At 45.1% G+C, this 288,358-nt stretch overlaps 1 protein-coding gene and 1 long non-coding RNA gene across 11 annotated transcripts; one reads left to right on the top strand and one right to left on the bottom strand.

Annotated features, from left to right (window-relative positions):
* Window positions 1–6,602: 6,602 nt before the first annotated feature.
* CHD6 (chromodomain helicase DNA binding protein 6) lies at window positions 6,603–207,901 on the bottom strand. 10 transcript variants are annotated; one of them, XM_061437611.1, is made up of 39 exons: window positions 207,706–207,899; window positions 162,804–162,913; window positions 159,636–159,835; window positions 152,534–152,590; window positions 138,075–138,595; window positions 119,927–120,074; window positions 117,999–118,148; window positions 102,832–102,894; window positions 101,922–101,980; window positions 101,139–101,256; window positions 95,172–95,258; window positions 94,841–94,975; window positions 91,525–91,646; window positions 90,038–90,281; window positions 88,673–88,849; window positions 87,925–88,068; window positions 84,738–84,993; window positions 83,546–83,756; window positions 73,183–73,378; window positions 59,309–59,473; window positions 57,458–57,637; window positions 56,282–56,392; window positions 54,405–54,607; window positions 53,517–53,716; window positions 52,700–52,859; window positions 49,475–49,564; window positions 47,040–47,143; window positions 42,913–43,042; window positions 41,221–41,281; window positions 30,263–30,323; window positions 29,337–29,553; window positions 27,460–27,668; window positions 24,850–26,433; window positions 20,925–21,076; window positions 20,325–20,531; window positions 18,758–19,210; window positions 16,218–16,412; window positions 15,212–15,331; window positions 6,603–10,012 (listed from the first exon to the last, which is right to left on the bottom strand). In XM_061437611.1, the coding sequence occupies exons 4-39, from the start codon at window positions 152,564–152,566 to the stop codon at window positions 9,113–9,115; spliced, it is 8,166 nt and encodes a 2,721-aa protein (XP_061293595.1). In that variant the 5' UTR covers window positions 152,567–152,590; window positions 159,636–159,835; window positions 162,804–162,913; window positions 207,706–207,899; the 3' UTR covers window positions 6,603–9,112. The 10 variants fall into 10 exon arrangements, with proteins under 10 accessions (XP_061293595.1, XP_061293596.1, XP_061293591.1 ...); XM_061437612.1 differs by lacking the exon at window positions 162,804–162,913 and adding an exon at window positions 178,691–178,765 and having other exon boundaries at window positions 159,636–159,704; XM_061437607.1 differs by lacking the exon at window positions 162,804–162,913 and adding an exon at window positions 178,691–178,765.
* A 34,702-nt stretch (window positions 207,902–242,603) lies between these two features.
* LOC133259733 (uncharacterized) lies at window positions 242,604–252,620 on the top strand. Its single transcript, XR_009740496.1, has 4 exons — window positions 242,604–242,866; window positions 250,408–250,483; window positions 251,002–251,624; window positions 252,376–252,620. It is a non-coding gene; the product is annotated as an uncharacterized LOC133259733 (long non-coding RNA).
* The last annotated feature ends 35,738 nt before the right edge of the window (window positions 252,621–288,358 follow it).

Genomic DNA, 288,358 nt, shown 5'->3' on the forward strand with positions numbered 1-288,358 from the left:
AAGTTGCTCAGTCATGTCTGACTCTTAGTGACCCCATGGACTGCAGCCTACCAGGTTCCTCCGTCCATGGGATTTTCCAGGCAAGAGTACTAGAGTGGGTCACCAGTGCCTTCTCCAGACTGAGCTACCTGGGAAGCCCCAAATAAACAAATATTTTTGAAAAGGGCCCATAAGTCACTGACACCTCTCCAGAAGGACATATACCTGTTTCTTAGTTCCCTTTGGGTGTGGCCATTCAGGTTTGGATAAATGCCCACCACTCTCCATTTTGTCCATCACCGTGAAAAACACTTGGCTCGGCTCTCTTTGCCCAATAGTCATTCCCCTAAAAGGATGGAGTGTGGCTTGATGTGTTTTACATAAACCCTTGGCATAGCTTTAAACTCTCTTCCACATAATTTTGCCTCAAGTGTCGATGTAAAATTTACTAGGAAGCTGTTTGCTGAATCTCGCATCTTCCTCCTCTGAAAACGGCAGCACTTCTTCCCTCCCGGGTCCCACCCCACCCTCATCACCCACATCTGCTCCATGGTAGTTGCTCCCCATGCACAAGCCACTCTGGCTGGCAGGAGGCTGGAATCCTTTCAGTGCCTCACGTCTACTGGCCCGGTGCTAAGTAAGGAGAGGGCAAAGACCAGCAAGTTCAGTAGTTCTGGGGGTCAGCCCTGTCCCCCAACAGCAGGGTGGAGCCTGACCTGATCTTGCCCCGGAGCCCAGCCCAGCCTGGTGCACAGCAGGGTGGGCCGGAAGTCTGCAGGCGGGGTATTCTAGGGCCCAGGGCCTTTGGGAGGCGGGTTCATCATCTCAGTTGCATGAGTGTTGAGTTGGACATGGGTTGGGGCCCAGTGAGCTGAGCCAGCTGGCCTCAGTCACAATGTGGAGGGCGTGTGATGGGAATGCCCTTGTCCCTGCATAGACGTGGTCCCAGCTGCTCTTTCCTGTTTCCTCTGAACTTGGCTCCCAGGATGTGGCTGCCAGTCAGCCTTGGCCAGGGTACCTGCCGGGGGCTCCCAGCTGCTGCTGCTTTGCACTCAGCTCTCCACACCTCGGGCCTTCCTGCTGTCTGAGCTCCAAGTGGGACCAGGACCCAGGTTGGCTCATCCATCAGGCCTGTCTTCCACCCACCTTGCAGGTAGCCAGCCCGTAAGCCAAAAGTCTTGAAGGCCCCTCCCTAAGGCATGGCGGTTATGCCTCCAGGTCCTTAACTTGTCTTATGTGTCCTTCTGCCTGTCCTTCCAAATGCTCCTCTTCCTGCCCGGTTTTGTTTCCCTCGTAGCTCAGTCAGTAAAGAATCTGCCTGCAATGCAGAAGGCCTGGGTTTGATTCCTGGGTCAGGAAGATCCCCTGGAGAAGGAAATGGCAACCCACTCCATGGGAACTTGCCTAGAGAGGATTCTCTCTTGCCCATCTCTCTCTAGGCAAGAGAGAATCCCATGGACAGAGGAGCCTGGCAGGCTAGAGTCCACGGTGTCACAACGATCGGACATGACTTAGTGACTTAACCACCACCACTGGCCCTTTTTTGGGTCCTTTCTCTAAAAATTCTCTTCTCTGCCAGCTTCAAATCTATCCCCTGGCTCCCTTACTCTTTGCCCCAGACGGGAAGTGGCGTGAAGGAGAGGGCAGGACATGGGGTTCTGACTTGGAAAGGAAAGGATGCCCTGGGGGCCTGGAGGCGGAACCTTGAGACAAGCCCAAAGTCCAGCACTTCTTTGAGGTCTGATTTATCTCAGAAGTCAACGTCACTCTTCTATCCCCGCATCTGGTTCCTATTTATACAAAACTATGCATGAATTAACATACAATATTTTAAGTGGCTTAGTTTTTGCACTGAATCTGCAAATACAATAGCTGCTCTACAACAGAGGTCTGCAAACTTTTCTGTAAAGGGCCAGATAGCAAATACTTTCAGCTCTACAGGCTGTGTGGTTCTGGAACAACTATCGGAGCCCTCTGCTGTGGGGTGCAAGCAGCCCCAGGCGACACAAAGGGGAGTGCGGCTGTGCTCTAATGCAGCTTGCTTCCTGGTCTCTGAAATTTGAATTTGGTATGATTTTCACAGGTCGTGAAATACTATTCTTTTGGCTTTTCCATTATTAAAAAAACGTAAAAGCCCGTTTTTGACTGTGGGCGGTACAAAACCGGGCGATGGGCTGTATGCTCTAGGAAGACTGTGTGGGACCTGCGGTTTTGGAATCAGATGCACCCCTTGATCCTTGTCTTTCCCCTCATTCCCAGGGCCACTGAAAGAGGTGACAGCCACCTGGGCCTCGTCCTCGTCCAGGGAACACGTGTGGTATGAGATCATGGGAGTTGAGGCCTGGCACAGGGGCCTGCAGAGTGGGCGCCGGGAGGCAGCTCTGGGGACTGTTCATGGATGTGGGGCTGGCCCGTGCTGGTCACCGGGGCCTGGTGAGTGAGACGGGCAGCGCCCGATGCGGCAGTGGTGGGTAATCCCCGGCACCCAAGGGCGAGAGGCGAGCAGTTTTCATACTACAAACCAGATCAAAGCTCTCCCAGTTTCAAGTCCTGCTTCCAGGTCCTTGGGCTGAAGTGACCGTCTGGCAGATGATCTGCTGTTTGCAAGCCTCTCAGCTCCCCCCACACTGCCCCCACCAAAATACAGTTTGGGAATTCCCAGGCAGACCAGTAGTTAGGACTCTGCACTGTCACTGCCGAGGACACGTGTTCGATCCCTGGCCGGGGAACTAAGATCCCACAAGCCACTCCGCTTAAAAAAGGAAAAAGAACATTCAAGTTGCCCCTCTCCTCTCAGCCTCGGAAGACTCTCTCCTGCCCTCTGGCCCTTCTAGCTAGCTGAGCTGTTACACAACCTCCTGCCACACCCTTCTTTTCCACCTTCTAAGCCTGGATGCTTCCTCTTGGACTCAGGCTGGGAGCCCGAGGATCAGATGCCAAGACTGTCCCCAGGCTTGTGGAGCAGGACAGAAGGGAAATGCCTTCTTCTCCGGTGGCCCTGCTCCCCTGGCTTCAGGGCTGGCCGCGGCAGCGTGGAGACAGAACGCCCCTCTGTCCTGGCTCACCATCCATTTACTGCTATTTTACAAAGCTGCAGCTGAGGGGCGGCCTGCCCCAGGCCTCAGGTGTCCACCCTGACTCCATTATTGGTCAATTTACGGCTTTGGAATCACCAGTCTCTCTAGGCCCTCAAATCCCAGCCTTGTCATTTGTCAGCTGTGTGACTTAGCCTCACTGGACCTCACTTCTCTCCTCTGTAAGACGGGGAGAACCTCGGAGTTATTGTGGCTTGGGAATATGGACATAAAGATTAAGCCCTACTCAAGAAGTTCCTAGTAATTGTCTGTCGTTACATTAAGGGACCAGAGACAACAGGATGCAGAAGTTTGAAATCTAGATAAACGAAAAACATTGTAGCTTAATTTGTGGCTTCCCTGGTAGCTCAGCTGGTAAAGAATCTGCCTGCAATGCAGGAGACCCTGGTTCGATTCCTGGGTCAGGAAGATCCCCTGGAGAAGGGATAGGCTACCCATTCCAGTATTCTTGGGCTTCCCTGGTGGCTCAGCTGGTAAAGAATGCACCTGCAATGAGGGAGACCTGGGTTTGATTCCTGGGTTGGGAAGATCCTCTGTAGAAGAGAAAGGCTACCCACTCCAGTATTCTGGCCTGGAGAATTCCATGGATTGTATAGTCCATGGGGTTGCAAGGAGTTGGACATGACTGAGCGACTTTCATTTTCACTAACTTGGCTCAGACGGTAAAGAATCTGCCTGCAATGCAGGAGATCCAGGGTCAATCCCTGGGTCAGGAAGATCCCCTAGAGAAGGAAATGGCTACCCACTCCAGTATTCCTGCCTGGAGAATTCCATGGAGAGAGGAGCCTGACGGGCTACAGTCCATGGGGTGGCAGAGTCGGACACGACTGAGCGACTGACACTTTACTTCATTAGGTTTATCTGAAATTAAAATGTAACTGGGTGTATTTTTCTGCCTGAATCTGGCAACCCTACCCTGATGGACCCAGGAGCTGCACTGTCCCCCAGCCCACTATCTCCTCAAACCTTTAGTTCACTCTGACCAATAGGCTTGCATGGAAAGATCCCTTCTCTCCTGCAGGTAGGGTCATAGGGACAGTCAGTCAGAACCCCCATTTCCTGGGACTTGCTTGGTGGTCCAATGGGTAAGACTTCACCTTCTAATGTAGGGGGTGTGGGTTCAATTCCCTGGCTGGGGAGCTAAGATTCTATATGCCTCGAGGCCAAAAAACCAAAACAAAACAAAAACAATATTGTAACAAATTCAATAAAGACTTTGTAAAAGTCCACATTAAAAAAAAAAAACAAAACCCAGTTTCCTGCCGCGCTTTGAGTCTAATCCCAGATCCACTCTGTACTTGCCTCAGGGTTTGGAGCAAGATCTTCCTCCTCCTTGATTCTGCTGCTGTACCCCTGATTTAACTTTACCTCATCCTTCCAGGACTGGCAATCCTCACCTCGCCAGCTATCTTGCCTGGAAAATCCCATGGACGGAGGAGCCTGGTAGGCTGCAGTCCATGGGGTCGCTAAGAGTCGGATATGACTGAGCGACTTCACTTTCACTTTTCACTTTCATGCATTGGAGGAGGAAATGGCAACCCACTCCAGTGTTCTTGCCTGGAGAATCCCAGGGACGGCGGGGCCTGGTGGGCTGCCGTCTATGGGGTCGCACAGAGTCGGACACGACTGAAGCGACTTAGCAGCAGCAGCAGGGACACATGACTCGAACATAAAGAGCAGTTGTAAGCACTTGACTTCAATCATTTCAATCAACCCCATCAACAGCCCTACTGGTTCAAGTTGTAATTGTTTAATTCCTCATCTTATTCTACTGAAGCCTCAGATGAGGAAACTGAAGCTTCGAGAAGGCGGGCATGCTGTTCCTGTCTCTCCAGGGGAGCCACAGCTCTCCCAGCACCTCCACTCGCCCCTTGCCGCCTCCCAACCTAGTTCCTCCCTTCGTCCTTTTGGCCTTGGGTGACGGTTGAGCCCAAGCTCAGACACCAGGATGGGCTCCACAGCACCGACTTTGGTCATTTCCAAATCCATCACATGGAGGACCTTCCTTGTAGGAGCCAGTAGTTAATTCACCCCTTTTATTTCCAGTCTTATCCCCCAGATACCCTGCTGCGTATGGGTTATGAGGGTGGTCACAAGGCTGGCCACTTGTCAGCACAAGCCACGTGTCCTGAACACCTGCCTGCATACTCCTGTCCCTGAGGCTGGGTTTGGAGAAGCCACAGTCTAGAACCAAGGTGCGAGTCACTGGGCTGGGTGAACCCCACTGCCGACCTAAGAGTTCTCGTGGTTCTACAGCAGGCAAATGAACAGTAATTCTTGCAAGCAACAGTTTTAAGGTGGAAATAAATCAAGCATAAACTTTTCTGGAGGGTGTGACACAACTGTTCCCTTGTTCCTGGTGCCAGCTTTTCTGTGTGTAATTCAGTTAGAGCTGGTCTCTGTGTTTGGTGGTTGTGGTGGGGGAGGGTTTGGTCCCATCACAAAGGCTGGGGTGTCCTGATCTCAGGCTGGTGGGACTGGGGCCGCTGTCTGTCCCAGGGCTATTTTCTAGGATGGATGAGACAGCTTTGCAGCCTGTCGGCTTTCCTAAGGCCAACAGGATGCCAGGATCCTCCACCTGGCAACCAAGATGCTCTGAAGACAAACGAGGTCATGCTCTGAGGTCACTTATGCAAACACACACAAAACACTGAAACACTAGCCCACTGTACATGACTAGGTGTGTTCGCCCACCCTCATAAAGGAGGTAGAACCTACTGGGGCAGCCTTAGAGATCAAGGGTGAAACCTTGACCTTCACAACTTATCATTCTACCCAGCAGTGCTACCCAAGTCTAGAGGTCTACAAAGCTGGCAATACATATTTACTTGTAGCAAAAGTCTGTAAGGGCTTCTAGAAGCATGGCCCACCCAGGCTCCAGGCTGTTTATCTACCATTTATTGAAACTAGGTAGGGACCCAGCCAAGGGTGAAGCTGGCGGGGCTCCTGCTATCTGCCTCCTTGCCGAGACTTCGGCACATTTCTGCCAGCCTGGTGGATAACTTCGGACATAGCCCTTCTGGGACCTGAGAAGCCCTGCTTCCCAAAGCTAGGGATCACAAAGTTCTTAACTTCAGACACAGGAGGCACTTGGGTGTTTGGGGGCCTCTTCCAACCCACAGAGGTGTGCCCACCCCCCCGCCCCCGCCACCGCTCCTTGAAGCCCCAGGTGTGTTACCCGAGGGTGGGGGGCTCTGGAATGGGGCTTAAGAGAGTGGCGGTGTTGGCTGTGGGTGTTCGGGCCCCAAGTCTGGGGAGCGGGTGCTGTGCTGTGTCCCCTTCAACTGCATCTGTCTTAACCAGGTGTCTGGAAGCTCAAGAGAGAAGGCAGGCCAGCCCCCATGAATGAGTATTTTACCAAGTCCCCAACATGGTGCCCACCATGGGCGCCTAGGAAAGCCAGCAGACCTGTGTGTGCAGACGATGCCTTCATAAGATGTCGGGGCAGGAAGAGACAGCCGAGTGCCACTGAAGTCCTCAAATACAAATTTGACTTTTAAACTTTTTTGTTTTTTTTTAAATCCAGGATCGAGACCACAGACAATTTATTGTGTAAGACATGGGGTGAAGAACGATCAAGGAAAAGTTATGGCTGTGAGTGACATGGAATTAGATGAAAAGGCTCAAGTTTGCTGAAGAGAGTTTTAAATTTGGCTTTTGCTCTTGGAAACGTCAAAATAATCATAAGAAGCACTTATGCCTTACAGAGCAAATAATCCACAGAGTGTCATTTTCATTTTGCAAACAGGGACACAACAGCAGTCAAAGAGAAGCCTAAACACCCAGAGAGTTAACATACAGGTTCGATAAGATATAACAAGGGATTTTTAGCATGCTGGTGGGTTGTTAAATCAAATCCATACTGAACCCTGTGACCTACTGGAGGTTCTAAGTGGAACCTGGGGAAAGCAGCCTTTCCATACAAAACAACAACAACGACAGCAAAGAAAACCCAGGCTCTGCTGGGTGTCTATAATACTCATTTGCAGTAAGGCTTTCAAGATACATGAATTTTTATAGCATTTGTATTTTAAGGATTTAGGGCAAATACATTTTTTTTTTCCTACTTGATAAAAAGAAAATTAGTACTTAAAAGGTTCAAAAATATATCAATTGAGTGATTTTTTTTTTACATAAATAAATTATATTGATTTTTAGGATTTAACAGCTGAAAAAACCCTTTCTGCTTCCACTGGAGGCAAAACTGAACAAAATGTTAGTTAAATAGAGAGAGCAGCATTTCTAAGAAATCTGTTGTCAGCATTAGAGACCACCTATGCGACAAAGATGTCATTAAATAGAATCGGTTTAATTACTGGATCCTTTCTTCTTATGGAATTGGTTTACAGAATTTCTGATTTATAACTCTGATTCATTAAAACTGGGACTCCACTTTTTAAAAATAAAGCTGGTTTTTTTTTTTTTCCCCCCGCCCCCGGCCATGATTTAACAGACTTCTTTGAGATGCTCATTTTAACATTTACATAATTTATAATCCCAAATGTATAAAAGACAATGACAAAAGCATCATAAATAAATAATGCAAACTGAAATAGTTATGTCGAACTTTTGGACCTTCTGATAAATTATAGCAAAACTGTTACAGAAAAAGTAAAAAAAAAAAAAATACAGTAAATTGTTGACAACAAAATGTGAAACCGGTACGAGTAACGCTTCCAACATTTCCAACGGTCCCACACAACCCTGTGCCCCCTGGGGACTGAACCACGAGCTTCTTTCAAGTCTCAGAGTGTGAACTGTGGATGGAGAGTTGAGACCATCAGAAAGGAGGGACTGCGTGGTGGTGGTGGGGGGGGGGGTGAAGGAAGATGGGGCAGGGGTGGGCAGGGGCGGGGCGAGCTGCCCGGAGAGCTGGGCAGCTGAGGAAGGAGGGGGAATGTTAAGCTTGCCAACACAGTCTCCACTAACTTGATGATCTGAGATCTGGGTCCGACTGTAAAATATAAACTGAAAAATCCGGAGGGAAGGAAAAAAAACTTCTCACAGTTGCACTCTTTATAAAAGGTGGAACGCATGTAGGTTTGACAACCTCGAACCCCTGGCTAGTGTCAAAGAGTGTTGGGGGACTTATTTTTCTTGCAGGCTCCAGAGTGAGCCTGGGTCCTGGCAAAGGGAATCAAAAAGTAAGAGTCCAGGAGGCTCCAGCAGCGGCCAGAGGGGTTCCTAAGAGGCCTGAGTAGGGGCAGAACCGGTCGTGTGCTTTATGCCGTGTGCAGGCGCGCGCCCCATCCCACCCCCCCGCTGGCAACAGCCCACGGTGCGTACAGCTTGCTCGTACTGGGAATCTCCTTTTGACTCGGGAGGTGAGGGATGCGTGCGTGTGTAAGAAATGATGCCTGGTCATTATGTCTTCTTGCTGCAGGTTGCCTGAAAACCCATAGAGTGGGGGGAAGTCATGTTACTACCAGTAAGGTTTCTGTTTTAGAAATGGATATGTGCGGTTTCAACCGTTAGAGACTTCTGCCTAACCTACTCGTTTAGTAATCGTGATTAAAACTGGGAAATATTTTAACTAAAGAATATGCACCAGCATTTCCTTTCTCTGTGCTTTTGTTTTTTTGGTTCCCTGTTACCCTTCTTCCCGTTCGGCACAGCTCACGGAAAAAAAACAAAAGAGAGCTGCTCTCTGCCTCGGCCCTGCACTGGTCAGTCCCTAGCCGGCTTTCTTTTGCCTTTTTTTTTTTTTTCCTCTTCGAATAAATGGGAAACTTGGAAGAGAAGGGGGCAGGGCGTGTCCCCACGTCTGCACTAACTACGATCGCTGGAATGGACGACTGGGTAACGGAGTGAGGGGTTCTGCACCTCCTATACTAGGTCAACGACACGGAGCTGATGGCGTGGCAAGACCCTGTGACTGACTATGAACATCTGTTACCATAGTTCTCAGACAGGAAATCAGGGAGGTAATAGTACTCATGGAAACACAGGTTCTTATGACGGTGAAGTGAGGGGAAGTAACAAACCTTTATGGGATAAGAAACTTACAAGTCACAATCATTTTCCTCGATGAAAAAGTTCTAATTGGTGTCACCGTGAGAGTCCTGGGGGCCCCCTTCCCGGGCCTGTGCTGCGTGTTCTCTGTCGGGGGGCGCGGGGGCCCTGGGCTCTGGGCAGCTCTGCTCGCTGCCCGGCTCCCTCTCCAGCCCGGGCACAGGCTCTGGGTTGGGGTTCGGGGTGTCCCCCTTGGTCTTCTTCCGCTTCCTCCTCTGGCTCTCCAGACCTGCTGCTTCCGAGTGTCTGGCCTGCTGCATGGCCGGCAGCGGCATGCCCATGCCGGGGGAGAGGAACATGGAAGGGTAGATGAGTCCGGGGGAAACACCTGGGATGAGGAACGGGTTAAACGCCACGGGGCTGCTCGTAGTTATTGCGGGCTCAGGCTGGTCAGAGGAAAAGGGGCTAGGGCCGGGCTTGTCTTCGGCCGACGGGTCCGTTTTGACGTTGTGGCTGCCGGGCTGGTCTTCCGCAGTCTTTTCGGCCGCCGACACGCCGCCCTTGGTTGTGCTTGACAGGGGCGCTGGCACGGCCGAGGCGCAGGTGGTGGCCATGGGGGCGTTGAGGAGCCCCCCAACCCCGAACATCTGGGGCACGGCGGCCATGCCCGGCAGCACCATGGGCAGCATGCTCAACGTGCTCTTGACCTCCTCACCTGGGGGCATTGCCGCGAAGCCGGCTGGGAAGCCCACCAGCCCCGTGAGGGGGATACCCGGCATGTTTCTCATGTTCTGCAGCCCGACCAGGTCCATCCCGGCGATCAGGCCGTTCATGAACAGCGGCCCCATCCCGGAGGGGGCGTCCGCCACCAGGGCCGGGGTCTTCAGCAGCTCACTCCGTGGCCGCCTGCCCCTGCGGCGGGGGCCTGCGTCTCGGAGAACGGGCTCGGGCAGGGTGTGATTGAACTTGTTTTCTGGGAGAAACCCCTGAAAAATGACAGAGAGACACAAGATGCTTCAGGCGATGGATGGCAGCGGGGAGCAGCTCGGGGCTCCGTAGTGGTCTTTCCTGCCCACCCACCCACCAGGAGGTTCACAGCTCTGCGCCCCGGGAACCGCCCATTTGAGGCGGACAGCCTCAAAGTGCTGAGCAGGTTCCCACGTGCCCTGTGGAGAGGCTGTCGGAGCCCCAGGAGCTGGGGCCAGCCAGGGACCTCAGGTCTTAGCCTAGAGTGTTTTTACTGGGGCATAACTGACGTGATAGCAGTTTCACATGTAAAATATAAAAACAACAAAGGACTTCATGAATTTGCGTGTCGTCCCCGTGCAGGGCCGTGCTTGACTTCCCAGCTTCATCTGATCTCAGTGTGTGTGCAGCTGAGGCCAGCGGTCGAGACCCATGGGGGGACCGCCTCGGCCAGGCCCGTGTTCGTCTCCCTCCTGACACAGGAAGGGTTTTAACTGAAGCCACAGAGCCGAGCTGGAGGATGGGGTTTGGGAGCAGGAAGACCTGAAGCTCTGTCCTGACCTGCAGGTCCCCAGCTGTGGGTGAGAAGGGACAAGGGTACCCAAGTCGAATCCTTAGAAGATGCCACAGGTCTCTGCTCAATGGGCGGCCATGGGCACAGGCCGGTGGGGGACACTGGTCAAGCTCTCAGCAGAGGGAAAATGGACGTCGGAGGGGCTGACGAAGGGGGCAGCGATGACAGAGGAGCCAAGCAGGGCTACTGCCCCGTGTCGGGCTGTGTGCGCCCGGCTCCGTGTGCCTGCTCTTAACTCGTCATCACACCCACCCTACGAGTCGGCACTATCGTCACAGCCGTTTCACAAGGAGTTCAGAGATTCACACACATGTGAAAAATGTGCACTTGAACGTTCCCAGGTCCCTGTAAAGAATGTTATCCCTGAGGTTTTACATTTGTCCTTCAATTTCCTTAATGATATCATAGAAAAACCAAGGTGTCATAGGCAAAGAGTGCTATGATGGTCACCTTTGTGTGAGAAGAAATCCTCTTAGCCAGCCTTGTCTTAGGAAAGCAGACGAGGGAGAAACCTCAGTTCAGTCCCCTTTCTTCCTCACCAACTGAGGAGGGGCGGGATGTGCCCTGGAGCGCAGCTGGGCCCCGGCCCACCTGACTGCTCCCACGCGGGACCAGCCCCCTGCGGCTGGGAGCCGGTCCGTCCTGATGGGGTGGGGCAGCCGCCCGGGTGTGGGAACGAGGCTTGGGGAGCAGTTCTGTCTGGTTCCCGTTTCTAAAGCAAGGGTCAGACGCGAGGGACGGGGCCGGGCTGAAAGAAGCGTTTCTCACCACTCTCTGGAGCCCATTAGTGCAGATCGCCTCCCTCTGGAGACCATGGCCTCAGGCTCCTCCTTTCAGCCCAGGGCCCGGCCACGGGGACCAGTGCTCGGACACAAGGCCTCCCAAGCCCTCCTCCCTGTTACGCAGCCACAGTCAAGGGCCAGGGAAAAGGCCCCAGATGTATCTTCTCCCTTTGTGCCCTCAAACGCCTCCATGCTCGCTCTCCCCATCACTCTCCAGTGGGAGGGCCTGTGCCGTCTCACAAGTCTGTCAGGGAGAAGAAACCCTGAGCTTGCTGAGTAAGGCCTCAGCTTCTTTTGAATAATCTGCTACCTACACAGCAGGCGTCCGGTAACACGCTTTGAGGCTACTGGGCGCTGAAGAGGTGACTTTGGGCGGCCTGTACCCTGCAGGACCTGTGGCCCTGTTGGCCCGGCCCTGCAAGTTCAAGTCACACTCCTCAGGCATCAGAATGTTCCCGCCCTGGCTGGGAACCACTGGGGCAGATCACACTGGGCTCTCAGGACAGGGAACCTGCCCAGGAGGCCAGGCTGGCCGCCTTCACCCTTTAGACAAGGGAGCAGCAGCAGGAAGGGCCTAGGGTGAGAACAGGGCTTCCTGCCCCCTGCAGAGCACGCGGCGGGCTGGCGGAGGAAGGGGGATCTACCTCCTCCTGCGGGTGGGCGCGTCACCCTGCCCCCGGCTGGCCCGTGGCTGCCCACCCGGGGCACGTGCCCCTCCCAGCAGCATGGGGACCACACACAGCGGCCAAGCCAGGCTTTGGCAGCTCTCCCTCCTGGTAATTATACCCTGGGAACAGGCCTGCTTCCTCTTCCAAGGGAGGCTGGGGGGAGGGCGAGGTGAGGGGAGACTGAAGGGCAGTCACAGGCGACGGGTCTGTTCCTCCCAATGATGGCACGCGTATGTGCCCCCCAGATCTCTCTAATCCAACACAAGGCAGCGTTTACCCCACAGCCTGTGTGTCCTGGCTCTAACACTCAAGTCCTGGGTAAAGGCAAGGGAGGAGATGGTGGCCAAAACTGCCTCGCTCCTCCCAGGAAGGCGAGTCGATTCAGCTTAACATGCCCTGAGCAGTAAGAAACCTTACCCCCAGATGCAGCAGGTGGATCCTGGTTTAAAAATTCTAAAAACAAAAGACAAAAACTAGCTTGGAAAGACACTTCTGGGAGAGCTGGGGGTATCTGAATATGAGCGAGCTACAACATGCTACTGACATGTGTGGTAGTGGTGACAGATACACGGGAAAACGTTCCCAGAAGACACACGCTAGGTGTTTATTTAGGGGTGACACGTCATCTCTGCTGTCTTGGTTGGTCATAACTTTCCTTCCAAGGAGTAAGCATCTTTTAATTTCATGGCTGCAGTCACCATCTACAGTGATTTTGGAGCCCCCAAAAATAAAGTCTGACACTGTTTCCCCATCTATTTGCCATGAAGTGATGGGACCGGATGCCATGATCTTAGTTTTCTGAATGTTGAGCTTTAAGCCAACTTTTTCACTCTCCTCTTTCACTTTCATCAAGAGCCTTTTTAGTTCCTCTTCACTTTCTGCCATAAGGGTGGTGTCATCTGCATATTTGAGGTTATTGGTATTTCTCCCAGCAATCTATGTTGGAGAAGACTGTTGAGAGCCCCATGGACTGCAAGGAGATTCAACCAGTCCATTCTAAAGGAGATCAGCCCTGGGTGTTCTTTGGAAGGAATGATGCTAAAGCTAAAACTCCAGTACTTTGGCCACCTCATGCGAAGAGTTGACTCATTGGAAAAGACTCTGATGCTGGGAGGGATTGGGGGCAGGAGGAGAAGGGGACGACAGAGGATGAGATGGCTGGATGGCATCACCGACTCGATGGACATGAGTTTGAGTGAACTCCGGGAGTTGGTGATGGACAGGGAGGCCTGGTGTGCTGCAATTCATGGGGTCGCAAAGAGTCGGACAGGACTGAGCGACTGAACTGAACTGAACTGTCATCTCAGCAGGGCTTCCCAGGTGGCTCAGTGGGTAAAGAATTGGCCTGCAATTTAGGAGACTCAGGAGATGAAGGTTTGATCCCTGGGTCAGGAAGATCCCCGGGAGGAGGAAATGGCAACCCACTCCAGTATTCTTGCCTGGGAAATCCCATGAACAGGGAAGCCTGGGGGGCTATGGTCCATGGGGTAGCAAAGAGTCAGACTCAAACGAAGCGACTCAGCAAGTAAGCAGTCTCCGCAATTTACTGTCAAATGCCTCAGGAAGAAACTAGCAAAACCGTCACACCCACTGCATACGAGTAGGTGAAACAAACGTAACTCTGCATGTAAAATATATGAGGCACGTGTGTGCGTACACACATGTAATAGTGAGCAACGGCTATGTGCCGGGCAGGCATTCTTAGAGCTGAGTCCGCCTGTGTGGTGCCGTCAGTGGGGCTGGCAGCCAAGCCTCAGCACACAAAAGCAGGAGGGGCTGAAGGCAGGGAGAAGCTCCTTGCGGGATTTGGATATTTCAGACGGGAAGGTCTCTAAGGACGGACAAGGAGTGTCACACACCCAGAGGCTCCGGCCCCACTGGGGTCCGCCAAGCAGCCCCGAGGGCCAGGCGGACCCTGCGTCCAGGCTGGGCCTTACTGCAAGCAGGGGACCCCGAGGCGGGGCCTGTGTTTACTTAACAAAGGAGGGAAAGGAGGGAAAGCGCATCTCTGGCAGGAGGCTGGCTTGTGAGGACAGCTTGGAAATGAGTGTTCTGGCAGCACATTGGCGTCGGCTGGGCCGTGATGAACTTTAACTTCCAAAGAACGTCTGAGAAACTGAGACGTGAAGAAAGAAATGAGGAGGTCAAGGGGGGGAGGGGGGCATGTCGCTCAACCAAGAGTTCGGAGACCCCACCAAGAGGGCTGGGGGTGGTCTCTCATGACAGAAGGAGAGCTCGGGGAGGCCGAGGGCGGGGTCTGGAGAAACAGAGAGAGGAGGGACGTGGGATTGGATCGGCCTGTCCAGCAGGCAGTCATGTTTGTTGAGCTGCTAGTGGAGTGACCCTCCAGGCCACCAAATCAGAAACGAGCTTCCTAACAACATTAACAAGGAGGAAATGACTAGGGTGGGTGGTCTCTGGGAACTAAACACAGAAATGGTATCCTGGAATTCCCTTGGAGGAGGAGAGCTGTAGATGATCAAGCACCAAAGGAGGCAGTCAGGAGCGCCTGGGAGCTCAGAGGACAGCCTACGAGGGCAGAGCCCCAGAGGACCTCAGAAGCTCCCTATGTGGGCAGAACTCGCTTTGAGGTCAGAAGCACGTTTTTGAGTATCGCCTGCCCAATCTTAACACGCTTTCAGGTTGAAATGCTACCGCCCCCTAGAGGTGACAAGTCTTCTAGTCCAAATTTGTACCCATCTGTAAACTATAATTAACTCGGATTCGTTCTACTGCAAGTATCTGCAGATGTCTTTGAAGTCTCTTCCAGGCTCATGATTCTATAATAGGAAAAGGGCAGTGCATGGAGTCAGCTGTTTCTCATTGCCAGCGAGGACGGACAAGGAGGGGGTGTCTTAAATGGTAGCCGGAAAAACTTAAGGCTGGAAAATGAAAATTTCCAATAAAGAAGTTTTGTTAAAACACTGGATAACAGTCTCCTGATAAGACTTAAAAGGTATTTTCCCTGAACTCTCCAAAACGGGGGGAATCGAGCCTTGGGAGTCACTTCAGTGTAAAACTTAACCCCAAAGTTTTGGAGGGAAACGTTGAAAACAAACGACCATGGAGGACATGCTGCTGGTGAGAACACCCCAATACCACCTGTCCCTGCTCATCCAGCCCCTGGGCGGACCCTGGTCCTCCTGCTAAGGCTGCCCGGCTGCCTCTTCCCAGGTGGAGCGTCCTCTCCCTTACCCTCAGGCCGGGCTCCTTGGGGACAGCAGGAACCCTCTCTTCCCCACTCAGAGAGGTGACGTCTAACGTTCCAGGTTCCTTACAGCGTGGCCTCCTCTGCTTTGGTTTGTCTGAAAAATTCTAGGAGGTAAATGGAAACCAACGTTACAGAACGCTCTGGCCACAGGATCTCCTGATGTGGGTGGTGCTGCTGTGCTGTTTCCTCACTCATGGCCCTCTGCACAGGACCTGTCGGGTCAGGGCTGCAGGGAACAGCTGCTGGGCCCCCACTGAGGCGCTCTCCTCGAAGCCACGGTGTTCCTGCAGTTAAGCTGCAAGGTGGGCCTCCTGTGGGGGGCCCGCTGGCCCTCCAGGTTCCCAAGGCACTGCTTCACCCCTGCCCTCGCCTCCCTGGACCGTTTTCTCAGGTTCTCTCTTCGCTGCTCCCAGCCTGGTGGGCTGTGTGTCTCTGGAGGGTGTGTGTCTGCGAATGCATCCCCCTCCTTCCTTGTGAGCTTCTGAGTGCTTCCCCTTTAGCCAGGACAGCAGGGGTGGTGGTGGGGTGTCAGTGCTGGGGCGCCCTCTCCTCTGGACCCCTACTCTGAAGGACCGAGGGCAGAGGAGGAAGAGGACTCGGTGAGCAGCCCCTGGGCAGGGACTGAAACTAACCCATCACCTCAGAGTGGAGACACGGTGACTTGAGAAGAATACACGGGAGCATTTCTGTGAAGGGGAGCAGCGCTTATGCAACCTAAAGAATGCTGTGTGAGCTCACAAATGTGGTGACTCACAGGGAAGGGAGGGCCGAGCAGAGGCTCGCTGTCCTGGTTAAGAGGTCACGCATGTCGACTTTCTGGCCTGGCGTTCTGATGTGGGCTGGGATTTCTGTTACCAGAAGACGTAACCAGAATTTAAACTCCCCCACCCTCACTTTCCAATGAAGTTCTCGGAGGACACACAATTCCCTTGGGCTCACCAGTCCTCCCAGGCCCCCTGCGTCTCCGTGTCAGAGGGGACGCGCACTCACCGCGCCGAAGCCCGGGACCTCGAGGGAGCAGTCGGCCTGCTGCCTCAGCCAGTCCAGCAGGCTCTTGCTGGGAATGGCTTTCTCGGCCGGGCTGCCAGCGGCCGGGGTCGGCTCCGGGGTCGACGTGGCGGGCACCGGCCCTTCAGGAGGGTGTGGGGTGCTCAGGGGGGCCTGTCCTGGGTCTTCGTGGACTTCCTGGATGGAGGGAAGACAAGTATGTGCCCTTCACCGCGACGGAATGAAAACTGGTTTCTTAAAGGACTCTTCCCACCAGAACAGGACCGCCCATGCCTGACCGCCGATCCCTGCCACGAGCTCCTGACGTGGCGGGAGACCCCTCTAGCCAACTGCTCTCCTCCCCTGTCTCCGCGGTGACCTCTGTGCCATCCTACCTGCTCAGGCTCCCTCCTTCCATCTCTGTCACCAGCATGGACTGTGCCCGTGACACTGGCCACCGCACTTTGCTCCCCCATGGCACTTGTCACAGGTTTTCACGTAACAGAGAGTGCCACCCTGCAATCAACCCACCTGGTTCTCCAGCTGTATATATACTCGGCCCTGTGTCCCCAGTGCCCGTATGGGGTCTACAACTGTGGTGTTGGAGAAGACTCTTGAGAGTCCCTTGGACTGCAAGGAGTTCCAACTAATCCATCCTAAAGGAGATCAGTCCTGGGTGTTCACTGCAAGGACTGATGCTGAAGCTAAAACTCCAATACTTTGGCCACCTCATGCGAAGAGCTGACTCACTGGAAAAGACCCTGATGCTGGGAGGGATTGGGGGCAGGAGGAAAAGGGGACGACAGAGGATGAGATGGCTGGATGGCATCGCCAACTTGATGGACATGAGTCTGGGTAAACTCTGGGAGTTGGTGATGGACAGGGAGGCCTGGCGTGCTGTGAGTCATGGGGTCACAAAGAGTCGGACACGACTGAGCAACTGAACTGAATAACATATATCAGTGCTAAATGTCTGTGTGATAAGATCTTCAAAACGCTCTGAAGCCAAGAAAAAAATATTTCACTTACTCCACTGGAATTCTATGATCATGACAGGAAAACTACAGCTTTGCGTCACTGAAAAACCAGACAACCTTCTTGAAGGCATTGAAGAACTGGGAAGGGAAAGAATCTGCCATTTCAGCTTCTCACATTACATAGAAAATCAAAGAGGGAGACATCCACCAAACAGCACAGCAGAGCTCCCCGGCTGCAGAGGACCACGCCGCTGGCTTAGTTCCCTGGTTTGCCATTTACTACCTGGATGCTGCTGCTGCTAAGTTGCTTCAGTCGTGTCCGACTCTGTGCGACCCCATAGACGGCAGCCCACTAGGCTCCTCTGTCCCTGGGATTCTCCAGGCAAGAATACTGGAGTGGGTTGCCATTTCCTTCTCCAATGCATGAGAGTGAAAAGTGAAAGTGAAGCCGCTCAGTCGTGTCCGACTCCTAGTGACCCCATGGACTGCAGCCTACCAGGCTCCTCCATCCATGGGATTTTCCAGGCAAGAGTACTGGAGTGGGTTGTCATTGCCTTCTCCGACTACCTGGATAATCTTGGGCAAATCATTTAACGCTTGTCTCAGTTTGCTCATTTCCAAAACGGGGGCAGTAACCACACCTTCAGAGTGTTGCTGTGAACATCATACAGGGCAATCACGTAAAACCCTCAACGCAGTGCCTGCCAGAGGCACTCAATACTCGTCACTATTATTCCTTTTAAAGTAGTTAAGAAAGCAAAAAATGTTGGTTCCTGTTTTGCAGCCTGAAATTCAATAAATGGGAAAAATAAAAACGCAAAGAGAGAAGTCGGTGGTCTCTGACACAGTAAGTGGAGTCAGAGGAGATCTCGGGCACGTGTGCAGGGTCTGCCCTTTTCCGTTTCTGACAAGGATTTCTGGGCTGAGAGCACCTTACTGTAACCTCAGCAAAGCCTCAGTGACCCTCGGTGGCAGAAGCTACGGCCCCCAGTTTACATAGGTGTAGAGCAGGGCTCGATGATGAGCCCAAGGTCGCCCAGCAGGTCAAGCAGCAGCTGAGCCAGGACTGATGTTCAGGACCTCCTGACCCCCAAGTCCCTGCTCCTGGAAAGCCCGCTGATGCTGCAGACCCAGCCCTACTGCTTCACTCGTTTGATCCCCAGGGGCTCCAAGGCCCTGGAGGCTGGGCTGTTTCTCTGTGACATGGTGAGACCTCCTGGCTCATGTCTCCAGGATGCAGGCAGGTTAAAGGCCCTCAATGGACTAATCTATTTCTAGAAAAGACTGAGGACGACTGATGACAAGAGTTGTTTCAAGCCGGACAACTGAAATAGGGACTGCTGTTGCTGCTGAGTCGCTTCAGTCGTGTCCAACTCTGTGTGACCCCATAGACGGCAGCCCACCAGGCTCCTCTGTCCCTGGAATTTTCTAGGCAAGAATACTGGAGTGGGTTGCCATTTCCTTCTCCAACAAAGATCCATAAATCAAAAATTGTGTCTGAGGAAGAAGGGTCTGCTGCTCAGTGTACAGAGGTCAAATCTGTACTTCATGGCCTCAAATACCCACCAAGATGCCCGCCTGCAGGGTCTGCTCCTTCAGGAAGATGAGGTCCACCCCGCCGTCGACATGTTTCCGCCTTCCTCTCCGCCTCCTGGAGGCAGCGTCATCTCTCCTGAGGCTTCCGTTGACAATCTGTCCGGTCACTGGGTGGATCAGGCCAGCTTGCAGGATCCCCGACAAGTCCATGCCAAGGGCTCCTTGCAGTGAACCAATAGCCCCGATCTTGGGGGTGCTGGCGCTCACTGGGAAAGGGGACGTGGCCCCTGGGGACCCCTCCGATGGGCAGGAGAGATCTATGGCTGACTCTCCATGCCAGCCATTGAGGACGATGGGGGGGTGCCCGTGGGAGGCCGAGAACTGCTCCAGGCTCCGGGTCTTCGCATCCCTCTCTACCTCGAACTCGTAAGGATGCCTGTGCTTCTGTTCATCCTTTGTGAAAACCGGAGCCAAGAAGCTCTCCTGCAAACACACAGATGTGGCAAGAGAGGTTTGAATGCCACCTCTGTGGCTCAATGCTGGCTCTGTCTTGGCCCTGATTTCCTGGGGGCTAGTAATCGCCTCCTTGGAACTTCTTTTAACTCAAGCCTTCTCAAATTTCAGTACCTACTCACCTGGATAGCTTGTTAAAATGCAGATTCCACTTCAGTGGGCCTGGGATTCTGCATTTCTAACAAGTTCCCAGGTGTTGCGAAAGCTCCTAGTCCATGAACTATACTTGCAATTGCCAAGATCATAGTTTAGGGATCTCTACCTTAGCTGTACATCAGAATCATCTAGGAAGTTAAAGAGAAAAAAAAAAAGCCAATACCAAGTTCACACCCTGGACCAATCCAACCAGAACCTGGAGCTTCTCAAGGTCCCCAGTGGAGTCCAACGTGCAGCTAAGAGCTAGTGTGCTAACCACCGACCTTAAACTTGAGCCCTCGAGTTTTCATTTGCATTTACAAACCTCAAATAAAACTCCTCTGTTGACTTCCCTCATTTCTTTTTAAAAACTATTTTAAAAACTTATATATTTATTTGGCTGTGTTGGGTCTTAGCTGTGGCTCTCAGGATCTTTTTTTGTGGCGCGTGGGGTCTCCAGCATGGCACATGGGCTTAGTTGCTCCACAGTATGTGGGATCTTAATGCCCCAGTGAGGGATCAAACCCGAATCCTCTGCTTTAGAAGGCAGATTCTTAACTGCTGGACCACCAGGGAAGTGTCTGCTTCCCTCATTTCTATTGGCTGCTACTGTTCCCAGTCCTTAAGTATTCACCCCTCCCTTTCCTCTATAGTCATCTGTCATCAAGCCATGCCCACCAACTCCCTCCATTTCTTTGGATCCACTCCTGCCACTAAGCTGGTTGGGAACTCACCTTGTCTTCAAGTGCCCATCTGCCTCCCCACCTCAGACGTATGCCAGCTTCCCACCCCATCTCCCACAAACTAGCACACCACTGCCACAGAGCTGCAAACCCACTTTCATCACACACTTTCCTGCCCCAAGACTCGAACGAATCACTCTATCAAAGAGTGCCAAGGGCCCTCCTCCTTTTTTTCAAGGTCAGACACAGCATTCTTAGGGCCTCACCTTCTGCATCTGGGCCACCCACGCTGCGCCACTGCTGGAGCTGTGCTCTGATGCCTCCGGCTCTGAGATGCCGCCTCGGGGACCAGTGCTGCTGGTTAGCACGGGGGTGGGCAGCGTGCCCGAGGGCTCGTGCTGCTGGCTGGAGGGCCACTTCCCCTTTAACACCACGTGACAGATGTTATCTAGGCGGCTGATTATCACGCGATCCTATAAAAAAGCATGCAAGCCCTTAGGAGGAAGTACTAAGTTATCCAAGTTTACAAAGTCCCTTGAAATCAAGCTGCACATTTTCTAACCAGAAGGAGTTGATTAGAAGAGGGCACACACAAAGGAACTCACTTTTCGAGTCTTAAAAGAAACGGTGTAGTCTGGACAATGAAGATGAAAAGACACAGTACCGTAAATACAAAGATGCGCTGAACGCTTTGGTCTTATGGTCTAGTTATGGTTCTGATACCATTAAAGTCATGTAACTAACATCTTTTAAAGATATTAAACATTTGTCTGAGTTGGTGATTCAGAAAGATTCTAAAAGGTTTAATGTAAAGGATTCAAAAGCTGAGGATGCTCTGGGTGGAGCATGCAAGCTCCGGGAGGTACCTTCGGCCACTCGGAGAATGAATACAGCGTTTTCTCCTGGAGCAGCTGAGCAATGGTGGGAGCCCGCGCCTCCTGCAGGTCGTCCCCGAGGTCTCCCGTGATGCCCGAGGTCGAGCTCTTGCTCTCCTCCTCAGAGTACTTCCCTGGATAATCTGGGAAGAGAGGTTTAAAAAAAAAAATGAGACAGGAAGTTGGAAGACTGGAGTGATCTGAAAGATGAGGACACCTGAGCTTTTTTTTTTTTTTTGGCCGCACTGGACAGGGGACCTATGTTTCCCAACCAGGGGTTGGACCCACGCCCAGCCCCTGAACTGGAAGGATGGAGTCTTAACCACTGGACTGCTGGGGAAGTCCCTCAACTTCTTAAAACACTGGCCTATTGTGTGCTTATTTATTTTATACTGATTAATTACCATGTCTTCTATTTCCAGAAGCACTCCATCAGTTAAGCCCTAAAGCCACATCCTGCCCTAAGGCTATCCAAGCAAGTCATCTGATAAGAGTCTGCGCTGGTAACCAAACAACAGCACTGGATGACGGCAAAGGCTTCCCCACTTGGTACAGCAGGCGAGAGGGAAGTGAACACTGTGCTTTGATACAGAGGCAGGGACAGTGTGGGAAATAGAACATGGCAAGAGGCTGAGATTAACGAGGAGGGAGGAAGAGTCCTGAAACTTACAACGAAGGTAAACAGACCTGATTTAAGCTAAAAAATGATGCAAAGACACCATCAGTCAACATCACTGACAGAAATGGAAACGCGACTCATTCCTTCAGTCTTCAGTGGTGAACGCTTATTATCAGCTGTGAAATGGATCTTCAACCATCATCCGCTTCACAGTGCTGACGGGGGGCGAACTGGGAAAAGCTGTGGGCCCCTTCCTCGGTGAGACGACAGGGAGCGTCCACCCTCTGCAGCGTGGAGGTCTCACTGCTGACTGTGTGTCAAGTCCCCCAGGGGGCCACAGGGACCCCTCCCCAGGAGCAGGGTCTCACCAGGCCAGGGGATTCAAGGATAAAAACAGGACAGTGTGGTGGCTCTGGCCTTCTAGGCTCTTAAGAGCTCCTTGAGGGAAAGGCAGCCGGGAAAAACACACTAATGATAAACGAACAGTTTCAATTATAAACCATGGTGAGGACCATAAAGGGAAAGAAACAAGGTGCCCTGATAGGAAGAAGAAGGAAAAAATCTGCTGGTAGAAGGGAGGGCTGGTAGAGGGGGCCTCTCAGAGGAGAGACCACCCAGGAAGAGGCAGCGGCGGGGAAGGGTGCGCTCGACCTGCTGAGGAACAAGGTGGGGGGTGGGCAAGTATATACAGAGATGGCGGGGTGGTGGTGGAGGTGGGGGCAGGACCACTACCATCATGCTGAGCTCTGTGGGCCGGGCAGGGACAGAAAATCCAAACAATTCTAGATCCAATGGGGGCGCATCCCTGCCAGGTTTTAAGCACAGAAGGTGAATTTAAGTTTTGAGAAAACACAACGCCGTATGAGAAGGACTTAGGAGAGAAGGGGCTGGTCCAGCTCAGCCGGAGACTGCTTCTTCGGCCCCAGAGTTGCAGTCTGAAAGACAGGCAGGGCCCTCTCGGCCCTGCCGAGCCCACACCCCAGGTTCGGAGGAACCCTTCTGGGGTCTGCCAAAGCCCCTTTAAAAGCACTGGTGCAAGGGACTCCCCACCGCTGAGCGTGTGAGTAGCTCACCAGAGCTCTTCAAGTTCACTGCTGCCTCCTAGTCCAGCACAGCCCAGCCCCACAGCCAGGAGAGGACCAAGCACCTCTTCCCTAACCCATCCTTGCTGGACTGCCTGTGTTCCCAGGACTGAGTAGGTGGTGATTTCCCCCACGACAGAGTTCAAAGAGCAAGGTGTACATATAACCCCGTGTGTGGCAGGGACCCTTTATGGCCTGTGGCGAGGAGGGTGGGCAGGTCGGGGCTGGCTCCTCCCAGGGTGGCTGAGGCCACACGGGGTGGTGCCGCTCCTTCTGCTCCAGCATCTCTGGCCTCAGCCTGGCTGGCGGACGCACTTTAACTTGGGTTCAGAACTCTTCCCAAGAGAGTCAGCAATCACAAGGCAGAAGCCAAAGGTGGGAGCTCGGAAATAAAAAGAAAGTTGGACAACCCAGGGAGCAGAGCAGGGTTCCTCTCTCTTTCCCACTTTAGAGCAGCGGTCCCTAACATTTTTAGCCCTGGGGACCAGTTTCATGGAAGCCAATTTCTGGGCGGTTGGGAGGGGTGGAGGATCTTAACGCGAGTGACGGGGGGCAGGCGTGCGCTTGTAAAATACAGATGAAGCTTTGCATGCCCACTGCTCGCCTCTGGCTGTGTGGCCTGAGGAACCTCAGCTTTGGAAGTCACTGTCCTGTGCGGGAGGGGCCGGCCCACCTGAATCCCTGTGTAATACACGGGCCCTGGCACCAGACCAGCCACCAACAGGGTGTTCTTTGTTACTTTTTTTTTCTGACGAGGATAAATAAGAACTACTTTTTGTTCACCCTAATATGCCCTCTTGGGTTTGAGGACATAAAAACAACAGTGAAAAAGTTAAAAACCGTTTGTTGTTGCTCAGGATCTCTAATCAGTGTATTCATATCCTCGTAAAACATATGCAAATCTCAGGTCACCTAGATTTTTAACATTTTCAAATCCTTTCCTTACCTAAGATTTCCCTATTTAAAAAGTTCAGACCTATTTGCATTTTTGTCGAGTTGCGTGTAATTTGGTTTTTTTTTTTTTTTTTTTTTTACTTAAAATCTACTTATTTATTTGGCTGCATTGGGTCTTAGCTGTGATATGCAAGATCTTTAGTTGCAGCATGTGGGATCTAGTTCCCTCACCAGGGATTGAACCAGACTCCCCTGCATCTACAGCATGGAGTCTCGGCCACTGGACCACCAGGGAACTTCCCTAATTTGGTTATTCTTCTTTCTGTTGAGTTACTCAAAGGACTCTCAATACAATGCACTGACATTACAACACAGGGTTTTGACAATTAAGGAAATAAAAGGCAGGATCTCTGTTAACCTTACTAAGTGTTAGTTACTCAGTTGTGTCTGACTTTTGGGATGGGCTGTAGCCTGCCAAGCTCCTCTGTCCATGGAATTCTCCAGGTAAGAATACTGGAGTGGGTTGCTTTTTCTTTCTCCAGGGGATCTTCCTGACCTAGGAATTGATCCTAGGTCTCCTGCACCGCAGGCAGATTCTTTACCTTCTGAGCCACCAGGGAAGCCCAACTATACAGTCCATGGAATTTTCCAGGCCAGAATACTGGAGTGGGTAGCCTGTCCCTTCTCCAGGGGATCTTCCCAGGGATGGAACCCAGGTCTCCCGCATTGCAGGCAGATTCTTTACTGAGCTGAGCCACCAGGGAAGCCCAAGAATACTGGAATGGGTAGCCTATCCCTTTTCCAGGGGATCTTCCTGACCCAGGAATCAAAATGGGGTCTCCTGCATTGCAGGTAGATTCTTTACCAGCTGAGCTATTGGGGAAACCCAACCTTCCTAAAGATCACAATTATTTTTGTGGAGTTCCTGAAAAATGACCTGCATTTCTGTTAAACTTCAGGTTCCTGGCGTTCCCTGGCTGTTCTCCTTTACCCAGTTTCAGCACCCTACCTGGTGGAAGAACAAATTCTTTCCCCTCAACGTCCTATATGGCATCTCATGGATACCGGCACACAGCCCCTGCCCAGACCATGCAGCTGCTGCAGCCAAGGTGCTACAGTCATCCTCATCTTTCTGGAATGATCAAACGTAAGCTACTCTGCTCATTTTCAGAATAAGCCCTGTAGCCTTTGCGTTTAAACACGCGGTGGGTGTAAGAGGTCGGTTTCAGAAGTGGTAGAACTCTCACCAGCCCCCGTGCACTCGCCCTCCCCGGCCTGGGAGAACTGGCTCATCCAGGACACAAGGTCTCACACACGGTACCTTGACTCTGGCAGTTCCCGTCTTTATCGAACTCCTCTTTACTCTCATAATCCATGTCTTCCGGCTTGAGCTCACTCCCTTCAGGATACGGAGGGAGACCTTGGTTCCCTTCTGTGCTCTCTTTCCAGGGTTCCTTCAGCAGTTCCTGCTTCACCTGGAGCAGCTCAGGTGGGACAGCAGTGGGCTCGCCCCTCACTGTGACATTACTGGCTTTGCTTGTGAAGGGGTCTGGGGAGTAAGCCTGGGGTTTCTCCACTTCAAACTCGTCCTTCTCGAGGCCGCGTGTCCACCTCTCCACGTGTTTGCAGTGACACTGACAGGCTGTGGGAAGGAAAGGGCCCTGTGGTCCAGGAGGCTGGCTTCTGGCCTCCGTGCTCCCTTTCTTGGCTTCCTCCGTGAGGAAGCCGGCCAGGCTCTGCTCCCCTGCCATGCGGGTGGTGGGCTCGCTGAGAGGCGACGCTGCCAGCCTTTCCCGCCTGCCTGCGGCCAGCTCGAGACTTTCCTCCTCGTTTTCGTCCTCGTCGTCCTCCTCGTCGCTGTGGTTCGGACCCAAAACCAATTTGCTTTCTAAGCTTTTGCTTTCTAGTAAGTCGATTAGCTGCTGGTCTGATGACACGTTTCTTCTGGAGTCACAGACACTCAGGTTGCACATGTCAACGAACCCGCTCTCATTCCCTGGGTCCAAGGAAGGGGAGGCGAAGCAGTTGGGGTCCAGCTGCCCGATTCTCTCAGGTCTTGGCCCTGCCTCGCTGCAGCCGAGTTCCCCTTCCTTTGAAAGAGATATCAACAGGTGTTTCTCATTTTTAATGTTCATCTGAGCTACTCCTGCTTCTAAAGTTTCCATAAAAGAGGGGTCTGAGGCTATTTTTGCCTCGTGGCCCCGGGGCTGGCAGTTTCCGTCTCTGCCTGCGGAGATGGCCGCGGTGTCTTGCCTGGACTCAGTACTGGCACCCGTGCTGCCCTGAAAAGGGCCTGGCTCCTGGCTTAGTGCCTTCTTCCCGTACATCATGGTCTCCAAGGACCCAGGCAGCAGACTCTCGTCATGGGTAAGGGAAAGGACATCTTGAGTTTTAGAGATGAAGCTTTCACAGGTCATGTCAGATAGGCTGCCCCTCGGCGGACCAAGGTGATCGTCTCCAGCTTCGATTTTCATGAGGTTCTCGGGTTCGTTTTCAAGGGACTCGGAAGTCCGGCTCATGTGCGTATAGGCCAGAGACTCATATAGTTTGGAGTTGGTCTGGTAGAGGCAACAGAGACTCTCTGGGGCCTGGGGGTCGGGTCTTTTGTGCTGGGCGTAGTTCCTGTAGGCATCCAGGAAGGACAGCTGGGGGTCGGTCATGACGTAGTAGTCGGTGCGGTTCAGGCCGTGCTTGGCGGTGCCGATCAGCAGGTCGCGGTCGTGCTTCCCACACTCCCACCAGACGGGCAGGTACAGGCTGGGCCTGCAGAGCTGCAGGCGCTCGTGCAGCTGAGGACACGTGAGCACCTGCTCCCGCACCTTCCGCAACAGCTCGATGCGGTACAGCGTTCTCGCGGCCCGCTCTTCAGTGATGGGTTCCACGTAGATGCTGGGATCCGGGGGGCCTGCAAGGGAAAACACAGAGCCGTCACTTAAGGGGAGGTCCTCGATACCCCTGCCCCCTGAGTCCCTGCATCCTTGATCTTACAGTTTGACCACCTGGCCCTCGGCAAGGCAGGGCCTTAGTGGCCCCTCAAAGATGAACGCTGAAGCAGGAGGGAGAGATTTATGACACCTGGACAGACCCACTGAGGGTAAAAGGAGAGCATGAACACTCCAGTTCTGGAAATATCATTCCTGATCGGTAAGCGTGTGCTGAGTGCCTCCTCATTAGATACTTTATGGACGCTGTTCAGATCTCACAGAACCCCTAGCTACACCATCATGCTTGTGTGAGGACGAGGAAAGAGGCAGACAGGCCGACTTGCTCCAGGTGTCCGAACCAGAACGCCAGTCTAGGTCCTGTCGGTGTGACTGTGAGATTCAGTCTATGCAGCTCCCTGGTTTTACTGAAAACTGCCCGAACATGCTGCCGTCAGTCCAGAACCCATGCTGATTAGGCTTGACGTTTGTTTCCGCTTTTCTAGAATGTAGTACTATGGTCCAGAGTGAGTGAATCCATTATAGCGAGACTGAAGAGAGGCCAGGGGGAAAGCTGGCGCAAATTCCCACCAGGAAGAAATTTCTCAGAAGGGGCCTCTACTGGAGCACAGGAAGTTTAAATGACAGTCCCATATTTTCCGTGGCTACAAGTCAACACATGAGAAAACATTTAAGATTTAGTCTAAGCAAAGTGCAGAGCTCACAGCAGGCTAAATCTCTATGAGGCTGAAAAAAGAAAACATTTCTGTGGCATTTTAATCTGAATTTCAATTTTTAGTGGAGTTACATCATTTTGGGAGAGAGATTTTATTTTATGAGGGTGGGCTCAACTAGAAGTTTGTGGGTTTGGGAAAACCCACTTTATCTGAATTCTCCACATAAGTCTTCATGTCTATAGCTATGACTAAAACAACTCTATACCCTGAAAATAAGCTTTTACCCTCTTTGTCCCCCTGGGACAAAGTGACAAAGTGACAGAGCATCCTCACCACCATCCTTCCAGGCTGGCAGACGACAGACACTGCGGCACATGGACACGAAGCTATAGAAATAGTGTTCCAGGCTCTCGTCCGACTTCTTGTCCAGACGGGAAATGACGCGAAACTGTGTCCAGTCAAAGGTTTTCTTCTCTTGATCATAAACGACACCAAAGGAAGACACTGTTCTGTAGAAGTCGGCTTGCTCCCTCCTGGTCCACCTAGAGACAGAATCAGAAAGGAGAGGGAGCAGTTTTCCCTTTTTGCTTTTGTTGTTGAAAAGAGCTTAAAACAACTACTTACTGAGTGCCTAGTTGGAGAGTCTGTAAGGTTCACAGAGCAGGCACAGCGTGTCTATTTTATTAAGTTGGGAGGAGTCACTTATAACAAAAACAGGCCATCAGCCTACCACCGCCTGCAAATTATGTGTGCGTGCTTGATCAAGAGATATCAAGTTTCAGAAATTACCCAGTTCATTTCCTCTTGTGGGAGATAAAGATTTTAATACAAAAATACTCTGTAGGCTTAAATATTCTGCCCATGACAACAGAGAATCATGGACTCCTGGAGGATTCTATTATAATCATATAATCCTGGAGGAATCTTTTGGACCATTAAATTCACTTCCTTCACTTTACAGATGGAGAAGCTGGTCTGGAGTGAGGTGGGGTCTCCCTTGGTCACACACCTCCCTGACTTTCATCTCACATGGGCTTTCTTCCTGGTCTTAATGAAAGTAGATGGGTGATCTTTTCTAGGACACAAAGGCTCTCTAGATTTTAGACCCTGCAGGACTAAAATAATGACTTAAGGGAAATGGATTATTATTTTCCACCAGTCTTTACCAGGAGCTCTTGGGCATGGTACCTGTTGCCCCCAGAGGGACTCAAGCTAGGAGTGGGGTGAGGGGTCAGTGGAGGAGTGGGAATAAGGGAGGAGGCGGCTCTGGTTCTCTCTTTGGGGCCAGATGAGAGAACTCTTCTCCCTGAATTACCAAATTTCGTAAAGCCAGGAGTATAGAGAAGTAATTGAACTCACTATGTGGTATTTCAATTCATTGGACGTTACAGTAAAAGGATAGAGATATAAAGACTGCATCCTAAAGGAAATCAGTCCTGAATATTCATTGGAAGGACTTATGCTGAAGCTGAAACTTCAATACATTGACCACTTGATGCGAAGAGCCAACTCGTTAGAAAAGACTCTGATGCTGGGAAAGACTGAAGGCAGGAGAAGAAATGGACAACAGAGGATGAGATGGTTGGATGGCATCACCGACTCAATGGACATGTGTTTGAGCAAACTCCAGGAGTGGGTGATGGACAGGGAAGCCTGGCGTGCTGCAGTCCATGGGGTCGCAAAGAGTCAGACACAACTGAGTGACTGGACTGAACTGACTCAAAGAACGTGAGCTTCACTCATCCGTTCTTGTGGCCTCATCCCCGTCTGTGCTGACCTTCGGCTGCCATTTTTAACTTAATTCTCAGATGGGCAAGTACTTCCTTCCTTCCTTCTGGGCTGGCATTTTATGGTAGTCAATGCTCTCAAAGGCTTGATAAAGACTGCTGGCTACAATAAGACCACTTCAATGCACGCTATTCATTTTTCTGATAAAAGAATATGACCTGATGGATATGTTTAAATCACATTCCCAGAGACTGGGGTCCTATTCAGGCAAGGCTGGGAATTGTGAAGAGAGGGTGTCCTAGATCTCACTGGACTCCTGGGCCAGCATGACACCACCACTGGGGTTGGATTTAATGGACTCTAGAGACAACTTAACTCCATACGAGAACATCAGACACATTTGCCCTCCAGCTATCAGTGTTTCCCTGGTCACCTTTACCCAGTGGGCAGCTCAGCATGCCCTCTTGACCACTGGCTTTTACCTCTTTTGGGCTTCCTTGTTGATGAGCTCCATCTCTGAGGACCTCCGGAACATCTCTTCCTGGACCCAGTAGCTCTGGTTTCCTAGTCCCAGGACTTCAGGCCGGCAGAGCTCCTTGCGGTTACAGCGCTGGTAAATGGTGACCAGGCGTCGGAGACGAGCAGTGAGTGCGGATGAAACAGGCCAGGGTGATTTGTCTGGGTCGGAGCCATCCTGGGCTTCAAACATCAGTGAGGATATTAGTATTTATAGACAGAACTAAGACTATGGTGACTGGGTTTTTTTGGTGGTGGCTGTTCCCCTTTGTTTAAAGAAAATTAAAGCAAACTTTGTAACTTAATGGAAATAGCTGATATCTAACAGCTTGGGAGCCAGGCACAGCTGGAAGGGCTGCAATAGTGCTTCAGAAACAGCTTTGGGTGTGGTGGGCTCTGTTCTCTCTGAGATGCAAGTGTGCCTGTCTGTGGGGGCAGAATGGACTCAAGGGCCTTGCTCTAAGGTACCGGAGTGGGTGGACCCACTGAAGCTGTCTCTAGAACTATGGGTTTTTGTGTGGCTGGGCTTTCTAAGCACCAAAGCCTCCATTAAGTCTGGATTCAGAAAAATAATCAAAAGGACAAACCAAATACTTCTAACTTTTCTCAAAAGAGAGAAAAAAAAAAAAAGAAAAATCAATGAAACCACGATTCCTTTTCATCCTCAGAATCCATCCTGACTTTCATTTCACTGCCAGGCAGAGGAACCTGGCCGGAGTCACATTAAAGCTCCATGTGCGACTCCAGCAGAGTTTGGTGAAGGTCAACTTTATTGGCTTTTAAAAACAGCCTCCTTAAAAAAACAGCATTTTAAAAAAATTACGTGTGAACTCCAGGATAACTACAAATGGAGATCTTATTTCTCTTTTCCTTCAGAAGGACACAGTCTCACCTGCCCGGGTGTCATCCTTCTTTTCAGCAAAAAGGCCATCACCTCCATCACTGGAACTCTCCTAGGGATAAATGAAGTCAAGTCATCAGCAAAACTGCGGCTCAGACACCCAGTCCCTATACAGGAGTAAAGGTGCACAGGCCACACCTCCTGCCTGGGAACTTCTCAAAGATCAAGATGGTCCCTGATGAATAAAGCTTAACTTAGGCACAGTCTTCAAAGAGCCAGAAAGCAGTTTATTTAAAATAAGTATTGTTTTCCCCCTGGAGCTGTGTGGAATGATTCTGCCTGTAGAGAGAATGAGCTTGAAGAATGACAAACTGGCATGCTCCCCCTGGCAACTATGTTTTACACGCACTATTTTAATTGTGAACTTAAATATTTGCTTTACCGTCGTCGCTCTCAATCTAATACTGTCATTTTGTAAAGCATGTGCCTGTGTCGTTGGATTTGGGCTGTGGGAAAGTGTCACGCTCATGTTCATTATGCTGCATGTACTTCACAGCAATCGACACTATTTTCCTAAAACACGACTGCTCCAGACGGGAGACCTGATGGCACAAAACTCCAGCAATTTAAAATTAAAATCACGATCTGAGGCTCAGAAGCTCAAGTGATATCACAGGCACAGAGCTTATCCAAGTCAGACTATATGTCAAGCTGGCTTTAATGGATTCCTTTCCAAAGGCGTGCTTGGTCTCAGGAAATGAACTTCAAAGGCTCCTCACACACAAGGCACGTGGGAGTTTGGGGAAGGGCAAAGAGATAGCTCTAGTTTTCAACTAGACTCCGTTTTTAACACGAAAATTTATTTATTTTTTTACTGAAGTAAAGTGGACTTACCAGTATTATATTAGTTTCAGGTATACAACATAGTGATTTGATATCTTCATACATTACGAAATGATCCTCACCGTGGGTGTATCTGTCACCACACAAAGTTATTCCAATATTCCTGACTACGTTCCCCATGTGGTAGGTTCCCCCTATTCACACCCCCACGACTTATTATTTTATAAACGGAAGTTTGCGCCACTTAATCTCCTTTATGTGATTCACCCATTTTTTCCCACCCAACGTACTGTGCTTCTGACGAGCATCTAAAGACCTGACTGATAGGTGAGAATCACCCCAGGATTCATGACTGCGGCCATGAGAGAGCACAGGGCCAGATCAGAAGAAGGTTTGGCAATCCACAGCCTGTTGATGGTTTCTGTGTGGCCCTCGAGCTAAGAACAAGGTTTACATTGGAGGAGGAGGAAAGGAGGGGGAAGGAGGAAAAGGAGAAGAAAGAGGCAAAGGAGAAGATGTGACGAAGACTCTTCTGGCCCTAGGCCTAAGATATTCACTGTCTGGTCCTTTACAGAAAACTGGGACCCACAGCCCAGGAGAGCCGTAACCTTGGGTCAGGAGGGATGGACAGATACCGACAACTGGTGATACTTAAAATCCAAATCTCTCTCCTGGGCCCTTAATACTGTGGAAGGACCTGAAAGAGAAAACCTTGAGAAGGCAGAGGAGCAGGCATAGCGATAATTGCTGACGTTAACGAGAACTACGTGTCACTGTGCAAAACCCTTTACATGGCTTCTCTCCTTTAGTCATCACAACTGCCTCCCCAGGTAGAAAGTATTAGTATCCTCATTTTACAGATGCAGAAAACAAGTTCTAGGAAGTTCTGTAAGTTGCCACGGTCACATGGATACGGAAGGGCAGAGCTGGATTTTGAGCACAGGAGTCTGGGAAGGGCCTACATTGCAACCACTGAGCTGTCCAAAAAAAGAGTCCCGGCTGAAAATGTGATTCAGAGAGTGAAACATATTTAGGGCTGGAAAACACTAGTTTAATCTCTCTCCTTTGGCCATATGACATCAGTGAAGGGAGGAAGCCTCAGGCTGATCGACTGCACCATTCTGAAGTGTCACTTAAATGTATCATCACAGCCTTTCCCACTGTTTTAGGAGTTATAAGCAAAACCCAATCAGCCACGCCTTACATCTTCTGCTGCCACTGAGAACATTTTTGAGTATCCTCACAGTATCTAAGCAAGGAGAGATAAGAAAGCCTTCCTCAGCAAGCAATGCAAAGAAACAGAGGCAAACAACGGAATAGGAAAGACTAGAGATCTCTTCAAGAAAATTAAAGATACCAAGGGAACATTTCTTGCAAAGATGGGCTCAATAAAGGACAGAAATAGTAGGGACCTAACAGAAGCAGAAGATATTAAGAAGAGGTGGCAAGAATACACAGAAGAACTGTACAAAAAAGATCTTCATGACCCAGATAATCACGATGGTGTGATCACTCACCTAAAGCCAGACATCCTGGAATGTGAAATCAAGTGGGCCTTAGGAAGCATCACTACGAACAAAGCTAGTGGAGGAGATGGAATTCCAGTTGAGCCATTTCAACTCCTGCAAGATGATGCTGTGAAAGTGCTGCACTCAATATGCCAGCAAATTTGGAAAACTCAGCAGTGGCCACAGGACTGGAAAAGGTCAGTTTTCATTTCAATCCCAAAGAAAGGCAATGCCAAAGAATGCTCAAACTACTGCACAACTGCACTCATCTCACACGCTAGTAAAGTAATGCTTAAAACTCTCCAAGCCAGACTTCAGCAAAACGTGAACCGTGAACTTCCAGATGTTCAAGCTGGTTTTCGAAAAGGCAGAGGAACCAGAGACCGAATTGCCAACATCCACTGGATCATCGAAAAAGCAAGAGTTCCAGAAAAACATCTATTTCTGCTTTATTGACTATGCCAAAGCCTTTGACTGTGTGGATCACAATAAACTGTGGAAAATTCTGAAAGAGATGGGAATACCAGACCACCTGACCTGCCTCTTGAGAAACCTATATGCAGGTCAGAAAGCAACAGGTAGAACTGGACATGGAACAACAGATTAGTTCCAAATAGGAAAAGGAGTACGTCAAGGCTGAATATTGTCACCCTGCTTATTTAACTTCTATGCAGAGTACATCATGAGAAACGCTGGGCTGGAGGAAGCACAAGCTGGAATCAAGATTGCCGGGAGAAGTACCAATAACCTCAGATACGCAGATGACACCACCCTTATGGCAGAAAGTGAAGAACTAAAAAGCCTCTTGATAAAAGTGAAAAAGTTGGCTTAATGCTCAACATTCAGAAAACTAAGATCATGGCATCTGGTCCCATCACTTCATGGCAAATAGATGGGGAAACAGTGGACACAGTGTCAGACTTTATTTTTGGGGGCTCCAAAATCACCACAGATGGTAACTGCAGCCATGAAATTAAAAGATGCTTGATCCTTGGAGGGAAAGTTATGACTAAGCTAGACAGCATATTAAAAAGCAGAGACAAAAAAAAAAAAAAAAAAAAGCAGAGACATTACTTTGCCAACAAAGGTCCGTCTAGTCAAGGCTATGGTTTTTCCAGTGGTCATGTATGGATATTAGAGTTGGACTATAAAGAAGGCTGAGCGCCAAAGAATTGATGCTTTTGAATTGTGGTGTTGGAGAAGCCTCTTGAGAGTCCCTTGGACTGCAAGGAGATCCAACCAGTCCATCCTAAAGGAGATCAGTCCTGGGTGTTCATTGGAGGGACTGATATTGAAGCTGAAACTCCAGTACTTTGGCCACCTGATGCAAAGAGCTGACTCACTGGAAAAGACCCTAATGCTGGGAAAGATTGAGGGCAGGAGGAGAAGGGGATGACAAATGATGAGATGGTTGGATGGCATCACCGACTTGATGGACAGGGGTTTGGGTGGACTCCGGGAGTTGGTGATGGACAGGGAGGCCTGGTGTGCTGTGGTTCATGGGGTTGCAAAGAGTTGGACGCGACTAAGTGACTGAAATGAACTGACAGTAATCTATGAAGACCCTCTGAATGCTGAAAGTTGTAATTATAGACACTTCTAGACTGAGACATGTTCTAGCCAGGTTCTAGTCGGGTGTTCCTTATGCCATACAGGTGGCTGGTGTGAGCCCCACCACACCCCACATCCACATGGGTAGCTCCAGGCAGCAGGTAGCAGACGACATGCAGGCTTCCTTTCCAGTCTCCCTAATGCTTTCTGTTGGCCTCAGGCAAACCCTCTCAAGTCAGGAAAGCTTCTGGGATTGGTAAGTGCCTCTCTGTCTCCTGCCCTCTCCTGATGGTAGGTCCCCTCTCTGGCAATGACAGAAAGGAGAAGATCTGGATGAGCAGCAGCCAAAGTGAAAAAGACGCCGTAACATTCAACATCACCAGTTTATTACTGGGATTGAGGGAAGCACACGTGAAGTTCTGCCTCTGAAGTCTGAGGATGAACATTTCCTGGTTTCTGCCTCTGTGAATCAACCTGAAAGAAATATTCATCTAGGAAGAAGTGTGAATCCATTATTTCAGAGTACAGGGTCCCCGTAAGACCATCAAAGCGCAGGCAAATGGATTGGTTCCAAACTGCAGTTTCTCCATCCTGAGCCCGCCTGTGTTTGGAATCTGATTGTCTACTGCTTTCTGACTTTGGGTAAGCTGTTCCGAGCTCGCTCAAGCTTATTTCTTTGTTTGCAAAATGGAGGCGATAGTACTTTATGGGGTGATTGTGGTCAAGCTCATTTCTTCATTTGCAAAATAGAGATGATAGCACTTTATAGGGTGATTGTGGGGCACAGGTAAGTTGATGACGTGAACCGTTTAACTAAATGCTGGCACAGGGCAAATGCCTGACACATGGCAGCTGGGACTGAGGAGCAACCCACACATGGACCCAACTGCTGGGGGACCATCCAGCATGTCTTTCATTCAACTAAAATGTGTCCTCTAAGGACGGCTTCATGACACAGTGGAAAACAACAGCAGTAACAACTAAAGTCTATGGAGACCCAGGTAAGTAAGTGGGTAAGATATCATACTGAGTACTTCATATGTGTGTTTCATTCATTCAAAATGACTAAATGACCCTTTTTAGACAGACAGAAATTGCAGAATAGGAGGCTGATAATCTTATCGAATACTATAAACAGTTATTAAGTGGTGAAGATGGAATTCAAACCTGGAAGGCCTGAACCCAGATGAGGAGCTCTAATCACTGTGAAGTATGGCCTCGGGTGTGTGGAGACACACCCAGCTGAATCAAATGCATTGTCACTCTCTAACAGCATCTTAACTCCGCATGGGTGCAGGGCTGTTTCCAGATTCGAGAACAGTAGATCCCCATGCTTGTGGCTGCTCCTCCAGGCCTGGCTGCCTCCCCTCTTTGGCCTGGGTAGGGGTGTGGGTAGGGGTGGTGGCAGCCCAGACCTGCAGGCCCAGGGAACTTCCTCTAAGCACTCACAAAACCCCAGGGCCAATCGCAGAGGCCACAAGTGGCCTTCCCACATTTGTTTGTCAGGAACTGTGCTCAGTTCAGGCATTCCAACAGTGCAAAAAGATGGAGTCCTTATCCCTCTAGAGCTCACGTTCTGGCAGTTATGAGAGACATAAATAAATATTGGCCATGCAGTGTGACAGGGCTTCTTCCCTGGTAGCACAGCCATAAGGAATCTGCCTGTCAATGCAGGAGACACGGGTTCGATCCCTGCGTCAGGAAGATCCCCTGGAGACGCATATGGCAACCCACTCTAGTATTCTTGCCTGGGAAATCCTATGGACAGAGGAGCCTGGCGGGCTATGGTCCACGGGATCGCAGAGTTGGACACGACTTAGCAACTAAGCAAAAACAACATGCAGTGTGAAAGTGCTCCTAAACACAGTGGGAAAATCAGGAAGAGTCACCACCCCTGCCAGACCCAAATCAGGCAGGAGGAAGACATCCAAGAGGTAACTTTTGAGCTTCAGATTGAAGGACACAGGAGTTTACGAGGAAGAGAACACAGGCGCTCTCTGTGTAGAGGTAACACGATGCAGAAAGGCAGTTAAAAAGACCCCACAGCAGTTTTCATCTGTGGAAAAATCAAGCATCCTATGACCTTCATAAATTTCATGTACAAAGTAGATACACATCAAATGTCATTAACAGAAAATTCAAGGATTTTACAACGGAAAGACTGCAGGATTTAGAAAAAGACGTGAGCGGAGAGACATTGCTCTTGGCTAGTATGACTTTTCTTGCAGCTCATTAAAACTATTTGATCTTCTCCCCGTCTAGAATGGGGATAAGAGTAACATGCAACTGAAAGGGAAACGTGCTTGGTAAGCCTGGAAGTACTCCAGCTACAGTCAAACATCACTATTTGAGTTCAGAGACCCCCTCAAACTCTCAGCTAAGAATAGAGTTATTGTCCAGATCCTCACCGAACTTCTCTTACAGTAGGATCTGACCATGTTAGGCATTAAGTTTCCCTGTAGAAGTTTTTTCCTAGGTCACTTGGCACATAACATCACCCTCCTTTTACAGAGAGCACCTGCTGTAGGGAGCACTGCAAAGTGAGGACAAGCCCCAGGAGTTAGACACATGAACTTTACTATGAGTGGCCTTCAGAGCTGGGCCTGGAATGCAGCTGGTCTGCCTCTTCACACTGGCTGTTGCTAGGAGAAGGGGTGCGTACCTGCAGCTAGAATAAAAATCAACCCGGAACCAAATGGAAGAACTGTTGCTGAAACTGATGCTCCAATACTTTGGCCACCTGGCGCAAAGAGCTGACTCACTGGAAAAGACCCTGAGGCTGGGAAAGACTGAGGGCAGGAGGAGAAGGGGGAGACGGAAAATGAGATGGCTGGATGGCATCACTGAATCAATGGACACACATGTGAGCCAACTCGGGGAGACAGGGAAAAACAGGGAAACCTTGAGTGCTGCAGTCCACGGGGTCACAAAGAGTCGGACGTGACTGAGCAACAACAGCAACTCTTTTGACTATGAAAAGAATACTTGATCAGGGGGAAAAAAAGCCATAACATCTAGTCTGAATTCTACTGTCTAGTCTGTCTAATGTAGTTATCTAGTCTGAATTCTTCTATCTGTGAGAATCTGGCAAAGTCCTTTACGTTCCTGGGCGAGGGGCGGCGGTGAATCTCCTCAGCTTTCAAATGAGAGCAGTTAACACCTGAAGCTCTTACTTTACACGGCTGAGGTGACGATCAACTGATACAAGTTGGAACAGTATTTTGGAGACAGTACTATTCAGAAGAATTTAAGGTACTATTTTCATCTCTTTGATACTTGAGTTACCGCCTAAAATGCAGGAGACTTTTAGGAGACATGAGTTCGATCTCTGGGTCAGGAAGATGTCCTGGAGGAGAAAATGGCAACCCACTTGCTATTCTTGCCTCAACAATCCCATGGACAGAGAAGCCTGGTGGGCTACAGTCTATGGAGGCTCAGAAGAGGCAGACGTGATGTAGTGACTAAACACCACTGTGGGAAAACACTTTCCACGTTCCAGACAAAAGAAATCACAGTATAAGCTAGGGAACTGAATGGCAGAGCTCAGATTCTAATTGTCAAGATCACAGCCAGCTTCCTTCTGCCAGGGCCACGGTCTGAAGCCTGAGGGTGATATGCTTCAAGCCTCTGCTTCTTAAATCTTGAGGAGATACGGAAACACATCTTCAAAAAATAATTTTTTTTTTTTTTTTTTACTTTGGGAAACTGATGTCTTTGTTACTGTTATAGGAATCAGAACTGATGGAAACCAAAGTAGATACCATTCTTCCAACTAGAACTAAAAGAAGAGAACTGAAATTTTTTGATTGGTGATCAGGAGAAGAAAGATTATGCGGATAAGAGTCAGTTGAGGACAAGGTTATAGTAACCTCCGGTACCCAAAATCCACAAATCCTAACAGATTTAGTTTCTCCACTCAAAGCCAGAGAAAACGTGGTCGAACAGTGCTAGGGCTCTAAGAAAGCTTCAGTCTGCTTCTGCAAAGTCCCAGAAGCTCATTTGTAACATGCAATACAGATTTCTGCTTCTGCGAAGATGCATTATTTCCCTGTTGCTCATTTTAAGTACAACTAAAGCCCCTGGACACTATATATAAAACACACCTAAGAAAACGCTGACAGGTGAAGCGAAGGTAGACCAACTAGGGACTTTGGGACCCGTGGAATGACACAGTAGTGAGTTCCTTGGGTTTTCTTTTTTGCCTTATATGCCTTAGATTTGGAGGTAAAGAAGCTGGCTACCTGGAAATGACAAAAGGGTGCAGACAAAAAAAGCCTGCTTTCTCTAGCCCAGGACAAGGAAAAGGGCAGGCTAGGACTGGACACAGTGTTGAGATGAGACGTGCTACACTCCAGCCCAACGACACAAGAGCAGACAGTGGCTTACCACATCCACGCCAGCAAAGGCTGGTGGGGACTCTAGACTTCTGCCTTCACCAGGCTGTACCAGGGCACCCGGTTCCCCTGCTGGGTGGTGTCAAAAAGTCAAGTAGGGAGCTTGGATTTTCATCCCTGACAGCTGGCAATGAGGTCCCCAACCACCCATGGTATCAGCAAAGACCACATGGAGAGCTGAACTTCCATTCTCCCCTCAGGTCTCCTTGGGGGCTGACTAGGAACATTAACTTCTACTACAGCCAGGCAGCCAAAAGGCGGTACATGCTGTGCACTAGCCCCCTCCTCCCCCTGCCTCCTTCCTCTGCAATAGAGGTGTTAGAGGCAGTCAGTCACAACAGAAGTTTTAAATAAGATCCCAAGTCTCATAATATAATACCCCAAATGTCCAGGTTTCAGTCAAAAATCACTTATCATACCAAGAACCAGGAAGATCTCAAACTGAAGAAAGGTAGCCAACAGATGCTAATGCTGAAATGACAGAGATCTTAAGAATTACCTAACATAAAAATTTAAAGCAGTCATCAATGAGGAATTCTGAACACATTCCAGAAGATCTCAGCAAAGAAGCAAAGCTTTAAAGAAGAACCAAAGGGAAATTCTAGATTTGAAAAATACAATGATGTAACCAAACCTAACAAAAACACAATGGATAGGCTCAACCGCAGAGGGAGGAGAAAGGAAAGAATCAGCAAGCTCAAAGAGGGAAACATATGAAGTGCCCAGTGTGACCACCAGAGAGGAACAGATTAAAGACAATTAAAACAGGGCCTCAGGGACCAGTGGAGCTGTAACAGAAGACTTGACACGCATGTCATCAGAGTTCCGGAAGGAAGGAGAAAGGGTTCCAAGAAATAATGACTGAAAACTTCCCAAATTTGGCAAAGGACATGGATTTGGCAAATCTTCAGATTTGAGAAGCTGAAAAAACACCAAATTGGATAAACTCAAAGAATCCACATATACAAAATTCAGAGTTAAACTTGTGAGAACTAAAGATAAGGAGAAAAGCCTTGAAAGCAGCAAAAGAGAAAAGAGACCTTACCTAATTGAAAAACAACTCAAGTGACAGAAGATTTCTCCTCAGAAACCATGGAAGCCAGAAGGAGGTGGCACAACATTTTCAAGAGCTGAAAGAAAACTGTCCACCCAGAATCCTATATCCAGTAAAAATATCCTTCAGGAATGAAGAGGATATCAAGATATCCCCAGATGAAGGAAAACTAAGAGAACCATCACCAGCAGACCTATCCTAAAAGAATGGTTCAAGGAATTTCTCCCAATAGAAAGAAGAAATCTTGGAACATCAGGAAGAAGAAAGAACACAGTAAGTAAATGTATGGGTAAAAACAGTAGACGTTCCTTATCCTTCTGAATTTTCTCAATTATATTTCATAGTTGCAGCAAAAATTACATTATCATTATTCTCAGTGTATGTAGGAGAAATATTTAAGACCATTATAAAGAGAAAAAAACTAGAAGTAAGGATAAATTCCAGTAAGGATTCTATACTTCACCTGAACTGGTAAAATGATACCAGTGGACTGTGATATATTATGTACATGCAGTAAAATATCTAAAATAACCACTAAGAAGCTTAAAAACCTAATATAGATAAGTCAAAAAAGGATCAGAAAAAAATTTCCAGTAAGCCAGAGGAAAGCAGGAGAAAGAAACTAGAGAATCAAAATACAGAGAAAACAATAAAATGTCAGACTTATTCCTTAATGCATCAATAATAACATTACATGTAAATGGCTGACTATATCAACTATAAAACAAGGTGCCTTAAAATATATAACCTGACTAAACACTGTCTACAGGAAACTCATTTCAAATAGGCAGGTTAAAAGCTAAAGGATGGAAAAAGTGACTATCATGCAAATAGTCAAATTAGTTGACTCTTCAAATTGCATGACTATCATGCAAATTAGTCAAAGGAAACCAGCAATAGCTATCTTAATATTAGATAAAGTATACTTCAGAGCACCCCCCCCCAAAAAAAAACTATCAGACAAGGAGGGGCATTCTATATTGACAACAGAGTCAACCCACCAAGAAGACATACCCTAAATGTGCATGCCCCAGACAACAGAGCTGCAAAACACGTGAGAGAAACTGACAGAAGCTGAAAGGAGAAATACATAAATCTGTAATTACATTTGGAGCCAAACTAAAAATAAACAACAGAAAGATTACAGGAAAACCTCCAAATGCTTAGAAATTAAATAACACACATCTGATCATCTATGGGCCCAGGGAAAAGTCTCAAGGGAAAAAATTTTTAAATACATTGTACTGAATGAAAATGAAAACACAGTACAACAAATTTTACCACTTACAGTAAATGGTAAAAATTATGGAGCATAGCTAAAGTAACCCTGAGAGGGAAATTCACTGGAAGGACTGACATTGAAGCTGAAGCTCCAGTACTTTGGCTACCTTATTATGCAAAGACCCTGATGCTGGAAAAGATTATCCCCATGGTGGGAAACTGGACAGAAGGTACATGGGATCACCCTGCATTGTATCTTCTGATTCTATCTAAAATCTACAGTTATCTCAAAAGCAAAAGTTTCATTAAAGTAAGACTGCAAAGCAGTTTATGAGTTGACAATTTTTACAATAAAATGTTGGGGAAAATGCAATGCAACTGCAGCAATGCAATCAAAGACCAATACACCTCGATAGGGATTTCTCACATTTGACTCACCATTTGTTTCTGGAGGCCGTCTACTTTGTCTTCTGTATTGTCTTCTTTATCTGTGTGGCCTCTAAAAAAAAAAAAATTAAATAAAAAGAGTAAAAAGCATCACACACCATCTAGAAGCTATTCTGCAACCAGGATGCTGTCACAAAACACCCCTAAATCACTGACCAAAGTGAGTACTAGTAGACACCTTTCTCCACAGGCCTCAGAATCTTGATTTTTCCAGCGTCATAACTTCTACAAGCAATGACCTCCACTCAAATGAGACTTCAGCAGGAGCCTCAGGATCTACTCAGGACAGTTCAGAGGCCTGCTTTTCAACAATCATGCTATCTTTGAAAAGGTAATTACTGCCCATCAAGAATTAGCTCAATACATGGCTTTGATAAAAGAACAGACTCTAGACACTGACAGCCGTACAAACCAAGAGTCCTCTTGGGCCGACCTCAGCTCCCATGGTAGGGCGAGTCTCGGTGCAGAGTCGCTCATGTTTGGCAGCGGTCCCTTCCAGGAAAGGACACTGCCCGATGGACCACTGGCAGCTTGCCTCTAAATCCACTGCCTGATGTCTTCTCTCGTGAGCGTAACTACTGCTGATGCCTATTTGTTTTCCATGATCCCTGGAAAAATCAACTTTGAAGGATTCCTGTCTCAAATATTCTGCTCTTCATCGCTCAGGTCCTGGAGGCAGAAGGGGTCTCCTACCTTCATTGCCTGACCAGAGAAAAAACAGCTTCCCGACAGAGAAACCAGCTTTCAGCCACATTCGGGCACCTCCCTCAGGGGGTGTTTCTCCCAACCTCATGAACCCAATATTACCACCACTGGTCCTCTGGACATTTGTTAACACTTCTCTGGATGGATCCTTATTATCTTTGGGGGCAGAGAAGGTTATGATCGCTAGCTTGAGTGTTTGTCAGGGGCTAAGCATGAATGGAAAAATGCACTTCATCCTTTTCTCAGCCTTAGCAGTTAGGGGGGCTGGCTTGTGTACCCTTGAGTCCAGCCTTGCCTGTGACCCTAGGAAATACAACTTTGGGGGAGAAGATCAGGCCAAAAGCTCACCAAATGCAAACCAAGAGATTCTATACTATGTCTTTCAAATACCCACACACATATGAAAACCACAGCTTTGGCTGTTTATTTAGTTTTCCTATGAATTCATACACTTGGGGTTATGCCAAAAGTAAATAAAACTCAGACAAAGGGGACGCCTCCATACTTTTTTACACACAACCCATGGACAGGACCTGAATGCCATGGCCATTATGCAGTGGCTATTCATGGACCGTGCAGTCCTTAGAAAATGCCGGTATTTCATCTCAGGCATTTCAAGGTCAGGAAGTCTAAACTCTGTGCCTCTTAACTTTCTGCCAAGTATGAGAGGTTAAGAGAGGCCTGAACTCCTCCTTGAGAATCCTCTGACCAGACGAGGCTGGTTAAGGAACAGGGCAGGATGGTGGGCAGCTTGGGGAACCCAGGAAGGACAGAAATGGGTATTTGGATCAGAGCGTTCAGAGTTCAAGAGAAAGGCCCGAGGTGCTGTAGGATGTAACTGAAGCAATTCTGGAAGGCGGTTCAGGCTGAAGGGAGACGCCAGGCTGTGAGGAAGAGACTGTGAGAGTGCTGGGTGCCTGTGGTCAGAGATTAGTGGCGCAACCAGTCACACCGTGTTTGGTCTGTGCAGATTCTCACCTTTCGGGGACGTCTGAGGCCCCGTCTGTGACACCCTGCTCTGCAGAAAGCAACTTCTCGTCTGGCATGCCCACTTTCTCCAGGAAGCAAAGTGCTGGGTCGGCTCGCATGGCGTTGTACCTCTCGTAACCTGATCGGGGGTGGCGAGAAACCACAAGGTCACGACTGGGGTCATGTCAGAACTCATTAAATCTGCCTTGCACCCTAGACACACATTTTGTTTCCCTTATTAAGTAAAAAACAAAATAAGCCAAGAAAAAATACTTATTTAAGAATAATTGGATCCTGTAAGACTTCCCGTCGGGGGAAGATCCTTGAGCTTAAACGGACTCCTTTGTGTAGTGCTTGACCAAAAAATGAAAGCTGAGGTGTACCGTGTGTCCTTGAAGACACACAAGATACAGATTCCATTCCCACTTGTTGGCTTCTTTTGGAAAGCAAGAGGATCAGGCAAGCTGGTTTCACAATTTCTTCCCCTCACTGCAACACCCCGCCCCCTACTCTGGACACCCTGTTATCTTGTCATCTCCTGCCTGCATGCATGCTTGTTAAGTCACTTCAGTCATCTCTGACTGTGCAACCCCATGGACTGCAGTCTGCCAGGCTCTGCTGTCCATGGGATTCTCCTGGCAAGAATACTGGATCGGTTGCCATGCCCTCCTCCAGGAGATCTTCTCAACCCAGGGATCAAACCCTCGCCTCTTATGTCTAACCTGCATTGGCAGGCAGGTTCTTTACCACTACCACCACCTGAATGGGCCGAAATTTTCTTATGGTCCAAATTTATCCCATGTGTTAGAAAAGAAAACTGAGCCAAGTGATGATACAAAGGATGAAACATAAAGAGGACAACTGGGATTGCTGACTGGATTAAGATGGACTCGTTGCCTCTGTGTTCAGACTCAGTATAAAATCCTAACCCACTGACCAGGGCTTTGGAACCGCCTCTCACTGTATCCCCAGAGTCAAAAACAGATGGAGGAGTTCTGACCCAGAAAGAGAGACCCCAGAAGGAAGGCAAAACAATGGAACAATGTCACTTTTAATGTGATAACACCATGTGTGAGAATGCTATTTTATTGACTCTAATGTAATCCTATAATGAGACCGGATATTTGGTCATAGCTATTGTCACATCAAACTATTTGGGGGGAACTCCTTTATGGTCCTCAAAATCCTTTTCTTGCTGCTCCTAACAAAGTCCATTTCTAGTTCTGTAGTGGTGCAGAGAGCCCATCTCCAATGAGGGTAGATGCTGCACTGAAAACGAGAACTGTCTTGATCAAACAAACGATTTTACTCTGCTAGGTATTCCCCTGCTAGACTGGTTTCTGTTCTGGTGTCACTGCTGATGCTGGTCTAGCCTTCACATGGAGGCAGCACCTGGCACTTTTTCTCTAAGGGGTTTCAGGTACTTCATCTTTTAATCCAAAGTGACTCTTCTGCCTTCTCCACGACAGGTGCTGCCTGCCCGAGGCATATGGTGGGAGAAATGGGTCCCTAACGTTCTTCTTTCTTCATTCATTCCTCAGGGCGATAGTGTGATAACTTTAAGTCTCTCTCGTGAGATTGAGGGCTTCCCAGGGACAGAATCTGTATCTGCTTTGGCATTATATATTCAGTTCCTCACACAGTGCCTGACACTGTATAAACTCAAATAACAACTGCCTGGATGTGTCAGTTTGGCCCGGATCCCCTTCCAACAGTCACTGTAGGAAGAACCATTCTCACGCTCTCCCCGTTCTGCCTCAGCTCACATCAAGACAGGAATGTCCGTGACTCTCCTACTATTTTGAGGATGTGCCTGCCACCATCTCCACCTGCCACTCCCCAGGAAAAGAGGCGCATACTACCCAGGTAGGTTCCTCCTCTGCAGACTTCTTGTCGTGCATAAGTAGGTATGAAGTTTGGACAGGTTCTCCACTTCTCTTTCTCAATCAGCTTTGGAGCTGGAGGTGGGAAAGAGTGATTGATCCAGTTCCCTAGAAAACCCTGACTACTGAAGAGCAGTAGGAGCTGTGTGCTAGCAATATAAACAGTAGAACAACAGGCTGCCTGCTCCTGTCCACTTAGTCTAAAAGTTCCTCGTAAGAATGTGAACAGGGATACTGAAACCCACAGCACAATGACTATTTCATAAGTCCAGGCTGCCTTAGAGGGCGGCGTCCATGTCTTCCTGCAGTTAAGAGCTGTCAAGAGTATCGTTCCGAACAGATTTGCTGCAGAGTCCTTCTTGCTGTCAGTGAAAGCCCCAACAAAGATGCAGCCAATTCTTCCATGGTGGTCAGCTCAGAGATGGAACCGGGGCTTCAGTCTTCTCATCTAAGCAGGGTCATAGGAGACTATGTCTGGGGTGGACTAAAAGAGCCATGAAACCTCGGACAATGAACAGCTGCATGTTTCTTAAGAAAGAAAATGGCTGCAGCCCTACGGCTCATGCTTGTATCTCCAGGGCATGGAGGTGAGGCAGAGAGAGCTCCTGATAGAGCCTTGAAAAATAGAACACCAGACAACGTGGCTCTCTGAAAATGTTACATGTCCACCGGCCGCCCGGTATCTGAGAGTTTGTCACCTGGTGAGACACACTGTATGGGCTGGATTATTCTGTGGAGAGGGCTGTTCCGTGGGGTGATGAGGTGTGTTACCCGGGTGAGGACAGGTGTAAGCCGAGGCCCATGGACTGTCTGCTGGGCAGCAGCCCACCAGGAGTGCAATCTGATCTGGACTCTGCAAGACACCAGAGGACGGGTCCATGGAGCCAACTACAGGCCTCTGTCCAGCCCAGCCTATGTTTGCTTCCAACATCCCTGTCCAACTACACGGGTCTGGTCCCATCCAAGAGTGAGCCGGTCAGCACCACGTGTGGCTTAACACCAGTCCCCCAGCACTGGGCACAGAGGCTAGGTATTCCCCATCTTCACAGTATGTCTGCTAAGCTCATCACATACAAAGTCTTTAAAGCCAAAAGCACAATGTGGGATACAGAGGGTCATTACACAATGACAGGAGGTATTAATTCACCAGGAAAGTATGGCTGACGATCCTGACACTACCACCACCAGGCCTCCCAAAGCCTGCAAACACCAGAATCTATGTTTTGAAGGGATTCCTCATTAAAACAGGTATATGCACCATTGTTATGTAAATATTGCAGGTTGGCCTGCAAATGTTGAAGAATTCTACCGATAGGGCACGTGTGAGAAAGATAGTGAACCTTCCAAAGGCAGGGGAGTCAGTGACGGTGGACGGCACCCAGCACCTGTTATGTGCAAAGCACCGCTGAGGCCACCCACATGGCCCGTCTCAGTTAATCTTCCTACAACCCTCCAGGTGGGCTGTCTTGTCCTCTGCCTGGTGTCCAAGTGAGGAAATAGGTCAGAGAAGTTTCTGACTTGCCCGAGGTCACACATTTATAAGTGGCAGAGCTGGCAGTGAAGGCCAGGGACATCTACCTCTTCCCACGTTTAAGCCCTGCTCTCCAGCTCAAAATGTCAACTTGTTCACCTGGCAGGGAAGGTGTGTATCAGGTACATTACAATGAATATTTTCTGGGACTTGCTTTATTCATTTTAACAGTCGGCTGAAAGCAAGGGCAGGTACTTAGAACAGGATCAGAGATGAAGAAAACACCATTTATGTCATTTTTCCCAAGCTATTAAAAAACCTCTCTCAATCCCCTTTGGTCTCTAGGTAACTATATTTAAAAAAAAAAAAAAAGGATATGCTATCTTCTATTCTTAAAATTTTTATACCAAAGATATGTACTAGGAGTTAAGTAGATCAGCTGAAATGACCTTAGAATTCTGGATACATGTGAAATGGTAAAACCTAATATTTTCCCCATTTATTTATTGCTTCACTCCAGAAATCCTAGGGCTTACCGTGTGACACCACGCCGGATGCTGGGTCTGTGAGTGAACGAGAGCAGGGCAGTCACACTAGTGAGGAAAACACACCATCCTTTCTAGGGCCTTGCTGATACTCACATTTGCTGTATTTGCATGACTCATACACTCATCCGGGCAAACTCCTCAGAGGACAGAGGGGAGGCTCTACTTTCTCAGAGAGACATGTGACAGGCCTGTGGGATTTTTCAGGAAAGAGAAAGCATGCACTGAAATACACACCGTGTTTGAACACACCAATCAGGAGGGACTTGTCGGCCTCAGCGTCCCACCAGTCCACCGGGATCTCCACGTAGTCGATGTCAGGAAGGGGCACGTCCAGTTCCCTGTGGAAGGAAGGGCGTGAACTCAGAGTGCCTTCCACACGGACAGATACAACACAGGAGCTCCTGGTTGGAGCCCCGGGGCTAAGCCACATCCCTAGGTGCACGCTTAGAGGGTGAAGGAACAAAACTGGGAGGATTCAGAGAGCAGGGGGCTCAGCGGTCCTAACCAGGGCCCTGCACCTGGTTAAAATGGGGAGTGACTTCAGCAGGTGTATTTGATGTCCAGGCTCAACTCAAACTGAATGATGCAGAATCTGAAAGCACCTCATGGAGAATATGTCGCCAGTTGGTCTGCGGTGGGGCCTGGGGCTCTACATGTGTCAGGCGATTCTAATGTGCACCTTCAGTTGACAACCACGCCAAAAGCCATCAATATGTCCATTAGGTAAAGGCAGAACAACCCCCCAAGTGTGTGAATTCATACATGATCAAAAGCTGAAAAGTGCCCAAGCATCCTGGTCTGACATGTAGAGATCGTGAGCGCTATTCCTGAATGAGCTAGTCTGCACTGCTGCACACAGGGCAGGAAATGAGCCTTTCAGGGGAGAGGGGCCACAGCAGGAGGAACTTCCTGGCCAGGGTCTGCTAACAGTCTGCTGGGTCAAACTTCTGGCTGAAGGGATGAACGTGGCTCACCCCACGGAGCAGACCTGCAGGGATTGCTCCGTTTCAGTTTTCTGTGTGCATTCTGAGAGCTCACATGGACCCTTAGCTAACTGGCTTCAATTGTCTGAACACCGTCCTCTCTCTTGGAAGGCGTTGGGGTTTGAGGGAGAGCATTCACCTGGATGGCTCCTCCCTCCCACCTCCCAGGTGCCTGGAACGCCACCTCTGGAACATCTCCAGCTGGTTCTTCCATCAGGTTCTTGGGATGCAGGGCTGCCTGCCCCTTGCCAGGCCCAGCTCTCCTTGCAGGGGTGGGACTCCCTGACCCCACCTCTCTCCACCTGGCCCACTGCTCTGCCTGTGTGGTGCCATGGCTGAACAACTCTTTCGGGGTGAGCAGTGTTTCATTCCTCATGACAATTTCTCCACCATAAGGTATTTAACCTGAATAGGACCAGTGAGAACTAAGACCGTGGAAAGCAAAGGAAAGGGGGAAAGAGGTGGGCAACGGACTTAGTCTCTTCACGGTCTACTCACTTCCCTCCATCTGCAGGTCTAAGAAAGCAGGTGACAGGGGAATAAGTAAACTCAGGTAGATTACTTCTGCCAGGTAACACTGGAGATAAATAATCAGGTTGAATTCTGCTGCCTTTACATGACTCACAAGTTGGACCTTTTTATTAGAACACCCAACCTCCCGATTCTCACTAGAAATGCCCATGGTAACTATGAAATGCGTAGCCAGTGGTAACAGTCAACAAGCTGACTGCTCCTGATTACAGAATGCTCAAGGGTAGGACTGTCACTGCCCTTCACCTCTCTCCTCCTTTCATGCTCCTGTGACCATTAAGGCCATGAGCACTGCCCAATGGGAAGAAAGAGAGGGAATGAACCACTGCCCTGGGGAATCTCAAAGCAAAGTTCAAACGCCAACACTTGCGGTCCTCGGGGAAGACTAGCACTGTCTGGGGCCAGAGCCAACTGCAGGTCTTGGGGAAGGGATGGTGAGGGAGGCGCCTGGGGATCCCACTCACTCACTGTGATTATCTGACAGCCTGATCAAGTGGTAGCCTGGGGCTCGGCAGTCTCTTCCCCCAAATCTTGGGATACTCCAGGATTCTATAGCTTCGGAAACCCTAGCTTACAAAACTAAGGCACCGGTGACAAAGCCTCAGTAACATGACTAAGTGTTATTACCTAGTAAACAAAGGAGAACCATTCAAAGGTGGAAGAGGACCGAGGCCGAGTGTGTAAAGCTTTCAGTCTACATCTGCTACATCAAACATCAACGTCACTTGTATCCATCCGTGAATGATGATTAGTTAAAGCAGAGAAATGACTGCTTTAAAAGCAATTTTACAACACTACCGGAGGGGGGAAAAACAACTAAGAACCTCACCAAGAACCGTGTTATTTTTGTTTTTGTTTTTTTGTTTTTTAAAGAAAGAAGGTTTACTCAGGGAGACTCTTCAAGACAGAGGGTGGGGCAGCTCAGAAGATGAGAGAGGCCCACGAGCTACGTTTTAAACAACCACTTTTTCTTTTATTTCACTCACAGATGACCTGGCTGAATCCTCCTCACTCTTCTAGCCTGCTTTACTAGGGACTGGCCCTGGGAGGGAGCGAACATGGGCCTCATGAAACACAGGCAGGTTTGTCCGTTTCCATCAACAGGTACTTTACAGCAATTCCTTCACACTGGGCATTAAGGATGACCTATTTTACCTGGCTGGAGTTCCTTCAAATGCTTTATCAGCTGCTTCTCCCAGTATTTCAGCTTTTAGGTAGTACAGCATCCGGACTCGCAGAAGTACCCTAGGAAAGGTGGACACGATAAAGAAACACGTCAGAACCCATCAGCTGCCTGTGCACTGCCATTCCCTCAGTGACCCAGGGCAATTCTGGGTGCTCCAAGGTCGTGAGTACTAGGAAAAGAGAACATTAATGGCAGACGTTACTGTGGTCATCCCCATTTCACACACGAAAAGGTTATCTTGTCAGTTATCTGTTAAGGGCTGCCGTCTATGGGGTCGCACAGAGTCAGACACAACTGAAGTGACTTAGCAGCAGCATTGCCTTTTCTTTTTTCTCTTTTTCTAAAAATGACTGTTCTCGTGATATGAAGTGTGTTTTGCACAAATGCACAGCTTGGTGAATCTTCCCATACTGACCGCACATGTATATCCAGGATCCAGATCAGGAACCAGAACATCTCCCCGCAAGGCCCCCGTGGTGTTCCCTTCCGGTCACTTTACTCTCCCTTGAATACATCATCACTGTCTTGACTTCCTGAGCTTAGATCTGAAGCAGCTGTTTTTTAGCTTTTTGGAGTTCTTCTGATAACAACTTCATGCACTCTCATGCTACTAACAACAGCAAACAGTAGTTTGAGTACCCACTATGTGCCAGCATGTCTTAGCTCACTTGATCCTCAAATCAATGCTAGGAGGTAGGAACTATTATAAAGGAAATCAACCCTGAATATTCACTAAAAGGACTGATGTTGAAGCTGAAGCTCCAATACTTTGGCCACCTGATGTGAAGAGCTGACTCACTGGAAAAGACCCTGATGCTGGGAAAGATTGAAGGCAGGAGGAGAAGAGGGTGGCAGAGGTTGAGATGGTTGGATGGCATCATTCACTCAATGGACATGAGTTTGAGCAAACTCTAGTAGATAGTGAAGAACAGGGAAGCCTGGCGAGCTGTAGTTTATGGGGTCGCAAAGAGTTGGACATGACTTAGCGACCAAACAACGAGGAACTACTATCCTTATTTTTAAAATAATTCATCTGCAGGTATGCAATGGGGCCAGGATTCAAATCCAGGCAGTCCTGACCCCAGAGCCTGTCTTGACCCTCATCTGATATTGGTGGTGTGGTAGTTTAGCCACTAAGTCGTGTCCGACTCTTACGACCCCATGGACTGTAGCCTGCCAGGCTTCTCTGTCCATGGGATTTCCCAGGTAAAAGTAGTGAACTGAGTTGCCATTTCCTTCTCCAGAGCATCTTCCCGACCCAGGAATTGAACATGTGTTTCCTGCATAGGCAGGAGGATTCTTTACCACTGAGCCACCCAGGAAGCTCATCTAATATAGAGGTGGCAGTAAATTTACTAGTGAAAGAGCCCATAATTCTAGAAGCTCACAGGCCAGCTATGCAGAAGCAATCCTGCCTGGTCTCTGCAGAGACCAGGACCTCAGGAGAGAACCAGAATCCAAGAGCAAAGGGTGGACAGTTCAAGGAGACAGGATGTAGACTGAATACACAGAGGGACAATGAGTTATAATCATCTGGTAATTCAGTGGTAAACTCCCATCACTAGGAAGACTGGAGCGGAGGCTGGAGGACTCCCTGTTGGGACACTGCCCACAAAACTCCCAGGCTGCAGGGAAGGCGCTGCAAGCACCCACCAGCTCAGAGTCTCTGGGCCTCACTGAGCCAGAACCAAGAAGACAGTGGTCTCCACCAGATTCAGAAGAATAAACAGCAGTCAGCTTCTTCAAACCCAGAGAACTGCTTTACTATTTTATTCTTTGATTCCCGGGATAAGGCTTGCACTCAGGAGACAGTTGGGGCTGGTGGCAGAAATGTTGAGAATTTCTCCGAGGTTACAATTAGTTCTGCTCAGCATCTATGATGACCCATGCAGGTGTGAGGGAAGAGCTTAGCCTGTTTCCAACACTCCAGATCCCCATCTGCAGCTGGGGACAGGGCAGCCAAGTGTTGCTGCTATAACTTAATAAGGCAAAACTGGAGTTGGTCCTTGGCTTTGGTCTTCATTATTTAACGAATGTAACAATTCCGTTGTGGAGACAAGCACCACTGTTCTCCCAGCCCATAAGGCTCACAACCGTGGAGTTACCAGCGTTTCATGTCCCTCATCACACATGGTGATGGTTTCTCCTTTAGTCACACCTCTCATAGTTGACACTTTCTCCCTGGTTCTACAGTCAGCATCCTAATCTAGGTCATCACGATCAACATTTGTGATGACAAAACTCTGTGTTGGCCATTCAGCTCCAGGTAAGCACCTATTCCATCTTGCAAATTGTTACCAGATGACTTTTCTTCCCAAATACCATTTTTTCAATCATGTCTGACTTGTTTAAGAAACATGGCTGCTTAATATTAATACTGACAACAGACTCCTCAGGAGCCTGGGGCACCAGGTCTCCCCATCCATCAAGGAGTCCTTGTCCCCGCCAGCCTCCTTTCTGTGTATCCACATGCAAACCTATCACTGTTTGTGACTGGTGGCCTCACTCCCCACAACTAAACTTCACAAGGAAGGGTTCATTTTCTATCACTTGTTTCCTTTATCTCTGCCTGCCCCACCCTAGCTGTGAGCCCTGGGATATACAGAATGCTATCTCAGATGCATGTCCATCACACACGAGGAGGCCATGGATGTCACGGCAGATGGGAAGAGGGAAAACCTGGCATGGCGAGGGGGCAGCTGAGCATGGTGGCCGCCGAGGCCAGTCTCCGTTCTTGCTGACGCGCCCATGGGGACAGAGGGAGGGAAAGCAGTGCAATCATCAGGGTCCTCAGTGGATCTTGAGAGTCAAGTCACAAGATTCTGTATGAACTCCGCTGGTGAGAGAGGCCAGGTTCCAGAGGAGAAGAGAGATGGTTAAAGGAGGTAGAGAGGGGCCCTTCCTGGTGGTTCAGTGGTTAAGACTCCTGTAGCCTGACTTTGATCCCTGGTTGGGAAACTAGATCCCACATGCCACAGCTAAGCAACTAAATATCCCACATGTCCACACTGAAGATCAAAGATCCTGGTACAGCTAAATAGATAAATATTTTTTTCAAAAAAAAAAAAAAAGGTAAAAAGAGAGGCTTCAGGGTGAATGAACCCTGATCCATCTTCCAGCATACAGCCGCCTGCCTTTCTGACCTTGCACGGTGGTTCAGGGGCACCAAGTGACCAGGGGTGAGGGGCACTCACTTGTTGCAGTGCTGTTTGAGGTGCTTCTTGTAGCCATCGTCATGTAAGACCACCTCGGGGTTGCAGGTGGCCAGCCAGTCTGCGTTCTTTAACTCCGGGAGCAGCAGCTGGTTCTTCGTCTTCTTCCCCTTCCTCCCTCTGGGGACTGGAGCCGACAAGCCTGAGACAGAAAGGCAGGGAGGTGAGCCAGGGTGCCTTCAATGTGGTTGTTGGAACAGAGCTGGGCTAGGGCAGCAGGGGGGGCAGCGGGGCTGCACATGGTGGCCCTGGACGAAGGACCCTGCTCCTCAGCCCCGAGGCACGGATGGTGAGGGAGCAGCCAGTCCCCTACTCAGTGAACCCGTGGTCCATTCAGTCAGTTAGGAAGCATCTACCAAGTACCCTATAGGATCAAGAAAGGTGCAGCAGAACCTGTGTCCTTGGGGATCCCACCACCCAGCTGGGGAAAAGGAACACTGAACCTGAAGATGAGAAGGTGAGTGAGCTGCGGCTCAGCACAGGGAAGGAGCAGTCCCAGGAAACACACAGACAGAGGTGGAACTGGGGTGGGGCATGCATTCCGAGTCCTCGGTCACAGGAGATGCTGTGACCCCGAGGGCAGAGGGCAGGAGCAGAGAACTTCAAGAGGGCCCAGCCACACTTAAAACATCCCAGGTAACATGGATGAGTGGGAAGGAGAATGGAAATGAACAAAACCCAGCATCCTTTCCCACCAGTGGCATTCTGAAATACACCTGAGAAGAGAGAGAAGTCCCCGAAGCACAGCGATGTGGACCAGCACAGAAGAGGGAGGGAAGGACACACTGCCACCTCGCACCTGAGTGGTTCTGGAGTGTCTGGGCCTGTCCGTCTTTGGTAGGCGTGATCAGCTCCCAGATGAAGCTCTTAATCTTCTCGTCCCCTTTGTAGTGCTTGACGCAGTACACCAGCAGGGCCCGGCAGATCATCTCCATGTCCTTCTCGTTCAGATGCCACTTGAACCGCCCGTGCGTCAGGATGTCCTTCCACCGGCCCCAACTGAGAGTGGACCCCAGAAGGGCGTTAGAAAGAGGAAGGGCCAGTTGTGCCCTCGACACGGCGGGGCACACAGGAGCCAAGAGCGTGTCTTGACCCCTGGTGGGGCCTATTAACCTCCCTGAGGGCTTTGTCTTCTGAAAAACCTCGGAGGCCTGCACACTGCAGCCCACCAAAAATGACTGAGGGGACGTGGACACTGGACACAGAGAGCTTCGTACGGCCGCTAGAATGTTAGGGAGGAATGCCAGTATCTGGAGTGAGGAATAAATCTGGAATTAAGACAGAATCCAGCTGCAGTGCTGGAAAGCGATGGGGAGCTCCCAGAAGCTAAACCCTCAGCTTCTACCAGCGCCAGAGCCCGGCACGCATCATGCGGTAACGCTAACATCTGCTGCACTGATTCCTGTACGTCCTTGGGGGGAAAAGGCCGGAAATCAGTACCAGGCAGCAAATGAGTCCCAGAGATGTGCTGTGGCAAACACACGAGAGAATCACGGTACGTCCGTAAAATGGCGGCAGAGCATACTGACTGAGGGGCCCTCGGGCAGAAAGCTCAGTTCTCTCTTTCTCTAACAGACCCTCCCTCTGCCCAGACCCCATAGGGGAGGGGAGAGACACGCTGGACACATCTCGACTGAACAGAAGAGGGGGAAAAAGACGAGGGCGAAGAGGCGAAGCCAACACCCACCCGAAGATGAGCAGGTTCTTCTCCACCCGGAAGCACTCGGCCCGGAGGTAGCGCCTGGTTTTGTCATTGAGGCGCCGGGACCTTGTGGGCCTCTCGTCAGAGTCGCTGTCCAGCTCCGAAAACTCCATGAGCTCGTCCTCCTCGAAAGAGTTGTAGTGTTTGGTCTGCTTCCGCACGCGCGGGCGGTCGAGCACCAGGCTCTCCTGGAGGCAGAGGGGACTGCTGGGGAGAAAGGCCTGGTCCCCCTCCGCCATCATGGCGGACCCTGCTGCCGCTCCTCGGGACCCGCGCGGGGAAGAACCACACCCCCGTCTCGTCCGCCAGGAGGAAAGGCCCTTTCCAGCACACCTGCCGGGTCCGCGGCAAGCAGAGGGGACGCTCGGGGACTTGTTGAGGCTGGCCTGTCCCCCCGCCTCCCTCCAGGGCTGGCCGCCACCATCTGCTGGTTCTGCGGTCTTTCTAACAAGGACGAGGGCCCCCAGCGCTGGAGTGCTGCCTGGGGCACCCCGGCTGTTCTGCCCAGCACGCGGAGGCGGCTCTGGAGACAGGAGTCGGAGAATTCCATCTGCTAGGCAACTTTCTGAAGACGAACACATACTAGTGCTGCCTCCTTTTGTGCCTTCCACTGGCGCCACTACCCTTTTGTCTTTCATGGAAGAGAGAAACGCACCCATTCGGTGGCTCCCTTGGCCACAACCATGACCACTTCTCTGGTCTCTATCATTTCATGCTTCTCGCCGCCTCCGCCTAGGCCTCTTCCGGAAGCTCGGCTAAGCCCCTGCACACTCATCTATGCGGCCTGGACGTTGTACCTGCTTCAATCATCTTCCCTCCCGCCTGGATGCTCCAACTGCTTCTGACTGTCTCAGGGCAAGGCATTTTCTTCCCCCTCTTGCCCACTGCCCTGTACATAAGTCACTTCCTGACCGTGACACTGGACAACTAGAAAGAGGTTACTAAGGGGCCGGCAGAATCCTCCTGTTAGGAGAAGAAGCTGGTCTAAGTAACCTCTGGCGATCCTACAGAAGAACTGGCAAGGCTGGATGCTGGTTACTGAATCAAAAGGGTGTAAGCAGGGACTGTCTGCTGGGTCTGTGAGCCCAGGAGAGTTCAACACTCATCTGAGGACAAGAGCAGACAGTGACGTGTGCTCAATCCCAAGGGAGGTGATGGGGTCAGAGATGGAAGGTAGGGCAGCTAACACTTCTGGGAGCCTCACAGTGGGGCTGGGGGCAGCTGCCTTCGCAGTGTTACCTCCAACTCTGCAAACTGGGTGCCACCACCTCCTTTGTTCACATGTCTCTCTCTTTTTTCACTTTCTCAATGAGGTCAAGTACCTTGCCCAAAGACATACAGCGAGTCGATGGCAGAGCCAGTATTCAAACCCTGGTTTTAGTCCAAGGCCATTCTCTTCCTCATGTTCAGAAATAGAAAAATTCAAGATACTGAAAGAATGGAGGGGAACCTAATACGCTTTTCCACGTCATGCTTTTTTCCACTAATGTTTGTCAGAGGTAAAATTCCTCGCATAGGAAGTGCTCAAATAGAGGAAAACAGCCACATGCTAAGGACAGGATATTGGCTTGGGTCACGGGGCTGATCTTGATCTGTTTGGTTAGTTCTAGTTCGAAGTGAATTTTTACTAAAATTGGAAATTCCAGTTTTAATAGAATTTCCCAGGTACCCATTAGGTCATTTTAAATACAGTTAACATTTCTCAAGCTTTGTCTATGTGGCAAGCATGTTTTAAGTAGATTACATGTAGCATCTCATTAAAGAACTAAGGCTCAGGAGTGAATCATGGTTTGAGCTGGTAGGAGTTTATGGCCCTATATCTGTGAAATGTTTAATGAAATAAAATATGCTTAATGTTGTACCTTCTCACTCTTTGCTTCAGTGTCCAGTTCAGCTATTTTAGCCCACTTCTGCCAAAAGTTTGGGTCATCTAAGGAAATATCCGTTCTGTTTCCTGAAGCCACAAAGCTAGCCTGTGAAGAAAGAACCAATAAACCATATCTGAACACAATAAAACACCCTGTGATCTCCAATGCACCAGAGACACAAGTATATGCTCCATCTGCATTCAAAATCAAAACCTCTAACAGAGCTGCCAAAATGTTAAATGGAAATCTCAAAGCTATTCTTTTTAAATTTTCTTTCAAACACTGGGTGAGGAAATTACAATTTCAACCTACAGGATCATTTTTTATAACTTAAACTCAGAAGCAGGAGGACAAGCCCGTGGGAGACAATGGCAAGCATATGTCCAGCTGCCCGTGAAAGGGTTGATTCTTACAACTTCCCTGGACGTGGTTTCTCTTTCAGTTCACCAGGTCCCAAGTGTCCATGCTGGGACAGGCCATGGCTGGGCAGTATGAGGTCTGCAGAGATGAGTTATGCCTCTTAAGTGCAAAATGTCCCTGGAAAAGCCCTCCCTCTATAAGTCACCAGACTGGTGATTTACAGACAGGTCACGAAGCTCAGAGAGCCTGTGGCGAGGGAACCCCAGAGGGATCTGTAAGCGGTTTGGTTAAGTTGAATTCTAAACCCAGTGACCTGACGGGCAGAGCAAAGAGGCACCTAGGCTAGAAGCTGGGAATCTTGGATAAACACTCTCTCAAGTCTCATGAAATGAACAGAATACTTGCTTGAGTTTGACGAATGGAATCTTCACTGGAATTTCAACTCTCTGACATTGACTAGGGAGTATCCTATAAGGGAACTAAGAGGACCAATCGAGGATTCTGGAGCAATCTCTGTGCATAATGAGGAGTGCAAATTGCAAACCCAAGTGTCCTCCCTGCCCACTGAAGATCAGCCAAGGATTTGAAGGGGTGAGTTCTTTTATAGCTTCTGACCCATCATTCAAACCTCTTCTAAGAATCTGCATCTTCAGAGTGGCACACAGAATAGGCATACAGCCAGAAAATCTCAACAGTTTGCATTTAGAGAAGTAGGAGCCCAGCCGATGAGGGTCAAAGAACAGACTTTCCTTGTCACTGCCCCCCGCCCCGGCCCTGCCTCACGTGGACGCTGCAGAGAAGGCCCTATACCTTGGCGAAAGTGGATCCTTTCCCCTCAGACTGGATGGTGATGGTATGTGTCCTCCTCTGCAGGATCTGGTCTATGTCTTCTTCACAGAACTTGGAGCCTTCGTCCTCTTCATCCATCAAGGCGCCGTAGGCACCTTTCCGGAGCAAGTCCTCTACCTCCATCTTTGAGAGCTGCTGTACCTGGATGGGTCACCAAAGGCTACTCACGAAGTGGGAAATGCACAGGAGGAAAACGGCCTCAACTCTGACCTTCAGGACTTAGCGCCCAGTTCCTCCACTCATTGTGCATGTCAGAAGAAGAAAGACATGGACAACGAGCTTTAGAAAATGAAAATCCAGACAAAGACACGCAGGAGGATGATGGGGAGGGCGGGCAGACGATCCTCTACAGGGAGCCCTGGAATAAAACCCAGCCCAGGACCCAACGGCCCTAACATTCCTCAGGATGTTGGTTATTATCAAATGTCACAAACTGTTAAAACTAGGCACCACCGGACAGAATATGCTTAAGGTTTATTTTATGTTTTAGTTTGAGTCTGTATCTTTAAAAACCTCCAGATGGACCAAACTGAGCTAAAGAATAATGATTTATTCATTATTAAATAAAAACAATAGTATTGGAAATGATGTCATTTCTTAACTAAAGAGAGGATACCATGCCAAGTGTGATCTGCTCAATTGCTTGCTGAAAACAGGAAATGGGAGTTCAAAACACCCTTTCCTGGTTCTAATTAAGAATCTGGTTCTCTTTATATCAGTCACAGGAGGGAATTCCATGACTCCCAGCGCTGTACCATGAAGTATTATACTTAGCAGCATATGCATAGCTAAGAGGATACAGAACATCTGGACGAAAGGACAGCTCACTTAGAGGGCCAGAGATTAAGGAGAGATATTCTGCTTTGTTTGCCTGGACTTTACTGCAATTCAAGAATCTTAGCAGCACTTTTTATCCCCTCCAGAGGCAGGAAAAAAGATTCTATTCACTGCCAAGTTTCAAGCTGATTGATAATTAATTCATTCATTTCTTCATTGACCGTGATGCACTGAACGTCTTTAATATACCAAGTATTCTTAGGGGTGCTGGGTATGGAATAGCTCACCTTCAGGGAGCTCCAAATCTACAGTATCAGATAAAGCATGGTGACACTAGATAATTTATAGAGCCGAGAGGGTTAAGACCGACTCATTTCCAAAGGGCAAAGTCTATTCATGGGGTGGGTGGGAGGGAGGCTCCATGGGGAGGGCATGTATGTACACATACAGTGATTCACGCTGTTACACAGCAGAAACCAACACAGCGTGGTACAGCAATCGTCCTCCAGTTAAAAATAAATACAAATATAAATTAAAAAATAAAAGTTTATTTACGGAAATGTTATCTAATGTTGGGCAATCCTACTACCTAACTGCTCCTATGGATTCCCTTATCCATCTAGAGATGTAGAGATTCACCTCAGTAATCCTCTATTCCAGGGGATTGACCATCAAAGATGTGTGTGCGTGTGTGTGTGCTCAGTCATGTCCAACTCTCTGTGACCCCTTCGACTGTAGCCCGCCAGGCTCCTCTGTCCATGGAATTCTCCAGGCAAGAATACTGGAGTGGGTGGCCATTCCTTTCTCCAGGAGATCTTCCCGACCCAGGGATCGAACCTGTGTTTCTTGCATGTTCTGCATTGGCAGGCAGATTCTTTACCACCATGCCACCTGGAAAGCTCCCAAAGATGTGTGGCCTAACTCAATTTAGTGAAAGGGAACCTTACAACAGCCGTAGGAGCACAGGCTTCTGGCAGGTGGGGGTGGGGGTGGGGGCCCCCTTTCCGGGCCCAAGAGCAGCCCCAGCATACTCACGCCATTCGTGCTGCCCTTCCGGTTGATGTCCTGAAGGACGGCCTTGTCCAGGCCCAGCTTCAGGCTGGCCTTGTCGAACATTTCCCGCTCGTAGGAATTCCGCGTGATGAGGCGATACACCTTCACGGCTTTACTCTGGCCTATCCGGTGACACCGGGCCTGAGCCTGGGGAGGAAGGAGGGGCACACGCGTCAGGGCACCAGACAGGACGGTGGCAGCCCAAGGGATGGGGAAATGATGCTGTGTTCCACAGGGTGTGAGTGGCTGGCTCTCAGAGGTGGGAGTCATGGGACTGACTGTGGAGCAGAACTCACCCGTGTGCCAGCCATCCCTTCCAGAGTGCTCCTTTCACCTCCCGTTATTTATGGGGTGACCCTCGTGTGCTGGGATACAGTGCCGAGAGGGACCTGGCTTCCTCCCTCCCCAGCCTGCGGTCTGCGTGCAGGCACTCGGTCCCAGGAGGCTGCCTTGCTCTCTGGGAAAATGTGCCATTCAGAGCCAGCAAACCCAATAGTTAAGTTGTTTTCATTTTACCATAGAAATTTTCACACATAAGACAAAAGCAGAGAAAAGTATAAGGACCTCTTGTGGTCATTCTTATTTCACATCTCTGCTATGCCTTGATCCTCTAAGATTATTATGGATTATCATTTCATCTTCACATATTCCAATACATATTTCTAAATAGAAGGACTCTTGTAAGATATATTACTATGGCTAAACTTCAGAAAATCAACACTGAGTACTATCTAGCCAGTGTTCCTATTTCCCTGCTTATCTCATATATATGTTTTTAAGTTCACTTGTTTGGATCAAGATTCAAACGAAGCCCATGTATTATAATTGGTTGATATATTTCAAGTCTCTTTTAATCTACAGATATTCCCTGCCTGTATTCTCTCCTTTTTTAAAATGCAACTTCTTTGCTGAAGAGACCAAACATCTCTCCTGTAGTTTCCCACAGTCTGTATTCTGCCACCTGTGCTTTGGCTTGCATTATTGAACAGATTCCTCTGTTCCCTTTACTTCCTCTAAACTGGAGTTATACCTTGAGACTTGCTGAGGTTAAGATGTTACCTTTGGCAAGTGTATTTCACAGGTGGTGTATAAATTTCCATCAAAAGGTATGTGATGTCTGGTTTGTCTTTCTTTCGAAGTTGATGATCACTGCCTAGACTCATTATATCATTAGGGGTTACAATTCCCCTCTGATTTTTTGGTGACCCTGATGTACAGTTCATAAAGGAGAGACAAGCTAAATGTCTGGCTCTTTCTCTTTATATTTAATCAGTTTCCAAATGAACACCCTCCAGAAGTGACTAACAAAGATCTTTGTAATTAGTTTTTTAAGTAATACAATGAAAGTATGCATTTAAATAATACATGTGCTTTTTTTTTTTTTTTTACTGCATTTACTGATGTTATTATTTTTAATGCTGTTCAAATATGGCCTGTGGGAACCTCTTCGTTGGCTCCTGGCTTTCTGAGGAAGACTAGAAAAAATTCTGATACTGCATTTGGAGGCATCAGTATAAACTCACAGTTGGGATATGCTGTGTGTAAAGAAAAAGATATGGATATGTCTACACTTAAGTTCATATGTTACGTCAAAGATGAGCAGTCTCTGACAGCTCCCTTGCTTTCTGGTATAACATGTTCCATGCTCCCACTGCATATTTCTTGCCTAAACCCAGATTCAGCCCTCTTTTCAAGGACTCCAAGAGCCTCTTTTGCTCTAGTGGCCGTGAGGGAATACAGTCTGGATGCTCGCTGCCACTCGCTTGCTTGGTCATTGGTCCTGGGTCTACTCAGTGGGCAAAAGTACAAGTGTTTGTGTGTGTATAGTGTGTATGATCGTGTGCACACATAAGACCAAACACATCATGAAATCATACTGATAACTTTTAATTCCAGTTTGGGACTATGGGATTTTATCTTCCTTAACCACACATCTGTATCTCTTTTTAACCACGCTGAAAAGCTCAGTTCTCAACCATGCCAATATCATTGCCTATTTGATCTATCCCACGATATATAAAATACCAGGAAAATAGCATCATTATGATCCCTTCTCCCAAAAACATAATTACTGAAAACAATGTAAGGCTTATTGCCCTCCCACCCTAGGCCATGTCTCATTAAGTATGTACAGTCAAACTGCAGTGTTTTATACACATACTTGCAAATAGCTTTCTTTTTTATAGTGTCAAGATCGGCAATTCTAAAACACTTTCTGTGTAATCTAGGATTGAGCCAACTAGCGAATATACCGAGGGTAAGAGGAGTCAAGCTTTTCATTGTTGACAAAGGAAGTTACAAATATGGAAAGAAGAAAAACTAGAAAACCTCTCTGTGGTGTCAGACTGGATTTGGAGGTTATCAGTATTGTCATGGTTAGGTGTGCACGTGTGTGTACACAGCTACACATATACAGACATAGAAATAGACAGAATGTGTATTTATATGTTTAGGTAGACATATGCATGTATATACACACATATACATATGAAGGCATCGTATGTATATATGCGTATGTGGATTCCCTTTGTGTGTGTGTATTCTGGCTCTGTCCACTGAGAGGGCCTAGACACAATGGCATCCTAGTAGCAAAGAACATAACTAACTCTCAGATCTTGGTTTCTAAATTCCGTTCTCCATAAGAAGAACAAGGCCTGTCAGAGAAGTGATTAATTCTAGGGCCAGGGCAGTCAGTCTGAAACAGATCACTATGCCAGAATGTGAGGAAGAACTCAAAGGATGATGGAGACACATCAAAACAATACCTGAAACTTGAAGAGGCTTCCATTGGCTGGGTCTAGGACTAACTCAACATCAAAATAAATACAACGATGGACTATAACCCATTGAACAGAAGAAGAATCCATGAGTACATACTGACATAAATAAGCTAATGGGAGAAAAGGGAAGACTTTTTCATAGCATAGAAAGTCACTAACAAATGTAGAATGTTAGAAAATCAACACTTTGCAACCATCACAGTGATGACTGATCCAGGCAAAAAGGATCAATGGAAACTAAAGCCACTGGGTGAAACTTTGATGAGGAACAGTATATTTACATACTCTCAAAGCATCTCTCCAAAATTCCTTTTTAATTTCAGAGGGAAATGAGCAACTTCATAGTGGAGAAATCCGGCAGACGCCACTAACTGAGCTCAAAGTGCTTATTATCGACAAATGAATGTCGTGTTCCTGTAGACATGACACCCTGAGAACGACCTATCACTGAAAGGTGTCACTGAACCTGAGCCCAGTCCTGAGGAAATGCAAACACAGAACAAGGGACCATCTGAAAAAACATAAAGCCTGCACTCGTCAAAGACATCAAGGGGGTGGGAGAACAAGAAATATCAAGCAACTGATCCACTAAAGGAGACTGAAGAGGTAAGAGAACTAACTCTAATGGGTGATCCTGGTTTGGATCCTGGGGAGGAACGCTGAGTTGGCCAAAACGCTCATGCAATTGTGCAAAAAAAAAAAAAAACAAAAAAAACAAAAACACAACCCTGAACAAACTTTTTGGCCAACCTAATAGCTAGAAAGGATGTTGAAAGAAATGATAAAATCTGAATATGGACGGTGGATCAGAGTTGTTGCTGTTCAGTCATTAAGTCATGTCTAACGCTTTGCGACCTCATGGATTAATGTGGGGAGAAATGAAACCCTAAACATCAAAAGCAAAATCAAACAGTTGAATCTAGCTGTATATGACGTGGACAGCATAACCCCAAGAGAGAGATGACTTCGAGTGTTTGTGTTTAATTTTTCAATACCTTCATTGTGATATAATTTCAGTTTACAACTCCAACATGCCCTTTATCCAGATTCACCATTTTGCCTCACTTCCTGTATCATTTCTGCCCTCTCTCCTGTCTCTCTGAGTACACACAAAGACATAAACACATCTGTGCACACACAGGCCACTTTTTGTCTGGAGCATTTGAGAGTAAGCTGTCCCGAGTGCTTTAGCCTTGCACACTACAGTCTCTTATATAACCACAGTTTAGTTCTCAGGATCAAGAAATAAGGATAGTGTCTCTACATTAATTTAACCATGTGGGAAAGAAAAAAAATTAAACCAAGTAACTTTGGAAAATGGTATTTTGATAACATACTTTAAGCCTAATGAATACTTTGGTCCAATGAAAAGGAAATCCAAACAAGGGGGGATAAGTGTGTATGTACAGCTGATTTCCTCTGCTGTACAGCAGAGACCAACACAACACTGTGAAGCACCTATACTCCAGTAAGAAATAATGTAAAAAACCAAAACACTTTAGTCCGATACTGCTGTTGTTTAGTCACTAAGTCGTGTCTCTTTTGTGGACTGTAATCCTCCCGGCTCCTCTGTCCATGGGATTTCCCCAGGGTAGGGTACTGAAGTGGGCTGTCATTTCCTTCTCCAGGGGATCTTCCTGATTCAGGGATTGAACTTGTGTCTCCAGGGCATCTCCTGCATTGCAGGCAGACTCTTTACCACTGAGCCACTGGGGAAGCTTTCAGAGAATATGGGTTAGTAATTCTGAAACTACTTGATCTATGCATATACTAAGACTGAACAAATGAGTAAAGGTATTGTATTATGATAATGAGACCAGGCTTCTCACAGCCAGAGAAAGGAGTTACAAATATGGAAGAGTGCAGAAGGCTACAAGGAGTCCTTCTGTGTTGGGACAGGGATCAGAAATCTCACGACAGATGAACAGATACAGAAGGAATGCAGGTGTGTGGTACACGTGCTTGCGTCGGTACGCACACCTGTGTTTCCTAGCTGTCTGCCCAGGGAGTCTAGAAGCAGTAACACTCCAGTAGCCCGGCGTGCTCAGTCACTTCAGTTGTGTCCAACTCTCTGCGACCCCATGGACCATGGCCCTCCAGGTTCCTCTGTCCATGGGATTCTCCAGGCAAGAATACTGGAGTGGGTAGCCATTTCCTTCTCCAGTGATTAAAGTATGAAGTGAGTGAAGTCGATAAATCGTGTCTGACTCTGGCGACCCCAAGGACTGTAGCCCACCAGGCTCCTCTGTCCACGGGATTTTCCAGGCAAGAATACTGGAGTGGGTTCCCATTTCCTTCTCCAGTGGATGTTTCAGACCCAGGGATCGAATCCGAGTCTCCTGCATTACAGGAAGATTCTTTACCAACTGAACTATGAGGGAAGCCCCACAAACTGACAGAAACATGTCTAAAGGATAGGAGCCAACCTGAAGGGGCTCCCAAAAGACCAAATCCATACAGAAAAATTATGAGAGTAATGGATTCTAACCTGTAAGATAAAATAAATATTCAGGAATCCATACCGATATGGGGGACAAACAACAGCTGTTCTTTATAGTTAAGAGTCCAATTCCGACAGCAGAAGGAATGACTAAAATAGAAAATTACCATTAGCCAAACACACCATGGTATTAATTACTGAAGGCAAGAACCACTGGTGGATGCTAAAATTAATAGGCAAAAGTATGATAAGAAAACAGAGTATTTATAGCATCTCAAAATATCGCCTCCCAAGAAACTGACTATGTTTCAAGGTAAAAATAGTAACTTTACTGTGGAGAAACCTGGCAGACACCACCTCAACCAAGTAACCAAGCTTAACAATCATGAGTAGTAAGACAGATGGACATCACGTACCCCCTGAGAAGGACATATCACTTCTATGATATTCATGCCAAAAATGGATAACCTCAAATCTGATCATGAGAGAAACATCAGGCAAACCCAAAGTGAGAAACAATTCTACAAACAGCTGGTCAGTACCATTCAAAAGTGTCAAGGTCCTGAAAGATGAGGAAAGACAGGAGCTGTCACAGATTACAGGTGGCTAAGGAGTTGTAATTTCTAAAGGAAACGTGAGATCCTGAACTGGATCCCCGACCAGAAAAAGGAACATTTGCAGAAAAATGAAGGAATCTGAATAGGGTCTATAGATCAGAGTACTGTCCCGATGCTTATTCCTTGGTTTTAGTAATCACACTGTGGTTACGGGTGCTGCGTGCTCACTCAGTCGAGTCTGATTCTTCGCCACTCCATGACTGCCGACTGTCAGGCTCCTCTGTCCATGGGATTTCCCAGGTAAGAATGCTGGAGTGGGCTGCCATTTCCTTCTCCAGGGGATCTTCTCAACCCAGGGATCAAACCTGCATCTCCTGCTTGGCACACGGATTCTTTACCACTGAGCCACCTGGGAAACGTGTATGGTTATACAAAATGATAACATAAGGGAAGCTGGGCAAAGGATCTTAGAATGTTGCACTATCTTGCACTTTTTACTTAAAATGACTTCAGAATAAAAAGTTTTTAAGAGATTTTGTTTTATAATGGTATATTTAGGATGGTTCCAAAGTTGAATATACAAAAAGGCATTTTCAGAAAAACTAGTTTCTATACATCACTTCTCTGTTCTCTCACCCTGACCCCTTCCCCCAGTAGGTAACCATTTAAAATGAAGGCTTTTGTTTACCTCTCCATGGCAGGGGAGGCATGACAGATAGACAGACATCCAGCCTTTTTAGATAAAGGCTGGCATACTACATTTTTTCTACCTTATTTTTTTCAGCCAACAATATCTTCAGGAGATGACTCCACAGCAGTGTGCAGAAATACTTCCCATTCTTTTATTAGAGCTGAGTGTATTATCTTAGTCAACTTAAGTCTCCTACGGATGAACAACTAAGTTGTTTAGGTTTTGGCTATTACAATTAGTTGCCACACCTTCTTTTACTGTCTTTAGTGGTAGTAAATCTTTATTATTAGGAGGGAATCTGATGGCCAGCCCTGGCAAATAAAGGACATGATCAAGGTACGTAATATGCTTTTATGGATTATAGAGACTATAAAGCAGTAGTAATACGTGGTTCCTGCCAAAGCAGGAGAGACTATAAAGCAGTAGTAATACGTGGTTCCTGCCAAAGCAGGAGATGCAGGTTCAATCCCTGGGTTGCGGAGATCCTTTGGAGGAGGAAATGGCAACCCACTCCAGTGTCTTGCCTGGAGAATTCCATGGACAGAGGAGCCTGGCAGGCTATAGCCCATAGGGTCACAAAGAGTTGGACATGACTGAGAGACTAACAACTGTGGTCATTAAGTACTGGCATTGATTTTCTTATTTTTTTGGTTCATCTGGTATTGAGGGAAAATTACAAGAGGGAGTTTCAGAAATGTTCTGAGCAAAAGTCTAACAGAGCTGCAGACATCACCAATTTATGACCTTCTTAGAATCGACATCCCCATTGGTCCTTGCTACCAGCATCCTGACTCTTACACAAGGGCAGCCACGTCTTCGGCTGAGACCATTTCCAGCCTCCCAGAGTCAGCCAGGTCTTACGGTTCTGGACAAGGACATGTAACGGCAGTCAGCCCGGACTAGCTGGAAAAGTTCTGCTCTCCTGAAAAAAGCATCACGCCTTCCTTCCTTATTCTCCCTACCCGGGGTTTGAAGGGTCCATCCTGGAACCAAGAGCGTGTAAACCATACTCATGGAGGCTGATGGAGCAGGAGACAGAGGAACCCGGGACTCTCTAGTCAGCATGAAGCCACCTGACTAGTCCTGGGATATCTATCTCTGGACTCCTTGCCAATTGAGGAAAACACACCTCTGCTGGGGGTACGGGGGTGGGGGTGGGCAGGGGGTGCTGTCACAAGTAGCTGGGGGGTACCAGGAGACCAAGATGACTTACTGAAGATAACAGGGTGAATTCTGTCCCATTTAAGAGCTTGTCATTTCACAATTCATACACTCCTTATTTTCCTTATCAGAACTCACACACACACACACACAAAACTTGGTAGAAAGAGGAACATTCAGAACTAAGGCAGCAACTGAGATGAAGTCCAAATGAAACACATTACAAACACAGAACCTCTGCTGGAGTCAGGCCCCTGTCCCAGGCAGTGGTGCTACCCCTTCACCCCACAACCTCCACCCAGGGGAAATCAGAGCTCCAGTGCTCCTGCATGATTTGAGAGCTCGTAGGTTTTCTCTACTTTTTAATACCAAGAGCCTCCGAGAAACATACGAGATACAAGTAGTCATGTTCAGAAAAATTTTAAATGGGTACAGATCCCAATGACTGCGATGGGAAGACAGAGGGAGTCTCAGATTTCCAACTGATTCCAGCCCTCAATTCACGGTGCTTAGGTGCAAGTCTAGAACCTTATATCACGTCTCTACAATCACATGAAAATTCAAAGGTCGATATGAAGAACCAGGCAAGCTGTTCATTCCTCTCTTGACCCTTATACTACTTCTTCAAATGATTAGCTCTATGACATTTTAAAGGCATGTTTTAAAAAATCCTTTAAAATACTACTTGTACCTTAAAGAAAATTTACATCATCAGAGAGGTTAAAAGAATTTCCCAGAGTGCCCTCTAACTCAAGCACTGTGAGCATGCTGGGATACTCTGCCAGTTCATGACACACATGAGTTACATCTCAAACCCAGCGATTTGACGTTTCTCCTGGTACTCTGTAGTCTGTGTCCGCGGGCTACCTACTCATCAGAGGGGGACTCAGGGGCCCTCAGTACAGTATGAACCAGGGCCCCAGGAAGCTGCCTCCCTTCAGCCATCTCCTTTGCAGGCCTACTTTGGAATCTGAAATTTCCAGCTCCAGACTTATTTCTGGGGGAAAGGCACATTCCCTCTGACAATGGAAACATCTCCGGGGAAGAGCACAGGTGTCGGCCCACCACGCTGTGTTTCCACTGTGTGGTTCCAAAGCCCCGCACGCTTCTGCTTCCCCAGGGCCTGGCCTTGTGTGGAGCACTCCTAAAAGCGTCTCTTGGTCAGGCAAGAGCTGGCTGAGGACAGGAAAGAAGGAGAGGTGAGCGAACAGCCTGGGAAAAGGGAGCTTTGGGGCAGCAGAAAAGAGGAGCAGGGGGTGAGATGGAGAGTACACTGAAGACAGGGGCAGGAGAGACCTCAGAGGAGCTTGGCTCACTTAATCGGGGACTCACGCTCTACCGTGAGCACCTCCATCTGTGTCAGGGGTGCCACCAGCGCTCCCCCCACTCTAAGAGGCCACACACCTTGTCCCCTCTGTCTGGAACATTCTTCCTACTGATTTTGTATCCTAAGATTCCCACTCCCACCATTCGGATCTCCCCCAAGATGTCACCCTCCTGAAGAAGGCTTCCTAGGCTACCCTCTGAATCAGGGCGCCCAACCCCCATCACTCGTGTCCTCTTACCCTGTGTGGTCTCTGTGTATCGCTGTCTGGACTGTATGACTTATTCTTCCCTGTTTATTGTCTGCTTCCCCCACTAAGACGAAGGCTCCAAGAGAGCACACGCCACGGGTCTTGCTCACTGCTGTGTCTTTGGCAATTTAAACATGCCCGGCACATTCTGGCACATCCCAGCATTCAATAAACAGTCACTGAGCACCTGGACCACATAACGGAGCAGTCACAAAGTCTTCCTTTCTTCTAGCAAAGAAAAGTGAACTCGATGCAGTTCAGTCCTCCAAGTCACGGGCACGCACACTATCAGTATCAAGAGGTGGTTCCAGCAGAGGCAACGGCCACCAGGGACGAGCCCCTCTCCCCACCCAGAGCAGAGTGTCAGGTCCCCGCTCCTCTGGCTGGGTTCCCTCCTCCCTTCCCAACCCTCTGCAGAGGCCACATCACCTGTGGTTGTGCTCTCCGCCAGGATGCCCGCACCCAGGCTTCCTGAATTCCCCCCTTTGGGGCTTATCCACAGGAAGGACGGGACCCGGGCCACCTTACCACTGTTACCATGCAGCCTCTGCAAGGGTGGCATGTGCCCTCAGGGCTGGAGTGGCATTGGCTTTTTAAAACACATATATTTCTCGAGCAAGTCCTAAAACATATATATTTCTCTAGTTCAATCCCCAAAGCACAGAAAGCTCCAGCAAAAAGATCAGAAGGCTGAATGAATGAACTTTCAATAATCGTCAATGAAAAAGTACTGGAAGAGGCAACACTGCGCTCTGACTTGGGCTGAGTTTTCAGACAGTGCAGCTCTGTTTCACGGCCATGGACGCTGGCTTGTCTGCAGCCCTGCCCTGGGGACTCGGGCTGACTTCAGCCGAGCCCAATCGCCCTGCCACTCCCGCCCCATCCCAACCTGGTCAGCTTCCTTGTCGAGGCTCAGAGGGGGTCTGCCTAGGATCAGTCGAGAAGCAGTATGCTAGCAATCCTTGCCTCCCCACATTGCCCCGACTCTGGAGGAGCACGGACCGCACCAGATCTGCCCAGGCTGTTTGAGATCACAGTGAACCCTGAAGTTCACTATCTGAACTTGACCTCTGGAGCTACGCTAAAATTTCACTGGCATAGAAGGTAAGACCATGTTCATATGGGACTCTCTTTTTGTGTTCCTGATACTTTTATCAGGTAGAACGTGCTTCAATCCACTCGTAAAGGAATGTTCTATGCCACACCCGTTTTCCAAGAAGAATATGATCATCTTTAATCAGGGTAGGAATTGTGGCTCTTCAATAACCATGAAGAACTACAGATGACCAAAACCTCTCACTCATATACAGAAAATGTCAGAATATGGGCATATGTGTGAACGACTGTGTGTGTTGATATGACCTAACTGGCTAGCAAGGGCAGTACCCGGGAACGGTCAGGTTGAGTTTTCTGCTCTGTTAGGGACAGGAATGCATTTCACCGATGTTCACAGCTGATTTAGCTGCAGTCCTGTGAACCACACGCTGGTCTCGGCACCCCAGTCTCCAGACTTTGTTTTCTATATCACATTTCCAGCATGTGGGTGAAGGGTAAATGCCAGGGAGACTGTGCTGAATGCGCATGGTTTTGGGGAGCATAGTCTCAGCCCTTGTACTCCCCTTCCCATGCCAGGCAAGCCAAAAACAGCCTGCTCCATCTCTGGGGGGCAACTCAGAACAGCCCACCAATAACCACAGACCCAGCTCCCTACCCTAAAATTACTCTATGCATTCCAATTCTTTCATTTCTACCTAGTCTGATCAGATGTCTCAAAAACAAAGGAGAGCTCTCCCTTGGTTACAAAACTGTAAATAAAAATAATCCCAAAGGCAGCCAGTCTGGGAGACCACAAGTTGAGGAATTCTAACTCTAACATGGACCTGGGGCTGTTCATTGACACCGTCATTCATGATCTTCTGCACGTTCTTGGACAAGTGCCTGCCTGAATCGTCCGAGTGCTCACGGTCCTTGTTTCTCCACCAAGGCTGAGTGTTAAAGGAAGTTCAGAAGCTGACTCAGCATACGAAACCCTCACACAACCCAACTTCAGTCTGGACATCCCCACTCATTCCTTGACTCATCTCTTGCGACTCCCCCAGCAGTGGACACTAACAACGGCCATTCCAAAGCTGCTCTCTTCTCCCTGTGAGAGCCCTGCCCACCCCATCTGACCAGACCAATCCATCACCTGAGGGGTGACTGATGTACCGCCTTCAGGCCTAGACATTCTCACTCTTGCTCATTCCATTTTTGGCACTGCACCATCAGTGTCTAGATGCCTCTGGCTGTGACCCATCTCTAAATGCCAGCCCTATGCTTTTACTTTCCTTTTGCAAGTCCTTCAGGCGTGCCCAGCTAACAGAGCCTCCAAATGGCCACCCACCACCAGCCCAGGTACCGAGCCTCATCGTCAGGTGAGCTCTGTGAAGGAGCACGGAACTTTACAGCTGTTGAGAACTTACGACTTAAGGAATCATCTGCTTCAGGGTTGGCAAACATCTTCTCTAAGAGTAAATATTTCAGATGCTTTGGGCTATGAGGGCCCTGTTGCAACACTCAACTCTGCTACTGTAACATGAAAGCAACCAGAGATAACACAGACACAAATGCGTGGGGTTACAGTCCAATCAAACTATTTTTAAAAACAGGCAGCTAGCCCACAGGCAGTAGTCTCCTGCCTCCATTAGGTTCCTGCTGCTGACCTTGTCAAATACTAGTTTCTACCGATTTTAGGCACCATGGTTTTGAGTATGTTAACTCCTTTAAAACTTGGTGATTCATTATATCTAGCAACTCTTTTTTTTTTTTTTTGGTGGCCTCGCAGCTTGTGGGATCTTTGTTTCCCCAACAGGGATGGTACCTGCGCCCCCTGCATTGGAAGCACAAAGTTATTATCACTGGACCTGCCAGCAAAGTTCAGCAGCTCATCCTGGACCCAAATATCCCATCACCAGCAGAAAGGCCTGATGGTGAGCTGGTCGTTGGATGCTGAACAATGTGCCACAAAACTTGTTTTACGATGATTTTTTACCCCTGAGTTTTATCCAGTTGTCACCAACACGATAATTCAGAGCACTGCTATTTTAACTAGGAGACTGTTTTCTTCCAATAAAACGCTATTTGGAAACTCGTTAAATGAAAAGGATAGAGCAGACTGATTCTGTGTGACGTGGTGGGCAGGGAAGAAGCCAGATACCCATCACCTTAGCTCCCTTTCCCTGCATCCCTTCCCTGGCAGTACCCTCTAGGGCACCTCTTCAGTTTGGTGAAACAGCAGCCTTCAAGCTTCTCCTATCAGTCACTCTTATCAGTATCAGGAAACAGGCTCTGAGGTCCCGCTGTTCTCCCCACCACATACTCATACTCTGAGGGTCAGCAGATATTCCAGGAGCCAATACACACGTGGGATGAAGCGTGTCATTAATGGTAATGGATGCAACTCTGGGATCTAAAATGGTCTTCTTGACACGTCAGAATCTTTTGGACTGACTTATTGTGCAATCTAGCTAAAATGTCATTTTTTTCTGAACCAGAAGGATCAGCTCTGTCGTTTTCTTGTTTGTTTACATTTGCTTTTAAAATGCATTAACTCCAACCCTTGCAAGCCAGTCATTTTTTAAAACCAAACATTATTCAGTTTGGTTAGAAAGAACAAATTTAATCTGCAAATACAGTTAAGTCCCCTACAGGTGAACCTTCCAGTGGTGAGCTTTCAAAGATGCGAACACGTGTCTGGTTCCAGCAGGAACCAGAACCTGCGTGAAGCTCCGCCTCCTACTGCTGGCGGCCCTTCAGCTCTGCCATCTCCCTCCTCTGCCTCCTCCAGTCAGTAATTCTTCTTGCCCATTCGCTCGGTGCCAAGCCCTGTAAGCCAGCTGCTGTACTATACTACTGTACTTTTCAAGGCACTGCAGTATAAGATTAAAAATATTTCCTCTATTTTCTGTGCTTGTTTGTTTTTATTAGCTATTATTTGTGTGAAAAGTTATAAACCTATTGCATCACAGTACTATACAGCTGAATGTGTTAGTTGGGTACCTGTGGTAACTCTGTTGGACTTAACAAACAAATTGGACTTACAAACGCGCTCTTGGAAATGAACTCATTCATATGTAGTAGGGGACCCATACTTAACTGGCCACACTGACTCTAATGTGCTACATTAAATGGGGAGCAAAGGAACTAATGAGGATGCCTCAGTCACCCCAGCCACACCAGGGAACCTTCCCACACCTCTGGGTCATCTTCATGTGCTGTCAACGACATACAACTACCTCACAACCGAAGTGAGTGAAAATGCCAGAATCAATCCATATGTCAAGAATTATAAAATTACTCAAGCTTAGTATCTTTCTTTATATGTCTGATAATAACAATGAAGAGTAGCTCTACTCTACATTTTGGAGGCTACCACTGTGAAATACCATTTGATTTATCATAAAAGAAAAAAAACCACTCTGATTAGTGGGAAGGCTCGACATTCACTTCCTCCTTAGTTGTGCCCCCGGACCGAGGCCCTGAGCCTGCCATCCGGCCAATGCTGCAGCAGTAGCATGGAGCATGGCAGACTCTCTCTGCAGCCAAGCCAGGCCCTGTCGTGAGGTGCTTAGATTCAGGGACAGCTAAGGCAAACAGCAATCATCCTATGGTTACCTGCAAGTCATTTTGTGGGTTCCAGTCTGAATCAAATATGATGCAGGTATCGGCAGCTGTGAGATTGATCCCCAGGCCTCCCGCTCGCGTGCACAGAAGAAAGACAAAGCGGTCTGAGTCTGGCTTACAGAACCGGTCGATGGCTGCCTGGCGCAGGTTTCCCCGTACTCGCCCATCAATTCGCTCATAGGTGTATCTGAGGGGACCCAAACGAACGAAAGCCCAGGTGTTAATCATGACTTCAGTGGAGAACAGGCAACAACGCAGGAAGCTGGTGACTAACGGCCTTACACCCCTCACTTCTACGTATGGACCCAGTGTCAGCAGTCTAGAAAGAATCCCCCCTCTCTGTATGCAGCAGGGCAGACGCCTGAAACCGCGCTGCAAAATGTACCCCCTCTCAAAACAAACAGAAACCAAACCAAAACAAAAAACCAGCCACAGACTACAGAGGACTAGAGGAGCTGTAAACAAAGTATCAATCCCCACTGCCTGGGCAAATTTACTCTCGGTGTTTCCCAATTTTCTTGTACTGAATCTAATCATAAGATCGGGAAAGAAAAATAAAAGCCTCAACCATCTTTTAGTTGAGCACGTAGCATGGAATCAGAGTTCGAATCAGGCTCTATCTGCTTTTGGATGGACTGAGAATGGGAGGAAGACAGTATGGACAGGCTGTCTTGTTACGTCTCGGTTGGTCATTTCTACCCTAACAGTTCCTCGAGGTTCTAGAAGCAGAAAGCAACGCCTCCAAGTTTATAGCTGAAACCAAGGTCTTGTGGGCAATATGTTGCCAAGCACATAGGGAGAAATCATAAGAAAGGTTTCTGAGCTGAGTCAGGTTGGAAAGAAGCCAGAATTTTTAGAGGAAAATACAGTGAGGAAATAAAACTGAAAGTTATTAGGAAGGCACATGCCTGTGTGGAAAGTTAAGAAATAAAGGTGGACAGCATTGAGTAGGAGAAGGTAAGAGAGTAATTACTTTGGGAGCCTAGAACCACCTTCAAAAAATCAAAAGGTACGTTTAGGATGGAGATCGTGTAATTAGCACAGAATTAAAACAATGCCAATCTGGGTAGCTGCTGAGTCTTATCTTTTCTTATCTACCCCTTGACAATGGACAAATTAATATGAGGATGCTACCCTGGGCCCAATTTTGACCAACAAGTAAGAACTGGTTGGTTAAGTATAAGTAATAGGAACCAAGTGAGAAAAGAATCAAGTTACCCTAGACTCCACCATAGCCAAGAACGTGAATCCTGATGAAAATCTCAGTAGCCCAGAATCTGGGAAACTAGATTGCTAAAAATGGAGATTCATGACTGGTAAGAGACTAAGGACAGATCCTGAGGGGTAGACAGCTCTGGGTGGGGGTGGCTCTAGATAACTAAATTTGGTGATATAACCCTGCCATCTTTGAAAGTGAAAGTGTCAGTCACCCAGTCATGTCTGACTCTGCGACCCCATGGGCTGTAGCCTGCCAGGTTTCTCTGTCCACAGGATTCTCCAGGCAAGAATACTGGAGTGGGTAACCATTTCCTTCTCCAGGGGATCTTCCCAACCCAGCGATGGGACCTGGGTCTCCTGCACTGTAGGCAGAATCTTTACCATCTGAGCCACCAGGGAAGAGGAAAATCCACACGAGAAATCACCCAAGGAAATACAGGGAGAGACACCAGACCAACTCAGGCTCAGAAGGGAGATGTACAAGGCAAAGAGCCAAGTCCAGAAACCGCCTTCCCTTCACGAAGCTGTAGTGCACCCCCATCTGGAATTACAGGTGCAGAGCTTTCCTTTCTTCTTCTTTTTTTAATGCAATTAATTTAAGAATAATACATGAGGCGATAGAAGCAAATAAATAAATAAAACACAGTACAGGATTGTCATGAAGGTAGGCTAAGGAGATTCTGTCTTACACTAAAAGCTAATGGTCATAAGTTGAATTCTACAAAACTATGAAGCAATTAGATATATTATCATTGTTATTTACAACAGCCACAGCAACAATATTCACAGCAAGCTCTGAAGTGTCAAGCTCGGTGCCAGGCGCTGTGATACATGCATTCTTTATATTCACTTCTTGTAATAATCCCATGAGGTAGTTTCCCATTTTACATTTCAGAAAACATCAAAAACAAACAAACAAACAACCCCCAAAGACAAAATGACCCTCAAACAACATAACCTGCTCGGTCACCTAGCTGATGAGTGAGATCCCTCTGACTCAGAGTCCACCCTCTTAGTCAGGTTGCTGTGTGGCCTTCGTAATGTACCCTACGTGCCCATGCAGCAGGAAGATTTCCCTAACAACTTAGAAGAGAAAATTAAAGATAAAGAAGCACCTCTGGAAACCAGTTAATTCTAGTAGAAGGTGAGAACAGACGCTACAGGCATCAAACTGGCTGTGATGAACCGATGCCCTGAGGACCTGCCCTGAGTTACTCCTACGTTTGGCTGCATGTGTGACGCACTGGGCAGTGGAAGCAGCACAGCGCGTGGAGTCGGAAGGCAGGACTGAGATTCAGTTGAACGCTGGCTGCCAGCGCCCCAGCATCACACATGTGCACAGTCAGTGCTGCAGGCACAGAGCACTCGATGTTCTTTGACAAGACACCCCTCAAGCATCAGAGAGGAGCCAGATGCCCGAGGATCTGAGTGAGGCAGGGAACGAGCATCGTATTAAGGAGGCGGAGAAACCAATAAATAGTGATGATATGGTTCGGCAATCACTTAGGGAAAACATTCCCATAAAATTAGGTAGTGTTTTGGCCAGAGATGATAGAACATAGTTTTAGAAATTGTCCAGGATGAGTGGAACATTACTTCTCATTTCTATCACTTACTCGGTTTTGAGGGAGTGTGCTCAAAGAACACAAAACTGCAGTAAAAATCCAGTGATTTGAGAGTTCAATTAAATCGTTCCTCACTCCCCTGACTTCTGAGCCAGATCCTTTCGCTCTTGCCCGTACCCCTGTACGAGTATGGCACAGAATTAAATGGGAACAAAACCAAATTGACAGCTGGCGTGGCGACGAGGCTCAGGAACAAAGAAAATCTCGAGGGCTAGTAAGTCTGAATGAGGAAATTACAGACATCATAAAATTTTCCACACCAAACATTGGTATAGCAGTTAACCCTCTGTGTCAACTGCATTCTGAGTGAAATCCCTAGGAGTTGATGTGGTTCATCAAACGGTAATTCTGAGTCGCTGTCAAACATCAACAAGAAGCAGGTGGCACTCTGGAAAACCTCTGTGTGTTTGGGAGGGAGGGAGGGGGACAAAAACTCGCTTTTGGCACAACAGGAAATGCTGACCTCAGAAGGCCTGAAGGGAAATGAACAATCTCGTCTCCCAGCAATAACCCAGCTGGAAAAAATAAAGACTGGGAAAAAAAAAAAAAAAAAAACCACAACACAACCATTCATGATTGCCATAAACATATAAAATTCTTACAACTAATCTAAATAAGAAATACATGGGACTTGGCAACATGACACTAGGGGTCATGGTGGTTTGGTCACCAAGTCCCTACAGAGGTCCCAGCAGAAGGCTGGTCCTTATAAATATTTACTGAATCAACGGTGTATACAAAAGACCTGAGGGACGGCAGTGAATATCAAGTTCTTCAATGATGCAAAGATGTCAGTCCCACCCTACAACATGTGTAAGAGCTGATCAAAATCTCAACAAATGGATATAGCTATACATAGATAAATACAGATATGTAAATGTGTAATCTTTTTTTGGGAGCGAGGACTGGAGTAGTAAATACATTAAAAAAGAATAAGTCTGAAGTTCATCTGCAATAATATTGAAAATATTAATTTGCAAATAATATTGCAAAGCAATAGAAATACTGATCAAAAGAATAGAAAGGTTACATATTACACCCAATATATATAATATCTCATTATGTTTTATGGATAGTGTCTTATATAAATGGGAAAAAGATGAACTACTTAATAAACAGAAAATCAGACATATTTGGAAATAAATTAAATTAGACCCCCCCATTAATGTCATTTACCAAAACTGTAGAAGGACTGAAGACTGAAATGTAAAAAAATGAAATAAACCAAAGAAATCCAATTAAAGATTCTGAATTAACATACACATTTAACTCTTGTATCTCCTCAAATGTTTAAAATGATAAGTAAAGGGATTTTTTTAATGCATAATACTACTCTCCCCCAAATAAACCTACAAATAGAATACAAGAAGCTATAATAAAATTCTGGAAGTTGGAAAATAAATCAAGTGATACCTGATTCAAAGAAATCCCAGGTGAGAAAGAGCCTAATTCAACATGGCAGAATATCCAAGGGATCAGGCACTGGTGGCACTAGGTGCCCTGAAAGTGGGGATGCAAAGAGTCTGAACATAAGAGAACTAACTAGTTGAATATCTGCTGAAGTATCTACTAGCCTACAGATCACCCACCTCAGCCTTGAGAGTGAAAAAAGACCTGTAGCTTTCTCTACCTAGGAAATATCACACAGTAAAAGGCAGAGGTCTTACACTAAAAAAGGGAAGGAGGAAAGAAAGAGATATTGAGACTTCCCTACCTCTCTCCACCCCTTCCCCACAAGTCAGCTCCAAGTCCAATTAAGTTCCCACCCTTTGGGCAGGAGAGAGGAAGAAAAGAATCCAAAGCACTGACTCTGGAGGCGCCTCAGTGAAATGGCCCACCTAGATGGACAGCGTTTGCAGATGGAGAGGAAGGGAGCCAACACGCCGGCCCACAGGCCCGGAGCTTCTCGTCTCTGGATGGTGCCTACCATCAGGCAGCCAAACCAGACATCTGAGGAAAACCTCTGACCTGAAACACGAAGGCTTTGCTTCTGGTGTGGAGGGGCAAGGTCCTAACACACTAACCCTCCAGTAAATAACCGCAAGACCCTGGCAAAATACAGAAACAAACAAGTGAACAGAAAAACCTACCTGAGTTCAGGAAAGCAAGCAGATTTGGGGAAACAACAGGAATCTGTGGTTTTGGCCATGGGGGGAAGCAGGAGTTATGGCAAAGGTGCAGGACAGCTACACATCTTGATGAGACGCCACTGTCTTTCTGGCCAGAGGCACCAAGGACAGCAGTCTGGGGCAGCTAGGACCACCAGAGAGTGAGAGGGGACCTCCAGAAGGGACGGAGATGGTGAACCCCAAACTCTGGGTATAATGGCACCCCACTCCAGTACTCTTGCCTGGAAAATCCCATGGGCGGAGGAGCTGCAGTCCTACCTACCAGGCTGCAGTCCACGGGGTCGCTAAGAGTCGGACCTGGCTGAGCGACTTCATTTTCACCCTTCACTTTCATGCACTAGAGAAGGAAATGGCAACCCACTCCAGTGTTCTTGCCCGAAGAATCCCAGGGACAGGGGAGCCTGTTGGGCTGCCATCTACGGGGTCACACAGAGTTGGACACAACTGAAGAATCCCAGGGACAGGGAGGCCTGGCGTGCTGTGATTCATGGGGTCACAAAGAGTCGGACACGACTGAGCGACTGATCTGATCTGATCTGATCTGATCTGAAGCGACTCAACAGCAGTAGCAGCAAGGGTCTGGCTGACCTCTGAGGCACACACACTTGGGGCAAGCTGAAAGCAGTCTGAGCTGAGACTAGACCTGCCAGATGCCAACAGCCTTTGCACTTTGAGACTCACCTCCTTAACTGCCCCCAAATAGAAACCATCAACACCTCACAGCAATGTAACAGAATCCTATATCTCCATAACAAAAATGTTCACAATGTCCAGGGGAAACGTAACCCATTTTCAAAGGAACAGACAACAGATGTCAAATCTGAGATGTTCTGATGCTCAGACAAGACCTTTAAAGCAGCTCTTACAATCATGTTCAGTGAAGTAAAGACATGTACATGATGAGTGGAAAGATAGGAAATAAGAGCAGAGAAACCACACATCACACTAAGAAACAAATGGAAATCTCAGAACTAAAATACAATCTCTAATATAACGAAACCAATGGCATAATAAGCATGATGGAAAAGACAGACGAAAAGAGTCAGTGAACTTGAAGACAGATAATTCAAAACAAAAGGAGAGAGAGAAAAAGGACTAGAAAAAGAATAATAATAAAAAAGAAAGAACAGAGCCTAGGAACTTAAAGGTCAAATATAGAGGTAATTGGAATCTCACAGAGAAACATAAAAGTAGGGCAAAAGTAAAAAAAAAAAAAGAAATCAAAGAAATACTGACCAAAAGTTTCCTAAATTTGGTGAAAGATCTGCTTATGGATTTAAGGAGGTCAGTGAACTCTGCACAGGATGAAATCCACACATTATAGTCAAGCTGCCACAAACTGAAAATTAAAAAGAAAATCTTAGTAGAGTAAAAAAATACATTATATACAGGGGAACAGCTACTTAAATGACTGCAAAACTTCTCATCAGAAACCACGGGGGTGAGAACATAGTGGAACAGTAGTTCAAAGTGCTGAAAAGAGGGAGGCAAAAAAAAAAAGGCCAACCCAGAATTCTAATATGAAAGACAGAGACATCAACAAACAAAAAGAAAAAAATTTGACTTGAGGAAACAGACACTGTAGGAAGAATGAAAAAATAAAAATCTTTATCATCACTCATCTCAAAAGGACAAGACACTGAGCCTGTGGAATAACCAGCTGAGTACTATAAAAACTGAAAAATTACAGAAGAAAACTCAGAAATTAAAGGTGTTCTACCAGAGGGAGATGGTGAAGGACAGGGAAGTCTGGTGTGCTGCAGTCCATGGGGTCACAAAGAGTCAGATCGCCTGAGTGACTGAACAGCAAAACCAGAGGTACAGCAAACCAGAGGTACAACAAGAAACAGAGGTACATAAAATGAGATGGAGAAGTAGAGAAAACAGGAAATTAGGCAATCAGAAGGTCTGACACATAAATAACAAAAGTTTCACAGATTGAAAGCAGACCAGAAAGAAATAATGAAAGATAAAATACAAGAAAACACCCCCTAGAACTGACAGAGTATAATTTGCCATGGAAAGACCTAAAATACATCCAGTTCAACAGATGCTATACAAAACCCAGTTCACTGTCAAATGTCACAGTACTTGGACAGAGGACAGATCAAAGCTTCTGAACAGAAAGATCATGTCACATACACAGACCAGGAATCGGAAAGGCTTTGAACTTCTAGACAATCCTGGAAACTAGAAGAAATGGACTAACAACACCTTCGAAACTCTGTGGGAAAATTATTTCTAATCTACTATCTCAAACTCAGCCAAACCATTGCTCAACGGTGGGAGTGAACATTCTGACCAAGTCTCAGAACCCACGTATCATTCACCCCTTTGCAGAAGCTCTCAGAAGAGGTACACAGGGTCCACCAGCAAGACTAGACTCAAGAGGAAAGGAAAAGAAAGCTGCCAGAGTGCTGAAGGAAGGGAGATCACAGATGATGACTGAGCACCAGGCAGGAGGGGTAAGTGGGCGGAGAGGAAGAGACCAAAGGTCCCAGGAGAGATGGCTCAGACATGAAGCTGATGTGGCTGCACATAACAAAGGGAGATTCAGATGGCCACAATAAATTTTGGAGCTGAATTATAATGTGTATATTTAAAATTTCACACTGAATAAAAAAAAAAATTTATAGCTTCAGGAAAGATTAAAATCATGCAGGAAAGAAACAGTAAACAGCATACTACGTGGCTGAGCTGTAACGCATTATTTATATAAGTCGCAACAAAAACTAAATATTAATTCAACCCAAAGTATTGCATGGCAGGATGGGAAGATGGGAGGACAGGAGACACAGAGGTGGTAATTATGAGGGGCAGTGAAAGAAAGGAAATATTCATCTCCCATAATGAGAACAGATAATATTTAAAACTGAAGAAAAAGAAAGAAATTACAACTACTAACATTCTGTAAAGCTACAGCTATATATACCAAAAGAAAGCACGTAAGGAGTTTAAAAGCTTCAGGTGGGGGGAAGCTGGGGTATGTGGTGCTATCAGGAAATGCTATTTTTCATAGGTCTAAAAGAATAATTTGCCTTGTCAAATTATGTGCATGTATAACTTTGATGAAAACAAAAAACTAAATTAAGAAGAGAAAAGTAATGGTGATATTAAGGCCAGAAGTCCCTGCTGGGTACAGAGCTTGGATGAAAAAACCACTAAAGAATGAAAAGAAAAAAGCCATAAAAAAATGAAAAGAAAAAAACTTCAGACTATTTATATGATACAGTTGAGCGGTGGGGGAAGTCTTTTTAAGCATGTTAATTTAAGCATAAATAAGCACTTAAGTTTATTTAAAGCAGTTTTAAGACTGGGAGATTTCTTATAAAATTTAAAACTTCTAAAAATAAAATAAATAAACAAAAACCCACAGCCATAAAGAAAAAGTCAAAAGCAACACTGGGGAAGCATTTGCACCATATTCTTAACAAGCGATTTTTATAAATTAATTAATAAACAAAAAGGCAAAGAGTAACAGAAAATGGGAGAGCATAAGCAATGCACAGAAAAGAAATATAAACAGCTAATAAACATAAAATATATTCACTCTCATTCATAATAATAAGTATAAATTAAAACAAGAGACCATAATTTTGGCTTATTGAATTAGCAGAGACTAAAAGGCAAAAACAGGATTGATCAGAGTATGAGGAAAAAAAGAGCATTCTCATACACCATGAAAAGGGAGATAAAAGTGTCTTTCCAGGGGGTGTTTTGGAAATACGTATTAAATGTTTTTAAAAATGTACATCAGAATTTATCCCAAGGAAATAACTGGCAACATTCACAGTGACTGCTAAATGATATTTAGAGTTCCTAAAAATGTTGAAAAACTGGAAACAACCTAAATAAGAGACTATCATTCAAATCATCAAAACTATGTTGTAGAAAAATAAAGCAAAAAACTCCATAATATATCAAATAAAAAGGTGAGTTACAATGCAGAATGTAGCATATGACCCCAATTCAAGCAAATCAACAACAAAACTAAATATACGTAGGCACAAAGAAAAGAGACTAAGAAGATAAATGTCCAAGTATGAATGGAGTTTTGAGCTGGTGGTGGTATTAAAAAAGTGTCGCTATTTTCAAGAGCAACTATAATACTTAGGTAGTTTTAAAACAAAATGAGCAATAAGTGATAAAGGAGCTAAATAAAGACATTCGTACTTGGTAAAAGTTAATTACACTGTTACTCATTTGGGTGGGGGGGGGGAATCTCTTTAAAAAATCTTCAAACTAGTAGTTGTATATATTTTGAAAAGATAACTATATAAGAAGCAAGTATTCTGGCAATTCATCTAGAGTAAATTATTAAATACAAAACTGCTTTCTAGTTTTGATATATTCCTCAAAGAAAAAAAATAATGCAAGTCTCAAGAATTCTTTACCTAAATTACATCTCCACTACAGGAGTCTGAGAAATTCTTTTAGTGCCTAATCTGATTTCAGAGAATTATTTATGTAATGTTAAATGTGAGAATAACCCATAGTTAAGTTGGTCATTTCCTTTAATTACTTTTTCTATAACTTCTCCTATGTTATAAGGAGAAACAGAATCTTCAAAGATCAGAACATGTAATACAATTAGGATTTGCCACGATGACTATATAAAAACAAAGAGGTACTCTAAACCTACCAATGCCTTGGCTAATAGTTTCTAAGATTTTGAGAAGTCTTTTAACATTAAGAATAAATTTTAAAAATGCATTTGCCATCTTCAGATCGTTGGTGGATCCCATTGGCTGGAAATGGATTGATATGGTGTAATGTAACAAATGCAGTACCCTCACAGAGCCCAAGCAACCCACATGATACCCCAGGCTTTCCACCTGCATCAGTAATGGAACCTAGGTTCAAGGAATTAGAGGAATATAAACAAGAAAATAAACTGGGATGCCACAGCTAGTGTATCATAAAATCTTAGAGGGTTGGCTGAGAAAAAACATAAAGCATCCCCAAGTTCAACTGTCAGCTGGAGCTCTTTTAGCAACTTGATATAGTGATGCTTTCCAGAGTTTATTTTTCTCATCACGGGGCGAGAAGGGGGTTGGCGGTGGGGGGAGTAAATACATTATTTTCTTAACCTGCTGTAATGCTATTTGAACTCTGTTTCTTAAAAGAATATAAATAAATATGCAAAATTTATTTTTTAAGCAAAGCAAAGGCTCCTATCATAGGAAATTCACTCTCAAGACACTTAAACCTGGCCATAAGATTCAACTCTGAATTTCAGCCAGTCTTTCAAGAGAAGATTCCTTTTCTCTATTTTCTAATGCTTTTTTGTTGTTAAAACATAATTTTTGAATGAATCAAAAAGGCAACAAAGAAAAGGAACTGCCTGCAGCACCTGATGCCCAGCTTTGACACAAGGCTCACCTTCTCTGGATGAGATAATCTTCCAGGATGTCGAGACAGCGCACCATCTGCGAGAAGATGAGCACTTTGTGGCCGCCAGCGATCAGCTTAGGGAGCAGTTTATCAATCAGCACCAGCTTCCCTGCGGCCTGGATCATGGCCTGCAGCTGAAAGTCCGGGGCATCGGGGCTGTGGGTTTTCCGGAAGTCCTCCAGAATTTTCTCCTCTGCCCCTGAAAAAGGATGCAACGAAAGTATTCTTTGAACAATCTGTATGGGCAAGTGACTTTCTGTTTGACAGAGCCTAGAAGAAACGGAGTGAACGGAGTGAGGCAGTGCGGTGTGTGTATCCCTGATCCACCCCCTCAACCATGGGCTCCACAGTAGGGGCACGACTGTCCTGCAGAGAACACAGGTGACGTGCTCTCCTGGGAGTCTGACCAGGTAGAGAAAGGATCTGAAATACCAAGCTGACTCAGGCAAGTAAATAAACCTTCACAGAAAGTTGACAAAAAGGAACTTCCCCGGTGGTCCAGTGGTTGAGAATCCACCTTCCAGTGCAGGGGATGTGGGTTTGATCCCTGACCCTACATGTTGTTGGGCAACTAAGCTTGCACACCCCAACTAGACAGGCCCATGTGCTGCAACTACCGAGCCCACGCCGCACAGTGAGAGAAGCCCCTGAGTACCCCAACTAGATAAAGTATGTGTCCTGTAATGAAGACTCAGCACAGCCTAAATAAACAAAGAAAAATTTTAAAAGCAGACAAAAAGACATACCTTTTGGACATAAACACTAGTGATCGGCAAGCCATTTGGGATTTAAAATTTCATCAAAAAGTTTTATTTAAAAGAAAAAAGCTTCCAACATGTTCTCTATCTAGTACAGTTAATTGTTAATTTATCTGCAGAGAGTTTTAATCTCACTGTGCCATGATCGCTTTTTCAATGAAGTAAGACATCTCCCTGCTCCCAAGTGGGAAGTGTGGGCCAGACTGCAGGCCCACAAAGGACAGCTGTCATCATCTGTCTTCTGATGGGCAGAGAACTGGTTCAAAACGGGGCTCTGTGTACTCACTGGCCAGATCACTGATGCAGATCCACTGACCTCTTTGAACCTCAGTTTAATGCTTGGTAAGAAGGTCAGAATTCACACCCGAGTGTCTCATGGGGATCGATACGTCAGATGGACAGGCCTCCCCACGCCCGCTCACCGCTGATCAGGTAGGGATGGTTGCAGCACTTCCTCAGCTCCATCATGGTGTTGATGAGGTTGGGCATGTTGTGCTGGTTGGCCCCCTTGCTCAGGAAGGAAAAGTTCTTCTCCAGGATGGCACGGTAGTACTTCTTCTGGATATTGGTCAGCTCTACTTCGATGATTGTCTCTTGCTTGGGAGCGAGGTTCTTTTCCACGTCATCTTTTAGCCGCCGAAGCATCATCGGTTTGAGGATAGACTGCAGTTTCTTCACCTGGCCAGGGAAACGAGACCTGTTTACCTGCCCGGATCCCCATTCAGTAATGGTTACTGGGGTGATTCCAACCTTTGCTACAGTCTCTTGAGCATCTAATCATGGAACTGCGGCAGCTGACTAAATGTAAGGTCAAGACTGATGCCTGAACAGGAGGAGCTTACAGGAGGACTGAAAGGAAAAAAGGGATCTGGTTTTGATTCGCAAGCAATTACTGAGAACTCATGTGGGAACCTTATATAAAGGGAGAAAGATACAAAAGACAGGACCTCTTCTCCAGGATGGAGAAAACAAACCTCTCTCTCTGACATGCACTTGTATGGAGCAATTGCCTGAGGAATGTTTTCAGCCATGTTAGGAGGCACAAGTGATATATTATGAGGGGAAGATGTATATGCTGAAAGAACAGAGTAAGAAGCAGGGGAATCTGCGGGGTGGGCCAAATGGATGAAGGTGGTCAAAAGGCACACACTGCCAGTTATAAAATGAGTAAGTCCCGGGGATGTGATAGACGGCACAGTGACTACCGTTAGTAATACCATATTGTATATTTGAAAGTTGCTAAGAGTAAATCTTAAGACTTCTCATCACTAGAATAAAATTTACATATGTATGGGGAGGCAACTAGATTTACTGGTGTAATCACTTTACTATATACTACTATATCACTTCACTATACTACATATATTGAATTGTTACAAAACACATCCGAATATAGTGTTGTACGTCATTTATATCTCAATTAAAAAAAAAGGCAGAGGCAATCTGGAAATGGATTCCTCTCGTATTTAAATAAAAGCAGCCAACAAGTTTGGGGGTAGTGATGTACACAGGGAATGCGGTAAGGTGACGCCTCCCACTCCATCAGGCAAGCTGTCATCTCAGGGGCACTTTTGAGCCTGACAGTCTTCTTTGCTATGATTTGTGTGTTCTTGCCCTAACAGACCAGGCCTGGACAGCAGATCTCTATGCACTTGACTGCACTGGCAAGTGCCCTCTCCCAAGAAGAGGGCAGAGACGGGATTCAAAGTCAAGGTACCTGAGTTCACCCTGAGCTAAAACCTGAGACCAGTGAGATTAATGCTGGTGGGAAAGTAAGAGGCAAGTACGAAAGATCAAGTTATAAAGAGCTGTTCAAAAATTTCAAAAGGGTAGATTCTGCACAAATAAGCTGTGGGTTGCGCCAATGCTTCCTGCTGAAATAAAGTGATTTCTAGAGAGTTTGATTTAAAGGAGTTACTTGAGCAGGTTTTAAACAACAAGGAATAGGCTTTACTTTGTAACCAGATGCTTTCTAAAACTTCTATTTACTAGGATTTAAAATATACAGACATTTGGGGCCATTTTTGTGGCTTTTCCCTAACAAATCCCAATCTTCAATCTAATCCATTTAATGAACGCTTTATTTTAGCAACCATGGAACTTAGGTATGTAATCCCCACAGGGATAAGGAATTACTACGTAAGAACCCAAAGGGGAAAGACACAGCTAGGGACTTGTGAAAAGACAGGGACAAATGCCAAGTCTGCCACATGCTGGGTTCAGCGTTCGCCCTTCACCTGGTTCGTACCTTGAATCATTTAGAGTATACTATATGCCAGACACTGTGCTGGTCAATACAACAAACACAACTTGGGAGGAGATGTGGGCCTTGTCCTCAAGGAGGTCATTGTCTAGGAAGAAGAGAAAACGCATACCACAAGATAAGTGCAACGGGAGAAGAGGAAGCATTTCTAACGGTCCAAAAACGGAGAGAGGGCTGGAGTTGGCTTTGCAAAGTTCAATAGATACTGCGAACGTCAAGAAGGGGAATGAAGTTTGATTACTCACTGCTCTCAAAGTCTGACTCGTCGCTGAAGTAGAAACAAACAGATTGGAACCACAGCATGTACTCTCGACATCTGTTAGTGAAATTCCCAAACTTTCTCCATTCCCAAATTCTCTGCCCAGACCCACTCTCACGCCACTGCTAGATTAATTTAGCAGAACTAATTGTGTCGTTGCCACGATCAAAGCCTTGTGTTGCTTCTCTAATGCCCATCAAATCCTTCAACCTGTCTTTCAAGATGTTCCCACAATACGGTGTGGAACTCCTCCGGCTTCATACTCCACACTTCATCCCCAGCTCAGCCAGATGATCCCCTACCACTGAATAAATTCCATGGCTGCTGCTGATTGCTTTTTTTTCCCATGCAAAGTAGTCATTATCATCTCTATCTCTGCCTAATGAAAACTTACCCACCCTTTAAAGTTTATTTTCAAATTGTACTCTCTCCATGCAGTTGTTCCAAAGTCCTAAACAGATGTGACCTTTCTTGCCTTTTAAGTCCTCAGCTCTGTTCATTGTTCCTCTTGTGACCCTTACACCTGTCTGCCTTATTTCTGTAATGTCCAGTCGAGATTTCTACCCACTGTAGATAGATATTTATTAATGTTGGTTTGTTTTGAAACAGCTTTGAGTCCAATAAGCAAGACTCAGGACCACATCTTTGAAAACAGGAAATTGAGTTGATCTGGACAAAACGGACCGACCAACTACTCTAATGTACACCTGCCTTCTGTTCCTCAAGAAAATGAGCCTGGAAACATGTTGCAGGAGGAGGGGCGAAGGATGAAGGAAGCAGAGGAGGAGGGAAGCATGGCCCTGAGGGCAGACGATGAACAAAATCACTAAAGTTATTTATACATGAGATTAGTGAAAGCAAGAGGCTAGAGATTAGGTATTTTGGATGCCGATTCATTTATTGTTTGGATAGAAACTGCTAATGATCAGTTGATCCTCCTCCACATAAATTAAATAAAGGAGGCGGTGCAATTTTACCAGGGGTGTGAAAACTGGCTAACTCCTGTCCCCATGGTGACTTTGTTTTTCCCTTGATGGTGAAAGTAGCGATCACCTTGACTCCTCCAATCCTTCAGGCCCCTATTTACCTGCTCCTCTGTCTTCAGATCTCCAAACTCCTCCAAGAAAGCAGTCTCTGAAGGGAACTGTGATGGCTCCAGGAAGTTGAGCAGACTGAAGAGCTCCTCCACCGAGTTCTGCAAGGGCGTCCCCGTGAGCAGCACCTTATGCTCCTGCACAGATTCACAGCACGGGGAACAGGTCTGAGCCGCCAAGACAGCAGGTTTGGGTGGGAAAGTGACGCCAGGGCCTCTTGGGCTCAATTTGGGGGCAAGTTTGTTTTTGCTTTTATGACAACATCGAGTGATAACATCAACAAACAGATCAACCTTCCTTTTACATCCCTGAGTCCAGCAGCAATTCCATGTTAGCTAAAGCACCCACTCACTCATTCACATTCTGGAGGGCCTGCTAGCCACAGACTGGGCACTGCGCCAAGGCAGTGATGTTCAAGGCTATCATCTTTGGTACCAGATCATTCAGGGACCTGGAAACAAGCCAAAACAACACATTTCCTGGTCACAAATGCCATGGTACTTAAGATGCCCCTGGGTCCCTCTGGGAGTCAATCTGTGGAAAAGGTCAAATTGCCGACCCAGTTTATAACAACAACAACAAAAATTTGATTCCTGCACCATCGGAGGTACAAAGGACAAGAAGAAAATCTAGGGTAAACAGACTGTGCACAAGTAGGCTGCATGCAGATGGCTAGAGAACGCTTCCTCCACCGTGAACAGGAGGGGCCTGTGTTTACAGAAAGAGCTCGCCAACTCTCACCAGGGCCATGAGCTTCAGGCCCTCCAGAAGCTTGCAGTTCCTGTTCTTCAACCTGTGGGCTTCATCGATGATCACACAGCTCCAGTGAATCTTCTTCAGCTCTGGGCAGTCTGCCAGGATCATCTCAAATGTTGTAATGACAACATGGAACTTGAAGACACCTGACAGGGGGTTTCCCTGAGGATGACACAAGCAAAGGCAGAGCTTTACACATGGCTGGAGAATGCAGCTACCGGGTTACAAGCTGGATTGGAGAAGGTGGCAAGATAGATGGTCGGACCTAGGTGAGAGGCCAATAAGCACAATCTTCCTCTTTGAGAAGAGAAAGAATAGGAGAATCAAACCAGCTGTTTAGACAAGAGAGAGATCCTGTTAATTCAAAGAAACAAAAATCAAGATTGCATGTACCCCCACAAAAGCGAGATAAGAGTATGGAAGGCCAAGCAAGGAAGCTTTTTGTTCATTACTTGCCATGATAGGGAAAGCTGATGGGTGTTGACCCACATGTTCCTAGCCAGCTGGTGGTCTAAACCACGCAGAGCTTGAATGCCCAAAGAAAACCCTCTTTGCTAGTTTCCAGGTAGAATTAATTTCACCTTGTACCTTGGGTTCTAGAACAGACTCAATGTCGTGACCCTGATTCACCTGGGACAAGGGCTACCAGGCAGGACATACTTTTGTCTTTCAGTTTGTCTTCCTGCCACCATCACATTTACAAAGCAGAGCTGCGTCCCATTAGAGCACATCTTAAATTTCTCCTGGGTGTCTCCTGCTGCCTGTGAAAACTATGGTATGAGCCCTGCCTCTCCTGTGACTGCATTCATTTAATATTTACCTTCTTTATGGAAACCAATGCTTAGGACAAGCCTATAAGGATACTGAGCAAAGTGCTTATACTTAACAAAATCTTCTTACAAAATCCTGCTGTGCTTTAAACTATTTGTTTTCTCTTTATCCTTTAACCTCAAATCCGTTAACCTCCTCTCTCTCCAAACTCGTTGGCTGAGGATCCTTCCTTTGTTCACAAATCCCTCTGCTCACTTTCTTCACTGAGCACATCACAATTCAGATAAAATTTTCTGCATGTAAAAGCAACTTCCTAAGCCAACCAAGAAGCTTTCGGGGTCCTAAAAAGAGCCTCTCGTGCATGTCGGAGTGGAAAGTGTGCCCTACAGTTCTGTGTTTTATCACGAAGAAGTTACAGGGAGGAGTGAGACGTCTGCCTCAATAAGAACGTGACTCTACAGAGTAAGTCAACAGTAATTCCATGTAGGGCACTGAACTCTGGAAGACAAGGGGTAGAGAGGCTGTTGTGCACCACGATGGCAAGATGTCCTGGATCCCTGCGACGGGTGGAGGGCTCACCTGTGCGTCTCTGTACACCATCTCGTACTGCTGGATCATCTGCCTGCTGATCTGGCTGCCGTGGTACACGATGGCATTCATTTCTGTCCACGTTCGGAACTCCCGCTCCCAGTTGGTGATGGTGGAGAGTGGGGCGATGATGAGGAAAGGGCCGTGGATGCCCCTGAGGAATATTTCTGAAAGGAACGTGATGGACTGGATGGTTTTCCCTAGGCCCATCTCATCGGCCAAAATGCAGTTTTTTCTGCAGAGTAAGAAACAGACCGTTCATCGTCAACATGGGAAAGAGGCGGAGGTTGGTTACAATGAAAAAGATACTACAGAAGCGTACCTTGACCTGTAAGGTCATTGGTGGAGGTTTTATCAGCATTTTCCAGAGATGCAACTGAGGCAAGTTTCCATTACTGTTATTTACACCCTGCCTACTTCCAGAAGGGAACTATTGCAACTTGTGAGAAAATACATGAGATGCATACATTCAAAAGGAAACTACAGATACTAAAAATTAAAATAATAGTGCGGCAAGGAGAAAATAAAATGCCTCAAACCTACACCAGTTCTCTACCTGACGAACTTCATGGAAGCAAAGGCAAAAACAGAAACACAAGTTACACGATTCTCATCGCCTATCACCTGTGTTATCAAAGGACAGACTTTCAACCCCTATCCTAACTTCCGTGTCAGAGTGAAAACACTGGTCTCTTGCAGTGACCCAGAACCACGGACTGCACACATTGGTCATCTCTGAAGGTGTGGCCCCTGTCCAGTCTCGCTCATCACCGCGCAGGTGGGCAACCCCAGACCTGCTGCTGTGTTTCAGTGAGCTACACCCTGAGTCCCACTGTGAGTGACGGAGACAAGGTTGGAACACAGGTCTCCAGAGTGCCAGCTTGGTATGTGTTCCATGCCATGTGGTCTTTAACATCAATGCTGGGGGGCACCCTAGAATGTTAATAACATCTTAAAAGATGTTAACCCATCTTTCTCAGATGTCATCTGCTTCATCTAGATTCTGACAGGGACTGAAGCACAGGGTTGAAAACGATAAGTCGAGGCCATCCACGGCTCACAAACAGATAGTGGAGTTGGGACTAGAATGCAGATTCATTCTCCCTTAGAGCCAATTTGTGTTAAAGACTTGGGAGATAAAAACACAGTTTTAAAGGATCTTTGGGGTTTTGTTTCACTTAGATTGAACCCAACCTTCTGGTTAGACTGACAAAGGAAAAAAAAGAACAATGTTGATGACATCTAAAGATCATTACTCTCTGGTCAGAGAAAGCAAACCAAACCAAATCTGACATGAAAAACAGAAGTCCTGGTACTCCTGATGTACAGAGATCACCCACTGAACTGATGGCTCCACTGCACTCTTCCACCCCTCTGCTACTGTCCCGCTATGCTGGCTAAGCCCACCATCTCCCTCCTGGCACAAACATTTGGTAGAAAGATCAGCCCTGAAGACAGGACTGGTTCTGGTTCCACACCTGTTATACCAGTTAAAAAGAAGCCAGTTCATCCCCTCCAGCTGGTACTCCCGGAGCTGGTTACTGTTCTTATACTCTCGTGACTTCTCAAGTTTCTGCCAGGAGTCTGAAGCAGGTCGCTCCTAGGGGAGGGAGGGCAGAGAACACAGGACACACAGCGATGTTTGAGGAGCACGGTGTGGACAGGGACGCAGGGGGCGATGGGGAAGGTGGTGAGCCTCACAACGCCGTCCTAGAGCTACCTGCAAACTGCAGCTGCTGTCTTCTGACTGAGGAGCAGGCCCTGTATTTTCTAGATTTCAGCAGATTACACTAAGAACACCTCTATAAAATTTGCAAGCAATTAATGAAGAAGAGAAACAGATTCACCTAAAATCTTGGTTAAGTGTTATATTGCTTTACTGAGACTCTTAGAAATCATTCCCACTAACATTTTAATTTCCCTACAAGCCAGCACCAAGGTTTTTAGTTTTCTATAGATAGAATTTTTTGTTATTTGTCCCTGTGATATTAGCTCAGGAAAGTACACCGGGTCAAATATTTTGTTGATGAGTTTCTAAAGCTAAAAAGCCTGTATAATTGAAACTATAAATTCTTTAAATTCGCCATAAACGTAAGAGCAATCTTACTGCTTTACTTTTCAATATGAAACACCAATTTCTAAATGTAACTGATCTCTGTTTATATGAAATGCCATTTTTATCATATATTAAGTTCTAATATATCCAGGGAGCTATATCCAGAGTCTTACTGCAGTAAAATCACACATTTGAATTACTATAGCTCTACATCTGATGGGGAATTATTTTACAAAAATGTCTTGGCTATTTTTTAATTTAGTATTCTGTGCAACCGTAGAATCAATGTCAAATTCCCTTAAAATTCTATTGGAATTTCTAATCTGGGGAAATTTTTAATTTTTAGGTATTAAGTCTGCCCATCTAAAAATTTTATTTAGGTTTTTTTATTATTTGGACATATATTTGATTATTTTGCTTCTAGACAAATCGAGCCCCTAGACTGACACTTTTAAGGTCTCAAAAAATTAAAAAAAAAAAAAAAATCTTACCTATGCCTGTAGTTACATAGAGAATTTTGAGACTGCAGCTTTTCTAACAGCAATTTTAGTTTGGGAGTTTTACTTTGGGGTATTACAGAAAGCTTGCTCCTAAAATATGTTATTATCTAAAACTAAGCCATTTGCATGTAAGATTTAATAAAATATCCCCAATCATATTGTATCATTGATATTTGGAGATAAGTATAACGGTTCAATCTGTCCAGACTACTGGAAGTGTGGAAACTTTCAGAAACTTACATACCACAACTTAACCTACAAAATTACGATAGCTGTAGTTAGGCTAAGCTCCTTGAAATAAAATTTGTTGAATATTACATCAGCACATAGGTACAAGGTGCTTTTAGAAATGTAAGGGGAAATAATTTATTACGTCAAAAAAATAATTTTAAAGAGAAAGCTTTTAAGCCAAGACATTCTCATATAAACTCTCTTGCTCTGTTCCCTTAAAGAAATTACATTCTTATCCCCTAGGAATCATTCAGCCTGGCTTCCTGAAGCTCACGTCACTCATTTTAATGGCACTCTACCCGACACTATGGGGAGACTTTCTGGAATGTTCCTCATCTCTAGAGACTGAAGGGGCTCACTTTTAGCATCACAGATACTGTAGAATAGACGTTCACTGCAGGTTTCTACTTTGCTGCCTTGGTAGCACTCCAGATACAGAGGCATCATACACTAATCCAGTCCCTCCTCTGGGTCTTCCCGCTTTCTCCAGGTTTTAGTTTTATGTCACCTACTGCCCAGAAACTTCAGTGATCTAAGCATGAGACTTGAAATCAGCTAGAAGTTTCCGATGCCTGGTCTGGCTGGCTCCTCAGTGGTATCACAGATGACAGGCAAGCACCTACCCCAGGGCTCCAAAACCTTCAGTGGCTATTATTAAATTCAAAAGAGAATTGATATTTGGAGTCTCCAAGGTCGGTCTTGACTATTAAATGACTGCTACTCTCTTTGCAAAGTCGTTACTGACACTCTGTCTTGCTCTCCCCAAAGTCTGTTATTTTATGTACAAGCAACCAATTTTTAACCAAATAGCTTTTAGGGATAGAATGTTCTAGTCATTAAGACAAGTGATATAAAAACAACAATAAGGAACTGGGTAAGAGAAAATCATATAAAAATGTGATTTTCTTGGGAGGGAGGGAGGTGGGATTTCCTGGTGGCCTAGTAGTTAGGACTCTGCACCCCCACTGTAGGGGGCACAGATTTGATCCCTAAGGGAAAAGGCAACAGCAACCCACTCCAGTACTCTTGCCTGGAAAATCCCATGGACGGAGGAGCCTGGTGGGCTGCAGTCCATGAGGTCGCTAAAAGTCGGACACGACTGAGCGACTTCACTTTCACTTTCATCCACTGGAGAAGGAAATGGCAACCCACTCCAGTGTTCTTGCCTGGAGAATCCCAGAGGCGGGGGAGCCTGGTGGGCTACTGTCTATGGGGTTGCACAGAGTTGGACACGACTGAAACGACTTAGCAGCAGCAGCAGCAGCAGCAGCAGCAGGGAACTAAGATCTTGCACACCATACAGTGTGGCAAAAAAAAAAAAAAAGTGACTTAGAAAAAAAACCAGAAACTGATCATTCCAGTCTTTAGCCATATTCTTTAACATCTCTGATTCTCTTCCCAAATTAGTTACACCTTAACTGAGCTCTATCCCAATTCTGCCTCTTTGTAATTACTAGGTACCCCATGACATTTCTGCAGCTTGGTGGTAATAAGCCAGAATCAGAAAAACTAACCAATTCAACACATATGGAAAACTTATGTTTTCTCTGCCAAGTCCTAGGGATCTTTTGATAAAGGACAGTTCTTCCCTTTAAGAATATTCTGAGTAAAAGCAAAGGATAAAACCAAAGAAAAGAGATCGCTGATGGAGAAAGAGATAAGAAACAGGAAACAAAAAAGATACCAACAACTTATGGAGCTTCTTTCCCGAGCCAGGCATTTCTTACACCTTCTATCTTACTGACCCCACTTGACAGCCGTACACCAAGAAAACAAAACTCATAACCAAGCTTCTTAAATGTCACATCCATCAAACTAGAGCCCAGACCTAAAGCTGACCCAGTGCTAGCAAAGTGTGATGTGGGCAGAAACATACTCTGAACCCCAGTTTCAATGGGCACAACCAACGGTAAGATGCCACAGAAACCACTCGGGGGAACCGCCTGGGGGACACCCCGGATCATCGCATTACAAGAGACACCCGAAATAGTGACATGGATACGTTACCACGTGCTTGATTTCGGGGAGCACTTGCAGAGATTCGAATTCTTTAACTTTGGCAGGATCCACGTCCTCCTCCAGTTCCCAAGTGCTCTCTTCGTAGGGCAGTGAGCACCACTTCACCAGGTAATGCGTCACCTCCTGGTGGCAAATGGGAAAGGCACTTATGGTCTTCCTACTCCATTAGAGAAATCGATCCTGTACTGATGACCCAGGAACCCTCCCTATGACACAGCACACCAAGGCCACTAAAACAGAGGCCACGTGTTGACAAAACAAGCAAAACACGAGACAAGCAAGGAAGACGCTTTAGAAGAGTTAAAACAGAAATACCCACCTCTCCGGTTTCTGCATCCTTGGTATGGGCCACCTCTAAGATGCGATCGACCTCCACATAGTCTGGGTTGAACAAGTCTTCGTCAGGCTAAGGCAAACGGGAAAGAAGAGCTAAGAAGTGACTCCCTTCCTGTCGACCTAGCATCCAGTGTTTTATCTTTAAGTGATCCCCCCCACCCTGGGCTCTATCGGGGAATGCAGAATGAAAAGGTCTGCTTGAGTTTAATTAGGTCCCATTTGTTTATTTTTATTTCCATGACTCTAGGAAGTGGGTCAAGAGGATCTAGGTGCAATTTATGTCCAATATTGTTCTAAGTTGTTCTCTAAGAGTTTTGTAGTTTCTGGCCTTACACTGAGGTCTTTAATCCATTTTGAATTTATTTTTGAGTATGATATTAGAAAGTAATCTAACTTCATTCTTTTATGTAAAGCTGCCCAGTTTCCCAAGCACTACTTATTGAAGAGGCTGTCTTAGTAACAGAACACTGTAATGCAATTACATTCCAATAAATTAAAAAAACAACAAAAAAAGGAGGTTTGCTTAAATAAGTCAACTCACCAACTTTTCTCACTGTCCCCAAATCCTGCCCTTCAGGACTACATTTAAAGGCACAAGCACACCTTGAAGGTTGCACCACGGGTAAGGGTTTCCTATTGGTCATTCCAACGCGTGCATGCTAAGTCACTCAGTCGTGTCCGACTCTTTGGACTATAGCCTGCCAGGTTCCTCTGTCTATGGAATTCTCCAGGCAAGAACACTGGAATGGGTTGTCTTGCCCTCCTCCAGGGTTATTAAGTACTGAGCAAAAATCAGCACAAAGAGGATTTCCAGAGATAACCCATGGAAATCCGGAATGTCAGTTTCGTTTTCTTCTTCACACCAATAACAGTTAATAACTGGATGGATGCATGAGGGGAGCTTCCGGGGATACTGATAATGTTCTATTCCTTGATCTAGGTGGTGGTTACACAGGAGTGTTTATTTTGTAAAGGTTCATTGAGCTGTACTCTTAGGACTTGTTTACGGTTAAATAGACCGTGCTTCCCGCCCCGACCCCCCCCACCCCCCCGCATAGTGTACTTATAAGAACAGTAATAAGCAAAATATTCAGTGTGTGTCCAGTGCTTTCATGTAAGCCTCTAAACTACTTTATGGCGCAGTAAGTGCTGTAAATACTTTAGAGATGAGAGAACTGACTCAGAGAGGTTAAATATGTCCTGTGGCCAGGGTCCCAAAGCCACGTGGACTGGAACGCTTACCCAGGTCTTTCTTGCCCAGAAGCCCTCCTCCGAACTGCAGGGGTGTTCTCACTGCCCCTTAAGCTAGAAGGCACTTTAGGAGCTATATAGTTTCACCTTCCAATCTATACAGGAACACTTCTTACAGCAACCCTGGCAAATCCACCCTCGGATTCAATTATTCCCATGTTCAGGAATTTATTGCCCTCTGAGACCTGACCCACTGCCAAGACAGCTTTACCTCTGCCTGTTCAGTAGTAGCATCACAATCTTTATCATTATCACTATCAAATTACTGCCTAATTTTCCTCCTGGAACTGTGACTCACTGGAGTGAACTGCTTCCTCTACAGAAGCAGTAGCCAAGTGATTCTCTCCTCTCTATCTAAATACCTCCCCACCCCAGGTGTTCAGTGTTCTTCAGATGCCATGTTTCCAGATCCCTCGGTGATGCAGAGCTAACCTTTGTGGAGCAGTGACCGTGGGGCGGGGACCATGCCAAGCACTTTCATCAACACTGTGTCATTTAATCCTCCTGGGTATCGTGAGGGTTAGGAGGATTTCTGATTTACGAAAACAAAGGATGCTGAGTGCAGAGGAGCTATTCAGTTGGCCCAAGGACGTTCAGCAGTGCGTGGACACCTGTGGGTGTGGGTGCTGGGGGGCGCCAGCACTGGGCGTTCACTGTCCACCTTTGCTCTCGATCACTCAGACATGCTTCTGCCCACTGTTAACAGTCCTCCCCCAGCTGCCCTCAGGCTTTACAAAGTCTCTCACTGAATCCCGGTACCCACATCAGCACAATACTCAGAAGAGAACAGAGCATGGCAAGCAGGGTGCCATCTAGGATTACTGGCACCTTTTAAGCCCCACCCTACTCTTGCTGCTGTTGTTCAGTCGCTCAGTCTGAAGCAACTCTTTTGTGACCCCATGGACTGTAGCCCACCAGGCTTCTCTGTCCATGGGATTTCCCAGGCAAGAATACTGGACTGGGTTGCCATTTCCTTCTCCAAGGGATCCTTCCAACCCAGGGACCGAACTTGCGGTCTCCTGCATTGGCAGGCGGACTGTTTACCACTGAGCCACCAGCTCTTGGTTCATAGTAAACTTTGTCCCTTGAGCTGCCATCCAGTCATCTTCCCTACTCCAAAGTTGTAAAGATCTTTACAATACCAATGTGAGCCATTACATTTACTTATTGCCATCTGCATGATTTAATTCATCCTTGCCTGTCCAGGTGAACCTGAACCTGGATTCTGTCATTCATTCTCCCAGTGCTGGGTCTGGTGCTGAGGAGTCAGGGGTTAGCAGGTCTCCAGCCCCGTGGGGTGTGGGAAACGCTCAGCCTTCTAGCCTGACTCTCCTTTACACGTGCCCCTGGCTACCTTATAAAGCAGCTGGAAGTAATGTGTATGAAGAAGCTCTATTCAGAACTAGGTTATTATTTACAAGAATATCATTTATGCAAGTTATGAGTAAAACTGTTGACCAGGTCAAGACTGAAGACAGCGTTATAGCAACTACTTCCCAATTTCCCTTCCTCTCATAGTGGCCTCCAATCTCCTCCCGTAACTGTCCATTCTCACCAGGGTCTCACCAGGGACTCCCACTATGGTATTTCTACACATCCTAACACAGTTTTCTCTTTCAATACCCAACCAAGGGAAGAAAAAAAAAAATCACTCTCTTGGGCATAAATCAGAAACTAGACTCATGGGGCTTCGTAGACTGCATTGAGGAGTCTGGACTTTATTCCAGGGAGACAGGAATGCTACAGGGTTTAAGCAGGCAACCCTCCTCACCAAACCCTCCTCACCAGCCTGGGCACAGCCAAATGGTGACTGAGCACGGAGCCTGCGTCTGGTGTCCTAGAGGGAAACACAAGGAAGGCGAGGCCCTGTCTGTCTCACAGGGCTCAGAATGGCAGACCCAGACCTGTAAACAAGTCGCTACGCTGCAAATCCTCGCTAAAACAGAGGTGTGAGTGCGATGTTCTGGGAACCCAGGGAGAGCGTCCAACAGGGCTTCAGGACGGCTTTTCCAATTCCAGCCCTTCCTTTCCCTGATACTCTATCAGAGGAATGATGCCATAAAAAACAGTTCTCACAGGCTTTACAACGAGCCTGGAGAGGCCTGGGGCCAAACGTTGAAGCTAAAGAGAAAGGAGTCCATATTGGGACAAAAAGAACACTTACTGACACTGTCCTAAAATAGGTTTTTGGCATTTGTGGGAAAAGGAGCACCATGCGAACAATGAACTGGTAAGTTATGTGTGGCAGTTTGCTATGATTTGATGGCATCTTATTTGTGACTACATTTAAAAAATAATTTATATTGTTTTTTCTTCGTAAGTTGTCTGTATAAGATTGAAAAATTACATGTTAAAGAAAATAGAAATCACCACGATCCTACTGAATAGAGAAAATTAGGTCAGTGTTTTTACATAAACTCAGACATTTTCTATGCATTTTTATGGTGATTCTTTGCCCCTGCACACCCACCTCCCACTCTCACCCCCAATGCTGGGAAAGATTGAAGGCAGGAGGAGAAGGGGATGACAGAGGATGAGATGGTTGGATGGCATCACTGATTTGATGGACATGAGTTTGAGCAAGCTCCAAGAGATGGTAAAGGACAGAGAGGCCTGGCATGCTGCAGTCCATGGGTTCCCAAAGAGTTGGACACAACTAAGCGACTGAAGAACAACCATTCCCAAAATGGAACTCTCACATGCTGTAGGAGCCTAACGTTTTCAATTAACAGTAGTTTACAACATTAAGCCCCTTCCTATTGACATTAATAACCGTCCTTCAGTATCACTTTTACTAGCTGCATAGTACTACACTCTGAAATGTATCATAATTTAATAGTATTTGTTACCTAACATTATGCTTGTTTTCAATTTTTCACCAACATAAACTGTTTATCATAGCTAAGTCTTTGCTCCAAGATCTGATAGTTTCCTTAAAAATAAATGATGGAATTAGAACTGCTGGGACAAGGGCTATGCAGATATTGAGGCATTTGACATATGCTGTCAACCTGCTCTCCTGAGAGGGCATCCTAGGTTATGCTCCCAAGCTGCGATGACAAGAGGGTCTTTTCCACACACCTTCACCAGCAATGGATGATGCTTATTTCTAAAACCTTCCAGTATCTGGTAAGTGAAAACTACAAGATTTGCATTTCTTTGGCTGCTAATGAAATTGATTACTTTTTTTTTTGGTATGATTAGTAAATAATTTCCCCCTCTTTCCTGAATTCCCCAATAATCTGTCCATTTTTTTCCATTTAGGATTTTGTACTTTTCTTTTTTTCTTAATTTTTATTGGAATATGGTTGCTTTACAATTTTTAGTTTCTACTGTATAGCAAAGTGAACCAGCTACACATATACATAAATCCCCTCTTTTTTTGGATTTCCTTCTCAGTTAGGTCACCATAGAGCACTGGGTAGAGTTCCCTGTGTGATACCATAGGACCTCATTAGTTACCTATTTATATACAGCAGTGTATGTCTGGCAATCTCAGTCTCCCAATCCATCCCACTTCCCTGTATCCACACATCTGTTTTTTATGTCTATGTCTCTATGTATTTTCCTTTTTGAATTATAAGAGCATTTTTTATCATTAAAGCTTTCATCATATGTATATGAGTGTGTATCATGTCTGTGTCTATGCAAATGTAAGTAAGGTTTCCATACTGGATAAGAATGCATGCCTTATACGTAGACGCATGGAAAGTTGCTTTAGTCGTATCCGACTCTTCGTGACCCTATGGACTGTGGCCTGCCAGGCTCCTCTGTCCATGGAATTCTCCAGGGAAGAGTACTGGAGTGGGTTGCCATGCCCTCCTGCAGGGGATCTCCAAACCTGGGGACTGAACCCACACCTCTAATGGCTCCTGGCAGGGAGCTCTTTACTACTAGTGCCACCTGGGCAGCCCAAAGTGAAAGTGCCCGTCACCTCTGACTCCCCGTGGGCTACTGTAGCGCATCAGGCTCTTTTGTCTATGGGATTCCAAAGTGAAAGTGCCAGTCACCTCTGATTCCCCGTGGATGACTGTAGCGCATCAGGCTTCTTTGTCTATGGGATTTCCCAGGGAAGAGTACTGGAGTGTGTTGCCAGTCCCTTCTCCAGGGGATCTTCCTGACCCAGGAATCAAACCCAGGTCTCCTGCATTGCAGGCAGATTCTTTACGGTCTGAACCACCACGGAAGCCCAGTTGTATGTAGGTATGCATGGATACAGTTAGGAAATACATATATGTACATATGTACTTACTTTAAGATTTGTGGTTATTTTCCAATTTATAGACACTAAAGATGTTCTGATATCCAAATCCGTCAATCCTTCCTCTTACTACACTTAGAAATTCCCAAGTTGATATATTTACTTACTTATTTTCTAACATATTGGCTTTGTTTCTATTTTACACCCAAGCATTAATTCTTGGAATTACCCTTTTGGGGAGGGGGAGGAAGGAAATGAAAAAACTGTGAACACATTCCTTTTGCCTAGAATGTAACCAAGATGCAGATCCTTAGGAGTTATCATTTGTAAAGTTTGAGCCTTATTCCATTTTCTTTGACTTAAATCTGGACAACTTGCATCTCAAATCAGGGCACGCCTGAGGAATAGATCTGCATGGGACTTCGACTTAAAGAAACTTAAACCTGGGATCTAATACTGCAGGAAAAGCAGTGATCAAATTAATAAGTAACGCTTCACCTCAGTAAAAATGTGCTTCATCTGGGCTTGCTTATTCCTAAATCGCTTGATCTTCTGTGCGATGCGAGGGTCCTTTTCGAGTTCTTCCATTGTGGCCCATTTACAGTGTAAGTAGGAACTATCCAAAGACATACAGATTGTGAGATGAGTGTAGAACCAGCAAATAATCAGACTTCAAAGTTTCAGTAACCAGAGTGACCATCTACCATAGCAGCAGCTGAGTGGCTTGCTGTGGAACCGCTGGAGACTGGACTTAGAAGGGCCTTGCCCTTCAGGACAAAAGCTGAACCAGGACAAGACAGCAATTCCAAGCAACTGGTCACTCTGTGGCTTCTAGAGAAACTGGCTCACAGTTGGAGGCAGGGCAGGTATAGGGAGGCTAGCATTCATGCACATTAGTGGAAGTGGGCACAAGCAGAGAAAAAAGGGAAAATGCAAGAGAGCAGAAAAGTATAGGCTATAGGACTGTGATTCTCCACATTGTGTGCAAACAGGAACCGCACAGGGAGTTTTTAAAACACGTCAACCCTTGGGAACTACACCCAGAGAAGGAGTCAACTGGCCTTGAGGGCAGCAAGGGCTTCAGTAGTTTTAGAAATTTCTCCAGGTGACTCTATACACAAAGTTGGGCACTGCCCCCTAAGGTGAACTTGAGCCAATTGAGGTCTGTGAGTCACACCTTAGGGGCCATTCTTGGAAAATATAGAAGATAATGATGGGATGAGGGAAAGACATTTTAGTCATATAACATCCAAATACAAAGAATACGTTAAACAGACGTACAAATTTCTATACTTGACGTAGAACAGCTCCAGGTCGAATGGGGGTTCTCCCGGGTGGACCTGTAACCCAAAGCAAGCCGTTATCAGCCTAGACCCCTGTGGACCACTCTTAAGTACCAAACGAGAAAGGTAAATCAAGCGCTCCTTCTTGATTTAGAACATGTTTCTCGAGGATATTTGTATTTTACCAGGTCGGTTTTTTTGGCAGCCCTGGAGCAGACTTTCTAAAGGCTGAACACACAGCTAAGCTACAACGTTGAAAAAAAAAAAAAAAAAAATCCTCCTGGTGTCACTCCGAGATCTGGGCTAGGAGGGCACTCAGCTGAAAAACCCCAACTGGCCCAGGGCTCTGAGAGCTGCTGCGAAAGTGAGAACATGCATTTCCAGTGTCCCTGCCAACCTGTCCTACCCTCCCCCGACCCCCTGCTTGTTCCCCACACACTCCAGAGGGGTTCACTCAAAGCGAGGAAGTCTCATAAATCCTCGAGGTAAAAATGAAACCATGCTCTCCCTGACACTATGTTCTTATGCTCTTTCACACCAGGGATTTTCTCTAGAAGTTCCCTATGACAGCCCTGAAGACATGGAAAGGAAAAGGTGTTTGCACTGGGAGTCTTTCCCCATCTCTTCTTCTTGGGTCTTTGATGACTTTCAGTGAGCTGTGGCAACTAAGAGGTCAATACCTATCAGTAGGATCACAGGGAAGAAAAACATCAATTTGGGTCATACTCAAATATTTAAGAATTTCATGTCCTAAAATCTTCTACAGAGGTAAACCTAAGTGTCAACTAGCCCGAAAGCGCTTCTGCCTAGCTCTCGGTCCAGCTGAGAAGGACCATTCCAGAGACATCTTTTAACAGAGGGTGTAACGTGCGCTAGAGACACACAAGCCAGAAACATCAGCCACCAACCTCCTGGACAGTCTTAGATGCCAGGATCTTCTCAATGATGTTTGCGTCATCTTCTGGAGGCTCCTGAAGACAGAGGTGAGAGAGAGAGAGTGGATTATTGGCACCACAGAAGCCATGAAATAATTCTACAAGAAATGCTACAATAGATACTACTTGGTCCAAAGGTTCACCTTTGAGTACAGAGGCCTCCATCCTGCCAGCTCAGAGTGATGCAAAGATGGTAGAGTCTAACCTCTGTGCACGACCCTCCCACTTCCCCTCCCACGTGAGCAGGGAAGTTACTCTGCTTTGCAGATTCTTGACTTCAGAGCTGCCTTTAGCATTATTAAAATTGGTCCTGGGACCTCCCTTCTCTGCCCAAACTGCTTACATGTTACTGCATAAAATTTTCAGAAAAGCGTAATATGAAAGAGTCTGGGGGCTTCAGAAGCAGAAGGCCCCAATTCTGACACCTTCCAGCTGTTGACTTTGGGCAAGTCAATTAACATCTCTTAGTTTCAAATCTATTAAAATAAGAATTAAAAATACATATCTCACTAGGTTACTGGGAGGATAAGATGGCATGTGAAAACATTTTTTGGACAGTAAGCGTTAGGCAAATGTAAGGCATAACTATTCTCTACTAAATGGTATCACTGTTCCCCTCTGTACCTGGAAATCACTTTCTGTTTTACTGATCATCCTTTGACTACAAATCCCAACTGGTAACAATTTAATTACTTCCTTTCTACCCTAGATACACATCAACATTTTCTAATCTCCAGGAAATCTCTACAGAGGAGTACTTGATTTTAAAAAAATTTGCATTTAAAAAAACAACAAACTTGGGACTTCTCTGATAGTCCGATGGCTAAGAGTCTGTACTCCCAAAGCAGGGAACCCAGGTTTGATTCCTGGTCTGGGAACTAGGGCTTCCCTGGTGGTTCAGATGGTAAAGAATATGCCTGCAATGTGGGAGACCCAGGTTCAATCCCTGAGTCAGGAAGATCCCCTGGAGATAGGAATGGGACCAACTCCAGTATTCTGGCCTGAAGAATTCCATGGACAGAGGAGCCTCGTGGGCTACAGCCCATGGGATAGCAAAGAGTTGGACATGACTCAGTGACTTTCACTTTTTTTCCTCTCACTGGGAACTAGATCCCACATGCTGCAAATAAGAATTCACGTGCTACAACTAAAGATAAATAAAATTAAACAGAAATTAAAAAATAAAAATAAAATAAACAATAAACTTACAAAAACACTCCTGTTAAATGTTCTTCCTAAGATTTCAGTTGAGCAGTTTTATTTCAGTGGTTTCAACTGCACTATATGACTTTTCCAGATCTAGCATTTATCACAATATGAGACTTAGAACAGTGCATGAAAAGAACACACACCCCAACCCTAACTCTCAGAATAACTAGTTGGGTTCCTTCTCAGAACTTTCCAAAAGGATGATTTGTGCTGCATTATCATTGCCTTCAGTCTACCCATTCTAGGGCTCAACTATCCCAAAGTCATACCGTTACAGAAAACATATTTTCTAAGAACTTAAATCAAGCTTTTCCCAGAAATCTGATAGTAAAAAAACGACAAGCAGGGCAGATGGTGGAAGAGAAGTATGGAAATCAGCAGGCGCTGACAGATGCTCCCAAAGGCTACGCATATTCATTATGTCCCCCTGGACACATGGCATTGTGAAGTTAATCTAAAATGACAAGTCTTTTCCCACTGCTCAACCGGAAGATCAGTGAACTGGGGCTGGATACAGACTTGGCTTTTGATTTCCTCTAAGTATATTTGCTCTGCTTGATTCTTGTGCACAAGAAAAGGAGGCGGCGGCAGTTCACAGTGGGTTGCCGTCTTCTCCCATCACGCTAGCCTGTAATGGCAGGGATCCTGATTTGTTTTACTCACTGGTGTAGCTAGATACCTCGAGAAAGCCAGACAACTGTGGGTGATCAATGAATATTGGCTGAATGCTAAATAACACAGAAGACAGATGGATTACAAAGGAAAGATAAAGGGTTATTCTTGATCTATATCATATAATTAAAGCCTCCCTCTTTTTCCATATACCTGGACTTAACTTCTCTTGTCCAGATGGCTACCAGTGAAGGGCCCAAACTAGATGTCCTTTCCTGAGCAGTAAAATCACAACCCCAATCTTGCAGCCAACAAACAGAGCTTGGACTATGACAAGTGGACAGCAAGCAAAGGAACAGGGTCCAGGTTAAAGGAAACTAGATTAATGACCCGGCTTCCTTCCTTACCACTTCATTTCCTTCCTAAACTTTCCCCGTTATTTACTGCATGTCTTTTGAGTTTACGTACTGGTCTTACAGAAATAAATGCGCTATAGTCTTCTTCGGGGAACGGCCAGGCACACCCACACAAGGCTGTAAGTGACTGAGGTATGGCATACATACAGCATGCAGAGATCTTAAGCATATAATTATCAACGTTTTACATGTACACATATACAGTGAAGTCCCCCCGAGATAAAGTTATATTAAATTTTCAACATTCTTGGAAGATCCTCACGCCCCCTTCTAGACATGACCACTCTTCAGACTTCTACCACCATTGGTTAGTTTTGCCTGTTATTAAGTTTCATGCAAATGGAATCATATAGCATGTGGTTTATTCTCCTGTATCACTGTGCAGTATTTTATTGTATAAATTATTTATTTACCCACCACTTATTTATCCATGCTATTGCTAAGGAATATTTGGGTTGCTTTCAATGTTCATATAAATGTACTCGCTTACCTTGGATATATACACAGGAAGGCAATCACTAGGTTATGAGGTTGGTTATATGTTTAGTTTTGAGGGATACTGTCAGAACTTTTTCCAAAGTAGTTGCAACCATTTTTACATCCAGCAGCAGTGCATGGGAGTTCTAACTGACTTGATATCACGAGTACTGAAAACTTCAGCCATTCCAATGGATGTGTACTCAGTTCAGTTCAGTCACATCTGACTCTTTGCGACCCCATGGACTGCAACACATTAGGCCTCCCTGTCCATCACCAACTCCCGGAATTTACCCAAACTCATGTCCATTGAGTCAGTGACGCCATCCAACCATCTCATCCTGTGTTGTCCCCTTCTCCTCCTGCCCTCAATCTTTCCCAGCATCAGGGTCTTTTCAAATGATTCAGCTTTTTGCATCAGGTGGCCAAAGTATTAGAGTTTCAGCTTCAACATCAGTCCCTCCAATGAACACCCAGGACTGATCTCCTTTAGGATGGACTGGTTGGGTCTCTTTGCAGTCCAAGGGACTCTCAAGAGTCTTCTCCAACACCATAGTTCAAAAGCATTAATTCTTCAGCACTTAGCTTTCTTTAGAGTTCAAATCTCACATCCTCTCCTTAACTCACATTTCCCTGATAATTAGAAGGTGCTGAGCATCTTTTCATATGCTTATTGGCCCTATGAGGCTTCTATTCAAGTCATTTGCCTATTTTAAAAATTGTTCTTTTTTTTTTGTCAAGAATTCTTTATATTTGCAAGTTTATATCTTTTTGTATTTCTGAATAAGAGTCCTCTGTTATGATCTATACTTTTTCTATCAATCTATAGTTTGCCCTCTCAAACTGTAGATGTGTCTTTTGATGAAGAGAAGTTCTCTATGATTCACCTTTCTTTTCTCTTTTGTATTTTTATGTCCATTGAACGAATCTTTGCTGCCAGCAAAGCCACAAATAAGCCACATACATAGTTTTAAATTTTCTTATAGCCACATTTACGCTGGGAAAGGTTGAAGACAAGAAGAGAAAGGGGCGACGGAGGATAAGACGGTTGGAAGACATCACTGACTCAATGGACGTGAGTTTGAGCAAACTCCAGGAGAGAGAGAAAAACAGGGAAGCCTGGTGTGGTGCAGTTCATGCGGTCACCAAGAGTCGGACATGACTTAGTGACTGAATGACAACAGTAGCTGCATTTAAAAACAGATGAATTTGATTTTCACAATATTTTAATTAACATAGCCAAAATATCATTTCAACATGCAATCAATATAAAATTATTAATGAAATAGTTTACATTCTTCTTCTCATACTGAGTCTTTAAAAATCTATTCTGTACTTTGTTGAGCACATCTCAGTTCGAACTAGGCTATTTCAAGTGCTCAGAAGCCACATACAGCTCTATTTTTGGCCCACTGGTCTATGTGTTCTTATGGCAACACTACCCTGTCTTCATTTTTGTAAACTGATTACAAAGTATGGATTATAAGTCTTCCAACTGGGTTCTTCCTTTTCAAGATCACCTTGGATACGGTAGATCTGTAGTTCCATCATCAATTTCCAACAAAAAAGCACCCTGCCTAGATTTGGACGGGGACTGAATTCCAGATAGCTTAATTTTGAATACGTGCGTGTCACATATCACTCCATTTACTTAGGGCTTCTTTCATTTGTTTCAGCCACGTTTTTCATACAGAGGGCTTATGTATCTTTTGAGAGTTACTTCAGGGTACCTAATACCTTGATACTATCATAAGTGGCATTTTACAATTTTCCATCCCTGATTTGATGTTGCTAGTTTATAAAATAAGTATACTGTAAAAGGTATATTGTAATATTAGTATATTATAAATGGTGCCAATACATTTGTTTGATACAAGGTTACCATAAACCTTCAAACTTCAAAAAAAAAAAAAAGCAGCATTTGTAAAATGCAATATGGCAAAGAACAATAAAATAAAGCATGCCTGTATTTCTTCTCCTTAGTGCAGGACCTCCAATGTATTTCTGAATATAAATGAGAATAGTGGAATCTTTTTCTTACTTGCTAATTCAGAGGGAAGGCATTCAATACTATACCATTTAATATAATATTAGCTGTCAGTTTTTATCTAGTGATTTATAAGATATTCTTTTAGTATTTTGTTTCTACAGTTTAAGATATGCCTAGGTATGGTTTTCTTTTGTGTGTTTTTCCTGCTTGGGGGTTACCTAACATTGAATCTACTGATTGATATCTTCCATCAGTTTGGGGGACTTTTTGGCTCTCCACTGACCCAGGTTTGATCCCAGGGTGGAGAAGATCTCCTGGAGGAGGAGATGCTCCTATTCCAGCATTCTGGAGAATCCCATGGACAGAGGAGACTGGCAAGCTACAGTCCATGGGGTTGCAAAGAGTTGGACATGACTAAGTGATTGACCTTTCCTTTTCTACATCTAGGATGCTAATCAGAGCATCAGACCTTTTCCTGCATCCCAGTGGTGTCTATGCATTTATGCTTTGCTCTGTTCTTTCCATTCATTTTTCTGTATGTCAGTTTAGAAATTTTCTACTGATCTGTCTTCAAAGTCACTAATCTTATCTTCTATTATATCTAATCTGCTTTTAAACTTACCTATTGTGCTATGAATTTTACAAATTTTCAGTTTTACAGCATTGATCTGATTCTCTTTATAGCTTCAATTCTCTGTTGGAATTCTTTACTTTAAAACTTATTTTGTCCATCATTTCCTCTATTTTCTTTAAATAGAGGATTACATTAATCATAGTAATTCAAAAAATTTTTTTTCTACTAACTCCATTATCTGGATCATCTGGGCTTTGCTTTCATTAATATTCCTGATTGTTAGTCAATTTCCCAGCCTTTTCAATGTCTAATAATTTTTTATTGTACGGTGAATATTGTGAACAAAAGAATCACAGCAGCTCCAAATGCTTCCTATTTTCTCCTTGATGAACAGGGAGAAGGAATGGGTCCTACTGGTCCAGCCCAATCAGGCTCTGTTGGGTCAGGACTGGGTCACCGTTCTGTTAAGACTCAGTCCATCTCCTGTTTGATCTACTCCTTGAGAACAAATGCCCACAGTCACTTGACTGTAAACTCGGCAGGTCTTTTTACTCCTCAGCCTTGAGTTTTCCAATCCCAAGCAGGTTAACAATCTCTCTTAAGGGAGATTCAGTTTTGTTTTGCAGTAGATCCATCCTTTCAGTGAGATTTTATCTCCTAAATAATGCAAGACTGTGAGATTTCAATTTGCCTTCTGGTTCGGCCACCCACTTCTTGTACTACCCCAGAACTCAGCAAATGTCACCTGTGGAAGGCTCCTTGCTTTGGGGATTCCCCTAGTTCCCAATCATTTCATCAGCCCTGCATAATCAATCACCAGCAGGGTCAGATGTTTCTCGTCAACCCAGAGCAGGTCTCTGTTTGGGCCCAGCCTGATACTCAGCCCCTGCCCGGAATTACAGAATGCTTCCAGAGAAGAAAACAGTCAGCAACGGTCAGCTCATCTAGGGAAGAGCTCTTCTCCGTCTGGAATTTTAGTGCATCTCATTCTTACTGCTTCCACAGCTATCTGATGTCTTTAAAAATATGTTCTTTGCAAGTTACCTTTTTCTTCCCCCTTGCAGCGAGTATTGGCCTGCCATGCCCAACTATTTCTTACCTGAAAATAGAATCCTCCAATGCTAACTCTTATTTCTGCAGTTCCCTAGGGCCTAGTTGTGGGGCTTTCTTTTCTATCTATATTCATTCTCTAGGTGATCCCATCCAGTCTCATGGTTTTAAACACTGGCTATATGTGTCTTGCCTGCCATATTTATTTATCCTGGGCTCCCCAGGTGGTGCTAGTGATAAAGAAGCCGCCTGTCAATGTAGGAGATGCAACAGATGCAGGTTCTATCCCTGGGTCAGAAAGATCTCCTGGAGGAAGGCATGGCAATCCCCTCCAGTGTTCTTGCCTAGAGAATCCCACGACAGAGGAGCCTGATGGACTACTGTCCATATGGTCGCAATGAGTCAGACGTGACTGAAGCACCGTAACTCGCATGTGTGCATGTTGTCCGGACTGCCATAGTTATTTAATCCAGCTTAGAACCCCATAATTACAGACTCCTTTATCCAACTGTTATTTGTCATCAGCACCTGACTATTTCAGAAATATTTCACACTTCAGATGTCCACAAACCAAACTCTTAGTCTCTCAGCCAAGCCACCAACCCTACCCCTTCAAACTACAGTTTTCTTACAATTGAATTAAAAAGAACTCTATCCCTCTGGATGTTCAGTCTCAAAATCCTGTAATTCCCAACTCCTCTCTTTTTGTGCCACACACCCTATCTCATCAGCCAAGAGATCCTGTTGAGTTTACCTTTGAAGTATGTTCAGAACCCAGCCATTTCTCACCACCTCCACTGCTTCTACCCTGGTCTAAACCACCTTCATCTCTCACCCAGATTATTCCCAGTCATCTCTTAAGTAATCACTTTGTTACCCAGCCTGTCCTACTGGTCTATTCTCAACACAACTATCAGAATGGCCCCTTCATTTAAGTCATCCTTTTGCTTAAACTGCTTTTCTTTCAACTTGGGAGTAAAACCTAAAGTCTCCCAAAGGTCTTCAGAAGCCCACGGAATGCGTCCCCAGCCTCTCACCTCCTCTGTCACCTTTCAGGTCTCCTTGTCTGTCCCTCATACACACCAGGCACGTTTCCACCTTCAGGACTCTGCTATTCCGTCTGCCTGAAATCCTCTTCTTCCTACATGACTCCCTCACTCCTTTACTTCCTTTAGTTCTTGGATCATATATTACCTTTGTGAAGCCAACACTGATCACCCTATCTAAAATTGCAACTTTCATTCCTGAATTGCGTAACACTCCTATTCTGATGTTTTTTTTTTCCATAGCACTTACCACCATGTACACACTACACAATTTTACTCTTTCCAGGTTGATAACCAGCCTCTCCCAAGTTATTTCTACCCTTTGGAAGTTCTGAGCTTAGCCCTTTGGCCTGACACCCCACGTAGGCTGAAAACCTGGCAAACATCTGGAGGAGGAGATGGGCTGTGTGCATGCAACAGGCTCCCTCCACAAGGGCAGGGACTTCCGGCTCTTTTGTTCCCTGATGTTATCTCCAGCGCTCAGAACAGACCTTGGTGCCCAATAGTAGTAGGCGCTCAATAAATATTTCTGAATAAGTAATGTTAAGAGATTTTACAATGCAACATGGGAACAGCAGTATAGAGCAAATGCTACGGGCACACAGAGCCAGAGCAGTTGGCCAAATCAGAAGAGGCTTCGGAAACAAGCTAGATGTCTATTAGCCTTAGACTTTCATCACTGCCAACTACCTTTCCTACCTACTTCCAAGTCTGAACGAACCAGACTAACAAGCAAGCCTTCACACGAGTGCACCCATGCTGAGAGAACCATGGTCTCTCCTCACCAGCAGGTGACTTCAAATAGGCTCTCTCTCTTTAAAAGAATTTTCTTTATTCGACTATATATTTGGGGAGGGGGGCTTCACTGGGTCTTAGTTGCAATGCATGGGCTTTTTCTAGCTGCAGTGACCAGGGGCTACTCTCTGGTTGTGGTGTGAGAGCTTCTCGTTGCAGGGGCTTCTCTTGTTACAGAGTATGTGCTCTAGAGAGAGTGGGCTCAGAAACTGTGGCCCATGGGCTTAGTTGCCCGATGGCATGTGGGATTTTAATTCCCAGACCAGGGATCAAATCCATGTTCCCTGCGTTGGCAGGTGGATTCTTAACCACTGGACGTCCCTTCAAATAGTCTCTTATTCTTACCTACCATGAAGAGCAGAAAAAGATGGCTTCTGATAGAAAAATGTTGATTTCTCTTCAGTTTTTAACCAGGACCCAATCCACAGAAACATTAACATGTGGATGAAGAAGGCTCAGAACTTTACTCTGAGGGTTAAAAGGATGGAGGGCTTAAAGCATTCTTTGTTATAGAAAAATTTTTAAGTAAAAATTAAGGAATTTGAAATAAAAGTTCAGTTTGCTTTTTGGCACTAAAGAACAGGGGATAACACTAGAATTTAAAAAAAAATCAATAGTTATCATCAAAATCTGACAACAGATTTTTTTTTTACTCTATCCTAATAAAAGGGAAAAAAGAGGCTAGAGTTACCAAAAATACACATCAAAGTAGGAAGAAGACTGGAAAATCAGGATTTCTTTTTCCTAAACAGAGACCGTGCATAAGCATGATCATGTGTGTATAAACACTCAGTGTATACAGATACACACAGATATAAACTAAATCTGCTTGCCGAACACACTTCCATAACAGCCATCTGTTCCCAACTTCTTGGAATTTTCTCAAATTATCCTTCAAAGAAGACCATTTTAATTCATTCAATTTCATGTCAGAAACTCATGAAATTAATTTTTTCCCTTAGGGAAAAAATTTTCAACTCACATCACTCCCAACCTCAACCAACCACCTGATTCACTCTATTCAGCTTGAATAAGGAGAGCCTCTAGTGAGACACAACTCACTTTTCAAAACATTAAGTATTTACCAAGTGCCATGGAAGGTCCGAAGTCACATTAAACAAGGTGCCCAGTCTCAGGGGCTTAGCTCTCAGTGGAAGCAAAATAAAACATATTTTTCTGAGAAATGTGCCTGGGGTAAATCCTAATCAGTGCAGCAGTAACCCTAAGTCCAGCAAGAGAGCAGAAAGCATGAACAGCTTGACTTTCAAATAGTGTGTTTTCTTTCAGTTGGGCATTAAAGGATGCTGGCTCATAAGAGGACTGCAAACAGGAAAGAAAGCTGAAACGTGCCCATGTGATGAAAGGATCAGTATAGCGGAAGCAGGATGCCTATTGGGATACCAAGGAACACAGTCTTAATAGAAAAAAACATTTCACAGAATGGGGAGTGGGGATAAATGAGAACAGAATGTGGCCACATTCCTTAGAAGAAAATCAGGCAGGAATTTTGATCTAAAACAGGAGTTAACAGGCAAAATCACCTTAGATTCTTGAGTGGGACACTGAAAAAGCCAAAAACTGCCCTGGGAAAATGAGAAAATGGGGAAATGAACCTAGGAATGGAGTGCGAGGGACAGAGGCCTGGGGCAGGGAATGACAAAGGTGCAAACCGCAGCTGTCTGAACACTAAAAGCCTCAGCAGGACTGGTGGCCAGGAGCAGCCAAGAGGAAACAAAGACAGGAGACACTCGGAGGAAAGACCCGGGGTGGGAAATGGTGCTGTGGCCGACGAAGAAATGGAAAGAATGAAAACCATCCTCCTGGGCCGAGTGGGATGGCAGCCTAAGTCCTGAATCACCCGGGCTGGTGCAGAGCTGCAGTCACTCTGCCCCGGGCCTGCCCATGGCAGTCAGGGCTGGAGTGAGAAGAAGGCAAATGCCAGCAGGAAAACAGGCCAGTACAAAGAAGTGGAGGAAACAAGAGCTTGAGAAAGAAAGAAAAACACCTCATTCTCATCTTTCTAATCCAGGAGTTAAGAATCGTACCTGTTTCTACAATGTTTTAAGCATATTTATTCATTCAGTTCAGTTCAGTCGCTCAGTCGTATCCGACTCTTTGCGACCCCATGAATCGCAGTACGCCAGGCCTCCCTGTCCATCACCAACTCCCGGAGTTCACCCAGACTCATGTCCATCGAGTCGGTGATGCCATCCAGCCATCTCATCCTCTGTTGTCCCCTTCTCCTCCTGCCCCCAATCCCTCCCAGCATCAGAGTCTTTTCCAATGAGTCAACTCTTCGCATCAGGTGGCCAAAGTACTGGAGTTTCAGCTTTAGCATCATTCCTTCCAAAGAAATCCCAGGGCTGATCTCCTTTAGAATGGACCGGTTGGATCTCCTTGCAGTCCAAGGGACTCTCAAGAGTCTTCTCCAACACCACAGGTCAAAAGCATCAATTCTTCGGCACTCAGCTTTCTTCACAGTCCAACTCTCGCATCCATACATGACTATTGGAAAAACCATAGCCTTGACTAGACTAGATGGACCTTTGCTGGCAAAGTAATGTCTCTGCTTTTGAATATGCTATTTAGGTTGGTCATAACTTTTCTTCCAAGGAGTAAGCATCTTTTAATTTCATGGCTGCAGTCACCATCTGCAGTGATTTTGGAGCCCAGAAAAATAAAGTCTGACACTGTTTCCACTGTTTCCCCATCTATTTCCCATGAAGTGATGGGACCAAATGCCATGATCTTTGTTTTCTGAATGTTGAGCTTTAAGCCAACTTTTTCACTCTCCTCTTTCACTTTCATCAAGAGGCTTTTTAGTTCCTCTTCACTTTCTGCCATAAGGGTGGTGTCATCTGCATATCTGAGGTTATTGATATTTCTCCCGGCAATCTTGATTCCAGCTTGTGCTTCTTCCAGCCCAGCGTTTCTCATGATGTACTCTGCATAGAAGTTTAATAAGCAGGGTGACAATATACAGCCTTGATGTATTCCTTTTCCTATTTGGAACCAGTCTGTTGTTCCATGTCCAGTTCTAACTGTTGCTTCCTGACCTGCATATAGGTTTCTCAAGAGGCACATCAGGTGGTCTGGTGTTCCCATCTCTTTCAAAATTTTCCAGATGATAAGTACAACTGAATGCATGTCTTTATGTTACTTACTACCCAATGTCAAGTACTACCTATGTTAAGTGAAAATTATGATCAACTAAAAAGTGACACTTGTTTTTGCAAAAGTTTACAGTGTGATGGCGGGAACAATCAGGAGTGATATTCAGAGCAATATGGTAGGGGCGCTGACCCATCAGTGCAGTTACGGGCTGTGAACAAGTGTTGGGTGGGTTCTGGGGACATTAGGCATAATGAATACACCACAAAATAGAGGAGGGACGTGCCATAGTTTTCTCTAAATAGTTCCTGGGGCTTAATGTACAGTTTACTTTATTGAAGCCTTTTCATGCTGGAGAGATAAGTTAAAAAAAAAAAAAAGAAAAAGATTACAAGCCCTACCCTAACATGGTTCATGGCTTCGACAAAGGCAAACAAAAACTGGCAGGTGTTTAAAGGACAGTGACAGAGTTAACCGTACTGGAGTGCCATGGGAGACAGAGGAGGGGCACTTACCTCCAGCTTGAGGGGAAGCAGGGAGTTTCCCGGGCGAGGGAACCACTGCGCTCACCTGCCAGGAGCAGGCAAAGACCAGAAAAAGCAGAGGGTACTGTCTGCAAAGACGCAAGAGCGGGCACAAGAGAGCACTGGGAGATGATGCCTCATTCAAATTCAAGTCCTTCTGTCTCAGTGGCAAAAATCACACAAACCACACCAATTGCAGGAGGCAAAAACTGAGACCGCCTTGTAAGAATCTATATGCTGTAAATGGGCCATAACCGGGCAAGTCTCTGTACCAAGCACTGCCATCGATTTGACAAAGAATAAGAAAGCAGGGAGTCACAGTGAGGATGGGAACATATTCCCCATTGCCCAGCCAGGGGACTGTCCTCTAGACTCCAAAGCAGGCGTCTATGCTGATCTGCCAGGCCCGAGCTAGAATGAATCATGCGTAAAGACATTTGCAGCAACTCACCACTAGGCAAGCACTGCTGAGGCTGCGATTTGGGGTTGGGACAGGAGCCACATAGTGGGCTAAGCATGCCGATAAGACACCACGAAGAAAGCAGGAAGGGAGCAGCGGGGCCTTTTTGGTGCTGACTGCACACCCTTCTCTGCCCGTCTGCAAGCAGGCGGACACCCTTCCAAAGGGCCTTGGGAGAAGGATGGCAGAAAAGTCTAATCTTCTTCTACTGGTTTCTGGGCCCCTGGACACTCTGAGGATTGCCTGGAATCCTAGATGAGATCCCTGACTTTTGGGCTTTGTGTTAGTCTGGGAAATCTTTGTTCAGACCTCCCCAGAGACCCCACTATGTAAAATAGACACGAATAGAGGGCTCCATGGAGCACCGACTCAGGTCAGTCGCTCAGTCCCCGGCAGGTGGTCGGGTCTGTCCTGTGGTGTGAAGGCCAGAGCCACATGGCTACCTTTTCTGAACATCAACACCAAAACCACATTTGGGGCCGCTTTCTTTTTTAAATTTAGTCACAATCTTTGAAGTGTAATTAATGCAGATTCAGATTCTAGCTTATGTTTCACCACATATAAACTCTTTCTTGAATGTACCCTTCATGAGGATAAAAAGAGCCTTGTGAAGATAAAAACTACTGCCCTTTAGGTACCAGGTAGAAGTCAGAACAACAACCGAAATACAGTTAGTGACCTGGGCTGAATGGCTACTAGGAGTAAATAAAACCCCTTAGAGTGCTTTAACTACCAAAGCAACCATAAAATCGCCAAGGAAGGGAAACCCACTGTAAATATTCATTTGACCACACTGGGTCTTAGTTGCAGCACACGAGATCTTCGATTTTCATTGTAAAATGTGGGCTTTCTAGCTGTGACACGCGGGATTTAGTTCCGTGACCAGGGATGGAACCTGCACCCCTGCACTGGGAGCGTCAAGTCTTAGCTACTGGACCACAGGGCAGTCCCAGGAGACCCACTGTAAAGCAATGTAATCCTATCACGTCAAAGAAGTTTTGCAAGGACTACTTTTAACTACTTGCTTGTACTACTTCAAATTATTATTCCTATTAGGTGTTCTATTCATTAGCTGGATAACCCTGACCCAGAGAGAGACACGAAATCAGTTCTTACACGCTCATCACTGATCCACTGCTGCGATGTAATGCTATGACCTGGATTGTTCTGTGCTTATTTCCTGATTGTTAACATAGGCACAAGGGCCCCTGCTCCTAGCTACTTTCTATGCAGACACAGAGCAAAAGGCTGTGAGAAATTACATGAAAAAGCTTGATGTGGGAGTCAAGGTGGATGGCACGGATAAAAGCATCCTCGGCTCCAGGAGCCACACTGGAGTCCAGGAGGAAGGACAGGCATTTGTGCTGTAGCTGCACAGGCAGAACGTGAATCCTGCCAAGTCAGCAACAGGGACTCCATAACAACAGACAGCCTGTGTCCCAGAATGAGCTGCCGGCCATCAGGCGCATCCCACATGCACAGCCTGCTGCTTCTTTTGCTTCTGCTTTCTGCTCTGCAAACTCCTTGGCTCAGACCTCCTCCTTTTCAACATGTATTCCCACCCCCTCTTCCCTGGTAGCATCTGGGGGTACCACGACTAAATGCTATCCTCGTCTTCCCTGACACTGTTGCCAGTGGAAATTCCTAAACTGCACAGATGGGCATCGTGCGTCTCTGACTGCCCCAGGCCCCTTGTACAACCTTCAGGAGGAAGGCCAAATACTTTAGCTGAGAGCCAAGGCCTTGCATAATGTGGCTCTCCCTACTACCCCAGGATCATCTCCCATCACTCCTCAAATCACACCCCAACGTCTGACCTAGCTCATTAAACTGTCATATCACAACCTCTGGTACTCAGCAGGCTATGGGGCTGTGGTTCAGGTCGGAAACGCCTCCCCTAAAACCCTGACCTCCCTTTCCTGTCCATTCCTCCTCCAGTCACCATATCCAGCACACACTTCCAAGACCGCACTTAACTCACAATACCAGTGTAGCCATACGCTCCTTCTCCCAGATTAAACTCCCTGGAGGCAGGGACCAAGCCGTGATACTCATCCTTGTGTCCTAGGACCTGGCCCTGCTGTGGGCTCTCCATACACATTTGTAACCCCAGTCCCAACTGTAATGACTGCTTTACGCGATTCCGTTCATTGAGTAGCTATTTACTCCATATCAGACTTCTACATTCTAATGGGAGAGACAAATAAAATGAAATCAGAGCACAATTATAAATTGTAATAAGTGCTATGAAATAAACAAACAGGAGTGAAATAAAGAATCATCAGAGGATTTCCCTGGTGGTCCAGTAGTTAAGACCCTGTCCTTCCAACACAGAAGGCCCAGGGTCCGATTCCTGGTCAGAGAACTAGCTCCCACAGGCTTCAACTAAAGATCCTGTGTGCCACAACTAAAGACCCAGTGCAGTCAGATACATAATAATTAATTGGGAAAAAAAAAAGAATCATTAGGACAAGGGGCAAGAGTCTACTTTAAATAAGATTCAAGTGAAGCATGTGGCAAAGAGCATTCCAACCAAAAGGGACCACGCAGGCCAAGGGCAGCAGGTGGGAAAGAATGGCTGATACATGGCTTTAAAAGAGTCAAGTCTTTTGGCTGGAGAATAATGAGAGAGATGGCACAAAGTCGTGTATCTGGAAAATGAACTTAGGTGAATTCAGGAGAGTATGATGACAGAGGGACCTGCGAGGCCCAGACAAAGAGCCTGAACTTTCAGTTCAGCAGGAAGCCACCTGAAGGACAGAACCTGCAGTTAAAGTGATCGAGCTTATGCTTTGAAAAAGAGCCACAGTACAACTCCATCAGAAAGTCGAAGTGACTGTCCGGTGGAGGCCAGCAGTCCAGCCTAAAGGCCGTACCTCCGCCTGCCAGGCCAGGGTCGAAGCTGAGAGGGCGGACGTCCGGCCGGCCCCAAGCACGGCAATGGTCTCCCCGTCATCGTCCACCACCTTGAAGTCCAGGTCTTCGTTGTATTTTCTGCGCTTCACTTGCCGTCCTGAACGTCGTTTCTGCAGGACAAACACACCCGCCAGAGACGCTCAGTGAGTCGGAGGGAAAAGCACGCACAAGGACACCCTCGCCTTACTACACTCGCTCACACTCTCCGACTTTCCCAGAAGGATCTGCCCTGAGCACAACTCTTTTCAGAGCTAAATTCACTCAAAACGGGGCCCAGGTAAGGAGAGGGAGCCACCTTCCTGGATCCACAGAGTAGGAGGTGTAGTCTCAGGATCCAGGGAGATGTGTTTTATTATCTCTACCTGTGTTTTCCCCCTCCTTTCTGGAATTGGTTTCCATTGCAGTGAAACAGGGATGGGAAGTAACTTCATCATCTCCAAGCATAGCCTGAAGCTCCAGGTTTATGACAATGATTTAACAGGTTTTTTTTTGTTTATTTTCAATTTTCCAAGTTCACCAGATTTTTCATGTACTTCCAAACAACTAAATAATACCAATTTTATTCGGACTTACTTTGAGAATCTCCTAACACCACCCTTTGAAATTCAAGCTGACGTCTTGAGTGTGACAAAACGAGATTCGTGACTCACCATGTAAGGACTTGACTATAATTAAATAGCTTATGACCTTTAAGAGAGATAACATCCTACAGCAAAGCAACCCAGTGGCTTTCCTCAAGCAGAAAAACACACGGTTCATCTCTACCCATCACATCCAAGCAGCAGAAACACTTCCGGGAACTATCCACTCAGCCAGCTGAGTCTTCAACACTTAAACCCTACAAAACAAAACGAAAAGCCACACCTCACCCCCACCCTAGCCCCCACCCCCCCCCGCCCTTATTATCTAAAAGATGCCTCCTGGGCCTCTCTCTGTGTTGTTTCTTTACTGCATCACCTCAATTACATTTAATTTTACAGGAGAGATTTCACATAAAAAGCTCTCCCTCAATCCCACGTGCAGATTACCATCCCAGAAACATCGAACTACCTGCTGACCCTCATGGACCGGACGTACTTGCTCCTCTGCCAGTCAGGATACTTGGGAGTCACTAACCCAAGTATATAGGCAGTGAAAGGGGGTCTCGGATCTGACTCCCCAGACGTCACAACTTATTCACCACTGTGATGTTAGGAGCCGACACTTTCCTACAGTGAAGATCACAGGACTTAAGGTATAGTAAGTTGATCTTATCCTAAATGGCCCCTTGTGGGAGCAGAGCCCAGATAAACTGCTGCGGTTGTCAGAGGAAACAGCACTTTGAAATATCAGAATTCAAGTCCAAGAGACGCTGCCTCAACTCAAGGGAGAAAACTCCTACCAATGTCTCACGCCCATTTTGGTGCATCTTCAGAAATCTCATTTGGGTGGGCCACTCATCTCCCCAAATTTTCCTTCCCATCTTGGCAAAAGAAATCCATCCCTGGCTTTCCCAGCATCTGGGATTATGAACGTGTCCTCATGCAGACTGGCTTATTAGCACCCCGAGCCATCAACGCATCACCTACAAGGCGAGAGAGGCCCTCGGAGCCTCATCTACTTTGGATCACACTTCCCCTCTCCACGTTCCCTCTCACTGCAGCCTGATACCATGCGACTCTCCTGGAAGGAAGCCAACACTGCTAAACCGCTGGGAGATTGTTAGTCTAAGGACCAGGATGCTAGATAAAGAGCCTTGTGGTCACCCACTAACATAGGGAAAGCCCAGCCTAGGTCTGGGTGCGAGGGAAGCGGGCTGGAGACAGGGAGAGAGGAGTACCAGGATGAGCGTCAGCGAGACCCCACCCCGCAGCCGCAGTGCCCGCTCGGGCTCCCGGCACAGTGGTACCTGGCTGTCTGCAGACTCAGTGGACTCCTCGGGGCTCCGCAGGGATGGGTTCGGCAGGCCCTGGTCCAGCTCTAAACTCTCCACTGCGGTTTCACTTTTCCTTTTTCCTTTCTTCTTTTTCTCCACTGGGGTTGGTCCTTGCTCCTTGCTACAAGGAGAAATTCAGAATTAAAACTGTTGGGCAGTTCTTAAGCTAAGATTTCTCATATGATTCAAGTTACGAGGGTACATCCTGTAATTCTGGGGCCAGGAGAGGCTTTAATGGGAAAGCAGCAAGAGTTTCCTGTCAGAAATTTGCAGGAAAAAGGGAAGAAACATCTACATGGGTTGATGTAAAATTCACTTTTTTTTTACACCCCTATCATGACTACTATAGATAGGATTAATGTGATACGAAGTAAAATGATACAAACATCTCCCCACCCCCCAAAAAACCCCACTTTCAAATAAACGTTCAAAACTGAAGACAACACTGCCACAGCCCTTGAGGAGGTCACATGGATAAAATTCTGACCACCCAGAGCCATCGCCCACGGCAGGAGATGGATGCTCCTTGAGAGAGGTGGAGATGGGCAAAATTCACTGTGCAAGGCCCTGCTAAGACGGCAGCATCTCCAATAAGCCTTTTTGGCCCCTCCTGGCTGATAAAATCCCTTTTCTACACTCCCAAGCACCACAACGGCTTCCTTTGTGGCTCAGCTGGTAAAGAATCCACCTGCAATGCAGGAGATCTGGGTTCAATCCCTGGGCTGGGAAGATCCTCTAGAGAAGGGAAAGGCTACCCGCTCTAGTATTCCGGTCAGAAGTCCATGGACTGTATAGTCCATGGAGTCCCAAGGAGTCGGACACGACTGAGCAACTTTTACTTTCCTTCAAGCACCTCAACTGTGCTTTGCCTAAGGCATTCAAACTTTGATCTTTCACCAGAGTGACACCAGGCTCAGAACTAAACAGGACCTTGGATCCTCTGCTGTGACTTGATCAACATGTGCTGAATGGATGAACAGTTTACACTTCTCTGTGCTCTCCCATCAGACACTAAGTTCCCAGAGGGCAGTATGCGCTTAAGTTCTGTATTCTTCACAGCGAGTAGTAGTGTTATGCCTAAAGCATACCAAGGATTCGATAAAATGTTCATTGGATAGATGGATGCACTAATGGATGCATACAACTGGGGAGATTTGGGAAAAACACACTTGAGCAAAGATACAGAATTTTGACAGAAGACAATAATAATAATAATTGCAGCTAATTTGTATGTAACACCTACTACATGCAGACACAGTTCTCTAAACTTTTACATGGATTATCTCCTTTATTCCTCAAAGCAACCATTTAAGGCAGATAGCATTAGTATCCTAATTTTATCAAGAAAAACAGTGAGGTTAAGATTTCCAGGGTAACACGCTAGTAAATGGAAGAGAAAGTATTTAAACCAGGCAGGCGCATAGTCACCATGACGTTCTTGGGGAACGGAAGAGTGCTAAAAGACAGTCTGTGCGGCTGGATGACGGGACAGGTGAAAAGCAGCACTAAGCTGATGCAGCTGGAAAGATCCCGGGGTACGTGAGGCTGGAGAGCTTAGACTCATGCTGCATGAAAAGGGCACAATGGCAAGACTGGGCAAGGGAGAAAGAAGACTCAAGCGACATGTGATCAGAGAAAACGCAAGGGTATAAATGATGTGAAAGATCCGACAGAAGCAGAACCAGTAAGTCTTGGCAGAAGGTGGAGATGAGGAAAGAGCCACAGTTACTGGTACTTCCCATCCGGTGAGTCACTGCAAGGTGTGGGGGAAGACAGGGACAGGGACGGAAGACCCAGTGGGAGGCACCCGTGGGGTCAGTCTGCTTCTCCCAACACCCTTCACCCTTTCGCACGTGGGTCACTCACCAGGTGGGCAAAAACCCAGTCTTACCCTAGATTCCGTAGGCTGAAGACTGGCTTGCCTACCTATCAGCAAAGTTCTTTATGAACTTGTTTTGACCCAAACTTAGGAAATGAAACTCGGGGGCTGGGGGTGGGGATCAGGGGAGAAAGACCACTTCCTACCAGTTTCAGGACAGAAGACTCCAGTGAAAAGAGTTTTTAAAAAGATGTCCGTCCAATTTTCACTGGAATATTTATCTCATGTAACGTGGCTCTCACTAAGAAAATTACATAGAAAATTACAATTTATATTCTACAAAGCACTTAAGTGTTTCCTGTCTCGTTTAACTGTAGCAACAGCAATTCTGCGAGGGAGCCAGGGCAGGTGAGCCTCATGTTCCAGATGTACAAACAGGTTTAAGAAGCACAAAGGCCCCAAAGCCAGCAGCCAAGCAGAAGCCGGTGCTCAGCTCAGCTGACTCACAATCCCCTCACTGTTTACACTGTATCATGTTTCCTGCCTCCTTTTTTCTTTTTAAATCCCCAGTCTCCCTTTCAACAAATGCAAAAACTTCAAATTTCTCTTAATCTTCTTGGAATTTCAAAATAATCAGCAAAAGAATTGGTTACAAAACACTCCAATAACTCAGATATACCAAAAAAAGAAAAAGAAAAATTCCTAACTCCATAGATGATTGTCTCAACAGAAGAAGGTATGTGCTTCATTTTTTGGACACACATTTAGAAATAGTAATATAAATATAGTCACCATAATAATCACATGCTTGGAATCCCATTTAATCTTCTGTAAAATCTTAAATCCTTCCAACATTTGAAATCAATCTTATCTTTCTACGAAACATAATTTCATTTTGGAAAACTTTATCTATATATGTTTAATCTCCATTTTAAATATTCATTATATGGATGGGCTAGAAACATGTGCTTCATTGTGAAAATATCCTGCTCAAAACTAAATTAAGCTTAAGACAGAATTAAGGAATAGAACCTCCTCAAAATACTCAACCTTACTATAAGACGTGTATATATTTGCCTTCCATGTTTTCAGAAACACATTAAATGATGACAAGGAGGAGCTGTAGTGAGGCCCCTCCAAAGTCAAGCCTGGGGCACCATGGGTTTCCTAGCCAGAAGTTGGGTGTGGGGTGGGGTGGAGGGAACAACTTCTTAAATATACATGAGTAAAACAGGAACAAGTCTAGTGATACTTGCTTACCTATTGGAGAAGGCAATGGCACCCCTACTCAGTACTCTTGCCTGGAAAATCCCATGGACTGAGGAGCCTGGTGGGCTGCAGTCCATGGGGTCGCTAAGAGTCGGGCACGACTGAGCGACTTCACTTTCACTTTTCACTTTCATGCATTGGAGAAGGAAATGGCAACCCACTCCAGTGTTCTTGCCTGGAGAATCCCAGGGATGGGGAAGCCTGGTGGGCTGCCGTCTCTGGGGTCGCACAGAGTTGGACACGACTGAAGCAACTTAGCAGCAGCAGCAAGAAGATACTCTATCGAGAAATCTTCATAGTGATATTCTGAATATTACCTTTGACAGAAGAATCAATTTTGATTTTCAAAACTTTTTGCTGGAGCTCTTTTGATAAAGACAAGTATCAGGAAGAAAAGATTCCTTGTGAGCTTATAAATGGGACTTTCAAATAGGATATCAAGAAAATACCACCTGAATTCATCCTCTAGGAAGACTAGGTAAAATGTGTTTTCCCCATCTTCGAAATGAGTTTTAAAAAACTTACACTTGAGAGTTTTATCAAATGAAGACATTTTAACCCCCACTTTGTTACAGATGGATTTGGACCATGAATGTACTGTTTTCTCCTTTGGGTTCTAGGTTCTTCAAACATAGTAGTCAAATAATATGTGACAAAATTACCTATGTATGTACCCTTTGATCTAACAATTCCATTTATAGGAATATATTCTAAAGATACACCTCCATCAGTATGAAACACATATGCATGTGGTTATTCAACATTGTTTGATAATTTAAAAATAACAAAAAACAACCTAAATGTCCAAACATAAGTGATGAATAAATGAGGATACATAGAAAGGAGAACTATGCAGCTGTAAAAACAATTAAGAAAGAATTCTATTAACCACCATGGAATGATTTCTAAGATATATTGTTAACAGAAAAAAAAGTGCAAGAATATACTAACATGCTACTTTTTATGAAAGAATAAAGAGAAAATAAGAAACCTTGCATATATCTACTTATTTTACAAAAAGAGACACAAAGAGGATAAACCAAATAAAGCAAGGGGTAAGTATCTTTTTATACAGATTTGCGTTTTGGAAGCATGTTACATACACAAAAAAATTTTTTTAATGAAAGATGAAAACAAGTTGAAATAAATAAATCTAGGTGTTTTTCAAATGAAAAACACAACCAGACTCAACAGATGGAAAAAAAAATCTCATTAATTTATAAACACAGTATCCGACTATATACTTTCAGTTTTGGGGAGAAGTGAGGAAAACAGCAAACAAAAGGTGAACTCTCTTTGGTAGGCGTATAAGGGAAGCAGTTCTGAAGCCATTTTAGCTGTGGTAATAGGATTAAACAAATTAGTAAATGTGTTGATGTGAGGAGCTGTGGTTCTCACCAGGAAGACATAAACACGAAATGTAAGGCAAGGAAGAGATTGTGGGAGGCCTCTAAACTGGAGGCCTCCGTGTGACACATGCTTTCTAAGGTAAGTATATGTATGAACACATGCATACCAACGTGTGCATGTGCATTACGAGTATACTGTGTGTGCATGTAGATGTGTATCCATGTGCACGCACAGGTATGTACACGTGTTTGTCTTGTGTATTTCCCCCTAGCTTTGACAACTGAGAAAGCCAACAAGCAAAGACACTCCAAACTCAATCTGCACACACAACTCTCAGATTTTGGTTTCGAATTCCAAAGTTCCGCACAAAAATGGCTGGTTCCAAGAGAAGGAAGTTGTAATATCAGCCTGAAACATTCTGTGTCGTAAAGTAAAGGGAATGCCCAAAAAAGCGAAGGCAGCACGTCAAAAGGGCACAGGAGTCAGCTGGAAGAACTCTCCTTGGTCAAAACTGGGGCCATGTGAGCACGAAAGTAATTAAGGTCAGTAATGAATTATAAGCCATTGAAAATGGTAAGAATCCGTACCAATGATAGACAGACAGACAAATAATGAATAAATGAGGGGGAAAGGAAAGCTCCTGCTTATTATACAATCCAAACAGTAAATGTAGACAGAGTGGTGGAGTTGGAAAATCATTTTGTAACCACTGCAATCAAGATAAGTATAGTCCAGAACCATCAAGGAATGCTAAATCTGGGGGAGAACAACCTGAAGAGACACAGGATATTTGCATGATTTAAAGCGTGTCTTTCCACAGACTGTACGGAAACAAAAGCAATAACTAAACAAATGGTTATGAAAATGGCATAACTCTTAAAAAGATACACTGGAGCATTTAGGGATAAAAAGGCATGATATCTGCAACTCATTCTCACAATGGTTGAAGAAAAACCATATAAATTACACACACACACAAACGTAAAAGGCATATATACCTGTACCACTGCTGAAGTGGACATTTACTGCCCAGCACCTTTTTGCTGATAACCAGTACTGACGCCCAAACCACAAGAGTAAGCAGAGAGTCAGGCTGGGCTATGGTGTCCTAGTCCTTTTACTGCAGGAATTGGTCCAGATATGGACACGCGACCTAGCAAGGCCAATGTGGGACTCAGTTCAGTTCAGTCGCTCAGTTGTGCCAGACTCTTTGCGACCCCATGAACAGCAGCATGCTAGGTCTCCCTGTCCATCAACAACTCCTGGAGTTTACTCAAACTCATGTCCGTTGAGGCAGTGATGCCATCCAACCTTATCTCATCCTCTGTCGTCCCCTTCTCCTGCCCTCAATCTTTCTCAGCATCAGGGTCTTTTCCAATAAGTCAGCTCTTCGCATCGGGTGGCCAAAGTACTGGAGTTCCAGCTTCAACATCAGTCCTTCCAATGAACACCCAGGACTGATCTCCTTTAGGATGGACTGGTTGGATCTCCATGCAGTCCAAGGGTCTCTCAAGAGTCTTCTCCAACACCACAGTTTAAAAGCATCAATTCTTCGGCGCTCAGCTTTTTTTATAGTCCAACTCTCACATCCATACATGACCACTGGAAAAACCATAGCCTTGACTAGACAGATCTTTGTTGGCAAAGTAATGTCTCTGCTTTTTAATATGCTGACTAGGTTGGTCATAACTTTCCTTCCAAGGAATAAGCATCTTTTATTTTCATGGCTGCAATCACCATCTGCAGTGATTTTGGAGCCCCCAAAATAAAGTCTGCCACTGTTTCCCCATCTATTTCCCATGAAGTGATGGGACCAGATGTCATGATCTTAGTTTTCTGAATGCTGAGCCAACTTTTTCACTCTCTTCTTTCACTTTCATCACTTTCACTTTCATCAAGAGGCTCTTTAGCTCTTCTTCACTTTCTGCCATAAGGATGGTGTCATCTGCATATCTGAGGTTATTGATATTTCTCCCGGCAATCTTGATTCCAGCTTGTGCTTCCTCCAGCCCAGTGTTTCTCTTTATACTCTGCATAAAGGCTCCTTCCTTTAAAAAAAAAGGACTAATTTCTGGCAGGAGTGGGCAGGAAAATGAATAATCTCTTTCCTCCTAGGTCCTAGGTCTGTTAAGCTATGAGCCCAGAGATATGGGCAGGCACAGTTCAATCTGGAGAAGGAAGGCAGTCGTCAAAGATGGAGCCAACACCCAAAGAGGCTCAGGAAGGCTGGGGGACAAAGACTTCTGTGGAGTTCCTGACTAGAGCCCTGGGTTCTGACTCCCTAAACCAGGGAACCACTTGTTCCCCTTTTTCTTACGTTCGTTCACGTTGGGTTTATGTCCCTTGCAACCAGTGCAGTTCTCATAATACAAAGGCCTACTATTCTCATCGTTTAACAACACTTGAGGCCACATCAAAGCCATCTAATTTTTATAATCCTTGCTTTTCCAGCTTTCAGAGTTAGAACAAATTACATTACAGGACAGGAAAAAAAAATGGCAAACAAGATTTTAGAGGCTCAAAGTACCTATTTTTAGTAGTAAAATTCAACTTGAGTTTATAACATATATCCATATGTCCACTTTAAAGAAAGCATCTATCAGGTATTTATGACATGCAAGAAACTTCCAACATATAAACTGTATCATCCATGCAGGACAAGGATCAGGTATGACCAACAGCAGTTCATTAGCAGCCCTCAGCCCCAAAACGCTCTCACATCCTGTCTACTACACAGTCTCATCAGCCAAGATTTTATACACCTTGACTCTTCACAGTTTGCATTAGAAAAATAAGTACGCTTTTTTTGAGGGGAATGGATCGTTTAGGGAGTCTGGAAAGGACATGTGCACACTGCTATATTTAAAATGGATAACCAAAGTGTCACTCTGCTCAGTGTTATGTGGCAGCCTGGATGGGATGTGAGTCTGGGGAGAATGCATAAATCTATCTGATATTCATCTGAAACTATCACAACATTGTTAATCAGCTATCCTGCAATACAAAATGAACAGTTAAAAAAAAGAGAAGAAAAATAAGTACCCTTTTTGCCTTCCATGTAGAAAATTATAGTATTAATCACAAGACAGACTTCCTCAAATTCTCCCAGCTCCATCTCCAGTTCCCTACCTCTAGCTTTGTTTGCTTGAATTGAGAGTTAGAAATTGAGTGCTGGATCTGAGTACTAGAAGAAAAGTCTGGGTGCGCGTCAGAACACTGAGATTCATGGCTATGAGTCTTATTATTAGCTTTTCCCCATGGATTCCAGGTATTGAAAAATTTTTATCTACCGGACAAACTGCATTATTTCAAATGACTCATCTCCTCATTTTAACATTAAACTTGGCAAAATGCTCATGAAGGTTTTAGCAGGAAACAATCAGTTACTTCCACAGTGAGTTGCCATAATCCCCAAATTCAGGACAACTGAAAACAGCACATGAGGTCAATCATTGCTTCCACAAATGTGCATGCCCCTGGGAGCCCAGCCTGGGAGCCACTGCCCCACTCGGGGAACGACTCTCCAGAATAGCTTCTATCCAGGCCTCGCCACAGGCTCGGAGCCTGTTCCAGGAAGGACAGTACTGAAACCCTGGGCGTTACTCCAGGGAGCTCATTTGCACACTTAATCCAGCTTTTACTTGCTACCCATATTCATCCCATCTATACACACAGGGCTGACTTTAGCACGGATTTTTTCAAGATATTGGTTCAAAGAAAAACACCCCCCTGAAACTATTGGTTTTGGTGTAGATGGAGTTATCTGCAGACATGATGTGAATTGTATCTCCCTGTTCTCAGAACCTCTAATCACATCATTAGCATCATCAAAACAAAGATTATGCAAGTTTGTGACATTCTAGCTTTAAAAAAAAAAAAAAGAAAGAAACAAAAACATTACAGGGACTTCCCTGGTGGTTCAGTGGTTAAGAATCTGCCTGTCAATGCAGGGGATGTGAGTTCAATCCCTGGTCCAGGAACTAGGATCCCACATGCCGTGGAGCAGCTAAGCCTGCGTGCCTCAAACTAACAGAGGCCAAGTGCTCTGGAGCGTGAAGACCACAAGTAGAGAGAAAATGGGCGCCACCCTGAGGAGCCCCGCATGCCACAACTGAGACCTGACGCTGCCAAATAAACAATTTTTTTTAAAAAAATTACATACTTATAAGATGACAAGGCAGAGTTAACAAACTTATTAAAAGTGATCACAGCAAATGAAAATACTTTTTTTTTAACATAGAAGGGCTTCAAATGAAACATACAAGCCATCCCTACTTGCACCAAATCCCACTTGCCAGAAAGATCTGCTCTTGACAGATACCTCTCTCACTCCAAATACATTCTTGCCTCTAGTTCTTTATTCATCAACATTAAGCAACTGCTACCCACATCCTAAAGTCGATCAGCTTAGATCTTATATATCTCCCCTATTCCTTTCTCTGCTCAAAATTTTTGATGAATGAGAGCAACCATGTTTTAAATTTTCATTCATTCTTTTTGTTTTCTGACTATGTCTTTTTCCTGATTACACATTTCTTGTTTTGCAGACATGGTATTGATCATCTTGGATATGAGGACATTAATTTGAAATCTTTATGGCTTCTTTGCCTTGAACTGCTTTTTCTGAGGACAGCTGTCCTGGTCAGTCAGTCCTCTTCTTCCTGCTGCTCTACTGCTTCTCCTCATGGTCTGCCGATCTCTGGCGGCCGATTAATATTTAGCGTGAAGGAGGCTGATAACACAGGGGCTGGTGAGGCTCCCTGCTGCTGAGTTAAGTCACTTGCTCCAGCAAGCCTCACCCCTGAATGGGAGGCCTGACCTGGGACTCTGCATACACAAGGGGCTGCCCCTCTCTCCCCTTTAAGGGGTTTGGGCAGGGAAAGGCAAAGAAGCCTGTGCCCCCTTCTGGTGGATGTCAGCCTGCCCAACTGGAGCCTAGACCCTCTTCCAGAACAAGCTGCTCCGCATCTTTAGAATTACTGTCTGACTTCAGCCTGGAGCTGCCAGATCACGCAGCTGCTCTGCAGATGGTCCCCGACCTGCCACCTCCAGCCCCGGCCCCTCTCCAGGGCTGCGGGGGCCACCACCAGGGGGAAGTACTTCCGCCTCTGCTGCAGACATGGCTCCTGCATGTGCTCTGAGCGGGGACGTCCTCCACAGCATTCACCCATCAATACTTGACCAGGGGCCCCCCACATCTGGAACTTTGTAACACCTCCCATCTTTGAAGAATTTATTCCCTTCTGTTCTTCCTGTCATTTCATTAAGTGAAAATCTGGTGAAGAAGGGAAAATAACAGCATGCTTGATCTACCATTTTAAAACTGGAAACCCCCCAAACATCACATTGCTATTAAGTCTTTTCTCATCTATTAATTCCTTTAATAACTGACTCAATTGCTTTAATAACGCAGTACTCTTTCAAGGGACTCCCTAGATCAGAACTGAAACACTTTTTTTTTGGGCTCGTGGGATCTCAATTCCCTCACTGGGGACTGAACTGAGGCCATGGAAGTGAAAGCACAGAATTCTAACCACCATGCCACCAGGGAACTCCCTGAAATACTCTTAATTCTCTAAATCCTTTCAGCTATTCTGTATATTAGGTTCTTTCACTTGTTTATATTTTTGCCTGTTTTGGGAACACGTGCCAGGCTGTTTCTCTAACTTGTGAAAGTCCCTCGATGGCAAGGCTCAGAGATACCTCTGAGGCATCTTCCTTCCTCCACTGTCCCATTCCCAACAGAAGTGCTCATTAACGAAGCAAGGTACGCAGGAGGTAATACATACATACTGGATAAATAAAGGAGCAGGTATTCACCTAGCATTACTGTTTCCTTATGGACCGAGTAAAGGTTTCCTATACCCCAGACCCTAATTCAGAAAGCTCTGAGGGGACTTCTCTGGTGGTCCAGTGGTTAAGAATCCACCTGTCATTGCAGGGGCAACGGGTTCGATCCCTGGTCCAGGAACTAAGATGTCACGAGCTGTGGAGCCATTAAGCCCACGCCCCACAACATCTGAGCCCACGTGCTTCAACTAGTAGGCCCACACCCCCTGGAGCCCGCGCTCTGCAACAGGAGAAGCCACCGCAGTGAGAAGCCCGTGCACTGCAGCTGGAGAGCAGGCCCGGCTTGTCACAACTAGAGAAAGCCCGTGTGCAGAAACGAAGACCCAGTGCAGCCCAATTGATTAATTTTAAAAAGTATATATAAAAAGAAAATCCTAAGAATTACAGAATAAGAACTACAGGAGCTCTTACAAAAATAGGAACAGAGATTTAGTCCAAAGCTTCAGAGGTAGGTCTCTGACATTATCATTTAGTTTTCTTCCCTACTTAACAGAAAGCCCAGTAGCTTCTAAGCAGAGGGTCTCTACTCAGAACTCATTTATGTCTTTATATTTGCTTCTTTCTCCTAATAAAATGATCAGAATGTAAAAACAAGTCTCCCAACAGAAAGAATCCTGTCAATGGACTCTCATGAACCTAAGTTCAGCCTCCATAAAGATCTGCACTCTAAACAAAGACAGGTGATTCACCTTCGAGCAGTGAGGCAGAGCTGACCTGGTTGAATTTTATTACCTCTCCTGCTTCATAGTTCTTAGCTGACTCACAGCTCAAACAGTTACATAATCAGAAGGTTTGGGGCTTACCTTTTTTGAAGCGAGCATCAAAGAAAAAAATCAAAAAATGTAAAATCTTTCTCCTAGGACGTTATCAAATTTATTGGATTTGGGATAAAAATCTGCTGTGGGTTGACAGATCCAAACAAATGGGGGTAAAAAGCTGAGCACAGAAATTGGGGCTAATCAGAGTATTCATTTCTTTTCATTTTGGCTTTTTCATTCCTAGCAGATATCACATAACCCTTCACTTATGCCAGCACATGGATTCATTTCTTGACTTTTGAGAGACAATATAAACCAGCCCCAGCTCTGACATATGTGGAAATTCCAAAACGTATATGCTCTGCCCTTAACCAGCAACATGGACACCGACACTCAAGACCCTGGCTTACAAATGCGACCTCCCTCTCTGTCAAAGCGCTTGGCTCCTGGTTTGCAAGAGTAACTCAAAGAGCCATAAACCTACCCCTCAGATTTTCCCTGGATATTGAGTAGGGCCCGATGGCTTCGTATACACTGGAACCGCTCATCTTTCCTGCTCACCAAGCCGTGCTTTAATGCCATGAATCTGACTTTTACTAAAGGCCGTTTTTAAGAAAGAAATACAAAATTCATAGGCACTCAGAACTGTTTGATGCAAAAAAACCATTGAGGACAGTATCCATTACATCATGTGGTGCTGCCCAGTAAGAAATTTCTTTCTCAACTGGTAAAAATCTGACCTGCTTGACGAGCTGGCCCGGTGCTTTTCTAATCTCAAAGCGTTTTCCCAAAGCCCTTATCAACATTACCTGACCCCGCAAACCTGCCTACCCCTAGGTCCCACGCTGCAGCTGTGTGGGCCATGGTGTCCATGTATGCACAGGTTTGTGTGTGTGTTTCTAAGAGGATTTGTATCTCTGTGTGTCTGTGTCTCTGGGTGTCTTCTGTGAGAATGCCAGTGGCCCCATTCTCCTTAGGAAAGGTACTATAATTTTAAGAAAAGCAAACTGTACTGGTGAAATTTAAATTTCACAGTCAGGGAAATGACAGAAAACCTAAATCAGCTTCCTGGAGGAGCTTTCCTGCTTAAGTTTTATATAATAAAGGAGTGAACTAGGCTCACACTCCAGGGTAACTTGCAGGTAAAGGGAGAGGGTAGTTTTTGTTTTTTAAAGGCTCCTGCTACCTGAGTTGTTTTTATCCCCTAAGCAATAAATGAATATTAGTCACTATTAATTATTATCCTTGAAAAGGAAAATTCGCTAGACCCTATCATCTGTTAAGGAGAGAAACTGTGTTCAATTAGCTGCTGCCTCAAATGCAAAGAGAAATAGAACAGGAAAAGGTTGGGGTCATCTTTGTCCCTGAGAGGATCCTATCGAGTGTGCGAACTGAAATTCTGTAGAAGAGGGGCCGTCTCCTACAGATAAAAACCAGTTTCTCTTAACACTAGGCTCTCCCCACTTTTATCCATTGCCATCTTCCCTAGCAAGGCGAAAAGAGGTGCAAAGCTGCAGAGAACAAAGTGGGTTTTGTGGTCAGGGGAGCCTGGTGCCAAATCCTGACAGTGCTGCCCATTAGTTTGGCATCTTGGACAAGTTACCTTGAAGTTTTCATTCCTAAAATAATAAAATTTATGGGATTAAAATATTTAATCATAACTCCCTACTGTTATTTAACAATGGGAGTGACTGTACAGTAACTTGTATGGCTCCTGTTTTTGGGAGAAGAGCTCTAACCATTGGTTCTAAGAACACAATTATATTATATATATATGTAATACTTTAAAATGATATATAAACTACACAAACACACACATACCCCCTTCTACGTGTCCAACAACCTGACAAACCTCTCTGCTGACAACCTCGGCTGTACATCAAGGCTGTGTACTGTCACCCTGCTTATTTAACTTATATGCAGAGTACATCATGAGAAACGCTGGGCTGGAAGAAGCACAAGCTGGAATCTAGATTGGCGAGAGAGGTATCCTCAGATATGCAGATGACACCACCCTTATGGCAGAAAGCGAAGAGGAACTAAAGAGCCTCTTGATGAAAGTGAAAGAGGAGTGAAAAAGTTGGCTTAAAACTCAACATTCAGAAAACTAATTCGTGGCATCTGGTCCCATCACTACATGGCAAATAGATGGGGAAACAGTGGAAACAGTGACAGACTTTATTTTGGGGGGCTCCAAAATCACCGCAGATGGTGACTGCAGCCATGAAATTAAAAGATGCTTATTCCTTGGAAGAAAAGTTATGACCAACATAGACAGCATATTAAAAAGCAGAGACATTACCTTGCCAACAAAGGTCCATCTAGTCAAAGCTATGATTTTTCCAGTAGTCATGTATGGATGTGAGAGCTGGACTATGAAGAAAGCTGAGAGCTGAAGAATTGATTATTTTGAACTGTGGTGTTAGAGAAGACTCTTGAGAGTCCCTTGGACTGCAAGGAGATCCAACCAGTCCATCCTAAAGGAAATCAGTCCTGAATATTCATTGGAAGGATTGACGCTGAAGCTGAAATTCCAATGTCTTGGCCATTTGATGCGAAGAACATTGGAAAAGACCCTTATGCTGGGAAAGACTGAGGGCAGGAGAAGAAGGGGATGACAGAGGATGAGATGGTTAGATGGCATCACTGACTCAACGGACATGAGTTTGAGTAAAGTCCAGGAGGTGGTGATGGACAAGGAGGCCTAGTGTGCTGAGGTCTACGGGTCACAGAGAGTAGGACAGGACTGAGCAACTGAACTGAACTGACAACCTCGGGGACACAGAAGACACAGAGCATGGTGGTCCTGACCTTGGGCACTTCACTTCTACTGAGGAGACAAATACATACATGAAAACCCCGCGTTATGACTGAGAGACAGCCTACAGCAGAGCTTAGTGTACAGGACTGGGAGTCAGGACATCTGAGTCTATGACACACCCTTGCAAACAAGTCACTTCTCTGCAGGTCTCTGTTTCCCTGGTCGCAACGCGGCAGGGCTGCACTAGATGTCTTTTATTCAAGGTCCAAAACTCTTGATTTGTGATGCCAGTGAGGCCCCGAGAGCTGTGGGATGGGATGCTCTAGCACCAGGTGTGGGCGTTCTGTGCAGGAACTGGGCGGGATGTGAGCTTGGAGCTGAAGAACGGGAAGGACTTTGGGATACTGAGAGGGGGACCAAGGGCATAATGTTGAAGAGTGATCCAGAGCGGAAGGAACCAAGTACTTCATTTAAGGCCTGAGGAGGACTTCCCTGGTGTCCCGTGGTTAAGAATCCACCCGCCAACGCAGGGAACACAGGTTCCATCCCTGGCCCGAGAAAACTCCACATGCCTCAGAGTGTCAAGGCCCGCGCACCACAACTACCGAGCCGGTGCGCTGCAGTGAGAAGCCCCAAATGCAACAAACGGTGGCCCACTCACCAAAAGCAGAGAAAGCCCACGTGCAGAGCGATGAAGATCCAGCACAGTCAGAAATAAAATTTAAAAAATTTCATAAAGGCCTAATGAGGTCAATCTAGCTGGAAAGGTCTGTTGTCGGAGACCAGGCAGCAAGGAGAGGTGAGACCCCCAAAGGGTCTGGGGAACAGAAAAAGGAGCCTGATTCTATGCTGGAGGCAGAGGGAACAATCAGAAATGTCTGAGTAGGTGTAACTTAGACGGAATCCCACTTCCCTGTCCCCATGTCTTCAGGCTTCCCTGTTCCCGAGGAGGGCACGATACTGGAAACATACTTTATCCCTTCTTATAATTCCTCTCACTTGCCTGACCTTCTCTGATGGGCACCTAAGGGACTGGAGAGACTGAGAGGAGGAATAAAGCATCCACTGCCCAGAGGCCTCCCTCTGCAGGGCCGCGCCTGCAGTGCTGGTGGGTGAACTCAACCGAGGGCGTAACAGGAAGCCCGATTCTGGCCGCAAGCCATTGCAAGTGTTTCAAGTCGGCCCATCAGTCGTAGAGCTGCTAACTCCACCTCCATCTCGGTGGACCGGTTCCCAGCTGATCTGGAATGGAGAGAGGGAAGAGGGGGCTTGACTGACCACCACCACCAGCTACAAACATAAAAAATGAGGTAACAGCGGGGCTTCAGAAAGATGAGCTAGGCGGCAGCTGGCAAGATGGACTGAAGGAAGAAAAGACCGGAAGCCCTTAAATCAGCTGTGAAGCTCCTCCAACAATCCAAATGTCCCTTGAATCATCTGTAACTGAGGAGTGCGATCCAGGGGCTAATCAATAAAGGCTCAAATCAAAACATGTACTTAAGCCAATCTGCCAGAGAGTAAATCAGAGAACACAAAACATACGACTTAATTATCAACATTTTTTTTTAAATCAATTAATGTCCTTTCAGAACTAGAGCTGCCTCTGCTGACTAGTGGCATCGTGAGTAAAAGGAGCCGAAGCAGCTTTATAAATATAAAAAAGACAGAAAGGCTCAACAGTCCTGAACCGGACCTGGGCTACATGGAGGAGTTCCGTGATATCCACTGGTCAATCTTCCACTGCTCCCGTACCAAGGGAGGTGGAAAGCCTCCTGGATCTTGTGTACATTTCTAAAGGGATAACCAGCCCAACTTGTCAGCATTTTCTCAGAAGGTATCTCCTGGATTTCTAAACCTCAAGAGCATCTGCTGTTTTCTCAGTTAGCAAACTCACAAGCACTTATCCAACTCATGTATATTTTATATAGCCTCATTAGGTAAAAATCAATTCCCTTAACATTGCTATGCATACATCTGACACCCAACCTTGCTTTGTCTTCCCTGATGGCTCAGTGGTAAACAATCTTCCTGCAACGTAGGAGATGCAGGTTTGATCCCTGGGGCGGGAAGATTCCCCGGAAGAGGAAATGGCAGCCCACTCCAGTATTCTGGCCTGGGAAATCCCATGGACAGAAGAGCCTGGCGGACTTATGGTTCAAAGAGTCCCAAAGAGTAGGACATGACTTATCACACATCCTGCTTTGTGAAATGCCTCCCCCTCGTTGCCCCAAACGGAATCTATGACAATGTCTATATACTTGTTGCCTTGTCTCACAAAGAGTAAACATGAATTCCTTTAAGAAGTTGATAAAATTACAAGCACCAGAGACCAGTGACTAAAGTGAGCCTGATGCCTCTGACTTTCTATTACCTTCTAAACACAAACCAAACTCCTTATTAGAGCTCTCAGACCCTCCCACCCTGATGGCCTTAATTCTAAAACATCACCCTGGAGGATTCTTTGCTGCTTCCTCTAATAACCAAACTCAGTCACACCACTGGCTCATGTCTGAGTCTCCCTCTTCACAAGTAGCTACCCTGCAGAACCATTTCAGCTTCTCCAAAATAATCTGGAAGTTACTGGCAGAAGATAGAAACTCAACTCGGATACCCCCGCCACAAGCCACTCCACCCACATCAGAGATGAGCCTAGGTTCACTGAGAAAGTGGCTCAATGGACTTCTGAGGTAGCTCAGTGGTAAAAAATCCGCCTGCCGATGCAGGAGACTCGGGTTTGATCCCGGGATTGGGAAGATTCCTTGGAGGAGGAAATGGCAACCCATTTTAGTATTCTTGCCTGGGAAATCCCATGGACAGAGGAACCTGATGGGCTGCAGTACACAAGGTCGCAAAGAGTCAGACATAACTGCGCACACACACAAGTTGCTCATTAGTCAGACTCCTGATTTTACTGACTTCTCTTGACCTTCTGAGGAAGTTAGTTTATGTCCATTTGCTGTGAACTACATTCCTGGGATCCCACCCAAGCCTCTGTGATAAACAAAAGGTAAAATCCCCTGCCAGGGAGAAGACAGTACATATTATAAGGCAGCTTTAACTTGGATTAGACAATTACCCATCTGGTCCCAACAGACTGTCCTTCTGAAAATGAACCGAACCATAAAATAAATTCTGAGTTGTGGTACAAGGCATTCTAAAATGCTTTCTCTCTTTAAAACTAACGTCCTCTCTGCCTGACCCTATACAGGACTGATGCCCCCATTAGCTTACATCCTGTTAGCAACTGAATCAATTGCTGCACCTTTAATGGGTGCTCCCCGTCTATACTCTGCCTCGGCACTTAGAACTTAAATTCCCCTTAAATATAGAGGAGTTTTGTATGACCTCAGAAAGTTTAAATGTTTTCTACCAAGAATTTAGAAAGAGAACAAAAGACATCACATTTGCATGCACGTGTGCTCAGTCGCTCAATTGTGTCTGACTCTTTGTGACTCCAGGGACTGCAGCCTACCAGGCTCCTCTGTCCATGGGATTCTCCAGGCAAGAATACTGGAATGGGTTGCCATGCCCTCCTCTAGGAGACCTTCCTGACCCAGGAATCAAAGTCATGTCTCCTGCACTGCAGGAGGATTCTTTACCCAGTGAGCCCCCTGGGAAGCACACTTTTGTACAGCGATGACAAATATTTAGCTCCCTGAATAAAGAGTATGTTTGGATCCTGACAGGATCTCTAGCCAGGGCCCCCTGCGGTCACCTCCAACAGCCAATGTGTCCCCACGCCCTCTTTTCTCTAGACGGGTCTCTACATGGGTCCCTGTGGTCTGTCTCCTCTGGTCTCCCTGACTCACCATTTTCTGAGCACCTGCTGACATGTCAGGCACTGCGTTAGATGCCGAATGAGAGACGCGGACCAGGGAGGCGCCAGCACTAGACGGCTGGCAGCCAGGGGGTCTAGGCAGTCCTCTGTCTGGAGCTCTGCACACATCCCTGGCTCTCCCAGACCCCCAGCACCGACCCGGGGTCTGTGCACGCCTCACCCCCGACAGCTGCCCCTCTGCTGTCTACATGGCTGCTGCTTCCCGAATCACTGCCCACCCCATACACACCTGTGACGTCCCTTCCCCAACACCCTGCGTGTGCTCACATACTTTAATTCTTCTTAATCCAAAAGGAATGGCAAGAAATGGCAGGCACGGTATTAATTAAGGCTATCTTTCTCTCCTCAGGAGGTGAGGAGGTGGGTTTACTTTGGCTCAAAGTGGGGAAGCTCTGTCCAGGGGCTACAGCCTGGCCATGGCCAGCTGGGCTGTGGACGCAGAGCCCAGGGCTGGGGGCGGGAAGAAGGGGACGCACCTGGCCTTCCTGGACTTGGTCCTGGCTGCAGCGTCAGGGCCGCCCCTCTTCTCTTTGGCCTCCCTGGGGCCCGAGGCCTCGCGGGGCTTCCGCGTCTTCTTGGTGCCGTCCTTCTGCTTGGGCTCCCTGGGCTCCTTGGCCTTCCTGGGCTCCTTGGCCTTCCTGGGCTCCTTCAGCTCTCTGGGCTCACGCTTCCTCTTTGGCTTAGGCTCCCTGTCCTTGCTTCCCTTTGCTGCCCCTTCGTGCTCCCCTGGATCCTTTTTCTTGCGTTTCTTCTTCACGCCCGTGCCTCCTCCACCACTGTCCTCCATACCGTTATGGGACGCCGTTTTCCTGGGGAAAAGGGGCCCGGCCTCCTCTTCAACGTCGTACAGCTCCTTTGGGGCTGGACAGTGACTGGCAACATCTTCGATTTTCTCCTCCTGGTCAGTGCTGTGGTCAAATGGGGAGGGGGATGTATAGTCAAAATTGACAGAGGCATCAGACATTGGGGAGTGATTCGGAACTTTTAGACTTGACAACTGCAAGAAACAGAGAAAGAGACAAGCATGTTATTCTTCCACTGCAAGCTTCACACAAACAGTGACGTCAACTGTGAATGCATGGATCTGTTCGGCATCTCCTGAGTGCCTAAAACGTGGCAGTTCCTCCTCTGCTTAGCCATGGGCATATAGCGGCAAACAGGACGCTTTATTGAAAATATCTGCCTCTGCTTGTGTGGAGCAAGGTCCTGGTGGACCAAGTTGGTGTTAGTATATTATGTAGGAAATGTGTATGCCAAGATCTGAAGGCTTTCCATGTTTTACAGAAATCTGAAACACCTTTTTCAACTCCAAGTCTAGAACCGCCAACAACAGTGGTCTCCCACAAAATACCTGTAGATGCCACTGTGCTTATTCGCTCAGTTGTGTCTGACTCTTTGTGACCCTACGGACTGAAACCCACCAGGCTCCACTATCCCATGGGGATTCTCCAGGCCAGAATATTGGAGAGGGTTGCCATGCCCTCCTCCAGGGGATCTTCCCAACCCAGGGATCAAACTCAGGTCTCCCACACTGCAGGCGGATTCTTTATCGTCTGAGTCACCAGGGAAGCCATAGAAGCCACTAGCGGACGCAAAACCTGGGCACACTGCTCCAACCCAGAGTGGCATTTATCATGCTAACACACAAAGTTACTGGCCAAGTGTGCTCCACGATAAAGCTGATGTCAGCAGGGTGATAAGGATATAGGGTCAAGCTCAATGTGTGAGATTTATTTCCCCCAGTCTTCGCTCTCACGTATCATCAAGCAGCATCAACATTCAGCTGGTTTGACTTTCAAACAAGAACACCTGGTCACTCAAAACTGCACCTTTTCTTTTTCACTAAAAACAGTGTTCTGTATGATCATCTAACCTTGTCACCAGACTCAGCACCAGATAACCTCTGAAAGTCACACAGTCATGTCCGACTCTTTGTGACCCCATGGACTATACAGTCCATGTAATTCTCCAGGCCAGAATACTGGAGTGAGTAACCTTTCCCTTCTCCAGACAATCTTCCCAACCCAGAGATCGAACCCAGGTCTCCAGCACTGCAGGCGGATTCTTTACCAGCTGAGCCACAAGGGAGTAGCCTATCCCTTCTCCAGGGGATCTTCCAGACCCAGGAATCGAACCCAGGTCTCCCGCATTGCAGGCAGATTCTGACCCACCAGGGAAGCCCGCCAAAGATAACCTTTGGCCACTCACAAAAAAGCCAGTAACTGTACAGGAGCGTGCTTTACTGTAACAGATGCCTTTAGAAAGTAAGTGTCACAGGTGCTGAAGGCAGCCCTAAAAGGGACATTTCAAAGCCGATTTGGAGCACTGCCAAATAAACGTGCAGCCTCCTAACACTGCTTTTAAGGAGACATCCCTTTGGAAGCAGAAGTTATGTCTCATATTTTCAGGAGTGGTGTCACAGAGAACATCTGTCATTTCATAACCACGCTAAGGTTGCCAGTAATCTGACAATACACGGGTGCTAGTTTCCGGAAATAAAGAAGTAACTTACGGAGGACCTGGAAGAGACCAGCAGGCCTTCTAGGACGGTTACACCACTGGATGATGGCTTAGCATCGGCCCCACTTGTGAGTCGCCTGCTCTCTTAACAGGAGGCCTGGCCTGTGCCGAGGGCACAGACACTTGCCAGGTGGTGCGGTTTCCCTCTGGCCTTCTGGTCACCCCGCCTCTGCTCAGACTTCCTGGCCCACCCTGGGAGTGATGGGGTGCAAAGCCCAGCTGCTTATTTCCCTTTCGTTCTTCCCAACTCCCTTTCTTAGCCTGATATTCCCAAACACAACACTGAGAATCCCAGGAGATGATGATGAAAGCAAAGGAGGATTCTTCTGGATTTTTATCATAAACACAGTTCAGGGTCATAAACAAGCCTAAATCTGGAGGGAACTGGTCATTCTGGCAGGACTCACTACTTGGGGGGTGAGGCTGGGGGGACAATTCAGTGTCACTACCTCACTGCTGATTCAGTATTTAAGATGGTTTAGGAAAAAGAAGAGCTAAGTAAACTTCAAAGAAATTTAAATCAATCAACTGTAAGAAAGTGATTTAGATGGTAAATTTTATGTGTTTTCCATCACAATAAAAAGACAAAAAAAAGTAGGGAGGGAGGGAGAAAGTGAAAGAAAGAAAGAAAAGACAGCAAGAAACTCAATGGGTAACACACCCAGTTAAGGCTGGGATCCTGTGAGCACCTTACCATCCCTGGGATGTTACTAAATTCTGTGCCCGGGACACTCGGCCCTCAGGGAACAAGCTTTTGCTTAGCACGCAAGGGTGGACACACTGAAAAAGGCAGAGACACCCAGGTGTTTATTCAAAGAGACTAAAAGACAACACATTGAAGACCTAATTCTACCAAGGCAGTTCTCTGAAGCTCAAAGTGAGACCCTCTCCTCAGTTCATACCTCATGTTAAGGTCTCTCTTTTGGGGGCTCTCCAGAAAGCTGAGCAGGTAGCTCAGGCAGGTGTGGTGGTACCTAGGTATTCAATCACTAGGCTGTAACAGTAACAGCAGCCAGAGCTACTGAACACACATCAAATGGAGACATTCAGAACTACGCAAAGCATGTTTCATGACATCGCCAATCTTTTTCAACAACCCTGCAGGCTTCTTAGCACAATGATGTCTATTTTGTATAAGGGGAAAGGGAGGATTACTAATTGATGCTAAGTAACGTGCCCAAGGCCATACAACTAATGGCCAAAGGAGCCGGGATTGGAACTCTCTAGCCAAAAGCTAATGTTGGTTTCACTGAGCATTTGACGACACCCCAGGGAAACAGACCACCAGTCAAGCATTAACTACACTCGGTCAGAAACCCTAAATGTGACAGTGTACTCAATCGCTTTGGGAGAAGATCAGGTTCTTTATAAAACTAAACACATACTTACCTGATGTCCTAGCAATCCCATTCCCAGGAATCCTACAGAGTTGTCTAGTCCACCTCTCACTTTACAGATAAAATACTCTGTCTTGAGATTTAGAGTTGTTATTTAGTTGCTAAGTCTGTGTCCGACTCTTTTGTGACCCCATGGACTATAGCCCTCCAGACTTCTTTGTCCATGGGATTTCGCAGGCAAGAATACTGGAGCGGGTTGCCATTTCCTCCTCCAGATCTTCCCAACCCAAGAACTGAACCTGTGTCTCCTGTACTGGCAGGTGAATTCTTACTAATTCTTTACCGCTGAGCTACCAGAGAGAAAAGGCAGTTTGTCAAGATATTTTCCTAGGAAGTGGCACAGCTGGGACATCCTGGAGGGAGAAGGGAAACCCAAGCAAGACATGAGCACAATCAACCAGTGTTTAAAAGGCAGAAGTATCCCCAAAGGCAGGTATTAGTAAGCAAAAATATAAAATTTTAATCTTGCAAGTCAATAATTCCTCAGAAAAAAAAAATTTTTTTTTCAAGAGACCTTGTTGGGAGCCTGGAAAAGATATCTGCTGAGGATTAAAAATATAAGACAAAAAATATTTCTTCCATGTATCTCAAGGTCAGCTGGGGGTGGGGAGGGGAGGGAGGCAAAAGAGTATAAATGAAGTCTCTGTTTCAGCTTCCACCAAGAAGGGCACTAAATTACCCCTTTTGAAAATGGCCTTAAAAGGGACAGACGGCAGATGACCGACTGCAGGAATAGTATCATTTTATATTACACTGACAGCTTAACCAGAATCATGCATCTAGGGAGGCCAGAATGAAGCTGAGAGAGATGGATAAAACACACATCAATGTTAACTCCTAAACCACACTGATAGTAATAAAACATATTTCTTGGGCTCAAAATGAACAATCTACAATATTCCTGGAAAAGACACTTAAAAGATCTGAATCTAGATAAACAGGTTCCCAGACAGACATCCAAGGACAAATCTGGGTTGTTCCCCTGAAGAATCAGGCAAGTCCTTGAAAGTCAAAACAGACTCTAAGAAAATCATCCATGTTACACAATGGAGAGACCCTGAAAAAACTGTGCTAAGTGAAAGAAGTCAGGCACCTTGAAGACCATATATTGTCTCATTTCACTTACATCACACGCCCAACACAGGCAAGTCCATAGAGACATAAAGGGAGGTATATGGAGTTGCCAGGGGTTGAGGAAAGAAAAAGTAGTGTCTGCGATAGGCTTAAGGTTCTTTTGGGGGTGATGAAAATGTTCTAGAATCAGATAATGGTGAGCTTTACACAATCCTGTGAATAGACTAAAACCACTGAATTACATATTTTAAATATGGAATTTATAGAATGTGAATTATATCTCACTTAAAAAAAATTCAATATAAGAATATACTGACAAGGGTCCTCTCTCTTACGTTGCTAACAGGAGTATCAGTTTTTTTTTTTTTTGGCTGCAACACATAGCATGTGGGATCTTAGTTTCCTGACCAGGGATTGAACCCATGCTCCCTTACAGTGGCAGCATGGAGTCTTAACCACTGCATCACCAAGGAAGTCCCCAGTGTTAACTAGTGAAAGCCTTTTTGCAGGGGAGAGTAGCAAAAACACTAAAATTTTAATCATGGATATGCTTTTAAGTGAGCGATTTCTCTTTGAGAACATAAACTAAGGGAAACATTTAGAAACTCCAAAGTTTATATGTAAGAACACCTGATACAGAATTGTTTTTTAATAGAGTAAAAATAAATATCCTATTTAAAAGTAAACACAGGGAACTCCCTGGTAGTCCAGTGGCTGGAACTCAGCGCTGTCACTGCCAGACTGCTTGGGTTCAGTCCCTGGTAGGGGATCAAGCCCTCACACACCACGCAGCATGGCCAAGTGAATACACAGAACATAAATATCTTATTTGTCAATCTTTAGGAAAACGCTTAAATTAATAGCACATCCACATAGAATAACACTACACAGCCATTATTAAACAAAGTTTTAGCTGACATTTAAAAATTTAAAGTTTAAAAGTTAAAGTTTTTTAGCTGACATTTAAAGTTTTAGCTGACAACATGTGGGAAAATAACATATATATATATATACATAAAATCTAATTTTTTAAAATAAGACATCACCACTAGCTTTTTAAAATACATTTTAGGATACATACCATCATTATGTTTGGGAGATAAGACTGTGGGCAAGTTTCACTTCTTTTTCCCAAAACTTTCTCCAAGTTATTACCTGTTTGTCTTTAATTGTTTCCCATGATTAGAAGCTTTATAAGACAGTGACTTTGTGGTGTTCCCCAATATTTTTGTGGCTTATAGTAAAACTCAGTCATGTGGTTATTGGGTGAAATGAGTATTTTCAATTTGAGAAAAAGAAAAAAGTCTACAAAATTGTACATGAAAGCAAAAATGACAATACCTGTGTACAGAAGAAAGAAAATAAACAAAATGTGAACAGTCATTTGAGGCTGTGTAAATTTTTTTTCTTTTTTAATACATAGACATCTAGATTTTCAATAATGAGAATAATACTTTCATGATATTTGCACAGATCAACTTTTCACATGGATGTTTAGCAGAAAAATTTTAAAGACTTGAATGCTAAACAGGAAAAACTGTTTGCCAGACAATTCATGCTCCTCCAAGTCATCACGCTTCAGCAATCGAAGGGAGACTACGAGAGGTGCCAGCTCACGATGACATGTGACTGGGCGCAGGGCATGGTGCCCTCTTCACTGGGGCCGGGCAGGCCCCCGCACACCCTTCACCCAAAAGCACTTCCTCCGGCTTCCACCCGGTGCTGAGCGGCCCCGTGGGGCCCTGCTGTCAGTCTGCTTCAGGGCCGCCCACATTCCTCAGAGAGAAGAAGGTGTTCTGTGTGGTGCTGTTTAGCCGACTCTTTTGCAACCCCATGGACTGCAGTGTACCAGGCTGCTCCGTCCACAGGATTTTCCAGGCAAGAATACTGGAGTGGGTTGCCATTTCCTTCTCCAGGAGATCTTCCCCACCCAGGGATCGAACCCGCGTCTCCTGCACTGGCAGGTCGGAGTCTTTACCACCAAGCCACCAGGGAAGCCCATGCTCTATGTGCAGACTTACTTAATCTAAAGAAATCAGTTAAATATAAAATTAAGCAGAAAAGCTTAAGTAAGTTTGAGACCTGTCTTTTTTAAGTCCAAATAACAAAGGGTCTGTGGACATTTCAGGTGGCAAACCTACTTCCCAATTAAAATTAGAATTGTCTTATATTTTTGCCTTCTCTTTCATCTGAAAGAGTATTTCTCATAGTTACCTGACTGTGGAATACAGTAAAGACAGAAAACCCCACATATCCTTGCCTTTTTATACTGCAGTTGCACTGGGACGCTCATCATTCAGCACAAAGATTTGTGCTGAGATGGCAAGACTCATCTGAGGAGGGAGAATGTCAGTGAGTGTGTGTGTGTGTGTGTGTCCCCTCTGTGTTGAGTTTTTTCCCTGCATTTAGCATATTCATCTGAGGAGAGAGAGTATCAGAGAAACAGAGTGAGTGAGTGGGTGTGTACGTGTCACAGAGAGAGAGAGAGAGAGAGAGTGTGTGTGTGTGTGTGTCCCCTTTGTGTTCTGTGTTTTACCCCTGCATTCAGCATGTTCAATCCTTCTGCACCTAAGAGTCCTGTGCTCTGGGCGGTAAAGCAGCCATTCCAATCCTGTGTCTCTTCTACCACAGTCACAGCTGGTCAGCGCCAGGGGAAGAGCTCAGTTTCAGGGATCTAAGGTGGAAACCTTAGGTATGTAAGGTAGACGAAGGTGTCCAGGAGGCTCTTGGATATACTTTCCAAGGGAAATGTCCAGAAGAGTACATTGGACTGCCCAGGAAGAATGGGTAGAGAGAGAAGAGGGAACAGGGCCTAACCTGAGGAACACCAATGCTTACGGTTCCCAGAGGGGGAAGAACCTACACATCATGTGGGAAGGAGCATCATCAGGTCAGTGATGTAGCGGGGAAAAGGGCAAGAAAGTGCGGCTTCACAGATACCCAAGGATGAGCGCATTTTATGACAGATGCTCACAGGTGTCAAATGCTGCTGAGGAGCAGGTAAGCTAAGAACTGAAGAGTGATCAACACATCTGGTGATGTCATTTCTACAAAACACATCCACCCCAAAACCCTTGAACCTGGTCATTCCCGGTCCCCATCTCTATTTCCACATTAAAACAGGGTACAGGGTGATGTTGGGTTTTTATCTTACAATGTTTCAGGAATCTTAGAAAGTCAACATCTCTAAATATATCTTTAGGCGAAGTCAACCTAAACCTTGTCAATTCCAGGCAGTAACAAAAATGGGGCGAGGGAGCAGGCAGATTATCAAATGTAGATGCTAAGAAGAAAAGAGCAAGAGAGAGGGAAATTATTTGATAAGTGCCTATTTGTTAACAAGTGTTGTTTCTAGAAACTACGAGTTTTATTTTCAAACAACTATGGCCCTAATGGAAAAACCAAAAGTTCAAAGTGATTCAATTCTCTAAATCTGTCAAAGAAGAATGATGTTTGCTTCATCCAAGGCTAGGGGAGGCCTCTTCTAGAATGTTTCTGCGGCATCTTCTAAACTAAGTAGGTCAACAAATACAGAAAAATAAGACTAATTTCCTTCATTTTTCTTCCTGGCCCATCTGGAATTTCACTGTAGGCTTGGGCTACCAGGGCCTCTGAGCCCAGAACTTCAGCAAACCCTGGCCAACTGCACTGCCACACACCAAAGCCCAGAAAGAGCAGGGCCTAGAGTCAGGAACACTGCATGTGCGGACAGGAATGGTGCTTTTCATACACCCTAGTCACAGCTACTCCGAGTATTCAGCACTGTTTTGATATCTGAAGGACAAAATAGACGCCAGCAATGATCATAATAATACCTGATTTTACTAAGGACTGAGTATTCTTGAACAGATTATGTCTTTAAACAGCTCTAAGAGGAAGTATATTATGGTTCCAACTACAACTTCATTTTCTAGAGAAGCTCAGAGAGGTTAATAACTCGCCCAAAGTCACACAGCTCGTGAGCAGTAGACTTGCCATTTGAGATCAGATTTGATGCTTGGTTTTAAGAGCCACTGCTCTTGACTCCTTCACGATGCTGCCTCATGCTGTGGATACACCAAACTTAGAATCAGAATTAGCAAGACTCTCTAAGCACCTCAGCCTTCCCTGGTGGCTCAGATGGTAAAACATCTGACTACAATGCGGGAGACCCAGGTTCGATCCCTGGGTTGGGAAGATTCTCTGGAGAAGGAAATGGCACCCCACTCCAGTACTCTTGCCTGGAAAATCCCATGGATGGAGGAGCATGGTAGGCTACAGTCCATGGGGTCGCAAAGAGTCGGACACGACTGAGCGACTTCACTTTCACTTTCTAAGCACCTCTACTTTATCTCCATCATCCACTGCCCAGCACCACTGTATCTCCCTAACCTTTCCCCAGAAAACCATTAACCCTTTCCTCTTCTATCCATCTCTCTACAAATCCATTTGTTTCCCAGAACAGAATGGGAGAATACACGAAGAATCAATCAATCTAGCAGAACGCTGAAGATTAAATAAGTGACCTCAGACTTTTCAAAACTACCCAGAAGGACCCCAAGATAAGGGTTGACAGCTACCAGAAGGCCTGCAACCACCATCCTAAGGATGTATCTTGTTAGCACTGGGTACTGCATTTCCTTTTCCCTCCACAAATGAGAACTTTTGATCTTTGGTCACTAAGTGTTATATAGTTTCTCCAAACTTCCAAGATTTCTCCAAAACTGTATCAGTGGTAAAAGGATGAGCTAATTAAGAAACCAGACAGTGAGTTAATGAGAAGACTATAAACTGTATCAACAGTGGAAAGAAGTTCACTGCTGTTACTTCTGCTTCCCTTCATAATGCTTAGAATACCAGCTTTGGGCTAGTTTTTCCCGAGAGTGGATCCCAGTTAAACAGAGGAAGGCAATTCTCTGCAGCTATATCCACACTTGTCAAATGTCACAGATCCTAGATCTTTTGTCACCACTTTGATGTTGGCCCAAGGCCTCGTTACCAGAGCTCCCCAGACTCCTCTGGCCAGGAAAGGAGACGAGGCAATGCTATTCGCTGTTGAAACGTGGTAGTCTTTCTTCCAGGGTTTCCTACATGTAAATAGGTTCAGCGTCACTTATTCGTAGAATTTAAAACTCAGCAGCTTATTTCTGTTTTTAAAAAGTTCCTTTGTGTCTGTCTCAGCTAGTGACATACTGAGTGACATTGGTAACATGAGCTGAAAGAACCACTATGTAATATATAATTATATATTTTAATTAAAAATTGTATCTGTTTAAAATACTTTTTATTTTGGTACCAACAGATAAATGCCATACACGGTAAACCCTAGGATTCTAGTGAGGATGGACCTCGGAGGCCATCTAGCCCAGGCTCCCATCTCCTGGCCTGACACCCAAGTAAACGGCTCTCCAGCCTCTCCAGAGGCAGGGAGCTTACTGCCCACAAGGCACAGGACACGGCTGAGCAGCTCAACTTCTCAGGACGGTCTTCTTCAGCTGGAGCTATCCCCTGCTCACCTGTAACTCTCCACATGTGTCCATACTCATCCTCAGACGAGACAGACAGATACAGTTAACCTCTTCTCCACAAGATCCTTCTAAATCATCCCTTCTTCAGGCTCCATCATCTTAGTCTCGCCTATCATACCTCACGCAGTGTTCCTGTACAGTCACTTTGCTCTGACCTCTCAAGTATATGTTTCAGAGCACAAAATGAATTAGGGCAGTAACAAAAGTAAAAATATGCTAAGGTATGTCCAAAGACCAGTTTGCGAGCCTGTGGATTGCTTTGGTGGGAAGGTTTTTTTTATTTTCATGCTTGGCAGCATCTTGCAGTTCAGGCATCTGTATGGACTATCACCAGTACCTGGAAGAGAAGCAGCAGCAACTGCTCCACTTAATTAACTTTCTTCTCTACCCCACCTAACTTCTAAGTAAGAACCCTGCACTATGCCTCAACACTGACTATGAGGTCTAAATGAAAACCCATCTCACTGAAGCTACGTAATAGCCAGCTGACATATCAAAGGTATTAATGTGACTTTGAAAATTCATGTTGGAATAATTTTGATAAAGAACGTTTTTTTTGTTTGTTTTGGCCACCTGATGTGAAGAACTGACTCACTGGAAAGACCGTGATGCTCGGGAAGATTGACGGCAGGAGGAGAAGGGGACGACAGAGGATGAGATGGTTGGATGGCATCACCGACTTGACGGACATGAGACTAAGCAAGCTCCAGGAGCTGGTGACAGACAAGGAAACTTGGCGTGCTGCAGTCCACAGGGTCGCAAACACTGAGCGACTGAACTGAACTGTTTTTTACTGACATGAAAGCTTACTTTAAATAGTGTTTAAAAAATTAAATATGCAGATTGTTTTATAAAAGAATTATAAATCTGTCCATGTATCATAAATGACAATAGTTTGAGGGTTTGGGGTTCTCTTCAAGTAATATGTTCTTTTGAACAGCAGCATAATATTCCACTGGCCCTGGCTATAATGTAAACACAGACCTACCTCACAGATACTGCAGGATCAGTTCCAGACCACCACATAAAACAAGTATCATAGTGAAGTGAATCACACAGAGTTTTTGGCTTCCTAGTGCATATAAAAGTTATGTTAACAGTATACTGAAGTCTATTAAAATAATATGCAATAGCATTAATTTAAAAACATTTTATTGCTAAAAAAAGTGCTAACCATCACCTGAGCCTTCAGCAAGTCATGTTCTTTTTGCTGATAAAGGGTCTTGCCTCGATGTTGATGCTGTTGACTGACTGGGGTGGCTGTGGCAGTTTACTAATATAAGGCAACAGTGAGGCTTACCACGTCGATGGAGTCTTCCCTTCACAGTCTTCTGTACCTGCAGTGCTGTCTGGCAGTGTTTTACCCACAGTACAACTTTTAAAATTGGAATCAATCCTCTCAAGCCCTGCTGCTGTTTTATCAACTAAGTTCGTGCAATATTCTAAATCCTTTGTTGCCATTTCAACAATCGTCAAACCTTCTTCACCAGGACCAGTTTCCACCTCAAGAAATCACTTTCTTTGCTCATCATAAGAAGCAACTCCTGATTTGTTCAGTTTTATCGTGAGATTGCAGCAATTTAGTCCCATCTTCAGGCTCCACTTCTAGTTCTCCACCAGTTACAGTTATTTCTTCCACTGAAGTCTTGAACCCCTCAAAGTCACCCATGAAGGTTGGAATCAAGTTCTCCTAAATCCCTGTTAATGTTGACATTTTGACCTCTTCCTGTGAATCACAAATGTTCTTCACAGCATCTAGAATGGTGAATCCTTTCCAGAAGGCTTTCAATTTTCTTTGTCCAGATCCATCAGAGGAATCACTATAGATAGAAGCTATGGCCTTACAAAATACATGTCCTAAATAGTAAGATTTGAAAGTCAAATTACTTCTTGATCCAAAGGCTGCAGAATGGATGCTGTGTTAGCAGACATGAAAACACAATTAATCTTGCAGTACAACTCCATCAGAGCTCTTGAGTGACCATGGGCGCTGTCAACGAGCAGTCATTTTTTTCTGAGCAGCAGGACTCAACAGTAAATGATGCTGTAAACACGTGCTATCATCCAGGCTCTAATTTTCGTTTAGAGACTACAGGCAGAGGAGATTTAGCTCAATTTTTAAGGGCCCTAGTAGTTTCAGGATGGCACATGAGCACTGGTTCAACTTCAAGTCACCAGCTCAATTAGCCCCTAACAAGAGGGTCAGCCTGTCTTTTGAAGCTTTGAAGACAGGCACTGACTTCTCCTCTCTAGCAATCAAAGTCCTAAATGGCATCTTCTTCCAATGAAGGCTGTTTTGTCTAAACTGAAAATCTGTTGTGTAGCGTAGTCACCTTCACGGATCACATGCGCTAGATCTTCTGCATAACCTGCTGCAGCTTCTACATCTGCACTTGCTGCTTCACCTTGCATTCTTATTTATGGAGATGGCTTTTCTCCTTAAACCTCATGAGCCAACCTCTGCTAGCTTTATACTTTTCTTGGGCACTTGCCTCACCTCTGTCAGCCTTCACAGAATTGAAGAGAGTTAGGGCTTTGCTGTGGACGAGGCTCTGACTCAGGGGAATGCTGTGGTTTGCTTGACCTTCCACCTAGACCACTAAAACTTCCTCCACATCAGCTATAAGCCTGCTGTGTGCTCTCATCATTGATGTGTTCACTGGAGTGGTACCTTTAATTTCCTTCAAGAACTCTTCCTTTACATTCACAGCTTGGCTAACTTAAGCACAAGAGGCCTTGACTTTAGCCTGTCTCTACTTCCCATGTGCCTTCTTCACTAAACTTAATCACCTTTAGCTTTTGATTGAAAATGAAAGCCAAGCAACTCTTCCTTTCACCCGAACACCTAGAGGCCATTGTAGGGTTATTACGTGGCCTAATTTCCATATTGCTGTGTCTTGAGGAATGGCTGTTTCTTGGGCTCAGAAGCCAGAGAAGGTGAACGGTGGAGGAACAGCCAGTCAGTGGAGCAGTGAGCACACACACATTTATCCATGAAGTTCTGTGTCTCACAGGGGTGCAGTTCCTGGCACCCCAAAACCATTACAACAGTAACACCAGAAATCACGGATCTCAGATCACCGTAACAAATAAAATAGCAATGAAAAGGTCTGAAATATTGACAGAATTACCAAAAGGTGACACCGAGACGTGAAATGAGCACATGCTATTGGGAAAATGGCTCTGTTAGACTTGCTCAAGGCAGGGGTGCCACAAACCTTCCATTAAAAAAAAAAAAAAAAAAAGTAGTATCTGTGACAGTAAAATGAAGCCTTCCTGTAGTCCCCTTTTTAATGAACGCGTAAGTTCTTTTCCATTTTTGCTCTTATAAACAAAGCAGCCATGAAGCCGTACATGCAGTTTTGCACACTTGTCTGAGTATATCCATAGCAGAAAATTCTGGCAGATGGAACTGCATGTTCTGCAGTGTTTGTCTGCTAACTTTTGACTCTAAAGAGCTAGGACAGGAAGAAATCGGGAGTGTAGACAGCCGTTAGACAGCAGATGAGTCAATTATTTCCTAGAACAGGCTGTTTTAGTTTGGTTTCACAAGGACCTATCTGCTGGAGACAGAACAGAGGGTCGTCCTTGGAACCGCATCCCTAGACCACCCTGTATTTGACTACTGAGTGCTCTGTAGAAGCGGAGAGGGAAGTAGGTGGTCCCACTCAACCTCTGTGCACGGGTTCCAGCTGAAGAGCAGAGACTCAGACCTCCCCGGTTACCAGGTTGTCATCAATTCTGTACAAGGAAAACCAGCCCAATTCCAGGAGATCAAGCCTGGTCCCCTCATCTCACCTCCCTGGGCCTCACTGGTTTAGGTCTGTGGGTTGCTCTGAATAGGGAACCACCTAGAACACAGAACTATAATACCAACTGAGGAAAAAGATCTTAGCAGGATGGGAAACACAGGCCACATGTTTTATCAACACCCCTCCCCTCCAGGAAACCAAACGGGGCTGAATAGTTGAGAGGTTCACTATTTTCTGCAGGAGAAAACTTCTGCAGATTGTGATAAACAGGAGGTCTGTGAGAAAATGCTTTCAGTTTAACTGAACGTCGAAAATAATAAATATGTAAACTATAAAGAAGTGAGCACTTCTCTCTTTATAAAAACTTGGTAAGCTATTCCTGGGGGCGGGAAAGGGGGGGAAACATCTCTTTTTCACATAACCAATTTTGAGTCATATTCTGATTTACAGTCTTCATTACATTTATTCCTATATGGAGCTGACCTGAGCACAGTACAAATCTATATATTAAGTCCTTCAGGACAGAGCTCTCAGTTACCATGTGGAGAATGGAAAACACAGGAATCAGGGTAACCACCAGAGGCTGAGAGAGAAGCCACAACTGCTGGCATCTCCTCGTTTAAAAAAAAAGCAAAGCACCAGTGTGAGCTGGATTCACTCACTTAAAAGACAGGTGATCTCTTACCTGCTTCTCTTTCTTCTGTATTTTCATTATCATCTATTAAAGGCAATTATTTTATTTCTGTAAAACATAAAAAAGGCAAAAATTATGTTAAAATCCATAATAAAACATTTCAGATTATCTCAAGATTAGCTGTGGCCCATGAGGAAAACAGAGAATGGAGGATTACTTCCCCAGAACATTTACGATTAGCAATCTTCCAGCCTGACACTCCTGAGAGCCCTGTGCACTGGCCTAAGCCTACTTACTCCTATCATGAGCCCTCATTTTTTGCTCTAGATGCAGCAGAGTCAAAAAAATACTGTCTTCATAGATAAAACAAGCTATAAGAGATGCTGGCGCATTAAATCACAAAGGGAACTGAAAGAGGAACTGAAAATGATGCCATGAGTATATCTGGGGGGTGTGGAGGGGTGGAGAGGGGCTAGAACTAATAAGCAAAGCCCTCATTTGGGGGGGGGAATTAGTAAATAATATCTATAACTGATATATCAGGAAACAGAAATATGCACAATAAAAAAGAGTTAAAGGACTTCCCTGGCGGTCCAAAGGTTAAGACTCCATGCTTCCAGTGCAGGGGGCCCAGGTTCGATTCCTAGTCAAGGAACTAGACTCCATGTGCCACAATTAAAACCTAGTGCAGCCAAATAAATAAATAAATATTTTTAAAAGAGAAAGAGCTGAAAGAGTTAAAACTGGTTTTTCTGAAGGAGAAAGGAGCTGGTATGAGACAGGACAGGGCACTCTTGCGCTTCATCATATGCTGTCCTACATTACTTGATGTTTCAAACCATGTGCATTTTAAACTGACAAAATAAATTCTATTTCAATATCCCATAATTTTTTCCTAATGATTTTATTATACCCATTTTATTATACCCATTCCCAGGCTCCAAGCACAAAGCCACGATGCCACTGAGCTTCTCATAAATGTCTTTTGAGCAGCACAGCCACTGGCTTGAGAGGTCCAGAAGTGCTGTGGGGCATCCAAGGGACAGAAGGACCTCTGTTCTAGGAAACCCAAATGGAGGGCTGCCTGAATCACCCACTCTCACCTCCCCCAAAGACAAACAATGGAAAGATCATAGTATATATATCTTGGCTTCCGGTTCTAGTCTGGATGTAGACACCAATTCATATTCATTGTTTACCTTGATTTCCTGGACATCCCACAGAGCTAGGAGCCCATCCCAGAGGCGCACGATTATCCCTATGATACACTTATTTCTCACATGCAAGTGAATGCGGTATGTGCAGGCGTCAGAGAGCTTTTAGATTAATCCAAGGCAGTCTCACCTAAGTGGGCTCATGGTGTGTTTGATGCAACTGAGAAAAATGAAGGCCTTGGGATTTCAATCATCCGTGGGAACCACAACTACAGTTTAAAGTCTGTCAATTTAGGGTCTTCTTTTCCTCCAAGAGTCAGAAGCATTTTCTATTCAAAGGAGCATACCATGTTACCAGGATACTGCTGCTTGCAAAGAGCACAGCATCCATGGAAGCAACAAGTGGCAAAGTGGGCACAGGCAGGCCCTAGACAAGGGGGAAAGAGAGGGCGGCAGAGAAGAACCGGCCAAGCCAGGAAAAGGGAAAACCAAGTCAGTAAACAGTGCTCTGAAGGTTCAGTGTGAGGACTAACATCTGATGAAACAACGAACTTTCCTCAAGAAAACCATAATTCCTGAGAAATGGCAAGGTAAGGGCTCTGAAATCAGGGCAGTTCAGAGAATCTTACCCTCTGGACTTCAATACAGTGGAGCTGACTCTAGGTCAAATATGTTAGCACAAAACTCCGTCTCCTTTATCTTTCAGTTTTGAGTTATCAGACCCCAGAAAACCAACATTCTCAACCACCACAAACTGCCACAAATTCTGCAATGAAGAAGGAAGTTTGCGAAATAAACTCTAGCTAATAAAAAGGGTATTATCAATAACCAGACATGTAACTCAACTAAAATTCTACCCAACAAAATGAAATCAACTGCTTACAAAATGCAGAAAAAGTCTAGTGCCAAGAAAAATCACCTTCAGTTCAGTTCAGTCGCTCAGTCGTGTCCAACTCTTTGCGACCCCATGAATCACAGCACACCAGGCCTCCCTGTCCATCACCAACTCCCGGAGTTCACTCAGACTCACGTCCATCGAGTCAGTGATGCCATCCAGCCATCTCATCCTCTGTCGTCCCCTTCTCCTCCTGCCCCCAATCCCTCCCAGCATCAGAGTCTTTTCCAATGAGCCAACTCTTCACATGAGGTGGCCAAAGTACTGGAGTTTCAGCTTTAGCATCATTCCTTCCAAAGAAATCCCAGGGCTGATCTCCTTCAGAATGGACTGGTTGGATCTCCTTGCAGTCCAAGGGACTCTCAAGAGTCTTCTCCAACACCACAGGTCAAAAGCATCAATTCTTCGGCTCTCAGCTTTCTTCACAGTGCAACTCTCACATCCATACATGACCACAGGAAAAACCATAGCCTTGACTAGACGGACCTTTGTTGGCAAAGTAATGTCTCTGCTTTTGAATATGCTATCTAGGTTGGTCATAACTTTCCTTCCAAGGAGTAAGTGTCTTTTAATTTCATGGCTGCAGTCACCATCTGCATTGATTTTGGAGCCCAGAAAAATAAAGTCTGACACTGTTTCCACTGTTTCCCCATGTATTTCCCATGAAGTGATGGGACCGGATGCCATGATCTTCGTTTTCTGAATGTTGAGCTTTAAGCCAACTTTTTCACTCTCCTCTTTCACTTTCATCAAGAGGCTTTTGAGTTCCTCTTCACTTTCTGCCATAAGGGTGGTGTCATCTGCATATCTGAGGTTATTGATATTTCTCCCGGCAATCTTGATTCCAGCTTGTATTTCTTCCAGTCCAGCGTTTCTCATGATGTACTCTGCATATAAGTTAAATAAGCAGGGTGACAATATACAGCCTTGACGTACTCCTTTTCCTATTTGGAACCAGTCTTTTAATATATCGAAAAAAAATTAAGTATAATGCAGTAGAGACATCAAAAAACACAATTTCTGATTAAGGTCCACAAACCAGCATGCAAATGATCAGGGCCCAGCGCTGCCTGCAAAGTGGGGAGAACAGGTCCAACTGATCGTCACTGTTGGCTCGTCCATCGTCTCCAGCGTTCTGAGAGCACTCAGGCAATGTGTCACCTAGATCTATGGACTGCGGAGGTTCCGCTTTCAGGAATCCACCCCGAGGCAATCAGCCAGTAGGAAGTCAAGCTGAGAGGAAGCTCAGGGATGGGGTGGGAGACAGTGTGGAAATGCTGTCACAGCAGAGCTTGGCCACTGCAGAGGGTCACTGTTCCCTGGGTCCCCGTCATCACAGGGCCTGGGAAGATCAGAGGCGGCCGATGAGCACAAGCTAGAAAGACTGGGAAGGTGTGGGTCTGACCCAAGTAAGGCTTGACTGTGGTTACTCAGCAGACAGAAGGCTTGGAGGAAAAGAGCTGGGTGAAAGATCCTAAACCAAATCTCACCACCATTCCTCACCAGGTGTTCACACGCGAGACACCCGCACCCTCAGGGATTTTCACGCCATGCAGATAAACCCACTCCATTCCCTGAAAGAGACAATGTGTGTGAAATCCAAGTGCGTCCCAGTGAGGCTGCTATGAGAGTAACTGCTTCAGGGACCTCCCTGGTGGTCGAGGGGTTAAGATTTCACCTTTCAATGCAGGAGGTGCAGGCTGCATCCCTGGTCGGGGAACTAAGATCCCATATGCCAAGGAAAGAAGAATTGCTCGCGTTCACTGAAAGCAGGTCTTTGGCCGCCCTTGCGTTGTGATCGTGAAATCATTTCTAGTACCTGGATGGACTGCCACACACCAGCACGTGGGCACTTCACAAGGTAGCAGCTGGCATCAACAGCATGGATTTGTGTTCAGTAAGCATGTATTGACTTTTATTTCTCCAAATACCATCTAGTATTTTCTCTCTGAGGTTTTCTCTACCTTTTTCCTCTTTGATGGCACGTGTTTAAAAAACACAAAACTACCTAATCTTTTTGTGTAGCTGTATTTTATGCAGCAGGAATAGCGAACGAGATATACGCTAAAGCAGGTCCTTCTGCACAACACTGGAAATGGTTTCACAGCCTCTGCTGCTGTGCTGACATCACCCAAAAGTTGTGATTAGATAGATCCTTTAGGTTCAATAAAGTGCAAATTAAAACAGTAATTTCAGAATCCCACAATTTAATTAGAAGCATAATACAAATATATTCTGAAACTCCTGTGTGGACAAACCAGGAAACTTGAGAGTGTATTAAAAAAGTATATTAAAAAAAAAGTGTGTAACTGGGGCTTCCCTGGTGGCCCAGTGGTGGAGATTTCGCGCTTCCACTGTTGGAGGGCACGGGTTCATTCTCTGGCTGGGGGCCTAGATTCTACATGCCTTGCAGCACAGCCAAAAACAATAAAGATGAAAAAGTATGTTAACTTTTGAATGACAAGAAAACTGGGAGAACTCCTCAATGCATTTCACTGCTCACTTATGAAAGCAGTATTTAATTACCTTCACAAGAAGGTTAGCTGTTAATAATATAAAAAGTAAACAATATAAATATTCCCATTCCTTCTTAACACTCACAGCAAAGCTTACATTAAGAAAAATGGGTGCAGGTTCATTAAGAACATTCTGAAATGTATGACTTTTTCTCTCTCCAGTTCAACACTTCTGCCCCAGCGCCATCTCCCAAGTTCCTCCGTGCGGTCAGCCTTTGTCTCCCCACAGTGCCAACCTCAGAGAGTATCAGGACACAGGACGCACACAAGCCTTCTGGCAGCCTCTGGTGTCACCTGTCCTGGGCTTCCCTCCAGGGCAGGGGAAGCAAGGTGGCCCCCTCTCCGGAGGACAACTAAGCCTTCCATCAGTACTTGGGGTCCATCCTCTCCTGCCTCTCAGCCACCGGATCACTTTGCAGCTAGTCTCTCCTCGTTTCGTTCCGGGTTTCCCCTCAGATGTCACCTGCCACCAAAGTCTTCCTTGACCCCCTACTCCCGCCAACCCCTGTCCCCACCCTCTCTTCTCTCACCCTAATTTAGCTTTTTTTCCTGGCACTTGTTACTACCTGACGTTGTATTACGTCTAGTTGATTACGAACTTATTACCTGTGAGATGTACACACACGAGTGTAAGCTCTGTTTTGTTCATGCTGTACTTCCTGAGTCTGAAAAAGCAATGGGCTCATAACAGGGACTCAATAAACATGTGTTCCACGAAGAATCACTTCCTTCTCTCCGCAGACAGGCTCAACTCTACCTCAGAACAGTAACCATACTAACAAATCCCACACCTGAATCATCACTTCCTTCCGTATTACTTCCCTAAAGCTCCTCTTGGCAATGACTCCCTAGTTAACAAGTCCAAGGCCTTATCCTGAGTTTCTTGCAGCAATGTAAGCTACAGACCATTTTCTCCTCTTAAAATTCTCATCTCACTGGTCTCCTGGAGGCCATTCTCTCCAGCTTTCCCTCTGACTGCAGGCTTCCAAAGCTTAGCTTCCTCCATAGGCTCCTCGCATGATAAGGCCCAACTCTTAAATGTCAGTGTCCCCACGGCTAAATACTCTTTAAGTTCTAACAACTTTACGTGGCAATGTCAATCACATCACTCTAAAACGGGGCAGAGTCAATGATGTGTTAATAAATTCCACATGGGCTCTGAGCGCCACTCAACTTCCAGGCTTCACCTCTACATCAGGTGCGTGCTCAACCACTCAGTCGTGTCGGACTCTGCAACTCCGTGGCCTAGAGACTGCCAGGCTTCTCTGTTCATGGGGTTCTCCAGGCAAGAATACTGGAGTGGGGTAACGTTTCCAAATTCAAGTCCTCCTGACCTCTAAGTGGACTTATCCATCCATATCCTGGCCAGTTCCAATCAGGGATCCCACAGATACCCCCCCAAATCCCACAACTCTTCCAAAATCAAACTCAATGCTGCCTTTACACACACACACACACACCCCCACACACCCACCCCTGCTCCTATGTCTCCCACTGGAGGTCAGAGTCCCACAACCTGCCACCCAGCCCAGAGTCCAGTTATCCTAAAATCCTTCCCCTTCCCTTATCTCCTTCCTCTTTCCTGAATCCCGAGGATCCTCCCCAGTCCACTTTGGGTAGGGGGTGTTTTTCACCTGACCCAGCCTCCTAAGTGTCTCTGTTCTTAAGTGCCTTCCACCCTCATACCATTACCCTCATTGCACCAAGCGTGTGTTTTCCTCAAGTATCTGCCAAATCAGATCATTATCTCTGCAGTGTCTTCAGAAAAGAAAACATTCTTCCCAGCACAGAGCCCTGCATAAGGGATCCAGCCTCTAGTCCGTGTCTGCTGCTCGACTTTACCTTCCACCATTCAACCAACTGTTCTGAACACTTAAAGTTCAGGCTATGCCTCCTTCCACTTCATTCTCTTATCCTTCAAAATTCAACGCTGTGTGTCATGTTCTCCGGGATGTTTTACCTGACTTCCCTAAGCCCTGAAAACACCTCTGAGGAGCGCTAAGCCACAGCAGCTATGCCACCATGGTATCATCTTTTCCCCGTATCTGCGTGCCACCAGCTCCGTGCCTCTGCGCCCTCCAGGAAGGGACTGTGTCCTGCAGCATCAGGCTCAGTGCCTGACATCTGGGCTCATAAAGGATTATCTGTGGAGTAAGGGGGTGAATAAATGGGAAAGCGATGTTTACAGAAAAGGCTTTGAGCTCCTACCTTCTTTATCATAACTGGTGGCCTTTCTTTTTTGTTTCCTGTTTACTGTTCTTTTATGTCCAATCAAATTTCTTAGCATTCATCATTCATGCTTTTTCAAAGTAATAGCTTAAGAATTCAATAATACGCAGCTTAAAACAAAAAATATTCCCCTGAGTCTACTCCTCCCCATTCCTGACTCACTCTTCCCAGGGGTAATCTTTTGATCTATAGCTCTTCCTTCTGCTATGTTTCAAAATATTTCTTAAAAACAGTGATACAAAATTAAGGATAAAAATCATTAGGGTAATCTCAATAGATGCAGAGAAAGCTTTCGACAAAATTCAACATCCATTCATGATAAAAAAGCTCTCAACAAAGTGGGCCCAGAGGGAACATACCTCAATGTAATGAAGGTCATATATGACAGCCACGGGGCTTCCTCAATGGCTCAGCGGTAAAGAATCCGCCTGCAGTGCAGGAGACACAGGAGATGCGGGTTCAATCCCTGAGTCGGGAGGATCCCTTGGAGGAGGAGTAAATGGCAATCCACTCCAGTATTCTTGCCTGAAAAATCCCATGGACTGAGGAGTCTGGCAGGCTGCAGTCCAAAGGGTCACAAAGAGCCAGACAGGACTGATTAACTGAGTGCAATGACAAACCCACAGCTAATACCATCCTCAACAGTGAAAAGCTTTTCTTCTTCGATCATGAACAAGACAAGAATGCCCACTCTCACCACTTCAGTACTGGAAGTCCTAGCCAGGGCAATCAGACTAGAAAAGAAATAAAAGGCATCTAACTGGAAAGTCTGAGAAGGCAATGGCACCCCACTCCAGTACTCTTGCCTGGAAAATCCCATGGATGGAGGAGCCTGGTGGGCTGTAGTCCATAGGGTCACTAATAGTCGGACACGACTGTGCGACTTCAATTTCACTTTTTACTTTCATGCATTGGAGAAAGAAATGGCAACCCACTCTGGTGTTCTTGCCTGGAGAATCCCAGGGACGGGGGAGCCTGGTGGGCTGCCGTCTATGGGGTCGCACAGAGTCGGACACGACTGAAGCGACTTAGCAGCAGCAGCAGCAATTGGAAAGTAGAACCATCACTATCTGAAGACAACCTGATGCTTTATAAAGAAAACATTGTCAACTCCAACAAAAACCCATCAGAACTAGTAAATGAATTCAGTGAAGTTGCAGGATATAAAATTAATAATAGGAATCTGTAGCATTTCTATACTCTAATAATGATCTCTCAGAAAAAGAAATTAAGAAAACATTTGCAACTCCCATCAAAAAGAGTAGAATACCTAGGAATAAACTGAACAAAGAAGCTGAAAGACCTGTAGTTTGAGGCTATCAGACACTGATAAAAGAAACTGAAAACAACACAAATGGATGGAAAGATACACTGTGTTCACAAGTTGGAAGAATTAAAACTGCTAAAATGATCACACTACCCAAAGCAACCTACAGAGTCAATGCAATCCCTATCAAAATACCAATGGCATTTTTCACAGAGCTAGATAGAAGAAATAATCCTAAAATTTGTGTGGAACCAAAAAAGACCCCAAATATCCAAAGCTATCCTGAGAAAGAAGAAGAAAGATGAAAGCGTCACACTCCCTGATTTTGAAGCATACACCGGAAACTGACACAATACTGCCCGTCAACTGTACTTCAGTATCACTAAATTTATACTTCAGTATCAATGAACAAATGAGACTTCTAAAAAGTATACTAATACTGCTATCAGACCTTTTTAATGATTTTAAACATTACTCTATCAGTTTCTTCCTATAAAACAGGAGATGGCAAATATTTTTATAAAATACCAGATAATAAATATTTTAGGTTTTGCAGACCACACAGTCTCTGTTGCAACTATTCAATTTTGCCACTGCAGCATAAAAACAGCCACAGACAACATGCAAACGTATGGGTTTGTCTGTATTTCAAAGAAGCGACAAAAGCACGTAGCCCCCTTGCCACAGAAGATGAACTGTATCTTCCTGGTACAGTTATTATTAAATCAATATTCATTTCACAGCTAAGATATGAACTATACTGTGCTAGGGCTTCCCGAATAGCTCAGTCAGTAAAGAATCTGCCTGCAATGCAGGAGACCTGGGTTCAATTCCTAGGTCGGGAAGATCCCCTGGAGAAGGAAATGGCAACCCACTCCAGTATTCTTGCCTGGAGAATCCCATGGACAGAGGAGCCTGGCGGCTACAGTCCATGGGGTCGCAAGAGTTGGACACGACTTGGCGACTTTACTACTACTACTTACTACTATACTGTGCTAAAGTTTTCTTTTTTTGTGTAATCTTTCCCCCTAAAGACAGCAAGTACCTTTAAATTTAAAAATGTGCTTTGTTCTCTGAGTCACTAACTTACCTAAAAATGCTCCCCCAAAACTTGAGAAGCAGGATTCCTCTCAGCCTAGGTTCATTTCTTCCCCCTGTACCATTCTATCTGAAGTCTCAGAGCACTCCTCAGTCTGCTTCACAGGCACCTCACCTTACTAGGGCCTCTCACCTCCTTCCTCCTGGGGACGTGTTCTCTGTGTCACTCTTAAGAGTGGACGCCCACGTTTCTTTCTTCTCTCTGAGGATTTACTCTCTCATTCTGGTGAATCACAATGTCCACTAACTCAGTAGGAAATGTAAGTTCTGAGACCTTCGTGTCTGACTATGCTCATAGTCCACCTTGACAGCTTGGAGGGCAGCAAATCAAAAGTTGGAGATGGAATTCTTCTCAGAATTTCAAGAACATTTCACACAGTCCTGTTCCTTCCAACGCCTGTTAAGGAATCTGAACCACTGAGATGGCTAATCCCTTATCTGAAATCTCTCTTCCTTCACAGAAAGCTTTTAGCCCAAGGGAGCATCTTTTCATAATGATGCACCTTGGGGCTATTTTTATCCACCAGGTTGGGCACCTGGTGAATTCTTTCACATGCTAGAAACTCCTGTCTCAGTTCTGAGAAATACTCTTGAATTACTTCCTCATAATTTCCTCCCTATTGTTTTCTTGTAATAGAACTATTACTGTATTTGAATGATAGACCTTCTAGGCTACACCTCTAATTTTCTCATTAAAAATTTTTTTTTGTCTCTTTGTGATCTGCTTTCTAGGAGGTTTCCCCACCTTTCTTCTTATTTATTTATTTTTAAATAGCTAACAAGTTTACCATTCAATAATTCTTTTTTTTTTCTTCCAGTAACCCACAATGGAAGGCCATTCAATGAGAAACAGTGGCGTTTCCTTTCAAAGACCCCAAGATCTAGAAGACTTCCACATGACCAGAAAACTCAACCTGGACTGAGAAAATGCTTCTGGACCAACTTTAAGTATTTTCTATATTTTCAAGGCTCTGAATGAGTTTTCCTCCATCAAAGATGTCACAGCACACATACACACACACACACAAAATTAGGGTTTTGATTCATATATATAAATTTTTTGATACCTGAAAGTTTTTTTTTTTAACATAGAGAATTTATAAATTAGATCTTTTTTGGGGGGGAACACACAAAATTTACAAATTAGATTTATTTCTGTTACCTTTTGTATGTAGTTTAGGGCTTTCCAGGTGGCTCAGTGGTAAAGAAATTCATCTGTCAATTCAGGAGACGTAGGAGATGTGAGTTTGATCCCTGGGTTGGGAAGATCCCCTGGAGGAGGAAATGGCAACCCGCTCCAGTATCCTTGCTGGGAAAACCCATGGACAGAGGATCCTGGCAGGCTACAGTTGCAAAGAGTTGAATATGACTGAGCTCGCACACGCACATACAGTTTAGGCTAGAGCTAATCTCTAAGGGGTGATCTGTGATGCTCTCCACAACAGGCTGGAAAGAATAAAGCATCTCATGCCTACAAGTCAGAAGCATTCACATCCCTCCAGGTTACAGGAGGACCGCGAGGACAGGGACACTATCTAATGAATACTACTATATATCTAATTCCTAGTACAGTATTTTGTGAATGAGTGAATATGTGAATATTACACAGGATTTATCAATGGTGGGTCAAAAAAGAAGGATCATACCTATGTAAGGGAAATAAACCAGGCACAGACTAAAAAAAACCTTCTCTCCAAAAATGCAGATGCCTAACTTGAAATATCTGTCCACAATACTAGGGAGAAGGCCTTAGCACTGCCACAATTTCCAAACTGAGGTAGCTCTTTGTTTTGCTGGCTTGAAAATACAATTACCGCCTCCAATACTAACTGAGATGCTTTGCCCCTCAAAAATTGTTTTAAACACTCAATGCATTATACTGAAAGCTTTGTTACCCTCCACGTGGGTGATGCAAGCCAAAAAGCAAATGAAGAGTACTGACTTTAATCTTTGTCTGTGAGAGAAGCCATAATCAGCAGTAAGAGCAACAATCTTCTAGAAAACTCTTGTTACTGGATCAAGAGTATTAGAAATGTCCATTTTGAGAGGCTTCCTGTTGGTCAACTACAAAATAACAAGGCTTTAAACTCATTACTATTGACTTCAACTGCCATGAAAGTGAAAGTGAAGTCACTTCAGTCGTGTCCGACTCTTTACCACCCCATGGACTGTGGCCTACCAGGCTCCTCCCTCCATGGGATTTTCCAGACAAGAATACTGGAGTGGGTTGCCATTTCCTTCTCTAGGAGATGTTCCTGACCCAGGGATTGAACCTGGGTTACCCGCATTATAGGCAGACGCTTTACCATCTGAGCCACCACCTGATCAACCACTGCCATATTCCTTATTATAATCTGCTGTATCTAACGGATGGTTGCTGTTGTTTAGTCACCAAGTCGTGTCTGACTCTTTTGCGATCCCATGGACTGTAGCCCACCAGGCTCCTGTCTGTGGGATTTCCCAGGTAAGAATACTAGAATGGATTGCCATTTCCTTCTCCAGGGGATCTTCCCCAACCCAGGGATCGAACCCGAGTTTCCTACATTGCAAGCAGATTCTTAACCACTGAGCCACTAGGAAAGCCCATCTAGATGGTATGTGCTAAGTGTGCTAAGTAATTTCAATCATGTCCAACTCTGTGGACCCTCTGGACTGTAACACACCGGGTTTCTCTGTCTGGGATTCTCCAGGCAGGAATAATGGAGGGGTTTGCCATGCCCTCCTCCAGGGATCAAACTCATGCCTCTTACATCTCCTGCATTGGCAGGTGGGTTCTTTACCACTAGAGTCACCTGGGAAGCCCCAATGGTATACAGGTGTAAGCACTGGGCAGCCCTAATGGTATAAAGGTGTATAAAGGTATAAATAAGCCTTCTAGATAGTATAAAGGTGTAAACTAAGGAAGCTCTCTAGAAGTGACTAGCAACATTTCAACAATGCCGCGTTCACCAAATCAGAACTGAATGGGACCTCTGAGATTACAAAGTCAAACACTCTGATCTTCATGATGAATGAGACATATTTTCGTAATACAAAAGGAGAAAAATCAACTCCAAATCCCAGTTCATCTCTTCAATCATGTCAACTCCTAATCTAGTGATAAAAATCAATTTGCTTGATAAGAATCACTATTAAGGGCAGCAGTAGAAGCAAGCGGCCAGGCATTACCAGGGTTATCAAATAACACGTTGTAACGTAAAACCTGACTGCCCTTCCTTTCTGTCATTAAACCCTACACTATAATGTCAACTGACCCAGATGAGGAATGATCTCATCTGTGAACACAGAACTGAAGAAACCAACCTCCTAACAGCCAAGCCCATTCAAAGTTTAGAGCTCTAAAGATTCAAGCTATAACCTTATGTGAGAAGACAGGGTTTTTACAGATGACTTTCCATATTCAGTCTCAAGAGACTTCACCAGTAACACAAGACCTTTTTGATTCGTGGCACTTTTAATGCCATTTGTGGAGGAAGAATAATACCTGTAGGGGCTTCTCTTGAAGCTCAAATGGTAAAGAACCTGCCTGCAATGTGGGAGACCCAGGTTCAATCCCTGGGTCAGGAAGATCCCCTGGAGAAGGGCATGGCAATCCACTCCAGTATTATTGCCTAGAGAATCCCATGGACAGAGGACCCTGGCAGGGGTTGCAAAGAGTTGGACACGACTGAGCGACTACACTTTCACAGTTTGAGCGAAGATATCTAGGTTCTGGACACAACTGCAATATGAGTTGTACAATTTATTCAGTCTTCCTAGGTCTTAGTCTTTCATTTATAGAATAGGGGCAAAAACTATCTTTTGCAAGAGGAGATGGATGAGTTCTCTTTTGGGCAGGCTAAATTTGAAGAAACAGTAAAGATATGCAAGGTGAAGGGAGAGAACCTTAAGGTCAGGCAATGCAATCTTTTTATCTTAAGATAATGAAACTTAAGGGTCAGAGTAGCCTAACTGCCCAAGGGCCACAATTATGCAAAAGTACCAGGATTAGATTTCCGAGGTTCCAATTCAGACCTCTGAGCACTACACCAAACTGCCTTGTATGAAAATAGCAGGAGAGGTGAGGATTGTTGTCAGTTGTTAGAAGGGCTGAGGAGTGACTAAGGGAAACTGAGGCATGCAAACCTGAGATTAGAGATGCAGGAAGGCCGTGCCCACCCCCACACCTCCCCCCCCCCCGAAAGGAAAGGAAAGTGAGGAAAGCGAAATCACTGTGTCTATTTGCAGCCCTATGGACTGTAGCCTGCCAGGCTCCTCCATCCACAGGACTTGCCACGCAAGAATACTGGAGTGGGAGTGGGTTGCCATTTCCTTCTTCAGGGGATGTTCCTGACCCAGGGATCAAACCTGGGTCTCCCACACTGCAGGCAGACTCTTTATTGTCTGAGCCACCAGGAGGTGAGGCTTGGAGATGTTCTACTGGAGAGCGGACAGAGATTAGAAAGATATCCTATAGACAAATCACTACATTCACGAGGAAAAATAGAAAGAAAGCAGGCTATAGTGGATGGTTTTGATTCATCCTTGGGGTGAAGAGGAAGCAATTAAAACAGCTTGATAAAACGATCATTCAAGAAGACCTTTTAAGCACATTTTAAGTAAGATGGACCCTTCAGATAATATTATATTACATATAAGGGAAAAAATAACTCATACAAATAACTCATAAGATAAACAGAGATTAAAAAAAAATCTTTAGGGATATAACTGCCAAGTAATTGTTTAAATTCTTTATCTACTTTCCTAAAACCTCCCATTTGAATCCTGAAATTGTTCAACAAAATTGTTTTGGAGCAATTTACAGTAAGGGACAAACTATCTGATGGCTATCCAAGACAGCAGGAAACACAGTAAACACACATTAGCAAAACCATAACACAGACAGTACTCAGCAGAGCTTTGACTTTGGGGTAAATAAGACAAGAAAAATCATGTACTTATGGCCATCCAGGCTCAGCACTCTTCATGCTACAGGAAACAGAAGAGCCAGTCCAAGTGCAAACCAGTCTACAATCTGAGGACATCAAATACATTTGTGGGATTCCTTGTACTAAAACAGAGAAGGCAATGGCACCCCACTCCAATACTCTTGCCTGGAAAATCCCATGGACAGAGGAGCCTGGTGGGCTGCAGCCCATGGGGTCGCTAAGAGTCGGACACGACTGAGCGACTTCAGTTTCACGTTTCACTTTCATGCATTGGAGAAGGAAATGGCAACCCACTCCAGTGTTCTTGCCTGGAGAATCCCAGGGACGGGGGAGTCTGGTGGGCTGCCGTCTATGGGGTCGCACAGAGTCGGACACGACTGAAGCGACTTAGCAGTTGTACTAAAAAGACAGGCTCTTTCCCCGACTTCTACAACTCTGCTGTGTTCAAATAAAATAAAAACCCAAGATTTTTCCAGGTGGACTTTCTTTTTCTATTGTTTAAAAACAAGACAAAACAAATGGATTCTGAATCTCACACAGATTTCCTTCTGTTCCAGTTTTAAGGTGAAACCCTGAAACTGAACTTCCACATCGTATATTAAATCACCCGCCGCAAACCCAGAAGGATGCTGCACCCTGATGCATCCCACAGTCGTTTCACCTCCTAAAAGCTGCTCAACTCTGACACCTCCTGCACTTTCTTTAGGGGCTAAATTTTTTTCTTTAACAGAATCTGAGGAGGGTTTTTTTTTTTTTTTTTTAAAAAAAAAAAAAAAGCTCTGGAGTTTTAAAAGATTAAATTGTTCTTAATCCTCTTCCGCCCTCAATTCCCCCTTCCCTGAAATCTAAAAAGAAGAAAAGTATTATGGTAAATGCAGAACCAGACTGTGGGGGAACGCATGTAACAAGGCCCTGCCTAATGGGACTGATGGGACTGATGAGAGAGAAACCTGTCCTTGCAAAAGCAAGCTCTGACAAGCACTGGCTGAAGGGTGAGGCGGGTGGCTGGCAACCAGAATCTCCTGCCAATAAAACGCCCTGGTGATACAACTCTGGTTGTGCGACGATGCTAAGAGCAGAAACCTCAAGCAATAAGCAGAATCCTCAAGAGGCCACCCGCGGCAAATGTAAGCCAACTGACGAAAAGCTGTTAACACTGTCTATGTTATGTGTGGTCCATCTAATCTGCCTAATCACAGTATAGATGTAGTCACCTACTTTAATGTATGAGCAAACAACATATAGTTACAAGCACTGACTTCTAATACCTAGATAATTGCTTGACCAGAAGTAAAACTCAGCAAGTTTTCAGATTGGCACATGGTACTATTTAAGGAGTACTGGTCTGGGAGACGACAGAATTCATGCCCAGGTTGAGCTGAGAGAACCACAGACAGGGGCCTGTTAGTTTACCTGATAAATAGCATCCATTCGCAGATCAAAAGACAACCATTTTGAAATATAAATGTATCTCCTTAATACCCATAATCTCCCATTCATATTCCTACCCTGTATTTATACCTCCCATTCCAATGCTCCCATCCATCATCAGCATGAGCACTGAAAACCAGACATAGGGATGTGATTCAGGACTGTTCTAGATGCAGACGAGCAGTTTTGGAGGACCGCAAATTTCCAAACTGCCGCTCTGGAGTACATGTGCAGAATGAGAATCATACCTTCCATCACCCGTATCCTTTCCTTAAGACGCTATATTTGCAAATGAAGCCCCTTTGTTGGTGGCACAGTATAAGCAACGGTAGAGAATCTGCCTGCCCATGCAGGAGATGTGAGTTCGATCCCTGATCAGGAGGATCCCCTGGTGAAGGAAATGGCAACCCACTCCAGTATTCCTGCCTGGGCGATCCCATGGACAGAGGAGCCTGGCGGGCTACAGTCCATGGAGGTCGCAACAGAGTCAGACATGACCTACGGACTAAACAACAACAGAGTATAAGCTCAGGCTAGTGATCAAATGAAATAAATACAAGTCGGGAAACTCTCATTAGCCTGGAGGTGAAGTCCAAATAACAGTTTTTAAAGCCTCCATAGATCCTACAGGAGTTGGTGACAAAGCTGCATGTCACAGCCAAGTATACTAAAGGCCACCTTCAAACAGAAGAATACAAAACAGTACCTCTCCAGTGGGCCGAGGGACTGCATCAGTCCCCGACGCCTAAGACAGGGCCTGTGACATAGTCGGCACCCATCCAATCCGTGTAGTATAAGCAATGGTAGAGAATGTGCCTGCCAGTGCAGGAGATGTGAGTTCAATCCCTTATCAGGATGATCCCCTAGAGAAGGAAATGGCAACCCACTCCAGTATTCTTGTCTGGGAGATCCCATGGACAGAGAAGCCTGGTGGGCTACAGTCAATGGGGCTGGAAAAGAGTCGGACACAACCTAGGGACCAAACAGCAACGAAGTATAAGATCAGGCCAGTAAGAAAATGAGATAAATACAAGTCAGAAAACTCTCGATCTTCCGGATTGAATTTATAAATGAAAGGCTCACTGGCTAGTTTCACCACCCACACTATTTTCTTCCCTCTTCCCTCAAATGACTTAAGGGTTAAAAAATACAAGGAAACTATTTTTGCAAGGCAATCATTCTTGCTTTTCAGCCTGCTCTGTTGTATGTTTGTGGTAACTCTCTGCCTGGCCAAAGTGTTACCACCAGCAATTCAAAGCATGAACACAACCATAACCTAATGTGGAGATATCAAGCTCTGTACACAAAACCTATTTTTGTTATTCACCTTGATTTAGTAACAACTGGGCTTTACACAGCCAACTCTTCTTTAAAATTCACCCTAAATTCTATCCACAGTATAAGGTCAGACTTTCTTAGCAACCTATGCTTTCTGGGAAATATGACCCCCCTTGAGATTCCCTATCCATTTCTTGGATCCAAGGCCAACTTTCCAACCTGGTGAATTCCTTAGGATTTTGCACCCAGAGTTATCTAGCCCAAAACAAACCGTAGCACTGAACTGCTTCTGTTTGTAGCAAAGCCATACACTGAGCCTCTCCTGAACCATAAATTCCTGAATCAAAGATCTATAATTCCCACGCCCACTAACCCTTACATGAGAGTTGCACTGGGGGCCCCCAATTTCTTAGTCAGGCCAAATGGTGATTTACCTGCTTTGAAAGAAAGGAATGTGATGACAAAGATAAAAGCAAAGATAATGCTCACAGAGGAGAGCAGTGATATTTAGACTAAGAACAAAGAGGTATCTGAAAAGCCATTAAAAAAAAAAAAAAACACTTAGAAGCTGTTGTTCTAAGACTTGGTAAGAAGGTCAACAACATGAGAAGTATATTGCTTTACAGAAGACTTCAGTACTAACACTTTGGTCCCAAATTTAAAAAGGAAAAATAAAAAAAGGTGGTCTGGCAGTTAATATTTTTTGCTGACTGAATTAGATACTGTTGTTTGACATTAAGTTAAACAGCCCTCAAACAGGCTTTCAAAAATAAAAAAAGGTTGAGATAGCCTGGATTATTTTGTATTTCTCCCATTCGAGACTGGATCTTATTTTTAAGTTTATCCTTTTGAAATCAGACTGTACCACCCCTTAACTTTTATTGAAGTATAATATACGTTAAAAAAAGTATAGCTCTTCACATACGAACACATTTCACATATGGAACACACATGTAACCAGCATCGATGAACAGAAACAGAACACTCTTAGCACTTACAAAAGCCTCAGCCAGGGACTTTCCTGGTGATCTGGTGGCTAAGACTCCACACTCCCAATGCAGAGGGTCTGGGTTCAATTTCTGTCAGGGAACTAGATTCTGCGTACTGTAACTAACACATGGAGCAGCAAATAGACATTTTTTTAAAAAGCCCCCTCCGCACTCCTTTTTGGTCACAACTACTTCTCTTCAAGGGTAACCACTAGCCTGACTTCCAACAGTACAGAATAGTTTTGCTTGTTTCCATACCTTATAAAAGTAGAATCACAGAGTATGTACTCTTGGGTCTGGCTTCAGTGTCAGTTATCAATTTCAGTTCCGTTCAGTTCAGTCGCTCAGTCGTGTCCAACTCTTTGCGACCCCATGAATTGCAGCACGCCAGGCCTCCCTGTCCATCACCAACTCCCGGAGTTCATTCAGACTCACGTCCATCGAGTCGGTGATGCCATCCAGCCATCTCATCCTCTGTCGTCCCCTCTCCTCCTGCCCCCAATCCCTCCCAGCATCAGGGTCTTTTCCAATGAGTCAACTCTTCGCATGAGGTGGCCAAAATATTGGAGTTTCAGTTTTAGCATCAGTCCTTCCAATGAACACCCAGGACTGATCTCCTTTAGGATGGACTGGTTGGATCTCTTTGCAGTCCAAGGGACTCTCAAGAGTCTTCTCCAACACCACAGTTCAAAAGCATCAATGCTTTGGTGCTCAGCTTTCTTTATAGTCCAACTCTCACATCCATACATGACCACTGGAAAAACCATAGCCTTGACTAGACGGATCTTTGCTGGCAAAGTAATGCCTCTGCTTTTTAATATGCTATCTAGGTGGGTCATAACTTTCCTTCCAAGGAGTAAGCCTCTCAACTTCAAATTCACCCTTCAGTACCTGCTCTGTGATGATACTCTGGACTCTGGAAGAATTTTCCCTTTACAGAAAGTGTGATGTTAAGCTTGGTCAGCAGAGGGCGCTCGAGGGGGCACTGCAGGAGGAAGGAAGCGTGTCTTTTGGGTTCAAGGGTGTAGTGTCTTTGCCCAGTGAAAGGTATGTAGGGACATCTGGTGGTACTCTGCCCCGACAGCATCCCCAGAGCATTAGCCTATTCTCCCATACTCAGACATCATCTAGAAGCTTTAATCTACCAGCACAGGTCCTACCTACACTTAAGGATAATGAAATTATCCCACAGTTTTTTTCTTCTCTAGGATAAATATTCCCATGCATTTTACATTATATGGGCTTTCCTGGTGGCTCAGCTGGTGAAGAATCAGCCTCCAATGCAGGAGACCTGGGTTTGACCCCTGAATTGGAAAGATACCCTGGAAAAGGGAATAGTTACCCACTCCAGCATTCTGACCTGGAGAATTCCATGGACTGTATAGTCCACAGGGTTGCAAAGAGTCAGACACGACTGAGCGACTTTCACTTTAATGTTATAATACTCCACATATTTTCAGCTTGCTCCTGAACTTTCTATGTTGCTTCTTCCTTAATTTGCAAAATCAAAGGCTGAATTAAGATACTTTATCTAGTTAGAGCAGTATTGAGCCTCATAAACATCCATCTGAAACCAAATCAAATCTCATGATGAAATGTTAAAGGCACTCCTATTAAGTAGTCTGGAAAAAGACGATGACACCATCCATCGAGTATTGCACTGGACATTCTAGAGAATATATGGGAGAATTATGAGATGTATAAACTAGGAAGAAAGATTGTTGTTGAGTAGCTAAATTGTGCCTGACTGGCCCCATGGATTGTACCCAGCCAGACTCCTCTGTGCATGGGATTTCCCAGACAAGAATACTGGAGTGGGTTGCCATTTCCTTCTCCAGAGGATCTTCCTGACCCAGGGATTGAACCCGCATCTCCTGCATTGGCAGGCAGATCCTTTACTACCACGGAGTCACCAGGGAAGCCCCTAGGAAGAAAGATACAAAACTATTATTTATATATGATGTGACTGTTCTTGTAAGCCATGAAGAAACAACTTCAAAACTATAAGAATGAAGAAAGAGTTTATAAGATGGTCAGTAAAAAAAAAAAAAAAAAAAAACATCTGTACAAACATCACTGCTGCTGCTGCTGCTAAGTCGCTTCAGTCGTGTCCGACTCTGTGCAACCCCATAGACAGCAGCCCACCAGGCTCCCCCGTCCCTGGGATTCTCCAGGCAAGAACACTGGAGTGGGTTGCCATTTCCTTCTCCAATGCATGAAAGTGAACAGTGAAAGTGAAGTCGCTCAGCCATGTCCAACTCTTCGAGACCCCATGGACTGTAGCCTACCAGGCTCCTCCGGAAACATCACTAACTTTGTTGAAAGAAACCTCAAATTTTCCTCTAGAGCACAGGTGGTGCTGCTCACACCATGCACACCAAGCGAGACCAACCCCACTGCTCTGCCTGTCATCACCTACTCAAGGGGCCAGTGCCAAGGCAAAGGCCCCCCTTCAAAGGCCAGATGTGAGAGGCCAACCTCCCACTGTAGAGTTTGGTACCATACTGGAACTGACTCAGTCACACGAGGGCAACTCACGTGTGGCTTGTCTTTATTAACTCAATTCTAGCCAAGAACTGTGTTAGCATGCGCTCCATACAATATTTATCTTGAGTTTATATTTCACCAGATTCAACCGTTTCTCATACTTCTCCCTTTCATTGTATGGTTTATAGTATCTCTGAGGAGCTAGCCACCTCACTCAGTAACAAACAAGAGCAGATATACAGGAAAGTCACCAATGAAACAAAGGAATCGACTCTGCTTCTTCAACTTTAAAATGAGGGTGTTGACCTCAGATGTTGAAAAACCCTTTTCCAAGGATCCTATGTCTTAAAATTTTCTATGACCCAGTATATATAAAAACCACACACGAAGAGAGAAAGGGAAAGAGAGAGAGGAAAAAAAAAAAAAACCTATGGGAAAAGAATCCTGCAAAAACAGTAAGATATCTGCTATTTTACCGAGTTCTCTGCTCTCCAGGTGAATAAGAAAGCTGGATTTTTTAAAATACAGAAGGGTAATAATAAATTCATTTTTTCCTTCAGGAGAAACTTACTACAAAGGAAAGAATGACCTGAGGATGCTTCCTCATAGTTCTGTATTAACTCATCCCTATCAGTGATACCCAACTGTTTAAAACATCACACTGTTACAACAATGTTCAGATTCTTGAGAATCTAGTCATTTTCTGATCCACACAGATTAACTTAACAGACTAAGACAAAACAAACAACCATTCAGTGGAAGCAATGAGTCCTAACCACTGGACCGCCAGGGAATTCCTAAACATAAAACTTTTAAACGTCCCTTTCTACACAACACTTCTTTCACTAAACATAATCAGACCAAAAAAAGCACTTTGCATAAACAAATTTTTCAGACACCTCATTTTACTGTTTTTTTTTTAAGTTCTTAATCAAAAATTTTCATTTCATCTTCTACAAGTCTCTCAGTCTTCTTAAAGGGTTAACAATAGTGAAATAAATGATTCGGGCAACATTCATCAGTTAGGGTTAAATTAGGACCATTAGATGAAAGGTGGACAGAACTGGAAATCTGCAGGCTGTCCGAAGTCACCCCATGGACTTCTACTGGGGGAATACAACTTGACCACAAAAGGCTATGCCAACATGACCCCGTCAATTACTCTGAGTATATACAGGAGGACGATCAAACAGTGCAGGAATACACAGTAGGAAAATCAAACATCTCTCCAAATGTGAACAGGAAGCACGATATACTACCTATGAATAATAATAAAAAAATCTGAATGATTACCAGAATTGTTAAGCCTCCAAATCTAATTACCAGCTTACAGGTAATATGGAAAAAGAGTAACATGTGATATGATACAAAGATACAGTCAGCAAACTCCACAATGTGGAGAAGGGGCATCAACCTAGCTTTTTCCACACAAAAAATGGCATAACAGTAACAACAACAACAAAAGAGATTTATTTTAGATTAAAAGAAATTAAAGATATGCATCAATCAAATGTACTAGGTGAACTTTATCTGGACCTGATTCAAAGAATTAATTGTAAAAAAGCCATTTTTGAGAAAAATCAAGGGAAGAGATTCAGAATCAGGTAAATTAAGGAATTAGGTTGTAGGGAAGGTGTTAATGTATATGATAATGCCCTTTTCTATCCAACAGATACACACTACAATATTTATAGGTTAAAGGACAGGCTGTCAGGACTTTCTTCAAAATACTCTAGGTCAAAAAGAAAGTGAGAAGGGAGAGATAAAACAAGAACGGCATGAGGATTCACTGTACTGTTCTCTCCAGTTATGTGTATGTTTGAAATTTCCCGTAATAAAAACATTTTTTTTAAGGTTAAAGGAAAGAAGAGACAGGAATTCATAACCAAACCTAAGTTTGGCCACCATCCACAAGACATGAAAAACTGCAGAAAGCCTTTATGTAAAATAAACACGAAAAAAGCTGACGGTAGTGGCCTCTGAAGACTGTATGTGAGAGACTCCGGGCAGCTTTCTTTTGTCAGCAGAAATCCTCTCTACAGCATTCCTCTGGAGGTGTGCTTTCCATCAGGCCATGTACTGTTACCAAGGTGCAGACAGGGTGTCCTGATACCAAGCTGAGCTCTTCACGCCTCTTTCCCCTGAGAAAAGTTATCTGAGGAAACTGACTATCAAAATATGTATTTTTTAATGGCATGTCTCTAAGTCTTCAGCAGTTTATCTGCACTTTTCAGTTTTTTCCAACACTCATATAAAATAAATATTTTTCTACAAGCTGAAGAAATACTCTTTAGTGTAATAAAAAATCCCATTGTTGTTAAAAAAAATAGTTAAATAACTTCCCTCCTTTCAATCCCTCATCCATTCCCACTGCTCCTAACATAGTTCATGCTGTGCTATTCTCACCCCGTACTTGGTATCACAGCAGTTAAAGCTTGATTATGCCACAGATTTGCAGGTCAAATGTATCACCTATTTCCTTCCAAAACTTAGAAAACTATATGAATAATTATCATTATTCCACATATAATGGTAGTGTACTGCATTGAGAGGAGAGTGCACTGTTCAAATATCAAAACCACTAATTTAATAAAGGGGTTCAGTAATACAAGCACCAGTGCTGTGCACAGGAGAATCCTCTTTCATCTGTAACCGTGTGCTCCATCCCCCTTCTTGTTCAGTAAATAAAACAGTGAATCTAGAAAACCGCACCTGACCAGTTTTCACAATGTTTTCCTAACAGCTGTCTGCCAACAATTTTTAATAACTCTCATCAGGCTATCGCCCCTTTCCATAATTCTCTCTGGGCTTTATTTCTCTGTTGAACATGATTTGGTCAATAACAGTGGTAAAAAGGAAGAGACTGTAAAAATAAACAACAATAAATGATGCCTAAAGGTAGGATGAATATAGTTTTAAAACATGCAGTTAACCTTTGAACAATGTGGGGGTGAGGGGTGTTGCTGCTCCATGTGCGGACGAAAATTATGTATAAGTTTACAGTCGACCTTCCACAGCCAAGGTTCTGCACCCATGGACTGTATACTGTAGCACATATTCAGTCAAAGAAAAAAAATCCACATGTAAGTGGACCTGTGCTGTTGAAACCCATGTTGTTCAAGGGTCAACTGTAACTAACAATGATCTGTAAGATGAAGCGCCTTTGGTCCTGGGGAAGGCTGATCTGGGAAATCTGCTTCTGTATTGATCACTATGCCCCTGGGAACAGAGCAAGCATCCAACACTGCATTACTGCCAACAAGGCAGAAATTAATTAGCTCTGCTCCCATTCTGTTGTTAATATTCTGAGTAAAGGTTACTTCCTTATTTAATACAGAAGTAGTTATATTTATCCATCCTCAGATAGATGGTTTTCAGATAGTAAACACCTTCCTACTGAAAGACCTTAGCATCTAAAACCTTACTGTTAAAAACTTGCCCTTCTCACATGCACTGTTAATAATAACTGAGGAACTAGAATGCAGCAAGCAACACTTATTACATTATTTTTCTGAGTCATCGTAATAATCTTATGAGTTAGGTACTGTTATTATTCCCATTGTATAGATAAAGAAACCAAAACACAGGATGTTAAGCAACTTGCCAAAGAAAACAGAGCCGGTAAAGAATGGAATAATTTCATCCTCGCCATAACTCAAAGTCTTTTGGGATAAACAGAAAAAGAAAAGCTACTGGCAACTCATTCTAAAATTCATTAGTATCATTAAGTCTCAGAAATTTTCAATAATTTGTGGAGCATCTACTGTGTGATCAACATTGTGCTGCTTACTAACAAGACACCAGAGGAGAAGCTGAAGACAGTTATTTCCTCTCAAAATCATACTGCCAAGGTAGGGAGGCAAAATACACATATAAAACTAGTAAGGAAAATATAAAGGAAGAGCTACCTTTTCATAAATTCAATCATTCTAGACCTCACTCTCACCTCAGTGCATTTTTTAGATACATCACAGTTCACTGTGGAAAATCAGAGACAATATTCCCACTAATCAGTGGTGGGCACGAGTGGGAGCAGCAGTGTGGATTTTTGGCTAAGGAATAAAAATTATTTCACAATCTCAATTCAACTTAACACAGTGTGCCCATCTCTGTGTGTGTATACATATATGTATGTGCTATGCTTAGTCGCTCAGTTGTATCCAACTCTTTGCGATCCCACGGACTATAGCCCACCAGACTCCTCTGTGCATGCGGAGTCTCTGGGCAAGAATACTGGAGTGGGGGTGTGTGTGTGAGCGCAAGCACAAGAACACTGGAGTGTGTGTGTGTGTGTGTGTGTGTGTGTGTGTGTATTTCCCTCGTGGCTCAGAGGGTAAAGCGTCTGCCTGCAATGTGGGAGACCTGGGTTCGATCCCTGGGATGGGAAGATCCCCTGGAGAAGGAAATGGCAACCCACTCCAGTGTTCTTGCCTGGAAAAGCCCATGGACGGAGAAGCCTGGTGGGCTACGGTCCATGGGGTCACAAAGAGTCGGAGACTTCACTTTCAAAATGCAACTAAAAGATTTTATATATATATATATATATATATATAAATATGTGTGTGTGTGTATATATATATATATAAAAGATCACAGAGATCCAAATATAGGAATAAGACATTACCTACTTTAGTCCAGAGAGAGAAGACAAATCTGCTAACAAACGTATTTGGTGTGCATGCCAATGGAACTAAGGAAGAGTTTTAGGTCCAGTGGGAGCAGAAGGAAAGGAAAAAGCAACTACAAGGGTCAAGCTCTGATAAGGTGACCCTTAGGAATGCTGTAAAAAAGAGCAAGTTAGAGAAATCTAAAATTTTACAACTGAACAAAGAAAATTACGTCCCCAGTCCTATAACAGGTCCTGAATATTCTATATACACAAATGTGACATTTTTCCTCCTCCCAAAAACCTACCCCTAATGTAACACTAATCTCAACATCAATATTTAATGTCCAACTCGGTCTCAGTCCAGCAGCTGATCAAAAATTACAAGGTATACAAAAAAGCAAAGTGGGTATGAAATGGAGACAAACCTCTAAAGAGAATCAATCAGAGATGACCCAGATAGGGAATTTAACAGTGTTTAAGACAGCTATAATGTGGTACAGTGGTTAAGAATTCACTTGCCAAGGCAGGGAACATGGGTTCGATTCCCAGTGTGGGGAGATCCCACATGCCAAGGGGCAACTGAGTTCATGCACCAAACTACTGAGGTCCACTCACTAGAGCCCACGCTCCACACAAGAGAAGCCACTGCAATGAGAAGGCCTCACACGGCAACTCAAGAGCAGCCCCTGCTCACCACAACCAGAGAAAGCCCATGTGCAGCAATGAAGACCCAGAGCAGCCAATAAATAAAGTAAGAAATTTTAAAAACTATTAAAAAAAACCCCAATGCTTAACACGTTAAACAGTTTAGTAGACCATATGCATGAATAGATGGCAAATTTCAACAGAAAGCTAGAATATGTAAGAAAGAGCCAAAGAGAAACGCTTTTTTGTAATGGTATCAGAGATGAAAAGTTCCTTTGACGAGCCCACCAAACCCTCAATAAAATTAAGGAAGGAATCAACGAGCTTGAAGACAGATCACTACAAAATTACCTAAACTGAAACACAAAAGGGGGAGAGGGGCAGGGAGGACACAACAGACAGAACGTCCAAGAGCTGTGAGGTATGACCAAATACCACAAGCATGCAACTGGAGAGGGGCGAGCAAGGCAGAAATAACATTTGAAAGAAAGATGGCTTGAGATTTTCCAAAAATAAAGTCATCAAACCATAGATCTAAGAAAATCCTACAGGATGAATATAAACAAGTAAACAAACAAATAAATACAACAGAGAACACATACCTGGACACTTCACAGTTTAATTGCTAAAAACCAAGGTTAAAGAGAAAATCTGAAATACAGCTGGAAGAAAAAGGCATTACCTTCTGAGGGGGGGGGAAAAAAATTCAGCACACTACTTGCAATCCAGAAGATAATGGTGAGGCACCTCTTAACCACTGAAAAGGGGAAGAAAGAAAAAAAAAAAGACTTCATGACCCAGAATTCTAGTCAGCAAAAATACCTTTCAAAAATGGAGGCAAAATAATGGCTTTTCAGACAAAAGATGAAGTAATTCAATGTCAGCACACCTGCCCTACAAGAAAAGGTAAAGACGTCTTTCAAGTAAAAGGCATATGATAACCAGACAAAAAATGAGGATCCACACAAAATAGTTCCAAAAGTTATCAAAATGTAAGTATAAAAAATCTTTTCCACAAATTATTACTTATTCCAAAAGAACAATCTAAAGCAAAAATAATAACAGTATATTGTAGAATTTATAAAATATCTAAAAGGAAAATGTATGACACCAATAATCACGTAGGATAGAAGGGAAGAACTAGAAGCATACTGTATTGTTAGCATGTTACACTGCATGTGAAATGTGAAACGGTATAATAGTATGTGAAGGTAGAACGTGCCTCTAAATTTGGACAACTTAGATGAATGTATGAGTTCCTCAAAGACACAAACTAGACAAGCTCACTTAAACAAAAGAACCTGAACAGCCCTTCATCTATTAAAGACAGTGAATTTGTAGATAATAACCTTTCAACAAAGGCCCAGGTAGCTTCAGCGGAGAATCTCACCAAATAGTTATTGTACTTCATTTTATGTGCTTTACAGACACTACATTTTTTACAAATTGAAGGTCTGAGGCAACCCTGTTTTAAAAGATGAGAGTCAGCATGTCTTAGCAATAAAACTTATTTTTAATTAAGTTATATAAATTGCTTTTTAGACATAATGCTAGTGGTTGCACACTTAACAGACTATAGTATCAGATCAGATCAGATCAGATCAGAAGCTCAGTCGTGTCCGACTCTTTGTGACCCCATGAATCGCAGCACGCCAGGCCTCCCTGTCCATCACCAACTCCCGGAATTCACTCAGACTCATGTCCATCAAGTCAGTGATGCCATCCAGCCATCTCATCCTCTGTCGTCCCCTTCTCCTCTCGCCCCCAGTCCCTCCCAGCATCAGAGTCTTTTCCAGTGAGTCAACTCTTCGCATGAGGTGGCCAAAGTACTGGAGTTTCAGCTTTAGCATCATTTCTTCCAAAGAAATCCCAGGGCTGATCTCCTTTAGAATAGACTGGTTGGATCTCCTTGCAGTCCAAGGGACTCTCAAGAGTCTTCTCCAACACCACAGTTCAAAAGCATCAATTCTTTGGCGCTCAGCCTTCTTCACAGTCCAACTCTCACATCCATACATGACCACAGGAAAAACCATAGCCTTGACTAGACGAACTATAGTATAAACATAATTTTTATATGCAGTAGCAAACCAAAAAATTCATGCAACTCACTTTATTACAATATTCACTTTATTGCAGTGGTCTGGAACTGAATCTGCAGTATCTCCTGTATAGCAATATATTACATATACTCTTCCAGAAAATAGAAGAGGGAATACTTCCATCTAATGTCGGCCAGCATTAAGCCGACAAGTCCTGCAACAGCAATATAAGAAGCCACACATTTAAGACAAAGATGAAAACAAAGACACTAAAATCTTAACAGAATACTATCATATTGAATATGGCAATAAATAAAAAGGGTACTACATCAAGACCAAGTGGGATTTATCCTGGGTATGCAAGAGGCATTCAACATCAAAAATCAATTAATGTAATTCACTGTATCAACAGACTAAAGAAAAAACCCACATGATCATCTCAGCAGCTACAAGTATCTAACAAACTCCAACATTTGTGATGAAAACCCTCCAGAAACCAGAAATAAAAGCAATCTTCCTCAATCTGATAAAAAGCAAGGACGAAAAACCTACCATTAATGGGACTGCATAATTTTTCCCTAAACTCAAGAACAAGGCAAGAGTGTCTAATCTTACCATCATATCACTTCAACATCATACTGGGGTCCTAGCCAGTGCAATAAGACAAGAAAAAGAAATAGAAAGCAAACAGATTAAACAGGAAGAAATACAACTGTCTTTACTTGCACTCAAAATACCTATTAATATAGTAAATCCCAAAGAATCTAGAATAACATTTCTAAAATCAGTAAATTGGTTTGCTAAGATCATAGGATATAAGGTCGATATACAAAAGCCAACTGTATTTCTATATACTAGCAAGGAACAAATGTAAATTAACATTTTTAAAGTATCATTTATAAGAGTATCCCAAAACATAAATACTTAAAGAGATAAATTGAAATTAAAAGCACAACCTTTTAAATGCTATAAACCAGCTTTAATTTGATCAATCTCTTCCCCTATACAGAAAAGCTATGGAACCGCCTAAATAGTCTAGAACTTTAGAACAGGCCAACTTATTTTCTTCTCAACTCGTTGGAAGGTTTTGCCAAGTAACAATCTTTCCAGTAGATGGTCTCTTCTCTCACATTTTTCCTTGAAAGAGGTTCATCCTGAGAACTCACACTGTAAGGTTAGTTATCTTAGAACTAGGAAACTTAAAACTGGAATGCAGCCTCAGAACATTTTAAACTTGCAAAAGCCAAGTTAAAAGCTTCCCCTCTGGGGAACTGATGAGTCCAGAAAATGAAAAGCGTGAATATTCACTAAAACCCCCAGATGACGTACAACCCTGTGTAGAAGACCTGTCTTATAACTGTGATTTCCACACATTAACAGCCTCTCTTAAACAAGGCAGTATTAGGCACTCGTGTATTTCAAGACATGTCCCCTTCCCAACACATCCCTACACATTTAACTGGACCAGAGGTGGGCCCCTAACCTAACATGAATCAATGACCAAGCAGGCCAACAACTGAGGACGTGACATTTCTGGGCTGGGAGAAAACCTGCCAGGCAAAGTTGATTGTCTCTCAGAAATCTGAAATGGAAGGTACCAAGTAAGGCATAGGCAACAGGAGTGGGAGCTGATAAGTCATGAGTTCAAGAGAAACTAGAGTCAGAAAGGGCTTTGGACGTGGAAAAGTTAGGAGAGAACACAACATACAAGTAATAGAAGCTATAAGGTAGAGGAGAACAATAAGGAAGAATGAGGAAAACACTGGGTGGAAAGAAAAGGGTGGAGTGGGCCAAATGGGAATCCTGTAATGGCCAGGCAGGAAGAGAGACCACCCAAGAAAGCCTGCCTGTCCTGGATGCAGCAGGATGACCGTACTGGTCATCTATTGCCACAATGATGCGTACAACAGCAAACCACAAAATCTTACTGGCAGAAGCATTTAATTTTCCCTCAGGTGTCTGAGCTGTGTTGGCTCTGCTTTAAGTTACAGATAATCTGTGGGGGCTCTGCTCTTTGGTCTCACTCTGAGGCCCACGCTGAAGAGGCTGCAGCTACTCAGGGGTCTTCTCACGGTGATGACAAGGGCACAAAAGGACACGAGCCCACCCGCACAAGCACAGCGCAGACTTCTACTTTCATCATGTTTACTAACATCCCACCGACCTAAAGCAAATCATACAGCCAAGCCCAAAATCAAGGGATAGGGACACAATCCCATCCACCACGAGGCTATGGCAAGAGAATGAATGTAAAACACTACTACAAAGAACTGAAGAATTGGGGTCAAAGACTCAGGGATACAAAACACAGGGAGCATCCACTCCCCAGTGCAATGTTACCTACGGACCCTATCTCCTCCTCCTCTTAAGAGGGAGGATATCATCTGAATTATTTTGTTGAACTATTTCTAATTTTAAAAGGGTGAGGGGACTTTAAAAGTCAGGAGACGTATCTAGAAAATACGGCAGCAAATGCTCAAGGATTTCTAAAGATGGAAGGTTCCAATAAAACACACCACTCTACCACGTTCCTCTGAATCTCAAATCAGTCTGCTGTGGGTCGCAGGCTCCCAACAGCCAAAGTAAATGAGTACTGTTAGCACCTTTGTGGCTAAAAAACACTTTTCAAGAATAGTATTACCTACCTAGTTTGTAAAAGAGAAAAAAAATCACAGACCAAAAAAAAAAAGTCAGTAGAGTCAAATCTAAGAGTACAGAAGAACAAAATGGTAGGAAACTAAATAGACAAATGTGGAAAATGAAAACATTTGATTTGTTGAAGGTACAGGAAATACTGTTGACTAAACAGAGAAAGGTTTTTTGTTTTTTTTTTTAAAAGAAAGACACAACCAAACCAAAATGGAGTCACTTGGGCTAAGCCTGGGTCACCAAACAGCAACTTAATACGTAATTTACAGTTTCAACTTCTCCCAGGAGGGGAATTTTAAACCAGTCAATCTGGAGTTACCTGGTCAGCACTAGTGAGGTAATCTGCTTGACAGACTTCTGCAGTCCCCTAAAGGAAGGTGACCTTGCCACAAATAATCCACACTTTGCAAGTAACTTCTTCATCCCATTCCCTTCTGCCTATAGATCTTCCATCTGACACAGCTCTTTAGAGCTCCCATCTGTGTGCTGGATGGGACGCTGCCCAGTTCATGAATCATCTAATAAAGTTAATAAGGTCTTTCAAATCCCTTCAGTTGAATTTTGTTTTCAACAGGTTTGAAAGAGTTTTGTTTCTCCAAAAAGTAAGTAAAATTCTGGGTATACTTTGGAACTGTGACCCATTTTAAACAATGAATTTACTCCCTGTAAAAGAATTAACAGTAACTCAGTTATGTCTGTTTAAAAAAAAAGAAAAAAAAAAACACCTCATTCATCAGTAAACAGCCAAGCAAGTCAAAGAGAACATGAGTATTATATTAATATAAGCAGAAATTAGAGTCACAATGCACAGTACCTTTGAATGCTGTTCAAAGATCTTTAAACGCTCACTGTGACCCACACCATACTGGCAAAAATTAAACTCCTGGTCAATCAGCCCACAGCTAAGCAAAAGAATAGAAAAGGCAACAGAACTATGTTGGCAGTAACAGGGATGCAACATGAACACGCCTGGGCATGCCATGACTTTCTCAAATCCCCTGCTTCACATTAGGCTGGGTTTAATATGATGCGACGGCTTCCCACGTGGCTCAGTGGTAAAGAATCTGCCCGCCAATGCAGGAGAAGTGGGTTCGATCCCTGGGTCAGAAAGATCCCCTGGAGGAGGAAATGGCAACTCACTCCAGTATTCTTGCCTGGGAAATCCCCTGGACAGAGGCGCCTTGCAGGCTACAGTCCATGGGGTTGGGAAGAGTCAGATACGACTGAGCACATACACACAATATGATGTGAGCTAACACATCTCGTTCAACTCTGCATGAGTTCTCTTCATGGCCTAGAAGTTTCAAAGTTCTAATTCTGAAAATGGGTCTTAGCACAGCAACTCTGGGACACACACCGTAATAATACACACTACTTCACTGAAAACCAGAGTTCTAGCTCCCAGGTACCTATAATAAGCCTCATATGCACCACAGAATCTCAGTGTGGACCGAAACAGAAGCAGCCCCTACAAAATTCATCCCAACAAGATTTTTCTGTCTCCACTGAAACAAGCTTAGGAGATGACTGTCTAAGAGCACATCTTTAAAAGAAAAATCCCCTCAGTGGCCATCACAATAGAAAATTCAAAATAAAAATCCTTCTACAGAAAACAACTTTCCGCCCAGAAGCAGGAGGAAGGTTAAGGTGATCTGACTTAGGAACAGCTCTTTGGTGTTCAAATGTTCTGATAAGGAGAATGCCAAGGCTGTTTAACTTCAGCTAATCAAAAGGGTGAAACGGCAGGAGAGGGATATGGTTTGCTCAACATTGGAACAGATTATTAAGAGTTATGAAAGTTATGACATCACTTTTCTCATGACATTCACCTGGCCTATACAGTTTGGATTCTTTTCATCCTAGTCCCTATTTTCAATCTCTATTAATTGACAGAATACCAGTCTTAAGTTCTAGACACATCACTCAGGACTCACAGGTTTGTGTGTGCACAGACAAGTCGTGAGGAAGTCAGAAGTGGTGCTTTAAGAGCAAGCCCAGCCCCCAGAGCGGTCTGAGCAGACTCGGCTACCTCACAGCTCCCTGCTGGTCTTGGAGCGGTCTGACCCCTGTGTTTCTCAGGGGACAGCCTTCACACAGCCCAACAATGTCAGGACAGGTTCTGGACATGGGTGTAAATGAGCTGAACCGTGTCCTCCCACACCCCAAAACTTGCAGGTTGAAGCCCTGATCCCCAGTACTTAAGAATGTGACTGTATGTGGAGAGCAAGTCTTTACAGAAGTAATGAAGTTAAAATAGGGGTCTCTGGAGTGGGCCCTAATCCAATATGGCAGGTGTGCTTTTAAGAGGAGATCAGGAAACAGAACACAGAGAGAAGCCTAGGTGAGGACAGGGCGAGAAGGAGCCCTGCAGTCAAAGAGAAACCAAATCTGCCACCCTGACCTTGGACTTCTAGCCTCCAGAATCATGAGAAAATACACCTTTGGGTAAGCTACCCAGCCGGTGGTATTTTGTTATGTTAGCGCCAGAAAACTGAGAGAACAGGGAACACATTTTGCTACAAAATCTCATGATTAAGGGAGAGATGCTCCAGCAAAATCCACCCTCCCTTAGGAAATTTTTGATGGCTTACAGGACATCTCAAGTCATCTCAATTATTAAAAAAAAAACAACAACACACAATCATAGTAAGCGTCTCCGTAGTTTTATCTAACCTGAAAAAAAATCTTCCATAACATCAACAGAAGAGCACTGCAGGGAGTTTTCCTTTGGCTACAGCAGTTACCAAATTTGACTTCTGTTCTCTGCCTTCTTCATAATGATGCATTTACAACTGGTCACTAGAGTGGTCATCTCCTACCCACAGCTCCAACTAAGAAGCCAAACTTGCACACTAAGGTTTTCCTCAAAATTTCTTCCAAAAGTAGTATTTTTGGTCTTCTTACACATCTTAATCAATCTATAAGTATTACTAATGCAAGTTTCCAAAGATACCATGATGCTTCACATCTCCACACTTGAACTTGACCACCTGGAAAAATTCTAATCCTTTGACAATGAGAAGACATTTCACCTCCAATAGAAAGTCTTTCAAAAACCATAAAGAAAATCTTTCAAAATCACTGCAAAAACCGTAAAGGTTGACCAGATCTTCATTTTAATTCTGTGTATTATATGTAATTACGTGTGTGCGTTTATCTCCTGCACTGGACAGCAAGCTCCGTGATGGAAGGAACTTGCTCACCTGTGCTCACAGGCCCATGCGGAGCACCTGGAATTTGGCACCTGCAAATGCTCTGCACAAACACATGTCACCAATAAATCCATCCAACTCTCAATGGCATAAGCCACATATGATTATTCTGGATCGCTTCCTGACAGTGTGACGGGTTATCAGTGCTCTCCAGCCATCTATATGAATCCCACAATCATAAAGCTGAGTAAGAGAAACCAGATACAAAACAAGACATTCTGTATGCGAGTGTGTGTGCTCAGTCTCTTCAGTCGTGTCCAACTCTTTGCAACCCTATGGACTGCAGCCCACCAGGTTTCTCTGTCCATGGGATTTCCCAGGCAAGAATACTGGAATGGGTTGCCATGCCCTTTTCCAGGGGATCTTCCTGGCCCAGGGATCAAACCCGTGCCTCCTGTGGCTCCTGCATTGATGGAGGATTCTTTACCCAGTGAGCCACAGGGGAAGCCCTACAAAGGAATATACACATGTTAAAACCCAGTGAGCAGTACCCTTGATATATGTACACTTAACCAAATGCACGTTATACTTCAAAAACCCAATCTCTGGACTTCCTGGTGGTCCAGTGGTTAAGACTCCATGCTTCCAACACAGGGAGTATGGGTTCGATCCCTGGTCAGGAAACTAAGATCCCACATGCCACAAAGTGTGGCCAAAAAAAAGTCTTAGCTTGGAGCTAGGCTACAAGGAATACCCCCATCTCCTCACACAAGTAGGAAACTGCCAGAGTTGCAGTGTGCCTGTGGGTGTTACATGGGTAGCAGTTTTTCCCTCCTATAACTGGCCCACAGCAAAATCCTTGGGCATCCAGTTGCCCTACTGCTGAGGCATAGGAGCCGAATGGCATTTCAGGACACTAGGGGAAAAGGGGGAGATTTTACAACTGGAAGCTCTTTCTACTATATCATTAAGAATCTATAAATACACTGGCAATAACATCAGAAGGAGGCCTCTGTCCATCTCTCTTGCCATTTTCACTTAATTATTCTGCAACTATTTACCTACCAGGAGAAGGAAATGGTAACCTACTCCAGTGTTCTTGCCTGGACAATCCCATGGATGGGGGAGCCTGGTGGGCTACAGTTCACGACTGAGCGACTTCACTTCACTTCTAACTTCTACTCATCCATCAAAACCTAACTCAAATGTTAACTCTTCTGAGAAGTTTTTCCTAACCTCCCCTATGCCTTAATGTTCCTTTTATTGTTCTACTTATTTTGTTTCCCTGCAATTTAAATATTGCTTGTGTCTATTTCCCCTACCAGACCTGTGGTAACATGTTACCCTGGCACCAGGTATGTCACAGGGAACTCAGAAGCATGCAAATGTCTGCAGAACTAATTTGAAATATGACTACCACCTAACAAGCCCTACCATTTAAATGCCCAACTCAAGAGCCCTAAAATAAGTGGTATTTCCCAGATAAGGCACAGTCTGTACTTGAGGGAATGAAAAAACTATAAATATTCTCTAGGACAATGTTATTTTTAGTGTTGTGGTCACCAGCCTCTAACAGTGAACTTCAGGGTAGCAACCTGGAGACTAAGTGACTTAAATGATGACCACGGGATCTGCCAGGTAAGCTGTACTCCTCAGAAGGCTGGTGCAGCAGACATGGTCCCAGAGGCAGCAGGTTCACCTAGTCCAGGCAGGGTCTTCAGTGTCCTACATTACATGTAAGAACAAAAAACTAACTGTGTGACTCTGAACAAGTTTCTTTATCTTCCTGACCTCAGTTTTCCTCATCATAACATGGGGAGTTGGGGAGGCGGGCACTACAACAATGTACAACCCCATAGTTTTAAAAGATTAAATATAAAATATAAAGTGAGAATATACAATGTTTAGTTCTCGGCATATAGTTAAGCATTCCACGAATATTTGCTCTAATTATTCTGCTGCTCTGGGATGGGATGTCTCAGTTTTCTTTGAAAGTGAAAGTTGCTGAGTCATGTCCGACTCTTTGCAACCCCATGGACTATACGGTCCGTGGAATTCTCTAGGCCAGAATACTGGAGTGGGTAGACTTTCCCTTCTCTAGGGGATCTTCCTGACCCAGGAATTGAACTGGGGTCTCCTGCATTGCAGGCGGATTCTTCACCACCTGAGTTATCAGGAACTCCTAAATATCCCTGTCCATGGGATTCTCCAGGCCAGAATACTGGGTGGGTGGCCATTACCTTTTCCAGGGGATCTTCTCAACCCAGGGATCCAACCCAGGTCTCCCCCATTGCAGGCAGATTCTTTACCAGCTGAGCCACAAGGGAAGCCCACAAATATTGGGGTGTAGCCTATCCCTTCTCCAGAGAATCTTCCCAACCCAGGAATCAAACTGAGGTCTCCTGAGCTGCATTACAGGCGGATTCTTTACCAGCTGAGCTATCAGGGAAGCCCTTTTTCTTTTTCTTTGCCAGTTTTCTTTGCTCCTATCATATTCCTGCCCTGCCTGGTTCTGGGGTCAAAAGCAAGCAGGGCCAGGGACTTCCTTGCTGGTCCAGAGACTCCAGCCTTGCAATGCAGGATGCATGGGTTCGATCCTTGGTGGGGGAACTAAGATCCCCACATGCTGCACAGTATGACCAAAAGACAAAAAGGTAAACACGGGCAAAATCTACTCTCCAGACCTTTTGACCACTCACTTCCCTGTCTGCACAGATGATTCCTCCTGGCTGCAGGCGTGGCCTCCCTCTGACCACGCATGCACCCCAACAGACCCCATTGTTTAGGCCTCTTCTGCTCTTCTAATGAAGACTCAGCAGCTTCCTATTTCATTTCCTCAGTGCTTCATCCCCTTTTAAGAGATTAACGACAGCAAATTAATCAAATATATAGATTGCTACAGTCACTCTCTCCAATATTCTTATGGACAAATCCAATCTTCCCCTCTCCACATCCCCATTCCACTTTCTTTTGGTGGGGGGGTGGGGGGAGCATGTGTGCGGGCACCACAAATCACAGAATGAAGATGCCCGTTTCACCTTCCTGGTGAGGCAAACCCTTTGGCTGCCACCAAAGCAGTTTTCACCTGTGGGTTTGAAAAGCGCACGGCCCCTGCCATGAGCTCTCCAGCATTCATCCTCTATGAAAGTGTTAGTCATTCAATTGTGTCTGACTCTTTGTGATCCCATGCACCATAGCCCACCAGGCTCCTCTGTCCGTGGAATTCTCCAGGCAAGAATACTGGAGTGAATAGCCATTCCCTTCTCAGGAGATCTTCCCAACCCAGGGACTGAATACTGGTCTCCCGCACTGCGGGAAATTCTTTACTGTCTGAGCCACCAGGAGCTCTCCAGCATTCATCTCTTACCAAGGAGTAAAATGACCAGTCTGTTCAAGTCCAAGGGTATTTATTAAAACAAAGTCCCATGACTACAGTGAGAACCAGGGGTTCAGGGTTAGGACCCTGTCACTACTTCCTTCTCACTTCTTTGGTGGACTACGGGTGGTCTCCAGACCAGCGAGGCCTTGGCATTATTCTTCTGGCTGAGAGCCAGGCTGTTGCCAACCAGTGGGTCACAACCAGCATTTCTTTTAAAATAAAAAAATACATAGAAAACAGGTGAATTTTACAGTATGCAAATTACCTCAATAAAACTATCTTTAAAAGAATACAGACTAAAAATAGAGTACATGAGAAGCAGTAAGAATAAATACCGAGTATTAAAACATCTGAATAACATATTTGCGTGTACACTGGGCACAGTACAGTGTTATTTCTGTGAGCCACGGTCACAACAAGATGACCAAACTCTGGTTTCAGCCATCAGCTGTGAGCCTAAGGTAAATTCTCTGTGGGCAGGAGAGATGGCAAGCAGACACTCTGGCTTGTGCTGTTTCGAGACTTCACAGACTGCCTCCAGCTTAGCTTAAAGCATGCATTCTCAAGGGGACAGTACCTCTCCAAGGGGGCAAAAACTGGTTCCTGGGGGTTAAAATACCTTACTCGTTATTAAGCAGACACAGTACATAAACAGATACGCTACATATTTGTGGTATTAAATCTTCATGGATGGGAGGATAATACTAAAAAAAATAGCCTGTCTAAAAAAGGCTCCTTAGGGGAGTGATAATGGAAAAAAAAAAAAAAGATTGAGAACCATTTCATAAAGTCTAACTTCCAAGACTCCACATTCAGCCAGAAATGATGTTATGAGCAAAGCCCTGCCTTCGGTTGCCTCCTTCCCATTAAGTGTGTATGCTGGGGGGATGGGGGGCTCGTGCAGGGACGGGGCTTAGGGAAGGGAGGGGTGTTCGGGATGGCAGGAGCCGGTTAGGGACCTGAGTATAGTGTTCTTAGCCCCCTGGTCAAATAACCACGTCACTCTCACCCCCATCCACCCAACATTCAGATCAATGCTCAGGTTTACACAGAAAGACAGCAAGTTCAGTTTTGCATGTGGAACATGCAGGAGAAGCTGCAAAGAGTTACATGGTTGGAAATGAGGGTCTGGAGCTCAGAAGAGAATGGGGATGGAAACAAAGATTTCAGGGTCATCAAGAGCTAAAACAAGCAAGAAGTCTGCCCAGGAAGGAGTGTAAAACAAGAAGGGCAAGGGAGCAAAAGGCCACAACCACTAGAATAGTTAAAGTGGGGGTGGGGGTAGGGAGGTCCTTAACAGTTTTCTCAAAAAATTAAAACTATTAATTAATATGAACTGTATAAAGACAAGGTCATCATAATCAGCAGTCCTCAAGAAATGTCCTCAGAAGACAACTCCTAACTCTTACTGTTTCAGGTGATTTAGAGACAACTATGCAAAGCTCTTCCCAAAGTCTCATTAACATTACCACATTCTCCACTTCTTTTATCATTTTTTAAAGTACAGTAAATTCACAATTTTGTGTTAGCTTCAGGTGTACAGCAAAGTAACTCAGTTATATATATGTGTGTGTGTGTGTGTGTGTGTAAATATATATGTATTCTTTTTCAGGTTCTTTCCGTTATAGGTTATTACAAGACACTGAATATAGTTCCCTGTGTGTGTGTGTGTGTGTAAATATATATATATTCTTTTCCAGGTTCTTTCCGTTATAGGTTATTATAAGACACTGAACATAGTTCCCTGTGCTAACATTCTCTTAGGTACCTAGACAACCTGAATGGCTTAGCCATAAAATGGACAGCGACTCTGCATAGGACAAAACATCTCCGAGCATCAGGATGATGCCCACAAGCCAGTCGACACTCAGTGCTAGGTTCTACTTTAGGATGAACCGGTCATCCTTAGACTTCCTGCCATCAGTCTAAGAAGGTCCATTCCCAGTCTGTGACGGGGGCCGTGGAAGGGGATAAACAGGTAAGCAGGGTGGGAAGCAGGGCCATGACGTCCTTTAAAGCGGGTATTCACTCCCATTCTGGAAACCCTGTGACTACCAGATGGCACTAATCCACACTGAAAGGCAAGGACACACTTAATACGATGTATGATCCTTGACAGAATACTAGATCAGGAAAAACAAAAAAGCTAGAGAACAAGGAAATGGTAAAATTTAAATATGGACTACATACTGGTTTTATGTCAAGTATCCCAAGTCATATGACTGTATTATAGTTGGACACCCTTTCTCCAGGAGTGAAGTGTCACCATGTCTGCAAGAAACTCCCAAAGGGGATGGCTTTAGAAAGAACTAGACATATAGCTTCCCTGGTGGCTCAGACGGTAAAGAATCTGCCTGCAGTGCAGGAGACCCAGGTTTGATTCCTGGGTTGGGAAGATCCCCTGAAGAAGGGAATGGCAACGCACTCCAGTATTCTTGCCTGGAGAATCCCATGGACAGAGGAGCCTGGAGGGCTATAGAACATGGCGTTGCAAAGAGTCAGATATGACTGAGCGACTTACTTTCACACTTCACACATGCAGACATGGAAAAAGATATAAAGCAAATTTGGAAAAACATTAATCATTGATGAATCCAGGTAGAGGGGAGATGGGTGTTAAGGTATAATTCTCTTAACTTACTTTCTGTAGGTTTGCTATTTTTCAAAATACAAAGTGGCAAGGGGTATAAATGCTGTCAAATATTTTTAAAGTTCTTAATTTCCATATGTTCCAACTCCCCTCCATTAGAACAGAGTATGAAAGGTTGACATGAAAATGCTTCACAACACTTTAAAATACTATCCCCACAGATAAATTTATTTGGCAAAGAGGAATTATTTCACATGCACAAACCATGTCTGTTTCTATATTATAGTGATAAAGTCCTGAGTCAATACACAGCTTAACAGAATCTGGGTATTATTTTTGAGGTTTACCTTTCATGTGCTGTTGGGGAAGGTAAACCTCAGGAATACTTTAAGAATCTAGGTACTCTACGTAGAGTCTTTATTTTAAAGGGTATATGAATAGTAGTTGATTTTATACAAATACCAAAAGTTAAGGGCAAATTTAATTATCTGGGCTAATGAAAGACAGTACAGATAAATCAACTCCATATGCGGACATTGTTTTAATCACTGGGTTTTAACTTCCTAAATCTTTCATCAGAATTATGAGGAAGTAAAACTGACCTAAAAGTTTCATCTCCATCCATTCTCATTCCTAAAGGAATTTCTGTTTAATAACAAAAAAGAGAGAACCAATTGAAATAAAAATGCCCTAAGAACTCAACTATGGGTATCTGAACAAAAGAAAACTGACTTTAATCATGGCAAATATTTATTGAGAACCTGCTACCCACAGCTCTCCATGAGGAATTCAAAGTACAGTGACTGGACTTTGCACTCATGGGGCCACAACTTTACGGGAGAAGACAAACATACAGCAAACTGAAGAACAATAATAATGGTTGACTCTGTCTTCCCTTATCCCTGCTCCCAATGCCTCAATTCAGAGACTTATCTCCTAGCCAGGCCATTGCAATGGCCTCCCTCATTCATTAACCTGCTGGTCAAGCCTCTCCCAACCACTGGTGCTTAACTTGGATGCACACTGGAATCACCTGAAAAGTGACCAAAATTCCAGCGCCTGAGTCTCTCTTCCAGGGAAATCTGCTTTTCCGGCGTGCAGAATGGGCACTGGCTCTCTTAATGCTTTCCAGGCAATTCTAATACGCAGTCAAGTTTGAGCGCCACTGTTTTATACCAATCGCTTCTACCAAGGATGGAATACAATTTACTCTCCTGCGTTTAGGTATCTGATGACTCCTCACTACCAATACAAATCTAAACTCCTTCCTGCAATCTCCAAAGCCTTTCAATGTCTCCAACCTACTCCTCCAGCCCAACCTCCCACTCAGCTCCACAGGCTCCACCAGCCTCCGCCTGTTCCCTCAGAGGATACTTCCTATGCATAAAAGGCTTCTTCAAATCAGACACCAGTCCCAGTCTGATTATTCACTTCAAATCAATTTTCAGGAACCAATTTAAAAGTTCCTTCCTTTGAAAAGCCTTCACCAACTTCCCTGGGTACATGGGGAGTTCTAACAAAACTGGACACGGCTCTAATTTGACATGTATCACGATGTTGGTAGTAGGAGTTTTTATTTCTATCTCTAGTAGAACTGTGCATTCCTCAAGGGCAGAGGCCAAGTGCATTTATCTTCAAGTTCCTAAAGCCCGGTAAAGGCCGAAACAAAACGAAAGTTCAACAACTGTTTACTAAGTATTGAGGCATCATATGCTTGTGGAATAAAGGAGGAAAGTGAAAGCGAAAGTGAAGTCGCTCAGTCGTGTCCGACTCTCTGCGACCCCGTGGACTGTAGCCCTCCTCCGCCATGGGATTCTCCAGGCAAGAATACTGGAGTGGGTTGCCATTTTCTTCTCTAGGAATAAAGAAGTAACAGTATGAGAAAAGACAAGTCAGTTACAGAGGCAAACTCTGACTCCAGAAGAGAACTGGGTAAAGAGAGTGCTTCTGGCAGATACAGAGGGGGAAGGCCCCATGAAGACACTGGGACTAGTCTCAATCTCACAGAAAGGGAAATATCTAGATATTTGTCAAGAGCAAGGGACAGAAAACTAGGAGCACAGAAAACAGCAGATACAGTCCATGGCACAGGAAAAGCCATTTAGCTGTCTCCTGGGCTTCCCTGGTGGCTCAGACAGTAACCAAGAATCCACCTGCAAGGCACAAGACCCAGGTTCTATCCCTGGGTTGGGAAGAACCCCTGGAGAAAGGAAGTGCAACCCACTCCAATATTCTTTGTGCCTCCCTGGTGGCTCAGACAGTAAAGAATTTGCCAGCAAGGCAGGAAACCTGGGTTTGATCCCTGGCTTGGGAAGATCCCCTGGAGAAGGGAATGGCTACTCACTCCAGTATTCTCGCCTGGAGAACTCCAGGGACAGAGGAGCTTGGTGGGCTGCAGCCCAAGGGGTCGCACAGAGTGGAAACAACTAAGCAAGTAACACAGTGGGTTTCCTCAAGAGATTCCCAGCCCCCCAAAAAAACTGACCTTTAGAAATTAATCATGCTTTTCTTAGTTATGTAAATCTATTCTGTCTCCTTATCCTGCTTTATTTTTCTTCTTAGTCAGCCACCTGATACATCATGGTTCTGCATATTCAAATAAGACTGGAACATAAGCTCCATGAGAGCAGGAACTTGATTCTGTTTACCACTGCAGCCCCAGGGCTTATATCTGTGCTGAGCACAAAGTCAAGGTTCAACACATATTTGCTGAATGGATGAATGAATATATTTATTATGCCCTCGGATCTGATCTTTCCTTTCATGCAGAGACTGGCTCCCTTCCTCACCCAGTCTCCACATATCCAAATCCTGCATCTTTCCTACCCGAAAAAATGCCCAGTCTGACTCAAAGCCTTCTCTGACTCCCCATCCCTTCCTTTTCTGAACTTCCAAAGCCCTTTATCTTTCTTGTCTTGGACACTTTTTATGGGCTACTTCATAATAGCACAAATATCTGTGTACAGGTATCTGCTGTACAGGTAGACATATATCTTATCTCCCCTCTATACTGTAAATTCTTTAGGGGCAAGCTCTAGGTCATTTCCTCCCCAGAGCGTATAAAGTTACTCAGTAATTCCTACTGAACAAAAGGAAAAATTAAAGGTGGTATTAAATCTTTGATATCTTAATATTAACCTCAGAAAGATTAAAATCAGTAGTGATTTATCTCCATCTTAGTCCTTGGATACCTGATTCTTCATAAAATTATAATATCGAATGCTTAAATCATGCTTACAGTGTGCCAAGTATTGTTCCAAGGCATTACATAAATTAACTCATTTAATCCTCGAAAGAACCATGAGACACAGGTATTATCTCCTTACAGATGAGGCAACTGAGGCATGGAGAGTGAGTAGCACAGCAAGAAGTCAAACCCGGTGGCCAGCTGCAGAGGCCATGCATTTTAATCACCACATCGGGCAGTCTCCTATTCATAAGCTAAATGTGGCCTTCTGAGAAATTTGCTTCACAAATATTAGAAATGCGAGGATATTTACGGCAAGGAACTATCCTCATCACGTGGAAGATGGAATTTCAGAAGGCAATAAGAGCAGAGAACAGATGACAGAGGAGTGGTGGGTGTGCAGCCCAACGCTGGGAAGGATACATGCTGGCTGGTGCAGTCAGCCTTGGACCTGAAACGGCAGGAGCATCTATCTGTAAGAAGGGACGAAACAGAGAGGTAAGCAGAAGTTCTGACATGAAGTAATTACAGGCAGAGCCCACATTCTAGACGCATTTGGTACCAAGATGACACAGCCCACAGCAGGGCAGCACACCGCAACTGCTTAAGAATGTCGGGCTCAGGACCTTCCTGGTGGTCTGGCAGTTAAGAATCCGTCTGCCAGTGCAGGGGACACAGGTTTGATCCCTGCTCCAGGAAGGGCAGCTAAGTCCAAGTACCCTAGGTCGTGCTCACCAAGAAGAGAAACCGTCACAACGAGAAGCCTGAGCACCACAACCAGAGGGTAGGCCCCACTCGCCGCCACAACTAGAGCAAGCGCACACGCAGCAACGGAGACCCAGCACAGCCAAAAATGAACAAGCAGACACGAATAAAACCAAAGGCAGCTTCCCTGGTGGCTCAGTGGTAAAGAATCCGCCAGCCAATGTGGGAGACAGGAGTTCAATCCCTGATCGGGGAAGACTCCCCATGCCACAGAGCAACTAAGCCCATTATTGAGCCTGCGCTCCAGAGCCCCAGAGCCCCAAGAACCCAGCCCATACTGAAGCGCGCACGCTCCAGTACCCATGCTGAGCGAGAAGAGAGGCCATCGCAAGGAGAAGCCAGTGCACTGCAATGAGAGAGTAGCCCCCACTCACCGCAATGAGAGAAAAACCTGTGCAGCAACCAAGACCCAGCACGGCCCCCAAAAATTAATAAAATAAAATAAATAAAAAGAATGTCAGGCTCAAACTGCCTAGGTGACTAGCTCAGAAATTACAGACAAGTAACTTAACTCCTTTACCTCCACTGCCTCAGCTGTAACATGGGCTATTATCAGCCCTTAGCCAGGAGGATGAAGGAGAAATCCATGTATATTCCTCAGGATGCGCTTGGTTATGCTGCAGTTAAAATTCCTGTTTAAAAAATGCAGTGGTCTAAAGTATGGGCTAACTGGCTTATACTGTGTAACCACTGCAGATTTCTTTCAGGGGAAAAAAAAAAAGCATCTGCCTAGTATCTCACATGACTTTCAGTCAAATTTCAGTATCCAAAGCAAGTCACGTGGCCACGCTCAACTTCAAGATGATGGACTGCAACTCTACCGTGTACCCAAAAGAAACACGGAGAACAGCCCTAACAACCAGCAAACCATGAAAGGACCTTGCACCGTTCTAGGTGTTCAGTAAGCAGCCAATGACCGAGTAGCTGCTATCACCATTATCATGATTATTGAGGGCTCTGGGGAAAACTTATTCTAAGAACCCTAAGGCATAAAGCTGAAGGAATAAGCAGATGTGAGAACCACCTCCAAACATATTAATTGCAATAAAGCAAAGGTGAACTTATAAGCATCTCACCAGGATATAATGGAAGGACATGCCAAAAAGTTTCTAGTAAGCAAAGAATAGTAAACACGAGTTACCAAAATAGTATCACAAGCCTTTTACCATGGTATCAGGGAAGGACATGCCAGACTGTTTCTAGTAAACAAGACATAGTAAACAAGAGTTACCAAAATAGGACCAGTCATTCTGACTCCTTTAGGACATGCAAAATTTCATTGATGATATCCTTATTTTAGAGAACATAAGAAAAATTACGCAGCCTTTCATAAATTCACTTCTAATCTCCGAGCACTCTTTCCCCACCTTTCTCCACAAGTTCTTAAGGGAAATCCTCCTGTGTGTGTTTTTAGGACCGTAACCATCAGAGTTAGGGCAAGAGTCCTATTTAGTGAAATGAGAACTGAATCCTAGCTTGACTGTAACCTAGTGCTATGGCCTAACAAATCTTTTGACTAGGACATGACTCGGACTCTGTTCCATCGTCCATGTGCGTGTCCAGTCGCTGGAAAGTGAAGTTGCTCAGTCGTATCCAACTCTTTGCGACCCCATGATGGTAGCCTACCAGGCTCCATGGTCCATGGGATTTTCCAGGCAAGAATACTGGAGTGGGCTGCCATTTCCTTCTCCAGGGGGTCTTCCCAACCAGGGATCGAACCCAGGTCTCCTGCATTGCAGACGGACGCTTTACCGTCTGAGCCACTAGGGAAGCCTGTGGCCCCGTGGACTACAGTCTGCCAGGCTCCTCTGTCCATGGGATTTTCCAAGCAAGAATGCTGGAGCAAGTTGCCATTTCCTCCTCCCGGGGATCTTCCCTACCTGAGGATCGAACCTGCATCTCTTGGGTCTCCTGCATCGGCAGGTGGATTCCTTACCACTAGTGCCAGCTGGGAAGCCCCTTCATCATCCATAAGATAACAATATTGACTAGATGGCCTTGAAGTCCCTTTCAACTCTACTCTTCTGCAATCCTGAGAAACCAGAAAGAAGCTTTGGTTTAGAAGAATCTAGTGAAGATGCTGAATTATGTAAGACTTGATAACACTTAAAACTTTAAACTAGAAATAACTGCCATAATCACAGCTACGATGGTAGGGACAAAGCTTAGTTCAAGAGTGAACAATGGAAGAAAAGTCAAGAGCACCCAGGGAGAGCCCTGCGAGCGAGAAATGTGGAAGGAAGAGCAGATAAGGATGGACAGAGTATGACTATCATGTGTAAATGAGGAGTCTGGTGTTTCAGCACGGCTTATGAAATCAGTTTTTTTAGTAACATCTCATACAACATTCCAGTCATAGCTCTGCAAATCAGCGATGGTGCCTCTGAAACTTCAGGGCTTGGGATCTGTCAGCTACCAGATCTCAATTCCAACAGGCTGGGTTTTCCAATTCCTTAAGACCCCAAAGCAGTAATCCAAATATGTGCCTAGGGATCAAGAACTTGAAATCCTTTGGAGAAAGTCCAACAAAAGAGCTCAAAGCTGCATGTTACAAAACGTTAAGCTCCCCCAATCAGTGATAACTTGTGTCGCAGCTAAACAGAAGCCCCTGCCCAGACAACCTACCATAAATCTCAAGTCACTCTGAGAGAATAAGACTGTCTCCTACAACAGAATTAAAGGGAAAACAGTGCTGCTTTTTAATGAAAACTCATGTTCAGGCCATAAACAAAGCAAGGGCCACTGCTGCATCAGCAACTTTGCTCTGCCTGCAGTCCTACCTACGATCTTTAAGAAGCCTTCTGAGTCTAATATCTATGAGTGTAAAAAGTGTATGGAACATCATACTGTCTCTCATGCTTCAAGAGTCACTGCTGAATGAGTAACAATCTCCTGCTTGAAAACCTAAAACCTGGCAAATTAATTTAAGAAAATTACAATATCCCTAGAAAAATCCATTTTATTATGTCTAGACAACATTTAAAAAAGCTATAATTCTACCTGCGAATCTTCATTTACTTTTTTAAAAAATACTTAGTTATTTGGCTGCCCCTGTTCTTAGCTATGGAACTGGGGATTTTGGATTTTCACTGCAGCATGCAGGATCTTTAGTTGCAGCGCATGGGATCTAGGTCCCTGACCAGGGATTGAACCCAGGCCCCTTGAAATAGGAGCACAGAGTCTTAGCCACTGGACCACCAGGGAAGTCCCTTCACTTACCTCTATAGCCATGTTTCCTTCCACCTTGTCAATCACAAAATACTTTCCAATTCTGCAATGGATGTTAACCAATAAACATATTTTGCCTCAACGTTATCCTTGATTTTAAGGAATTTAAAATTTGAAGTATAAATAGATGGGGCTGGAGGCAGGGAAGCATATACAAACCCTGAGTGAGTAAAAGAAATCCTTTCCTTTAACCAATCAACTTTTAAATATATTGAAAGAGGACAGAAGATAAGGCTCAATCCTTCAAGGGAAGTTTGGTGAATATTATTAAAGACAAAGATTATACCTTTATAAACTGAAAAACCATCCTCCAAGAAAGCTGGTAAACCAGAAATACTTTACATAGGAAAAATCTCCATTAACTAAAGTAATGAGAACCATCAATATCAGTGTTTTATATTGAGAATTAAGCATTGCACTTAAAACCTGCCTGTAATAAATCTTTGTAAGAAAGAAAAAAGCTTCAGCAGTCATTCTGAAAGACATGAAAGGTCATAAGGCCTCGCATGAAAACCTACCTTGCTGTTTACAAAACCTTACAAGACACAGATCTAAATTTATTTTCTGATCCTACTATTTTCTTAACAGCAAATCAACTTTTAGATAAAAATAAATAGGTAAATATAAATGCAAAAAATAGTGTCAAACTTTATTATATGACTTGTTTAGTCTCATTTCAGGCTAAAGAACAGTCTTGTCCCATATTGTATTTTCCTTTCTAAATAAAGAGAGGAAAAAAAAATCCACTATTTCCCCCCAAAAGTTGGTGGGGGGTGGGGGGGCAGGTAGGTTGTTAAAGGGTCTAGAGCTGTGCTGTCAAATGCCAGGGCCACCAGTCATATGTGGCTATTTAAACTCAAACTAACTAATATTTTAAATAAAAACTTTAATTCTGTTCCTCAGTCAAACCAGCCACCTTTTAGGAGCTTCAAAAGCCACATGTGACTAGCAGGTCCTGCACAGAGAGAGGACATTTTCCATCACAGCACAAAGTTCTACTGGACAGTGCTGACCTAGAACAACATTTCTCAAGGTATACAAAATCATCAGGACAGCATGTTATAATACATTATAACACAGATTACTGGGTCCCTAACCCAGGAGTTTATCTCAGGGGTCTGAAAGTGAAGGTGTTAGACGCTCAGTTGAGTTCAACTCTATGCGACCCCATGGACTGTAGCCCTCCAGGCTCCTCTGTCCATGGCATTCTCCAGGCAAGAATACTGAAGTGGGATGTCATTTCCTTCTCCAGGGGATCTTCAAAACCCAGACTCAAAGCCAGGTCTCCTGCGTTGCAGACCGATTCTTTACCATCTGAGCCACCAGGGAAGCCCCAAGAATACTGGTGGGTAGCCATTTGCTTTCCCAGGGGATTTTTCCAACCCAAGGATCAAACCTGCATTGCAAGGGAGATGCTTTACAATCTGAGCCACCAGGGATGGGGCCAAAAACCTGCATTTCTAACAATGCTCCAGCAGGACGTGATGTGCCCTTCGTCTCAAGCAGTACAGTACTCTATAATAAAGGATCAGCTTGTGCTTCTTCTTAATCCACCTTTAACCAACACTTGGATAAAATGCTAGAAAAGCTAATTACCAGGAAAAAGTATTTTAAACAAGGTCTACACCATAAACTTGCATTTTCTATTATCAGATTCAACAGACAAACCATTTTTCTTAAAAATATCGTTGTTGTTTAGTCACTAAGTCGTGTCTGACTCTTACACGACCCCATGGTCTGTGGCCTGCCAGCCTCCTCTGTGCATGGGATTTCCCAAGCAAGAATACTGGAGTGGGTTGCCATTTCCCTCTCTAGGGGATCTTCCCAACTCAGGAATAAAACCTGAGTCTCCTGCATTGCAGGCAGACTCTTTACCGCTGAACCACCAGGGAAGCCCCAAAAATGTTATAAAAGCAGTCAATTCTTACAAGTTTTGAACTTACCTCATCACAGACAGGTAACAAACAGTCCACAGATTTCCAAGGATCCAGACTAAGTTTGAGTAGCCCTGATCTAGAAGAGCTGATTTTACGTTTTTGTGATTATCTTTCTGGAGCTGGTCATTAATGATCTCTTTCATATCCTCTACCATTTCTTCAATGTATTTTTACAACTTGAGGCAAAAATGTTATTTCCATGAAGCAGAAACCACCCTCCACCAGCTCCTAAAAAGGGTAATGTAATTTGGTAATGGTAATGGGGTTTGCTCAAAGAAACAACCTGAGAGGTCTTCAATTATAATGTGATCCAAAACTGTCACGTGGTCAACAAAGATGATGGCTTGACTTTTTCATGCTAACCCAACGTTGATTTTAGACGGCTAACACTGCAAAAATTGATCAGCCAAGATACCCATTGAACATTACTAAGGTCTCTGCATTAAATTCCATAAAATTTCTTCACTAAATAAGATTGATGATTTGGGACCTTCCTTACCAGACACAATCCTTCAAAGGACTTCTTAAGAATGCTGATGGTTTCCCCAAACCCAAAATGACCAGCCCAGGTACATCTCTTGACCCCTGTCCCTTAGGAAAGGAGCACATCAAACAGAGTCCCTGGATGGGGCTCAATGCCCCTCCCCAACTACCTAAAGCTTAGGTGTTTTCCTCATTCCATATATCAAACCAAACAGATTTTCCTTCTACTCAACTTCTAGTCTGGCCCAACAAACAGACTCCTAGGAGAAAATCTCCAGGATAACTTCAAGTTCGGCCACTTCCTAGAGACTACTCTGAGAATTTTCTGACTGCTCAATCATTTTGTTTTACCAATCTATATGACTATTACTTAAATAAATTGTAAAATAAGGCTCTGAGAACTGTAATACGTGACCCTTTTTCCTATAATAACATCTGGTCCAACAGAACTTGACATATACGATGTTCTGATAAAATAAGGTTACATGCTCAACTAGTCCTTGTTTTAAGAAAAATTCCACTTAAAATTAACAACAACAACAGAAAAGTTACAAGGTATAGCTCATTAAAAAGTCTGGGGAATATAAAAATGAGAGGAGATTATTTCTAATTGTTCTGCTTATAGCGTCAGAAAGAAAATCCTTTTCCTCTTAACATATTGAATAAAGCACTAACAGAATGAATAAGAAGTAAAATTCAAAGCAAGAAAACATCAGGAGCTTTTGCCACGGCCACCCCCTCCAGTCCCATCTGCAGAGGCAGATGGCTAAGACCAAGAGGCCCTGGACTCTCAAGACTGTCTTGTCACCTGCTGCAAACTTCACTCTATCAGGCTGCACAGACGATGGGCAAAGGCATGGAACGGGTTCCCAACTATACGACAGGGAAGAATTCTGGGGGTAACCCTTGCCTAGAAGCCATCCTCAGACGGCTGATGCAGAAGGGCGTCCCCAAGCCCAGGTCAACTGATCCAGACTGAGATTACGCAAAAAAATACCTGAAACTGAGATTACACAAAAAAACACCCAAAGAAGTCAGCCTCTAGGCAAAAGATTTTGCTCAAACAAAATAACTCCTTTGTAATGACCTAGACCAATGATCCTTAATATTATTTTTGCACCTGGGTGGGAAGAGATGAGGGAGAGAAGGGAAGGGGGGAGTCACAGATCTCTTTGAGAATCATAAAAAGCAATGGATTTGCTTCCCATAAAAATGCACACACAAGCGATATTTTACATACTATTTTGGGGAGTTTACAGATGAGCTAAACACTCCCTCGATGTCCATGAATCCAAGGATAGAAAACATCAACCTAAATAGGTAGGACCCAAAGGTCAATGCTACAGTAGCTGCTCAGTTGCTCAGTCATGTCCAAGTCTTGGCACCCCAAAGACTGTAGCCCGCCAGGCTCCTCTCTCCATGGAACTCTCCAGGAAAGAATATAGGAGTGGGTTGCCATTTCCTACTCCAGGGGATCTTCCCGACCCAGGGACTGAACCTTGTCTCCTGCATATCCCTCACTGACAGGCAGACTCTTTACCACTGCACCTCCTGGGAAGCAAGACCTTCATTTAACCTGAAGCCTGACCTTTTATGGAAAGACAATCTTAGAATTTAAAAATGTAGATATTCCACAAATAAAATGCTTTGGCCACATAGTGTACAAGAAAATCCAAAACATATATTAAAATTTTACCAATACTGTATTTGATCCATAAAATTAGATCAACAAAAAAAAACCCCTAGAAGAATCTTTAATAAAGGAGTAGAAAAGTAGAAATCTTCCTTTACTCTTTTACAAAATAAACATGCATCTGTCACTTTGTAAATGTCTGGATTCACGTCCTAAAGTTAACTTAAAATTCTACTTCCCAGTTTTCCTGAAATTTTCAAACACTATTCGGTATGTTAAGTTCTTCTGAAATTGTCAGTGGATGGAAGTCTATTGAAAAGTCACTATTACAAACTAGAAAAACCAACTAATCCAGGTACCACAAGCAAAACTAAAAGCTTTTCTCCAGATTTTATGCAAATAATTTGGTTCAGAAGTTGGAAAAGGGGTAGATACTTTAAAACAACTCCAGTTTACTACCTTCAGGACTTTTATGGAAATAACAGAATTTCTCACAAGGGTATCAAAGGCCTCCATGAAATGAACCAAAGAGAAGAACATTTTGGCAAGGAAAAATCAGCTGCATTCCCCTTGTGCACTTCATGGTTATTACTGTACTGGGCTAACCCTGAACTCCCAAGTGCCCTAGAAAGACCTCTTTTGCACTATGGCGGGTGGGATGGGGGAACAGCCCTCACTGTATTCCAACTTGCCTTTTCAATGACAAATTCTCGAAATGGAGAAGTGAAAAGGGATGGGTGTACAAAACGCAAGCAAAGTGTGCTAGTTAATCTAGCACCATACCACAAAAGCATGACAGCACACTCCAGCTTTTTAAGAAATCTTTTTAGAGCATACTAGTGGTAAAAAAGGATATATGTGCTTTGGATGGAGATGATGTGTGTTCAAATTCTGGCTCTAACCTGAACCAGCTTCATGGCCTTGAACAAGTTACTTCATTTCTCTGAGCTGTAGTCCATGGAGCTCCTGGATTGGCTAAGAAAACAAGGTTTTGTTTTGTTTTGTTTTCCCTCATCTCTTGTAGTCCCAGCACCTGGCTAAGTGCTGGACCCAGACCAGCTATTCATTCATTCAATGCTAGTTCTTTTTGTTTCCCTCACAAGGGTGTCGTAGTCTATGGCAAACAAAACTTTTCTCTAGGAAATAAGATCTCTAAGCTCTAGATGTTTTTTAGGTATTTCAGAGTTTTCAGTATAGTAATAATCTGGTACGGGGAAATGCAGGCAGTTGCATGGGATCCACTGTAGCTTTTCACCTAAATCTGACTAAAGCTTCTGTGAGGGCTGGAAGTATAAAGAGAACTACTATTTACTAAAAATAAAACAATTGTGGGGAGAGGGATAAATTAGGAGTTTGGGATTAACAAATACACATTACTATATATAAATAAACAACAAGGACCTACTGTATAGCACATGGAACTATGTTGAATATCTCATAACAACCTATAATAGAAAAGAATCTGGAAAAAGTATATATATGTATATATAACTGAATCTGTAAAAGTATATATACATATATATATAAAACTGAGTCACTTTGCTTGTACACCTGAAACTAACACATCACTGTAAATTAACTATACTTCAATTTAAAAAACAAATTTCAAACCTTGCTATACTGGGGAGGATGAGAGAAGAGGGTGAGGACACAGTCTTCTCAATTGATTTAGATACTGTCATTGTGTCATAGTACCAACGATATTTATGCAGGTAGAATCCTCAAATCCTAAAGCCTGTTCAAAAGGGTTCAGAACATGAATCCATGTGTGACTCCATGTGGTTATTACAAAGTCTTCCAGTGAAAGTTGAAAAACATAAGGCACCTACAGTCGCAAGCCTGTTCCCTCATGGCTTAACACAGGAAGACGTAACCGCAAACTCTGCTTGGGGCAAAGTCATACATTCAAGAAAACTTGAAAACTTCTTGGCAACTTCTCTAAATCAGAGAGCTCCAAGACACGGTAGCCCCAGGGCCTGCTGTTCCTGATAGGTTTTCTATAATATAATGGCAAAACAACTTACAAATGAGACAGTGGTTTCTAAAGAGATAAGATTCTGCTTCAGATTTTCTTTGGTACTTGTAATAGTTATAAGTAAATCAATAAATACAAAAAATGAACTGCCAAAGGATCTTCCAGAAATGCAGTAATGTTACTTGTTACTTGCGGCCTCTCACTTCACTTTCAACTGGCCATTCAATGTTTCACTTGATTTGTCTGGAAGTAATATACTGATGAGTTCAAAGAACTTCTGACTATACTGATAATAAATTATAAAAATAACGGGAAAGCCATAGAACATTAAAAAGTTGTGGGAAAGGTGATCCTATTCCAAGACTTTACAGTGCAATAATAACTAAATGTAAAAAGCAAGAAAATCATTGCAGTATGAAAGATGTGACTTGGACTTCCTAGTAGTCCAGAGGTTGAGAATCCTCCTGCCAGTGCAAGGGACATGGGTTCGATCCCTGGTCTGGGAAGATCCCACATGCCGAGGGGCCCCCACGCCACAACAGCAGCAGGAGAAGCCACTGCAATAGGAAGCCCACCAAACGCAACGAGAGAGGAGCCCCCACTGGCTGCAACTGGAGAGAGCCCACACACAGCAACGAAGACCAAGTGGGCAGCCAAAGATAAATAAATTAAAATTTTTTTAAAAATGTGACTCCAGGCAGACTGTGGTAGCACAATGAGACACAACTAATTTCACAACAGATCTAGGTTTACTTTGCCCAAGGCCAGACTATAGCCGAGAACAGTATCCTAATCTGGTAAGGGAGATTTCTAAGTTAGCAAAAAAAAAAAAGGGGGGGAGGGAGGAAGTTGTAAAGGTTAGTTTTTAATAGTCTATTAATCAAGAAAAAAAGCTTAAATAATTCATCATAATTCATCTAGGAATTCTGCCCTGGGACAGAAGTCCAAAATTAATCATTTCACCACTCCACATTTTCCCAGGCCTTTGGTTACAGGCATGCACGGCTTATACGAAACCACCTGTTCTGGTTGGCACACATCCTTTCACTTGATGGTTCACGCCTAATCATTTTTATCACACATGGATCTCAAACCTTCTCTCTATTCCCAGAGAGCCACAAAGTTTAGAAAAACTATCTCCTTGAGGTTGCCAGCCTGATCTTCCCATTTGGAATACCAGCAAATTCTCCTGTGCTATGCAGCTGATGGGGACAAATCTCCAGTAAGAAAGACAGTTCATAATTAGTCTCGGGAACACAGCAGTAGTCCCTGTCTGGACTTTTGTACGGGTCCCAAGCGTATCCCCTCAAAGTACATCTAAATTTGGAGCCTACTGGGATGGTATTCCTATAAGCCATTTGAGAAACAAAAATCGAATTTCAGGCAATACTGCAGACACTCTAAAAACTGTAAAAATGTTTAAATGGGTATCTTCTCTGTTCATGGATCTGCCACACCAGAAAGGAGCAGTGTAGAGGGGGTGGGAAATAAGGCGCATACACAGCTCCAGAGATGCCTGAGATGTTAGGGATTCGCTAGCAACCTTGGCCAGACTACTAATGGTCCATAAACCCTCATTTGGAGAACACGGGCCTACAGGTTCAAAATCGAATTACAGTGCCTTATTAGATCACACGCTACCGAAACCACAGTCACAGCAGTCATAACTGGAACTAGGAACACTTTCCGTACACAAATATAAGTGTCTGCTTATGCATTTTTAATCGGATCAAATAAAACTGAAGCTGCAAACAAACTCAAATTTCAATTATCTCACTAGTGAGGGGATTTCCTAATAGCGTCTTTTTAAAAACCAAGTAGCTGCCAACCCTTTGCACATCTGACAGGCACGTCCCTGGAAATTTGGGAGCAACAGACTCCGTTACTTCTCAACAGCCAAGGAAAGAAATACCCTGAAAGGGAGAGATTCCTTTTTTTTTTTTCCTTTACGCTCCAACATGCAATCTAATAATGCACAAAACTTGGCTGCGGGGTTGCTGGACACCTCCAGGGTTCCAATTCTCGGGGCGAGTGCGCGCTAGTGCGTAAGAAGGGGGCGGAGGGGGTGCGCGCTCCGGGGACGCGCCGGGGGCCCCCGCCCCCTCCCGGAGCAGCAGCCTGGCACCAGCCCACCCTCCTCCACCCCTGCAAACAGACGCAGGACGCCAATAGAGCAACTTCTCCGCGGGGGCGGCGGGGGGAGAATAGCGGTCACCCCTGCCCCGCCGCGGCACGACCGGGGTCCCTCCTCGGCCGGGTTCCGAGGAGGCGGGGGGCGGGGGAAATGGGGGAGCCCTTCGCACGCCCCGCCTCCGCCCGCCTGGCCCGCGGCCGGGGGTCTGCCCGGACCCCCGCCCCTCCGCGCGGCCCGCAGCGGCGCACTCCCAAGGACGGCCACCCGGCCGGAGCGCGGCCTGAGCGCGAGCCCGGAGCGGAGCGCATGCGGAGGCCGGCCCCTAGCCTCAGGCCTCAGGCCGCCGCCTGCCCTCCGCCAGGCCGCCCGCCGCCGGCCCCAGCTCGGACCCGGGCCGGGCCTCGGCGGTGCCGCCGCAGCCCCTCATCCTGGCTTCATTCATAGGGGCACCCCAGCCCGGCCGGCGGGGCGGGGCCGGGAGCCCGCGGAAAAGGCTGGCCCGCCGACGCCGGGGAGGAAAATAAAAAGTTTAAGAGAAGAACTTACCTAAAATGGCTCCTGCAGCAGCCAAAATACAAACAGCTATTATTTGGTGAAGTTTAGCTCAGACACCCTGCAAGGACACCCTAACCCGGATCGGGCCCGCCTTCCCTGCCATGCCATTGGGCTTCGCCGGCCCAAAATACAGCGTCATTGGTCAGCCCGGCTGCCGCTCAGGCAGAAGCCCATTTCAAGCTTGCTTGCAGGGGCGAGTGATGGGCTCGCTCCATTGTGCTCGTATTTGCATGGATGTGATAGCGGCGCTGATTGGCCGGCGCCGGGGGCCGCCCCGCCCCCTGCCTCGCGCCCCCCGCCTCGGAGACGCCGCGGCGCGCGGCCCCGCCCCCCGGGACGGAGCGGCGGGGCTACGGGGGCGGGGCGGGGCCGGGGTCCTGCGGCCCGAGAGGGCGGGGCGGGGTCCTGCCCGCCGCAGAAGGCAGGCAGGGGGCGGGGACCTGGAGCGCGCTCCGGCGGGGCGGGGAGGGGGTTCCTCCAGCAGGTGGAGGTCTCTTAGGTATTGGGCTGGACAACTGGAACACCCGGGGCTGGCATCTCCGGGCCCGGGAGAAGATGTGACTGGGGTCCCGCGCGACAGATAGATTGCTCTGGGGCCGAGGTTCCGTAGGTCAGGAAAAGATGCCGAGGATCCAGGCGAAGAGTAGCTCTGTCTCCAGCCACATCCCTGCCAGTCCCCCTGGCTCCCTGGCACTCCTGGCACACGGGCTTCTTCCCAAGGACCATCCCCCCCCTCCCCGCGCCCGCCCCGCACACCCCGGGAGGTTTCCGCTTTGGGGGAATCTTGCAACACCTTGGGTATATACCTCTCTAAAATCAGGGGTCGAGCTTTGGTAGTTTTATGTTCTGCCCTGTCTCCCTCACTATCCTTGTAGCATCCTCAAGGACAGGGCCCAGCACATGGCAGGGATTCAACTAATTGTCTTAATATTCTTCCGTTCATTCGTTAGTAGTTAATTTTTGAATGCCCACTAAATGCCAGGCATTGATCTGAGACTGGAGATACAGGGGTTAGTAAGACAATGGCCTTGCTCTGGTGCGATGGACATGCTAAGGAGAAAGAAAGACAGTAAGTAAATACAAGGGGAGAGGTAGGGCTAAGTGCTATGAACAAAATAGACGGAGGCAGAGAGGAATGGGGAGTTGGCCCTGTCAGGCTGATTACTCTGTATACCATCCCATTACTGCCACCTCCCAGATCCAAGTCACCTCACCACTTTACCCCCTGTTTGCTTCCCTCATAGGTGTTTCCTTAGCACCCACAAAAATAAACAAAACAAGGTTGGATTCTGACTGTAGAAGCTTATTTCACCTTATTTAAAGTAGGAATGATCTGAGTCCCAGTGATTCCAAGAGCCGTTTGTCTGATACATTCAAGATGAACACGGTTGACTTTGTCAGAGGTAGCTGTAATGATTTAGAAGAGCCTTACTGCACCCCCAGAGAGAGGATATTTTTAGTGTCTTTGAAACCCCAGCATTCCTATGGTTTTCAGCCTGTGGCCCCAACTCTCTTTTTTGGACCAATTCTTCAACTTCTTGGCAGACCCAGAGATTTCATCAATTTGAAAATACAGATAGCAGCCCCCGTCCCACCTGTCAACCTCACCTGTGCACATTTCTCTCTTTTAACTCAAGACTGGCCACGATGTATCATGGTCCTTCCCTCCTCCCTTCTTTTTCTTCCTTCCTTAACTATTGAGCACCAGCTATGTTCCAGGTATTGCTTTAGACACAAAAGACAGCAGTAAATGAGGCAGATGATATCTGTGTCCTCAAGGAGCTTATTGTCTAGCTGAGTACAAGGGGGAGGTTGACGCATGGATTCTGAAGAGCTCCAGTCCTGCCCAGCTGGAAAGCGGACTTGCCCCCCTGAACCAGCTGCTGCAGGGGCTGAAGCAGGACCAAGCAGCTGGTAGCCACAGCTTCTCCAGTCTGACTCCAGGATCAAGGTTTTAAAACTGCTCATGGGATTTGGGTCTGTGAACTTTAACTTCTGGAAAGGGGCTGGGAGTAGAATTGTATTAGAGGCAGAGTTGGTGAGTCCAACATGGGAATCAAGCAGTCCTCATTTCACGCACTCAAATCTCTTGCCCACGAAAGATGAAAGCATAAATGAGGTGGGGGAGAGGGAAGAGAGTGTATATGCCTAAGCACAGAAGCACGGACAGTATTGGGAGGTGTGGGACGGAGAGGGAGGGGGGAGGTAGATGTGTCAGTAATTCCTCTTCTTAAACTCAAGAAGAGTCAGTAGCACGTAAGAAATTAAACACACGCAAAGACACGAATGTTATATCACTAAACAAGAAATCTATAGGAGTGCATGATTGATTCACAAATGAATGATACAGGTACAAGCGAAGGAAAGATCTGGTCACTGTACTCAGGAGAGGCAGCAGTCCTGACCTTCGAAGAATCTGGTTTGTAGAACTGAGCAAGGTGAGTGGAATCAGACCCTTAAAACGCTTCCACAGTATCCAGAGGCTGGTGAGGAAACCCAGGCAGCTAAGTGTCTTCTGGTTGTATCCATCCATGGGGACGTCTTAGCCTGGGTTTTCCAGAACGCAGAGCCTGACTCTGTAGGGCAGGAATGAGAGGCAAAAGGAGGAAGGCAGGGAAAAGGGAAGAGCCAGTGCCAGGATAATTGTCCATCTCCTCTTCTAAGTGCTGCTGATGGCTCCCACTCAAGGGATCGTCCTCTCAGAATCCATATAAAATGAGACTCAGTACAGCCTGCGGGAGGTGGAATGGAAGGAAGCTTATCTACCAATTCATCTTGAATGATTTCTTATTCACTCCAGTTGTTTGTGCTTAGGTGCCAATGTGGGTTCTGAGGTGGCCCCAAAACTTGGTGTCAAGGAGTGTGCAGCAGGGCCACAGGGCAAAGAATTATTGGGGTACAGTTACGTGGAGTCATCCAGCCTTGCAGAGCTGGATGCTACAGCAGCTGGCAGGGACAGGCGTGGTTGCCACTAAGAGGTCCTGGAGTTCTGACGCCGGGGTGACACCAGTGATGCATGACTTTCTGTAAAAAATCCTTGTTTACAAAGAAAGCAATCCTTAGGAGCTCTGAAGGGGAGCCACATAAGGGCTTCCGACAGTTCTGGAACTTTGTGACGGCAGCTCCACCAACATGAGCTGCATCCTGCCTGACCACATTCTCTCTTGTCTTTCCGCCTCTGTTCACTTGTCTGTTTTTAGACTGTGAGCTTCTTTTTAAAAAATTTTGTTTATTTATTTTAGGCTGCGCTGGGTCTTCGTTGCTGCACGCAGACTGCTCTCTAGTTGCAGCACAAGGGTTTCTCGGTGTGTTGGCTTCTCTTGTTGCAGGGCACAGGCTCCAGGGGCAAGAGCTTCAGTAGTTGCAGCTCTTAGGCTTAGCAGTTGGGGCCTGTGGGCTTAGTTGCCTGCAGCATGTGAAATCTTGGCAAACCAGGGATTGAACCCATGTCCTCTGCATTGGCAGGCAGATTCTTAACCACTGGACCATCAGGGAAGTCCTCTAGACGGTGAGCTTCTCTATTGTTCTTGCTTATATATTTGTGAAATGGTTGCTTTCCCCAGCCCAGTTCATTTTCCTCCTAGGCTCAAAGCAAAACTACATTTCTTAGTAATCAGATAGGTCCTTGTGACTGAGCTCTAATGGAATCAGGACAGAAGTAATAAAAGTATATCTCATTTCTAAGCATCCTCTAAAACTTCCTAAGTGATCCTCCAAACTCTTCTCCTATCCTCATCTGCTGGCCAGATGCAAAACTATCCAGTGGAGCGCACTTACCTGCCAGTCCAGGGGCTAAGACTCCAACTCCCAATGCAGGGGGCATGGGTTTGATCCCTGGTCAGGGAACCAGATCCCACATGCCTCAACCAAGAGTTCGCATGCTGCAACTAAGACCCAGGGCACCCAAATAAATAAATTTTTTTTTTAAGATTGAAGTTTATTTTTGTCTTTCTCATAAAAAATCTAGGAAGCACCCATTTCAAGAGAGGCCTGGAGCTCTGTGGTATCGTCAGCAATCCAGGATTCAGTATTTTTGCTCCACCATCTTTAGCTTTCATTCCTCAGGTAACTTCACGGTCCATAGCTGCTGGAACACCAGTCCGTATTTTTTTTTTTTTTTTGGATGGAAAAAGGAAAGACACATTGGAAGAAATTAAAGCTGAGTCATGGCCCTTAAACAGCCTTCCTGGAAACACTACACATCACTTATGCTTACATTTCATTGGCCAGAACTCAGTCACATGGCCACACCAAGCTGCAGAAGAGGCTGGGAAATATGGTATTTTTTTTTTTTAATTCACTTGGCCATATGTCAAGTTAAAAATCGAGGTCCTTAAATGTCCATCAACAGACGAATGGATAAAAAAGATGTACACTATATATGTGGCAATATTACTCAGCCGTAAAAAAAGAAAATAACAAAATATTGTCATTTGTAACAACATGGATGGACCTAGAGATTATTATACTAAATGAAGTAAGTCAGAGAAAGACAAACATCATGTAATATCACTTATGTGAAATCTAAAACATATCACAAGAGAACTTATTTACAAAACAGAAATAGACTCACAGACATAGAAAACAAACCAAAGAGGAAAGGGGGATAGGGATACATTAGCAGTATGGAACTAACAGACACACTGCTGTATACAAAGCAGACAACAAGGACCTGCTGTGCAGTACAGGGAACTATAGTCAATGTATTGTAATAACCTATAATGGAAAATAATCTGAAAAGTATATATATATATATATATATATATTGGAGAAGGCAATGGCACCCCACTCCAGTACTCTTGCCTAGAAAATCCATGGACGGAGGAGCCTGGTAGGCTGCAGTCCATGGGGTCACTAAGAGTTGGACACGACTGAGCGACTTCACTTTCACTTTTTACTTTCATGCATTGGAGAAGGCAATGGCAACCCACTCCAGTTTTCTTGCCTGGAGAATCCCAGGGACGGGAAGCCTGGTGGGCTGCCGTCTATGGGGTCACACAGAGTCGGACACAGACTGAAGTGACTTAGCAATATATATATATGACTGAATCACTTTTCTGTACACCTGAAACAAACAAAATATTGTAAATCAACTATAATTTAATAAAAAAAATTGAGGTTCTGTCATTAAACAGTGGACTTAATTAGCAGTCTCTGGCACAATGTCCCGCAGAAATAATATTCCCAGAACGTAAGTTAGGATAAAATGACTAAATAAGGAGACTGTTTCTAAACATTTTTAACAGCTTTATTCAGGATAATTCTCATACCATATAACTCACCTACTGTAGGTGTACAGTTTAATGATTTTTAGTAAATGTATACAGTTGTGCAACCTTTACCACAATCCAGTTTTAGAACAGCTCCATCACCCCCAGGAGTTCCCTTCTTCCTGTTTGCAGTCACTTCACACTCCCACTCCTAGGCCCAGGCAACCATTGACCTGCCTTCATCTCTACAGTCATGCCTTTTCTAGAATTTCATGTTTATAGAATAGTGCACTATACTGTCATTTGTGTCTGGCTTATTTCCCGTAAAACAGTATCTTTATGGTTCATCCCTGTTGTAGAATATATTGTCAGTTTCTTCCTTTTTATCGCTGCAGAGTCTTCCTTTGTATGGATATGCCATCTTTTACTTACCCATTCATGAACTAATGGATATCTGGATGGTTTCCATTTTGGAGCTATTATGAATAACACTGCTATGAACATTACCTACAAGTGTTTGTGTGGACATATGTTTTCATTTATCTTGGTAGATATCTAAGGAGATCAATGCTTATAATTGAATGCATACATTGAAAGGACACTCACTGACTGTCTGCAACTGACAAGCACTGTGAATAGGTGCTGGGGACACAGTGGTGAATAAAATGCAGCACAGGGACTTCCCTGATGGTCCAGTGTTTCAGAATCATCCTGCCAGTACAGGGACACAGGTTGGATTCCTGGTCCGGGAGGATCTCACATGCCTCAGAGCAACTAAGCCTCCACACCACAATGACTGAGTCCACGCTCTAGAACTCACAAGCTGCAACAGGAGAAGCCACTGCAGTGAGAAGCCCGTGCACCCCAACGAAGAGTAGCCCCTGCTCGCTGCAACTAAAGAAAGCCCACGCAAAGAGACAGAGACCTAGCACTTCAACTACTGAGCCCGTGTGTGCTAGGGCCGGTGCTCTGCAATAGGAGACGCCAATGAGAAGCCCATGCAACCCAATGAAGAGTAGCCCCCTTTTGCCACAGCTAGAGAAAACCCACAGACTGCAACAAAGACCTAGCACAGCCAAACGTAAATAAATAATAAAATTAATTTTTTTAAATGCAGCAAAAACTCAGCCTTTGTGGAGTTTGCAGACAGTTAGTCAACTAATTGTGCAAACAAATGTAAAACATAGCAGCAGTAGTAAGTGCCATAAAGGAGGGGCACATGGTGCCATCAGAGCCCGTGCTGGAAGGATATGCCTTGACTAAGGAAGTCAGTAAAGCTGCCCATTAGCTGAGATCTTAAGTATACCATCAGGCTTCCCTGGTAGCTTAGATGGTAAAGAATATGCCTGCAATGCAGGAGACCAAGGTTTGACCCCTGGATCCGAAAGATCCCCTGGAGGAGGGCATGGCAACCCACTCCAATATTCTTGCCTGGGGAATCCCATGGACAGAGGAGCCTTGAAGACTACGGTCCATGGGGTCATGAAGAGTCAGACACCACTGAGTGACTAACACACAAAGTGTATCAGGATGATCACTCCCAGTGAGTTTTGTCCTTCTAAGTAATATCTTATGAGGCCATACACTTATTTCCAATAGTGTTGTCCTTGCAAAACTTCTAAGTCAATTTATAAGCAATGCTGGTCCCAGACCTCTTTGTCCTCTGATGAAGTCCTTGTGTGTTAACCTCTCAGAATGTTTTGTTTTCTGATTAGACCATGACGAATACAACAAACCACCTAAGAAAATCAACAGCATCTCTTTAGAGTCACTCTCACCAATTGCCAAAAATGGAATTCCCCTGCTAAATCATGGCTCTTATTCCCCAGAGCTGGTGGAGAGGGGTTTGTGGCGGTTTGCAAAAATAAACTCACAGATATCATCTATTAAGGGAGGAGAGTGGGCAGCATCAGCTCTGTTCTTCCTTACAGCTCAAAATCATGTGCCTATGATCTGCCACTGAGAAGATGCCAGTGACCCATGGTGTGTGGAGGTAATGCCCAAAGAAGAATTAGAAAACTATAAAGAGTCAACAACTGAGCAACTACCCATACACCACATACGCATATAGGAACTTCCCCGGTGGTCCAGTGTCTAAGACTCCACACTCCCCATGCAGGGGGCCCAGGTTTCATCTCTGGTTGGAGAACTAGATCCCACATGCTCCAACTAATAGTTTCACATGCTGCAACCAAGACCCGGTGCAGCCAAGTAAATAAATAAAAGTAAATGTTTAAAACAAAAAATGTATAGCTGGTGGCAGTGTCCTAGCCTGGCAAAAGCACTTTCCCCAGGATGAAACTGGATAAGAATAGTTAAGTCCACAGGATTTGGAGACCAAAAGAGCTGATTCTAATTCCAGCTCTGCCACTGGTGACCTTAGGAAAGTTACTTAGGGTTTTTTGATTTTGATTATAGGGTTGTTGTATAAATAATAGGTTGTATAAATTAAACTGGGCTTCCCCAGTGGCTCAGTGGTGAAGAATCCACCTGCCAATACAGGAGACGTGGGTTTGATCCTTGGGTTGGGAAGATTCCCTGGAGGAGGGCATGGCAACCCACTCCAGTATACTTGCTTGGAAAATCCCATGGACAGAGAAGCCTAGTGGGGTACAGTCAATGGGGTCAAAGAGAGTCCCACACAACTGAAGCGACTGAGCACACATGCATGCATGAATTAAATTATTCATACAAACTACTCAGCACGTGGTAACTGCTCAACTAATTGTTAATTACATTCCTTCCTCTGACCCCCATTTTCCTAAGTTCTGTATAGACCTTCCCAGTTCTGTTGACTTGTTTTTTTGAAACATATTAGTTCTATTGATTCGACCCAAGTCAGTCTCTGTCCTTCTTGCTCTTGGCCTGAGGGACCGCCTTGTCTTTTCGAGTGGCTTCTGCTGATGTATATGGCCTCCATCCCTCATGTATTATTTGGGCTGATTTAACTCTTAAAGTGCTGTAGAGCTCCTTCACCCAGGTATGACACTGCTACTATTTTGATTTTTTTTTTAATCTGAGTTTATACATATAAATGACTGTGCTCACTTTCAATAACCATGATTTATGGAAACTCACACCTCAAATGTTCTTGGGCAGGATTTTTGAAAACACTGATCACCCTACCCTGAAATAGTTCCATAAATCCTTCATTCTCGCTCAGCAGTGTACTTTCCTGCAGCAACAGTTAGACCATTCTAGCCATAAAAACATGCTCAAGCTGAAGCTTTTTACCAAGCCTCAAGTTGCTTCGGAATCCTTTCCCTTATGTACGAAATTCTACCATAAGCATTACTGACTAATTTAGAGAGAGGACTATTTGCAAACTGACAATAAACACATTGCTGTTTTCACCCTGGGAATTAAGCACTACAGTTCTTTAAAATTAATTAATTTCCATGTTGCATGGTAGACACCCTCCAAGATATCTTTCAACGATCCCCACATGCAAGGATTCAAACCTTTATACTGTCCCCGCTACTTGGTAGGGTGAAGTAGGAAGAAGGATGGGCTTCCCAGGTGGCGTTAGTAGTAAAGAACTCACTTACCAATGCATGAGACGTAAGAGTCAAGGGTTTGATCCTTGGATTGGGAAGATCCCCTGGAGAAGGACATGGCAACCCACTCCAGTATTCTTGCCTGGAGAATCCCATGGACAGAGGAGCCTTCCAGGCTATAGTCCACAGGGTTGCAAAGAGTCGAACGTGACTCAAGTGACTTGACAAGCACGAAAGTAGGAAGGATTTGCAGTGTGAAACCTGTTTGCCAACTCCAGACATCGACTTTGACAGTGACAACAATGAGGTAGTCATTTCATCTGTAAAATGGGGATAATGCCCTGTCTAGGCAATCTCTCAAGGTGTCATCAGGGTTAAATGAGATGCAGCATCTTAAAGAGCTTTGGCGTAAAACCAAGAATCATTATTGAAGATTCCAGGTGTAGCATTTTCTACACAAGACATCAAGTATAAACCCACTATGTATAATTTGCATGTGTCTTAGCGATGACCAGAGCCCATATTTATAAACCAGTGTCCTCGTGTTGTTGAAATGTCAGTGCCTCCAAAGTCTTTTGAGTTAGGGCCATAGACTCTTCCAACTGCTGGCGTGTGACATCTTCCCAGACCAGACTGCCCGTCGGTCATAGAGAATTGCCAGGACACTGCCTCTCTTCATGCATTTCTGAAATACTCTTTTGGATAGCAGCACATTTTTCATTAAATTTTTCTTGAACAGTTTTGAAGAAGTGTAAACAATTGCCCTCTAAAGAGCTACTGTTGAGTTCCATGAAGAAGTACCTGGTTTTATGCCTTCTGATTACCCAACAAGTAAATAACATTTGCATGAGAAGAGCTGGGCTACCAAGATTTGCCCAGATAATTTTATTCCAGTTTAAATATGTACCCGTGATGGACTGTTGACCTTAAAACTATACAGGAATTTAGCTTTCATTTAGCCATGGTTCTCAGTGTCATGTCTTGACATGGCCAGTTATGCAGGATATGGCAAGTAATCTGTCACTGCTCATATATAAAGGAACACAGTCTAAATGATTTACCTTTTAAAAAATAAATAAATGGGAGCATATATTCTTATAATAATGTCATTCATATTCATTTGTATTCTGATGTGCTGTCCTGAGCAGCAGAGCAGGGGTGGCATTTTAGCTGAGCACTGGGGTACCTTATCTATGGTTCCACTTGAGGTGCAAGACCATTACCAGTTCTGACAACTATAAATCATGATGGTGTTGGTGAAAGAGTGATGATTTATAGTTATCACCGCTATTAATGCTTTTGCTTCAGTAGCATAAGCTTTCTCAACGTATTACTAGTATTTATAGGGCAAAAGTCTGGGGGGAAAGCAAAACATTAAAAATAAAGTTAGCCAGGACTTTCCTGATGGTGCAGTGGATAAGAATGGCCTGCCAGTGCAGGGGACGTGGGTTCGATCCCTGGCCTGGGGAGATCCCACCTGCCTCCGAGCAACTAAACCCGTGCACCACAACTATTGAACCCATGTTCTAGAGCCCATGAGCTGTAACTACTGAGCCCCTGTGCCACAACTACTGAAGCCCGTGTGCCCTAGACCCAGCAAGTCACAACTACTGAGCCTTGCTGCAACTACTGAAGTCCATGTGCCTATAGTCTGTGCTCTGCAACAAGAGAAGACACTTTAACGAGAAGCCCACACATAGAAACTAGAGAGTAGCCCCAGCTCTCTGCAACTAGAGAAAATACGCATACAGCAATGAAGACCCAGGAGAGCCATAAATTAATTAAGTAAATTAAATATAAATAAATAGGGCAGTGTGTACATGTCAAAAATTATTTTAAAAATAAATATTAAAACACAAAGTTAGCCAGATTTATTTAGTTTTTCCTTATATAATGGAAATTCTTGAAATTTTTAAATTGCCTTTTTTTTTTTTTTTCAAAACACTTTTATAACCATTACACCATAAATATTTTCAATACTATTTGTCTTACTTCCCTAGGGGGAAAAAATCACCCTAGACGGTGAGGAGTATAGGTTTCATCCAAACTTCCTGATCAGGGCCACAGGGAAGCGCAACAGAGAAAACACTGAGACACAGCTTTGATCCAATGCCTTCCTTGCACAAATGCTCACGTATTGCAAGATCACTTATTTTCTTTACTGCTTCTGGGTGTAACAAGGACAAGGGCAGATCAGAGTCAACACAGGCAGGGCTCTGTAAATGAAGTAAAATTTCTGGAAGACCCATTGACGTTGAGCAAGTACAAAGGACAGGCAAAACTGAGTCAGGATTAGGAGCCGGGGCTCCAAGTCTTTGGGAGTTAGGATCAGAAAAAAATGAGTGGTTGAAAGCAAATGGCAAAGATTCAGGTAGGATGGTCTGTTTTGGTAAGTATGTTCAAATAGTGGTGTGTGTGTGTGAGAGAGAGAGAGAGAGAGTATGTGGTCTTGGAAGGGTAGTGTTTAATTAATTTGAAAAGACAAGGTAGATAGGGGTAGTTCATGAATGATTAGATGGGTGGTTGGATAGTTAAAATGATGCATGAAAAAATGAAATATCTGTGAAGCACAATAAAGCAGAACATGATAAAATGAAAAAACTGATGCATGAATGATTGGTGGAGGAATGGATGGTTGAATGGATAAATGGATATAATGAAATTAGGATGGATGACTGATATGACAGATGAATGGGTGGTGGGCAAGTGAGTGATTTATTTGGATAAATGGATAAATAAATGTACAATGGATGGATGAATAGCTAGATAGATAGGCGTGTGGGTGCATAGATATTAGATGATTGAGTGGGTAACCAAACTGATGGATTGGTGGATGAACACAAAGATGGGCTAGCGAACAGATGGATAAATGAATGCATAAGTGAATACATTATGTGATACGCAAAATGATGGCTCCCAAAGATATTTTAACATTCCTGAAATTTGTGAATATGTGAGATTACATGGCAAAGGGGAATTAAGCTTACTAATCAACTGACCTTGAGATGGAGAGATTATCCTGGATTATCTGGGTGGGCCCAATGTAATCACAAGTACCTTTAGAAGAAGGCAGAAGGGACAGAGTTAGAGATTTGAAGATGGTAGGCTTCTGGTTTTAAAGTTTAAGGAAGGAGACCAGGAATGCAGGTGGTCTTTAGGAGCTGGAAAAGGCAAGGAAACACATTCTTCCCTAGGGCCTCCAGAAGTACTTCTATTTTACCCACATTTTTCTTTGGCTGGACCATGAAACATGTGGGATCTTAGTGCCCTGACCAGGGTGGAATCTGTGCCCACTGCATCGGAAGCACAGAGTCTTAACCACTGGACTTCTAGGGAAGTTCCAACCACATTTTGATTTTAACCGCTTAAGACCTATTTTGGACTGCTGAACTCTAAAACTATAAAATAATCAATCTGTGTTGCTATTATTGTTTTAAATATTTATTTATTTGGCTGTACCAGGTCTTAGTTATGGCATATGGAATCTTCATTGCAGCATATAAGGTTTAGTTCCCTGACTAGGGATCGAACCGAGGGCCCCCTGCATTGGGAGCACTGATTCTTAGCCACTGGACCAGCAGGGAAATCCTTCTCCGTTGTTTCAAGTCACTAATTCTGTGGCGGTTTGTCACAGCACCAATAAAAATGGATGAGTATACAGATAGATGGGTGGATGAATGAAGGACTGGTGAATGCATAGTGTTAGGTGCTTAGTCATGTCCAACTCTTTGCAACTCCATGGACTGTAGCCCACCAGGCCCCTCTGTCCATGGAATTCTCCAGGCAAGAATACTGGAGTGGATAGCCACTCCCTTCTCCAAAGGATCTTCCTAACCCAGGGATCGAACCCGAGTCTCTTGCATTGCAAGCAGATTCTCTATAGTCTGAGCCATCAGTGAATATATACATGAATAAATGGTTGGTTGGTTTGTTGGAGAAGAGGATAAAAGGAAACTTGTCTCTAACAACACTTCTGAAATCAAGCATGTGGATTTTCCCCTAACATTAAACAGTTCTGACACTAACTGCTTGGAACCCCCACAGGTTAAAGACTCATCCCCACAAGACTACTCCTCTCAACTTCAATGTTAATCACAAATAGAGGGGAACCAGATTACTTACACTTTTACCCAAGTTGGTTATAAATTATGGTTTCCCAGGACTCTCTCCTCAGGTTTGATAATTGGCTATAATGGATCACAGAACTCAGGGAAATACTTTAGTTCTGTTTACCAGTTTACTATAAGGATATTGTAACAGATAAAATGAACAACCAAATGAAGAGGTATATAGGGAAAGGTTTAGAAGGGTCCTAAGCACAGGATTTTCTGTCCAGGTGAAGTCTTGGGTGTGCCACCCTCCCAGAACACAGATACATTCATTCACCAACTTGGAACCTCTCTAAACCCCATACCTTAGGGATTTTTATGAAAATTTCATCACTGTAGGCATGATTGATTGGGCTTCCCACATGACTCAGCAGTAAAGAATTCACCTGCCAATGCAGGAGATGCAGGAGAATGCAGGATTCTATCCTTGAGTCGGGAAGATCCCCTGGAGGAGGGCACAGCAACCCACTCCAGTATTCTTGCCTGGACAATCCTATTGACAGAGGAGCCTGGCAGGCTGCAGTCCACAGGACTGCAAAGAGTTGGACATGAATGAAGCGACTTAGCACACAGGCATGATTGATTAACTCAATGTCCAGTCCTTCTCTACTCCCCAGAGGATGGAGGATCAGGCTGAAAGTTCCAGGCTTCTAATCATGTCTTGATCTTCCTGGTAAGAAAGCCCCATTCTGAAGCTATTCAGGATTGCCTTATGAGAACAAAAGATTTTTCAATCACCCAGGAAATTCCAAGGGATTTAGGAGCTCTGTGTCAGGAATCAAGGGTTGAGATCAAACATATTTATTATGTTACAGAGAGATAAATAAATATAGGCTAGGCTACATGAATGGATAAACAAATTGATGGACATATGGGAAAATGAATGGAGAATAGATGGGTGGGTGAGTGAACAGATAGTGGATATACAAATAAATGGCAAGATAAAATGTGGGTGGGTGTGTAGATACTTGGATAGATGGATGGTTGTCTGGTGAATGGGTAGATGATGCATGGACTGATGATCGGTATGATGGGTGATTAAATGGATATATAAATGGGTAATAAATGAATAGATACTTGGTTGGAGATCTGATTGGATGGGTGAGTACTTGTGTGTGTGATGCATGCATAAATTGAAAGCATCTTATGCTTAAAGACAGAAGCACTATCATTGACCTGAAATGTGGACTTTGTGGCCATCAGGGAAGTTTCCAGTTGGAAGAGGAGCAATCTAGATAGCCTGTAAAAAAGTGTACAAAGTCCTGATCTTGCACTAACCCTCTATTCTGCGGAATGAACCATTTAAAACAAGAGACTTTTGCACTTGATGGTTTCTCCATTTGGAATGTAATATTCTTAATATTCTTACTTTGGGGGTTCCCAGGTAGGGCAGTGGTAAAGAACCTGCCTACCAATGCAGGAGATGTAAGAGACATGGTTTTGAGCCCTGGAGGAGGGCATGGCAACCCACTTCAGTATTCTTGCCTGGAGAATCCCTATGGACAGAGGAAGCCGGTGGGCTATGGTCTATAAAGTTGTAGAGTTGGACACGACTGAAGTGACTTAGCACAAGCACACACGTTCTTCCTTCATGTAATTAACTTCTACTCATTCCCTGCATTAGAACATAAGCATTGCTTTCTCGAGGATGCCTTACTGATTATAAGCTCTTATAGTATCGTATATCTTTCCTTTGGAGTACTTTTAAAATTTTAATTTTACATTTATTTGTATGATCATGTGATTAGTATCTGTCGCCTCCACTAAACTGCAGTTCCAAAAGGCAAGGATCAAATGGTATTTGGACTTACCATTTTATCTCCATCTCTTAAGGCATGCCTGGCACACAGAAAATGTGGGGCTTTTTTTAGTAAGTACCTTTCTGAATGGTCTGAAACCTTCTTGCATCATTCTTACTCATATGACCAGAGAAGATCTTGCTGGTTTGCTGAAGCATTACTGATAACATGGTGGCAAAGTCTTTTTGGCTGTGTTGGGTCTTCATTGCAATGCATGGGCTTTCTCTGGTTGCAGCATTCAGGGGCTTCTCTAGTTTTGGCGTGCAGGCTTCTCTTAATTGCAGCGCACAGTTGCTAGAGTGTGCGTGAGCTCAGTACTTGTGGCATGGGCTTAGTTGCCTCATGGCATGTAGGATTTTAGTTCCCTGACCAGGGATGAACTCAAGCCCCCTGCGTTGGAAGGCAGATTCTTAACCACTAGGCCATCAGGGAAATCCCATGTCTGGCTTTCCTAATGGAAGATTTTGACAAAGAATGTTCCTCCAAAAGAGAGGAGCCACACGCTGAGTTCAAGTCTTCTGTCCTAGAGAGGAATAGGGCCCCTTTCTCTGTGCCAGGTCCAACACATCTTTGCCTTAACGCAGGTCCTCCTCACTCCGTTTTCCTGGAAACCGCAACCTCCCTGACTTGCTGAGGGCCTCTAGCCATCTTCCATCTCAACCTCCATCAGCAGCAGTTCCAGCCATTCTAGCCATCTTCCATCTCAACCTCCGTCAGCAGCAGTTCCAGCCATCTGCCCCTACCCTGCTTCAGGCTGGCAGAAGCAGAAGCCCTACCTCTTCTAGCGACGAGAAGAACCTCTGTTCACCCTTTACTTCACCTCTAGTTAGTTGCACTTTGATCTTTTCAGGGATCTGCTGGGCTTCAGTTTGAGTTTTGTCATCTTTGCTTCCTTTCTGTGTCCAGGGCGCTCGAATCCCCGAGCTGCAAGGACTGGACAAGCTACTTAACCTTTCTGAGCCTATTTCCTAATCCACAAAATGGATGCAATGAATCTGTGTCCTGGGGTGGCTGTGGAGGTTAAATAAGACGATATAAATGGAGCATCTAGCACAATGACTGGCAACTGTAAGTGATGATCAATTATTAATTTCCCTTCTTTTTCCCCCAGCTGTTTCTCTCTTATTTCTTCCCACAGCACAATGTGCTCTCCTTTTCTATTTTCCACTCTTCTGTCTACAAAATGTTTTCTAGCCTTCATAAAAATAGCACTACATAAAACAAAATTGCCAAGTATTTTTATATCCTCCAAATAACTCAATTCAATTATAGACTGGTCAATTTTAGTTGTTTGAGCATTACTAAAAACCATCTGAAGCTGGTAAATAAAGGTCTGTATTCACATTCAGAAAATAAAGAGCTAAAGCAGTACTTTGGAAAACAGTAAGGGACAGACACTTTCCTTGAGGCCTAAGATCTCATATGCAATGTGTCAGCCTTTTGATGCGTCTTCTGGCTCAGAGGCAATGCACAAGAAACTCTGTATTTTAAATTTGACACAACAGCCACAAAGCTAGTGGAAGAATGGAAGTCCACGTTTTCTGGGAAGGATTTGGCAGGGACTTTCCTGGTGGTTCTTCTCTGGTGGCTCAGTGGTAAGAGTACGCCTGCCGATGCAGGAGATGTAGGAGATGTAGGAGATGGGGGTTCGAATCCCAGCTGGGGAAGATCCCCTGGAGTAGGAATGGCAACCCACTCCAGTATTCTTGCTTGGAAAAAATCTACAGACCAAGGAACTTGGCAGGCTACAGTCCACGGGGTCACAACGAGTTGGGCACTACTGAGTGCACACTCTCTCCCCTCTTCCTAGTGGTCCAGTGGCTAAGATGCCATACTCCCAGTGCAGGATGGTCTGGGTTTGATCCCTGGTCAGGGAACTAGATCCTACATGCCACAACTAAAGATCCCGCCTGCCGCAACCAAGACCTGGTGCAGCCAAATAAATAAATATTTGTTTTTAAAAAGCGTATTTTGCTGATAGTCCCTTTGTGTTACTTCCAAGGTGCCCACCTATGTGATTTAGTGCTGGAGACTTGAAAATTCAGAAGAAAAGTAAGAAATTAGTGGGAAAGGGGTTATCAATTTGTTTTTGGAATACAGTAAAGATTATATTAAATATAGACTATAGATTATAGTAAAGATCCCTTCCCTGATAGCTCAGTTGGTAAAGAATCTGCCTGCAGTGCAGGAGACCCTGGTTCGATTCCTGGGTCGGGAAGATCCCCTGGAGAAGAGATAGGCTACACACCCTAGTATTCTTGGGTTTCTCTTGTGGCTCCTGCCTGCCATGTGGGAGACCTGGGTTCACTCCCTGGGTTGGGAAGATCCGCTGGAGAAGGGAAAGGCTACCCACTCCAGTATACTGGCCTGGAGAATTCCATGGACTGTATAGTCCATGAGGTCACAAAGAGTCGGACACGACTGAGCGACTTTCAGTTTCAAGCTAAAGGGTGAATTCAAGACAGGGTCATAATCAACTACAACCAACATAAGCACAGAGGAAAGCAGATGGTCCAGGGTTCAAATCCTGACAGCACCACTTTTTGACTTAGTAAACTTAGATCAAGTTACTCCATTTCTCTAGGTCCCATTTTCTTCATCTGTAAATTAGAAACTAATATTGTTGACATGATAGAAATGTTCTGGCTATTAACTAGTCCATTAAATGTGCCAAGAACAGTGCCAGGCAGCTAAAAAGTGCTTAATAAGGGGGTAAGTGTGATTATTATTTATGGGGTTTCTGGCAGATTTGCCTTCTACGATTAAGAAAGGTACCTATTATTAAGAAAGGTATTTGCATAGCACTGGAAATGTTGGAGATTATCTCCAAAGAACATGGTAAGACTGACTTTTCTCAAAAAGGTCTGGATGAATTAACTCAAACTGGACTCTGATTCTCAGATGTACAGCTCAAGAACCTGATCTGTTAGTACGGAAAACAGTTTCGCCTCTAGGACAGACGCACAGTAACCAAACTCTTGAGACCAATGTATAAACCAGATCATAGACAATTAATTTTCAATGAAAAAAACAGCTTTTGATGGGACTAGGTCCCAGGCTCACGCTTACATGGGAAGCCAAGTCTTTATAAGATTACATCATAAGAAACATTTATAGTCAGAGACTAGGAGAGAGACTGCTACTGCTATTGCTAAGTCACTTCAGTCATGTCTGACTCTGTGCGACCCCATAGATGGCAGCCCACCAGGCTCCCCCATCCCTGGGATTCTCCAGGCAAGAACATTGGAGTGGGTTGCCTTTTCCTTCTCCAATGCATGAAAGTGAAAAGTGAAAGTGAAGTCGCTCAGTCGTGTCCAACTCCTAGCGACCCCTTGGACTGCAGCCTACCAGGCTCCTCCCTCCATGGGATTTTCCAGGCAAGAGTACTGGAGTGGCTTGCCTTTGCCTTCTCCCAGGAGAGAGACTAGGAAGAGCTATACAAGTAATCCCAATCCATGCTACCCCAAGCCGGCAATCTCACGTTAGGGAGAGCCTTTCCTCTGCTGTGTACTGTGAAACTTTATCCTCTTGTCCAGCCAAAAAGGTAAACATTCACTGGTGATTTGGAGTGCACAAAAAATTTTAAACTTCTGTACAATGAAAATACCAGAAATGAAGTCAAAAGACAAATGATAAACTGAAAAAATATTTGTAACACATATGACTAACACATATGGTTACCTGGGTTGGGAAGATCCCCTGGAGAAGGGAAAGGCTAAAATCTAACCAATAAAAAGTGCCTATGAATCAATAAGGAAAAGAGCAACACTGCATCACTAAAACAGGCAAAAGATAGGAACAGGCAGTTCACAGAAAAAGAATACGAAACATTTATAAATTGTGAAAGGAAACACACTGTGCTTATGAGTAAATGTTTTGTACTTTTGTCAGGTTGATATTTTATTATTGTTATAACTTGCCTTTTTGTTATTGTTGTTCAATTACTAAGTTTTGTCTGACTCTGTGCAACCCCATGAACTGCAGTAAACCAGACTTTCCTGTCCTTCACTATCTCCTGGAGTTTACTCGAATTCACATCCACTGAGTTGGTGAGCTATCTAAACATCTCGTCCCCTGCTGCCCTTTTGTTAATGAAGTGCATATGTATACGTAGATGTATATTTGTATGTCTCTGATATTATATTTATATAACATATTCTTCTACTAATTGCTTCTATCTTTTGCCTGTTTTTCTATTGAGGTGTTCTTTCTCTTATTGATTTAAAAAACTCATATATATATATATATATATTTATTCAGGAATTAACCCTTTATACACATGAGGAAAAAGCAGAAGAGAATCCCCTTTAACCAAACATCCATTGTGTGCCAGATTCTTTCACATAAAATTATCTCATTTATCCTCAGAACAATCCTAGGAAACAGGTGCTATAATCTCCATTTCATAGCTGGTGGCTCAGAGAGGCTGGGTAACTTGCTCAAGGACACACAGCTAGCAAAGACTACCTGAATCCTGAAGTGAAAGCTGTGCTCGTCCTTCTCAGTCATGCAAGTGCCCTCCCGGGAGGCTCCCAGCATTCCTGACCATCACCTAATCTCTACCCTGCTACAACACCCAGGGCCCCAGCGTATTCCTGCACCAGCACCAGCCGGGCAGAAGTAGTGGGTAGGCTGACAATCAGAGCATCCTTGCTGCAGCACATTGTGAGTTTTTGGGTTTGAGTCTGGCACACCTGAGCGCACACTGAGTTGCAATTCCTCCCCCACTTCTCGCCTTGGTTTCCCTTTTGCCTTGAGGCCAGGCCAAGTCAGACTCCTACATTTAGAGGAAAAAAGGAACTCATACTAAAGAGGAGAAAGCTAACATCCATCTTCCCTCCTTAAGAGGAAGAGTTGTAATTTGATCGTGTCAGATGCTCGGGTTGTGGTGTGAAAATCCGTATTTATTAGTAGGTCTTCTTTTTGTTGTTGTTCAGTTGCTAAGTTGTGTCCGACTCTTTTGTGACCCCATGGACTGTAGCCCACCAGGCTCCTCTGTCCAAGGGATCTCCCAGGCAAGAATACTGGAGTGGGTAGCCATTTCCTTCTCCTGGGGATCTTCCCGACCCAGGGATGGAACCTGTGTGTCCTGCATTGGCAGGCAGATTCATTACTGCTGGGCCACCTGGGAAGCCCTTATTAGTAGGTAAGACCACCAAAATCATAACCAGGACTACATCCCTTTCTTCTTCCTCCATCCACATCTGCAGCATTTGCTGCTAATTTTCATAGGCACCCAGCGCATCGGCCTCATCTTAGTATTGGCAGGGCCCCAAGCAGGCTTTGTTGTAACATACCTCTATGCCAGAACCCAGGCTTCACTTTTCCACCTAGTAATTGCTCTTACATCCTTTAATTACCAACTCGCCTCTACTGTAAAGGACCCTCAGACCTTCCCCTCCACTATAAGGGACCCCCAAGTCCCCCCAAGAGGAAGGACCTCTAGTCGCTCTTTCCAAAAAGGCAGAGTCAGAGCCTCATCTTCTGTGCGCTACAACCCTGGTGCTACTTCTGCCCTAGCCCTGACCAAGTTTTACTGGGTCTGTGTTCACCACTAAACTCAAACAGGGATTCCCCCCAGGGCATCACTCATCTCTGCGCCCCCAGTGCCCAGCACAGAGTGATAAATGCAGGATGGTTCTTCTGAGGTCTATCCTCCCCACCCAGCCTGTGCCTAGACTCATGGGGCTGGCTTCTGTTTTCAGAGGAGAGGCTGTTTTTTTTTTTTTGGCCATGCTGCCCAGCACGTGAACTCTTAGCTCTCTGACCAGGGATGAAACCTGGGCCCCCTGTGTTTGAAGCACAGAGTCTTGACCATTGAACCGCCAGGGACGTCCCACTGTTTCTGCACCTGATGATAGATCTCACTCTGATTTGTTGCTTTAAATAATTTACTTCCTTCTCCAACTTTCAGGAAGACCGTTTTCTGTCTCAACCTTGATATACCTCTTGTTTGGTATCACCTATCAGCTGGACTCCCACCACTAAGTCTGGTGGCTCATTGGGAGAGTCCTAGAGTCTGGGCTCTCCCGTGAACCCTGCAGCCCTTTAAATCCTTCCTGAGCTGGCAGAGTTCCCCCAGGCCCTGCTGTCCTCCCTGGGGTTAAATTCAGGACCAGACCCTGACCCTTTTGGCCTTCTCCAGGGTCTTATGGGCATGAGACCAGGCCTCTTCATAATCATAAGACTCAAACTTTGGTTGCAACTTGATCCCCTACCATTCTTCCCCCCTCCTACTCCACTTGAAGCATGTCAGAAGGCAAATCAGCTGAGTCACTCCTGAGCCAGAAATCCTGCAACATCACAAGTGAAATCAACAGAGCGAGAGAAAATTCGCTCTTTCCACAGAGAGGTGCTTAGAGCAGCCAGACAGCCCCACAGCCCCAGGCAGGTCAGGCAAAGGACCACCTAGATTGTAACTGCGTCCTCTCGCCTGTTGCCCCTCTATGGAGAGAGGTGCTCTCGGGACTGAGCCTGCAAACCTGTTCACACCTGAGTCATCTCTGGCACAAGGGAAGGACCATGCGATCCCACTCGGCTATCTCCAGGACCCTCGTTTTTCCACACCTCTTCAAGACGAGCTGTTGAATCAGGGGATGGGGGCGGTGGTCAGGTATACTGAACCCTAAGGGAAGAATCTTTCAGGGTCACTGCAATTGGCTTTTAGCAGCTGGCATCCCCTCTGGATCAGCTCCAAAGGTCACTAAATCATCATTCTTGCCCTGAAGGGTTTGTGGTTCAGCAGATGGAGATGTTTGAACACTCCAGACTGGGCTCTTGTGTAGAGAAAGGGAAATACAAGTTGAGATGGAGAAATCCAAACAAAGCCCTTGTGTGGAGTGTGGTTAAAAGGAAAGCATTGGTTAGAGGGTGGCAAGAGCTGATTTTATATTAAAAATTATATATGAAAAGTTCAGGCTTCCCAGGTAGCTCAGCTGGTAAAGAACCCGCCTGCAATGCAGGAGACACCAGTTCGATTCCTGGGTTGGGAAGGTCTCCTGGGGAAGGGTATGGCTAACCCCCTCCAGTATTCTTGCCCAGAGAATCCTATGGACAGAGGAGCCTGGTGAGCTACAGTCCACGGGGTCTCAAAGAGTTGGACACAACTGACCGACTGAGGACAGCACAGCACATGAGACGTTCTGATAGCTGTGGGACAGAGGGAGCAAAAAGACATGATGCTGGAGAGGTAAGGTGTAGGCAAGGACTTCATTTTGAAGACCACATTTCTACAGAACATACACTGTGTTCAGGAGCACAGGAGGAAGAACAGATCTGGGAGGGAAGATGACAGGCTTAGGTTTGTACATGTTGAGTCTGAAATACTGGATTAGAATGAAATCCATTAACTCTGTGTGTTTGACATTTCTTTAGTCTTTATGAGCAAAGTGGCCATAAGCCATAGGACTTGTGCAGGACTCTTTGGATGAATAGGGATCACAGATCTAATCACACTCTCCTTGGGGAAGTTTGGATCTGAGGGATCAACTTAGGTAGCAGCATGGCCGGCAGAAGCCATGAGGCAGCAACGTTTCCAGGCAGAAGAGGCTGTGGGGTAGACAGAAGGAGCCTGGAGAGAAGCAAGGACACAGTGAGAGCGAATAGTAGGGGTAAAAGAAATCAATACTCACCAGAGGGAGAAGGCAGGAGATGGAGATGGAGACAGAAAGGCAATAGATCACGAGCGTGGTGAAGTAACAAAGGCAGGGAGCAATGGTGCCCATTTATCATGGAACCATGGAATGTCTGGAAAGACAACAAACATTTTCTGTTCATCCACAACTACTAGACTCCAGGGAGAGGTCCAGCTCCTCTCTCTCTCCCTGGCTTTGCCTCCAAATAGGAGGCATGCCAATGTGCATGGGCCACAGGCCAGGATACTAACTGGGCCACAGGGCCAAGGGTGAATCTCCCTCCCTTATAATTAGCTCTTTTGAAATACTACCTCTGATCCTCCAAGGTGGTTGAGAAGATAAATGTCCTGGATTTGTTTCCATTTAAGATTTGTGTTTCCAACCCATCAATGAAAGCCTGGGGTGGGTGGGTAAGTCAAGACCTGCTGGGCAATTATCCTGCTCAGTATATTCATCCTTGGGGTTACCATTTCGTACCATTGGGGTGGGAAGTGGAGATTGGCTCCATGGTGGGGATAAGACAGAAAGGATATGAAACCATTCAGGGTTTCTGGTTTGCAACAATAGAAACCACATCCAGTTGATGGAAGACATTTTCCCATATGAGGTATGGGGAAGTCATTCTGGCTTATACATGATTTGGCTTGAACTTTACGCTGACTTGAACAGCCTGTCTTCCGGCTTGTCAAATATGCATTGTACATCTGCTTTAACTACTAAAGAAGGCATTTAAAAATAAAAATGGCCATGGTTCAGGCATCCAAAATGGAGCTGGGTGGCCACTGTGGATGTGATCTCAGACACATTCGTGTGTCACTGAGAACCTGAGTTTTCTGACCTGTATCAAGCTCAAGGACGCCACCCGCCATTCTCAGAACAATGTCTACCAGCAGCCGCCAGCGCCAACTTCAGGTCTCAAAGACTTCCCCCCTCGTAACTATGTAATCATTTTGGCTCCCAACCAATCCTTGCTTAACAAGCATCCTTACTTCTTGCCGGTTCTAATCCTAATTCTTTAAAAATTTTTTTATTTGTTTGTTTGTTTTTGGCTATGCTGGATCTTCACTGCTATGTGCGAGCTCTCTCTAGTTGCAGCTGCCGGGGGCTCCTCTTTGCTGTGGCATGCAGTCTTCTCATTTTGGTGGCTCAGCACGGGCTCAGCAGTTGTGGGCGCACCAGCTTAGCTACCCCATGGATCTTCCTGGACCAGGGATCGAACCTGTGTACCTTGCATTGGTGGGTAGATTCTTAACCACTGGACCATCAGGGAAGTCCCTCCCATCCTAATTCTTGACTGACAATTGTACATGACTTTGCAGGTTTTGCCTGTGGCCGCTTTCATTGTGGAGTCTGGAGAAATACAACTGAAGCCCTCCTTGAGTCTGAGTCTCTCAGGCTCTAGTCTCCAGTTTGACTCAACTAAAACGTTTCCATCCCAATTTGTTTATAGATTATTTCTGTTGACATGGTGATCCGAAAGAGAGAAAGTGATTTATTGGAAGTAGATCATAGAACTGACAAAAAGGGCTTGAACACTGGCCTCAGAAAAGCAAGCTAGCATCCTACTTCAGAGACAGTTCAGTTAGGTCATTTCTGCCAGAGCTGCTGCCCCCAATGGGCTAGGCTCTGACTTCTTACAATGGGTGCTGCTCAGGTGCGCCAAAGGTGAATGTACTCTTCTGAGGTCAGTTAGGTCTCCCTCTAGCTCAGATCAAAGAAATCCTCCACGTGAGTCAATCCAGCACAAGAGGCCAGAACCTCAGAAAAATGAACACAATATTGTACATTTACCTGGCTTTGTTCTCTGGGTGCATATTTCTTTCAAAGACTTAGGGAGAAGGAATGAGCAGAAGTGGTTGGGACAGAATGGGCATCAGGTCTCAAAGAATCCTTCACCTTCTCCAAATTCCATCGTCACCAACATAACTTAACACTGACCAAGAGAGCTCTAAGCTGAGGCCTGAGTGGTGAGTAGCTATTAGCAAGGCAAAGAGAAATGGGGAGAGATCTTCCAAGATATGTAAAGGCTTGGTGTGGTCTTTTTAAAGATTCTTTTTGATGCAGACCATTTTTAAGATTTTTATTGAATTTGTTACAATATTGCCTCTGTTCTATGCTTTGGTTTTTTGGCCAAGCTCCCTGATCAGGGATCCAACCTGCATCTCTTGCACTGGAAGGGACCCAGGTCTCCTGCATTGCAGGTGGATTCTTTACCAGCTGAGTTACAAGGGAAGCCCAAGAATACTGGAGTGGGTAGCCTATCTCTTCTCCAGAGGCTCTCCCCGACCCAGAAATCGAACCAGGGTATCCTGCATTGCAGGCAGATTCTTTACCAACTGAGCTATCAGGGAAGCCCTGCATTGGAAGGGGAAATCTTAACCAATGGACCACCAGCAAGGTCCCTAGGCTTGGTGCATTTAAGTTACTGACTGAAAAGTCATCTTCCACATGACTGGGAAGATAAGCAAAGGGGATGGGGGATGTAGTGATTCATTTGGAGAGCAGGGCTAGCGTTTGTTCCAGCTGGGACACATGAGCCCAGGACTGAGACCCTGAGATGAGTTATAGAAGAAGAGCATAGTAGGGAATTTGGATTTTACGCTGATGGCAGTGGGACACCATTGATATATTTGAAATTGGGGGAGGGGCAGATGTGATGATATTCGTGCTTTAGGAATGGCAGCTGACTCCTATAAGGATGTTAGTTCCATAAGGACAAGGACTCTGTTTTGCTTACCACTGTATCACCAAAGGCTTCCCAAGTGGTTCAGTGGTAAAAAAATCCACCTGCCAATGCAGGAGACACAGGAGGCATGGGTTTGATCCATGGGTCGGGAAGATCCCCTGAAGAAGGAAATGGCAACCCACTCTAGTATTCTTGCCTGGAAAATCTTAAGGACAGAGGAGTCTGGTGGGCTACAGCCCATGGGGTTGCAGAGAGTCGGACACAACTGAGCGGCTGAGCACGCACACACGTATCAACAACTCCTAACATGCGGCAGGTGCTCAATAAACAATCGAGCAATGAATGAATGAGTAACTACGGTATGGACAAGGTAGCCAGATCATCAATTAAAAGGTGACATGGAGTATAAATATTAAATAACAGGTATTCTGAACTATAGTGATGGAGAGAAGTAGTCAGATTCAGGCAGTGTTTGGGAGATAGAGTACATTAGATGCTAGTAGCGGTGTAATGATGCTGGTAGGGTGAACAAGTTATCCAGGATGCTATCCTAGTTTTTCAGTTAGATACAGGAATGGCAGGGCTACCACTCCCTAAGACATGAAAGACTGGGGTAGAGATTAAGAACTTCATGAGTTGGCATGTTGTTTTAGGTGTCTGTAGGACGTCTAGGTGGTGACCTCCCTTGGGAAGTTCATTACAACAGAAGGTCCTGGGAAAGCACACCTACAGTCAGATAGACTACTGGTGGAGATGTAGCAATTCATTTGGAGAGCAGTGCGAGGGTTTGTTCCAGCTGGGACACGTGAGCCCAGGACAGAGACCCTGGGAAGTTCTATGTCTCAGACCCCAGCATTGTCTCTGCCTTTGACTCTGCCATTAAACATCTATGTATGCTTAAATAAATATTGAGGGCTTACTATGTGCTTGATCCTGATGTCTTCTCTTCCTGCTCTCATTCCATGGCTCACCATTCTCTTACAGCTGCAGAGAGGATGGGCAGCTGGCTTTTATTGGGAGACTGAGCCCAAACCCTGCAGCACAACTTTCTCAGAGTTATGTAAGCTTGCACAGAATGCCGGAGCCTCGGTGTAACACAACACATACTGATAAAGCTGCGGGCTCAGATCACACACTTGTGCTGCTCTCAGAGTTAAAAATTGTTAAATGAAATAAATCGCTTAACCAAATGTTTACTCATACACATTTTAACAACTCCTGATGTAAGAAAAGAGAGCCCTGTTTTGTCATTGGGCTGTGGTCACTCCCATTTCTCTGTCCTCTGATGTGAGGCCAGCCCTGCCTTGTAGTTGGCAGCTGGGGAAATCAGGCAGGAGAAGGCAGGAGGATGGGGGAGGAACTGAGTAATTTGTGTTACTAAGCTGCCAAATAGTAACTGCCCTGTTCCTTTGGGGTCTGGAGGTGTGCGGATGCAGCACCAGAAACCGCTCTTGGTGGCGGTGGTGGGTTTGCTCCTGTATCCCTTGATCCTACAAGTGTGTGAGTCAAAGAGAACAGGAAAGAAAGGAAGGGGTTTGTTAATTACGTTGAGCCCGTGATCAAGAGACAGAGCTGCTGCCAGTAGAGAACACTTTTTTATTTTTATTGGTGTGATAAGATCTGTATTTAAGAAGGAATGAAAATAAGGCATGCATTTTGAACCTTGACAAACACTTATTAAGTGCTATTTAAATGCTAAATTCATTTCATTCGGAAATTAAATCATACTCTCAGAAAAGTCACTGAAATAACGAAGCGTGTGCTGTCCAAGGTTGGCTTGCTCTCGGATCCCATCACTGTCTCCCCCTTGCTTTGCTCTGTCACAGCGGGGCTGACCCCGGAGTTTCCTTTCCGTGGCTACTCTGTCAGCTGGGTGACAGTTGGGAGGCGCTGGCAGAAGACTGGCGAACAGGAGGAAAGGAATAGCCAGGGTGTTTCTCCCCCAGCTCTGTCGTGGGAGGCATTCTCAGGAGTGGCTGTCGTCTTTGTCCCTTGGTCCTAGGCGTATCAGTGACTCCCTGTCATTGTTAAGCTCTGAGTTGCCTCACTGTCTTCAGGTTAGCTTGTCAGCGCCTCCATCACTTACATAACCAAATCTCTGCCTTGAATTTCCTCTCCTTTATTTTATACAAGTTTGTTTATTATTTTTGATTATGCTGGGTCATCGTTGCTATGCTCGGGCTTTCTCTAGCTGTGATGCACAGGCTTCTCATTGCAGTGGCTTCTCTCGTTGCAGAGTGCGGGCTCTAGGGCACACAAGTTTCGTAGTAGTGGCACACAGGCTCGGTTTGCCTCAAGGCATGGGGGACCAGAGATCAAACCTGTGTGCCCTGCACTGGCAGGCGGGATTCTTAACTACGGGACCACCAGGGAAGCCCCAAATTCCCTCTCCTTTAAATACTTAAAGTGGTTCTCTTTTCCTGGTTAAGCCCTGTCCGTTATAGGTAATATCAGTGGAGAGGGATCATAGATGAAAACTTTGTTTTTTAAACTGAAGACAGCCACTTTCTGAAAGATGGTAACAAAGAATCAGAAGCTGCAGTTTGCCTGGGAACTGTGGGCATACAGCAAGTGATGAGCCTGAACTTTCCTGGCTCTGAAATGAACCTAGGTGACGGGGGGTGATGGAGAATAGACCATCCCTGTGAAATTAGGTAAGGCTCTTAGTGGCAAGCAACAGATACAGACTTGGACTAATTTAGGGATAAAGGAGACACAGTCGCAGACTATAGGAAAAGTCACAGGATTGTAAGGAAAGCCAAATAGTCAGCTTTTAGAAAGATCAGGAATAAGGTTAGCTCCAGGATCTAGGGAGCCAGAATTAGCAGTCTCTTTAGGAAGTTTGGTTTTAGTAGCTCTACTACATGGAAATCACTTGTGTTCTTGAATCATTCTGTTCCAAGCAGAGACATCACTTTGCTGACAAAGGTCTGTATAGTGAAAGCTATGGTTTTCCCAGTAGTCACGTACAGATATGAGAGCTGGACCATGAAGAAGACTGAGTGCCAAAGAACTGATGCTTTCACATTGTGGGGCTGGAGAAGACTCCTGAGTGTCCCTTGGACTTCAGGGAGATCAAACCAGTCAGTCCTAAAGGAAATCAACCCTGAATATTAATTGGAAGGACTGATACTAAAACTGAAGCTCCAATACTTTGTCCACCTGATGCAAAGAGCCGACTCCTTGGAAAAGACCCTGATACTGGGAAAGATTGAGGGCAGGAAGAGAAGGGAAAAATAGAGGATGAGATGACTGGATGGCATCACTGACTCAATGGACGAGTTTGAGCAAACTCAGGGACATAGTGAAGGATAGGGAAGCCTGATGTTCTGCAGTCCATGGAGTTGCAAAGAGTCGGACACAACTGATTGACTGAACTGATATGTATATATGGGCTTCCCTGGTGGCTCAACAACAACATTCTGCTGCAGATTCAAAATCCAGGGAGGAGGGGTCCACTTAGCATCAGGCAAGCGTTTTGATTGGGCTTCCCTACTGGCTCAGCAGTAAAGAATCTTCCTGCCAATGCAGGAGACGTGGGTTTGATCCCTGGGTTGGAAAGATCCCTGGAGAAGGAAAGGGCAACCCATTCCAGTATTCTTTACTGGAAAATTCCATGGACAGAGGAGCCTGGCGGGCTACAGTCCATGGGGTCTCAAAGAGTTGGACACAACTGAGTGACTAAATGACAACGGCTTATGATGGTCCAGGGAGAGCAGGACCTCAAGGCCAAGTGCAGTGTAGGCAGGTAATTTTCCTTCCCCACCAAAGAGAGCAGGTGAAGGGACCTCCCTGGTGGTCCAGTGGTTAAGACTCCAATCTTCCACTGCAGAGGGAACAGGTTTGACCCCCTGATTAGGTAACTAAGCTCCTAGATGCCTCACAGTGAGGCTTCCCCCAACCCCCCAAAAAAGACAGAGCGAGTGGAGAGCTGTGTTGTTTGCATCATGGCTCCACAGTAAAAATAGAGTAAGACAGGAAGAAGTGGCCCCAAAAGTAAACTGGAGTGTTCCCTTCTCCAGTCAAGAAACCACGTGAGTCTACTAAGTCACTTCAGTCATGTCCAACTCTCTGTGACCCTATGGGCTCTAGCCTGCCAGGTCCCTCTGTCCATGGGATTCTCCAGGCAAGAATACTGGAGTGGGTTGCCATGCCCTTCTCCAGGGGATCTTCCTGAGCCAGGGATCAAACCTGCGGGTTCTTTACCACTAGCGCCATGTGGGAAACCCTCAAGAAGCTGACCAAGAACCAAAATGAAGGCAAACCTGAGGAAGACCTGACTGCAGCTGGAGACACTGGCTCAGGGATCAGATGATCCATATGGACTTGCTTCCACCTTTGAGGTCGAAGACAGCCGCCTGCTTCCATGTAACTTGGGGCCTGACTGGGGAATCCTCAAACCAGTCAATTCGGCATGGCAGAGAGGGGTGAGATTGAGGGGCTGGGGGATAGATTCCCAGATCAGAGGTCAAAGCATAGGGCAGCAATAGGCTTACTTACTTTGTTCCTGGGGTATGTAAGAACAGCTTTTGTTTGTGCTGAGAGCTCATTAGGACAGAATTATTCAGCATGTCAAATCCTTGTTCCTGGAAGCCAAGCTCTGAAAAGCATTAATGGAAGAATCATATCTTCACTTTTTAAGGTAGAACCGTTGAGGGAAGGCAGAAGCTCATGAAAGAGACTGGGAAAGATTTCCAAGGGTCAAGAGGGTAGCAGGCTCGCCAGCCTAGTCTAAGCTGTGTCCACATATGGGGTGTAACCTGTCTGGTTATGTCTCTGTAGAACTGATGAGCTTGCCAACCAGATGTCTATTGGCATTGGGTTATCAGGGGCTTTGTGGCAGGAAATTCACCCTAAACAAAGAGGGAACCAGAGAACAAGACCTAGTGAGCGAGACCTTCATTGTGGGCAATTCTGAGCTCAGAGAAGGGGGTTCCACTTAGATTTGTGTCCAATAAGTATCATATCTGAATCTTAAGTTGGACTTGGGAGAGAGAGATAGAGACTGAACTGAAGACAGACTGTAAATGGGAAAACTAAAAGAGATGCTAACCTGAAGACTTTGCACAGCTCTGTCCCCAGTCACAGCCCAGCTGCTGGTCTTTTATTGGTATCTCGCCACGTGGCAACGTCTGGAGGAAGAGAGCATTGCCCAGTGATGTAGGTGACCCCACTGGAGGGTGGCTGGAACCAAAGAATACATCTGCAGATGTCTCAGGGTAACTGTCCGGACTTGTGAACATATGTGAGACACCCCTGGGCCCCTGAATGATCTGGTCTGAGATTGTTGCCTGGAAGTGGAGGTTTTGTGTTTGAAGCTAGGAGGAAGAGCCATCCAAATACAGGTTACTGGTTGAAGAACACTCCCAACAGGGCACGATGACGCTGATAATATGAATAGCTGCATCTTCTAAGACTAACCCAGTTGCTGTCTTTTAAAAAATATGTCTAGTCATCTTCAGCTTGGTAGTGAATCTTCAGTGGAAAAAACTTGCCTGGCATTCATGATAAAAGAAGCCTTGTTTCTAAAAGCAGGGTTCAGACTGGGAGCTGGGGGTGGGGGATACCCTCCCTGTCTCTTTCCCCTCTTCTTGCTTTCCCACCTACCTCTCTCCTTTCTCTCCCTCTCTCCATGCCTCTTTCCCTCTGTCTCTTTCTTTCTTTGCCTCTTCCATCTTTTCCTCATCAATTTCAAGACCTTGCAGCAGTGGCTTTCACAAAACCTGATGGCTTATGCCTTCCAGGAGGGAAAGTTCACAAATTGCAACAGAGTGGCTTTTTTTTTTTTTTTTTTGGTTTTTGTTTTGTTTTTCTTTTTTTTTTTTTTTTAAAGCTGAGCAGCAGGATCACAGAACCTGCAGGTTTGCTGCCTGCTCAGCAGGATAAAGAGAGCAGAGCTTAAAAGATGAAAGCCAAGCCGACCAGAAGAAAGGAAAACATGAAGAATGCTCTTGAAAGGGGGAGGAGACTTTGCTTAAGCCACTGGGGTAAGAAGGGGACACTGCCCCCAAGCATATGCTGTTTCCCTTGTCCAGATGGTGTCATTTGCCCTGCGAAACAAGTACCAGACAATGAGACTTGGATGCTGTCTCAGAAATAAATGTGTGAGGAAGTCATTTGGGAAATGATGCCCGTGGCCATTGTACTTAAACAGAAGAGATCCAACCGTATTGGAAAACAACTGCCCTGCAATGCTAGCCTCCAGTTCATTTGAATACTCTGTTTACATTGTTACCAGTCACCAGTCATATTTGCACAAGGAGAACTTCCACCTGCTTGTAGTTTACCTAGGGCACATACTGTATTTACATGGTATAGATTAGAGTGGGAGAACTAGTTACACCAGTTTGGAACTGGAAAAAGTGAAATGAAATGTTCATCTTGGTTTCCTCAGACCCACTGCCTGTGCCACAGGGGCTGCCATGTGGTAATCTGTATCGTCACTGCCACCATCCTCTGATCATCTCTGATAGAATGGCTGACTGTGTGCTAGGCACTGGTCTAAGAGCTCACAACATTCAAAGGAAGGATGTACTGTTACCAGCCAGGGTTCTTAGCCTTCTCCAATCCATAGAAATTGACCAGAGGCCAGACAAAGCTTTCAAGGCCAGGCTTCAGCAAAAATAAGTAACAGGTTCCCTTGCTCACTCCCTCAGTTTCTTATTTGAGGTGAGGGTAGGGGTGTGTCCAGGGATCCAGCCAGAGCGGGGGCTTAGGTGTTTCTCCCACCTTTATGGTGGTGTTGTGTGGAGAGGGCATTCAGAGCACCCTGCTTTTGCTCCTGACACTCTCTTTTGGCTCTTGGGTCTTCAGTGGCAGTTGGGCTTTTTGACTTTTTTGTATCTTTTTTGCTCATAACTTGCCCCAACTGCAGCATGCACGTAATCCCTTAGTCCCTTACAGTTTGTATTTTGTAGCTTAGGAAGACATTTGTCCAGGTGCAAGTTTTGCAACACTGCAGCGAAGGGTCCCAGGTCCCAGGCCTGTCTCAGTACCATCATCATCCCTATTTTACAGAAAAGACAACTGAGACAGAGTTTCTGAAACTTGCCTATGGTTAAGTAGCCAGTGCACACTACTGTGAGGATACTAAAGCCAACATTGGAATCCGGGCGATGCTCTTTAGTGCCAGTTGTTATTCAAGACTTTGGGTGCAAGATGGCAGACTGAACTAGTGCAACTGATAACGAACATTCTTCCCCCGAATCCTTACATAACAGTGCAGGTGTTTTAAAAAGGTTTACATCTTCAAAGATGAATCTCCCCAAGCAGGGATAAAATTTTAGAAGTTGGAGAGCACAGGAATAAATGGGGCTCACTTAGAAGACCCAGAAACCTGATCCTAAACTGGCCATGGGAAAAGCCAATAAATGCAACCTGCTTTTATGGTAGAACCTCCCCTGCCTTTCCCCTCACTCCCCCCAAAAAGTTTAGGGATTGGTAGCACCATCAGATGGGGCTAAAACATGAAGATTGATTTAAGGACTTCCCTGCAGTCCAGTGGTTAAGACTCTGAGCTCTCAGTGCAGGGGGAGCAGGTTTGATTCTTGGTCAGGCAACTAGATCTCTAATGTCTCAACTATTAATAAAAAAGATCCTGCATGCTGCAATGAGGATCAAGATCTCACATGCCTCCCATGGAGACCTAGCACAGCCAAATAAATAAATATTAAAAGAAAAAAAAAAAGAACCAAACCCAGAAAGATTAAAGTCTAAAATTCCCAGTTCTCTTCCCCAGCAGATTATTTTCTGGAGAAGGTAAAATTGGGCTTCTAGATTTGGGGGTGCCAGGTATAATTGAGGCCAGGGGTGTCCCTGCTGAAAACACTATTTTCTGAATGCAGAAACTGAAGACTGAATGTGAAAACTCCCACCCATTTCTTCTCTCAAAATTGCTAGAATGCCAGATCACATCCTCTAGGCAGGAGTGTGGCCAACTGGTCTCTCTGGGGAATCTGCCCAGCCTAAGAAGGATCTAACAAATGGATCCTGGGGAATCACCTCACCATGCAGTTCTCAAACCACATGTCCACACCAAGTGCAAAAAGCTGCTGATTAGTTTTTTGGTGCTTTCCCCTTATGTATGACCAGGCAACCTAAACTTCTAAGCTTAATCCAGTCATCCAAACAACCCACTAAACATCCCCAAACATTTGAGGAAAACTCCAGTGTGAAAGGTAGAGACCCAAATAGGTTCAATTTGAAGGAATTCAAGACAATAGACAGGAGATAAGATTAGACAGTGCATCCATGAAAAACGAACAAAGTGTTATAAAAGGGGGATCAAGTCTCCCCTGGTGGCTCAGAGGCAAAGAACCCGCCTGCCAACGCAGGAGATGTGGGTTTGATCCCTGATGCGGGAAGATCCCACGTGCCTCAGAGCAACTAAAGCCAGGGCACCACACCTGCCAAACCTGTGCTCTAGACCGTGGTCGGCGCGAGAGGCCACTGTGGAAGCCCACGCACCGCAGCCAGAGAACAGCCTGCCCAGCAACAAAGGACCCAGCACAGCCATAAATAAATAAAGCTGTTTTTAAAAAGTTGGAGAAGAGAAGATATCCCTTTCTCTTAAAAAAAAAAAAAAAAAGAGGGCGTATCAATCACATAAAGAAAGATGTCTTGGGAATTCCCTGGTGATCCAGTGGTTAAGACTTTGTGTTCCAAAGCAGGGAGGCTGAATTTGATCCTTGATCGGGGAATTTGATCCCATATGCTGCAACTGAAAGATCCCACATGCCTCAACTGAGATCCAGCAAAGCCAAATAAATAAATATTTTTTTAAAAAAGAAGTCTTGGAAATGAAAGCAGCTCTCATGGAAAGGGTGAACTCATTTTCCTTGGACATTTAGAAGATCTGTGTGGTCTTCCGTCTTCTACTCGTGAAGTCTGATGCTGTTATGATTTTGATATTTTCTATGAAAATCATTTTAATTCTCTATAAGCTCTTAGGATCTTCTGTCACCAGTGATTCCCTCAAAGATGTGACTTGGAGATAGAAATAAGTGTTTGGTTTGGATCTATTCCTTAGAATCTCTGTATCTTAAAACTCATATTTTCTGGGATTTTTCAATTATTTTCAATATTTTTCTACTATTGATTGAATAATCTCCTCCCATTTGTTCTCTCTGTTCTTTACTTTTCTAATTTCTATATGTTATTCAATTGTCGCAACTCCTCATTGATACCCCAATTCTCTCATATTTCTTTTTTTCTTTTTACATTTTTTAGAAAAAAAATTTTAATGGATTAATTGTATTTATTTATTTTTAATGTTTATTTACTTATTTTCTTGGCCGTGCCTCTCAGCATGTTGGAATCTTAGTTCCCCGGCCAAGGCTCGAACTCATGCCCCCTGCATTAGAAGTGTAAAGCTTTCTTCACTGGACTGCCAGGGAAGTCCCTCATATTTCCTTTCTTATTGTCCATCTCTATATCATTTTGTCTTTTAGAGAGATTTCCTCATGAGAATCCAGGGAGCAAGCCCTCGGGGAGACTGTGGCATCCATCCTCCTGCTGTTTGAGCTGTGGGTGTGGGGGTGGTACTGGGAGCAGACCCCCGTCCGGCTCTCTTGCCGCTGTATTACTGAGACCCCGCTATAACCCTCTTGTCCATAGCCTCTCCTCAGTTTTCCCACTCTCCAATCCAAATCGTTTTCATTCTGACCCTACAGCAGAATCTATTGATAGAAGTAGGGGAACTGGGACTGCAAGATTGTCTTCTGAACCCTGGCATATTAGTACATCTCTTGAAAGCCATTCTTGCTACTGACCATCCCAAAGAACTGGATGCTATGAGTGCCCAGTGAGTGCCCAAGACTCCAGTTTAGGTACTCCCTCTGAAAAGTCAATGCCTGAGGAAAAGACAGGATCAATCTGATGGTCCCTTAGAGCAGTTTAGGGACTCACAACTCATCACAAACCAGGGACAGGAAGGTTTTTATTAGACCTCAGGTAACACACCGCTGCTTAAGCCTTGCTGTGTCCCGGGATGCCAGAGGACTTGTTTCCTTAGCAACAATAGTCATGTGACAGGAAAACACAGAGCTCCAAAGATGTTGCTTAGCAACTAGGCTGCACCTGCTGGGGCTCTGGGCCGACAGCTTGGGCCGGGGAGCTTGGCTTTGAACTTGGAAACTCCCATCAGGGCTGGCAAAAGGTGGAAGACCTAATTTGGGCAGATCCAGTTTTGGCCCTGGGCTTTTGCAGGGATGGCAGAGGTAAAAATGGAGAAGCTGAGACAGAGGGGCTTGGCTTTCCCATAGTAATGGGATATGGGAAGTAGTGGCAGATGTGGAAAGAGCAGGGCTGGACAGGGGAAGTGACTGTTGGGTTGATGTGGAGAGCAATTCTCTGTCTGCTCACCCTGGAAAAAACTGACTTCTCAGAGGATGGGTTTCCAGAACCCTGAGGATGAATGCGTCTGGCTCAGGACTCCACTCTGCAGGGCTTTTCAGGAAGTTGAATCAAGTCAGAGCATCTGGGCCCTCAGCGTTGGCCCAAGGAGAATTTCCCTCTGCAAGAAATCAGAGCTCTCCACAAAGGGAAGACACTGGTGGTGGTCAGGAGTCACAAAGAACCAGCCTCAGGAACCTGGCTCTTCAAGCTCAGGGCCTCAGGGAGCTCTCCATGGTTTGGGTGGTCTTCCCACCTGCTCTCCTTCTGACCCTCTAGTGTTAGTTGCTCAGTCCTGTCCAACTCTCTGCAACCCCACACCCTGTAGCCTGCAGGCTTCTCTGTTCATGGCGTTCTCCAGGCAAGAACACTGGAGTGGATTGTCATTTCCTTCTCCAGGGGATCTTTCTGACCCAGGGATGGAACCCAGGTCTCCTGCATTGCAGAAGGATTTTTTTTTTACCATCTGAGCCACCAGGGAAGCCCTCTGACCCTCTGCCAGGGCCCAGCTGGCTGGAGGGAGGCTGTGGAGTAAAACTGCTCAGATTTTGAATTCAGCTTCCTCTCCCAAGGGCTAGTGAGGAACTGTGTTTGGTGTTTCAGTTTCTCTATCTACAATGGCGATGATACGAATGACAGCCTCAGGGAGCATTGTGAGGATTAAATGAGTTAAACCTTGAAAAAAGTGATGATCATACTTGTTGGCATAGAATAAGTGCTCAGTAGAACTATTGTCAGTATACTCCCACCCCAACCCTGGCCCCCAGCAACTGGCCCAGCAGACAGACTCACCAGGTTATTTTCTGATCTCTCTTGATGATCCTCAAGCACATGGGAATAGACAGTGGCAAAAATTCTAGACCTTTTTTTTTTTTTTTTGCAGACAGAAGGAATGTGCCCCTTTCCTCTAAGGAGTTTGCTGAGGGTTTGAATATCCTTGATCAGTTGACTTTATTTACTGAACCGAGCGCCCCTCCAAACCTTGCTGCCCAAACACCCCCATTCTCTCTTTTTTTTTCCTTAAAAAAACTATGTATTTATTTATTTGGCTGCATCAGGTCTTTGTTGCGGCATGCGGGATCTTTCGTTACAACGCTTGGACTCTCTATTTGCAGCACATGGCTCCAGAGTATGTGGGCTCCAGCAATTTTGGGATAGAGATTCTAGCTGTGGCATGTGGACTCTGGAGTGCACAGGCTCAGGAATTGCAGCACATGATCTTCGTTGCTCTGAGGCATGTGGGATCTTATTTTCCTGACCAGGGATTGAATCCGAGTGCCCCGCCCTTCAAGGCGGATTCTTAACCGCTGGATCACCAGAGATGTCCCAACACGCCCTTTCTTTATCCTGCTGCTTCTAGAAATTGCATGCATAGCATGTGGCTTTAAGTGCTAATTATTAGAGAAATGTGAATCAAATCTACAATGAGGTATCACCTCACACTGGTCAGAATGGCCATCATCAAACCGTCTACAAATAACAAATGCTGGAAAGGAGAGGGTGTGGAGAGAAGGTTATTCTTCCACACTATACGTGAGTATGTAAATTGCTTCAGCCAGAATAGAAAATAGTATGGAGGTTCCTCAAAAAAAAAAAAAACTACACTAGAACTACCATCAGTCAGTTCAGTTCAATCACTCAGTCCTATCCGACTCTTTGTTACCCCATGGACTGCAGCACTCCAGGCTTCTGTGTCCATTGCCAACTCCTAGAGCTTACACCATCCAACCATCTCATCCTCTGTCGTTTCCTTCTCCTCCCTTCAATCTTTCCTAGCATCAGGGTCTTTTCCAATGAGTCAGTTCTTCACATCAGGTGGCCAAAGTATTGCAGTTTCAGCTTCAGCATCAGTCCTTCCAATGAATATTCAGGACTGATTTACTTTAGAATTGACTGGTTTGATCTCCTTGTAGTCCAAGGGACTCTCAAGAGTCTTCTTCAACACCACAGTTCAAAAGCATCAATTCTTCAGTGGTCAGCTTACTTTATAGTCCAACTCTCACATCCATACATGACCACCAGAAAAACCATAGCTTTGATTAGATGGGTCTTTGTTGGCAGAGTAATATCTCTGCTTTTTAATATGCTGTCTATGCTGGTCATACCTTTTCTTTCAAGGAGCAAGTCTTTTAATTTCCTGGCTGCACTCACCATCTGCAGTGATTTTGGAGCCCAAGAAAATAAAGTCTGTCACTGTTTCCATTGTTTCCCCATTTATTTGCCAAGAAGTGATGGGACTGAATGCCATGATCTTAGTTTTCTGAATGTTGAGCTTTAAGCCAGCTTTTTTACTTTCCTCTTTCACTTTCATCAAGAAGCTCTTCAGTTCCTTTTCGATTTCTACCCTAAGGGTGGTGTCATCTGCATATCTGAGGTTACTAATATTTCTCCCCATAATCCTGATTTCAGCCTGTGCTTCATCCAGCCCAGCATTTTGCATGATATACTCTGCATGTAAGTCAAATAAACAAGGTGACAATATACAGCCTTGACATACTCCTTTCCCAATTTGGAACCAGTCTGTAGTTTCATGTCCACTTCTTATTGTTGCTTCTTGACCCGCATACAGGTTTCTCAGGAGAAAGGTAAGGTGGCCTGGTATTCCCATTTCTTGAAGAATTTTCCAGAGTTTTTTGTGATCCACACCGTCAAAGGCTTTGGCATAGTCAATACAGCAGAAGTAGATGTTTTTCTGGTACTCTCTTGCTTTTTCTATGATCCAGCAGATGTTGGCAATTTGATCTCTGGTTCCTCTGCCTTTTCTACATCTAGCTTGAACGTCTGAAAGTTCTCAGTTCACATACTACTGAAGCCTTACTTGGAGAATTTTGAGCATTGCTTTGCTAGCCTGTGAGATGAGTGCAGTTGTGCAGTAGTTTGAACATTCTTTCAAATGTTTGAACATTGCTTCCCTTGTGGCTCAGCTGGTAAAGAATCTGCCTACATTGAGGGAGACCTCAGTTTGATTCCTGGGTGGGGAAGATCCCATGGAGAAGGGAAAGGCTACCCACTCCAGTATTCTGGCCTAGAGAATTCCATGGACTGTATAGTCCATGGGGTTGCAAGGAGTTAGACATGACTGAGTGACTTTCACTTCACTTTGAACATTCTTTGGCATTGCCTTTCTTTGGGATTGGAATGAAAACGGACAAAACCATAATTTGAAAATATACATGCACCCTTATGTTCATAGCAGTGCTATTTACAACAGCCAAGACTGGAAGCCACCTAAATGTCCATCAACATATAAATGGATAAAGAAGATGTGGTACATATACAGAATGGAATACTACTCAGCCATAAAAAAGAATGGAATGATTCCATTGCAGCAACATGGGTGGTCATAGAGAGGTTATCATGCTAAGTGAAGTAAGCCAGACAGACAATGACAAATATCATGATACAGCTTATATGTGGAATCTAAGAAAAAAAAAGATACAAATGAACTTATATACCAATACAAAGCAGAAATATACCCAGGGACATGGAAAATAAACTTAACGGTTGCTGTGCTGTGCTCAGGCACTCAGGCGTGTCCGATTCTTTGCAAACCCATGGGCTGTGGCCCTCCAGGCTCCTCTTCCCATGGGGTTTTACAGGCAAGAATAATGGAATGGGTTGCCATTTCCTTCTCCAGGGGATCTTCCTGACATAGGGATCAAACCCTTGTCTCCTGCATCTCCTTCATTAGCAGGCGAAAGTTTAACACTGAGCCACCTGAGAAGCCCAAACTTATGGTTACCAAAGGGGAAAGGCAGGGAGAGAGAACTTAAGAATTTGAGGTTAACATTTACACAGTATTACATATAAAATAGATAACCAATAAGGACCTACTATATAGCACAGGGAACCATACTCAATATTTTATAATAACCTATGAGGGGAAAGAATCTGGGGAAAAAAACAATAACTTGTGTGCAAGAAAAAGAAAAAAAGGACAATGAGAGCACGAATTTGGGAGTTAAGCTCAAATCCCAACTTCTGCCATAAATCTAATTACGAGATTTTGAGCAGGTGACATTACCTCTCCGAGCCTCAGTGTTCCCATCTATAGTACAGGAAATGACAGCTCGTAACCTCCTTGGTATGAGACAGGACTGACTTTTGATAAATGTTAGCAATGTTGACCCTTGTCGATAGTCAGAGGCAGGACCTAAGGTCTTTCTCTTCTTGTGGCCTGACACCTTTATGAGCTGACTCCCAGTGAAACCGTAAGGATGAAGGGATGACTGATTCCCGTGGATCCCCGAAAGGGAGGGAGGAGGCAGTTAAAGCAGCTAGTGATTGAAGTGCCCCATCTCTACGTGAGTGGGTGCTGGCAGCCTCGATTGCAGCTTTGCGGTCCTGGGGCTCCAGACCCTCCCTGACTTCCCTGCTTTCTGGGGCTGGGGGAATCCCAGCCCACTCGCCGAAGCCTTTGCTCTACTCCTGCCGGCCATGGGGCCCCTCAGGTCTCCCCCTCTCCCTTCAAAGCGGAGGCTGGTGCCTGCTTTTCCTGCTTTCTCAGCTGGGCTTGTTCCCCAGCTGACCCTACAGCTGCATGTTTCTAAAATTAGCTGGATCCTGCATTTGACTCTGATAATGAATTATCCAAATGGAGAAAATTGAATAGTTAACTGGTTCACAGGAAGATAATTAGCTTTGCCGAGCCCCTGTTACAGGCAAATAAAGAGGAGGCTTGTTTCTCAATTGCCTTCATTAAAGGGAGTCCCTTTCACACAGGGGCCCTGCCCCCCTGAGGCCCTGTTAGGTTCCTGGTTTTTCATCCCCCAAATAGGCAGATGGTACCATGTAGCAAGTGTAGGCTTCTGACTCTAACAGGCTGGGGTTGAAGCCCCAGCTCTGCCACTCTCTACCTGTGTGACCTTGGACAAGGGATACAACCTCTCTGAGCCTCACTTTGCTCATCTGAAAATGGGAAGAGCGGTGTGTACCTCACAGTGGTATTATAAGCATCAAATGATAAAGTGTAAGAAAAATTCTTGGTTCTTCATTTACTTGTTGTTTCATCACTAAGTTGTATCCAACTCTTTGTGACCCCGTGGACTGTAGCCCGTCAGACTCCTCTGTCCGTGGGATTTCCCAGGCAAGAATACTGGAGTGGGTTGCCATGCCCTCTCCAGGGGATCTTCCCAATCCAGGGATCAAACCCAGGTCTCCTGCACTGGCAGGTGGATTCTTTACCACTGAGCTACTCGGGAAGCCTCTTCACTCACGGATGAATTTATTTATTTTTATTGAAGTATAGTTGCTTTGCAATGTTATGTTCCTGCTGTACAGGAAAGTGAGTCATCTGCATGCATGCACATATCCCCTTTTCCCCGGATTGATGAATCTTTCATTGATAAAGTTCTTCACGAAGTTCATCGTTGTTATCAAGTTTTCATTGACTGGAAGCTGTTTTTACCATAGTATCGTCATTACGGTTACCACCACAGCACCCTGGAAACAGAACAGAGTCTCAGCCAGTGATATACACACGGAAACCATGGGAATGTTGTTGTTGTTCTTGTTTAGTCGCTAAGTCGTGTCTGACTCTTTGCAACCCCACGGACTGCAGCGTGCCAGACCTCCCTGTCAAGCGTAACATGCTGATAGATGCAGAGCCGACACAAGCTGAGGATGGTGGGAGGGTCTCTTTGAATCTACTCACTCGTCCCTGTCCTCCTGATATTGGCTCTGCCTTCTGGTCCTAGGCTTTCTGAGTCACCACTTGGTCAATCATCTCTCACAGCAAGCCCCCAGAAACTCCCTCCTACGCAGAGCATCTCATCCTCACCTACAAGCCTCAGCCCTTTGACCTTTTAAAGTTTCATTTACTCCTCTCTGGATTTCCCTGGTGGTCCAGTGGAATCCAAAGCTTCTGTGCTCCCCATGCAGGGGTCCTGGGTTCCATCCCTGGTTGGGGAACTAGATCCTATATGTTGTAACTAAGAGTCAGCGCAGCCAAATTTATAAAAACAACAACAAAAAATTGTAAAATTTCATTTATTCCTCTCAAGCCCAGCCACCTCTGGTGTTTATCACTCTCTGACATGGCCAGTATGTATAGATCCACATGTTGAAGTCAAGGGCAAGGGATCTGAAGGCAGACGGCCTGAGACTGAATTCAATTTAGATATCTGTTGGTTGGGAAGATCCCCTGGAGAAGGGAATGGCTACCCACTCCAGTATTCTTGCCTGGGAAATTCCACGGAGAGAGGAGCCTGGCAGGCTGCAGTCCATGGGGTGGCTAAGAGTCGGACACAACTGACTTCACTTTCGCTTTTCGCTTTCATGCATTGGAGAAGGAAATAGCAACCCACTCCAGTGTTCTTGCCTAGAGAATCTCAGGGATGGGGGAGCCTGGTGGGCTGCTGTCTATGGGGTCGCGCAGAGTCGGACACAACTGAAGCAACTTAGCAGCAGCAGCAGCAGTGGCATGTAGAATCTTTAGTCATGGCATGTGGGATCTAGTTCCCTAACCAGGGAAGGAACCTGCTCGACATGCATTGGGAGCAAAGTCTTAGCCACTGGACCACCAGGGATGTGCCCTAATTTTGCTTTTTATTTCCTTGAGATCATACAAGTGATTGGAAAAAGAACTTCAATAAGCACACTTTTACTCCGCACCTGGACTTTGTCCATATATCACTGTCACGAGAGATGAACTGCTTGTGTTCTTTCCAAGGCCAACCTTTGCTTTATCGCTAGCCCCCATCCTTGCTTGCTTACTCAAGGACTTCACTACAACCATTTAGCCTCTGTTCCTACAACATATTTTTTTTTTTCTCTACTGGAAAACTCGTATTAGCATAAAAATAAGCTTTTGGTTCTTCATTGTAAAAAACAAAGCAAAGGAGTTCCCTGGCAGTCTAGTGTTTAGAGGGCTTCCCCAGGGGCTCAGCAGTAAAGAAGTGAAGTGAAGCCGCTCAGTCGTGTCCGACTCTTTTCGACTCCATGGACTGTAGCCTACCAGGCTACTTTGTCCATGGGATTTGCCAGGCAAGAGTACTGGAGTGGGTTGCCATTTCCTTCTCCACAGCAGTAAAGAAATCACCTGCAATGCAGGAGACGTGGGTTCGATCCCTGGGCCAGGAAGATCCCCTGAAGAAGGAAATGGAATCTTATTGCTTTGCTGTACATCAGAACTTATTGAAAGAAGTTGTTGTTGTTGCTAATAACTGCTGTGCTTTCTCCTCCAACTCTCTCTTGAATCCATTCCACCTAGGCTCCCACACCCACCACTCTACCAAGACCAGACTATTGTAATCACCAATGGCCTCCATGTTGTTAAATCTAATGGTCAATGGATGGTTATCATCTTGCTTGACCTTGAGTTGGAGACAGGCTATCTGGTCACTAAATCTCTCTTTCTTCTTCCTAGGCACCAGCTGGACCATATTTCCTAAACTTCTTGGTGGTTAGGTGGGGCCATATGACTGGGTTCCAGCCAATGGAAGGTAAGTGGAAGGAAGTTCTGTGACTTCCAAGCCTGACTTATAGAAACATCTTGTGCGGGATATTTACTCCTCCAGATCCACTCCTCTCACTGTCCTCCATGCTGTTGTGTACCTTGGGAGCATAACCACTAGGGACTTTATCAATGAGCCTTCTGGTTTCTGGTTGGGTGGAGTCAATGGAAGATACCTGGAGGAGACTGGAGGGCAGGAGGAGAGTGAGGTCAGAGTATTTGTTCCCCCGGCTCCCTCCTGTGGGATTGGGTTGGCTGTTTTCCTCTACCAAAGCTTCAGTCCAGCATCTCTCCCCACATAGTTCTTTCTCTCCCCCATTTCCTCTGACCATTACTTTCTCCTGTCTCGTCAGACCTGGGGTGGTAATAGCTCCCACGATCAACCATACCAGAGTTACAGGAAGCCTGTAACAGTGTTCCTGCCCCTGCTCGCATCTTTATGCATCGTCTCTTTTTTACACTTTTCTCTAGTTACCCAACTTGAATGTGCTCTCTGTCTCTCACCAGACTCTTACCAATTCACTTCCCGTGTGCCAGCCTCATCTCCCGCCCCCATTTCCTGGCTGACATCACACGCTAACTGACCTTGAAAACCACAAGTTGAAGATGACTCAGACTCTATCAGCATGGGACCCTGGTTATCATCGTGGAGTGGAGAACCGCTTCTCTTTCCCTTTTATCCTTCCCCTCTGCTGCTGAAAATACTATATGTGAACGAGAAATAAACATATTGCCTATACCAGTGAGATATGGGGAATAGCTCTGTCACAGCAGCTGGTTCCTCCGGAACTAATACAACTGACCTGCAGTGTTTGGCACAGGTGACGATTCTCTGCTCCTGGAAACACTTCCTGTTCTTATCTTCCATGACGTTGCATTCTTCTATTAATAGTTTCCCTTCTACTTCAATAACCGTTCTTAGTTTTCTCTGTTGCTTCTTTCTCCTCTCCCCAATCTAAATGTTGGATTTTTCCAGACTCAGTCCTGGATCCTTTATCTCCATTTACTTCCCGGTGACCTCATCCACTCTCATGGCTCTGTTGTTTAGTCACCAAGTTGTGTCCAATTCTTCTGTGATCCCACGGACTGTAGCCCGCCAGGCTCCTCTGTCCATGGATTAACCAGGCAAGGTAAGAGTACTGGAGTGAGTTGCCATTTCCTACTCCTGGAGATCTTCCCAACCCAGGGATTGAACTCAAATATCCTGCAATGGCAGGTGGATTCTTGACAATGAATCCACCTGGGCCTCCCTCTCATGGCTCTGCTGCTGCTGCTGCTAAGTCACCGCTTCAGTCCTGTCCGACTCTGTGCGACCCCATAGACAGCAGCCCACCAGGCTCCTCTGTCCCTAGGATTCTCCAGGCAAGAATACTGGAGTCTAACACCCCCAAACTGATATTTCCAACCCTGGATTCTCCCAAGAGCTCTTGGCTTACATATCTAACTGCCTGCTTGATATCCTCTTTTAGTTATCCAGTAGCATCTCAGATATAACATGTCCAAAATCAAATTTCAGACCTCTTTGAATCTTGCTCATCCTATAGTTTCTGCCATGTTAGGAAACAGCAACTCCACGCTTCCAATGGCTCAGGCCAAAAATCTTGGAGTCATCTTGGATCCATCTCTTTTTCTCTCACCCTATGTTCAATTTGTCAGCAAATCCTATCAACTATATCTTCAAAATGTATTCAGAATCTGTTTCACCACCTGCGCTATCTTGGCCTCAGGAGGTGCCAAGCTTTGATGAGAAGGGAAGTAGTCTTGTCACATCACTGTCAGCATCATCTATTCCTGAATCATAGCCTTGAACTGCTTTGATTGTGCATTCTTCCAAGAACTCTTTCCCAAACCCTGTCCAAATCTTCTTGGTTCTCTCGTCAGACACAGATCTATAGACCAGAGTGTTTCCAGAAAACTCATTCTCCCATCCTGGCAGACATAAGAGCATCAAGACCTCTTACAAGAAACAGTCAGTAGAGGAAAGGGGTAAGCACAATTAACAGTTTTTGGCACAAATTGAACTAGCTCTGGGATGGAAAAATAAATCATTTTTGAGAAAATCTTCATACTCAAAATCTCAAAAAATGGTCACTGGATCCTTATAAAGTAATTCAGTGAAAGCTAGTATCTTTTTTTATAATGAAATGTGGTATCTCAAACCTTTTTAGTTTTTTTTCTTTAGAAATATTTTATCATTTTTCTCATGTAAACCATATACTTTTGGTCATAGTCCTATGTACAGGTATTCTACAGTTATTATTGCAATTATGAATGGATTTTTTTCATTCCATTTACTCACTGGTTATTGGTAGTATAGAAGAAAGTCATAAATTTCTCTATATATTTCTTTTTTTGTGTGTGTTTCTTATACTGAAGCACTTTATTGACTTCTCTTATTAGTTTCAATAATATTTTCAGTTGGTTTTCATGGATTTCCTAGAAAGAAAAGAGTGTAGTCTGGATATAAAGATAATTTACTATTATTTTAATATTGATCTCTTTATTTCTTTTTCTTTTTTAAAATTTAAATTTCTTTTTTAAAATTAAATTTCTTTAAATTAGTTTCTTAAAAAATTTATTTAAAAAAATTTTTTTCATGAAATTAAAAGACACTTGCTCCTTGGGAAAAAAGCTATGACCAACCTAGACAGTATATTAAAAAGCAGACACACTACTTAGCCAACAAAGGTCCCCCTAGTCAAAGCTATGGTTTTTCCAGTAGTCATGTATGGATGTGAGAATTGGACTGTAAAGAAAGCTGAGAGCCGAAGAATTGATGCTTTTGAACTGTGGTGTTGGAGAAGACTCTTCAGAGTCTCTTTGACTGCAAGGAGATCAAACCAGTCAATCCTAAAGGAAATTAGTCTTGAATATTCATTGGAAGGACTGATGCTGAAGCTGAAATTGCAATACTTTGGCCACCTGATGCGAAGAACTGACTAATTTGAAAAGACCCCTATGCTGGGAAAGATTGAAGGCAGGAGAAGGGGACAACAGAGGATGAGATAGTTGGATGGCATCACCGACTCAATGGACATGAGTTTGAGGAAGCTCTGGGAGTTGGAGATAGACAGTGAAGCCTGGAGTGCTGCAGTGCACATGGTCACAAAGAGTTGGACACCACTGAGCGACTGGACTGAACTGATTTCTTTTTCTTAAGTAATGGCATTGTTCTGAGACTTCAAAAACATTTTGATTAGTAGCAATAATAGCGAGCATCTCATTTAATGGAAATATGTTTAATGTTTTACTATTAAGATTGCTGCTGTGGCTTCTGATTTTAAAAGAGTATCCTTGGCCCTCCTTTTCTTTCTTCCTAAGGTATTTGCCATCATTACTGTCATTTTCATCATTATCTGGAATAGATGTCACATTTTAATTAATGCATTTTTGGCATATATTGAGATGATCATATGCTCTTTTCCTTTCGCCATCTGATGTATTACAGAATGCTTGATTCAACACACATTACTTAATGCTGAACAAATTACCCTTCCTGGAATAAACACTACATGATCCTGGTGCACAATTCTTTTAATATACTGCTGGGTATAACTTATAAATATTTTATTTAAGACTTTCAAGTCTATAAATGCCTCATTAGACTTTTGTATTATAAAACACACTGTATTTTTGTATTACAAATTACATCTTTTCCTATGCTAGTTTAAAGATGTAGTTAAAATAACATAGAAATGATATTTCAAAATAAGATTTCCTAGAACTCATTCATAAAACCATCTGGGATGCTGTTGCTGGTGGGTGTAGATTATTTACAACTGTTTCCATTTTATCAATGGGTTTTGCTTCTTTAGAATCAATTTCAGGAACTTAACATTTTCAAGGAAAATCACTTCAGATAAATTTTTAGGTATATCAACATAGAATTTTCTAATAATTTTTAGTTCTTTATATGTGGAGATAAAAACCCTATTCCTTACACTTGGCATTGTGTTTTACCTCTTATTTTTTTCTCTTGCTTGATACTTTTAAATTTTCCTCTTCTGTTTAACCTCCTCCTTTTTTAAAGAATCAGCTCTTCATTTTATTTATTATCTAAATTTTTTTCTTTCTAATTTATTAATTTCTATTTCTATCTTTAATAATTCATCCTCCTAAAATATCTGTGTCTACTTTAACATTTGCTGGTGGCTCTGCTAGGAGAATTTTGGTTCAAAACGTATTATTTTCAGGGACTTTCAGGGTGGATCAGAGGCTAAGACTCCATGCTCCCAATGCAGGGGCCTGAGTCCAATTCCTTGGAACTAGATCCCACATGCTGCAACTAAGACCTGGAGCAGTCAAATTAAATAAATTAATTAATTAAAAAAATTCACAAAGTCACAAAAAAAGCCACTGTTTCATTACAATAACAATTAGATAAAACTGTTCACACTAGCAATGTGTATAATACCCAATGACATCAAGTGTGTGGGGAAAAGCCACTTTCAGACATCATTGATAGAAATGCATATTGATACAACCATTCTGGCAGGCAACTTGGTGATATGTATGAAAAGTTTAAGTCAGTATGTATTTGAACAAACTATTCCACTTCTGGCAATTTATGCTTCGACAAATAACTAGACCAGTAGGTAGATAAATATTTAAAAAGATATTATTCAGAGTATTGTTTCTAGCAGTAAAAATTAAAGAGATTGGATAAATGATGATATAGTCATACAATAAAATACACTGCAGCCATTAAAAAGGTTGTGATAGGTTATGTTTTGAGTTGATTTATAAGAAAGTTCAGCAGGGACTTTCTTCGTGGTCCAGTGCCTGACTCTGCACTCCCAGTGCAGGGGGTCTGGCTTTGATTCTTGGTCTGGGAACTAGATCTCATATGCCGCAGCTAAGAGTTGGAATACCACAACTAAAGATCCTGCATGCTGTAACTAAAGATTTCGTAAGCAGCAACAAAGATCGAAGATCCCGTGTACTGCAACTAAGACCTGGCACAGCCATTTAAATAAATAAATACTAAAAATTTTTAATAAAGAAGCTGGTTAAAGATAGCAGGACATATGATGGTATCTATGTAATTGCTTTGCATATAATCTGGAAGGCCATTGGTCAAAATGTGAAGGGTGGATATTTCTGCTGACAGGCTGTGTATCTTTCCTGTTCATCATTTTGTGCCATTCTCTCAATAATTATGCCTTATCAGAAAAAAAAAAAAAAAACTTTAAAGAAGAATCCCCAGTTGTTTCCACATTCTGGAGTATATACAATAAACATTCACTAGATGCTATGCTGAACATGGGGAGAAGGCAATGGCACCCCACTCCAGTACTCTTGCCTGGAAAATCCCATGGACGGAGCAGCCTGGTGGGCTGAAGTCCATGGGGTCGCTAAGAGTCGGACACGACTGAGGGACTTCACTTTCACTTTTCACTTTCATGCATTGGAGAAGGAAATGGCAACCCACTCCAGTGTTCTTGCCTGGAGAATCCCAGGGACGGGGGAGCCTGGTAGGCTGCCGTCTATGGGGTTGCACAGAGTCGGACACGACTGAAGCGACTTAGCAGCAGCAGCAGCATGCTGATCAAGAAAAGAATTAGTGCAGTTCTTCACTTGGATGGTGACGAGGAGATAATATTGGTTGCTTAGAGAGCATAGGGGACTGATGGACGGTTCCCCCCGCCGTAGGAAACAGAGAGTTCAGGAGGCAGAGCAGGAGCCCCTGAAAATCCAAAATGGAGGGTTGGCCTCAATACTTGGCCCCAATTTATCCAGATCTTTTAGGTTTCCTCCAACCCTGAAACATTGGCTCCTGTCTGCCTCTCCTGACTCAGCTTCCTACACATACTCAGCATCTCACACAAGTGTCTTGGGCTTCTGTCTGTCAAAACAGCCACAATTTCCAACTGTCTCACACATCCTTGTGTCTTCCTGCCTTTCCGGATGCTGCTCTCTTTGGAACACTTTTTCCTGCTGCTTTTCCTTAGAAAAACATCCTTTGGTTCCATAAGATCCCACTTGTGGTGGAAGATTATTCAGCAAATATTATTCATTGGAGGAATGTATTTCCTTGCACTTTGATTGTCAGCTTTGTCGTATGACCTACTTTGGCCAATGGGAAATTAGTGGTGTGAGCAGAGGCTTAAGATGTGCTTTCATGTTCAGCTTAGTCTCTTGAATGCCTCTATTTTGCCATGATAACCGGGTAGCCAGTAGTGAAGGAGGGCCAAAATGCATGGAAAAGACAAGTCAAATCTGTAGCTTGGAGTGAAGCCCATGTAAGCCCAGACAAAATCAAGATCAATGCCCAGCAAGCTTCCAGTCATCTGCATGAGAAATTTACAAATGCTCTATGTATTGTTGTTTGACCCTGAGATTATTACAGTGTTTGTTATGCAGCAGTGGTTGACTGCTACACAGCTAATAAAGTCTTTTGCCCTTGCTTGTTGTATTTTGGACTTATCCTCTAACTATGCCCTCAAATCCTGTGTCCCCTATAGTACAACTTTGGAAGAGCCTTTATTATGCTGTATTGTGATTATTGGAGCTTTCCAGATGGTGCAGTGGTAAAGAATCTGCCTGCCAAGGCAGGAGACGCAAGAGACTTGGGTTCGACCCCTGGGTCGGGAAGATCCCCTTGGATTAGGAAATGGCAACCCACTCCAGTATTTTTGCCTGGAAAATACCATGGACAGAGGAACCTGATGGGCTACAGTCCAAGGGGTCACAAAAGAGTCAGACACAACTGAGCAATTGAACAGACACACACACATTGTGATTATCGGCTTAACATGCACTGCTGTTCTTCTAAATGCATGGTAAGTGCATTGGTAAGCTTCTCAGTTCAGTTCAGTTCAGTCGCTTAGTCGTGTCCGACTCTTTGCAACCCCATGAATTGCAGCACGCCAGGCCTCCCTGTCCATCACCAACTCACGGAGTTCACCCAAACTCATGTCCATCGAGTCGGTGATGCCATCCAGCCATCTCATCCTCTGTCGTCCCCTTCTCCTCCTGCCCCCAATCCCTCCCAGCAACAGAGTCTTTTCCAATCAGTCAACTCTTCGCATGAGGTGGCCAAAGCACTGGAGTTTCAGCTTTAGCATCAGTCCTTTAAGCTTCTGCTGCTGCTGCTAAGTCACTTCAGTCGTGTCCAACTCTGTGCAACCCCATAGACGGCAGCCCACCAGGCTCCCCCATCCCTGGGATTCTCCAGGCAAGAACACTGGAGTGGGTTGCCATTTCCTTCTCCAATGCATGAAAGTGAAAAGTGAAAGTGAAGTTGCTCAGTCGTATCTGACTCTTAGTGACCCATGGACTGCAGCCTACCAGGCTCCTCCATCCATGGGATTTTCTTTAAGCTTCTAAATGCATCTAAATGTTCCGGGAGACCTTCAGTCAAACTTGCACTTGGGAACCTGAAAACACCCCTTGTCACTCAACTAATAGCTAAAAATTGTGTTAGTGAACAAGTTGTACCAAGATCTGTGAATCTGTGAGCATATACTGCAACAAGTTGAATATGGAGTGTTTGGTATTTTCACATACCCATTGGATAATGGAGAGAGGCCAACCATTAGACCTGCTTTGAATAAAAGAAAAAAATAAGCCTATGAATTCATGGCCCATGCATTCTGCCCTAAGAGAGGAAATAAAAGGGATGGAAACACCTTCCTTCTTTTTTTAAAAAGTGTATTTATGTATTCTTTTTGGCTGTGCTGGGTCTTTGTTGCTGTGAGGGCTCTTCTCTAGCTGCAGCTGTTGGGGGCTGCTGTCCAGTTGCGGTGCTCGGGCTTCCCATTGCAGTGGCTTCTTCTGTTGAGGAGCCCTGTAGGGCATGAGGGCTTCAGTAGCTGCAGCACTAGGGCTCAGTAGGTAATGGCTCCTGGGCTCTAGAGCAATGGCTCAGTAGCTGTGGTGCACAGGCTTAGCTGCTCCAAGGCATGTGGTATCTTCCTGGATTAGGGATTGAATTTATGTCTCCTGCATTGGTAGGTGGATTCTTTACCACCAAGTCACCAGGGAAGCCCCACCTCCCTTCTTTGAAGCCTTGCCTTACTCTGTTCAGGCTGCCAAAAGAAATTGCCATAGAGGACGTGGCTTACAAACAACGTAAATTTATTTCTCACAGTCCAGAAGGCTGGGAAGTCCAAGATCAAGGCACTTTGCAGATTTCATGTTCAGTGAGGGCCTGTTCCCAGGTTCACAGATGACTTTCTTTTCATTGTGTCCTCACAGGGAGGAATGGTTGAGGGAACTCTCTGGGGTCTCTTTTATATTTATTTAGTTATTCACTTATTATTTATTTATTTTGGCCATGCTGCACAGCTTGTGGGACCTAAGTTCCCCTACCAGGAATTGAACCCAGGCCCTTTGCAGAGGGAGTGCGGAGTCCTCACCAGGGATTACCCTGGGATCTCTTACATAAGGGCACTAATCGCATTGATAAGGACTCCACCTTCCTGACTTAGTCACCCCCCAAAAGCTCCTACCTCCTCATACCATTGTATTAGTGATTGGGTTTCAACAAATGAATCTGGGGAGGGACACATTCAGTCTTTAGCAAGCAGTGATTAAAATATAGGACATCCAAAGCTGTTTGAAAAAAGAAGTCTCAGCCAATAGAGTCTGAAGGCAATGTGGGTGGGAGTCTGGGTAGAGAAATAATGGGTGGTCAAATGATCTTAGATCACACTCTGTCTCATATTGTGAGAAAATTCCCATTGCTGATTTTTGAAATACCAAATGCCAGAATTAAGTCTAGTCTGAAATAAGGAGTCACCTATAATTTTGACAAAGCTTTAAACCACCAAAGTCTAGTTCAAGGTCATTACTAGCACTTGGCACATGCTTGATATAAATGTGTGTTGAACAAATCAACAAATATTTACATGTGCGGAAAGGGAAATATTTACGTTGTCCTTTACAAACCAACCAATCTACAGAGATATTCTAGAATATGAGAGTCTTCAGGGACCCTGGATAAACATGTGTGATCTTATCTTAAATCGAGGTTGGTATAAGGTTATGGAAGTCCAGTTACATGTGCAATATTGCTGAAAAAGCAAGTTTCCAATTATATTACAAATCTTAAAAATGACCTTACCCTTTGACCTGAAAGTACTCTAGAGAGCACTTTTGAAGGAATTATTTAGAGACACAGATAAAAATCTAAAATCACACTCGGTACATGGTTATTTCTAATAGGAAATGAAAGGCTTGCTAGCACAAACTGCTTTGTGACTTGTCAGTTATCTGTGAAAGTGAAAGTGTTAGTCGCTTAGTTGTATCCAACTCTTTGTGACCCCATGGACTGCAACCCGCCAGGCTCCTCTGTCCAAGTAATTCTCCAGGCAAGAATATTGGAGTGGGTTGTCATTCCCATTTCCAGGGGATCTTCCTGACCCAGGGATTGAACCTGGGTCTCCCACATTGCAGGCAGATTCTTTACTGTGGGCACTGTCAAATTTGCTATATCATCTGTCTTCAGAGATACAGGCCAGTTTAATTCAAACAGACCAGAACAGGGAGAAAGGGGAGAGAAAGGGAAAGAGAAAAAAGTGGAGAGAGAAAGAGGGGAAAGGAACTGAAAAAGGGGTAGAAATGGAGTCTGAGAGAGAGAGAAAAAAAAAGAAACAGGAACAGGGTGGAGACAGAATAAAGACAGAAGTTCCTGGTGAGTGGCACGTGGTGAATAAATGTTTGTGGAATAAAGACTTTAAAGGGGTTTAAGAGTCAGAGATGGGAGTGGATTGAAAGGCGGGTCCCCAGCTCCCTGACCACAGTAGATCTCGTTCACTCTAGAACACCCACAGCTGAGACCCTGGCACAAAGGGAGGGAAGCTGGCAGCAGGGTGGAGGAGAGGGAGGCAGGGGAGAGGCAGGGCTGCAGCTGAGCCCCTGGGCGCGCAGGGCAGAGGAAGGAGGAGGGCTGCCTGGCTCTGTCTTGGGTTGGGGTTGTAGGGAAGGAGCTCCGGTCATAAGGGGCAAGGATGCCGTGTTGTAAGACCCTCACTGTGGGCTTGGATGGCATTACCTCCTCCACCTCCCATGAGCTCCTGTTTGTTGTGGGGGTCAACTTATTGATTTTAATTGGCAGATGCTGTTGCAATGCTCTATCTGCCTTTGTATATTTGGGATGATTTTAGAACTTATCCTTCATTTATTTCAAGTTTGTCCTTTCACGTGTAACTCAGATCTCAAGAGGAGAATCTGATTTCCCTCCACCTTTTGGTGGACTGGTGTTTGTGTGTGTGTGTGTGGTGCAAGTGTGGGGGATTATGTTTTCTCTAGTCTTCTCTGGCTCAGAATTCCTGCTTCCACTGAACAAACTCATTTTCAGGACTGTCTTGCCTTTTCATCCTGACCTTCTGGTCCGTACTGAAGCATCGCCTTCCAAGCAGCCTTACCCAAACTCCCTGTGCCTACTCAGTGTCTGTGTGAGTAGCAGTCCTTATCGAAGGTTTTGTGCAGTAGAGACATTTCTTACTGCTCAACACCTTCTCTGCCTCAGACTTCCAGCTTCTGCCTCTTCTTAGCCCCCTCCAGGTTTCCTTCAGAAGCCCAATTCTTCTCCCTTTGATCTGAAGAAACAATTTAAGTCTCCACCCTTTCCTCATCTCAGGGTCTAGCTTTCACGCCTGCAGCATCTTCTTTGAGCTTTATAAACAAAAGGCTGCCCGCTCTTTCCAGTTTGTAGTAGCAAAGAACAAGCAAGGACTCTGAAAGATGAGGCTGTCTTAGACTGAGTTTCCAGAAACAGAGACTAGAAGAAGAGGATTCATGTAAAAATTATTTATTTAAGAAGTGTTCCCAGAAAAACAAACGAACAAACAGGTCGGTGGGTGGTGAGTAGGGAAGTGAGAGTTGGAAAGAAAGGAGGCTAAGGAAACACATGGGAGCTGGCAGTGTCCTAAGATGGGCAGCTCTGGTGCAGTCTCTCATGGCAACACTGGAGACGCCTTAAAACTGCCCCCACAAAGGAGCAAGAGAGCTGGAGGGCTATACCCCCTGTTTTCAGTCATTTGTTAACAGCTGGTCCTGAAACTCAGCAGGACTCTGTGGGGTTCCTGGGCACAAAAGCCTTTCTATGTCTCCTTTCAGAGAAGGCAATGGCACCCCACTCCAGTACTCTTGCCTGGAAGATCCCATGGATGGGGGAGCCTGGTGGGCTACAGTCCATGGGGTCACTAAGAGTCAGACACGACTGAGTGACTTCACTTTCACTTTCATGCATTGGGGAAGGAAATGGCAACCCACTCCAGTGTTCTTGCCTTGAGAATCCCAGGGACGGGGGAGCCTGGTGGGCTGCCGCCTATGGGGTTGTACAGAGTGGGACATGACTGAAGCGACTTAGCAGCAGCAGAGCAGCAGCAGCAGCTTTTCCCCTTTGCTGAGTTCCAAAGTGCAGGTTCAAACCATTGCTAATCAGGGAAAGGAGGGGATGCAGAGTCAAGAAACAATAGTGCAGGACCTCCCTGGTGGTCCGGTGGTTAAGAATCCTCCTGACAATGCAGGGACGCGGATTTGATCCCTGGTCCCGGAAGAGCCCACACTTTGTGGGGCAACCTACGCATCTCAAGTACTGACCCATAACGCTCTAGAGCTGCACTGCAATGAAGAGTAGCCACAGCTCAACTAGGGAAAGCTCGCATGCAGCAAGGAAGATCCAGCACAGCCAAAAATAAATAAATAAAAATTTCAAAACGAGACAATAGTGCTGTCTTGGGGCGGGGTCCCGGTCCCCTCTTAAGGTTTAGACATATCTTTGAACTCTTCTGCCAAACTAAAGCCCCTACCAAATGAAAGATGTTCCAGAGAGAGGGTCACAGATCAGTAACCTTGAGAACCACAGATCTCGAGACCTCCTGACATGGGAAGGTCTCTAGATTGAAGGAATGTAGGTCCTGCACACACCCTAATCCTCATCAGCAACCCCACCCCTTGACTATAAAACTCCTCACCATGCCCGCCCCACACCCTGGGTTGGGACACACAGGTATGAGGGCATTAGCTCCCTTGGCCTGGCAAAGCAATAAAGTTGTTCTTTTCTACCTGACCTAAAACTGTGTCTCCGAGATTTAAGTTGGTGTCAGGGTATAGAGGCCAGATTTGGCATCAGTCCTAGGGGGACATGGGTTTCCCTGGTGGTTCAGACAGTGAAGAATCTGCCTGCAATGCAGGAGACCCCAGTTCAATCCCAGAGTTAGGAAGATCTCCTGGAGAAAGAAATGGCTACTCACTCCAGTATTCTTGCCTAGAGAACTCTGTGGACAGAGGAGGCTTGTGGGCTAGAGTCCATGGGACTGTAAAGTGTCGGACACGACTGAGCAACTAACACACACACCCTACAGCGACATGTGTTCCTAAGCTCTCTATCAAGAGATGCAGGGGCAGGCTGCCGGGAGTGACATCTTAAGGAGACCTAATGTGCACACAAGCAGTTCAGGGGTCCTGGGGGCTCTGGGCACAGCACTAACAGTATCTGCTCTGAGCCTTCCCTTCTCCGCCCTTCCCCATCGCTTCAAGGGAAAGGCTGTCTCGTGGAGGACAGTGTCCTCGCTGGTGGGAGCCACGCCACTCCTTAGAAAGCAGAAGCAGCTGTCACTGAGGATGTGATGTCAGCATGTGTGACATGATGAAAAACGTATTTGGTTTCCATCCCTGGTTCCTGGCGTTGCGCTCCTAAAACCCCTACACTTTGCTGGGTGATGGGAGTATCTTTTGTTATTCACAAGGCCTTTCTATTACATTTGAGTTTACTTTAATGAGATGACTTAGAGAGGGGCCCCTGTACAGCCTCAGGAGGGGGCTGGTCACTAGAAAGACCAAGTAGGGACTGCCCTGGTGGTCCAGTGGTTGAGAGTCCGTCCTCTCATGCACAGGATGCAGTTGTGACCCCTTGTCGGGGGACTAGGGTCTCACATGTCGCTGAGCAGCTAAGCTGGTGCACTGCAACCAGAGAGAAGTGCCCGCCACAAAGAAGACCCAATGCAGCCAAGTGAATAAATATTGAAAAAAAGAAGACCAGGTGATTATAGGATTGGAGCTTTTATCTCCATTTGAGGGAAGGGATTGGGGGCTGCAGAATAAATTTCATAAAAACTCTCAAACAAGATTTGATGAGCTGGTGCACATTCCACTTGCCAGGAGGGCAGTGCGCCCTAGACCCACGGGAATAGAAGCTCTTGAGCTCAGAACTCTTCCTGACATCATCCCATGGGACTCTTCATCGGGCTGCTCATCTGTATCCTTTGTCATATCCTTTTTATTTTTATTTTTTTATTTTTGGAAGTCCCTAGAGGCCTGTGGGATATTAGTTCTCTGACCAGGGATGGAACCAGTGCCCTCTGTATTGGAAGTAAGGAGTCCTAACCACTGGACCACCGGGGGGGGGGGTCCCTATGATATTCTTTTTAATAAACTGGTAAATGTAAATTATGTCTCCCTGAGCTTTGACAGATGTTCTACAACTGGTCGGTCAGAAGCAGACGCCACAACCTGAACTTACTTCTGAACTGGGGGCAGTCTTGAGGGACTGAGCCCTTAGTCCATGAGATCTGTTGCTATGTCTAGGTAGACAGTGTGAGAATTCAGCTGTAGGACACCCAGTCAGTGTCTGCTGAGAGCTGGAGACTTGCTTGGTGGTGTTGAAAATACCCTGGAGCGTACTTCCTTTTCCCATTTTCTGGCCCCTCTCAGTTACATGGTAGCTTCTCAGGAGGTCTTCAGGGTCCTCACGGTCAGAAAGGAAGGATGAGCATTCACACCAAGTCCTGGGATCAGCCCCTCAGAACCCTTACATGAAACTACTCTGTTCCCCTTCTAGATGAGGGAATAAAGTTCCCACCCAGGTCATAGAGCCCTGGCTGCAGAGGTGGCTAGGGCTCCATTCTCTTTCAAATATGCAACACCTGACTTTGGTTTGCTAGATGTCAAGGGCAGGCTAGCCTTGTGTTTGAGACACAACTCTTCTGTCTGTGGCTATCTTCCCAAGGATGGAAGCAAGATACTTGGTATTGTTGTTATCCAAGTCCTGGCATGTGATAATGGCCCTCTGACAGAGGATGAGAAATCTCCTATTTTCCCCACTTCATGAAGTCACCCTCAGGGGTTGGAATCAGCCACATTAACCTCCCCTTACCGGGCCCTCTGAGTCTGAGAGGCAACTGGTGACCTCTGCAACTCTGAATGGCTTCTCAAGAACATCCAGTGTTCTGATGTTGCTGCCCCTGGGATTAACCCTCTTAACAGGGGGAGGACAGTGTGGGGTGAGTGAGATGCAGCTGGATCTTGGCCATTGATGATTTTCCAGTAGACTTTTGCTTGCTCCAGCAGACCCTGAGTCTCTTTCTTCATTAACAGCACCTTCCTCTGTTGCTCTTTTCACAAGCATCACTGGTCTGAACACACACGCAGAGAACTCCTCTCTGCTCATCACAGAACTGGATATCATGTCAGGCATCTGGCCAGCCTCAGGGAGGCTCTGAAACCCAAGCCTGCTGCAGATGTCCAAGCAAGGCCCTGCAGACTTCCTGCAGTTTCCTCTGCTCCTCCTCTTGGGTACCTTCCACACTCCAACACCCCTGTGTCAAGGGGGTGGTGATACTGAAAACAAGTGCATTTATTTCCGCCTTGTCCCCAAAGTCTCAAAATGATAGTAGAGACATTACAACAAAAAACGCAAACATCCACAAGGACAAAGAGAACTGGAGAGGAGGCAGGAACAGAGGACAGATGCCAAGAAAATTTTGGGATCTGTAAAAAAGCTAGTGGTAACTGATTTAGAAGAGTTGAGAAGGCTGAAATTTAAACTGAGAAGGGAGGTCAGCAGAATAAGAAGCAGCAGGTGGATTCTTTGTTGCAGGACCCCAACTGGAGTATCCCTGAAGATGGAGATGAGGGGTGGGACTGAAAATAGAAGGCGGTCTTGGCTGTGCCTTTGTTTGAGGGGTGGTGAGACACTCCGCACCCCACCCTCCCCGCCCCGCCCAGACCTCCACTCCCAGATGACTGCCTCCCCTGCAGTGGAAGATGGTGGGGAGGTCAAACCAAGAGGCTCTGGATTCAGAGACACCAAGCACAGCTGAGAACAGGGGACTGTACTGAAAATGGGCATTAAGTGAATGTCTACCTGGAAGTGGCAAATGCTTCACTCACGGTTCTGGGCCAGCAGCCAGAACGATGGTAGACCAGCTTATATCCTCTGGGAGGAAGAATGGAAGATTCCTCTCTAGGAAAATTGACTAGGCCAAGAGAAATGACCTGCTAGTATTTGGTGTTTCCCTCCGTGAAGCAGCTGCATCCCCACATGATCACCATGCAGAGACTGTGAAGTCCCCCTGCAGACAAGCCCCATCCATGCACCTAGGACTCAAAATTAGCATTTTGGTGCCTTTACTGTTACGTCAGAGCCTACAGCTAAGCATTCCTTGACATGAGAGGAGAGTGTATATATATATATATATAATTTATGTCTGTACATGTATTTGGCTGCTCTGGGTCTTAGTTACAGCACACAGGATCTAATTCCCTGACCAGGGATTGAACCCAGGCCCCCTGCATTGAGAGTGCAAAGTCTTAGCCACTGGACTGCCAGGAAAGTCCTGAAAGGGGAGTTTCTAATACAGAATATAGAGATATAAATCCATCAATTACCCAACTAAGTATTCTAGGCGGAAAGAGGGAATGCAGCAAGCAAAAGAAAATTGCAAGAACATCCTAAACCTTGTTTCTGCTGGGGCCCAGGGAAGGCTGCCCCCAAATATGCCATCATGGCATATTTATTATTTTGAATTAAGGTTCCTTGAGAAACAGCTGGTAAAAAAGTTATATATATATATATAATCCATTCTGACTCCCTCTTTCCTTGTGAATGCAGCAAATAAATTTCCCATGTGAAAGTACCCTTTCTATACAAGAAGAAGAGAAAGCATGCTTACCACCAGAATTAGGTTATTAAGGCTAAGAAAGCTATAAACACACTTTGTTACTTATTCTTTAGCCTGTTACCTTAAAAAGCACAAGCTCCTCTAATTTGTGAGGTCTTCACAGTTTGCTTTGGGTCCTTGTTGGGACGAAAGGTCTATGAGAGGGACTAAAGGTCAACCAGAGGTCTATAAGACCTCTGTTCTCAAGAATTAACTTTTTTTCCTCCTGTTAATCTGTTTCATGTCAATTTAACTATTAGAGGAGCCAAAAGAACTCAAGGGGGAAAGGGGGAAATTTCCCCTTCCCTGTCTGTCTCTATGAAAATTACGAAAATAGAACAGTGAACGAAGAAAAGGCTCATCCCGAGAATAAGAGCTTTGAGAAATTCAAAACATGATAGCAGAAATTTAAAAAAAGTCAATAGATGATTTAGAGTATAATTTGAGACATTCTCAGAGAGGAAGGAAACTACAAAGAAACAGCAAACAGGAGAGAAGAGGTAAGAAAATGCAAGGCTCAGCCAAGAAGATTCAACAATTGACTGATGGAAGTTTCATAGAAGAGAGGAAATAAGGGAAAGAAATGAGGAAAGAAATGACCACGTTAGGACTTAATGCTGGTCCTTGGCAGAATAGATAAATAAAATTTAGTATCTCCATACAACAGAATGCTACACTATGATGCAACGTTAATAAACTCTAGCTACATGCATAGACGTCTGCTAGGAACAATGTGGAATGAGATTCGAGCCACAGAGGAATGGCATTTCCGTGTGTGAGGACATTCACTTCTCACTTTTGGCTCTGCTGCCTCCTTGCTGTGGCACGTGGCTTTCTCTAGTTGCTTCGAGGGGCTTAGTTTCCTGATCAGGGATTGAACCCACATCCCCTGCACTGGAAGGCAGATTATTTACCACCGGACCATCACGGAAGTTCCTGTGATGCATTTCTATGGTGTTCAGAGCAAGCAAGAGTAAACGAAGTATAGTCTAGCCACATGTAATGAATGGTCATGATGGTGAAGGACAGGGAGGCCAGGTGTGCTGTGGTCCACGGGGTCGCAAAGTCAGACACGACTGAGCGACTGAACAATGACAACGATAGTAAAACCATAAAGAGAAGCAAGGGAATTAGGAGAAAAGTTATGAGGATGGTGATGTGATCGGTAGACGGAGAGTGCATGTGGCATGGCCCCAGAAGGGTATGGGATCAGAAAAGAGTGCATAGGGAAGTTCTAGGTATTGCCAATATCCTATTTCCTAAATTGGGTGGTGGGTTCATGGGTGTTTATTTTACTATGATACTTCATAACTTGTATTACTTATATTCATATATATATATATATATATACACACACACACACACATATATATATATGAAAATATAAGAAAATTTCCCTGAACTAGGGATACGAGATTAGAGTCCAGGGCAATGGGAGGGGGGAGGGGGGAAGAAAAACCCAATACCAAAGTACATCTTTATGAAATTTCAGAACATCAGTGATAAAGAGAATATCATAAAAGCAATAAGAGAGGAGAAACAACTCATTCGAAAACTGAGAATCAGAAAGGTGTTGGTCCTTTCATTGGTAAGACTGAAAATAGAGGACAAGAAACCTTCTAGATTCTAAAGGAACAAGATTCCTATCTAGAATTCGAGGCCCAATAAAGTAGGAAATGAGAGAGCAGAATTAAGACAAACTCAAACAAGCCAGGCCTCACAAAATTTATCTTCTCTGCATCCCTTCTCAAAATGAGAGAATCGTGCTCCACCAAAGATGAGCCAGTAAATCAAGAAAGAGGGAACCATGGAAACCAGGATTCCAAAACATAAAAGAGACAAAAGGAATAAAAATGATGCCAGTTGAAGGAAATTCCCCCAAACAGCAGGAAGCAGGCACCGCACAATCCAGTTTGGAGCAGGAGAACAAGAAAGAAAGCTCGAGGAGACAGTTCTCCATGAAAAACGTAAAACTAAGCATTGCCTAGTATTTAAGTGAATGGGAGATGAGATTTAGAGTGCTGTGCAACAGTTTCAAGAAGAGTTACCGATGGGCACACGGAAAACTAAGCTCAAACCAGCCAACCAACCAACCAACCAAGATTCCATTTATTTACCCCAGGGAAAACCAAAGGCTGTACAGGAAAGCATACATAAATATAATATACAATGTAGCTCATGAGTGTATAAAATTTATATAATCCTAACATGCTGAATACTGATGGAACCAAAAATTACAGCACAACTGTATAAGAAGAAGGAAGGCAGTGAAAGTATGGTTGTGGGTAAGAGTGTGTGGAATTTAAGAGGATCAAATCTGTACCTGCAGTAGTGGTGAGTAAATGCTTATTTTCGAAAAGAATCAATCGAAATAGCAAGGGAGAGAACACTTCCCAACTCATTTTGTGAGGCTTGTCAAACCCTGAACCTGAACCAGACTAGGAGAGAGGAACACAGGAATTTACAGCCAGTTGATCGTGAACATAAATGGAAGCTTCATTAATATTTAGCAACGTGAAAGCAGGAGAAGCAAGCTGGTTTTTACCTCATTAATGCAAAGCTTGTCCAACTTCTAAAAAATATCATTATAAATCATCACAACAATAGCTTAAAGGAGAAAAATCTACATGATTATTTTGATAGGCACAGAAAAAATTTTTTAATAAAATTCAGCACCAATTTATGCTAAAAATAATCTTAATCAACTAGTGAAAGTGAAAGTCGTTCAGTTGGTCCGACTCTGTGACCGTGCTCCAGGCCAGAATACCGGCATGGGTAGCCGTTCCCTTCCCCAGGGGATTTTCCTGACCCAGGAATTGAACCGGGGTCTCCACTCCAGTACTTTTGCTTAGAAAATCCCATAGATGGAGCAGCCTGGTAGGCTGCAGTCCATGGGGTCGCTAGAGTCGGACACAACTGAGCGACTTCACTTTCACTTTTCACTTTCATGCATTGGAGAAGGAGAAGTGTTGGAGAAGGGTTCTTGCCTGGAGAATCCTAGGGACTGGGGAGCCTGGTGGGCTGCCGTCTATGGGGTCGCACAGAGTCGGACACGACTGGAGTGGCTTAGCAGCAGCAGCTCCCGTATTGCAGGCAAGTTCTTTACCAGCTGAGCTACCAGGGAAGCTCCCCGTTAGGAGAAGGAAAAAATGTCTTAACTTGATGAAAACTTTCTACCAATAATTTATAGCCTATAGAATACTTAAGTGGTGAAGTATTAGATACATTCCCTTGAAAATCAGGAAAGTGACAGATCATCAAACCAACATGGTATATATCTTAAACTTACACAATGCTATATGTCAAATCCATTTCCATTGGAAAAAATCAGCATATAATCTGAAAAATAACATCAGGAAGATAACAAGCATATCCTCTAAAATCTTTCTATTCAACATCATATTTGGACAGTATGGTCAGTTCAGTAAGATAGTTGAAAGAAATTATATAAAGATTTATATCATTTATATCCTAGGGGAAAAACCTTGTTCTGAGGGAACAAGATTTCAGTCTAGAATTTTGGAGCCAAACTCTCAACTTTGAGAGAAGAATTAAGACAAGTTCAGACAAGACAGGTCTCAAAAAAGTATACCTTCCATGCATTCTGCGTTAGTTTCTTATTGCTGCTAGAATGAATTATCACAGATTTAGTGGTTTAAAACAACACGAATTTGGGAATTCCCTGGCAGTCCAGTGGATAGGACTCCATGCCCTCACTGCTGAGGGCAAGGGTTCAATTGCTGCCTGGGGAACTAAAATCCCATGAGTGGTGCAGTATGGCCCCCCAAACAAAACAGTACACATTTATTCTCTTACATTTCTGGAGGTATGAAATTAGTGTGATGGGATTAAGGTGTTCTAGTAGCTCTAATAGGAGAAGGCAATGTCAACCCACTCCGGTACTCTTGCCTGGAGAATCCCAGGGACAGAGGAGCCTGGTGGGCTGCCATCTATGGGGTCGTACAGAGTCGGACACGACTGAAGCGACTTAGCAGCAGCAGCAGCAGCAGAGGCTCTAATCCTAATCAAATCCTAAAAGATGATGCTGTTAAAGTGCTGCACTCAACATGCCAGCAAATTTGGAAAACTCAGCAGTGGCCACAGGACTGGAAAAGGTCAGTTTTCATTCCAATCCCAAAGAAAGGCAATGCCAAAGAATGTTCAAACTACTGCACAATTGCACTCATCCCACATGCTAGCAAAGTAATGCTCAAAATTCTCCAAGCAAGACTTAAACAGTACATGAACCGAGAACTTCCAGGTATTCAAGCTGGATTTAGAAAAGGCAGAGGAACCAGAGATCAAATTGCCAACATCTGTTGGATCATCAAAAAAGCAAGAGAGTTCCAGAAAAACATCTATTTCTGCTTTATTGACTATGCCAAAGCCTTTGACAGTGTGGATCACAACAAACTGTGGAAAATTCTTTAAGAGATAGGAATACCAGACCACCTTACCTGTCTCCTGAGAAATCTGTATGCTGGTCAAGAAGCAACAGTTAGAACTGGATATGAAGCAAAGGACTGGTTGCAAACTGGGAAAGGAGTATGTCAAGGCTGTCTATTGTCACCCTGCCTATTTAACTTACATGCAGAGTACATCATGTGAAATGCCAGGCTGGATGAAGCACAAGCTGGAATCAAGATTGCCAGGAGAAATATCAACAATCTCTGCATATCTGTCATCTGCAGATATACAGATGACACCACCCTTATGGCAGAAAGTGAAGAGGAACTGAAGAGCCTCTTGATGAAAGTGAAAGAGGAGAGTGAAAAAGTTGGCTTAAAGCTCAACATTCAGAAAACTAAGATCATGGCATCCAGTCCCATTCAGTTCAGTTCAGTTCAGTCGCTCAGTCATGTCCGACTCTGCGACCCCATGAATCGCAGCACACCAGGCCTCCCTGTCCATCACCAACGCCCGGAGTTCACTGAGACTCACATCCATCGAGTCAGTGATGCCATCCAGCCATCTCATCCTCTGTCGTCCCCTTCTCCTCCTACCCCCAATCCCTCCCAGCATCAGAGTCTTTTCCAATCAGTCAACTCTTTGCATGAGGTGGCCAAAGTACTGGAGTTTCAGCTTTAGCATCATTCCTTCCAAAGAAATCCCAGGGCTGATCTCCTTCAGAATGGACTGGTTGGATCTCCTTGCAGTCCAAGGGACTCTCAAGAGTCTTCAACACCACAGTTCAAAAGCACCAATTCTTCAGTGCTCAGCCTTCTTCACAGTCCAACTCTCGAGTCCATACATGACCACAGGAAAAACCATAGCCTTGACTAGATGAATTTTTGTTGGCAAGGTAATGTCTCTGCTTTTGAATATGCTATCTAGGTTGGTCATAACTTTCCTTCCAAGGAGTAAGCGTCTTTTAATTTTATGGCTGCAATCACCATCTGCAGTCATTTTGGAGCCCAGAAAAATAAAGTATGACACTGTTTCCACTGTTTCCCCATCTATTTCCCATGAAGTATTGGGACCAGATGCCATGATCTTCGTTTTCTGAATGTTGAGCTTTAAGCCAACTTTTTCACTCTCCACTTTCACTTTCATCAAGAGGCTTTTTAGTTCCTCTTCACTTTCTGCCATAAGGGTGGTGTCATCTGCATATCTGAGGTTATTGATATTTCTCCTGGCAATCTTGATTCCAGCTTGTGCTTCTTCCAGTCCAGCGTTTCTCATGATGTACTTTGCATATAAGTTAAATAAGCAGGGTGACAATACACAGCCTTGACCTGCTCCTTTTCCTATTTGGAACCAGTCTGTTGTTCCATGTCCAGTTCTAACTGTTGCTTCCTGACCTGCCTACAAATTTCTCAAGAGGCAGATTAGGTGATCTGGTATTCCCATCTCTTTCAGAATTTTCCACAGTTTATTGTGATCCACACAGTCAAAGGCTTTGGCATAGTCAATGAAGCAGAAATAGATGTTTTTCTGGAACTCTCTTGCTTTATCGATGATCCAGCGGATGTTGGCAATTTGATCTCCGGTTCCTCTGCCTTTTCTAAAACCAGCTTAAACATCTGGAAGTTCACGGTTCACATTTTACTTCATGGAAAATAGATGGGGAAACAATGAAAACAGTGACAGAGTTTATTTTCTTGGGCTCCAAAATCACTGCAGATGGTGAGTGCAGCCAGGAAATTTAAAGATTCTTGCTCCTTGGAAGAAAAGCTATGACCAACCTAGACAGTGTATTAAAAAGCAAAGACATTACTTTGCCAACAAAGGTCCGTCTAGTCAAAGCTCTGGTTTTTCCAGTAGTCGAGTATGGATGTGAGAACTGGCCTATAAAGAAGGCTGAGTGCTGAAGAATTGATGCTTTTGAACTGTGGTGTTGGAGAAGACTCTTGAGAGTCCCTTGGACTGAAAGGAGATCAAACCAGTCTATCTTAAAGGAAATAAGTCCTAAATATTCATTGGAAGGACTGATGTTGAAGCTGAAACTCCAATACTTTGGCTACCTGATGCAAAGAACTGACTCACTGGCAAAGACCTTGGTGCTAGGTTTTATTTTTTTTTTTTCCATGGGACATGACTGAGTGACTGAACTAACTCAACTGAAAAGGCTCTAGGGAAGGATCTATGTTCTTGCCTTTTCCAGCTTCTAAAGAGGTCCACATTCCTTGGCTTGTGGCCCCTTCTGCCATCAACAAAGCACATCACTCCAACCTTTGCTTCCATGGTCACACCATCTCCTTCTGCCTCTGTCATCACATAGCCTTCACTGTGTATGACACTTCCATCTGCCTCTTAAAAGGATCCTTGTGATTCCATTGGGCCCATCCTGGATAGTCCAGAGAAACCTCTCCATCTCAAGACCCTTAATTTTATCACATCTACAAAGCCCATTTTGTCATGTAAGGTAACACATTCACAGGTTTAGGGGACTGGGATGTGGATATTCAGTCTGCTGCACATCATTCCACGGAATCATTCACAGGTTATGTGACTGTCTACATAGAGAAAGACAAGACAATTTACAAACATTATTAGAAATAACATCATCTTGGCAAAGTGATTTAACTGTTTTCCTATAGTTCAGATACAAAGCGGTGGAATATATAATTTTAAAAAAGATGTTATTTATGGCATCAAGAAATGGTAAGGTACTTTTCAATAAATCTAACCAAAGTTGTTTAAAGCCTTTATGAAGATTTTTTTAAAAAGAAAGATGACCTAAATAAAGAGAAAGGTTATGTGATTGTCTACTCCGTGTGTGTGTACGAGTCACTCAGTTGTGACCGGCTCTTTGCGACCCCATAGACTGTAGCCAGCCAGGCTCCTCTGTCCATGGAATTCTCCAGGCAAGAATACTGATTGTCTATATAGAAAAAGACAAGATAATTTACAAACAGATTATTAGAAATAATATGAGAGCTTGGCAAAGTGATTCAATTGTTTTCCTATAGTTCAGACACAATGAGTTAGAAAATATGATTTTTTTTAAAGATGTTATTTGTGGCATTAAGAAGTGGTAAGGTACTCTTCAATAAATCTAACAAAAGATGTTTAGTCTTTATGAACAATTATTTTAAAAAAGAAAAATCTTAAAGATGACCTAAATAAAGAGAAGAACATTATGAACATGTACAGAAAAACTTAAGTGTCATAAAGATGTCAGTTCCCCAATTTTATTGCAATTACGATAAAAATCCTGACATGGTTCTCTGGCAACTCAACAAGCCGATTCTAAAATGAAAATGCTAATGTACAAGAATATGTGAGGCAAGCACGAGAAAGAAGAAGAGGATGGAGGACTCATCCTAGCTCACAACAAAACTTATTTTATGGTAATTAAGACATTGTTAACATTGGAACAGGGTTAGATAGCTACACCACTGGAACAGAATACAGAGCCTAGAAACAGCCATAGATGAACGTCTGATATCTTCGACAAAGTGGCATTGCAGATCAGTGGAGAAAGGACAGATTTTTCCAAAACTGATGATGAGTAATTCATTATTCATACAGGCAGAATATAATGCAATAAAACTGAAACTCTGTCTTGGACCAAACACAAAAATCCAAGAGGAATTCAAGAATGCAGGAAGAAAACTTTTAGAGGAAACTACGAGAGCGTGTCTTATGATCTCTGTTTAGAGCAAAGATTTAATAAATGACAAAAAGCACAATCCATAAAGAAAAAAGCTGATAAAGTCAACATCATTAAAATTAATAATGTCCAAATATCAATAGACATCACTAAAAAATGAAAGGACAAACTGCAACCAGGGAAAAAATATTTGTAACATACATCATTGACCAAATCCAGACTATATTGATATAAATAACTTATAAATCAAAAATTAAAAGCACTCAATAGAAAAATGAGCAAAAGATAAAGAGGCAAATCACAGAATAAGAAGGCAAAATAGCTAATAAATGTATGAGAAGATGTTCAATCTCATTATCAACTAGGGAAATGCAAACTAGACCATAATGAAGTACCATTTCATATCCAGCAGTTTGGGAAAATTAAAAAGTCTGACACTTTCAAATGTTTGTGATCAAATGGAGACTTGAGAACTCTTCCACGCTGCTGAAGTTAAGTGTAAATTGGTACAGGCACTTTGGAGACCAAGCAAGCAATATCTAAAAGTGAAAACACATACATTCTTCAACACAGCAGTTTCACTCATGGGTAAATGAATCACACAGAATGGCATGAGTACATACCCTAGGTTCTTGGACTTGAGCATGAGGAAACATTTACAAGAATGTTCATTGCAACCTTGTTGGGTACTAATAAAAAGTAGGAAACAATCCAAATGTCTGTCAACAGGACAGTGGGTAAATAAATTGTGGTGTATTCATATATTGACAATAAAAGTCAGTACTATAAAAACAATGAGATTTTGAGCCAGGGAGTGATTTACTTTTAAAAGATCTCCATTTTAGATGCTTCATCTCTGTGCTATATAAAAATATGCTCCTTGGACAAGGTGGGTTGATTATCTGGTATTCCATGAATGAAATAGAGAATTGAGTCTGAGTGTTTGGAGACTTTTATAGCAATTTGAAGGTGATTTTATGTATGCTGACTCTAACCATTTAAAAAGTAGGACTAGTGTTTTGTATTTTATAATTCATTATAATTTTTTTTTCTATAAATAAACTCTTACTTACAAAAGTATTGGTGTATAATGAATTGAAAACAACCAACCAACCAGCCAACCAACCAAACTGCTCCTGAACTGATAGTCTGAGATGTATAAGAAAATTGATACCTATGTGATTTCTTACTCTACAATGTGTAGGTTTCCTTGTTCATTGGAGAGCTTGTGCTTTACTCCTAAAATATTAATGTCTAGCCTGGGATTCTAGAATTGTTTTGTTTGGTTCCGGATATTTGCCTTGCATATAAATATGTGGTTATTTTCTGCAGGCATTTCTCCCAGAGACACATGTAAATGTACTTGCAATACCCTGTTGGTAAACAGCAAGTCTTTAAATTTAGAATCAGATGGCAAGGTTGATATATAGATGTGTAATACATTGTGTTCATTGTGTTGCTTTCAAAGCAATATCCTTTCCAGTTAACTGACAAGTTTGCTGCTGTTTTAATCAAATTATCACGTAGTATGTGAAAACGCTAGATAGGGTTTAAAGTATTTCACAGATTTTTTTATGTAACAAGTGGACCATATGCTATAGAGGAATGGAAAGATACAAACTAATAAAACATAATCATTGTAAGAGAACAAAACCAAACCAAATCTCCTCTCCAGGGCTTTGGTAGCACACTTCCTGAGAAGTTTTAGGCTGTGTGTGGTCTTCGCCTGGGGCTTCAAAGCCTGCTTAATGGCCTTTGTGACAGCAGGGACCCAGGCTACTTGGGTTTCTGCTTCTGAGAAGCAACAGGGTAGGTGCCTCTGATAAGCCCAAATGCACCTGCTTGGCAGCTCCCTTCCCTCCAGGAAAAAACTCCTGTTTAGAACGTGTATTCTTGAAGCCCAATTACTGATTTTGAGGATCCTCTTACACCTGCCACTTCTCAAGGGAATATTTTTGGGTATAATCTTTTAATCTTTCTGGAAGGCTGGCAAAAACAGGGCCAATGCCTGCTTTTCCATCAGAAACATGCAATCTCTTTCCATCATGCTGCTGCTGCTGCGTCGCTTCAGTCGTGTCCGACTCTGTGCGACCCCAGAGACAACAACCATCATAATGGTTTCTAAAGAACTTTGTCTTACTCTCTGGGTTCATTTAAAATTTCTGATTTATACCAACTTAGCGTCTTGGCTATGCTTTCCCGCTATTTCTCATTTCATTCCTTATGTTACTTTACATTTGCTGGAGACTTTTAGTATCTTCTACTTTTTCACCAACGCACTGTTCTAGAATATTCTCATCACTAATATGTTGCTTTGCTCTACACTTCATTCTCAGGTTGTAATACGACAAACACGAGGTGGATGCAACAAAGCTAGCGGTTCTAAAACCTTGTACTCCCACCAGAGGTTTCAGCAGCAAATTATCGGCCTGTTTTTTTCTGGCCTCCCAGCGCGGTCCCAATGAACTAGGTTCAGGTCTTAGATGACGTCTGAGATCTTGATTCCAGTGGCATCAACCTGTGAAGTTAGTGATTCCCCACTCCAGGAGCACCTAGCAAACCCAAAGCGGGCGACTGCATTAACTGACGGTCTGATGTTACAGAAACACGCAACAGCGGGGCAGGATCTAGGCTGGGTAGGGGAAAAAATAAATGGGAGAGGGCCCGATAATGAGAAACAGACGGGTCCCGGGACTTAAGTTTCCGAGGAGACAAGGTCATCGGTGAAGACAAAAGTGGCCGAATGAGAACAGCGCGTAGAAAAGATGAGGCGATAACTGATTCATCATCCAATCACTGATGAATGATTTATTCAGGAAAGCTTTGAAGCAGCAACTCCAGTGTCTCAGTTTGGTAGCTGCAGAGGCCAAGGTAGGAGATGAACACTGCAAGGTCCCCTAAGCCAAGTTCAAATATATGCAAATGAACCGTCAGCGCTGTCACTGGCCAGCGGGGACGGCTCGGGGAGTGCTGAGGACGCCAGTCCCGAAGTCCAGACGGCCGCAACAGCGCTGCCCACAGCTCGAGACGCCCCCTCCCACAGCCCAGCCCAGACCCCAGAGCAGCTGACCACACGGGCCACGTGACAAGCCCCAAGCCCGGCGCTAACTGGCTGCCAAAGCCTCGCGGCCTCCCTCCGACTGTGGCCCAGAAATATTTTGGAAACTACGTTTCCCAGAGGGTCTTGCGACGCGGATTTCTTTCTGCTTTATTCCTACGGGGGCGGAGGCGGTGGTGGTGGTGAGGTACCGAGCTCACTCTGTCTTTGGGGGGCCTCGGCAGGCGCAGCCCTGGGAGAGCGAGACCTCCGGGTATGAAAATATCCTGCGCTGTGAAGGCGGGGGACAGCGAGCCGCCGCCGGGCCGCCCTCTTTGCACAGAGGCCCCTGGGAAGTGCAGTAACTTGAAGTCGAGCCCCTCCACGTTCAAGAGGCGGGAGCTCGAGCCTCCCCGCCCTTGGGAGTCGCGGGTGCGGTGGAAACTCCGGAGGGAAGCGGAGGGACCGGGTGGGCTTTCCACACTAGCCTCGCCCCACCTCCAGGCGGCGCCGCGCCCGAGCGTCAGTGCTTCTACCTCTGGGTTATCACCAGCGGGAATGTCCCTTCTACAGTGTAGTCCTGAGAGTTTGCCAAGCTTAGGTTTCGATCAAGCAAATCTGAGAAGTTGGGAGCGCTATTTCAAAAGAAACATGATGACGGCCCTACATTATTTCCCCAGCTCTTGCTTCTCATCGGACACTTTTAAGTGGTGCAAAGAGTCATGGCGTCCGGCGTGTGGGGGATCTGTTTTATGTTGGGACTTGCCGCGAGCATTGACTTTTCGCCCTCAGGGGGCGCCCGCGGGGCTTCCCACTCTCCTCAGCGGATAGCTGCTCCTGTTCCGGGCGACCACGACCGTCCCCTAGCCTTCCTGTTTCTACCTTGGAGGATGTTCCTGCTGCCCAGCTTGCTGGGGTACTGTTCTCATCTTATTGGAAGGGAAAACTGAGGGTATGGTGGATAAAGGTTGTTGACTTGACCAGACTAGACAGCTGAGTTCTGTAGTGTAGTAAGAACTCAGTACGGTTGGAACTAATTCTGATTCTTGTCTCAAACCTGAGAGGAATAGAACCTACATGTTTCTGACCTTAATAGTTGAGGCCGGGGGACTTCCCTGGTGGTCCATTGGTTAAGACGTCACCTTCTAATGTAGGGGGTGTGGATTCAATCCCCCGTCTGGGGAGCTGAGATGTCTCACGGCCAAAACAAAACAAGCAATTCCCCACCCCGACCTCCCCTGCTCCCAAAAAAAGAAAAAAACCCAAACAAAAAAACACCCAAAGTATAAAGCAGAGGCACTATTGTAACAAATTCAATAAAGACTTAAAAAGTGGTTCACATTAAAAGAAAAAGTTGAGGGCCCCTAATACTCCCTTCATGCCCCTATTCTGGCACCTTTTACTGGTATAGACTTCTGAAAAGTTTAAGGAGCTGACCTCTTAAGTGTCGTCTATCTCAGGTGGGCCATTTGTACCTCTGCAATATCAGATATGGCACAGCCAGTGGGGTTCTGCCCCTTCCAGAAACCAGTGACTCATATCACTCTCTGCTTATGTCAGTATCTGAAGGGCCAGGAAGAACTGGCAAGATGCAGAAAATCCAGGAAAGGGCTGGTACTGTCTAGTAGAACTCTGTGATGATTAAATTCTTCTATAAAGGCCCTGTCTGATAAAATAATGTCTCAAATTCTGCTCAGACAGTAGTTCCAGTTTTCCTGGGTGGGCCTTGACTCTAGGCTGTTTGAAAAACAGTTCAGCCTCAGACTACAGACCCTTGGGCTAAGTCTTCATGGCACTCTCCAGATCCTTAGCGGTAACTATGCTATTCTTTAGTCGGCAGCTCGAGCCATGTGCAGGAACACACGTAGGGTACAGACAGATGGAATGTGTATGGCATCCAGATATGGCCAGTGCCTTGCGACCTTGCCACTTCAGCATCCTGCCCAGAGCAGATGCTGGTCAACACTATGAATGGATGAGCTTATCTTCTCTTCCCCAGGCTGGAGCTCTCTCAGCTACTGCAATGGGCTTCTAGGATCCCTCCCTATCATCGTGGACTAATGGCCTGTGCCATCCAGTGGAGGTTAGGGACACCGGTGTTTCATAAACCACCTCTTCCATCCTGACCCTTTGTGGGTGTGTCAAGGGGCAACTGAAAAACCAGTGAGTAATAATTCCTTGGAAACATGCTGGATCCAGCGATTTGGGGTGAGAATCTGATTTTCTATTTTGAGACCCTGTGTGCAAAATAAAACCGGAGAAGGCAATGGCACCCCACTCCAGTACTCTTGCCTGGAAAATCCCATGGACGGAGGAGCCTGGTAGGCTGCAGTCCATGGGGTTGCTAAGAGTCGGACACGACTGAGCGACTTCACTTTCACTTTTCACTTTCATGCATTGGAGAAGGAAATGGCATCCCACTCCAGTGTTCTTGCCTGGAGAATCCCAGGGACGTGGGAGCCTGGTGGGCTTCCATCTCTGGGGTCACACAGAGTCGGACATGACTGAAGTGACTTAGCAGCAGCAGCAGTGCAAAATAAAAGCACCTGCTACATATGATTAAGGGCAATGTCATTCTGGAGAAAGAGGACTAGATTCGGAGTCATCCTGGAGCTGTGAGTGAAAAGCTGTATGACTTTGGACAAGGTGTTCAGCGTCTCTGGGCCCCAGTTTTCTCCTGAGTAAAATGAAAACATTGTAGACTCTAAGCTTCTTCCTGTGGTCAATGTGAATGCTTAAAAAATGGCTGGTCACATTTGCGGTCAACTCACATTAAGTACCTTCCAAGTGATCTTCTGCCTGAATCAGGTATTTTTTTCATGGTTTAGTTTTTCTAACACCTTTCACTTAACCCTTCCACTTCCAGTGCCTTCCTCATTTGCTAGATCTTCGCAATTTTTTGGCTTCTTCATATTCAAGTAAATCGTGTCGGATACCAGCCAATGAATCACCTGCTCCTTTACGCTGTCTGGAGTCTCTTTAATCCCCAGCAGTCTCACTTCCCTGACAAAGCACAGAAAATGGTTCTAGTCTCTTATCTTCTCCCATCCCGCCTGCCAGCCCTTCTTACTTCCCGAAAAAACAGGGAGGTTTCTAGTCTGGCAGTTATCACTCTTGCCACTAGATGGCGCATGTGTGCAAGTAATCAGCGTTTAGACGCAAACTTTTAATTTTATGTATTTATACTCCAATTCACAAAAGCTTTGAGAGGAATTATAAAAGCACAAAATACACAAAAGAATAAAATGAAAATCTGAGGGGATATAGAATAAGTAGAAGCGATAACTTCTTGAGGTGGACGCCCGCTGAGGCTTACGCGGCTGACTCTCAGCTTCCCCGTAGCCAAAGTAAAGAGGGAAACATGAGTGGTAATAAAATCCCGATTTTTACATGAGAAAAATGAAGCAGTTATAGAAGAGAAGACACTGACTGACTAAAGTACAGAGGACACGACTAACAGTGGAACGAACACCGATGACTTAATCGGAGCTGCGTCTGTTGTAGGGAAGGGGACTCCCTTCCAGGGCCCAAGAGCAGGTGCTTGTCTAACACTCGGAAATGAATGCTCCAAGGAGACGCACGTAATGACAAAGCAAGAGACTTTATTGGGAAGGGACGCCCGGATGGAGGACAGCAGGTAAGGGAGCCCAAAACTTCTCTGCCACGTGACTCGAAGTTTCAGGTTTTATGGTGAAGGGGTTATTTTTGGGTTGTCTCTGGGCAATCATCTGACTTGTGGTCCTTCCTGATGGTGCTCGCGTCGCTTAGCCAAGGTGGATTCCAGTGAGAAGGATTCTGGGAGGTTGGTGGGACATTAGGACTGAGCTCCTCTCTCCTTTTGCCCTTTCCTGAATTCTTCTGGTTGGTGGTAGCTCGTTCTGCATTCCTTACGAGGACCTCCTGTTGTAACGTATTGTAACTCATGCAAGTTACAGTGGTGCCTAGCCAAGGCAGGTGGTTTTGGTCAGTGGTCCCCCTAACACTTCTGTGATGTCCTTCTTTGCCGGCCTATGGTGTGATGCTAAAGTAGTATTGAGGACAGGCAGTTAGTTCTCTGGGGTTCAAACGCTGGGTTTCCAGGACAGAGTGAATTTATTTCTGTGTGCCTTTGTATTTTCAAACTGTGGAATTTGCACATACTCCCTCTCCCCCACTGGGATTTGGGTGGAGTTTGGGGAGAGTCAGACCAGCAAGCTAAGTCAGTCCTTAGCTCTGTGAGAAAATGAATATTATTTTAAGCTGCTTATTTTGGAGGTTAACTGGTTACACAGCAGTAGATAACTAATACAGAGTTATTTAATGGACACCCAGGGTGGCATCATGGATCATTTTACATGGGTGGTTCAGCTTGGTTTCAGGGACAAAGAAAATATTTTAGGAGAAATGAATAGGCTTTAAATCTGATAGACATGGGCACCAATTCAGGCTGTGTTTGTGGAAAGACAGAGGTAGAAGGACTCGCATAAAATGTCTACAAAGGAGACGTCTCTGCAAGAGGATGGTAAAGACAAGGACCTCAACTGTCCTGTTCACTGTGGCATCCTCAGGGCCTAGCACAGGGCCTGGCACATCGTAGGCTTTCTACACATCTTTATTCCATGTATGAATGAATGCTGAACTATAACCTTGGGTGAGCCATTCAGTTATCTGGGCAACCATCATGAACTGAGGTTCTACCATGTGCCGAGTATACAATGTCTCTGGAACTTTTGTGTCCTATACAGGTTACATCCACCTTTCTCCCTCATTGTGCTTTCCCTGTCTTTTTTTTTTTTTTCACCTCTTTTTAATTAATTTTAATTTTGGCTGCGTAGGGTCTTCACTGCTGTTCGAGGGCTTTTCTCAAGTTGTGGCGGGGGCTGCGCTCTAGTTGTGGTGCACAGGCTTCTCATTGTTGCAGCTCCAGGGCTCTAGAACTCAGACTCAGTAGTAGTGGTGCACAGCCATAGTTGTGGCTGCGGCATGTGGAATCTTGCCTGCCCAGGAATCGAACCTGTGTCCCCTGCATTGGCAGGCAGATTCTTAACCGCTGGACCTCGGGGGAAGTCCCTCCTCACTATCTTATTGCCTTGAAATTCTTTATTATTTTTGTAGAGACTTGCATGGAGAAGGCAATGGCACCCCACTCCAGTACTCTTGCCTGGAAAATCCCATGGATGGAGGAGCCTGGTGGGCTACAGCCCATGGGGTCACTAAGAGTCAGACACGACTGAGCGACTTCACTTTCACTTTTCACTTTCATGCATTGGGGAAGGAAATGGCAACCCACTCCAGTGTTCTTGCCTGGAGAATCCCAGGGACTGGGGAGCCTGGTGGGCTGCCATCTATGGGGCCTCGAAGAGTCGGACACGACTGAAGTGACTTAGCAGCAGTAGCAGCAGCAAAGACTTGCATGTTATTTAACTTTTATGCTGAAAACTTTCTCATGGGAATAGTGTTCCTAGGTCCTTGTGCTCTGCTGTGCTAAGTTGCTTCAGTTGTGTCCGACTCTTTGCGACTTTATGGACTGTAGCCCGCCAGGCTTCTCTGTCCATAAGATTCTCCAGGTAAAAATACTGGAGTAGGTTGCCATGCCCTCTTCCAAGGGGTCTCTCCAACCCAGGGACTGAACCCTTGTCTCTTGTCTACTGCATTGGCAAGCGGTTCTTTACCACTAGCGCCACCTGGGAAGCCCTCTTAGGTCATTACAAGAAGTAATTTCTGGTCACAGTTTCTCCATGAGAACCAGAATTGCTCAGGGCATTGGGTTTATTTTGTGCAACTTTGTCTTAGGGCCTGCCCTATTCCCCCCACCCCCGCCTTTTTTTTTTGGTATAAAAAATGTCTCGAATTGGCTGATGCTCACTAAAAACAGTTCAGTCCCCCTAAGATGACCACTATCTAGGGTCTATTTTGTCCCTTTCACACTGACTTTGGTGCTGATCGTTTTTTGGCTGTGCTGGGTCTTTGCTGCTGCTCAAGGTCTTTCTCTAGTTTCGGTGCGCCAAGGCTACTCTCCAGTTGTGGTGCACAGGCTTCTCATTGTGATGGCTTCTCTTCTGTGGAGCACGGGCTCTAGAGCTTGTGGGCTCAGTAGCTGTGATGGACGGGCTTAGTTGCCCCATGACCTGTGGGATCTTCCCGGACCAGGGATTGAACCTGTGTCCCCGCCATTGTAAGGTGGACCCTTAACCACTGAGCCACCAGGGAAGTCTGTTTGGTGCTGATTCTAACCAGATTGTACTATAATAGAAATTTTCTTGGGGTGGAGAAGATTGAAACAGAGTGATTTGCTTCAGATTCTTGTCCCACCAATTTGTAAACACTCCTTTCTCCATAATTAGCTCTGGGCTGCCGTCTATGGGGTCTCACAGAGTCGGACACAGCTGAAGTGACTTGGCAGCAGCAGCAGTTCTCCTCTTTCTCCTCCCCTACTTCTTCCCCCTTCTCTACTACACCAGCATTATCACCACACAGCCATTATTTATTGAGTGCCTACTACATGCTCATCCCCAAGTTATGCAGCTGCTACATGCATTATTTAAATCTATGCGACAGCCTGAGAATTGCCTTGCTAATTTTGTTAGTCCAGGTCCATCAAGAAGCAGACACCAAGCTGGAGTTAACTGTGCAAGGGTTTTACTGGGGGAAGCGCCTGGGAGGGAGCTAGAGAAGGCCAGAAGGGCCATCAGACCCCAGGTGAAGAAGAGAAGGGGGGGCAAGTGTCCCAGACGGCCCTGCAGTTTCAGGAAGATTCAGTCTAACAAAGGTTTGGCAAAGCTGTAGGGTCTCCTTGAGCCAACGTTAGCCAATAAAGGAGTCCCTTGTCTCAGGACTAGGTCTGACTTTGCACGCCATTGAACTCAGCCATGGGTTGGGGCAGCCCCTGGGAGGCATGGCCAATGGATTTCAGAGCACAGGGGCCGGTGTCTTCAGCTCCCTGCAACAGAAAGAACACTTTTTTGTGGCAGCCAGTTTTTGTTAATCTTCTTTCTTTTTATGTATCCGAAGCCTGATTTATTTGGGGGTGGCAAAGACCTGATTCTGAATGAAAGAATTTTAGTTCCTAGCCTTCCTTGCAACTAGATGTGGCTCTGTGACTATATTGCAAGACTCCTGGTCATGCAATATAAACAGGAATATTATGAAGATCTGCCAGAAATGCTTCTGAAGGGGCTCTGACTTGACTAAGAGGTGCATCCCTTTTTCCCTTCCTCCTTGCAGGGACTATAGACAAAATGGCTGTAGCCTTAACAGCTGTTTTGTGCCAAGAGGCAATATGTTAATAATGGCATGGCGTACCAAAAGACAGACAGCAAGAGTCTGTGTCCCTAATGATTAGAGACCTCATACCAGTTCTGGGTTTCTTAGCTCCAACTTCAACCTGAGAGGAAAATAAACCCATTTTGTATAAGGTAATAATTTACCTTGTTTGTGTTATAAACAGGTAAATCTAATCTTAATTGGTACAGTTTCTCGTTACCACAGCTCTACCAGGTGGGCCTACTTCTGCCTATTTTACAGTCAAGGAAGAGGAACCGTAGCATGATTAAGTGTCAGAACCTAAATTAGAGTCCAGGGTGGTGCTTACAATACTTTCAGCTTCAAATAACAGAACAAACGAATTGCCTGGGAAACTTGCTCAATACACAGATGGCCACAGTCCTCTCCCCTGGAAATCCTCATTCAGTAGGCTCATGTTAAGGCCTGAGAAGTTATTTTATCTCAAACAAGCAGTCCAGGGTGTCTTTATCCTTGAGGAAGATTGTAAATCCCAGTGTGGATGATGACCAATGATAGGCACCTCAACCAGGAAGGAGGTGAAATTCTTCCCAATGTGGATGATGACCAATGATAGGCACCTCAACCAGGAAGGAGGTGAAATTCTTCACATAAGATTTCTGGACTTCCTTGGTGGTCCAGTGGTTAAAGAACCAGCCAGTCAATGCAGAAGACACGGGTTGGATCCCTGGTCCGGGAAGATTCCACATGCCTCGAGGCAGCTAAGCCTGTGTGCCACAACTGCTGAAGCCCACGCACCCTAGAGTCTGTGTTCCAAAACAGGAGCGTAGCCCCTGCTCGATGCAACTAGAGAAAGCCTAAGTGCAGCAATGAAAACCCAGCGCAACCAAAAATAAAATAAACAAATCTTTTTTTTTTTTTTTAAAGAAGACTTATGTGAGCATGAGAGTCGTGTGGGGAGCTGGATAGCAGCACAGGTTCTAGCCTCCACTTTCATAGATTTGGAGTCAATAGATCTGTGGAACCTGGGGGTTTGCATGTTTCAAATGGTCCCAGGTGACCCTGATGCCTGTGATTCACAGAGTCCAGCATGAGGGACCCCGGCTTCATGGTTCGGAGCACTGCTGGAAGAGGGCAGACCTGGGTTCAGATCCTGATGCTGCCATTTACTGGCTGGATGCCCTGTAGCAGGTTGATGAAGCTCTGTGCATCTCAGGTTTCATCATTTTCAAACTGGAGAACATAATAAGGCCTACCTCACAGAGTCGTTGTGAGGATTAAACGAGGTAATTTATGTAAAGCTCTTAGCTCTGCATAAATAAGCTCTCGGTAAATGGTGACTGTTGTTTTTATCATACTTCATGCATAGGTCTTGCAAACAGGATGAGCACAGAGTTCTGTCACTATGGATAATTTATACAAATCCCTAGGGAACTGTGATTCTGCTGAGGCTGGTATAGGAAGCTGGACTCCCGCTTTCTCTCTCTTCTGGCCTTGAGCATGAGTAAGCTGCCTGTGCAGAGGCAGAAGTGGAGCGAAGGTCCTCTGAGCCCTGCTCCTAGGTTCCCCCAGAGGCCACCTCCCCGCCTTCCCCTTTCCAACCAGTCTGCCAGCCATCAACACGTCTACACTCAATGGGCCTATTTTCTCACTTCTGTTCCCTTTGGAATCACTGCAATCTGGATTCTGCTGTCACTGCTTTACTGAAGTGACTCTCAGGCAGGTCACTAGTGGCTTCTAGACTGTCACATCCAACAGTTCTTTTGATTTATTTATTTGACTGCCCCAGGTCGTCGTTGCAGGACACATGATCTTCGATTTTTGTTGCAGCATGTAGGATCTACGGCTTCTCTGTGGCTCAGACAATAAAGAGTCTGCCTGCAGTGCAGGAGACACGGGTTTTATCCCTGGGTCAGGAAGATCCTCTGGAAGAGGGAATGGCAACCCACTCCAATATTCTTGCCTGGAGAATTCCATGGACAGAGAAGCCTGGTGGCTATAGGCCATGGGGTTGCAAAAAGTTGGACACTACTGAGAGACTGAGCACGTGCACACGTGCGTGCACGCACACACACACACACACACAAACGCACACATGTAGGATCTAGTTCTCTGACTAGGGCTCGAACCCAGCTCCCCTGCATTGGGAATGTAGAGTTTTAGTCACTGAACCACCAGGGATGTCCCCTCTGTAAGGTGAGTGTGGAGAAAAAGAGAGCCATCTGGGCATTCAGGCAGAGAAAAGATTTAGTATAGGAAGAAAGAAAGAAAGAAAGTGACTGGCTTTAGAGAAAAACCAGTGCCCTCCCTTTACAGCCAACCCTTCTTATACTCTATTGATGGGAAATTGTGCCCTGAAGGGAGGGAGGGAGGGAGGCCTTATAGGGTGCTCTTTAACTGAGGTCTGTGGTCACATAGTCAGGGGTCTCATGGTCAGGTGGTCACGTGGTCTTGAGAAATTGGCACTGAAGGGGAAAACTGGACCTTCAGGATATGCCTTAGTTTATCTTTAACCCTTAGCTGAGGTCTTGTGGTCACATAGTCGAAGGGGTCTCATGGTCAGGTGGTCACGTGGTCTTGAGAAATTGGCACCAGCAGGGGAAAAACAGGATATTGCCTTCAGGAAAAAAAAAAAAACAGGATGCCCACTAGGGCAAGGTGGCCACTGTGGCTTCATCCCTTGTTTGTCATGTCACCACAATGGACCATATTTTCACTACATGCTATGGGCCCCTTGTGAACCGTAACTCCCTCCACTGGTTACTTTAAAGTGTTCTCCTACCTTGAACCCCTGCAGCAATTGTTATTCCCTCCAGGAACTTGGCTCTCTTGGCTTCCAGGACTCCATGGCTCTTTTTCTTTTTCTAAATCTGTGATCACGTCCTCTAGCCTTTGCTGAAACTCTCCTTTCATCCTTGTCTTACACAGCTTTGTTCTCTGCCCTTTGAATCCTTCATTTGCCTCAAATTCCTTTTCACAGTTCCTTTCCTTCCCCTGACCAGAACCCACCATCACAGGTGAACGATCTGGCTTATTAGGGAATCCTGAATGTCTTCCTTCATCCTTCTATGAGACGACTTCAAACAGGCCCAAGCAGCATGCTCCGAAGTCTTCTTCCCTGGTGTTCCTAAGGGGCCTAGCAACACCCATGAAAACAGGACCTGGGTTTCCTGTCATTCAGGCCCCAGCGGGACCCTGAGACACCCTTCACTATCCCACATTACACAGGTATCAGAGACAGTTACTCCTCAGGGTATGTTTCCCGTCCATCCTCTTAGCTCAGATACTAAGGCCTCATGTCCAGTTTATTGCTCCACTGATACCCAGGGCCTTTCAGAGGAGTTGGGGCCATTCTTCCTTCTGCCACTGACCTGTCTGACTTTGGAGCTCACTTTTTCCTTTCCAGTTTTGATTTTCTCCCGAATGAAATGCAAGAGTTGGACTAGTCATCTCTGGATTCACCTCTAACCGTGGCCACCATCCCAGTCAGCTTTCTCATCCATTGAATGACTCTTGACTCAATGGACATGAATTTGAGCAAACTCTGGGACATAGTGATGGACAGGGAAGCCTGGCATGCTGCAGTCCATTGGGTCGCAGAGTCGGACACAACTTAGCAACTTGAACATCAACAACAAGGCACACAGATGTGCTCATAGA

This window comes from Bos javanicus, chromosome 13 (assembly GCF_032452875.1).
Source record: "Bos javanicus breed banteng chromosome 13, ARS-OSU_banteng_1.0, whole genome shotgun sequence".
NCBI classification, from domain to species: Eukaryota; Metazoa; Chordata; class Mammalia; order Artiodactyla; family Bovidae; genus Bos; species Bos javanicus.

Bases quoted from the DNA above. Each gene is read 5' to 3' on its own strand.
- CHD6 (XM_061437610.1), bottom strand. From the start codon at position 152,566: ATGATAATGAAAATACAGAAGAAAGAGAAGCAG. The intron at 88,850-90,037 runs GTGAGCCCTCCA...TGTCATCCTCAG, and splicing joins TGGTGTACAGAGACGCACAG to GGAAACCCCCTGTCAGGTGT. The intron at 26,434-27,459 runs GTGAGGATGCTC...TTTCCCTTGCAG, and splicing joins GCCAGCCTGGAAGGATGGTG to GCCCCCCGGATCCCAGCATC.